Source organism: Vidua macroura, chromosome 1 (genome assembly GCF_024509145.1).
Source record: "Vidua macroura isolate BioBank_ID:100142 chromosome 1, ASM2450914v1, whole genome shotgun sequence".
In the NCBI taxonomy this organism is placed as follows: Eukaryota; Metazoa; Chordata; class Aves; order Passeriformes; family Viduidae; genus Vidua; species Vidua macroura.
The window spans coordinates 101,444,246-101,684,857 of NC_071571.1; the positions used below are offsets into that span (position 1 = coordinate 101,444,246).

Below are 240,612 nucleotides of genomic sequence, written 5' to 3' on the forward strand. Positions count from 1 at the left end.
GAAAAGGACCAGTGGTCAACAGCAGCTGAACGAGGGCCAGCAGAGCGTGGAGGTGGCCAAGAAGGCCAATGGCATCCTGTCTTGTACCAGCAGTAGTGTGGCCAGCAGGACCAGGGCAGTGATTGTCCCCCTGCACGCACTTTGGTGAGGCTGCACCTCGAACACTGAGGTCAGTTCTGGGCCCCTCAGTTCAGAAGGACATTGAGGTTCTGTAGCACTGCCCGAGCAGGGCAGTGAAGCTGGTGAGGGGTCGGGAGCACATGTCCTGTGAGGAGCAGCTGAGGGAGCTGAGGGTGTTTAGCCTGGAGGAGAGGCGGCTCGGGGGTGACGGTATCGCTCTCTACAACTGCCTGAAAGGAGGTGTTGGCCAGGTGGGGGTCGGTCTCTTCTCCCGGGCCAGCAGCGACAGGACAAGAGGACATGGTGTCAGGCTACGCCAGGGGAGGTTCAAGTTGGACATTAGGAAGAAATTCCTCACAGAAAGGGCGATTAAATACTGGCACGGACTGCCCAGGGAGGAGGCGGAGTCACCGTGCCTGGAGGTGTTTAAAGAAGGATGTGGCACTTGCTGCCATGGTCTAGTTGACGCGGTGATGTTCGGCCGCAGGTTGGACTCGATGATCTCGGAGATCTTTTCCAACCGAACTGAGTCCGTGATTTTTGTGACAACAAAACCTCGGTGGCCCCCGCCGAGTCCCCGCCACACCTGAGTGCGACCCCGCCCCCCGCCGGGGCAGTGACGTCACCCCAGGTGCTTCCCGCCTCCCGGTCCCGGGGAGGCGTGATCTCCACGCCCCTCGGTGGGCGGGTTGAGGGTCGCGCATGCGCCCGGCGCCGGCTGCGGGACACCCGGTCGCGAGCGTATGTGCGCGCCCGCCGCTGCCGTGAGGCGGGGGGCTGCGCGCGAGCTGCTGCGGGCGCGCCGCTCGGCCTCCTGCGGACAGGCTCGCGCGCCCTGGCGGCCGCCGCCATCACCATGTCCGCCGCCATCGAGCAGGAGTTCCAGGAGATCGACGCCACGAACGACTGGCAGGCGCGTTATCTGGTGAGCCGAGCGGCGTGGCCGGCTCTAGCCGGAGAGCAGCAGGGAGGGAGGAAGGGCAGGGGGGAGAGGGACTCGCGGGCCGGCAGCGGCCGTGCCTGGCGTGCGGCTCCGCCGCCGCCTCAGCAGCGGGGAGAGCGGAAGTCGCTGGGCCAACACGACTCTCGCCCTCAGGTGCGAGCAGCGGAGCCGTGGGCAAGCGCTAGGCATGCGCGCTCGGGGCGTGCCCGGGAGGGGGGCGGTGGCGCGCAGGCGCGGGACGAGGCGCGTGCGCGGCAGCGGCGGCGGCTCTTGATCCGCGCTGGCCCCGGGGCGCAACGGAGCGGGGCCCGGCCCGAGCCGGGACAGCCGCCCTGGGACTCCCGCGGCTTGCGGGCGGTGTGGGAAGCTGTGCCCGATAGTGCGGATTCGGCCAAGGCTTGGGTGCCCCCGCCCCATCCCCCCTCCACCCCCCGGCTGGTTCGTGCGGCTCCTCAGGCAGCCGTGCTCCCTCCTCAGCGCCCCTTCCCGCTGCCTTGGCCAGCTCGGCATCCGCTGCGGGGGTTCTGCGCGAGTGCTACTTAATAAAATGCAGTATTTACCTTTTTTTTTTTTTTTTTTTTTTTTTTTTTTTTTTTTTACGAGATTTAGAGCATCACTAGAGCAGTTATTTAAGCCACAGTATTTTATAGGACTATTTCACAAATGAGGAAAGAGAACCAAACCCCAAAGTTTTCTTTACTGACTTCAAATTATGCTTTTTCTCTGTTAAATTAGTAATTTATTTGATTTATATGTGATTCAAATACAGTATCTTTACTGCAGTATTTCAGATGTTGCATTTGTGGATAGATCTGTATTACAAATAAGTAGGATCTAGCACCAAGCCTTCCAGAGTTCAGGAAGGGTTTGGACAATGCTTTCAGGCACATGGTGTGGTTATTTGGGTTATTCTGTGCAGAGTCAGGAGTTGGACTTGATGGTCTTTGTGGGTCCCTTCCAGGTCAGGATGTGCTGTGATTCTGTGTGATGGCTGGATATTATGTGGGAAAATTGATTTCTGAATTAGTCATTAAATTTCATTAAGTTTAAGTCTTTTTAGCAAACCTATTCTCCCACACCATCACTGTAGAAGTGTTCTTGCTATTTTAATGTTTCTTTACCAAAGCACAGGCCTGTTTCTGTGCACTGATGGGGCAGGTGCTTTAAGAAACAAAATATGTTGCATCCCATTACTGAGTAATACAAAATTTACCTTTCACGGAAATTTAGGTGTGAATGCCTGCAGATCCATTCGTTCCATGAGCAAGCTCCCAAAGCTTGTCAGCAATGTAAACGATCAGTTCTAGTGTGCTGTATCAAAATAGAAAACTTAATAGATGAAGAGGTTTCTATACAAATATGTGGAGTATTGGTGCTTGGCAGTTGCTGCTCCACATTGTGATTCATGTTCTTTGCAGATTGGCAGTACATTTTAAAGAAAGGTCATGCAACCAATGCTAAAAATTTGAGCTTTCTTTTATACGTTATATTTCCGCTGATGCCCTTTCTGGCTGCGTTCATTGTCTGGGAATAGACTAGGCTATTTAGGAAGTTTGAAGACAAAGATAGTGGGAACATTGAGAAGACCAAAGAATGCTCAGTTGTAATAAGAAGTTTAAATGCCCTTTGGGACATAATGATCAAATGTAGCAACGTAATCTAAAAACAGAAGGAGAATTAAAAGTAAAATATTGTTAATTCCGTACTGAGCAACATTTCTGCTGAGATGGCATCAGTACAGGGATATAAATACAGAGTAGAATACACTGAAGGCTGTTTTCAGTTTTCTACATAAGGTAATTCTGTATATGTTAGTGAAGTTATAGAAAAGGTGCACTCAGAGAAGAAATCAGTAAAGCAGAAAATTCAGAATGTGTGAAAAGTAGGGTCCTTAAAATAGTGTGTGAGTCTGAATATCTCACAGATTATTAGAAGGTTTGTGTAAATGTGTGGGGAGACCAGGCTTTGATTCACGTTGATATTTGTGACTCTAGAATTCTTCATGTTGGTTCACGTTTAACTACAGTTGTATGGGATGAGCCATCAAACCACCAAGAATAGTCCTACGGCCCTTAATAGTAGCCATAAAATCATTAACTGGTTCACTTATGTTTGTGGGGTTTTACGCTGCCAATTGCTTTAAAGGAGCCAGCAGAATACTGCTGTTGCATCTGAGTCCCTTACTGCTTTGGGAGATAATGTGCAGCTCTGAGGTAAACTGTAAGCATAATAAATATCTGGGATTAGAGGTTTTTTACTCTTTGATCCTGATCCATCCGTTGCTTGTCAAATGGTGCTTACATTTGGTAGTTTTAGCCAAATGTAGGAAGATCTAAATGGTAGCAGCTTGACCATGAATGAAATATGTCTTCTGAGTGAAAATGAAGCTACGGGCAGTAAAACTTGGTTTAAAAAATGTTAGTTATTATAATGTAATGTTGCTTAATAAACAGTATGTGTAGAACATTCATCTTAATCAGGTTGCTGGCTATAAGTCAATTATTTATTTTGTCTTTTTAAGGAAATCCGACATAAATCCAGTGACTACCCTCACAGAGTTGCAAAATATCCAGAAAACAGAAATCGAAACAGATACAGAGATGTTAGTCCATGTGAGTATCTTTTCTGCAATCATTGCAGTAAACTTACTAGACCTTCTATTACCCTATTGAGACTGGTGGTGATAAATCATGGTCATTGCAAATTTGCATTTTGTTTATTTCTGTAGGCATGTATCCTGTGATAAATGTGAGATTTTTGGTAACACATACACAAATGGAGGGAGAAGAGTCTGCATGTTAAGCTCATTGTGCTGAATGAGAGATGGTTGCAAGTCACAGGATATTAGTGTATAGGTAAATTTTTGTGAGCTGCAGAGTAATGTTTTAGAGGTATTTTTCTAATAGGGAAATTATTTGTTTAATAGTGCTTTATCTATCGTAAAAAACAAGTATAGAGGTTAAGTTAGTACACATTGACTTAAAGAAATGTTTTCTTTTTGGACTGAGTGATTCTGCGCATTTTTAAGGTGGTGTGGATAAATGCCACTCAATTTCTGCTGTTGCTTTAAAAATGCTTGAGATTTTGTTGGTTTTGCCCATATAGTAAATAAGCTATGGAGTGCTTCATACTTCTACTAATTTCAATAAAATGGTCTTTTTGACATAATGATCTTATGTCTCATGTGAAAAAAAAAAAATTTAGACCAGCTTCTCTGCTACAGAGATGCTGTGGGCTTCTTTTCATCAGCATTTTATTTCAGAAATTGTAAGCCAAAATTATTGCAAAAAGATATGTGAGCTGCAGATAGGGGAAAAAATTATATAGCTTTAATTTTTTTGCAGTATATTAAAGTTGGGACAGATAACATGTTTATGTATTCCTTATGAAGTTTCCCAGAATACTGAAGGGTCCTAAAAATCACCTTGTTACTGGATCTAGAGTTTTTGGAGGGTTGCTGGTATATTGGGGCTTTTCGTTTGAGAGCCTGATGTGAATACCTCTTCTAAGATTTGGAGAAGTGCTGAGCTCCTTGTTTCCAGTTGAAAATTGTGGTGGCAGCATGTGTGTAGCACTTCTCAAAATGGCACAGAAAGGGTCTTGGATTGAGTCACACTGGTCAGATGCAGTGCTGCTCCTTTGGCTGCTGCCAGGATGCTCTGCTGGCACAGTGAATTCGTACTAAAGGGGTCCAGTCTGGCGTGGTGCTGAACCCTTGTGCTGCATGCTGATGAAACTGAACTTAGGAATTCAGTACCTGGCTTCCTTGCTGTGTCTGTGTGCCATTCCATTGGAGGAGTGTCCAGTACTGAGGAAGATACCTCAGATGAGGCAAGGCTGACTGACTTTCACCATAGGCTCAGGAAATGGAGCCAGGCCTCTGGTGGACACGTGTTGGTCTGTGCAGAGGCACTCGGGTGTCCCGGCTTTGTTGTCCTGTTGAAGCACAGCATTAGCATCTTACCGGCGCTGAAAGAGATGTTTTATTTAATTTGTGTTTCATGCCTAAGTTGCAATGGGGGTTGTAAGATGAGAAGGCAGGAAAGTAATTTTGAACCCAGAAGTCCTAGGTTCTAGTCCTGGGTCTAACATCCTATACAATTTCCATGTCAGATGCTGTATACATGTATTTATCTACTGTTTCTCCCATACACGAATGTAATTTATGTAAAGAGAGTGAAAATGTACTTTCAAACTCTTTGTGCTTTTTTCTTTTTAAAAATAGTGTTTCTAAAAGAAATAAAAATACGTAGTATTATTTAGGTAGTATCTAATAGTGCCTCCAGTAATACCTTTTGGATGTGACTTGTATTCATCTCCTGCAGTTATGTGGAGCTCAATATTTTCCTTAATCATGGCATGCCTTTTACAGTAGTGAAGAGCATCAAATGCCTTTGCTTTAGTCATGGCAAAACCTGCTTCTGAAGTGCATGTTTACCTAGTAGAAAAAAAATATGAACAATTGTACTAATTCTTGGACCCAGTGCAAAAGCAGGGAGACAGATAAAATCTAGTATTGAAGTAGTGGCTGGGCTTAGGAAAAGGCTAGAGCTTTTCTGTTACACTCTGACATAGATTATTACATGATGAATGAACTGAATAAGATGATGACTTTTATGAAGAATGTGTCAGTTTCTAGCATTTATGAAAGAAGGATGGTTTCAATTTGTCCATCTAGATAGCTTTGCAGAACTGGGCACTAGGAACAAAGCTTTATCAGGAGAACAGAGCAAAACACTGTATTTGAACTAGCTAATTCCTCCTAAATTTTACTTCTGTACTCTTAAATATGACTCAGTTGCTTCAGTAAGAAGGATGAGAGTTGGGAGCAGAAAGAGGCCTGGAAAGGGAGTGTATGATAAATAAGATTTCAAGGTAGCAGTGCCTAAATTTCAAAGCAGCTAGGATAAAAGCTGCATGGTTTGGTCACTAAGGTGAACACATCTAATTGTGGCTCATGTATGGAAGGACCTCATGTTGCAGAAATGCGAGACAATTCAGTCTCACACGATCTTGACGTCTCAGCCCTTCACTTTGCAAATTTTGCTGCTTTTTAACAGTGTTCAGGTGAAAAACGGGTGATTCTAATATTCTCAGATAGTCAAAGGCCTTCAGAGCCAGCTGTTGGACTTTTAAGATCTAGTTACTTAATCATACTGGAAGACATAATTTAAAGAAAGAGTTTTATTTCTTCAAAAGCATCGAGAAAATTGTTTGTTAACCGCTGTAGCTGCCAAGCCAGTGTAAAATCTGAGGTGGTGTGTCTGCAAGAGGAAGTGCAAAGGTTGTTCAATTTTACGGGAAATATGTCAGTTACGAGTCCAGGAAAAAATATTTTGGGTTGGTTTGCTCCATTTCAACTGTGATACCTGGGACAAGTACACTGAAACAAACTTGTGTCTGTTACATACATTTCTAGATAAAAATTTGTTTGCTGGGAAAGGCTAAGCGTCTCTGCCCATTACAGCTGAGTTTCACAGTATTTCCTGTTTCATAAGTATTTTTGTTAGTGTCCATTTTTGTTGGCTAAAGATCTGTAGCATAGATAAGTTTGGTTTGGTAAAAGCCCTCAAGAATTACTGCCTAGCTGAAAAAAAATAGCAGTCTAATAGTTTGGTATTAGTCTAAAATAGGCAGAGGAGTATTTTGGCTTCATAGTACTGAAACAGGAAGTTAATCTAAAATAGGTTTGGTTTGACAGCCAGTCATTTCCGGACAGATGAAACCATTTCTCAGAAAACGTTTTTAACAGAGGAAAGTAACTTGTGAGGTTGTTATTCTTTATTAACAATTTTAATGAAACTCCAAAGATTTCTGTAATTAACTTTCCTTCTAAATCTTATCCTTAGTTTTTATCAGAGGAGTCTGGTGTCTCAGATTGACTGTAAACACCTTTAGAGCTGAGTTCCCAGATTTACTGTCAAGAAGGAAATCCCCTCAACAAAATTGGCAGGATTTTTTTTGCCTTTTGCTTTTGAAGGGTAGATGGGGGTTTACACAATTTTCTCTTCAGCCTTCCTTTGTAATATGGCGTGGTGCTCAAGAGCCTGGTCATCAGAGTATTTTTGCTGATAGATCATGTTGCTTTTGGAAGATCTTGCAAGGTTGTGATTTCTCATGTTTTCTTCCTATGGCTTTGAGTAGATTTTGTGTCAGATCTTTCAACCATAGGCTTACAATTGGCGTAGAGTACAGGAGAGGAACACGAAGAAAATTGTGCTTTACAGCAAACAGAGTTGGAGCTGATTTGAATGGTTTTACACATGGTGCTAATTAATTATCATTGCAGGAATGTTTGTTCCCTTTCTGTCCTGTGCTTCAAGTGTATATGCTGAGAACAGGGAGATGTTCAGCCCAGAATAAGCCTGCTGCATTTCTTGTCCATATCAGAAGCTGACATTGGTGATTTTTATGGCATTATCTAATGATTCTCTAAAACATCTTACCACGTGAAACATTGTAAAATAAACTCAAGATGCTGTTGAGTTTGGAGATACTTCTTCCTTTGGAGTTGGGGAAGAGGGGAATTTTACAGCACATGCTGATCTAAACTTTAATGTGCCTTAAGATTTTTTCCCGTAATCCTTCTTACAATTGTAAGGATACTATGTAGTAGTGAGGTGTGTATTTCCATATGAATACATTTTGGTGGTGAGCTAGGCCATGACTGATATGATGGCATTCCTTGTGTACAACCAGTGACAGGGTGCTGAGGAAAAGTCATTTTGCCTTTCCTTTGTCTTAGGCTACCTCTGAAACTCAAGACTGTAAGTCTAGTGACAGAGTATTGCAATTTGAGTAATTTAGCAGTTCAGATAGACTAGATTTAGATTAGTGAAATGGAAGGGATTTGTTGGTAGGTGGGAAAGGTTAGGCAGGGTCATTGGGATGGCTTGCAGCTGCATGTTTTATTTATGACTTTCTTTAATCCACTAAGTAGCATTTCTCCTTCCTCTCTTGTTAATAGCTCTCTATTTGGGGGACCAGAGACATCTCTTGGATAAAAGATAATTTTGAAGTTATACAGTGTTCTAGAAACACAGTTGTTTTATAATGAAAACCTTTCATTGACCAACTGCAAGAACTGCGTGATGTAAAACGCCAAACACTTTGTATCTTGATTTTAACTGGATCTGTCATTTTCTGCTAAGCAGGAGGTGAGCAGATTGAGTGTTGTGAAGTTTTGGCATTATTTGATGCATGGGAAGTATTGTCAGTGGGACAGGGTTCCACTGGAAATGGGTAATCAGAGTTTGCTTATCTCAGACAGAGTCATTCTGGGAGTGTTTTTTCTCAGTGCAGGAGCCAGAATGAGAATAATTTTAATGTTTCCACTTCCTTTTCAGGCTGCATAGTTTGAAATAGGGGAATTAGCACTTCAGAAAAGCAGTACTGTATTTTAGCTGCTGTGGGCATGGCAACGCATAAGCTAAATCTTATCTTAAAGATAGATTTATCATTCATATAAATCTAAGTACTTTGTAACTGGAAATTATATACATACGGGAAATACATTACAGCTAACTCGCTGTCAAAAGTTGGCTTGCTTCAGTTAATTCAGAAGAGCAAGCCAGGGTTTGAATGAGGTTTCTAGGTCATTGTGTCCTTTAAGAAGCTCATCCCTTGAAAGAAGAGAAATCAATATATTCTAGTGGGTTTGTTTTTTTTATCCTGTGGCCTGTCTGCTAGAGTACTTGCAGGATCTCCTCTGTTTTAATTGGGGAGGGAGAGGGAGGTTATCTGTGCATGGAATTAGTTATTAAAGGGACTTCAAAAAAAACAACTTGCAGAACTTTATTTGTCATGTTTACAAAGCAAAATTTATAAGAAGGGAAAAAATGAATCTGAGAATGTAAGGATGAAAGTAGGAAACCTCCTTAGAGGCTGCAGTTATTTACCCCTGGCAGCAGTACAGCAGCTGCCGCTGGGTGATTAAACTGTTAACAGTGCTTGCTTGCGTCACCTTTCCGAGAACACTGGTACCGGTATGTGTGATTTACTATAACAAGATCTTAAGTTTTTCCTGTTGGCAAATGACATGTAATATTTACAGAGGTCTTGGTTTCTTTCCAGCTGAAACATTTCAGATAAAGTGATACATGAAAGGAAAAAGTAATGCTTTCCTATCCTGGCAAAATAATACAAAGAGATATATTTTACTTTAAAATGCACATGTGTCTTAATTTTGCTGTGTCTTGGCTTTGATAATATTTTTTTTCTTCACACAGTGGTATCATAAATCTTTTAAAACTCCTGAAAGTTCAGATGGTGTTGCCTTACAACTGGAATGCTAATGAAAACAGACTAACCCAGTATATTTCTCATGCTTTTAGATAAAAAATAATTTTTCAGCATTTTTCTATTCTCTGCACGTTATATATGACTGCATATAAAAGCTAGGAGCTAAGGGAGGTGGGGCAACAACCCCAAATTTGAGTGCTTCAGCAGCAGCAAATCAGATCTACTTTACTGTTGATTTCTTTACTTGAATCCAACAAGATCATCGTTGGCAGTTGCCAGTAGCAGATAGATAAGGGAGAATGTAAAGGCAGGTCAAGACCTAGTAAATGTTCTTTTCCCAGGTTTCCAAACGCATGGAAGGTATTCATATTCAATCGAACAAGAGTCTAATTCAGTAACTGTTTTCTGATTGCCATCAGCTTTTTGCCTGTCCAGGTTTATATTTATGGATTTCTGAGATGAGCCTTTTGCTACACAGGCTGGCTGTGAGTTCATCTGTTGTAGTTGTGCTGAATTTGATACTCGGTAGTTGCTCGTGTCTCTCTGTGTTTCCCAGAGTGTGTGTCTAAAGGAAGTGAATCTTTTGGTGCAAGGATGGGTGGGCTGGCATTTTAACAGCGGTCTGGGCCCTAATTGAGTTTTGTGGCTTAGACTAGGTGAATTTAGTTTTAAAAACTGGTATTGCATCGTAATTCACTCTGCTGTCAGTTTCCTTGTGGAATCTCTTCCATCTCTTCCTGAGATATGTTGAAATTTCTTAAATTAATTTTAGTTTGCTATTTTTAATTTACTCTTCATATTCTGCTAGGTGTTGAGCTTCAGGAGGTTTACAGTCAGTTGAATCTCATTTTCTGGCATGTAGTTGTATACAAATTTTAAACTGAAAGTACTGTTTATTTAATACAGTGACTGAAAAATGGCTGAAGGATTAATTACTGTGAACAAGTCTGATTACCTAAATGTCTCCTAGACGTTCATAAACCTCCTAGAGATTCATAATTCAGATACTAGAAGGTTCTAGAAACAACCACAATGACTTTTTTTATGCAGTTTTTTAGTTTGACAGTATAATCTTTCTCATATTAATGGTAGAATTTTAAACAGAGTCCTTTGCTTGCCTCTGCCATAAAAAGGGGAATTGTCAGTCTTGCTTGTGTAATTTTGAGATGAAACCATGTTGTTAGATTAGGCTTCATTTAATTGGATGATTTGTTGACTATTTTTGGTTCTGCATGTGCCTTTTTAGTATTTTTATGTTGTATAATATTAGACAATAGCTTACAGGGAAAATGAAATTGATCAAATTCAAGCCTGGCTTGAATTACCACAAGTAGATTTTACTGGGTTTTTTTTAGCTGTGTGAGCTTAACTTTATGATTCTACCAGCCTTTGAAACTTCAGTTCACCAAAAATTTTTGAATTTTGAACTTAGGAAATAATGCCGTGGAGTGATCTGGTGTGAACTTAGGAAATAATGCCGTGGAGTGATCTGGTGTGATAGGACTGTGTTGTCTGGTGTGAGTTGTGGTGCTGTTGTGTATAGGAAATGCACCTGTTGAGGGATGAGGGATGACTGTGAGGACCTTTAGGCTTGTGTGGGAGAGATATTTTGTTTGCTTGGGACTTTTTTTTTTTTTTTTTTTTTTTTTTTTTTAGAAAAATAGGTATTCCAGTTTTCTGAGCAGCTTCTATTAATAAATGCCGGAAATTACTCTGATGGAATGGGGACAGTTATCAAAGTTATGTGAGGAATTAGTTTCACTTATTTGTAGTTTGATGTTTGGGTCATACAACACATTTTAGTTCTAGTTGCTTGTGGACTAGACCTAAACTTGCCTGTTAGAGAGTATTCATCGAGATGGATGCGTCATTAATTCTTAATTTTCTTTGAATTTTAGATGATCACAGCCGTGTAAAACTCCAGAACACCGAAAATGACTATATCAACGCCAGCCTAGTGGTCATAGAAGAAGCCCAGAGATACTATATTTTAACACAGGTAAGCAGTACAATTACTGGGTTATTACAGGGATTGAGACTCTAGGGAGGGGAATTTGTACAGTTATAATTTATATTTGGATTGTTTCTTGTCTCCATGAATTGCAAGTATCTCATTATTTCATGAATTACAATATCTCATTGCGATGTAGTTGCTAACAGATTATTTTATGTTTTAAGAAAAGTTAAAGAGGATATTGAAGTATGAGTAATTTACTGCATATGAAGCTTCTCAAATACTTCTTGCTCTTTTCTTGAGTTCTTTTGTAAATACGTTAAAACAATACTTCTACTCCTAAAGGACCTTGTATCTTCTGAGCATGCCTGCAGTAGCTTTTCTTCTAACAGCACAATAGTAGGGATGCTTAAACCAAAATATCCCTTCCCTGAGTTTTTACTGTTTTGTTGCTTGGTTTTGTTTGTTATTTTTTTTCTTAAAAAAACCCCAGCCTTTTTAAGTCCTGGAATGATCTGTGCAGTGTGGCTACTTTCTCGCCTGCCATTTCTATAATTCTGTTAATAATTTGTTTAAACTTAAGGGGAAGGCTCTTTCCTGTTTCCCGCAGTGAACAATTAACTGTGCTCAAACACTGCTTTGCCTATACATTCTCATGCCTATTTTTGTATTTTTTACTACACAGGGTCCACTACCTAATACATGTTGTCATTTTTGGCTAATGGTATGGCAACAACAAACGAAAGCAGTTGTCATGTTGAATAGGATTGTTGAAAAAGAATCGGTAAGTGACATTAGGCCTAAAGTTGTAAAATAGCCCACAATTTTAATACAGTTGAGCAATGTTTGATTGTTACATTAGAAGAACTAACAAAGCGGTGTGCAGTATAATGTGTAGTTAATGTAGCAGTGAAGTGAGGGAGCTAAGTTCAGTTTGGTGAAAATAGCATCTAACAAATGTACATCCAGAAAGGTGAAAGTAACATTCTGAGAAACGATGTATAGACAGAACTGATGAGCAGTAGAGGCAGTGTACTATGTTCCCAGAACAAAATGGAAGGTGGGAAAGCAAGTATCTTTAGATGAATTCTTCTAAATGCAACGGAGTAGTGTATCTGTTATATAGAGATGTTAGCTGTAACAGTGAAGGCAGACTGCTGCACAAGAGCTGTTGAATTGATCTAGTTATTTTTGATTCTTTAGAACCAGTGGCATATGTGCAGAATACACAAATCTCCTGTTATGATGTAGTTCTCTGCTACAGTGCCTAAAGGCATTGCGGATTTTTGTTATAAATGCATGTCCTTTGAGGTTTATGTTTTTTATTCAATGCGGATTTGTGAAAAAAATTTGACTGGTCTGTTAAAAAGTCACCTATTTTCTTGTGCAAAAATTTTCCTACAGAAAGTTTGAGTGCAGAGCAAGAGGAATACAAGACAAAGAATAGTTTTGCACTGGTTTGTTAGTTCATTCTTTTGTTTCACTAGAACCTTCCAGTATTCAGCAAGCCTGGGTAGAACTGGGTGTGGTAGATGAGTTCTGTAAATGTGCAGGTGTGCAAGTCAGAAACAAAGGGGGGAAATGCTGAAATAGCTGAGCAGAGATCTCAGTTCCCTGTAGAGAACTAGAGGAAGGAGAGGGAAGGCTTAAGATGTATCTCAAAGCTTGTTAGCCATGTGATGGAAGAAAGCATAAACATGTAAAACTGGAATGCATAATAGCCACTGAAACAGTTGTAGTAATTTGTCTGTAAACATTATGGACTTCAGGAATTCCTCAAAGTGGGAGCAGGTACTTGAGTCTACTGTATTGAACAATGTGGACTCTGAAAATGCACATGCAAAGCCTAAGATACTAAGATATTTAACAATGGTTTTTTTTTTTTTTTTTTCTTTTTCCCTTCTCTTTTTAAAAAATCCATTAGGTGAAGTGTGCACAATACTGGCCAACAAAAGAAGAGGAAGTTATGACATTCAGTGAAACAGGTTTCCGTGTGAGGCTAGTGTCTGAAGACATCAAATCCTATTACACAGTACATCTACTGCAATTAGAAAATATCAACGTAAGCTTTTCTCAGTCGGTACAGCTCCTATTCATGGGCTTAAATGTATCATGTGAACAACTTAGCATGATGTCACTTTAGGTTTGAGTGAGCTTTTACACTGGAAATTTTAATGCACTTTGCTTCTGAGAATGTTGAAGATGTTTGTGTGGAAATAAGTGATTTAGACCTCAGTCTATACGTTAGGAGAGATAACATCTTTGGCATTTGTGTACTTGTATTTTCCGTTTGGCAGTACCTTAACATGCTGAATTCTAAATGATGGTAGTGGTGATTCTAAGAGGAGCTGTAAGAATTAACTTAAGGGAAGAATACAAGAGTGGAAAATTCTGATTTCCTTTGAATATCAGATATATGACTGAGTAATTACTGATTTTGTACTAGAACTTGAGTTTTCTATGTAATTTAGTCCAGCTGTCTTAAGTTTTTGGAGGGAGGAGTGATTACCACCTGTAGGTAGGTAACTTTATCTCCTCTTCCTTACCTCCCCTTTTGCTCCACAGGACCAACCACCATTTTCTCTTAAAAATTAAGCACTTTGACAATTTAACCAAGTTGAGCTCAAAAAAAATTGTTCCTGGCCTGAGCTTGGGTTGGAATTTACTGCTTCTGTTTTAGAGTGGAAGACAGGACTGAAGAGCTTGTCTGGTTGTTCCAGCTATGTCTTGTAAGATACTCTCTCTTCCTATAAATCTTGCCTTATTTTAATTGAAAGTACTAGTATGGCAAGTTTTCAAGGTCATCTTTGTCAGAGAACTTGGGAAAGGAAAGCTTGAAGATGTTCTGCATGTTGTTTTATACAACTATTGATATATTTGTTCCCAAATATTTGAATTTATAGTAACTATTGATGGTACTATGAGATAATATTTAATTCATAACTTCCCTCGTGCGATTAACATGATGAAACTTGGCATGTTGTTGCTTGATCTTCTCCATGTTAGAAGAGCTTTATGAAATATTTGTCCTGCTGACCTGAAGAATTTCTCTTGAGTAGTTTGTTTATTGACAGCAAAGGCAAAAGAAAGATGAGTAATGTTGGCTAGCTAGTGCCTGAAAAAGAGCAACTCTGCCTTTTGGAAGGCTGAGACAAGTTTTCCTCACTACCAAAAAGGCTTCTTCATGGGATTGTTTGGCTGATGTTGGCCCTTACTTTTAAACTTCCTATTTTCAAAGGATGCCATTTTCTTTACATGTTTATGTTTGAATATGGCATTAACTGGAAAATGCAGAAATGCCTTAAGGAACAGCACTGTATGTATAATGTATACTGTAGTAGACTTTTGAGTTGGATCTATTGAGCACTTGAATTTCTGGGTTTGTTTTGGACCAGCAGTGTGGGCCTGTCACCGCTGTACAGAGTTTCTTGTGTGTCATTGTCCTGGTTTAAGACGGCAAACCCAGGACAGTCATCAGTTTCACAAATACCAATCTTTCTGTAATGGATTTTCATTTTATATCTCTAGCACTCTGGTAAGGCTTCATGAATATTAACTTCAATGCATAATTTTTGTAGAAGAAGCAAAACATACTTGGTTACTCAAGCAAAAAAACTGCATAGTTTCTAGTCTAACACGGTCAGTGTTACATACAGCCTTTTGTAAGAATTTGATAATTATACCATAAAACTTGTGGGAACTGAGTATTTGCAGTAACTTGAAATGTGAGCTTAACTGTGTTTATGTAAGTTATTCTGCAGGGGCCTTTGGTGGAGGCAGAGCATATGACATTTAGCCACTCAATGCCTGGAATATAGGATGACTCATGAACAAAATATACTCTGAATGCCAAGAATACTTAAAATTTAGTATTTCCTTGAAAACAGAGAGAACCAAGGTTGTCTTTATAATGCAAGCATTCTGAGCTCAATTTAGTTTGTCTTACTGCAGCAAATCTCTTTAAGACATAAACAAAATAAAGGTATATGAAGAGTAAAGTGTTTATGCTGTTACCAATGAAACAACCCGAGAGTATTTGGTTAGTTGATTTTGTTGTTGCTTATGTTAAAGTTTATTTAGAAATACAGGTGGGATTTGGGGCTGTTCTTTTTCAGGATTATATCAGGATATTTGTTGGTCTGATTTTTTCTTTTATGTCTGTTCTAGGAAAAAAAAATGTTGTTGGGGCTAGCACAGAAAAAATGGTGTTTGTTGGTATCTTTCCAAAAGTTTCGAAAAGATGCCCAATGTTCTTTGTTTTGCTGGTGATCATTTTAGAATTTCCTTATTTTTTTTGCCTGACCCAATCTGCATTTTAGAATACAGGTATTTGAAGCTACTTGTCAACAGTGGTTCATTTTGTATCCTCCATGGGTTTGGTGGTGTCAATTGTCAGCTTTTTTGAAAGTTGAGTGCTGCTTTCTACTGTAATGGCTCAGGTATCAGAACTGTCCCTTAATAGAGGCTTAATGTGAAGACTTCCACCAACCAGTGCCTCTGGGAAAATAAAAGGAGAAGGAAGATACTGTGCTCATGTTTAAAATTTTGTAATCATGTATGTGTGAAGCTGTTGAATGGCTGTGATTTGAAGCAAAGTCTCCCAGCTTATTGGAGAAGAGATAGCAAGGTGTATGAGGGCCTGCTAAGTCTATAAAATAAACTTTGCAAAATGTTGCAGGAGAATTGTTAGATCTTGACATCTAACTTGGGAAAGACTCCACTTTGTGTTGAATATGTATTTTTATATTATTCTTAATTGTTGTTTTTAGCTTTTTTATTCCTTAATGTCACATCTCTATGTATTGGTCTTTAGAGAAAGAAAACTTTGTTTTCAGGAATTTCTGGTGTGGCAACCCAGATACCCTGAGAAAGATACAGTGTGACACATAATGAATGCTTATAAGCAAAACTACTGCACAGGTATAGAGGAGTTCAGACAAGCTGTGCAAGGGCAAATTAACATAAGATCTTCAGGGAAACCAGGGATTGCTTGCATGAGGAAACAGAGCAGTGGAAGTTGAAATTGCAGAAGGAACCTTTCTGAAGTATCTCAGACTGGGTTTCTGGAAGTAAGAATACAGCAGTAGAAGGAGAGGTTTGCAAAGAAAATATTGTTGGTGGAGAAAGGACTAGGAGAAATGAACTAAATTTGATGTGACACTGGTGGTCTGATACTTTAGAGTAACGACCATTAATAAATCTCAAGTGGAATCTTGAGTCCTCCACAAATAGCAAATATTTGGAAAAACCCATTAGTAAAATGGATTCTCAACTTAGTACCAAGCTTCTGTATGGCTGTGACTGTCAGATTAAGGTAATACAAGACTGCTTAGTGGCCCTCACTAGCTGATCCTGTGAATGAACCAGAATGTTTCTGATGATTATTTGGCCCCCTTAGCCTCAGGGCCATTTTAATTTAAATTTTGGAAAACACTTTGGCCATCATGATTGAGCAAATAGAGGAGGCTCTGGTAGATGTTGATTTATGATTTTTGAATTTCAGTTTGTAGAATATTGCCATTATAGCATGCCTTTTCATTTTTATATGATCAAATTAGTTGTTAATGAACATAAGGCATGTTCATTAAATACAGAAGCACTGTAGTGTTGTAGGTGTGTTATGTCTCCATATATTTGAGCATTTCTGTAGCACTTTGATTATGGCTTTTACATGGAGTGTGTGAAACTTAACAGACCAGCTTTTTTTTGTCTTCTCCTATTTTACTTGACCCTGAAGGCACTAACTTAACGTTTAAACATTTTGGTAGTGTTTTATTCAAGTTCAAACTCTCAGGTGACTGAACAACCTGAAGTTGCTCTTAAGATTTTTGCTCCTTTTTGTTTTGTGTGATTGAATAGTCACTGTTAAAAGGTTATGGCAAAGCTTGTTTTGCTGGAAGTTAATCTAATGGGATATTCCTTTTCTGCTCAAGTCCTCATGTGGATCTCTGTAACTTGGAGCTTGTGCTTTGATCGTCCTTTGATTATACTGTTGATGTTCCCAGCAGTCAATGCAGAGCTGTGCAGTGTGATGTCTGCTTTGCAAGTTCATCAGGTTTAGCTATCTTGATTATTTATAGAAAGCTTATTTCAGTAGTTCATAAAACTTTCACAGTTTGAGTAATTTAAAAACAAAATAGTCAAAATAGTTGTTTAAGTGTTGTCCCATGGTCATTCAAAGATTTTTTTTTTTTTTTTTTTTTGGTAGCTAGTTTTAGTGAATAAATCTTTGAAAATTGCATTGTGGTTACCATAGAACTAGCTGGTTTTCTGCTACCATGCAGAAATATATAATACTTCTATGTTATATCCCTTGTATATTACATATAAAATTTTATAGTGCTGCCTGAGTCTTGAACTCCAGGGGGTTTTATTTTAAAAGATTAGCTAGTTTCCTGGTAACACTTCAAATTAAATTAGTTGTTATTTAAATTTGAATTTTTGTCCATCAACATTTGTGAATCAAAAAGCCAGACCTCTTCTCGTAACAGTCCCACGTCACTTCATGTAAATGCTGCATGGCTCAGTGACTGGGAGTTGTTTAAGCGGGTGGTACAGATCCTCACAAAGGCAGTGTTTCAGCTGTGCAGCTTGACTGCCAGCACCACTTGAAAGAGCCATTCTGTTTAAGAGATCAGTGTGGGAGGTTTGAAATACTCAAATGGGATTTGGCTGTAGGATTAGAGACTGTGAATTCAAAGATGACCAGCTGGTTCCAGTGCCTCGCAATGGGACTCCTGTAGAGAGATGAAGAGACTAGGTCTTTCTGTAATGAGCTGAAGGGATGGAAAAGCATGGGATGGATAAAGCCTTCATACAAGAAAGAAAAGAAAAATGTAATTTTGTGGGTTAGAGCAGAGGGACATGTACAACAGCACTGTTTCATCTCTCTTTTAGAAATAACTATTTCAGATTAGTATATAAGTAGGGTGACACTTAGCCATACTTTGTTCTTTTTCTTCGGGAAGAAGATGTCAATTATTGTTATGGATGGGATTGGGGTAAAAAACCCACACAAAAGAACCCCCGCACCAAACAAAAGCCCACACAAACAAACTCCACAGGTCACCTTTTTTGAGGTGACAGAAAAAGGCATTTTTGCCTTCTTAGTGTGTAAAGGATGTTTTTATCTGGAATGCTCTTGCAGAATGTTGAAGTAGGGAGTATTAATTACTACCTGCAGACAACCATCTAGATTCACAAGAAACAACTTCAGCCTTTACTTAGCATGTGCATTTAGCTCACGTCTCCCGTTTTCTTCTTAATTTTGTTTCTAAAGTGATGACTTTTCTTAGTTTTTCTTAGAAATAGAGAAATTGCTCAAGTGTTACTTCCAGATTTCTTATGAAAAATGTCTCCTTCATGATTTTTAAACAAACAGGTCATTCAGTTCATTTGTCACTTAACTTGTTACTTGAAAAACGAGAAGGAACAATAGGAGAGCAAGTGCAAACTGTTCAATGCTTTGCTCCAGACAAAGGGAAGTCCCAGTATATTTATATAGTTTTGAGCCTGATACTCCTTTCCCCCTCTATGAAATCTTAACGTAAATTCATTTTCCCTATATCGTACATCACACTTTGTTGTCCTTGTTGAGCACCTAGCCAAAAGACGAAATATTTCTGGAAGATAACTGTGCATCTGAGAGTGACTGGACTCATGTTAATATCCACTGCTTTCTGTGAAAAGTATTGGCTATCTTGCAGTATTGAGCATTGAAGGCAAAAGACAAGTTGGGAGACTTATTTTTGTTATTTTTGCAGAAAACATGAAATGGATTCTTTTAATTTCACAATGGATTTTTTAAAGTTGTCTCTCATAAGAAGTAGAAACAGACTGAGCAGATGAAAAAGAGTAGAATTTCTTTTATCTCATGGCTATATTTTACTGTTGCTGAAGAAGAATAGCTTTTCTGGAATACATTGATTTAAAATCCTTTAGTGTTCAGGCTTTGCCAAGGTTTATGTAGGTGTTAGTCTGTGGAAAATTAAATAACTGAAATAATAAATCATAACTGAATTAATTAAAAATTAAATAACTGAATTAATAAATTATAAAAAAATAACTGAACATTTATAAAATTCCTGAGTTAAAATCAGAATCACCATGGCAACGAGTAGCATTTAACAGCAGGTCTGAAGTGAGTCCTATAAAAATGTGATCCACATTTCATATACATACTCTTGCTGTTATTTCAGTACTTGCAGTTAGTTGGTTGTGTTAGGAGAGGAGCTCTAAAAGGGTGGTTCTAAAGCAGCTGTATGATTTTGGAATCCTCCTATTTTACTTAAAAAAGATAGATGTCCAGCAGAAGTCTTGCTAGACATCCTGCTGTATGGGTTTTATAGCCTTTTCCAGGAAGAAACACTTCCTGCTCCTCTCAGTAATGTGTTTAGTATAAAGGAGATGTAATATCTCTTGGCATTAAAACTTGCTTGAAGCAAGAATGCAGAGTGTGTACAATGCTGACATGGGTTTTTTCAGTCATGTTAATTCCAGCTATCTAATAACTGCTGTCAGACATTGAACTGCATTATTGATAGACAAAGAAAGACATTTGGGAGTAAGTAGTAAAGCAAACCAAACATAATATTGGAAGTTTGAGAAGAAGAAGAAAAAAAACCCCATGTGTGGTAAAAATTGCAAAGGAGAAAATTACCAATTCAGATAAAACTACTTCAGCGTGCACTGTTGGTTGTCATCCAGCTTGAAGCAAGTTCCTGGGTTGTTTGTCTTAATGGGAGGTTTAAAATAGAAAAGAGCTGTTGATTGAGATTGGGGAAATTTGTGCTAACTGAGCCAAAGAGGAATGCTTTCTAGTTCTAGTGTTTATTTGTTTTCACTTCTAGAGTGGTGAGTCCAGGATGATCTCTCATTTTCATTATACTACATGGCCAGACTTTGGAGTTCCTGAATCCCCAGCTTCATTCCTGAACTTCCTGTTTAAAGTCAGAGAATCTGGTTCACTGAGTCCCGAGCACGGACCTGCAGTAGTTCACTGCAGTGCGGGAATAGGACGTTCCGGCACATTTTCATTAGTAGATACTTGTCTTGTTCTGGTAAGTGTTTGTATTTTCTCTGTCACCCCTTCCCTTGTCCTGACACCCTGCCAACCTTCCCAATATGGGCTTTTTGGTCAGAAGGCTTTAAAAACATTGAAGTTAATGACATTCCAGTGGAAACTTAAATTAAGACATCATGCTTTTTTTTTCTTCACATATTTTGATGGTAAAAACACAACTCTTGAAATGCATTTACAAATTCCTCTTGAAGTACCCCAGGACAATTACATATTCTCAAAGCTTCCTGGAAAGTAAATTGTAAACATTCTTTTCCTTTTACGTAAGATGTGCTTAGAAAAGGTTGAGGATTGGTTGTTTTTTCCACATGAAAAAAGCTTGTGAATATATATTGAGATGATTGAATCTGTAAGTCTTTTTCTCCAGAGCCCTTTTCTTAAGCATGCAGAAAATTGTTATCTGAACTAGGATGAGAACTCAGGCATGCCCCTAATTCTCTTGTAGTGTGTATTGGAGAGTGGTGCAGAATTTCCCCTGCTGTGCAGCCCTCTGGGTAGTGGGGCTTGGCAGCCAGTTCCAGTGCCACATGGATGTATAGATTGTTTGCTTAAAGTGAACTGCATCATCTATAATTGCTCATAACATGAGTGAATCTTGAATGTGAAATAATATTTTAAATAAATCAAAATTTTTGTTGGACTTGAAAGTCCAGGCACAGAGTTTTCTCTTTGTGCTTGGTAATAGTAAAAAGGACAGCACAGGTTTAACTGAAAAAGAATTTCAATTGAATTACAAGAGACATATTTTCTGGTTTAGTTAGATCCTCTTAATTTACTTTGTTGTTGTTTGTTTGTTTGTTTTTCTTCAGGTTCTTTTTTGTTTTGTTTTATGCATTTTGAAAAGCATAGGGGTATATTTTGATGCAAATGTACTTCAGAAACACCCTGTGAATGTAATGTGGGGACAAGTGTGTGCATTGCTTGGGTTCAGGGTTCTGCTTTAAATAAGGAAACTTCTGCCATAGTCAGTCTGAATTGCTGTTCTATTCAGAAGGAGCAGGAAATATTACTTTACAGCTCTGATTCTTATAGTCCTATTTCAAAGTCCAAATACAAGCCTAAATAAAATTGAGCATATCTGTATGTCTTAAATTTAGGAGTTCATATTAAAGGGTACTAATTTATTTGTTTAATATATGATTCTTGATTTGTCATAAGTTTTCATTAGATGGTTTGCATTTTTCCTTCAAAAAAAATTGGAAATAATTTGACATGTTAATCTTCCATATAACTAATAGAAGCAAAATACGGAGAAATTAATTTTTAGATTGAATTTATGACTAATTTTTACTTGTAATTATTTTTATATACCATTGACACTTTCAATGTAACTTGCTTTACAGATGGAGAAAAAAGACCCATTTTCTGTAGATATTAAGAAAGTATTACTGGATATGAGAAAATATCGAATGGGACTTATTCAGACTCCTGATCAACTAAGATTTTCATATATGGCTGTAATAGAAGGAGCAAAATTTATAATGGGGGATTCAACTATACAGGTAAATGTTTTGCTCCATGTATTTGAACAGCATATTGCAACAGTAGTAAAAAATAAGCTTCAGATTATTTTAGAACATACAGTTTTGTGAGATTTTAATAATTAGCCTTTTCCAGTAGATGCCTAGGACATATCAAAGGGTATCTCTTCAGTGCCTTCTATCAAACTAAACTTTTAACTGTGTGTATATGTCCCCTCTTAGATAAAATATGAAAATGATTTGTCTGTCCAAATGTTTAAAAAAAAAAAAAAGGTTCAATTGATGTTTTCAATACTAAAAAGAGAAAGTAATACCCACTATCACTTTGAAGATAGCAAGGATATTTTTTAGAATTTCTTGATCTTTGCTATTTTCCTAGCAGATAAGTTGCCTGATGCTACAGATAATATTTTTTGGTAAAGTTGCCTTGTTTCTTCATAGCCTTTAAAATTTGTCTTATAGTTAGTACAATCTAGCCAAATTTGGGTGCAAAGAAATTACCAAATCTCATTGTTTTATCAGTGCGGCTTGCAGACGTAAGAGTTTTGTTAAGTGGCTGGGCCTAGGTGGGAGGGAGAACTGGAGGAGAGGCTTTGAAATACATTTAATTCTGCTTTCATATACTAGGGCTCTTTTATTTTGTTGATTTCTTGAAATCACAAATAAGCTAAAAATACATTTCCTTTCTTTGTGGTATTGGTAGTGGTGTGATTCTTCCCTTAAGAAACGTTTCTTGACTTGCTGTGTAAATAAAGAAATAATTTTACACAAGTGCTAATCAACACCTAGATAGTGTGCTGCTGGTCTGATTCCTGTGCTATATGTCTAGAAGACTTCATGATTCATCCTAATGTTAACAACAGTTTAGTCTCTTCATTTTGTGGAAGCTGTTTCTGGTGGTATGAGGTATTGTGTCTAGTAATAGTTTTCTGCTTTGCTTTTTTTAAAAGCCATGCTCCAAAGTGAGCAGCTCTGGTTCCAACACTTAGCCATATAGATAACAGGATGTCTTACTTCTGGATACAAGGGAGCATTGTCAACTCAGAATACTGCTTGTCACGTTCAAGTGTGTTATTTATTCATAGTGAGAGAATGCCTAGGAAGGCACACTTCTCATTTGTTCTCTTTTTCTTGTTACGATTGTTCAGATGATCTTAAATCAGTTTTCCTGCAGTGCAAAGTATTTGTCCTGATGCTTCTCTCTTTAGGCCTTGGCATTATGTGCAGAAAATTAATTGGCAGTGCTAAAAAAGCATATTTTTCTTTCAGGTTCAGGAGGTTATTTTGTTCCATGAGGAATGGTTGACTCTTCATAGTGTAAGAGGTATTCACTTCTCTCTGCTAGTGATGGAGAGGGCCTGAAGTTATTGAATGCCTCTCTTATTTAACATTAGCCAAATGTTCATCTCTGATGTCTCCTTGGATTTTGGAAAGCAGTAAACTGTGCAAGCACAACTTTCACTTTTAGTAGAGGAGTCAGTTCATTGTTAAAACTCATTTTGCCAGCAGTTTGATATTTAGTTTAGACCAGCAGTCTTGAAATCATTCCACGGACAGGAGTCTATTACTTGTTTTGAGAAGATTCAATTTTCAGTTCATCTACCTTATCACGGACTTTTAAAAGTAACTGATTTCTTTCCTACAAGATATTCTGTGTCTCTATTGGCACTGGCTGATTTGTGTGAGAAAAGAAGTGATTGGTTTTTAGGGCTGATTATTTTCCTTCCTGTGCACTTTCTAGGGTTCTTTTCTGCATGAAATTTTGTTGTAGCAAGTCCTTCAGACTATTTTTCATTAGTACAGAGATCTAGCAAAACAGGTTTACTTCCAATTTCTTTTTTTCTTCCATCTTATTTCAAGATTACGTCTCAAAACAAGGTGAATAACTGTTTTATGATGCAGTAGATCTCTGGGTTAATGGGCCACTAAGTGAAATAGTAGGCCATAGATAACTCTGGCATAGATAACTCTGTTAAATTTTCCCAGTTCTCTCTTCTTAGGCAGTTCTTGTATACAAGGTCCTGTTGTATTTTGAAGCCATAAGGTAAGAGCACAGCACAGGCCTGTAGCAAGTAGAGGGAGATGGGAAGTGCTGGACAGTGCAGGATTTTATAAGGCACAATGCTTCCTAATTGTGCAGCTGCTGTGGACAGTACAAACCCTGAAGGTAGAGGCCTCATGCCTTTGCAGGGGCACCATCCTGGAAAAATAGAAAAAAAGGATCATTGATGGTTGTTGAAGACACATTTTGACCTAACTTTATTTCTTCATCTAGCAATTTTTTTTCTTGTTCTGGTATTTCCTTTAATCTACTTCTGTGACTGTTCTTTCGGAAGACATACTGGCAAGGGGGCCCTTTAATATTAGGGGAATGTTTGAAATGTGTTCTCCTTGTTTTCAGAAACGGTGGAAGGAGCTCTCTAAGGAGGACCAAGCGCCAAGTTCCGAGCAGTCTCCTCCACACCCAACCAAAATAACCACAGAGAAGTACAATGGGAACAGCATAGGCCTGGAGAACAATGATCAGATGGAGAAAATAAACACTGACCTGTCTACTAAGGTTCAAGATATCACAGATGGGAACATTGAAAAGTAGGCAAGATAAAGAAACTTTTAAAAGGCAGATAGACTGTCTCAAAAGGCTGAATTATTAGGCTGCTTTTCTTATTGTAAAAACATTCAAGATCTTTCTGCAGTAGCAAGGGAGAACAGGTGGTATTTGACAGTCTTATTTAAGGATTTTTAAAACTACCACCTCAATGATTCCTTGTGATTTGGTTTTACTGTTCAGAAATCAAGAGAAGAAAAGCAAGTGTCTTTAACTGAAGCAGCTATATCTCACACTTTTCTTAACAGATTGTCAGTGAACTCTGCTGTGAAGTGTGAATGAGGTCCTAAAATTGTCCAGCATAATTTCATACTGATTTTTAAATACAATACTAACTTATGTTTCAAAAATGACATGGTTCCTCAGAAACACAAAGGTTTTATCACATACCACGTTCTGTGTCATGGTTGAAATTGTATCATTGGAGCCGTGTATTACCCTCTGTTCATGTTAAATCTACCTGCTGTGAGTAGTTTCCTGTGGTTTAGCTGTGTCAGGTGAATTTGCCTTTCTCCCAGGAATGTTGATGCCTCAGCTGGGAGGCACTTGGGCCTTCCTACATGTGGATTGCCAAGTGTTGATCCATAGCCAGAGATCCAAAAACTGGGCCAGGGCTGTGCCAAGCTGAGCCATGTGGTGTACAGAAGGAGGCAGGGTATGTCCCGAAGGGCTGCAGCCTGAGATGAGACACAGCAGTTCAATGTAGATAGGCTGGAATTGCAGAATAACTGCTAGCTCACCAAATGCCCCAATGAGTTTCTTTCTGTGTCTTCATGTGTGTTTTGAGAGAGAATGACAGCAATTCTGTAGTTGTTTGAAGGAGCCCTTTACAGGAAGGAGTAAGGCTATGGGGGTGTGTGTTAGAAGTCGGTCAAAGTTGGTTTTTGTGTCAGAGTTATGCTGTCTTAGAGATTTCGAGGGCACTTTTGGAGACATGAATTACAAAGTTGTCCTGTTAGTGTAACACACAGAACTTGGGTTTATTGTGTGTCTTTTATCAAGATCTGGTTTTCATCCTGAGATGAATACCATTAAACCTGCATGCAGCCGTGAGCAGGGGTGAGGGGTTGGAGTCAGTGTATCATTGAGACTGATGTGAACTCTGCAGTGGAGGTGCCTGTGTAAATACTGTGACACTTGCATGTGGTACCTGACTACATATAAAGGCAGCCTCCACACAAAACATCTCAGCCACCAAATGGGGCACAGACAGGAGTGAAAGACTCAGCTCAGATAATTTAACTAATTCTGTTCTCTCTCAAACTCATAGATGAAGTACTGTGTACATCTTTACATCTGTCATTTACTTATTCGTGAGGCTTCACTATCTGAAACTCTCTACATCAAGGTGGTTTAAACATAATAAAAGATTGTTTGATTTGGATTTTATATACTGCTGCTTTATATACTGCTGCTTTATATACATAGTTAACTGGTGGGTTAACTATTGGGAGTGTTGGAAAGAAGTTTGTTTTAATATTATAATAGCCTTTTCTCCCGTTCTTCAGTGTAAGATTCACCTTTTTTTCTTTTTAAGTTCTGTCCGAAAACGACTGCGGGAGGATAGAAGAGCAAACACAGCACAGAAGCTGCAGCAGATGAAGCAGAAGCTAAATGAGACTGAAAGAAAAAGAAAAAGGTGGTTATACTGGAAACCTATTCTCACTAAGATTGGGTTTGGTACACTGATTTTAGTTGCTTATTTTTGCTGGAAAATGTATTTTCAAGAACATTCCTTGTAAGTGTGACTGCTCCAATAACTGATTTTGCTGGAAGGTAATGAGTAGGGGTGTGACTTTAAGCATAAACTCCTTATTCCTGGAATGGGTACAGACTGTTACGTACAATAGAGAAGTGATGTAAACTTGATCTCATGTCGACATCTCAGGACTTTCCACTGCAGGTACTTAGAAAAATGAACCGCTGCCCCCCACAGAATTGATGGTTTTTGTTTAATATGAGCAGGTCCAAACTTGCTGCAACTGTTTATACACTTTTTAGCATGGTGTTCTACCAGATCTTGAACAAATGCTGAACCATGGAGGTTTAGCTACTGAAGGCTGTCTGGATTTAAATTTACATGCCTGACATAAGCAATAAACAGTGTTGTATCATTTACATTATTAATGCAAAGAAGTTATCCTTAAATATGTGTAATGTGTAATGTACTAGTGACATGAACATAAACATTTTATATTCTTATGACCTAGGATAAATATATTTTATAATTGCGTATTTAATCTTTTTGTAGTTCACTGTACTTTTAAAAGCTCAGTTTGTACAAATTTCTGACCAAAAGAATTTCATTTTGAAACTAAATGTAATAATACTTTGTGCATGAAAAGAATAGTGCAACCATTCCCCATATTTGACTTTCCAGTTTGAAATGAGCAGCTAGGGGTCTGATGAAGCACATGCCAATTTCTACTCTGTTAATTTGCATTCCTTATTTATTTTTTGTGGTTTTCATTATTTAAGACTTGGAATTTTTTTTAAAGGCTTTTGAGAACTTAGTCCCCACTGAAAGTCATACTATTGATTAATGTATTCAGACTTCAGCTACTATTTGAAGGCCAACATTGTTCAAGTTCTGACATTCCATTAAATGTAAAACATAGCATTTTGTGTGTTTATAGATTTCAATTGCTAGAAAGAATAAAATTAATTAATCAGTAATAGTTGTAGAAAACACATCAAAGGAAACGGTAGTTGAACTTCCAAGGGTGGCTCTAATAGAAAAGAAATGTTGGTAGTGTTCTGCCATACCCAGTGTTTTCAGCTGTATGAGCCACTTCAGTAGCTTCACAAAGGCTAGAACTGCTTTTCAGGTTCCCCAGCACTGTATTAGACATGCTAGTAAAACACTTAAAGACTAATATTTTGGGAGTATCTGTGCTACAGACCCTTTTAAATGGAGCACTCCCTTTCCATTACTTGAATAGTAACACTTTCTAAGTAGTAATTCAACACAAACCACTTTCTGCCCTTTAAATTACCTTTGAATACAGAGATGGTATATAGCTGAATGTAGCTTGTTGTTCAAGCTAGGATCTAGTAATTTGTAGGATTGGATTGTACTTTGAAATGGGAATTTTATTTATTCAAGCATTGCCTTGTTGGGTAACTTCAGAGAAGTTATGTTTTCTCCTTCCGTTTTCTAAGCTTGGTTGTTTTTCTGTTGGGTGTGGGGTCTTGGGGGGTTTTCTTCCACTCCCTTCCCCCATTTTGTAAAGCACTTCTTGGATTTACTGCTGAAAAATACTCAAAGAGCTGGATGATTATTTGCTCCTTATTCAAAGGAATTTACTTCAAAGTTTTCCAGTACGTCCAAGCTTGGTAGACACATACAAGGCATGGGTCCCAATTACTCTGACATTTACTACACAAAGCTAAGTACAGTTTACTCTTTAAAATTCTCATTTTGCAATAGCTAATGCTATTCTGGACTACGCTGTTTGTATAGTAAAAAAATGCTGAAGGGTCCAGATGAGGAAAACAAGTGTAGTTTCATGGAGTACTGGATTTGGGAAGTTGTGCGTCAGTAGAATAAGGCAGCTTGTTCCATGGCATTGCTGACCAACTGTGCAGCTTGAATAACAAAATGACTGCTGGGACATAGCACAGGCAGGCAGCTCATGTATTTTAAGATATTTCACAATTTTTACAACCACAGTAACTTTTAGCCAGCAAGAAGACTGTCAAAATATTTTTTTTTTTCTCCTTTAAATTGAGGATAGGTTTTTCAGTATCAGCTGTAATTGATAGTAGGTGTAAATGTATGTGCCTTATAAAGATATTTTGGTTATGGTAAAATACATGGAATGTAATTTAAATGCTTTTGTAACAGAAATATTCCAAATTTTATTCTAGATACTTTAAAGCAGCTAAGGAAAAAGTGCAGGTGAAACTTAGACTGATACCACACTGTTATTTATTGCCCTTCTTTTGGCATGAGGAGGATTTCCTGGGCTACCAGTATCCTACAGGCACTGAGCTCTAACTGCAGCTTGTCAAGCTGTCACTTAATTTTTTTTCCTGATTACATCTTCTAAATTTGGGCTTTTCCATTTTCTTGAACCTGAGTAAGCATTCCTCAGTTCAGGGTGGGGCAGGGCAGGGGGCAGCCAATTCAGATCACCTCATACTCTGTTACCTTCTTGATGCAATAAAGCAGGACTTGCACATTCAGCAGTTGTTCTGTAAAAGTTTGGTTCTGTGATTGCAAGTACCTTGGGAGTCTTAATAATTTAAGGAGGATGAACCAGTACAAGCCTTGGACAAAACTATTTTGAACAGTGAATTGTTCACAATAGTCTGAGAATAGTAAGGAAAATCAAATTATTGGTCTCTTTTTACATTCCAGGAAATAATTTGGATAAAAATCTTTCTGGTCCATCACTAATCCTTAAAACCCAAAATCTGGAGGATTGTTTTCCTTGCTGCACACTAAGCCCTTTTGATACTTTGTTATTCTGGAGGATTTCAATTTGCAGCATTTTTGCACAGCTTGGATGTTAAATAGGAACAAATATGGTCCAAAAGGAAAAACTGTCAATCCCAATCATCTCTATCATAGGAAATACTTAAAGAGTGAAATTGAAGGACGTGCCTTCTGACCCCACTCCTCTCCCCCTCCCTGATTTCTGGCAAACTGCTGCCTGGTCCCATGCTACTTCTAAAATGTCATTGGGCTCGATTCAAAATTGGTTTTGGTTTGGTTGGTGTTAGTTTTCACCCTTCTCTGGAAATGAATCAGTCAAAATATTTGATGCATAGTGGGCATCTCTTATTGAACATTTGGCTCTCAGATGAACACTTGTGTACAAATCAGGCACGTTTTCATAAAGAAATACCTAGCAAACATTTGGACCTCCGCTGCAAGGGGTTTGCAAGATTGGAATTAATCCTCTAGGTTTCCTATTTGTGTTCTTGATGCAGGGACAGTCCACTTAGTGACGGTACATCTGTATTTTCTTTGAAATGTATTAAGTAAAATAATTTAATTCAGTGTGAAATAGCAATTTGGAAAAACCTCTGGATTTGTTATGCAAGTGAGATGTTGCCAGTGAAATGTGGCTTATTCTGTTAAACCTCGAGTAATATGGTTTACTGACATCAGTTTATGTCCCTCTGAAAAGGGAAGAGGCGTAAATGTGTATGCATGTATGTGTGACTGGATCATGCAGGCGATGAAAAAGCCTGGTTAGCTTTATGTTTAATGAATGTAAACCAAATTATTTAGTTTGCTGTTTGGCATTATAGTAAAACCTGAGACACTTGAGGACTGCACGAGAAACTAAATTAACAATGACAAAAGAGGAAGTCTTCTGCAGAGCCGAGTGGCTTAAGCCAGAGGATGGTATTTGCAAAGGTGATGTGACACACAGTAGTCTTCCTGGGCCTTTTTGTTTGCCCCCAAAGTTTTAAGTCAGTCTTTCATTTTTATGTACAAAAAATAAACGTGTTCAAAATTGCATCTCTGTCTGAGTCTTTATTTAAATTGGAAGGATAAAAACTTGGAAGCCCTCTTTCAATGTGTCATAACTGGTGGAGGAAAACTGCTTTATGAATCAGTGTAGTGCTTGCAGAACTCAGACTCATTTTACCTGTAGTAGCTCGGGGGTGTGGTGCTGTGAACACCAAGGTCTCTTTCTGTAGACTCGCGGAGTAGAGCCTTCCCTTGCCTAAAAACAAAATGTCCAGTGCTGGGGTGTCTTTCTCACTACAGGAAATCTTTGCCTAGAAACAGTTACTTTCGAGCCGCTGTAGCAGGATTGGCCTCCAAAGCTGTAAGAGGCGATATATTTTGAGATGCAGCCTGCCATAATCCCTCTGAGGCCTAAGGAATCTTCTGCAGTGCTTGTGGTTACATGTGTGAGGAAGTGGTTTGCTGGACTGAGACCTGTACTTGAAACTCTCCAGCAAGGATGTGCCTTACACTGTAACATGGAAATACCTTCTGGAAAAGCAACGGCTTTCCAAGAGTACTTGCTCAGAGGCAGTAGTTGCTCCAGGGAACACAAGAGAAGCTGTTTGGTGTTGACAGTGAGCTGCAAACCCGCTGTCAGTTCTTAGCTCTTTTTTTTTTTGTTGTTGTTGTTGTTTTTTATCCCCGTACTCTGTACTGAATCGGTGACTTTCTTTTGGTTGTATGTCGCAGGCCGAGACTGACTGACACCTAAGCCTTCAAGACTTGTGAATATTCTGCAGCTATAAACTGCAAATTATTGACATGCAAAGCAAGACATGACCCCCCCCCCTCTTCGGGAACAAAAAGTGAGGTCTGTTAAGTACCAAGAAGACCTCAGTTATCTGTTTACAGCGTAAACTGCACCGAGGGGATGAAGACCACCAGCAGCGTGCGCTACTTTGCAAAACGAAATAATTTGCCATCTTGTGTTTTTATAATGCCTGTATTAATGTAGAAAGATGTAAAAGAAATAAATTAGGAAGTATTTTGTTTTGTACTGCCATTCTTATTGTATTTTTATACTTTTTGGCAGCATTAAATATTTTTTTAAATTGATGATGTGCTGTTGTGTGCGCGTTATGTTAGAGAGAACCTGTTAAGAGTGTCTGTTGTGGAAAAAGAAGGGTTTTGCCTTAAGGTTTCCTGATACCTGTTTTAACTGGAAAATGGCAAAATTATTAGTGTGCGCTTTATGCAGGTATTTTCATTAATGCTAAGTATTGTAGTTTGATTTAGGAGGAATTCTTGTACATTTCTTTTGTAATACACCACTAAGAATATTATATTAATAATCTGACCAGTTGGTTTGGTAATTCTTTTTATGTTTGCTATAAAATATGCACAAAATGTTCAGAGTAACTTTGTGATGGGAAAGTGTTCTGTTGGTGATGCTTTAAAGGGAAGAAAGAGGTTGAACCTGACCTCTCTTGACCCACAGTCCTGTGAAGTTAATGGGAGCTGAGGAACAAAAACGAAGTGCACAAAAGTCAATGGTGTCTGTAATTAAACAGGTTTTGGATTGTGCCATCACCCTGTGTTCTATGTACAGTATTTTCTTTCACATCTCCTACCTTCTGTCATTGTTGTCCTTGACATAGTCAGGATGGATTGGAAATGGGTAAGCCAGAGTGCTGCTTAAAGGAGTTCTTCCAACGAGGTCAGCAGGGTTTCCAGCCTTGTGCCTTCTGTAACAGAGCTGATCTCAATTCTGCACTTGTTCTCGGATGGTTTCAGATAAATCTTAACTCACAAAACAATGTATTTACTCTGACTGTCTAAAGAGGCATGTGGTGGGGTTTTACATGGCAGCAGCCTGAAATCTTATCAGAACTTGGTCTTGAGGCCCGTTCAAGAAAGCAGCGATATTCAGAGTTGTGTTGGACTTGAAGGGGAAGCTGAAGCAGGGGAGTACTTAATGCTATTACTTGAGCTAAAGGCACACTTGACACCATCCTGAAATAGTCTAAATTTCCAGTCTGGTTTGTCCAAATTTTTTTTTCCTTTACACGATTACCATTGTTCTGAGCCTATGCTGGAGGAGAAAACAACATTCTGACTTGATTCAGTTTTCATTTTCAAGTTGGTGCAGCTGTGAAACCAGGAGTGTTTATAACAAGAGATTAAGCTCTACCAAAACCACTGCAACAAACCCTGCTATTGTTGATTACAGGAACAGAGCCTGTTTATACCACTTGGGACATCTGTGGATAAGGCTTTCAGTGGTTCATGCCTTTTACCTTTAGCTATGGTTTAGGTTTTCATTATTCTCCCCCTCTTGGAGTTGAGTAAGCATGCAGTGCATGACTACTGGAAGTGTTCATGTACTGCCTTATTCTACCTCCTGCTATCACGTGCAACTAGTTTATCTTGTGGGGCATAAACAGCTGAATATCCTAATAAAAATGCTGATTGCCCTTAGTTTTTAAATGGTTTTCAGCTACTGAGATGCTGGAATAAAGTTGATGTCAGCCAAGTTGATGAATCGGCAAAGGAGATTGAGTAGTTCTAAAACCAGGGCTTTGTTGTGTTTTGTTGAATGCTGTCTTGTGACAGGAGAAGTCTTGCTTTCTGACCTCTGTACTTGTTTGGTTATTTCTACACAGACTCCAGTTCTTGACTACTGTTGAGAAAGTGTATTTAAAAAGGTGAAGGAAGGGGACAGAAAGGACCAAGTGCGTGTATAATTGTAGCCTTAAAAGAAATGGTGTTAAAATTATCAGACTTGTGAAAGGCATTTCTTTCCAAATGAAGAAGCTGTGATTTACTGACGGCCATTTCTTTTCTCCATGCTCAAGGGTGGTGTTGCAGAGGTGTTTTTATTTTTGCTGGTCATCTGAACAGCAGGGAAAAGGCACAGCCTTTGTCCTGCAGGAAGGTTTGGGAGCGTGCAGGGGCTGTGTTCACCTGTCCTGAGCACTGGAGGCAAGAGTGGCTCCGGGCCAAGGGCAGCGAACTGCCGGCCTTGGAGAAGCTGTGTCCTTGTTCCTCCCACAAGGATCCAACTGCCCTCTACCTTATTCTCAGGGAACAGGAAAGCCCTGAGGATTTTGTCTTTCAGAAAGTACTCTCAGTGTTCTCCTCCTTTTCGCTCGGCTGTGCCTCTTGAGGAGGTAGTGAACATCTTTGGCTCACTTAAGAAAAATACTGTGAAGCAAATAACACCCCTTTCATTGCTTCTGTCTGGTCCTTCAGTCCCTCAAGACTTCATTTCCTCTCCTCCTCTATATACACCTCATAGTCACTTGGCTCAATTTGAATATGGTTATTTTTCCAACTAGCTTTAGGCTTATCAGACTTGCCTTGTGCTACACTTGGCCTTTTGTCTACATTGCCTGACTGCATCTGCATTTTGACTCGTCACCTTACCAGTCTGGATACCTGTGGGAGCTCCTAAATATATATTTAGGTTAATTCTCACTTTTCAACTCTAGAACTGACCATCTTGCATCCATGGTTTAAAGTTGTTTTTAAATCAGCTGATGTGACCAAGCACTTCCAAAAAGGTCAAAACTGAACACATAACTAAATACTATAGTGCAACAGGTACCATGACAAACATGGAACATGTGAACCGTCCATCACACAGCTGCTCTCTCAGACTAAGCCTGTAAAATACACAGATACAAGACTGCCTGATATCAGACAAGGTTTCCCGATTCCTTTATATTTCAGGGCACTGCATTAATGTTCAGTCTAAGGCGGCTCATTGACCTAGAAAGCTTTAGTTTCAGCATCTGGAAATGGAGCGGAAGCCTGGAAAAGAGAGGCTTAGGGGTAACCTAATTGTGGCCTCCCAGTTCCCAGAGGGACCCTACAAGAGAGACGGACTTTCTAAAAGGGCATGTAGTGAAAGGATAAAGGGAAATGGCTTCAAACTAAGAGTAGGTTTAGGTTGGGTATTAGGAGGAAATATTTTACTTTTAGCTTGGTGAGGCACAGGCTAAAGTTGCCCAGAAAAGTTGTAGATGCCTCATCCTTGGAAGTGTTTAAGACCAGGTTGGCTGGGGCTCTAAGCAACCTGGTCTAGTGGAGAGTGTCCCTGCCTACAGCAGTGGGGTTGGAACTAGAGGATCTCTTGGATCAGGATCCCTTCCAACCCACACCGTTTACAACTCTTTGTAGACAGAAAAGACAGAACAGGCTGTTACACTGTTTGCAGTCTCCCCTGTTGAAACTACCACAACAGCACTGAGAAAAGCAGGCAAAACCAGATCACTTCTGACCTTCACTTACCTCACCAGGAAGTCTTGAAAAAAAAGTTAAGATCCACAGTTGACGTGGAAGTGGAGGGTTTTATCTTCCAAGAAAATACATACCTACACATCACTTTCAGTTCTCAGCTGCATTAAAAAGAAGCACCGTAAGCTTGTCCATGGCAGTAACACTTAACCAGGGAAAAAAGTTTCTTAAAAAATATTTTATTAGAAAAAACTTCCAACCAAAGTTACTCAATAAACAACTGTACAAAACATAGTTCTTTGGTGAGTTTGTGAAAGTTACCTTAATTTCTTTAGCTACCCACATACACAAAAGGAATTTTTCTTAAATAAAGCATTTATGTAGACACCAAAGCAAGCTGCTGCTCCTTGGCTATTACTGTGTAATCCCCACCTCAAGGGACATCTGCGACTGCACACATGACTCACAGCGAGTTCAGAGCTGATCAGAAGAGGGCAGGTGGGAGACCATTGCCAAAAAGTAGGCGCCAAGAACTCGGTATCTTCCACTGTGAAGAAGGATCTGTGGAATTGTTGCTCTGCAACAAACCCAGAATATTTAAGTATTAAGTAGTAATGATGTAACTGGGTATTAAAATAATGGGCAGCAGTACAAATGTCAGTGTCATGGTGGGTTGCTTTAGAGAAGGGCACTGGAAGAGACAACTCAATCAAACCTTTACACAATTTTTGCCCACACCTGTCAAACAAAAGAACTGGTGTTCAGATTTGTTTTTTCAGGTGAGGAAACTCCCAGTGAGATTTTAATACAAATATGTATTTTATTTGGCATATTCTTGATCACCAAGAGCCAAAATGAACCCATCTGGACTGAAGAAAAATAAAAATAATGGAGATAGAATATGACAGCAAGAACTTTAGATGAAACAGTACTTACTTCACTTTTAATTAGCTGGAGCCATTCATTAAGATAGTTAACAAGAACAAATGCATCAGGGATGTTGTCTCCTTCTGAGCAAAATTTCAGAAGAACTGCCATTTGGATTCCCTCTGAACAGCTGCAACAAAAATGACCATGCATTTATATTTAGTTTTTAGATCCAGAATAATTATATTAATGTTTTAAGAGCAGCAACAATATGCATGTATCTTGTGAAAAACCAAAACGGAAAAATGTATGTGTGTGTATATATATATTCTTTTTCCTCCAGATCACATTTTCACACTTCATGCTTTTTGCTTAGTCTTGAATTTGTTCTTTACTTTGCAAGGCACAAATCCTACATCTTGCAAAAGTATTCAGGCCTTTTACATACTTAGTTTGCACTTTTGTGCTGGTGAGGTGCCTATACACATCCTTTCATACAATCTCTCCTTATCTTTCTGTGTGTTTGAAACCAGCAGTTTTGCAGGCTGCATATCACTACTTCACTTGGAATATTCTTATTTTCTATTTAGATATTAAGATGGTTATTTTTAATTTTTTTACCTCAAATCCTGGCAGTTTTTTTCATTTGCAATTTTATATTGTTTCCATTCTTAAGTCAGTATAAATGTAAGCATGGTATTAGTAACTTTGCTGCTGTTGAATGCAACAGTGTGGTCAGGTGTCAAAAGCAGTAATTAAAAAATAACAGTCAATTTTCCACTGAACACAACCCATCTTTTGCAGAAACACACAGTTGTGCTATAAGTAAGTATTCGTTTCTAAAATTAAAAAACTCCGCTTTCAGCACAACTTCTGATGCACACACCTTTTAACAGAACACCCACATCTCATTTCTTTTTCTAGGCCTGAAACCTTAACTCATTCATAGCGCTCAGAATTGTTTGCAGATTTTTGGGGTTTTTTGTATAACTGACGTTGGAACCATTTGCCCCAGGAAACAGTTTTAGTTAAAAGTAGCACAGGTACAGGAATTCTACTATTTACAAATTGTGACTTGGATAATATCAGATAACAGACTGATTGTGATCATAACTGTAAAGACTTTATTATTTTCCTTTAGCCTATTCCCTTATATTTTTATCTTATTCTAACTTTATGATCCAGGACTCTCTACTTCTCTTCCTCTTAATTATGGGCCTGACCTGAAAGAAATTCTACTCCTGTAAAGCCCTGTTCTATAAACAGAAGGACTTTTCTTTCCCTATAACATAGCAGTTTATAAGATAATTTTACCCAAGTCCTAAAAACAAGACTTCTGAGATCTCTCTGTGCTTATCTTTAGACAACTCACCTCTCAGTAAACAACAGTTTTGTGATTCCACCTCCAGGTATATGCAGAACTTTGTCTGTATTATTTATTCCAGGATAAGCTGCTACTTTTTCCATTTCTTTCCAGTTTAGCTCCTTCATGCGGCCTCCAACTGCTTTCTCCAGATCAGGTGTGAGCAGGTAGCGCAGTGGTGTCCTAGAAACAAGTCAAGGATGCATTCAGTCTGCCAAGGAAGGACACTGCCCCAATTATCACTTGTGGCAGACAGAAGATGCCAGCACTGAGGACCTCACACCTGCAGGGAAGAAATGCTCTGACATTCTCTCCCTCTTCAGATCAAAGTTAGAGATTAAGTCTGTGGCCTCAAAACTGTACAAACTATTCAACTTTATGCCACAAATAGAATTTAGGTACCCTTTCAGGGGCTCAAATAACTGGCAAGTGCCAAACACATAAGCACCTAAATAGGGAAACTGCTTATGTTTGCTAAAATAATTTACAAATAAAATGTGCTTTTTCTTCCTTCAGATAGGAGGTGATTAATTAAAAACCTGTTAGGGTAAACTTGGACTTCACCATGATACAGTATTTTTAGTAAGCTCACACTACTAATACATTCAGACTTTAGTCAAGTTAAAAGTATTTTCTGAATGCACTACCCTCACTCTTTAGTAAATCTGCTATAAGGGAGTTGTTCTGTGGTGCTGAGGGAGCTGGGAGGGTTTAAATCACAACTTATGAGTTAGACCTCATCAAATAACCATCAGTCCCTCTCATTTCATTCCATGTTAGCTGGCCATCCTGCAGTTGTATGGATCTACTGCTATATCTGAGACATGCATAGATCTAAGCCTCCTTTGAGGCCCTATACATTTATAGAGCCTGAGGATAACAACTGCAGAAATGCTGGTCTTACTTGGAGAAGTACTGATTTTATTTATTTCTCATTAAATCACCAATTAGGATGCCCTCAATCATCAAGAAATGCCTGTGGTTTTTTGGATGGGTAATATCTAATAAAAAAATACTGCAATTGCATCCTTGCAGTTGCCTCCCAACAAGTAACTTCCTATTAAAAAAAAAAGAATGACAACTTACTGTATCAAAGAAAACCTTTCAAATGTAGAATGATGACAAAGAGGTCAGAAACAAACCAATACTGCTATCAACTATTAAAAATCTAACTTGTGACCTATATGTCAGCAGTTAATCCCTGACATTGCCTGCAGCCACAGCAAGTTAAAACTGAGGCAATGCAGGCTAAATGCAATTTGCTTACAGCTTTTCATTTGATCAGTACTTCTGACAGTAGTAACCCAGAAAATTCAGTGACTTATGCTGTAATATGTCATTTTTAACAGTATACTAAGCATTTTATGACCAATGCACACATGCAAGCAAAAGCACCTGCCAAAAGTACTCAAGACATGGAAGTAGAGGGAAATATGTCAGTCAAAAAAAAAAACCCAGAAACATCAGTTAGGTCTTTTAAGGACACAAACATACCCCAAAAGTTGCTCATCATCACGCTGGTACGCGTGGCTGCTGGACAGAAGGACAACCCTGGCACATTTGCTGCTCTTCACCCAAGAAAGCAGGGTTTCACAGAATGGCCTGTACTTGTTCTTCATGCAAAGACACAGATAAAAAAGTGAAAAATTTAATATGTCCTTAACAATACTAGGTGTTACATATAAGGTTTAGCAGTGATGTAAATTATTCTTCATGTCCACTTAGTCTTCAGCCCCAGATATATTAGAAAGCAGAGAACTGCCCTGGTTGTTTATTTAAGCAAAACTACATGTAGAATTACAAGAACTATCATTAAGACCATGTCAAGAACAATGGTACCACCTGTTTTGTGTGCCATTAATATCAAAGGAAAAAGCTTTAGAGCAAGATGGGATGGCAGGATCACACAGTATTTTTCCACACTTTGAACTGCTAAAATACTGCACCACAATTTTCTTTTCTGTGATGGCATTCTGCTTATTTTAAATTACAGCCACTGCCCAGTTAATGAGTAATACTAAATTCCTCATTTTTACCAAATGAACGTTGTTTAAATGAATACAGAATACTATGAAATAATTAAATTGGCATAACACAAAAAAGAATAAAGCTATTACAAAGAACACAGAAAAATTATAAATGTAAAGGAAAAAAAATAAACAACCCCCAGACCATTTTGTATTTTCATGACTCTTAATAACTAAGGAGATATTTACACTAAAATCTACCAACACAGGCAGGAAAAACAAGCTTGGAAAAACAAAATGCTGAAATTGATGATGCAAAATGCCTCAGCGAATGCAGAAATCAGTAAAACTTTACCAACTGCAGAAGGTGTTACATCATGAAGTAGAAAAATACTTTTGCCAGGCCACTTAGTATTTGCCAGCAGAACTATTCAAACCAAACAGTGAAGTAAAAACAATCGATGAACATACATACCTTTATAAAAGGGGATCTGATTTGCAGAACTACAAGTTTCTTTGAAGGTAAGGAGTACACTACAAGAAGAAATCATTGTCTTATTAAGCAGAAACTGAGAAAGATATCTGGGTTTAAATATATCAAGAATTAGCCCACTTACAAACTTTAGGATAGTAAAGTAAACCTTTCAGCTATCAATTCATATGGGAGAGCTTGACAACATCCACTGTGTTAAAAACACATATTTCTGTGCATTGTACTTTCAGTTGTATTAAATTTAAGGACTGAATTATGAAACATATATGAGGATTTGCCTCCTGTAATGATTCAGATAATGTATGCATCTTTGCAAAGATTGCCATATTATTCTGAAATTTCTGTGATTTAAGAGGGTGAAAAAAAAAGAGATACAATGATCAATGTAGGGAAAGAAATTAAGAATTTGTAGGGGGGGTGGGAGAAACATTACACAGGGAAAAATGCAGAGGTATGTAGGAAAGAAGAAGAGTGGATAAGTATCCTTCTAAATCAGAAATTCAACTTGTAATCCAATAATTTATTTTAAGTATGTGCACAGTTGATATTGCTTTGGATTAACACCACAGAGAGTTTTGGCTGCACTACAGTATGGCTCAAATTAAACATTTCTTACTGGTTCTAAATGTCAAATTGGTTTTCCAAAATAACAACAGGAACAGTTTCCTTTGTGAAGTGTGATTACATTCCTATCTGTAGGTTTCTGCAGCTGTTATTACTGCGCTTAATTTAAGCACATCAGCAAAATTTAACAACAACAAAAAAAGTAAATGTGATGTTCTTGTATCTTATGCCCCTTGCAAATGCTTTCAGCATTCAATACCCACCTTCAGCATTTATACTCAGCTCCACTGAGTTTTCCTCTGCTGTTGCATATGGGTTATTTCCAACCATTGGCACCAGGCAATCGGTGTAGAAGTAACCAACTTTAGCCATGTCAAGTGTGGAAATCACCAGATCTATTGCCAACTGGCCGACATTCCCCACGGACACTGCTGGCTGAAGTAACAGAACGCACCGAATTACAGTGTGCTTTATGGATGGCATAAGGTGCTCTTCAAATAGTGGAAGCTTAAAATCTGGTCAAACATGATTTCTAAAAGTGGCCGCTCATCCTCTGGCAAAGGTGACTATTCCCTACCAGAAGAATTGGTAAATACAGGATTTGGTCTGTGTCTGACAAAAAACATCCTGGCCACTTCTGTGAGTAATCCTGTCTCATTGTAAATGGAAAGAACAGCTTGGAAACTTACCTCCTTCCCCACATTTTTGGATTGAGAGTAGGTAAAAGCCACTCAAGCAGCTGATGTGAGACTGGCAAAGCTCATATGATGCCCAAAGGCAGCTCTGGTATTACATATTAAGCCTCTAAATCTCAGACTGACTCACAAACAAGAGTAGGTTGTTTTACATATTTTTTAAGGATGAAAATTATAAGGATGCCCTTAAAGTAATTTCATAGGAATTGCTGTGGGTTATCATCAATCGGGGCAGATACTGACCTAATATGATGGGACGGAAAGAGAAAGTCAAGAGTCTGTGTTCTTCCAAAGAAACTATTACAGGAAGACAACCATAAAACGTTCGGTTGCTTTCCTCTAATTTATAATCAAATCTAAGAATTGCTGCTGCTGCTGCCCATTGGGGAAAGACACGGGATTTGAGGCTGACAGAAGGTGAAAGAGGCCGCGGCAGCACTGAAGCGTCCCCACGTCCCGGCTGGCAGCCAGCTCCCCGCCCGCCCCAGGCGAGCAGCTGGGCAGTGATGTGTTTCCTGCTGCTCGTCAGCTGACCGGGGATGACTTCCTGCACAGCCTGCGCAGTCATGCCGGGCTCCGCAGCCCTGCCTGGGAAGCGATGGGGGTCCCTGCGGCGAACCCAGCAAGGGCAGAAATGACGGCGTTTGCCCCTCCGCAGCCTGCGCTGGAGCTCCCGTCCCACACTGGCATCGTCACCCCGGGCACGCGACCTGACACTGATGTCACACCATGTGTGAAAGCAATAAAAACACTTCCTAAAACAATCCCAACCCGAGATTTAAATGTAGCAGAATGATTTTTTTTTTTTTTTAACACTGGGAACATTTATATATCGCATCTAAATGAAAAAAATCCCAAGCTTTTATTATTGCAGTGACAACCCACGGGTGCTGCAAATACAGGAAATATGGGCGCATTAATTTTTAGAGCAACAGCATGTAGCTATAGCTCCGAAATAGCATATAGCTATTGCTCTAAATTAAAATGGAGCTGTTGCAGCTCGGCACGGATCGTCTTAACAGGGGCAAACCCGGGGTTCTGAGGAGGGAGAAGTTGACAGAAACGGAGAAGACCGCGCTAAGCTCTGCTGCAGACAGAGCCCTCCAAACCCTCTTTTCCCCGGCCGAACACCCCACAGGTGCCACACACACCGCCTGCCCTGAGCCTTCTCCGCTTATCCCGCAGCCAAGTACCCAGGGACAACCCTCGGGCAGGGCAGGGAGAGACACCAGAACCCCCCATGTCCCGTCCCACAGGACCGGAGCGGAGCCCTCAGCACAGGGACCGCGGGCAGCGACGCCTCAAACCCACCGAGGGCGGGGGAAAGGGGAAGCAGGAGCGTGACTCACCATGAGCAGAGTGAAGCCTTGAAAGTCGGGGGCGGCGGAGCCCCCGCCGCGGTCGCACGGAATGAACATGCCGGCCGAGAAGGGAGGAGAAAGCAGGCAGCGAAGGAAGGAAGGAAAGGAGGGAGGGAAGGAAGCGGGGCGCGGACGCCGCACCCACGTGCTGCCGCCAGGGAGCGGTGGCGGCGCTGCCCGCGCAGGCTGCGAGGCGGTTGGGGCTCGCTCCCTGGCGGCTCCGCCATGTCGCTGCCGCCGGAGAAAGCCTCGGAGCTGAAGCAGATCATCCACCAGCAGCTGCTCAAGGTGGGACCGGCGCCGGAGAGACTTCCCCTGGCCTTCAGGGAGCTGTGCTGACCTCCGTGCCGGCGTCACCCGGCCGCGGGTGGCGGCAGCGCCCGCTGAGGCGGTGGCGGGGCGTGCCCGCTCCGGCGCCCCGCTTTGTTTTCCCAAGTTGGGTCGGTGCAGGTGGTTTCCAGGCGCCGCTTGGTCGCTTTCTTGTTGCTTTTTGAGCGAGGGTCTTGAACTGGCCGGGAAATTAAGTAAGGAGGCTGTAACTCCTATATCGCTTGATAGTGCAGTGGTGGATATTCCTGCCTGTCACGCAGGAGAAAGGGGTTCTTGGAGTGAGTCCGGAGGAGGCCATCAAGATGATTAGAGGGAGGCAGCGCCTCTGCTTCCAGGAAAGGCTGCGAGAACTGGGATTGCGCAGCTTGGAGAAGAGAAGGTTCAGTGGAGACTTCATAGCAGCCTTCCAGTACCTGAAGGGAGCGGGCAAGAAAGGAGACAGACTTTTTACCAGAGCGTGTAGTGACAGGACAAGGGGAGATGGATTCAAATTGAAAGACAGCAGGTTTAGATTAGATATTAGGAAGAATTTTTCACTGTGATGGATGCTAAGGGACTGGAACAGGTTGCCCAGACAAGATGTGGATGCTCCATCCCTGGAAGTGTTCAAGGCCAGACTGGGTGGGGTTCTGAGTGACCGGATCTAGTGGAAGGTGTCCCTGCCCATGGCTGGGGTTTTGGAATGAGATGATCTTTAAGGTGTTTTCCAACAAGGTAGTTTTGTGATTCTGTTTCAGGTCCTGGTGACTGTGTCCTTAACATCCTTCCAGTGTGAGAGTCAGCTCTATAAATCCATCTGCTTTCACAGCTCAGATGATGGGCAGACATTTTCAGACTTTCCTTTGAGCATAAGGACAGCTTGCAAGGGAGATCTACTACTTTTGTGTTTTACCTATATAAAAGCATATTTTTCCCCTTAAAAATAAGGAAGTATTATATTAAGCTTGAATTTTGAGGGAGATGAGAAATTGGAACAGTGACCATTTTGTAATTGATGGATTTGCCGACCTTTTTGTAAGGAGGGAAGTTCAAGATGAGTTGCTGTCAAAGAGCAGTGAAAACACCTAGGTTTTGTATGCTTGTAATTTTTTTTACTGGGAGAGTTGCTTTTGTAAGATAGTGGCTCGTTTGATTAGTTCTGCAAGGATCAATATTCTGATATAGTTATTTCTGTGTTCTTAGGAAAACACCATTAGCCTTACAGACTTAATTGGTAAGTTGTACCTGCTGCCATACAGAGGGCTGGTGTTTGTAACACCTAATGAATTTTCTTTCAGATGGATGTCCATGGGAGGATACGAGAAGTTCTTGCTGAGACTATACGAGAAGAGCTGGCACCTGAGCATCAGCAGTTGTCCACAGAAGATCTGATAAGAGCCCTAAGACAGCGGGGAATCATTGATGATGTTATGAAGGAAATTAAATTTGTAACTGTAAGTAGCTTTTTAAGAGGGGAAGTATTTCTGCTTTTTCCTCTTACTGACATGGTGTTTTGACAAAGTGAAACTGTGCTGCTTCTGGAGGTTTGCAAGGACCTTACTGATCTAAGACATTATAGGAGCAGAGAAGATTAATGCATATGCTGAAATCGGTTTGGTGATAATACTGCACTGAAAATATTTGTTTAGTTTTAGAAGGGAGCATACCTAAGGAATGGCATTCAGATGAAATGGAGGATCCTTTAATTTTTAGAAGACTCTGGTAAGAGCACTGTTGCATCCCTTGAGTCCTTAAAAAGTCTTAATTGTAATTCCAGGATGTGAATGAAACGGAGAGGACTTCGGCTCCAAAACCATCAACACATTTTGTTGACAGAGACCCACCAGTTTTGAAAAAAAGTATGTTTCTTGTTTATTTAAATGTTTGGATCATAGTTTTGAAACAAATTTGAAGTCTATGATTTTTGCACTCTGAATTAGTAATCCAGTACGAACTGGCATAAAGGTGGATGTTTCCTCTGCTTATCCACAGGGAGTAAACTCATATAAGCAGTAGCAGTCAGTGTTGCATTAAGTATGATTTATTATTATTTAATTTACTTTACACTAAGATAACTTCCATATATTTTAAAATCACTTTCTCCTAAGCACATTTCAAAGAAGTTTCTTTTTTTGCTAGTCTCCTGTTAGCTGATATTTAACAAATTAAGCTTTCTAAGATCTGTTTGTAGTCTCTTCATTTTTATTGCTACACTTTACAGCTAACATTGACCCAACACGGAGGTATCTTTACCTTCAGGTTTTGGGTGGAAAAGCTTTTCTGGAACATCTTCAGGAACCAGAGCCTCTGCCTGGCCAGATCTGTTCTACCTTCACTCTGTGTTTACATTTTCGAAACCAGCGCTTCCGTTCCAAACCTGTACCCTGTGCCTGTGAGCCAGATTTTCAGGATGGTTTTCTACTTGAAATACACAAGGATGGCCTAGGTAAGGAATATTGTGGGTTTAAAGCTGGTGCTGTTGGGATTTTTTCTGACCTGAGAGTTATTGTGAAATATGTTTCATATTATTTAGTGATTTTTTTCCTGCTTTTTGTCATGTTTTCCTGAGAAAAATGATTACTGTATTGGGTTATGCCCCTTGTAGATCTTTCTCTGCTCTTGCTCTTTTCCTTCTTTTTCACTCTAAAATAACTTGAAATTGACCAGCTTTATCAATTCTCAAATGTTAATTCCATTTTTATTTTTTGTGTATCTGAACTAGTTGCACTGCAGTACTCAACTACAAAAATCATTTTATCTTCTCTGTAATCTCTCTGTAGCTCTGTCCTAAAGTGAGTATGGTTTTAGAGATAGGACCATTGTTTACACTTCTGGACTCAAGATCTTTATATTTACTACAGACATTGCATTTTGTTGCATACTGTTTTAAAATTCTGAGGAGAACTTGGGATGATAATATTCTTGCTGTTTTATTTTGGTTTAATAATGGCAGGTGAAGGAAGCAAGATGGTGGATGCAACCACTATGTTATCTATATGTGACCCAGTGCATATGGTTCTGATCAAAACAGACACGTCTGGTGAGACCACACTGGTAGCATCCTATTTCTTGGAGTGGAGGTCTGTCTTGGCTGCAGAGAACGGCATAACTAATGTTGCTGTGGAACTCCTGGGTGTAGGTAAGGATGAAAAATGAGCATGTTATGATGACTTAAAATATTGGGTACTGAGCTTGCTTACAAGCTTAAGCAGTATTTTTGATCTAGTTCATTTTTTTTTCTTCAATTCAGAAGTAACTGTAAAATATCCTTAGAAAATGCCTAGAAGACTTAATGGTCAGATTTTTCTGTTATCAAGCTGCTAAAAATGAGTATTCCAGATCCCATGTAAAAATGGTCCTCGTGTCTGGGAATTCCCACTATTGATTATTTGCAAAATCTGGTTATCAGAATCAAACCAAGCAACCAAAAATCCCGTAGTTTATCTCCAGGAATATATCTGGTCAGTGCACTGGGGAGTAAAATCCACCTTGTGTGCCCTTCATAGCAAACTAACAATTCCTGGAGAAAGGGATCTCTGCTTTGCTCCCATTTATCCCAGTAGCTGGAAGTGTTTTCTGAACGGCTTGGTTTAGGTGCTTAGCAGTTAGTACACATGTGTATTTTGGTGTGTCACTTGTCCCCAGTCCTCTTGTCAGGACTTCCAACCCAAGTTTTTAGGATATGATTTAGTGAATAAAGACTAGGGTGGTGAGGCACTAGAACAAGCTGCCCAGAGAAGCTGTGGATGTCACATCCTGAGAAGTGTTCAAGGTCTGGTTGGATGGAACTCTGAGCAACGTGATTTTGTGGAAGGTGTCCCTGCCCATGGCAGGGGGATTGGAAATAGGTGATCTCTAAGATCCCATCCAACCCAGGCCATTCTGATTTTAATATTCTGTAATGACTTGGAAATGCATAACAAATAAGTTAGGTTTAATTCTCAGATGGGTTATGGAGCAAGTTAAATTTAATTCTCAATAGCTTTTTTCCAAGTAATAAAGTATCAATCCAATAAATCCAGTGCTTTTTCTCCTCTTCAAAATCCTGTTATTGTACAAAATGCATCAAGAACATCAAAGGATGTTGCCTTCTCAGATGAACAGATAAACTATTATCTGAGGTTTTGATTGCTTGTATTGCTTATGAACCCATCTGTAATCTGTTTTGTAATGCTTATTGTTGTTTATGTAATTTAAAATTTTCAGCATTAGGCAACAGCATTAAGTCCAGGGGGGTTGTTGTTCATTTGTTTGTTGTTTTGGGGAGTTTTTTCTAAGTTGATAAATCTCTTTATATGCAGCCAGAGTCCTTCATAATGAACTGTGTCCTGGGGGAAGATGTGCTTCACTTATTTCTACCTATTTAAATTTAAGCTACTTGAGTAATCAGTAGAAATAGGCACATTTACAGTGTGTGATTCTCTGACTTGATTTTAGATGCCTATTGTAGACATTTCTAGAATACCGTTCTAGAATTCATCTCATATGTCCCAGTACTGGCTGCAAATAAGGCCTTGGATAATTTTCTTGGATGTAGACATCTGTGCTTTTGTATATTATGCTTTCTTATAGCCTCATTTGAGTTTGAAATTTCAATAAAAATTCCTACTTTGCCTATGTTGAAAGAAGTTTAGTTACTTTTTGTGCTTATATAAGGCTAACATACATATTTTAATGGTTTGCCCCTGCCTGGCTGAAATAGTCTAAGCAAAATGAATATGAGAGAACTGATGAAAATTTATTTTCTTTCAAAGGTACAGAATCAAAGGTTTCTGTTGGTGTTTTAAGCATTAGACTGGAAATGTATCCACAGCTTAATAAGACACTTTCTTCAGAAATAACTACTACTCAAGTAAGTAATTTTTGGGAGGGCTAACTTATTATTTTGTTGGTGGTGGGGGAAGCTCAGTATAGAATTGTAGATGTTGAGGACTGTGGAGTTTTTGAATGTTTAATAATACTTTTTTTTCTATTGAATTTAAACATAATTACCTTTTCTAAACTATTTTGTCTATACTGGACATTACTCAAAATATTACTGTCATAGATTTTTCTAATTACTTGTATCAAAACCTCTGAAGAAAAAAGAAGGATGCAATATATCTAATTTTCTTCAAGTAGTATATTTGTTTTCTTGCTCTTTCCCATGTGAAACAGTAAATTCAAGTTAGCTATTCTGCTTGGGAAGCCAGTAAATGTTGGCCTGAAGGTTTATGAAGATATTTTTCTGCACATTAAAATCCAAACAGTCCTTCTGTGCAGAAATGCATTACTTAAAATGAACAGTACTTCAGTCAAGCCTGATATATGAACCTACAAACAAGAAATACAGCTTGAAGTTTTTCTTAATTGGATTTCCATTTAATTCACATGGCACACTTAACATTTTAAGCTTTATTTTACATATGACAGGATGTGGTGTTAATGTACTTACTGGCTCTGATGCCTTGAAAGGCTGCTTGGAACAAAGGCTAGACAGTGTTAAAGGAATAAAGTAGGTATTTATTAAAAGGCCTTCAAAGGTTATACCTTGGGCAGTACAAGAGCCCAGCCATGGCTACACCCAGGATGGATACCGAGTCACAAGTTCTCACTTGTAAGTTTTGGTCCATTTACATGTTGGGGTCAATTGTCCAGTTACAGCTTCACGTGATGAAGTCCCATCTTCTCAGATTGCTTTCCTCAGTTTGCTGCTGTTTATACTTTTTGGGCCTGAAGCTGCAATGATGACCTTGGCTCTCAGGCTGGAAAAGGATTTTTTTGTCCAACTAAACTGTGAAGAGAACTTGCTAACGCTTTATATGAAGTTCAGCATTATATACTAATGCAGTACAGAATCTGGAAAATATGAAAGTTAAAACTTAAGGCATCATTCATGGTTTTTTTTCTCCTGTTTGGAATTAGTATGTGTAGGATTGGTTTTGTTTTTCCTACTTACAGTTCACTTTGGAACGTCAGAAAACAGCAGAAAAAGAACGTTTATTTCTTGTGTATGCTAAGCAGTGGTGGAGAGAATACCTGCAGATCAGGCCTACCCACAATGCAAGGCTGGTAAAGATCTTTGCACAGGTTTGTAAATTTTACAAACAGACCAGTCCTTTCTTTAAGTTATCTTTTTATTTTATTTTGAATTTTATGTGTATGTGGAATCTCTATAGATTTATGATGTGGTTATGTTCAGGTCAGGGCTAAATGTGGTGTATCATGCAAAAAAATTAAATTTGTAAGGACCGAACTTCTGTTTATCTATTGAAGCTTAAGAGAACGATGCAGACAGGAGGATTGCTGTGACTACCTCTGATGTACCAAGTAAAAAAGCCTGCTCAGTCTTGTCCTTGAATACTCACAAATGGCAGAGGCTTAGATGATCTGTACAAACTATTTCAGATAAGTTTTGTACCAGATAAAACAGTTACAAAAATTTGATTTCCTGTATTAGAACAGATCCTCAAAATATTTGAACTCTGTGTTGTCTGCAATGCAATCTCTCTGGTTTATGTCACACGACGACTACAGTCAAAATTGCTTGAGTCTGATAAATTACTTTATCGGTTACTCCTCAGTAACTGTTCCTCAGTAAAAGGAATGGTATGATCCTTGCACTTTTCACGCTATGAATTTACCTTGCATAGTAGCAATTTTCCTACCACAGTAACTTCTTATCTCAAAGCAGTGGCCTGAAGCGATCTGTGCCTCCTCTTTGGTGAGGCAACAGCGTCCCTTCTGGCTGTGCCCTGAGTGCGCAGGAGTGACGGGAACTTCCAAATCCCAGCCAGCAGCTGAGCCCCGTCAATCTTTCACTCCTCATCAGTGGGATGGGGGCAAGAATAAAAACTGCAAAAGCGAGGAAAAGTTCATGGGTTGGCATAAAGGTGGTTTAATAACAGAAAGCAAGCAAGGAAGGAAGGGAGGAAGGGAAAGCAGTGATGCAAGGACAGTCATTTCCCTCCTCCCAGAGCAGACAGATGCCCTGATAGTCACCAAGCAGGGGCAAGTTTAGAAGAAGTCTGTTCCCCACCCTCACTGTTTTTATTGCTGAGCATAACACTATATGGCATAGAATATCTCTTTGGTCAGATCAGGTCAGCTTTCCTGGCTGTGTCCTCTTCCAGCTTTTTGTCAACCCTGAACCTACACCGGTGTGGGGGCAGAATGATCCTATACAAGCCCTGCTCAGCAGCAGCTAAAACACTGGTGTGTTCACAGCACTGTTTTGGTCACAAATCTAAAACACAGCACTATGAGGGCTGCTGTGGAGAAAACAAACACCCTTCCAAATAGACCCAATACAAAGGCTTAAGGGTTTCAGGGCAGGGTATAAAGAGAAACAAGTCTATAATTAAATAGGATAGGAACTTGGCCCCTGCTAGATTAGTACCTGTACAGAGCTTATCTTGAGTTTCCCATTGGCCATAGCAAATCTTAGTAAAACTTTCTGGGAACAGACATGAGTTTATTAGATTAGTTTGATAATTTAGTTACCATGAAGTTTCAGATGAGTAATGCAGAAACAGGCATTATATATATGAGACAAAATTTAAAAATAAATCCTGCCTGTGGGTTTTTTTAAAATTGCTTTTCAGCTGTGAAATAGTTTTCAACAGGATTCCAGTCAGCCTCAAATAAATGCTGCTTTTTTTCCACCAGCTTGCTGGAAAAGCATGATAAAACCTTAACGAGGACAATATGTGACTACAGTAAAAATATGAGACCATAATCTCCTGAAGCTGCAGAGATTCAAAAGGCTTTGATCCCTTTTAAAATATATATGAGCATAAAAGTACCAATTTAGCCCAGTGGGGAGCAGAAGATCTCTATGTTCCTTGAAATAGTTTTAATAGATGATAATCATAGTATTTGCCTGCAGCATGTAAGAAAACAGATTTTTAAAAGTCATCTTGTTTTTTCATTTTTGCAAGAACTTAGAAATTCTTAGTATTATTGCTTAGTTTAGATCTAGTTACTAGATCTAGTTGCTTAATAGATGTAGTTACTTCATTCTGAGCAATTTTTATTGTTTGCTGTTACAAAAAGAGGTATTCAAATTTAGAAGCAAATAGACACCTTTTAAACTCTAGAATCAGTTACTGAATGTTTAATGTTTTTTGGGGAGGATTTTTTTGGGGGTCGTTGTGGAATTTGGGGTGTGAGATTTGTTCTGGCTTGTTTTAATACTTGATGATAATGTGGAAATTGATAGTAGGTAGAGCATAAACAGTTCCTCACCCATGTGAGAAAATTTATTGCAGCCTGTGCTGTTCCTGGTGTTCAGATATTTAGTCCAGAATGCCCTGTGAGTGACAGACCGAAATCTGTGATGTCTCTAAATTGGTGATCTTAATGGTTTTGTGTCCTAATTCTGAGGGTATTTTCATGTCTTACTGGTTCTGAGTGATACTTATTCCAGGGAGGATACATCCCAGAGGGAAAAAAAAGTCTAAGCTAAGATTAACATTTTGCGACGCTTGCGCGGCTGGCAAATAACCACGTTTGTGGTGTTCAGGATGAAAACGGGGTGAACCGGCCGGTGTGTTCCTACGTGAGACCTCTGCGGGCCGGGCGGCTGCTGGACACGCCCAGGCAGGCAGCGCGCTTCGTCAGCGTCCTGGGCTACGAGCGAGCGCCGGTCATCGGCGGGGGCGGCGGCAAGCAGGAGCAGTGGTGCACCCTCCTCGCCTTCTTGTGCAGGAACAAGGTGCGTGACAGTGCCCCTTGTGTGCCACTGCGGGCTAGGTGGCCTGCTCTAACCCAAGTCAGGAATTTAAAACAGGCTGCAAATACACGCGTTAAAATCAGATCTGGAAGGTTCAGTTACAATCGTGCTTGAGGTGGTTTTAAAGAGAAACAGGTGCTAAATAATAGGCAAGAAGGCTTTGGAGCAGACTTCCTTTACTACTGTACTTGGGGTCCATTTGTCAATGCGTATCTTTGACACTGAAATTGCTTCTCTTCTGTTGCATTTCTAAGAGCACTTATTGTCATCCAATGAATCCTTGCTACTGTGCAGGACACTAGTTAAAATTCTGGACTAATCCAGGAAGAGTAGAAAAAGTCTCTTTAGTCTCTTGTCTCTTCTGCTGATTTGATGGGGTTTTTTTTGTTGGCTTTTGTTTTGTTTTGGGGTTGTGGGGTTTTTTTCAATAGATGGGCTGAAATACACTGATGGTTTTTATGTTCCATTTTTGCAAGATAGGAATTTTCCACTAGAAGTTTCAGCTTAGTTCTTGGTGGTCTGACATTCGTATCATATGACTGTAATAAGCAAAACAAATTGTAACTGGTTCTGGTTTATAGCTCTTCTGTTCTATGAGCAGAAGTAACAGTAATCACTTCTGATACCTTTTTGGAGTGGTCAGTGCTTTTCATTGCCATGGAGATACTTCTCTGCCGTCGAAAATAACGTCACTGGTGTGTTTGCATTTAAAAGATGTGTTCAGGGCAGCAGGAGCTGTATCCCAGATTTTAGATCTGCCTCCAAGACCACGTAGAACAGGCATTGGCTGTTGTCTCTGAATATCAGATGATACCTAGATGCTGCATAAAGGCAGCTCTGGCTGCCCACTGGCTTTCAGATGGAGATGGCAATAGGGACTTTGAGGACCACTGTGTTTGGAGGCACAGAGAAAGGTGTTCTTTCAAGGCAGAAATTAAAAGCTGTATGGAAAATAACAGAATTTAGCCCCCAAGACACCAGCTGGATCATTATTTTTCTTGTGGAAAGTGGTATAGTATTATTTAAATAACACAGGTTCACTACAAACTTATTTAAACCTACCTTTCTGTATATTTCCCTTTTATGCTGTGGTAGGGCAAGATTGTGTTGTTTTGATACATCCAAGAACTCTGAATTTTACATTTTCAACGTTCTGAATAGTTATTTGTCTAAAGAGCCTTACTGTTCTGCTTCTGAATGCTGTACTTTGTGTTATGAAGCCTTCATTGTTTGAGCAATTTTTGTTCTTACTTTACAGCTAACATTTGTAAAGAACTCAAGAGACAAAGTTGCATTTGGAAATTGTTTTCTCTGAATTATCAGTGGTAGTAATGTGTTTATGAGATAAATGTTTTTCTGACTGAAGGAAAAAAACAGCTGCACATGATTCCCAGCTGTTTTACAGTTAGATCTGTGGGGGACCTTGTTTTATCTTTGTCTAGTTACTGAAGATTGACAGCACATTCAAGACAGTGAAATACCAGTAGAATTATATTTTATTAAGTGAAAAAATTCCTGACTATATGAAAATACTGCGTGATTTGTAGTCTTGCCTCAGGTGTTTGCCTTATATATATTTTTACATTTAATTAGAACATTGTTTTTGCTGTCATGGTCAATAGATTCTGGTTTTGGGTTTCTTGAAGGTTTCTCTATAATCATAAGAAATGTTTCCCAATGTTAATCATACACTATACTTCAACAAACAATATCAACAGTCTATCATTAGAACATGCAGTTTTAACTCATTTATTCTATTACAGAAAACTAAAACTTTAGTTTTAGTTTAAATGGTAAAATCCTGACTTTTGGTACATTGCTTTAGATAAATAGGAGAGTAACATAACTTGTTAAATGGTGGTTTAAGAAATAGCACTGTTTTCTTTCTTTAGGGTTTTATTATTATTAATAATATATATTAATATTTACTGTCTAGGGTGACTGTGAAGACCATGCTAATCTTCTGTGCAGTCTACTTCTTGGGTTTGGATTGGAAGCCTTTGTGTGTGTTGGAACAAAAGCAAAAGGAGTCCCCCATACTTGGGTAATGACTTGTGGATCTGATGGAACAATTACTTTTTGGGAGAGCTTAACAGGACATAGGTGAGTAAAAAGAATATAAGAAAACAGAACAGTGTATCTTGAGGTTTGTGTAGGATATTTCTGCTCTTGCGTTTTTTTTTTTAATCTTCATACCCTGTCATATAATCCAGGTGATGTTTGTCTTTGACTCTTTTTTCCATCTACTGCTTTTGCTTGGCAGTTAACTGATTCAGTGTGAGGAGAAGTATTTCATCAGTTTGTAATACATCAGTGTCTTTAATACTGTATGGTAATTGTCTCATGTCTTATGGCAGCTGATTGCCATCAATGTTACTACTGGTATCATTTGTAAAGGAGATGAAATCTGACATGATTGTTTAGGAACCCGTATTTTTTGCTCGATTTCATCAGTGAAATCAGTGTTGCATTACTTTTTTTCCCCCTGAAGAAATCTCTCTAAATTCTCTTGAGATTTTCTCTTGGCTTGAGTCATTTGAGAAGGGCACATGTAGTTGTTTGGTGTACTAAAGCTTCTGGAACATGTTCTTTCTGGTGTTCAAAACAAGCAATTATCTTTTGCCACTGTTTGTGTATCTGTGATTAGCATTTGCAAGTGTATTTCTCTAAAGGTGATCAGTAGCAGGGAAACTGTATGAGCATGTTCTTATAGTTGCAAAATTTAACTGCTTCATTAAACAGCTTATTTTTCTAGATTTAAAGACTAAAAATGATGTATTATTTGATTGTATATTATGCTTCCAAAGTGTGTACAATTACATTTCTGTAAACAAATTAATGCCATTTTGGGGGGAAAAGTTGATGACAAACTTGGCTTGTATTTTTAAAGGAAAAATGGCTATATCTGTCCCATCTAATTATTTTTACCTTGCCTTGAAAGAAGTTGTATTACTAAAAAATTGAATCTTTTTGGCTAGGTATATCCACAGACCTATCGACCCTGATGACCCTCCCCTAGCTGAACAACCCAAGCCTCTGTATCCATATCGCACAATAGGTTGTATCTTCAACCATGAAAAGTTCTTCGGAAATTGTCAGCCCTCTGATGCTGTGGAGGTGTGTGTGTTTGACCTGCATGATGAATCCAAATGGAAACCCATGAGTGGAGAAGCAATAAAATCTGTATGTGCTCCTGGAGCAACGTCTTCAGTTCCCCCTTCTCCTCCTCTGTGTGCTTCTACAATAGACGCTGCTGTAGCAAGCAACGAGATAGAAGTGCAGCTGAGGATACTGGTCTCTGAACACAGAAAGGTGAGAAGGATTGGCAGTGATATGTCATGGTAATAGAAGTTCTTGTGTTAATTGTATACTTGGTTTAGATAGCAATTTGTTAGTTTGCAATGTGTTTTCCATCAGCTTTTGCAGAAATGTGATATGGGAAAGGTGAAACAATTGAAAAAAATGATTGGGAAGACTGTAATGAGTTGTTTTAGACTATTATTTGCAGTGGTGGTCCACAGCCTCATATGTGGGCTTTTCCCCCCACCCTGCCTTTGCCCCTCGTTCTAGGCCTGTGACTTTCAGGTTACTGGCACCTGCAGACCACCCATGAGGGGTCTCTAAAAGCACCAGGAAGATGAAATCTGGATGTTAGTGGGCTTTGCCAATCCAGCACAAATGTTTCTGGGTCCTAGATAAAAGCAGGCTTTCAGCTTTCATGATCTTACTCTGACTGCTTTACAAAATCAGAGAAATTTTTAGAAGTTAGTTTTGTCCTTTACCAGGATTTTTACAAGGCGTAATGTGCCAGAAATTATACTTCCTCTGCTGGACATGAAGACAATGGTATTTTAAGTCCCTGTTAGCTTATGTCTGTTTTTAATGAGGTCTTTTGATTTATTCTGTTTTATCTCCCCACACAATGCTCAGCCTTTAAGGTGGCAAATTAATTCTCAGAGTATGAGTCTCATGCAGTGTTGAATACATACACAGAAGATTTTGCTCCTTTGCATTTGAGATGCTGGGAGGAAGGTTCATGTACATGGTGGGAAGATAGATGGTAGAAAGAAGGTGCCTTTGTGTTTCAGGGAGCTGTTGTGCATCATTTTTTCAGAAAGGGTTTTCCATGAGACATTTGAAAAAATGTCAGGTGAATCTTAGTTGATCTTTTCCATATTTTTGCTGTGTATTTATGCATATCTTCTTACATTTTGTGCTGAGATGCTGTAGCTGAAACATCTGGTTTCAACTCTGATGGCCTTATGTTTTAGTCTAATAGTTTAACCTCATTCCTTGGTAAATGTTTGATACTTGTGGTGTCACTTGCTTCTGGTGATGGTGTTTGCTTCTCCTAGTTGGTGTATGAGTCAATACATGAATCTCACTGCTTTGTAAGTGCACTGCCATTAGCTGCCAATATAAAGATTCTTGCATTTATTTGAATCTGTACAGTAGGTGAGTTTAGGCATATCCTGATGTACCTTCTGCACAGCTGTCATCTTTCTGTGACTTGCCTCCCAGGATCTTGGCCTTTCGACTGTTTGGGATGACCAACTCTCCTATCTGTTGTCACCAGCATTAGCAGCCTATGAACTTGAACGCACAACAGGTCTTTCTGCAGGAAATGAAGAGTTTCAGGATGCCGTAAGGAGAGCAGTACCCGATGGTCACACCTTCAAAGGGTTTCCCATCCATTTTGTGCACAGAAATGCCAGGAGAGCATTTGCCACGTGTCTTCGGTAAGTCTTAAGTGTAAAGATGTAGGTATATGTTAAAACAAAATAGTAATCCTTAATTTGCAACTAATTTTTTTAAATAATGAATTTTAAAGAAAATTAATTTCCTTAGGTTAGAACTGGAGGAAGAGTGGTGTGGTGTGTGTAATGGATCATGAGGTACAGAGCTTTTAGGTTACATTGGTGATTCAGTGGTGATAGACTTCTTGTGTATTAAATTGAAGAATGAAGAGTTAATTTCATTTCTCTGTATTTGTTAAAAATGATCAGTGGTTGTGTCGTTTTCCTCCAAGGCAACAGCCCTTGCGCTATAGAGCAATGTTATTATTTGTAATGACAGACTCATGATATTTGTTTTTACTTAAATGCTAGTCACACTTCAAAAAATTGCACTATGTAATTAAAAACTTAAACAATATCTTAGGATTGTCTGTTACTCCTGTGTTTCTTTTTGTCATATAGGTCTCCTTTTTGTGAAGAAATAATCTGTTGTAGGGGAGACCAAGTGCGACTTGCAGTTCGTGTACGAGTGTTTGCATACCCTGAATCTGCGTGTGCTGTTTGGATCATGTTTGCTTGTAAATACCGCTCTGTCCTTTGAAAAAAATCCCAAATTTTTCATACCTTTTTAGCCCTGCAAAATAATGTATGTGGGTGTAAAATGATTCAGTTAAAAACGAATATAGTATTTTATATAAATGCCACTGATTTTGAACACCATATGTATGTGTATTGAAGGGGATTGTGTACACAGTAATGATTGTATTTATAAAGAGAACTTATTCTTTGTAATAAAAGTTACTTTTTATATTTATAGACGTGTGAGTCAAGTTACTAAAATGTGTCAAAAAGTATCTTCTGAATCAGTTTAAGAGTTTGTTTAGGTCTGCTTTACCTCTGCAGGGTAAGAGACTCTTTTCTACCTCACCTTTCCCTGTAGTGTACAGGGTGTACTTTGTGAGTGACTGAGATCCAAAAGTACTGGTGTTTAGGCATGTGTCCTTCAGACAACAAAATTTATTTCTGCCTCTTGTGGATCTAACAGTAACTTCTACATTCAGCTTCTGAGAACAGTCGGATAAAGGTAAACTTGTTAATCTGTGAATTTATATATGGATAAGTAATATATGGAGTAATTTCAAAAATACACATTAAGATTTGAATACCTGAAGATGTGAGTAGCTATAATGTGTTAGATAAAATAGTTAAACCTGATGCCTTTTGCCTCTTGTAACCTTAAGAAGTTTCTGGGGTAGAAGTTGTAGCCAGGCCATTTTGCTTGACAGCCATTCATGATTTTGTCTAATTCTGATGCTCAGACCTGTACTTAATTAGCCATCTGTGATTTTGTCTGTCTTAAAACTGTGGGTGATGATTTTGCGAGTATGTTTAAATCTTTATGCTTTGCAAAATGGCAAGCTGTTGGGCTTACTGAATTTTCTGTACCATACTTCTCAGGTTTTTCCCCATGTGGACTCCAGGCATCTCTTCTTGCGGCTGGAAAACCTGAAACTGTTTGGTTTCTTCTGTAGAAGCCATTCTGGGTCAGTGATAGCCCATGACCACCTCCTTTGGTTGTCCTAGGAAGAAGGAGACAACTCTTTCTGCTGGTACTGGACCAAAAAAATTGCCTGATACTAGAGAATCTTACAACACATACAGTAGGAGTGAATGTTGGCATTTGGCATGTACATTTAATCAGCAGTGTGGCAGTGTGACACCATTTTTATCTTTTTATTTCAAGAGGTGCTAGGTACTTCCTATGGCAGCACTGAGGTTTTTTAAATTTGGGACTCTAATAGTACGCTATGTACTTAGTGGCCCTGCTGTTAACTTTACAAGTCTGGTTTTGTGTTATCTTTCTTTTTATATCTGAAAGATCAAAATGCATTCGTTTGCCTGTTATACAGCATATAGGATGCTGATAAAAGCTTCACAAGTACAATTTCTCCCCCGATTTCCTTGTATCTAAATGTAGCCTGAAAGGCTGGATCATACTGCATGGTGAATATCGCCAAATTCAACAGCATTATTTAAGTACCACTTGCATCTTGTATGCACCGCTGTATGTTACACAAGAGGAAAGAGGAAAAAAGCAGCGGCGTTCAGAGCAGCTGGAAGTGAAAGGGGAGAGAGGAGCTGGACGTGGAATGTGGAATGGGAAGAGAGGAGCTGCCTGGGTGAAGCCGGTGGCGGGGACCTTGTCCAGGTGCAGTACCGCTCCTGTACGGCAGGCGGCGCTCCCGGCGCTGTCCCTCGCCCGCTCCCGGCTCCCAGTGGATCAGGTGCGAACGGGAGATTTTTAGTTTCCTTTCACATCTGAGAGGTACAACACTAAAGAGAGAAACACCGAGCGTTCGGTGTAAGCTCCAGCTCTTCTGCGTGAAAGTGCCCGTTTGCCTGGGGCATGAAGGGCTGTGCCCGTCTGGTGCCCAGGTGTGTTCAGCGGCAGGGACGTCAGTTCCCAGCGGCTTGGAAGACGATTCCCTTGTTGTTCCCTTTCCCGACTGGGCTGGTTTAACTCTGGCAGCCTCTCTATGTACCCTGGACGCTTCCAGCCTTGCTGCTGCCGAGGATGGAGCTTTCTCGGAGGAAGTGTTTGCTTTGGGAGGGCAGACCCTGTAATTCAAAGGCACTCGCCCTCCCGCCATGAAAGCGGGGCCCTGCTAATGTGTTTCGCTGTACCCGTGATGGCGCGGGTTGGTGTCAAGTGTTTAACACTTGGGGGTGCGGGGAGTGTTGCTTGTTTCTGGGGGTGGTGGTTACCAACACCCGGCGCAGAAACAGCGGCCCGAGGGCTGTGGGATGAGCGCGCCGCGTCTGCCGGTGTCTCCGGCAGAGCTGGCAGCCGAGCGGCTCGGCCGGCGATGCAGGCGCCGGTTGCCGTGGCAGCCCCGAGCGAATCCTCCCCGCGCCCGCCACGGCGGCCGTGCCGGCAGGGGGCGCTGCGGCGGCGGGCGGCGCCGCGCGGCGGGGGCGGGCGAGGACGAGGACGCCATTGCGTTGCTATGAGCTGTCGCTCCCCCTGCGGCGGCGGCGGCGGCAGCGGGCGGACCGGGCGCCGATCCTGTGCCTGCCTTCCTCCTGACTCCTGCCTGTTTCCTGGCTCCTGCTGCCTGCCGCGCGGGCCGGGCCGTCCGTCCGGCGGCCTGGTGGTACTAGCGGGGCGGAGAGGATGAGCACGGCGGGACCGGGCGGCAGCAGCAGCACAAGCAGCGGCCGCAGCATCAGCGCAAGCAGCAGCATCAGCAGCCGCTGCCGCGGCGGCGGGGCCGGTCACTGAGCGAGGAGCACCGCGGCGGACGCAGGGCATGGAGCCCCAGCCCGGCGCCTCCCGCCCGGCCGCCGAGGAGGAGGAGGACGGCGGCGGCGGGTCCGGCGGGCAGCCGGAGGCGCTGTCGCTGGAGGAGATCCTCCGGCTCTACAACCAGCCCATCAACGAGGAGCAGGCGTGGGCCGTGTGTTACCAGTGCTGCGCCTCGCTGCGCGCCCGCGCCCGCCGCGGAGAGACCCCCGCCGCCAGGCTGGGGGCGGCGGCCGCGCACCTCCGCGTCTGGCGGGACGGCGCCGTCACCCTGGAGCAGGACGAGCCCGACCGGCCGCCCCCGCCCGCCGCAGGTAAGGCCGGGGGGCCGCCGCCGGCGCCGACCCCGCGCAGCCACCGGCGGCAGCAGCCGGGGGTCGGGCGCGGGCGGCTGCCCGTCTCCATCAGCCTTTGTCCGGGACGTGACGGTCCTTCCCGCCCGAGGTTCGCCGTGGGCGAGCGCTTGGCTCCTCGGTCCTGCCGGGGGCTGTGGGGGGTCTGCGTGCGTGTATGTGTGTGTATGTGTGCGTGTGTATGTGTGTGTGTGTGCGTGCGTGTGTCCCTGCGGCATCTCGGTGTCGTGCGTGGAAAGGTAGAACCCCTCTCCTGGGATGCGATCGCCTGCGTGCGGGCACGGGCAGGCGAATGCGGTCCAGTGTTTTATAATTGCGTCGTCTCTCCTGGTGCGTAATCAATCCCGTGTCATCCGCACACCGGGAGCGCCGCTCTTGCGGGCTCCCGGCTCTTTCGGTTCCTCCGGCCGGGCCGTGCATCCCGCAGGGGCTCCCGGAACAGTTTGGCATCAAAAGGCACCTATTAGAAATATATCCATTTAGATATGTGCTGACACTAAGTGAGTGAGAAAGCCGTGTACAGGGGCTTAGCACCTACCATCTGTTTCGTTAAAATGCCCAGGAAAGCGTATTTTGCATTGGAAAGCAAAATGAGGGCGCATGTCTGTTTCTCAGCCTTTCAAAGCTTCTGATTTTAAATGTGGAAAGCAGTATTTTTTTTGTTGCAAGTAAAGCTCAATTTCTGAAAAGAAATCAAAGACGGGCAGCAGAAGGATGTGGCCAATACATGATGGTATTCCCCAGTACCAGCCTAGTCCACATTCAACATCACAGAATTTTCCGAGAAGACAGAGGCTTCAACATTTTAAAGTTGTGTGAATCAGAAGACAGTGGTAAATTCACAAAATGGGATTAATGGAGCCCTCAGCATTTAGAGCACGAATATTATGCCTGGTGTTACAATTTAATGAAGCCTTTTGATACAGTGCCTGTCTGAAAAGTCTTTTGGCAGAGACATGCAGTAATCCAGTTTGGAGCTAGTGGTACATGCAAATATCAAAATATATTTAGCGGAAGAAAGGACATAATGTAGTTCTGCAATTGTAATGAGTCTAATAATGACTTTCATTTAAATATGATCTGGTGTGCTTTTAAAATTGTTTTAAAAAATAGGTCTTTGTTAATTAATGTTAATTAAATGCCAGACCAACACCCAGAAATTCCGGGAAAATGCTCTCCTGACCAAGGCATCTGCATGTCACAAGCGCATTGAAGAGTTTTGTGTTGCATGTCGTGTGCTGCTTTTGCTTACAGTCTTTTGAGATGACATCAAGACTTTTTCTTTTCTCTTTTCCTATTGCAGGAAATACATTAGTTTACTATGTATTTATTTCTTTTGTGGCTTTTTTTCTTGCTATTGGTGGACTTACCCTATTTCCTCTTACCATTACTGGCTTCCTTAGCTTTGCACCTATCACTACTGGCTGTAGGAGGGTGTTGAATATACTTGGATATAAAGTTCGGGCCCCTCACTGATACCCAGCATGTTTATTTTACATTAAAGCTTTACTGTGAAAATGTTTTAGTCAACATGTGCTAACCTGTGTATGTTGATACCACATCTAAATTTTTGAATGGATGAGATTTTTTTTTAAATATTACAGCCCTGTCTATTTTTTGGTTTTTTCCACCATATTAGTGTATGTATTATTTTGTATAACATCACATGTGTGTCCTTATATCTTGAGACTCTTAAGAGAGTGTGTATATGTACCTAAACAAAGATAACCAGTCTTTGAAGACTTCCCAGGAAAGCAGGAGGCAGGAGCTGTCCCAGGGAGAGTAAACCCCTCCAGTGCGTATAATAGAAAAGGGGAGGCAGGGATTTTTCTACCAGCTGTCCATTCCTAAAGCATCCTTAGTGAACTCACTTTTCCATCAGCTTCAGGCTGGTAGGTGCCTGGATTTGAAAAGAGGCAGAATTTCTCCTGGGATCATCTCCCTGCCCCTGGCCTTCCTCATCTCCCTAACGTTGAATAGACTTTGGAAACAGAGGCTGCTCAGCCTCCAAGCTTTCACAAGGGATTTTGTGTGTTCTTTGATTTGTGAAACCTGGAGCAAGTTTTCACTGGAAATTGTTATATATGTGATACATTGAATGTTGGGAGTTCACTATACTGAATATTGAAGAGCTGACAGAAGGCTTGCCTGTCGTTGATATCTTTTGATACTATCCCTGTTCTTTTCCTTATTGCTTACTGCATTCTCTTTGAGTGATGATTAATGTGCTTCTTCAGCCAGTTGGAGCTTGAGCCTCTGGAATAGGTGTGTGTTTGTAGGCTCCTGTATTCTCTTCGCAGCAGTGAAAGCTTAGGAAGAACCAGTGCCCCGGCTCTGTGGCCTGGGGAGCAGTACAATGTAACAGGCCCTGAAGATGTATGGTCACAGTAATTTTACTTTCAAGATACAAATTAAAGTTCTTTTAGAAGAAGTACTGATTATACAGAAACTGATGGTATTTTTCCAAAGCAGTTTCTTGTGAAACAGTTTACCAGTTCATGCTCAATACTTGAAATTCCAAGTAACAATGCATAGAAATTGAAGAAAAATATGTCCTTGAGATAGGAAAGAGATGAGTTTCGCTGATAGTGGGGCAGAAAAATGCCCTTGGAGTTGAATCCCATCCTTAAATAAAACCAGAAACTGATTTTCAGATCTTTCCAGTTTTATCTGTGTGATCTATTAATATTTCGTTATCTTAAAAAAATAAAAGGTTTTGATTAAAAAGAAGTAAAAAGATGAAGGGTGAAAATGCTGCCCAGTTGTTCATTTTCATGTCACCATTGATAGCACCTGAATCCCTGACAAGAGGAGGATCAGGGAGGATTCCTGCCTTTTATTTCAGACAATTTAGATTTAAATGCCTGTGTCAGGAGGTTTGTTAGAGCAGTAGGGGTTCTGTGGGTTAATGCTCTGAGTTGTAAAGCTGCTTTGTTCTAGCAATACATAAAAAATGTATAGGTGTAGGTTGGTGCATAGGTTTGGATAATTCACAGGAACAAATATTGGCTGTTAGTTTCTATTTTAGTAGACAACAGAATCCTGTGTGGGCAAATAAAGGAATCCCTGAAGAATGGTGTCTTTGGGTAGTGAACATTCGGGCTTTGTCCAGGATTGTGGCGAACGATGTGATCAGTCACGCCTGTCAGTGGGGCTCGAGAAACGTCAGGAGCAAACGCAGTTGTGTCACAGAGTTTGCTGTAGAGATGCACATGAAGGCATATTTTTACAGAGCGGTGTGAACCTTTTTATTTTTCCAGAACCAAAGTAAGAAAGAAAGAAGATTTTGCATGAACATGCAAAATAAACATAAAGCTCACTGTGGTTGTCTTAGTGACATCTAAATACCACAGAAGTGTGGGTTGCTTCAAAATACCCATGGTGAAATTGGAGATACAGTGTAGAATTTATTTGAAGTAATGGGTGCTTTAGCAGTCTTTGTTACTTGCAATTTATATGAAAAGAGCTAACAGTGCATCCAGTAAAGTGCCAGATGCAATAAAAAATAACTTCTGAATGAGCTAAAACGTTTGGGGTAAACATGCGGTTTGACTCCTCCAAGCTCTCTTCTTGCAGAACTGCATTTTTTACATGTTTTTATAAACTTGAAGCAATAATGAAATGATAGATAGAGGAGCAGAAAACCCACACAAGAGCTGGCAGTCAACATCATGCCCAGGATCTAGGGGCACCAGGATACTGTAGGGTGTGGAGGAGGCTGTTTCATTGGGGTTGTGTCATTGCTGCAAGCTGGATAAGGAGCTCTTGCTTTTCAGCACAGAGGCTGTGTCACCTCCTTCTCAGAGGTGGGAAACTGAACAGTTTTGGGGCTGAGTTGGTTTGGTAAAATAAGAGTTTTCCCTGCATGTTTTGTAAGTGCCAGATCCCTGGCTTAGCAGAGGTGGCCACCGACTTTGGGCATTGCACTGAGCTCCTGAGGAGGAACAGCCATAAGGATCTCGGAAAGTGGCAAAGGAGGATATTTTGAACACTGAGTCAGGCTCACTTCCAGCTGTTGGCTATTCAGTGCTGGTATGAATGTGATGCTCCTTGGCCTTCATCTCCCTCCTGAGACCCTGAACTGTGGGTAGTGTCAGTGGCCCTTTTGCCTCATCCTCCAGCCCTAAGAGAGAAAGCACACAGGGAAATTACTGCTGGTCTTACTAGAAGCGAGTATTATGCAGATTTTTCTCTTGGAAATCTGCCAGGTGTTCAGCAGGAGGGCATAATGCATGGAGTATTCTGGCTTTGAATCAAAAAGATCACAGAAAAGTTGACTGCATGGTGGCTTTCATGGGACTTGGAGGGCTCAGGGTGAGACACGCTGGAGAAGAATAGTTTATGTTGTCTTGGCAGTTTTAATGACTTCCATGTCCCTCTTACATCCTTGTGTGTCTAGGTTTTGGAAGGCAGGAATGGAGAAACAGGATGAATAAATGTAAATTCAACTTGTGTGCATGAAGACGTTCTTATCTGTCAGTCCCTGGTGGATTACTGAAAAAAAATATGCATGATTTTTAGTGGAAAATGAATGTCTATCATTTTTCTTCTCATTTTGTTGACCCTTTTTAAAGATGATGGGTGGGAGTAGCCCTTCTTGATGTTGAAGTTTTGAAAGAGATGTTGCTATGAATAGTGCTAAAATAAATAGTATCTTTAGGATGAAGACTTAATTTTGTTTGGAATTCAAATCTAATTCAAGGGTATTCAGAAACATCTGCATTTAAGAATAGTAAGGCCTGATGTATTGAGCCTCACTTTCTTGTGCAAGAGTTTTAAGATAGATGCCTATATAGGTATTTTAATATTGAATATCAAGTAGGAAGAAAATAGTACTAGACAGCAGGGAGGAGCCTCAGTGGGTTGCTGCTTTTACCTCTTCTTGCTCTACTGATCTGTGGAAGAGAGAAATCTTTGGCCTTATTTATGCGGGCTTTCTGTTATCAGTGTGGTTCCCAGTACATAAGCATGAACTGGAAGGCTTCCAGTCATGGCTTATATGGATGCATCCCGTGCACTGGGGGTTAAGTGGGCTCTCTGTGAATATCAGCAGATGCTGGGCATCCTATTGTAGGCAGTTCTAGTAGGGGAGGACAAAATAAGCAAAGAAAAGATCTCAGCATAACAAAATAATGTATTTGGTTTAAAAGAAAAAGTGCATATTTCAAATGCCTGCACAAAAGAAATGGAAGGAAATTGCCAACAGGGATAAGTGACCTTAGTTGCCAATATTTGTATGGAGAAATATTGAAGATGGTAAGTATGCAGTGAACGAATGAACTCTGACTTGGTGTTGTTTGAAAACTGCATTTATTCCTAAGGAAAACATTGAAATTTGAACTCAGAAAGAAGAACTTGGAGGAAGTGTGGCCTCCTGGCATTAATAATGACTTAAAGTAAAAGATAAGATTTAACAGAGGTTTTCTTGTCAAATGCAGTAAAAAATGTTACTTTAGAAAGGAAAATGGAATTTTAGTTGTCATTGCTAACGGCAGTTGAAGAGAAGAGTGAAAAATGAGACATCTGCCATGTTGTTGCGGAGAGTTAATATCATGTCCCTTTGGGGCATTGCTGGAGAAAGAACAAAGATGCTTCTTTGGGGGGAGGGGGGTGCAGAATAGGTAACAGATAATGGAGTCCAGCTTCAGGGCTGGCTGGAGGTGATAGTTTACCCCACAGTGCCCAGTGAGAGATGAGGGGTGGGACTGGGGGAGCACAAGCAGACCTTTGAAAATGTATGATGTGACAGAGGGGAAGAGAGAAGGGGAGAGAGAGCTTTGAAGAGGATGATTCAGAGCAGGACAGGATCAGAGTTACAGGCACTGCAAATGACCCGCCTGGCAGCAGCTGTGGATGAGTCTTACCCAAGCCCGAGTGTGTTTGCCAAGTGTGCAGTAGGAATGTTGCAGGTAACAAGAGGATTAATGGTATGGAACATCCTGCATCCAAGTTGGCAATGAGCATACCTTCATGAAAGTGGAGAACCTTTTTCATAATATCTGTTAAAAGGAAACTGAGGAGTGTTTGCTCTTTGTTTCTGAATTAGTTTATCACATTACAGCATCAGATCCAATAAGGGGACAATATTGTTTTATTCCTGATAAAACTTTAAAACAGCTTGCATGACACACGCAACTATGATTGCATTACTGTATTTTATTACTGTGCACTTTAAGAGGAACAAAAGGAGATGAGTCGCTTTGTATAGTGCAAAGATGTAGCTGAGGTAGAGAAGAATTAAGAGAACTCCTTTTTCATTTACTTGAGAGAGTTTATTAACAGCTTGTGACAGTTTTTAACAGATCCAGTAGTGTTGAGTTATCAGTTTAGAAAAGCTGTAACCTGCTTGAAACTCTGGATCCATCAAAAATGATGGGAGAAACTGCTGATGACTTGAATGGAGTCACAGTTCTGCCAGGAGCACACATATGTATTGAATGAACAGGCAATTGGGTAACTCTGGGAAAAATTAGAATATGATCAGAGTAACAGAAATTTTAAAAAATAAAAATCAAGACCTGTGAACTCTGTGAATTCGCACTTTTTTTTTGGGAAGAGTTGATACCTGTACAGGCCAGAGGAGGATGAGTGCAATATCTGTATTTATTTAAGCATCTACAAGAAGAGGTTGACAGCTATGAATGGAGTTCAGCACTACTTGGAGATGCAGAACTGCCACAGTATTTATCTTAGAGTAACAAAAATTGATATGAGAGAACCAAGGAGAACTTCGTATGTTGATCACAGCCTTATGCAGAATAGAAATGAGACAAGACAACGACCATGTAATTATGTCTTAGGAGGTAGCACTAAGGTAGCATGGATTCGTTAATTTGCAATTTAAAATATTTTTATTACAAAATATAGCAGGGTATTAATACAGAAGGCCTCTTAGTCATTACCTTTACTTTGTGCAATAGACAAAAAGTGCTTATGACTGTTCAAAATTAGGAGTAACTTCCATGAAGTGTTGAATGGAGAAAAAAGAAGGCATGAAAAATGTTTGGCACAGGTAAGGAAAGTCCTGATTGCCATTGGTCTAGAAACATCTCTAATAATTTTTCTTGTATTCTCTTAAAATGTTTAGTTTTCTCTTTCTTTTCCTAAGCAGAAAAATGAGGCATGTCATCAGCTGTAGTCTGATACAGAAATCATGAGTCATATCCAAAAAGCCACAAGCTCTAAAACATCATCCCATTTCTTATTATCTTCTGAATACAGTTTAAAGGAAGGATTTGTTGATCCTCAAAGCCTAAGTATTTTTCTTAAGAACTTGGGTCTCTGTGCTTCCTGCTCTGAGGGGGTCTCTGCCTCTCCTAATCCAGTCTGCTGCCTTCCACTTCCTCATATTCTCGCTCTTTTTGACCTTCTTCCCTGCATCCTGATACATCTTACTCCTAAGATATCCTTTGCCTATATTTGTCTTTATATTTTTCACTTTTTCTTCATGTTTCTTTTTATCTTACAAGCTTTCAATATCTGTCCTCAACCTGGCTCACTTCTCCTACATCAATGTTTTCCTCTCCCTTCATTTAATTACAAATCCCATTCTTTGCATATTTATCTTTTTTCCTTCTGTGGCACGTTTGCCTTTGCTTTCTTCTTTCATTCCCATTCCTTTTATTGGTGCTCATCTTGTATTGATGAACTTGTCATTTTTGGTAACTAATCTGACCAGTTTCAGATTTGTTACCAAGTCTCCAGTTTTTGGTAATTCCAAAGTTACTAAAACTCCATTTTCTGGATGTTTAAACATGAGTCTGAACTTCTTTTTATTTTCTTACTTGAGGAATCTTCATTCTCTTAAGGGCAAAGAAAAGCTCACTATTGTAGCTACGGTGCCTCTTAAAGATGTAAAAGCTAGAAAGCAAATACAAATTCAGTTTATTGTTAATTTAGGGGGAGTGAGTAAAGGCTGTTCAACTCAAGGAACTTGAATTAGTAACACTCATGTTCTTCCTTGCTCCCTTTCCCTAGGCTAGCCCTTATGTTCTTCATCCTCTTCTTCCACTGTCCTCCAATACATACAGGCAGTGTCTGTCATTCCTGAGGGCAACTTAAGTTCTGTTGTTTTAGCAACTGCAGCTTGATTTCATTCCAAAGCTGCAGAAGTGGGCTGTGACATTTAATTATAATAGTAATCTTTAATACAAAATGAGTTTGTTGCCAATATGTGCATCAGCCACAATGTTGCCAGAAAAATCAGTGCTTATCATTTCAATTCTTGAAGAAGCTGTCTTGAAGGAACTGCCTGTGGATGTGGGCAGAGGAGTCTGAGACACTAGAGGAAGGCTAAGGAGATGCTCTGAGCTGCAGGGCTCTTAGACCAGCTGATTATAGCCAAAAATGTGATTGTGGTGTCACATCACTAAAGTCAACTCAGTAGCTTGATTTTTCTTTGGATAGAGGAGTGCAGATGGGTTGGCACATCCCACATGCTGTCCTACAGATACCCTGGGTCAGTCCATTCTAACATACTGAGTTATCTGTGTTGCTTTTAAAACTCAGTCTTAAATGTGTGCTTCTTACCACTGGTAGGAGTACAGGGAGCTCCTGCCTGAAGGGATGAGATAGTCTTCCCTAGTGCTTGAGGAAAGTTTGTCATGACTCCTCTTGCTCAGGATTTGACAGAAGAATACTTTTCAAATAGAAATTATGAAGAATAAAAAATGAATGTGAAGATTTGCAGTTTATTTAATTTTTTTTTTTTTTTTGTGTCAAATGTGTCTCTCTGAAGGCTTTTTAGAAATACAGGAAACTTCCAATGTAAGTCACCTTCCTTCTTTCAAAAACTCTTCAGTTTTTGCATTTTAACAAACTGAGAATGAAAAATGATCTAATTTTCCAAACTGTAGTTTGTTTATAAACTGCAGTTGACTGTTAAAGTTGTGCTGTTTACAAGTAATGAATGCATTAGCTTTTATTTGAAAACTGTAATGGAAAATTACTGTTGAATATTTTTTGGCAGTAAGAGTGGTAAAAATGCTGCACAGATGAATATGTAGTTGAATGGTTCTGAAGTCTGGAAAAGTCTGCATTTATGTTAAGAATCAGCAGCTGAAATAGTTTCTTAAGGCTTCACCTGTTTACCAGAAAAGCACTTCATCCTGCTTGCAGACAGAGACTGTTCTATGACTTATGGGGATTTTTTTTCTCCAGTGCTAATGAAGGGAGTGTGACCCTTAGGCTACATTTATGAGTTACTGCTTTTTCAGTCATGTCAGCTGAAGAGAGAAAAAATTTCTACTCCCAGCCACTATAGATAAAGCCAGTATAAATAAATTGGCTTGCAGGGGGCATATAAAAGCAAATTCATTTCAGTCTTGATAGATGCATGTGAGTGCATCAACAGTATTGTTAATGACCTCTTCAGAAATGTAGTAAATTCCCAATGGAGAGAGTCCACAAGTGACTGTGAACAGCTTTGGGAAATCTGCTAAGTGTGTAGCTGGTCTCAGGGTACAGAGGCATATGGAATGGTTAATAATTCCCATAATGCAGTGTATATTAAAATGTTGTCAGTCACTTGCACCAGCTAGGATATTTTGCATGAAAGACTTGTTATTCCCCCTTCCTGCCCCAGCACGTACACTCATGACAATACTATTGGGGTTTAAAATACTGGTGTAAATAGGAATAGATAGTTGAGTTTAAATGGAAAAAAAAAAAAATCACTCCAGAGTTTGAGTGCTTTTCCTTGAGGAACAGCTTTCATGGAAATTTATCAAAGGAGCTGCAAGATAAGCTTCTTGTTGTTACTTTCAGAAATTAAAAATTTATCTTTCTTGTTTTGGTCCGGGCTGATTTATTTTTTTCCTGTGCTTCAGGAGTTGTTTGGGACTTCTGCTAAAAGGGTGTTCATAGGATCTCAGCTCTGCTGTGAGGTGCAGCAATGAGTGCTTGGTGCTACTCAGAGGATCTAATGGACAGCTTGGCTCCTGTTCCCTTAGACAGTAGGAGGTGCAAGTCTGAATATTTTAAACTATCGGTGATTGCAAACATCGGTGGCCTAGTGTATGCACTGCATTGCTATAGGTTTAAAATTAGTACTTTTTAATGAAGTAGTAATTTTTTTTAAAAAAGTAATGTCTTTTTAAAGACAGCATGTGCTTTTTTTCTTCCCCTGTCTTGACTACATTTCTCTGAATTAACCTTGTATCATAAAGATACATTGTTTAGGTCACCTGTCAAATGACTTCACAAAAGTAGCCCCTAATATTAATAAATCTGCTAATAATCCTAGCAGTTAAAAAACATTCTCAGCAAATTTCCCCTGTTTATAATTTGTAACAATCACGGGAATGTTACCATTTTAAACACAAAAAAATTTATTATGTGGAGGTACCAGTCCTTTCGAAAAGATAATATGCAATGCAAAAGCCTTTTAAAGTCACTCTTTGCTCTTGGTTATGAAGTCAGACACCGGTGCTAAGCATTAGCTTGCTTTGGCAACAGTTCAAAAGGAAAGTAAACAACTTTCACTCTGTTAGGTGGGTGTTCCCTATTAATTCAGGACGTGTTTAACCTTTAGTTTCAAAGGGAAGGTGACCAGATCAGTATGAAAAATTAGGTTTTTCTGTGCAGGTGACTCTTCCCAGAGCTGAGTGTTTTGCATGCCGTTCACATTTGTCATATGAAGTCAGTGGGGTCACTCCTCTGTGCAAGCATTGTGCTAGCCAGTTGGTTGAGCTTCCTTGGCCTTGTCAGCCAGTCTGATAAAATAGTCCTTCCAGTTATGGGTACAAATCACAGGCTTTTCCAAACTACTGCAGTAAATCCTTCCTAATCGTCACCTGAACATGTGCTCTTAGAATACGCATGCACAGTCATGCAAATGCATCCTGTTCTAGTTTTTGAGTACATGAGATCTCAGAATTATGCCATGCATTTTGTAGGCTCTATGCTATTGGGTCCAAAGCTGCAAATTCTAAACCAGCAGTGTGAATGCAGTGAAGCTGAAAAACTAAGACAAAAAATGTAAAATTTTATATCCATGTGTTTTGAAATTAAAGTTTTGAGTAGATCCCCTTTCAAATGGATAGATTTCTGTGGAACAATCAAATTCCTTGAATAATTTTTTTCCAGCAGGAAATCATCCTGTCAGGATTCCTTGACCCTACTTTGATTAGGATTATTAATACAAAATGATAAACTTGCTGCTTTTAGTGACATGATGCTTTTCTAATGCGCTGTGAAATTTCAGTCTTCTTTCTGCTAAGCTGTCAAGCCACTTTGGTATAAAACTGTTTTGTGTTTCAGAAAACTGAGATTTCAATTTAATGAAACAGTTCAGAAACTTAATTTTTCTTTATTATGCAAATTCCAAAGTGATGTTTCTGAACTCAGAGGAAATGCAAAAATTGACAAGTGGGACTTACAAAAATAGTATAGTAATGTTTTAACTTTAATTTACTTGAACTTCATATTTCTGTTGAACTCTTTGAAATCCCAGAAGTATTAGATGAAACAGTGGCTTTTCCCTAGTTTATGAATTAATGCTGCTTATTCTCTTGAAATAACTATTTGCTACTGCTTAATTTAAGCCAGCATGTCTTCATGTTCCCTCCATGGCTAAGCATCAATCATATGATTTAAATAATGAAGCCAGGCATTAAAGACACAGCTTTTTAAAAGCCAGTATTGTAAAGGATCCAAATAAAAAGGGTAGGGCCTTCTTGTTGTTAATACCGGGATGCATATATAATAAAAACATTATTGAAATGTGTGATTCAGGTAAGACAAGGAATATTTTACAATTACTCAAAAAAAGAGAAGTGATTCAACTTTTTAGTTTTGTTCTTCCATCATCTCTTTATCTGAAAACTTTTTTTTTTTTCTCTTACAGATAAATCAGGCCGTTTACACTGCACAGAAATGGAGGTAAGAGAAGTATTTTGTGTTCTCTCTTAGTGGTGATTTAGCTTAGCTCTTTCTCATTAACTTATAGTGTAGATGTAGTATAGTTACAGTGTGGAGTTATCATTGCAAAGTTGTGGTGTTTATTGTATTTATGACTTTCACTGGCAGCTGATATGTGTGTCTTAACATGGGATATTTGGTCTCATGTTCAAAAATACAGGAAAAAAAGGCTGTGTGGTTTTTCAAAACCAAGAATAAAGATTTGTGATGCAGCCAGTGTAATCTCATTTGCTATTAATCTCTTAAAAACATATGTGTAGTTTAAAGAATATTTAATGTAGGTAATTTCTGTTGAATAAATTATTCTGTTATACTTATTTTAGAAAGGACTAATAGGTCATGGAATAAATACTTAGTGTTTATGGAATGACTTGGTGATTTTTCACAACCTGAGAATTTGGGTGGAAGCAGAGAATACAAGTGATCTCAGGATTGCTTGTTCATTTAAAAGCATCCTGATTTCAGACACTTTTGTTATGACCTTTAATTTATCCCTTGGCAATGTTTTGGGGTCCAAGAAATATTGTTGTCTGTCTTGCTGGGGTAACAATAGAAACACAAATCCACTTAAATCTGCTTGATTTATATCTTGACCATTACTTAAATCTGTATATTTGTTACTAAACTGTGATTAGTGTTGTAATTGTTTTATATGTCAGATTCATAGATTTAATCCAGGACTGAATGCAAAACTAAGTAGAACATCTAGTTGAACAAGATGTGGACTCACAGTCTAATTTTTATTATCATACAGAATAAATAATACAGTCTACTCAAATAAACTTTTCCAGCAATAAATACAATTTCTGTGTCCTTTACAGGGCAGTCTTTTCTCACTGCCTTTGAACTTTCTTTGAAATGTAAAACTGAGTTTTCACTGCAACTGTTCCATCCGTACCTCAGGCTGAGCCTGGAGATGGCACAAGCAGTGGAGCATCTTAATTGGCAGCTTGTCAGCTTTCTCATCAATAATATATGTGAAGGTGACAAAGTACTGTTACCAAGTGGTTTATTCATAGATAAACTGCAGGATGATGGCTGGCTATAAAGACAAAATGAAAGACCAGCTAATTCAACTACAGATTGTAAAATGCTAAGGCTATCCAGTTTTTTTTTTTCAAGTTTTATTAATAATAGTAAACCAGAAATATTCTTTCTGCAGGATACAGTGTAAGGAGTAATTCATAACAGATGGAAGTACAGAAGTTGGAAGTAGGCATGTTTTATTGCTTTGTGTGGTTTGGTTTAAACAAATGCATCCTGCATTTGTTTCAGGATTTGCAAAATCTCAGTTCACAAATGTAGTGCCTTATTTACAAATTATAAACTAGTGTGTCATATGCTTTGCATAGTAAATATGTTTGCAATTTTGTATTGTGTTTTTTAAAAGGAAAGTAGTCAAAAGCCCTAACACTAAAAATACAGATAATAAAGCACTGTTAAAATGTTTTTAACAAAGCATAAAGTACTTCATTTTGGGAAGGTAGAAGTATTGTTGCTTCAAATGAAAATGTCTAGTAAGAGTCAGTTCAATATGCTATATTTCATCTTCCATGGGAAAAGAATTTTCTAATTTTGATCTTCTAAAAGTGTATTTGTTGATAGTTGAAAAGCAGATTGGAGCTTCCCATGAGACAGAGGTTTCACTTTAGAATGTCTCTAATAAGCAGCACTGTGACCATTATCATATTGACTCTTTTCTTTATATTTGTCATTTTGAAGGAGGCTGTGAAGGAGTCAGTAACTGTTTTCCTCCTTCAAAATTCCTTTGGGGTTGCAGTGTTAGACTTGAAGTTGATGATGTTTGTGTTTTTCAGAACTAGGAATTCAGCAGAGACGTCTCATCTCCCTTTTTTTGATTCCTGTGGAAGAGAGTGTGGCCTAAATTAACATACTAGGATATGTGGGAAACGTCTTAAAATCTTAATGAATAATAATCATAACTTTTTTTTTTACAAAATATGTAAAGTATCCAGAATTGGGACACCTTTTATTTCAAGCCAGCAATATGAGTGGTGTGTTAAGTTCAGAGTCCAGGTGCCATAGCTATAATAGGAAGATGGGAGTAAGGAATAAGGTGACCTTATTTAATCTGCACCTGCCTATAACTCTGTTATGTACATAATGATAGCGCTCCTTAGTCACCTCAGCTGAAGTGGTGAATTTATATAAAATATGCCAGCCTCATTTGTAAATATTTAGTGCTCACATAGAAAGTATTCTGTGAATGCAAAGTGATTCATATGTAGGAGGGTTTAATTGCCATCTATTTGAAAAGACCCACCTAAGTGAGCACAGGCCTGTTGTGTGTGATTAACGCAGTTAACCAGGATGTGCGCTAACACAGAGACACACACAACCTCTCACGCTGTGTAAGAGTCAAAAGGGAATTAAATAGCCTGTCCTAAACAATGGTGAATAAATTACTCAACACCATTCAGTCCAAGTCAAATCACAGAAAGAATCAATCGCAGAAGTGTTTTGGGGAGACTATGCGCTGTCTATGCAAATTCTATTCATGAGCTCTCAGTATCATTATTAAAAATCTTAACATACATTGAAAATCACAGTACTTGTCTATGGAGCTATTTTTTTTAAACCTTTTCATTGGAAACTTGAAGCATTGACTGTATTTTAGATAATAATTCAGGGGAATAAATATGCAGCCTATAAGAATACAGCGTTCACTGTCATACAAATGAGAATATACCTGTTAGTTCAGTGTATTGATGCAAATAAAATTAACCACCTCTCTCATGCAGATGAAAATGAGAGCAGGTATTTAATAGCACAGAATGTTAGGATTTCAAAAGAGGTGTCATAATTTTGCATTAAAAGCCATGCCACACCTGTATTAAAGTGTGTTGCCTGCTCATAATTCAAGCAATGTAAAATGTGTGTTTAGCATAGGTAATATCTAGGGTTCATATTTTTATCCTTGTTGAGTGTAAACAAAAGTAACATTCTGATTGAAGAGTAATTGCTGCAGCAAACAATCCTTGTCGTGCACAGTAATAGTCACTTTGTTCTCCTTCCTGAGCATTAACCTTATGGTGACAAGGGAGAAGAAATGTCACTGCACAGAATACAGGCAAAAATGTTTGAGAATTATTTCTTTTAATAAAATACAAATGCATTTGACTTCCATCAAAAAAAGTTTTCATTATGTACTGAAAAAAATAAATTTCTCTGTGAATGCTTGGTTACAAATCTGGTAATTCTATGAAGGCTTTTGATTCCCTGTGCTTTTAAGAGGAAAGTTAACAAGAGCTCTGAATTGCCTTCTAGAAACCAAAGTAGAATCATGCATCTTTTCTTGCACGCATTAATTTGTGCTTGAGCATTACGTGGCAGTTCTGATAAGTGAAGCACTCATCCCTTGCTGATGGAATTATCTCGCAGAGAAGCTGCACTCTAGCCTTTGAGGGACCTGTTATTTTAGATACCTGAAAGTCTATTATGCTTGTTCACTCATGTGGGGGTTCTCTGGCAGTCAGTCTGACCTCCAGATTTTCCTGAAATACTCCACAGTGGCAAAGAAGCAGCTTAACAGACAATTAAATAGCAAACGCACAAAGAAGTAGAGTTTCGGTTTTGATCTTTAGTGTTTTGTAATGAGCTGCTTTTTCAAGAGGAGTTTTGTTATTTTGTAATTGGTATAAGTTTCTAGCACATCAGGAGGAGATTGATCTTGGAGAAAAATGTGTTTCTGATGTTTACTTGCTATAAGCTTGACACATTGCGTTTTTCATTCAGCAGTTTCATTGGGAATACACAGCAAATATTAGGCTGGAGAACTAATAATGTATTTGACTAAGCTGATTTAGTGATAGTCAAATCCTGCCATCTGTCCAGAGTTCTCAAAGAGAATTTGGCTGTTCCTTGTAAAGGCTTTGTAATTTTGCAGTATATGATGTGCCTTTATTAATCACACGCCCTGAAGTCACACGGGATTTATGATGAAATCTCCATTCCAGTGATACCACTGATAAACCTTTCAATCAACTGGGGAAGGATCCACAGGCAGTTTCAACCTTTGGTCTTCTGACAATTTCAGATAATGGCTGGTGGAAAACTAGGTCTTACAGTAACTTGGGCCCTTCCAGGGAACATTTTGCCTGCAAAAAAAACAAATAACAGAGCATAGAGCATAAAATTAAGTGGTGTTGATGTTTATTTGATGTTTTTGGGGTTTTCTTGGTTTTGGGTTTTTTTTCCTGTGGGTTTTTTTTTTTTTTTTTTGGCTTTTGGTAACTACAGAATTCCTTTTTTTTTTTTTTTTTTTTCCCTTTTTTTTTTTTTTTTCATGGGATGAGATGGAAAAGTCTGCAACTATAGATTATATGAATCTGAAAGAGGGCTCAGAGTTTTGGAAGAATAAGATAATTTTTACATCTCTTTAGTTTTTGCAGAATGTTTTCTATATAAATTCTATTAAATTGTGCTTGAGAAGATACCATTCTAATCAGAAGCATGCTCACATACCTATGGCAGCAATCATATGTACTCATTGATAGCTATCATATCAATTAGCTTTCAGGTGCTATATTTGAGTAAGCCAGTGCTGGTGGATGTGTTTGGCTGTCTGTTCAGACCAAGGGACTAATTTGATTGCTTATTCAAACTGGAAGAAAAAATTAAGCTTTAGATGTTTGCATACCAACAATTTAACAGCCTTTTGTGTTGTCCTTCTTTGTTGTTGTGTATAATAAAATACAAATTTAGAGTATCAGTATGAAATAATAATGCTGTGTCTCGTACCTTTTTTTTTTTCTGCTAAATCTCTTGAAGCCTTCTGAGATTATATGATATTTTTCTATGAACTCTGCTACTTATGAATTTTCTGTTAGAGATGCTGTGTTTTCCTACCTCTTTGCTAATTTCCAAAAAGTTAATAGTCAGAGCACAATAACATAAGGACTATGCATTCTGTGGATGAATAACAGAGGATAACAGTGTGGTTGCATGGTGGGAGTTCTTTGTTTTTGCTTGAAGGACTTTGACTAGGGCAGTGCTGAAACTGAGGTAAAATACACCCTGGAGTTCAGTAAGTTTAGTTTCAGTGATAAGTTTGACCTGATAGCATTAGCTTTTGGATCTGTAGGGGACAAACTCCAACTCAACCCCTATTCCTGAATGTCTCTATTCACTCAGAAGTTCAACATCCTCAATATAAGAAGTGCAGGAGATACGCAGGTGATGAGAATAAAATACATAAAATGTAGGTTAAATGACAGATGAAAAGCAAACAAAGCAGTTCAGTCTCTGAAGATTTCCTGTTGTTTACAGCTCTTCTTTCCCTGCACCACTTCAGTCCATACAGTGCTTACTTGCAGTGATGAATTTTGGAGTACTGAACAGGTTCAGTTTGGTATTTGATTTTTGGAAAGCCAAGGAAAATGAGACTTTAGTGCATTTTAATTTTTTTCAGATGAACAAGGAACATTTTAGTGGGCTGGTTAAGTACCTTAATATAATATTGCATTAATTTTGTGCTGCATTTTTTTGCTTCCATGTTTTACTTTTGATGTTGTAGTATGAGTAACTTCTGTTGACTGAAGTAGATATTCATGGTGTTAATGAAGAACATTAGATTTTTTTGCTTTTGTAAAATGTTACAGTCTTTCTGGATTATTAAATCATCTTAAGATAGAAAGTTGTTCAAACAGACCTGTTGTGTCTGTGTGTTTCTAACTGCTGTCCAATATTTTTACATTTCTGTGTGACTGGGTTTAGAGGCTCTCTAACATAAAGTTTCTTGAAAATCTAAGCAGCATTATTTCAACAATAACATGCATTACTGGCCATGGCTAATTTTAACATAGCTAAGGTAGCCTAGTTGCTTGTTAATCAGTTTTGAATTTGTTCAGTGGTCGAAGAAGACAGGAACTCAAGGGAGCTAAAAACTTTATTTCACTTCAGCAGTTCAGTTACCAGGCACCGGTTTCCCTATTTAAAAGCAAATGTTGTTTTAAATTTAGCTATTAGGAACATAAGGTAAGGATTGAAAGACAGTATCAGTAAGTTTGTTTTCAAAATGTGAAGAGATTTAAAGTAAGAAAAATAGTTGTTTTTGAACAAGGTGAATTCAGAGTGCTCCACCTGCTATGTTTTATACACCTGTGCTCTTCTTTCAAGCGATAACTTATTAGCAGAGTCATTCTAACATTCCTTCTTTGAATGCACTTAGAAATATTGATCTAGTTAATCTAAACAATTCTTGTATGAAGTAGATAATGTTTTAACATTTAAATTCTTGTTAATCAATTTATAGTTCACATGTATCAGACCCCTAGGAATTTATACTTGGGAAAATAACAAATCCTTATGAAAGGCTTTTTTTTAAATGCAGCTTTAGCTGACCTAATGCAGATGAACACATGGAATTTTTAATGAACAAATAGACAGTACTATTAATCTTTATTTGGTCTTCCATCTCTCTTGCTGCCTTCTGTTATTTTGTCTCTCTGCTGGAAGCAAGAAGAACTGCTGTCCTGTGCTTGTGAACATGAAGCAGCTTCATTTATTGCAAGAGAAGGGAGGAGAAATGTGGTGTCCCTCACAGGATTTCTAAAGATTACTTAGGGAAAAGCTTAGGGAAAGGTTATTAAGAGTAAAGCTTAATTGGAATTTTAGTAAGATATGCATTTTCAGTAGGTCAGTAACAGGATAGGTCATGGTGATTGCTTCAGAAATTCACTGTTTCACTGTCTTCCAGGATTCAAATACCATAAGGCTTATTCTTGCATGGAGTGAGATCAGCAGAAAACAATCTGTTGAAAGTAACATGGGTTTTTAAAATTAGTTTCTAGGTTTTAGTTAATACATATCCAAATAGCTATATTTTTCCTTTGAACTTCTGTGACTAAATGTTCTTCTTCACACGAACATTTATCATATAGCTTTTTATCTAAATCTCTTGACCTGAGAAGTTGAGGCATTGAACAAAGCAAGATTTGCAGTCGAGTCGTGAGAGTGTGCAGCACTGCATGCTTTCTTTGGCAGAGAGGATCCTGAGTTGGTCTTGGGGCTCACTGAGGCAAAAGGGGGTTTTGTTAGTTTTGTGCTTTCTTTTGTTTGACTCGACACAGTGCAATTCATTTCAGCTTTTGTTCCTGAGTGAACTTTTTACAACTGGTAAGTTTCTGTGCTCCCCATGACCTACCAGTGTGAACATTTTCATCTTAAGCTGTTTGATTTTGTCTGCCAGTTACATGTCTGTAATGTCAATCATGGGAAGACAAAGCAAGCTCCAAGATTTCTTTTTAATAGCATGAAAGAAAGATGTTCCATGCTGAACTGTTGGATTAACCTCTAGTGTTGCTGTGAGCTATAGCAGGTGAAGCAAAATACTTTTATTTACCAAAAGGAAATGCAGAGGGTAAATTAAACACACAGATAAAATTAGACTAAATTCTAAATGTGTATTTCATCACGTCCCTTTCTTCTATTAACCAGTGGCAATTATGAAGCACCTGTAATGCTTTTAGTACTTCACCTTCAGCAAGAAGTAAAGGTTAAATAATTAACTAGGACAAGGCAAGCTGTTCACACTTAGTAGATTTACTCCTGCTTCATTTAAGAAAGTAGAGGTACTCTGTTAAATTGACAAATGTTTCTCTTCCACCTATTAGTCCCTAAGCCTGAAACATCCTATGTCACTGTTTCTCACCTGTATTGTATCTTTACTTCCAAGTGTCCCTCTCCTGCTTTCTTCCAAAATCTTTTATAATTCATTCATTAACTTCCTTTATTTCTGTTTCTCCTTAACCAAAAAGTTAATCATCTGCTTTTGGAGGTGTGTGTTACTACCTCTGCACCATATTTGATGATTGTCAGTGTTGCTGAGATGACTTTCTGCTCCAAATGTGTGCTTTCACAGATCTCTGCTCTTCTGCTTGTTTCTTCTGTTGGTCCTAGTGGATGATATACTGCTATCTGAATTCATGATATTTCTGCTGCGTATTGCTCATTGTGTCTTTATCTTCCTCTCTTATCTGGACCTGTGATACTGGCATTATCTTCGACTCGCACCCTTTCCTTTCCTCCAGATGCTTGCCAAATCCTTAATTGCTGTCTGCTAAAAGCACCCCTCTCTTCTCTGTTGCCAAGATGGTAATTCAGGCTTTGTGGTTTTTGTATTGGGTTGTCTTGGCTAATGCAAAATGCCTGCCACCTACTCCTTTCTTAGCAATGATAGGAATTATTTCTTCAAAGTTTTTTGAAAGACTCTCTGGCTGCATTGTGGCTTTGGGATTGCCATATGTTGCTTTTTGCTTCACCTGTGACCTACACGTTCAGGCTATCTTCTTTCTGCTGTTGTAGATCTGAAGCAAACACTCACTGCATAGTAAACAAGTTGCTCCATCTGGTCTGTTTGTTAGGAAGATGTGCCATGCGTTGTTTGCTTTGAAGGGAAGCTCTTACAAATGGTTCAGGGAACATAGATGAGAAAAACATGCATGTATCCTTCAACTACATATCTCAAACTCCTTCACTATTTGGTGACTGTGAATGAACACTGTCTTTTGAATATACTTTGTAGCATCTTAAATGACCTTGTTTTTCTGAGCATGTTGCCTGTCCTTGAATATTTGAGTATTTCACCTGTATTCTCAGAGTGAAAGCTCCATGCAATTCCTAAGTCTTCCTGAAATGTTTCATGTCACTGGGCATGGAGAAAATAAATATAGTTGAAACTGCATGAAAACAGTCAAGTAATTGTGGTCTCTGGTCCTTGGCCACCTTTTTGCCTTGTAATTTTCCAAAGAGCTGTTCTTTATAATTTTGTGTTGCTTGATGTTGGAGTTTGCTTTAAATCTACAGCTGGTAAGGCATATAGAAAAATAGTTATTTCCCCTTTTCTTCTTTCTTTTTTTTATCTGTCTGTACAATAACAGAAATAACGTCCTTAGTGAACTTTGTTGGCCAGAATAATAACATCCAACATTACTTCATCATAATAGTTTTAGCTTTCATTGACCAACTGAATGTATTCAAGGGCTTCTGGTTTTATTTAATACACAAATTTTTTGTTATAGTGAATTTTTCTTCAAAATTCTGCCAGTTTCAAAATTTTGTGAGCTGTCATTTTGATCTGATAGAGAGCCAGTGCTGAACATGAACCTGGCTTTCTTTATGCAGAGTCTGGTGCTTCCATTGCACAGCATAAAGGGCATTTGAACAGTAACACTGCGTGTTTATGGAGAGTCAGCTGCATGGTTATACCTGTAACATTTAAACCATTGGCACTGGGAAAAATGTGTTGGGATACTATTTGTTTTTCATGTTTTGGACTTATTGCTGAATGAGAAATAAAAAGTTAATCTGAAAAACATAGGTAAGAGTTGTTATATGAGACAAAGGAAGAAAAACATCCCATTGTGATGGGGAGAGTTTTGCCACTTATTTAGAGACATTATAGCAGAATTATTTTTCAATTTAAAGTACTTCATTCGCTTACAGAAGGAAAATGTTTGTTTAAAAGTTAAGATCTCTTATTCCTGCGCTCCTAACTTCCTGGAGTGCTGCCTGCCTACAGCTCTCAGATCCTTCAGATGATTTCTACATCTTGTTGTGCTTGTTATATACGCAGATGTAGTAGCAGACTTCACAGTTTAAAACTCAGACCAGGAGTAAACAAGTGCATGATGAACTTTTGGTTCTATGAGTTGCTCCAGTGACTTAATTATATGGACACTATAGCAGACTAGATGAATATTTTGCTGGGAGAAAATAAACATTCTCATTTTAGAGAAAGAAAATTTAAGTTTGAAGACATCAGGTGGATTGCCTGGTATGACATTTGGACTACATGGTGGAGCCAGCATAGAATCTAGATTGTTTAAGCCTTAATCACAAACCCCAAGATTTTCCTTCAGATTTAAAAAACTACCCAAAATAACAAGCTCATTACTTAAACTGCCAAGAAATTACTAATTCCCTGGAGAGACATTTCGTCAAGATAACTAGGAATTTACTTTCAGGCTAGGCTATTCTTTATTTCTTGTATCAACTTCTTAAATACTTTAAAATTCTATAGAAGTAGTAGCCCATTCTCTTTAAAAATAAATTTCTTATCTTTCAGGTTTATACACGTAGATGTTGCCATCCTAGTACAAAATCAGACTTTACTTTCTATTGTCGCCTTTCTGGAAATAGATAAACTGAGCTTTGTTCCTACACAGAAGACATGCTTACGTCTAAATTTCTGGTATACATTTCAGTCAGAAAAAGCATTTCAAAAGAGATATAGAATGTTTGGAAAAGATAAACATGAACAGTTTCATAGAAGGAAAAAAGCAAATGTGGGGAATTTGAATTAGGAGTGGTATTTAAGTGTGAATAAAGGGAGATTATTCCAGTAATAAAGGATAAAAGCATGAAGAACTATTACAAAATAAGGAAACTTCTTTACTGCAGCATTTGGAAAGGTAGTGAAACAAATTAGGCCTATTGTCATTTAAATGTGGATTCAATAATATTTGGCTGTGCTGTGTGGTATTACTATAACAGTAAGTAGTAGGACAAAGAACTTGAACAAAATATTCTGTTAGAAGTGAGCAAGCTCTGGGTCCTAAAAACAGAATTTCATTTCACAAAATCTGCTTCAGATGACTGGTATCATTTTTTTCTTGCACTTATATAATGAACAAAGATATGATCATTAAATCTAGCCTGAACCTCACTGTGAATATATAGTATATAATAGCATTTTTGTATTGTTCTAGCATTTAAAATGTCATATGGAAACACAAAGTGTCAGACTAATAAGAGTCCATGCACTTTCCTGTCAGTGGCTTGACCTTTTGTTTTTGGAAAAAATGGATTGTATATGTATGGAGATCTTGTTTCTTTAATCTTATGTCTGTGTGAATATCTAGATAAATGGATTTTAGCAGACAGTGGACACTGCAGCAGATACACATATACAGTGCCTTGCATTTCCTGGCATGGAAATTTGAACCTGGATTAACAGACAATTGCATTTGTATTTTTGTTGTGTGGTTGTTTACCACTGATTGAATCTGTGTGACACTGGGGTTTTTGTTTGACATGGCCTATTACAGGTTTTATAAAGTGACTGTGAAAGCAAGTTTTCAAAAAGCTTTCTGAATAGAAGATAGAAAAGTAGGTTGCTGTGCTTTTCCCCTGTTTAATGGCTGCAGGAGCAAAGATTTAGTTAAGATCTTGCTAATGTCTTGTTAGGAGCATGCCCGTCCCTCTCAGTCACCCAGTAAAACAGGAACTATATATTGCTTTTTTATGATTCATTCTGTTGAAATTATCATGACTCACTTCTACTCTTTTACATCCCTTTCTCCCTTAAAATAATTATTTTCTAATTACTTTGCTTGTCACCTCTTAGTGCCAGATCGCTTTAGCTCCTCTATGAATGACGATTCCAGTCTGCCCCTTTGTGTTTTGCTTTTTTAAAATTTTCTTTAAATTGCTGCAATCTGCCTCCAGAGAACAGACTCCTCAAAGCATTCTTCTTGTCATCCACCCACACATGGAATATCTGTGCTGCTCCAGAGAGTTCTAGTAACTAAATGTAGAGTTGTCAGTGGATTCAAATCCCACAAACAGAGGAAGTAAAGCCCACATCTGCAGAATCCTTCCTTGTAAAGGTGATGGGTGGCTATTTAAACCATGTTGGCCCTGTTTGTGTTCCAGGCTAATTCCATTGTTGTCTCTGTCTTAACCCAGTTCTGCCATGGCCCCAGGGACTGCAAATGGCAGGAGTGCTGAGCATCGTAGTGCAGGATTTCATCTGCAGATCTTATGAGGTATCCTGAGCTGAAAAACTCTGAGCAAAAATATTAATAGCTACAGCAAATAGTTGTCCTCAGCCACAAATCCTGCTAAATTCTGGTTGCCCTGAGCCTCACAAGTGCTGCCACTGCACCTTCTGACAGCACCTACAGCTGCAGAGAGTCAGGATTGTGAATGTACAGCCGACTCTTAGGGGCGCTGTATCTCCCTTACCACCTTGGGCCTGTCACTTGTTCTTGGCCTCTGACCTCCAGGACTGGCGGGCTGTGTCCTGGACTGTGGGCACTGTGTCCTCTTGACACTGATGTGGAGGAATAACTCATGCTGCCACAGTCCATTTTAGAGATGTAACTACTGCAAAAAGTCTCTGATTTCCACAGCTTCTCCCATTACAGTGGCTGACTTAAGAATGTCTTGCAGAATTTCTAGGGTCAAGAAAAACAGGCATTGTCCTTTTCCAGCCTGCAGAGAATACTCCTAGGTCATAAGATGCTAAACAATCTGATTCTTGTATCATGAGACTGAACGATGCAACTGAATCTTACTGAATTTGTACCTTTGGCAATATTCACTAGCGTTTCTTTCAATTAAGTTGGTTTTCCTGTAAATCACAATATTATTTATGAGAAGACATTGAAGATCCTATGACAACTGTTCCTATACAGACAATTTGTGTTTTTCTTGTGGATACATAAAATTAATGAGTTTTACAACTTGCTCTGAATGTGAATAATTGTCTTTTAATGTTCATGGGTCTGAACCCTTCATATTATCTCTCAGATTTTTTGTTTCCATTGTGGAGTGAGTAACAGTGGGGGTTGCCCATCCTTACTCAAATCTTTTTCACATGGCTAATGTGTTGTGCCAAGACAAATTCTATTAGCTGTGGTCACGTTGGCATTGCTGATTGCCGTTTATTTTGTGAGCTTTAGCTGCATTAGAGTTGATGTTGGGAAGGTTTCCAGCACTGACTTCTTCAGCCTGGGCACCAGGAGCTCTGCAGCTTCATTAACTGTGGCATTGCTGACAACTCTGGCAGCAGTGGTGTTTGCCAGGGGCTGTGTAGGGCTCTGGGTCCTTGCATCCATGAAGACCTCTGCATTTTAATGCCTGTGTATTGTTTGTGAGTCAGGGCTTGAAATCAGCCAAAGTTACAATGTTATGGAATCACAGAATAATATATTTAGAAGGGACATTTGAAGTGACCTCTGGTCATCTGGGGTAGATGACCAGCATGCTGAAGACAATACCAACTTCAAGTTAAATGTGGTTGATATGGACCTTGCCTAGCTGCATTTCAGGGTTGGACATCCCACAACCTCTTCAGGAAATCTGCTCCTCTTTCACCACCCTCCTTGTGGAGAACACATATGCAGACAGCCACCCACCCAAACATAGAAAAATAACTTCTTAGTGGTAGCTGTATTTACTTGAAAATGTAATTCATGGGTATGAGTACATTTTTCTGTCTTGTCTTTAATCTACCACCACTTGTTTTGAATTGCAGGTTGAGAAATACTGAGGGCATGGAGGTTAGTGCTTAGAGCAGAGCATTAATGTGGCAGCACAACATAAGAGACAAAGGCAAGAGCTCCATCTTGGAGTACTGTTGAAGCTAGAGACAATGAGTGATCTTATTTAAACTTTGCATTACTATTATTATTTTCTGGATACAAAGATCATATTTTATCATGCATAACAAGCAAAACCACATAGGTGTCTTTGTATGTATTTATTTATATTTGTTTTTGTTATGGTGAAATAGCACACAAAAGAAAGCAGAGCAGACGCATCGGTGTGTCCTGTGAGGAGCAGTATGATATTGCTTCCTTTGCAAGCATGGAAAACAACATCAGGAGTTACTGTGGGTTGCACAAGGAGAAAATGAAGTGAGGCTTGGTAGCTTTTTGTTAAGTAGGTATGGTAAGCAGATATGTGCTCATTTTGAATATGTAAATATCTGGAGTGGGACGAAACAATTCCCCTTTAAGTGAAATGATGATTTCAGGAGTCATAGAACCTTGTGACTGATCACCAGTTTTAGAAGAAACTTCAGTTCACTGAACCTAATGTTACTTACATAAAGTTTGTTGTTCCTTAATGAGTCTTATGGATTGTAATGTTTAAAATACCCAACACATGTTACCATAATGTAGCCATTTTCAGATGTTATTAAATGATCTTAAAAAGATGGTTAGGCTGTCATTGTTATTAGGCAGCTGGATAGATTTCATTTTCTGATTTAGATTATATCACTGTTTACCTGCAGTGAAGCCAGTGATGAAATGTTTTCCAAACATATGAGCCTGGACAGTTTCTACATAAACTCAGAGCTCTTTGTATATCCTGGATCTTTTTCCCTTTGTTGTATACATCCTTTTTTTTTCTTCCTACCTGGATGTCTGAAACTTAGATAGATCTTTGACAGGGATTATTTGTGCAGATTTTATATGCCTGAGATTACTTAATGTTTCTTATGCAGCTGCCCAACAAGTAACGTGCTATAAATATTTTGCTCATATATATGCCTATACAAATAATTCAGTTTTAAAATAAGAAGGCTTCAGGATAAGCAAGTATTTCCCAGATATTAGTAATGTTTTCTTAGCTGCTCATTTTGTTAAACCAGCCTAAACATATGCTGTTTGAAACACTGGTGGTTTGTTTGCTCATTTGTCATAATGAAATAATTTATGTAAAAAAGACTAAATCCCTGTGTGTAAATCAATCCTTTTTATTGCTCCTTAAATGCTCTGAGTCAGGGTTATTTTAACTGTGCATTAGCCTCTTCAACTGTTTGATGGAAAGAAAGTTTGGTTGTTTTCCAGGTTCAGAGAGGAGAGAAAGGGAGTCTAACACATGGGAGTCCTAAAATATTTAAATAGCTTGGAACACCCACGCTGACCTCGCGCAGGGAGATGAGGTGTCAGAGACAGCACAGGGAGGTTTCAGGGAGGAGGTGGAATTGTTGCCCTGGCCTCACAGACTGCCAGCTGACTCACAGAGTGTCACTGGGCGTGTAGGATGGGCTGGTGGCTAGGAGGAATGAGCCATCATGTTGGCTAAGCCAGGTTAGTGTCTCTCAGGAGAGCCAGAGGTCCTTACAAAGGACAAATGGGAGGAGGATCCTGCTGCTGAAGCCTCCCTGTGTGCGCTGGGGAGGATTGTGCCACCCAAAATGAGTCTGCCAGTGCAGGAATCACAGTCACATGATAACCAAACTGGTTTGTGGATGTGAAAATCACATGCATGTTCATTTTCAGTACTTTCTGCAATAGTTGGTGTCATTTCTTTTAAAGGAAGGTCTCGTTTATTTGTTACTGTTGATGGACCTAATTGGTGTTAGTTTCATAAACAATATTGGATTAAAAAGGCCGTTGTTTGCTCCCACAAACCCATCAATGACTTGATCGCAAACATTTTCCAGGATATTCCCAAATACAATAGACTTCATTTAATTAAAAAATGAACAGAACAAAAAAGAGCAATGTGGGCTTGTGAGTAGTCTCAGGGACAGCTGTGAAACAAGTGTAGTGAGCAAATTGCCAAATCTTTATTCTGTAGGATGAAGTTTCTCTTTTCCTGAAGAACATGACTATTGTTTTGTCTCATAGGTCAGAAAAACTCAAGATTAATTAAGAATCTGAGGCAGCTTTCTCACAAGTGAACTTTCTAGGTCCATATATATTTCAGTTATGTCTTATATATCCTAGGTTATGTCTGAGCACTAGATTGTTCTTTTTCTTGACTTCAGACATCTGATTTTTCAGTAATATTTTCTTTTCTGATAGTTGCCACATATGTTTAATAGAATAATTCACACTTTTTGCCCCATGTTTCAATATTTACTGGTACCAAAGCACAGTGCCCTGTGCCATGATGCTCTGCACACACCTCTGTTATAGGGATGGGTTTCCCATGCCCAAAGCTGGTTCTGCTGTGGTATAGTAGCCTTGGATCAGGTGGCTGTGGAAATAGCCATGTCAGAGCTGTGAAGAAGCCTTGTTGCAGGCATTCCACCTTCTTTCTAGGAGGAACATTTAAGCTGAGCCCTTGCATTTTGTCTCTTGAACTGTGCTGCAGCTTGTCCTGTGCCCAGCCGCATCCCTCGCTGGACCTGACCCACTGGCTTGCCTTCCTGGCCAAGCCTCAGACCTGCCTTGTCACTGTGGGATGACTTTGGTCATCATGGACTGTGGCTGACCCTGGTTTCTCTGACCAGACCTGCTCTGCTTTTCCTGTTTGAGGATCTGTGCCTGCATCCCTGGTCAGTGAGGGCACTGCCCCTGCCTCTGTTGTGGTCACCCTCTGCTCCTGGCTCGCCTCCTCTTGAGGAGGTGGCTGCCCTTAAATGCTCCCTCACATGAGTTCCTTTACTCATTCAGGAACAGGGAAGCGTGTTTCCTTTCCCTGATCACAGCATGAAAAACCAGTACAGAAAATACAGACACACACAAATGCTGAACTTTAGAGGTGGGTATGCATCCACTTCTTTTCTCTCCCTGCTGCAGTGGCTGCCAGCACATCATGTGAGTACAGGTTTACACAGAATACAGAAGTTTTTTAGGTAAACTTATGAATTATCTGGAAAACACATACCTCTACTGCCTCATCTTTTTTGAGAGTATCATAGTGGGGGTATCAAAGTAAATACTGAGGAGTTGTCCTGTGTTTGTCCCAGTGATTACCAAACTCTACTGCTGGCAGGAATCAGCATGCCCCAATGCCTGAGAAATTAATTCCAGGTTTGTTTCAGTATTTTACATCTGCATCCCCTCCCAGGCCAGTGAAGATGCCATGATGAAAGGGACAATATCCGTAGAAGAGCCACCAACCAGCCAATTGGGTGGCTGTGGCCTATCCATTTTGTTGATCTTCCCACCCTTGATGTGTGATTTATGTGGCCATTGTGAGCTAGTCAAAGTATAAATTTAGATTGTTACTGGGATCATTGTGCCTGTTTGCTTGAAGGTCAAAGACTTATTTGTGATTGAGAGAAATTCCTGTGTGGAAAGTCAAGCATCTCAATTGTTTCATAGCAAATTATATTTAGAAAGAAATATTTTTACTGTAACTTCTGAGGAGAGAAATTATGACTTACTTTAAATAAGTCTTCTTACTTTATGAGTCAGAAATGAGCAGGCTTAAACTTTCAGGCCAACAGAAAATAATACAATAAATACTAGATCTCCTGTGATACTCTTAAGTGCCCTCCACTTGCTTTCATTAGCAGTGTTACTACCACACACTGCTGTAAACACAGTTTTAAAGCAAGCTAGTACATTTTGTGTCCCTTCTCTCTCAAAGATATTGCATGCAAAGAGGGAGCTTCACTTGCTTTAAAGAAGAACAGTAAAAGCCTGACCTTTCCAGAGGGATAACAAAGTCAATCCTATGTCTTTTCTCCTCTTGCAGCGTCTAAACTGAGAGCTGTTTTCAAGAAACCTCAGTTTTGTAACTTCCATAGTGTTTATGTATTAGTTAAAACTAGGTGTTCTTTAATACCAGAGTTGACTTTGGACCCTACAGAACACACAAAGTAGTTCTTTGCCCATTTTCATTGCTCCCCAAAGAGGAATGGGCACATACTTCATGTATCTGTGGAGCTCTTCAGTTAGGAATATTTGTCAGATAGCTTTGCTTATGATTGTTAAAGTGGTAAGGGAACAGAGCACATCAGAAATCTTCCTTTTCTAAATTACTAAGGCAGTATTTCAGAAAAGCCCAGCAAAGAAAATGGCAGTGTCTGTCTGAGCTATGGCTGCTCTATGAATAAAAGAATCATATTGAATGAATATGAAAAATGAAGAATCTGTTACTTAGTCAACTGGTTATATTTAATAAATCCTACAAAGTGAGCATCCCATAATCATCTGATGCCAGCTTTTTCACATTTCTGTGCCATTCTGGCTCCTCTGACTAGATGCTGCTATATTGCAAATACAGAAATTTCATTATAAACAAGAACCGAATACATCCATTTATTACATAAAACATTTTTTTGGACCAAAGTATCTACAGATTATACACTGACTGAAGCTGTGAACCAGGGAGATTGGGTAGGGTATGAATTGACACACAGATATTTTTTCAGCAGCTATTTTACAAGGGGTACATCTCTTCACCATAACTGAATCATTTCCTAATTGATGTGGAGTGGGCAGAAGTTCCCCAGTCAATGAGTCGTAGCTGAGATTCTTCCTCCTGAGCTGACAGTATTTGGGCTGTCTTCAAGGCAGTGAAGCAGAGACTGCAATGCTTTGGATTTGAACATGCAGTTTTTTCCAGAAAGGAGGTTCCTTTTACTTAGAAAAGCCTCAAATATACATATATTTTTAAAAATTAAAATCTATGTATCTGATGCTACCATATAGTGTATATATAAAGTGTGTATGTATAATAATATCTAGTTGCATAAATGCTTGATATCTCAGTCTGGAGCATAACTAACTCTTGGTTCAATGGCTGTCTTGCAGTGTCTTTCAGTGTTTGAGCAGGAGTTCTGCCTTGCTGAGAGAGTACAACTGCCACAGTTTCCAACAGAAAACACAAAACTTAGGACTTGTAACCACAGGGAATACCTGGCTCTCTGTTTCAGCCTGCCTGAGCTGACAGACATGCCCAAAACTAATGGCATATCTTATAAGTCAAAAATTGTCACACCAAGCATGAAACTTCTTTTTCTTCTGTTAGCAGCAGAATGTGAAATTGGGAAATTTCACCATACTGCAGGTCTTACCTGAAATTCTGCACTATAAATAAACCTTCGAGAGAATTATGGCCTGTTATAAATAAATTTTTGTCTGCCTTTTAGGAGGACTGGCAGAAATATTTTTTAGAATATTGCTGTCTCATCAGAACAATAGAAACATTCTATTTCTTAGGTCTCATGACATCTTGCATACTCAGTGTGGAGACTTTGGTCATTATAACTGCCTGAAGCTCTACTAAGCACAGAATCATAAACATGTAGACAGAAGGGACTTTTAAAAATCTTGTCTAATTCTCCCTTCTACATAGAAGCAGAAAAAAAGGTCCATGTAATTTTTGCCATAATCTTTCACCCACTAGATGGTTTCTTCATAGAAAAGTAGTTGATTTACTTGTTTATTCCTGTCGACTTGCTTGTTTATTCCTGTGCTGCGCCTCTTTGTTCTTGTTCTTCCTACCAAGGAAGAAGATTAATGCTCATAGTTAAAAAAAAAGAGCAGTAATAAGGAATGTGAATCCTTATCTTTTGCTTTCTAGGTGGTGCCTTTCATGCCTTTGGGTAAACGTAATGCAATAGATCAACCATCTCAGCTGTAAATATTCTCTCCTGTTGATAATATTTTCTAGTTCTTGAAATCCTTTGGATGCAATAAAGAGCTAGCTGGTCTCTGTCTGAGGAAACGAAGCGAAAAACTAAGATTAAGTTTAAGAGAGGTTTAATGTAAAAACTGGAATGATTAATGGCTTTGGAAGAATAATGTATTTCTCTTTCTGTTTCTGCTTTTATTTTGTATGCTACATTAGGTAAATTGCTTGAAAGTTTGTGAATTTACTGCATGTCATTAGAACACAGGGTGCAGCAAGCCTGGTTTTTGTACTACTGAATGTTTTGGCCTTGCTTAGTTAATTACAGGGAAAGTATTACAGTGGTAATGGCTACTAAATCTGCACATTTTGGGTAGGATTTGATGGCTTAATGTTTCTGGGAGAATGTTGATAGTGGGGTAGTGTGAGTTTGGCTTTTTACTTCTTTTTTATTTTCCTCCCTTGCACTTATAATACTGCTGTAAAATGTCTATAGAGCCTGTATATCCTAAGCCTCCCTAGAAAATCTGCAGCTGTTAAAGTAGAAGTTACATAATGATTACTATGAGAATAATAAATCTGAAATGAAGCAAAGCAGTAGTATAAAAGCAAAGCATTTAAAATTGGGTCAGGCTTTAGAAAACTATTTTTTCCCCCCTCAGAAATTCTTAAGTTTGAATTCTTTAATTTCTTCCCTAATGCCCCCAGCCTTTTAAGATTCCTGGGTTTGGGTTTTGGTTTTTATTTACTGGAATTTAAAGGCTAAAAAAATCTCCACGTTAGAATGAACAAGCAAAAATCCCTAAACTTTTTTGCACAACTCAGGAATTGTAATTGTAAGGAACAGACTAAATTGCATGAGACTTTTGCTGAAATCATAAAAACTAGTAGCTAATATTTCAAGTGCAATTACAAACATGTCTCAAGAAAGAACAGGTTTTAGTAGAAATATGACCAGATAATTTTCTACCTACTGTGCTACAGCCCTCATCATTTGTCTTAAACCACTATCAGTGGATTTTAAGAGTTTGTCTTTAGATTTACACTAAAAAATTTTCAATGCAAGTATTGTTAAAGTCCCAAGGAATGCCTAGAACATATATTAATCTGCTACAACTAAAATATACCGTATATAATAAGGAAACATGATATTTTAGGGGAAAAATGGAAAAGAGGTAGCTGTTTTATGCTACAAAAATTGGCATAAAGAATGGAAAAATAACGTGTTTGTGATGAAGCCTCGTCTTCTTGAGGGCACAGAAATCAAGGGTTTTTTTATTAACCACATCTGGGTCATATCCAGAAACTCAATCTTCATCTGGTGAAGTCAGAATATACTGGCATAATTTCAACTTTTAACAAATAGTATTTTTGTGATGCTGGTAGAGTCTGGCTGTTCTGATGGGAAACATCTAATGCATTCCTTAATTACTGAGAAGAGAGGGTGACCTGGATTTTACAATATGAATTTACATATTTCAGAGAGTCAGCTCTGTCAAACAGCAGCACTTCTGTTAGTCAGTTAAAGTATTTTAATTGTTCAGATGAGGAAAACCTTACCAAATTAGTCAATTCCAATCTTTTTGTTGAAGTCAGGAATTCTGAATATACCAGAGACTTCCTAGCTTTGTTTCTCTTTATATCTAGTTTATTTCTAGTTGCTGTCCTTCAAATATGACAACAGTGCCATCCCATCTGCCATTGAAGTTGAATGTTTTCAAGTTGGTCTTCTCCCTTTGGGATCAAGAAGGATGCTTTTGTGTTTGGTACTGCCCAGCAGGCAGCTGAATCAGATGGCACAAAAAGAGTTACTGTGTCAGGAGTGGGTTCTGGATCTTACAGATTTTTAGTGACTTTTAGTTCTTTGGTATGTTTGGTCTTTCCAAAGACCAAATTCTAATTTAGCACAGTGTCTGCATAGTACATTAGTGTCATCTGGACAACTGAAATACTAGCAGAAAAATATACAGGGATTAGCTTCTTATATTCATTATTAAAAAAAAAGAGGGAGCCTTCTTATAGGTGATTATTTTCACACTATTTGATATAAAATGTACTTTTAAGACTGTATAAATTATCGATTTATAAATTATGAATTGTCATGTGTAAATTTTAAATCAGCTTGCCAGGAGAATTCTTTATTCTCTGTTAGCCAGACTAAACACCAATCCCATAAACAGCTTTATTCCAAAATATCCATACATAAATATGTAATGACTTTTATATTTTCATTAAAATAACACATAACAATAGCACCTATGCCATAAAAGAGATAATAATACTGTATACATGTGCATGAACTTGTGCCCATGGCAAGATTCCATCTTAAAAGATAAAACCTAATAAATACTGTCACAAAATGTCATGGTTTGACACTGGCACAATGCCAGTGCCCCCATGAAAATGCACCTTCCCAAATAAATGCTGTGAGATGTTATCAGGAACAGAGCAGAGCAGGCCCAAGCTTAATAACAAAGGAAATAAAAACTTTATTAAACCACTACTACAGAAAACACATAAACTAAATCCAGGATGAAGACTTTCTAAAACACACCCCTCCTCCTCCCAGTTTCCAAAACACCCACCATGAAACATTGTCGCTGTCGAGCAGGACGGGAACAGAGAACTTTAGATTAGAAGGCAAAGAAAAGAGCTCTGATTTATTTCAAATATACTGCTCTATATATAGAGAACATCAAGAACATTAATTTCATTGGTCTTAGAGTAAAAACATGTCACACCATTGGTGTACAGTGAATGACGCACAGTAGCAGAGCATATCTATAAACAATGTGAATAACAAGATAGATTAGAGAATTATTTACATTCTTTCCTAACTGTTTCCCAGGCTCTTGCCTGGTTAGAAAACCTTTCTCTTTCTCTCTGACTGAGCTGAGAATATCCACAAAACATCACCCGGGATTCCTGATCAAATTACCACCCTTCAGATAATCAATACTCAAGCTATCAAGGGAGAGAGGAGTCTCTCTTGCACCACAGACCCCCCCAGGAAACACAGTTGCCACCTCAGCTGGGTTCTGAATTTGTTCACATGAAAAGTCCCAGACTATAGGGTCAGAAAACTCCTTTAAGATTTGGCCCATATCCTCCCATTTCCCACACCACTCAGGATTTCTCACACCTGGGTCTGCTCCTGGGTCAGGGGTTTCATCAGCCCTTCTAGAAATCTCAGCCCTCATTCTAGAGAAACTGCAGACTGTATAGAGAAAGCTTACCAAATTAAATACCAGAAAGATAGTCTCTTTAACATTCAGGGGAAACTGAACATTCTCCAATAGGGATGTAACAGATTAAGAGGAGAAGAAGGAAAGCAAAGGCTGAAAAGCCTCATCTCCTGCTTCTCCTCTAACAAACTGGGTGCACAACCATAACCATGAAACATACATTCCTGGAACAGACTCCAGCACCTTTATAAACCTCCTGCAAGCCATTACAACCAAACGCAGCCCGATGGATATTCTGGTCAGTGCCCCTCAAGAAGCCTCTAAGACTTGAGTTTTAAGTGGCAGTCTTTATTTTCTTTTAATCATAAATGTGTGACGATTAATCACCATATTTCTAGAAAAAGGAAATTCCTCATTTCTGTATTTGCTGCTGTTGAGGTTGTGGCCATCAGTATGACTGCTTTATGCAAACTGCTGCTTCCTTTGCAACTACAACATGAAAATTTAAAGAGAAATGTTTGCTTAAAAATTTCCTAACAGAACCATTAGGTTGGAAGGGGACTCTGTTCAGCTTTCAGTGCAGACTAAGTTACTCAAGCCTTTTTGTCTAGTTGGGTTTTAAAAACCTCCAAGGACAGTGGTTCCATAACATCTCTGGATAGCCAGTTCCAGGGCTTCATTGTCCTCCAGGTGTTGTTTGTTTGGGTTTTTTTTGGTTTGGTTTTTTTTGTTTTGTTTTGTTTTGGTTTTGTTTTTGTTTGTTTGTTTTTTTGTGGTTTTTTTTTTGTTGTTTTTTTTTTTTTTTTTTTTTTTTTGTTTTTTTTTTTTTTTTTTTTTGGTTTTGGTTTTTTTTATTATATCTAATCTGAACTTCTCCTGTTTCACTTTATTTTCATGGTCTTTTGTTCCCACACTGTGCAGTGCAATGAAGGCTCTGTCTTCTCCATGACTACTTTGCAGGCTGTGCTTCACTCCCACAGCAAAATTTCCTCTTTTCCAACCTTGAAGAAGGCCAGGCCCTGCCTGTCCTCTAATGGCAAGTGCTCTGGTACCCAACCATGTAAAATAAATGAAATAAGGACAGTCTCATCCAGGCATTATTTTCCTTGTCTTTTTAATTCTTGAGTTTTTATGATTTTTTTAAACATGCTTTTCAATAAACTGTGTTTTAAAGGATTGTCAAATAACCCTAAAGGGCTAATTAGAGTAGAGGATGTGAGAGAACCATCAGAAAGGAACACCTCAGAACTTTGTGAAGTTGAGCAGAAAGGAAACAGCCTATTCACAGCCAAACCCTGTCTGAGGAACAAACTGCTTTGAAGTGTGGCCTTACAGAGACATAAGAACCTTATTATGATACAGATACAGGGTATTTTAATGATTAAAAGTGAAATCAGAATGAGGAGGTGTTTTAAGCTTTTGAACCATTCAGTATAATAGGCTGTCCCATATTATCTGATTATCTGTTGTAAGCAGGCATGTAATTTTTTTTTCCTGTAGACTTTCTTGGGTTGCTTTGTCAAGGTTTTGTTTAAATGAGCTCTGAGAAGTGGAGACATCTGAGATACATCAATAGTTTTGAATTAATGCTCATGGAAACGGTATGTCATGTTGTGAAAGCAGAATGTTTGAAAGGAACATATTCTACAGGAAGGTCTGTGTGCTTTTAAAAATGAAAGCTCTTTATAATTCATTTTGCTGGCAGTTATTCTGATATTGTGTTCATCCTTTGTTTTGAATTCTTTAAACTGATAATGTTCAAGATGTTCTTGGGATCTCCTGGTTTTTAGTATAGAGGCATAATAGTAGAGGTACTTAAGATACCAAAAATTCTTCTTTACATGAACAAAAAGTCCTTGGTGCTGGTTAAAAATTAGTGAAGCTTTTCTCTGATCCTTTATTTTTTTGAAAGCAAGGAGGGCGAAAAATCCTTTCGTGATGCTTTCTTTAACTTTCTTTCTTCCTGATTGTAAAAATGGAGCTTTGTATTCTTGACCTTTCTGCCCTTACAGGCACAGAGCAAAATTCCTGTGCTGCTGCTCAGTGTGTTTACTAACAAACTGTCTCATTGAAAGCTTCCAAGAAATCCTCTTTGGTGCTGTCTGTTATGTATATATATATAAAATTTTTATATATATATATATATATATATATATAAATTTATATATATATATATGTATACACAAAATTTGTATATATATATATACAAAATTACTTTCTCCTACTATCGTGCACTCTAATTGTACAAAATTCTGTAGTATTTAAAATATTTTAAGCAGCTCTGAATGGAAAAGGACATACCAAATCATCCCTGCCTTTTTTTCCTAGCAATTGCTGGCAAAAGTGTTGGAAATGATGTTGAAATGGAATACTGCAGAATATTTTGACTTGAATAGGAACACGGTAAAAGCATATGCAAAAGAAAATAAGCCATTCTGCTGTAACAAATATAATTTCAGCTTGCTAGTAATGCTTGTATTGACTGAAATGCATATCTTTCTCATATATCTACAGAGAGGTGTGAAAGTCCATGTTCATCCATGATCTTACTAACAGCTGATTAAAAAAAAAAAATACTTCTCTTAAGTGCTTAGAAATAATTGCTCCTTTGTTCCCTGTATGACATCATTAACTTGAAAGAGCAATAGAATTTTAAAGGTTCATATTTTAACAGACCTTATGACTGTTCCTTTTAAAAACCCAAACAAAAAAAGAAACACCAAGAACAGCAGTATATTAGATATATTAGCTATGAACTCCCTAATTCTAGGGACCTATGAATTGGCTAAAGGTTTCATTTCTAAAATGTAATTACTGTGTCGAGGTGATTATTTTTTCACAATTAATTTCATGTAATACCTTTGCAAGTCACATTTCATAAATGGAGCTTCTTTATGTTCAAACTATGGTTGAACTTACAATTTGCCTAATGACACTGTAAAACACTTGTAAAGAGGACTTACTATAATTAAGCATTAAAAAAGCTTAAGCTGATTTTCACAAGCTCTGTGCAACTGACCTAATGCTTGAAATTTGTAGGTGGTACTAGCAGTTGGTAGTCAAGAAAAGCTTGCATAATTTCTTCAAATTAATTAGTTTTAATTTAAAGCAAGCTGCTAACAAGTGGCGATGGTTAACATCTGATACCTTGTACTGTTGGGGCTCCCAGCCCCTTCCTCCTGCCTGCTCCTTTGGCTGCTCTGGTTAATGGTCTTGGTGAGGAGGACTGAAGCATGGTGCCTGTAGCTCACTGCTGCATGGCTGAGAGGCCACATGAAGGGGACAATGCCACTTGTCCTCTGTGGAAGGAGTTCTCAGTGCCATGCCCACGCCCTGTGCTGTGCTGGCCTCCGGGGGCATCCTGGGTGCGGCTCTAAATGGGGCTCCTGTGTTCAAAGCCCTAAATGGGCTCACACAGCGTTATCACAAAGGCTGCCTGTCTCCTGCACAATAGCTGCTCCCAAAGAAATAAAACTACTGAAGTACACCTTTAGTCTCTACTTTGTGAAATACCCAGGCACTAGATAGAAGGTTGAACATCTTATGGTCTTCAGAAAAAGACAAACCTATTTTATGTCTGGGTTTGTTTTTTAAAGCAATTATTCTCCTAACAGTTATGGTGTTAAATTGCTTCTTGCAATAAGCTTCCAGAGTAAATAGAATAGGTTCAACTCTTTTAAAATAAGCAGCTTAGCTTCAAAGCCATAGGAGGGGATAGACAGGAAAGTGGTTTAGTGCTGTTGTTGTGTAGACTTGTGTGTGCCTGTGTGCATGTGCTCTCACACATGTGCACACTGTGTGGGCACAGTAAAAGCATCAGTGAGGTGGGCTATGCACTCATGTATTTTAAATATCATTTTTGAGGAATATCTTAGTGTGCTAGTATTTCTTCACACACACGTTTAAGAAAGGAAAAGCTTATTAAGGATGTACATTCAGGAGTTCACAAACTGAGAATGTCCATAATTGATGGTGACGGCTTTGCAAGAGCAGTTTGGTTCCTTTCAGTGTTTGCATCATCCTGCAGGTTTTCCCCAGGTTTTTTTACAGAGTCATCCTATATTATAATTGCAGCATTCAAATAAAATTTCAAAGAAGGGCTGGCTCTGTCATGGGCTTTGCCATTATATTAATTACTGTAATTTAAAAAGGTTTTACAGATGTATTTTCATAATGTGCTTTCATTTCATTGTACAGATAATCTAATTTTAGGTGTCCCATTTTCAATACCTAGAACCCAATTTTCAGACTACTTAACACTATACAGCACTTGAAATTCTAAGCATGCAGCTTTCACTGATTTCCTTTCATTTCAGCTCTGGGGGTTCAGTGCCTCTGTCATTCTGACCTAAGTGAAACCGAGGCTTATTGAAAAAGAGGGGTATAAAATCTAGGGATTAACTGTACTAAGTATGTGCAGCAGGTCTTGTGGATACTTATAAAGGTCTACTGTGACTAGATGGTAGATTTTATTAAAGCTAAGAGAAGTCATTTCTGAAACCAGAGCCATGGACACTCAGATGTGTTTTAAGCCAGTTTTCCAATCAGTGAAGACTGAAGTTTTACCAGCAAAAAGTTGCCTAACACAATACATTTTTGTTCTTCCCTTTAGGGGATGAAACAGGGTGAAGAATGGGTTGAAAAGCACAGAGGTGGATGAAAGACAGGCCAAACACTTCTGAAGTGTTTTTGGGTGGAAATATCAGGGAGACTGCTAAGGATAAACCAGACCATATGGAAAGCAGCAGTCTCATATTGGATTAGGGCTTCAACCTTTTTTTAGGGTTGAAGCTTGCAATTTTACAGGTGTCTTTATAGTAATGCTTTGACAGAGGTAATTTTTGTTAGCACCCAAACCATCCTTTCTTACTTCTTGCTTTGCCAAAATAAAACCTATGATCTCATGCATGTAACAGCTAGGAAATGGTAAAATCAGTGTTGCCCCTTCCATCACAACAGGAAATCTCTTCTGCTTGTATAACAAGATTTTCATGTGTCATGAAAAGGCATTCTGCTGTCTGAAAGCTTAGCCTTCATAACAATGAATTATATCAGTTACTAGAAATACCCTTGCTGAATCTTGAGCTGTGTATTCTTTTAAAAATAAAATTAATTAAAGCCCCTGGCAGGGGGTTGCTTCATTGCCCCTTGCCTGGTTCACACTGTGCCAAAGGCATGGATTACATATGTTTTTCTGTTTGGTTGATTTTAATTAAATCTATTCAGTGTCTATAATTAACAGCAACAGCAAGAGATTCAACAGACTTTCAAAATTTTCTGTCCTTAAAATTTTCAGAAGCCCCCTTTTATTATTTAATTTTTCTGGGAGTAGCTATGAAAAAGACATCTGCTATCTGAAACTAAAATTAGATATCTAACAATGCCTGTGGGGACCCGAAAGGGAAGGAAAAAAGACAGAGACAAGCCTGTGTAGCCAACACAAACTTTCCTTCTGTTTCCCTTTGCTCTTTGTTGGAATAGGATACTTGGGAGACACTGAAGCTTTCTCTTCTCTTTAACTGCGCTTATCTGAACTCTGCCAGAGTTCAAGTTACAACCAGCTCGAGATATCTGACCTTGACAGCCCCAAGCCCTGCAGAACAGGTGTAGACCACCTGAGATTGCATCTCACAGGCTGGGCATTGTGAAATAATGACAATAACTACTTGTAATGTAGATTTGTACATCAATGCTGCTTTGTGAGTCGTCCTCATTAGAAGCCTTTATAGTCTCTTGTAATGTAGATTCAGCCTGGCAAACTGTTCAAGGTGATGGTGGACAAATGCTGATCTGCTCACAAGTTATCTCCCCTTTGGAATAAATGCTCATTTGAGAGGGTAAAGATCTGTGTGATCTTTGGTAAAGATCCTTGGTAAAGATCTGTGTGATAAGATGGCTTAAAGTACTGCATCCACTTATGTTCCAATGACATTTGTTTTAGGGACCATGTGTCACAATTAATAGCTGTATTTTCAGGTGCATTTCACATAAGTTATCAGTTTTCACGTGGTTTTTTGATCCCTTTTTTTCCCAGAGAGACTCAACAGTGCAGTTTCACATAGGTGTGAGTGGTTGTATGAGGTGTAAGTTAGTCTTAAGCATCTTAAGTATCCTGTTTCTTTGCAGTTCCCCTCCCCTTTCCCACCCCTGATTTTGATCCCTCCAAAGTTCCCTTACTTGTTACCACATGTGCAGGTTTTTTGAGATGACACATTTCCTATAGGATGCAGGTTATTTCAGCTGAGGGTCGTACAGGTAAAAATGTATGTGGGTGTTTTGTCTCTATGGGATTTTAACCTATTGCAACATCTGTGGTATAAAGCAGAAAATTTTTGAAAAGCAGAGTGATCAAACACTGTGAGATGACATTGAAAAATATTATCTCATGTCCAGATTAATCTGGTATTTGTTGTCGTGAAGCAAGTGCTTATTACTGTTTGAGTATTTTTGTTCCATTATCATATATCAGATCGTATTATATCATGTAATAACTAATGTCTTTTAATCAATCATGTCACTTCGTCTTAATAGCTCTTTCCATATGCCTCCTTCCCTGCCTTTATAAGGCTGTGAATATCATGGTTTCGTTTTGCAGAAGACAAAGGAAAAACTTTTGAGAATTTAACTGCAGTCCTTGTTTGGCTTTCCTTGAGAAGCTGCCATTCTCTCAGTTGCCAGTTACAAAGTGTCAAGTAATTTATCCTTGGGGTGGAAAGATGGACTAGATTTGGTGAGTTCAGAGTATCCAGAATCCCTCTGGCCTTCCCAAATCCCTCTTTTGAGGTACTAGAAGATGTAAGCACCTTCTGGTTGTAGAAATGGCCAAGTCACAGTGAATCCATTCTCCTGTTTCGCTCCCATCTCACAGTCCCTGCCCAGCAGACAGGGACTAAGCAGAGAGAACACCCCTGACTGGCAAGCTGGGTACTACATAGGTGAAAAGAACGTTATATGGGGATGGTGTGACATGGGAGATTATAATTTTAGTACCTTATTCACAGGATATTGTAAATGTTGAGCATTTAACTACAGGTTTTTTTTCATCCATATTTCATTATCTATAATCCCATTGAAATTGGACTTGAAGTAAGAAACATACATGTCCTTAAAGAAGAGAAATAGAGTGCTGACCAATGTGTATGTATACTGGTATTTATTTTAAAAACCCCACAACATTTGTCATGAGTGTTAGACTACCCATTAGTTTTTAGTTTCTTTTATTTAACTTACGTTAATGTATCCATGGTCTAGTCTACATAGGATTTTTTTCACAAAGGGTAAAGAAAAGTGGCTAGCAAGTGTAAGTTTGAACTGCAGTATAGGTGTATTATTTCACATTTTAATAACCAAAGCTCCAAATTATATTTTAGATCTAAAATATACATTATGGTGGTTATTACATTCCCCTGGTAATTTTACACTGATGGTAATTACTTGCAGTTTCACAATATTGTAGCAGCAAGAAAAAAATCTAAGTGTATCTGAGCTGCCCAACTAAAATCACAGCTTTTTTGTTACAGAATTTGAACCAAGAAAATGGCTGCTGTTATTCTTTCTGTACTGACTTAATAGTTTTCCAGTTATTTTACAACTTTTCAGGTGTTTTTTAGTCTTGCATTCAGGGTATTTATGACATCTCAGTCTCAACTCAGTCTTTTGCATTAACAAATAGCATTTTGCAAGTCTCTAGAGCAACAAAGTTTGTGTTGAGGACCCCGTGTCCATGGAATACATATCCCAGTTGCTTTATTTCAGCTGAGCTCTCTTCTGAGAGCCTTAGGCTGAGTATGCCATCAGCAAAATGAGTACCTTAAGTGAGCTTTTGGATTTCATCTCATGTTTAGCTTCATCCAAAAGGAGCCCCATTCTGCACAGCACCCCATGCTGCAAGCCAGAAGCTCAGGGAGGGATAATTGATAATCATTTCGAAAGATCTATTCTGATCAGTCAGCATAAACATTAAGGTGAGATTCCCAAGGGAGAAGGTCGGTCAAAAATCTGTATTATTAGGGTTAACAGAAGTCCATTTTGCTTGAAAAATGAAGTGCTGCATTACCCTCTAGCAACTGTGGCTGCTTTATCTAAGCATGTGCTTCCTCACTTTAGCAACCTACAGTAAGCCTGAAAGCATCATTTGGCTTGGTAGCACATTCATCACAAGATGAACGATGAATGCAGAAACAGGGTGGTTTCTATGCAGTCACAATTTGTATGCAGTTACTTCTTAGTTACTGAGTTACAGAAGATAAAGATTTTCTTTTTTTTAACAGATCCAGTATATTTTTAATGATGTAGCCCAAAAATGTGACTGAGCAAGACACATAAAAATGAGCAAATATTGCAAAATTGATAAATTGGTAGCACACCTGGTAGGTCTGGTAGTCATCACAAGTTTCCTTTCCTAGGTTTAATGGCTGCTGTTCCTTAGAAAACAGTGATAAGTGATCTGTTGTGAACAGCTTAATGGTAACATTCAACCATCTTTTTTAAAAAAACACTTTGGAAAAGAATAAAATACTCCAATAGAGATTTAACTGCAAATTTCATAGCAGGATGAGGTATGTTTGGAGGAAGCATCTGTAAATCAGTCCAGAAAAATTAGCTACAGTCAAATGACTAGAGAGATGTGGGCAAATATCACATATGCTCTAGGAATATTAAGGCTTGCCTTCAGTTAAAAATTCCTCCAGAATTGTTACTGTCTGTATCTGTGATGGCTGCTGGCAATTCTGCCTAACACAAATTTCATGTAGTGTTCCCATAAGAGCAGCAGTCTCTGCTCACTGGAGGAAGTTTCTCCCTGAGGCCATGCTTTCTAGTGAGCAGTAATCCACAGTCTGAGGTGTACCTTATGCATAAGGGAGAAAAATAATTTTTTTGGTACAAGTTTCTAGGTCAGATACACAGTCCCACTGGTTGGTCAGTTCATGGTGTTTCAGCTGGGGGATGTGTTTAAAATTATTATAAACATTATTCATTCCCATCTAAAAATAGAGAGCTTTCTAGGACAGAGAAAAGCTTAATTTCTTCTGGTAGAATACTTTTATTGGCTTAATAAGATAAGGGCAGTGAGCAGGGAAGGTTATCTTTGTAGTCTGCTTGTTCCTTTGCACCTGGGCTTTGCTGGAATGTCGCACATTACTCCATAAAAACACCTTTAAGTGTAACAGAAAAATCCTTAGAAACTTGATTTTAAGGGGTTTTATTTAATTCAGTTCAAAGAAAAATCTAAAAAAGATTGTATTTGGAGTGTTTTACTCCATTTTTAAATATCTTTAATGTTATAATGTTATTAGAGCTCTCTTACTAATAAATCTTATTTTAAAATATTATTATTTAAGTTAGACATTTTTATTTTATTGTGCTTGGCTTTTAGGTAACTTGATTCATCTTAATATCATATTTTAAAAAGAACCAAATGTTTCTTCTTTTAATTTACCTTTTTTGTTTTGTTTTTAATCTTAACCATACAAAGCAAACCCTCCTACTTTTTCCTAGGTAGCTCAACCTACCCATCCTAGCTATACCTATCATAACAAGTATTTGGTAAAAATTATTGTTCATGGGTTAAAAATGGAGATTAGGGAAGACTACAAACATTGGAAAAACATAGAAAAATTGTTAGAGGAAGGATTGCATTACACCAAGCATTTTATCAAAATATATTAAATTGTTATGGCAAACAATCATGCAGTCACTCCTTGTTAAGGCTAATTGTAGCTCTTCCAGTTAAAGCAGACATTTATTTCTGTCATGGGTAGGAATAGGTCTGAGGTTTCTGCTGTGCTGTACTTTCTTTTGCCCTAAAGCCAGCACTGATGTCTGGTAGCACAGGATGCATCTGTGCAAGTGCAGAGTGTGGGGGTTTGGGTTTGTTGGGCTTTTTGGTTGAGCTTTTTTCCCCTGAGCTGCTGAGGGAAATGTGACTTTTCCCAGCTAGGTCAGTTTTCTGAGCTGTCAGACCACACTGCAGCACGAGCCTTATGATGTTAGCAGGGGGTACATGGGGCAGGGAGGATGGCATCCACCCCCTCCTCTGGTTTGGCAAGTAATAGGTGTTCCTTACAAGCAGCATTTTCTGAAATTGTGCCATTGCAATTTGTCTCCTGCTGCTGATCCTCAGCAAAGGCTCCTCTCCCTTGGGAGCTGCTGCCTTTGCATAACATAACATTTACGTGTCTCTGCCTGTTTGGTGCAAATAATCCCTGCAAAGGGCTGAATGAAAAGAAAAGAAAAGAAAACCAGATTGTGCTGTCACCCTCTGCTTCAGAATTCACAGATATGAATTGTTCAGTGGCACTTAAAATACTGAATGTGTAAGTCTCTGGAGGTAGTTGAGTAGATGCTCTTTCAAACTGATATAATTGAAGGTCTTTAACTCCTTCAAGAGTATTGATGACTGTGCTCATTTAGTCAGAGAAATTGGGCATGTGTTTGTAATATGATGATATTTTTCTTTTATTCTTAATTTCTTAAACTTTTTGGAGCCGACTAAATAAGAGAACCAGAGAAAAATATTCTCTCTTTTTTTGGAATCAAATGGATATCTCTCCAATCTAAGGACATTACTTTTAAGTTGTTTCTTGGCTCAGCAGGAATGGTTTTGCTATTCCAAAACTGGGGTTCCTATGAAAGTCCAGCAGAATTCAATGTTTTATCTTTAATGGACCTTCTGACTGTTACATTGTTGTTTGGTAGTTGGGTTTTTTTGTGGTGTTTTGTTTTTTTTGTTGTTTTCTTCTTGTTGTTGGGAATGTTTTTGTTTCATTTTGGTTTTAATTAATTACATTTTTTTATTCCCTCTAGGAAATTTTTTCCACTTGTTAGAGAACTACCTGAAAAAACAACCATTTTTTCATTTTTATTGATGTAGGAATTGCCAGACAATTTCTGTTTGAGCTGTAATATGACCTGTTGAAAAGGTATTCCCAAAAGGGTATGTGGATATGGTAGAGTTTGTAAAATGTTTAAGTCTTAAAGGATATTAAAAATAATTAGGGATACTTAATTACATTAAGGAGCAAAATTTAAAGCCAGAGTGTCAAAAATCATTACAACTTTGCCTTTTCCCCCATTTCTTAAGCTTCAAGACATTAATTCTCTAGAGTGTAGCCTGGTAGGAATAATTACATTGGTGTAACAAGAGAAAGGGATGATGCTGTCAGAATTTATTTCCTGTGAAGTTTAGAACAATCTGATATTCTAACCTTAGTAACTGTTTTCTCTGGCTGTCTCTGCTACCTACATTTAAATAAACCATTCTTACATCTTGCTTTATATTCTCAAAGAAAAGCAGCTTTATGTGTTGCATTGCACCCAGCTGATAAGCTTAACCGTTAGCCTCAGGCATGTACTTTTCTTCATTTTTCCTTCCTCTAGTTTATTGGGAACAAAAGTCATATGGAAAACTGGATGATTAGAAGCACTTCCAGCTGTGTTTAAGTCTGTGTGCATGTCATGCAGAAATACAATTTAGACTTGCACAGCGCTTCTTATCCAAAGCTTTGAAAATGGGTTAATATCCTCATGTAGCAGGTGGTAAAATTGTTATAGGAGAGAGGAAATGACCAGTGGGAGGTTTCACAGGGAAGAGTGATGAGGAAAAACCCCCAGGACCGACCTTCAGCCTCATACAGTTCCTACATTTGAAACTAGCTCCAGTACTCCAGAAGAGGTTATAGCTGTGCTTTGCCATGTACTTAGGAAGGGCAGTGCAGCTTATTTTGCTGGGGAGGTTGGGGGTGTAAAGATGGGACTAAATATAGGATTTGAAGTCTTTAGCTGTTTTGTGTCAAGAAAATCGTAGGGGCAATTGTATTCTGACTTCAAGGTGCTGTGACAACACTTACCTGGGCATTATAAATCCTTAATTTTAGTTTATATTTTACCCCAAAATTTTCAAAAAATCAGGAAACTCACCACAATATGAATATAATTCCTTGACTTACTTTTTCTGGGTAGGATCTCTTTTTGTCATTTAAAGGGTAATAATGTGGTTAGAAAGACAGTGTAATATTGCAGCATTATTTTAGTTTCCAAAGCATAAGAAGTCCAAAGGGATTTATAATCCCTGTACACCTTGTTCTTTACAAGCCATTGAGGAAGCTTTGGGGAGCGTGTTGTGAATCCTTGATCCGGGAGTGAATTGTGTAGGACTGCATTAGAACTTCTATGGATGTGACAGGTCACTCTGTCCTGGTGTTCTCCCTTCCCCTTGCTACAACATTACCTAACATACACATCTTTACCTACCCCTCTTTTCCTTGGGCTGAGCACAGCAGAGTGGCTTATACAGGAACTTTAGCACATCCATTAACAAGGTCTCAGCATGGGAGAAAATCAGGATTGCCTCTTTTAGGCCTAAATTTATGAGACTCTCAAGTTTCCCAGGCAGTGTAAAATGCACTGAATGGAGCAGATAATTTTATTATAGTTTTTTGAGGTAGTTAATCTATTTAGATGATATGCATATAGCTTTTTTTGGTGTGTGTTTTTGTTCCTAAGTACCTGAATGTATTACACAGGTGGAAATGTTGGAATTAATCCCTCTCCACTAATCGTTGAATATCCAGTAACTTGGCTGCCACCTAAGCAACAAAATAACTTAAATGGATAATATCCGTATTCTATTCGAAGGTGCTGAGCATTGTAGAAAATTTGGCTGTGTGATGGAGGTTTCTGCAGACAGCCAGAGTCAGGAATGTTTTGGTTTTGTTATAGTTTTTGAAGGTTGGTTTTGTTGTTGTTGGTTCAGTTTTTTTCCAAATCTAAGCATAAAATCCATATAATTATTTTTTTTTTTTTAGTAGCATAACACTTTTGACCTGTGACTGGAGGCAAATCTATGTTATCATCACTCTACTGGAATACATAGATATTGTCTTTACTGGCAGAGAGCAGTAAAACAATGCTCAGCAATTTGTAATCCAGGCTGTTCCATTAAGGATAATAAACTGTCACTGTTCAGCACTTTGACAACTTTGACAGCTGGCAGGTGCTGGAATATCTTGTGCTAAGGTACTTCATGCCTGCTATTACAAACTGTATGCTTTATGTATCAGTAGCTTTTATGTCTGATAGAGGTGTGTCTTAATATGTATTTCTTCTGTGGTGATTTCATTGTTCAGAAGGAAATAGAAATAGAAATCTGTGAGTGCCATTTCATAAACAGATTCTCTGGGGTTTTGTGGCCCTAAGAGCAGGTGCTGAGCTTTTTGCTGAGTTTCAGCCACACATTCTGTTGCTCTTTGGTGTAGGGTAAGTCAGCCTTCCATGCTATGATTGTATGAATTTCGGACCTGAAAAAAATAATGTCAAACTAATGTCTTTTTATAGGTAGACAATTTGTCATCAGTGCCTACTTGTGCTTTTTTGAACTATTTTAGTAAATACCCGTTTTTCCAATAAAGCCATTACGAGAACTTGAAGGTAATATTGCAGTAGCTCCCTTCACATGTTACTCAAATATTTTATGTTCACTTAGGCATTCCATTTTGGATGAATATTTGAGAGATCCAAATGCCTGTGTCCAATGTTGCTTTTTATGGGGAAGAGGGTGTGGAAGAATATTCATAAAATCAGGAGCTTTGCAGAGGCTTTGTCAGCCTGCAGCAATATTTTGCATGACATACTCAGAGATCATACATGACCTAAATAATTAATGTGTCTGGCCCATTAGTAATTCCTTGGACTATCATGATAGTCTATGTGAAAATTCACATGCTTCATAATCAAGGCATGTTCTTATGTCAGGATGATGTTTCCTTACATTTATGACTAGCAAAAAAACTCTCAGTAAGAGTCTCACATTTTTTCCTTTCTGGTCACAGGCTGTATGTGTGAATTCCCATCAGCTTCTTTAGGAAAGAAGCCTAGGTATGGCTGAGTGACCTTCCACAAGACAGTGGAGGTAGCTGTGCATTGTTTGTCTTAGGTGGCTATGTGATAAATGCAACATCCCATAAATATCTTTGAAGTTTCTCCTTTGGCATGGATGGAAAGGACAACCTTCCTATGGGTTGTGACTTGCCATGCATATGCGGTACCTCCAAGAAAAGCAGGTATGTGCTGCTCCTTTCTAGTGACTGCTTTGTGTGGGGTTAATGAATACTGCAGTCCCTGGAAAGGAGCAGCACATACCAGCCTTCTTTTGTGGCACATCACTTTGAAAAGGACCTGTTGAGTCTTTTGGGCTCCTTTCTTGTCATTTGGGCTTCTTTCTTGACATATTTGATTTTATTCATGGAATCTTGGAATTAGGACAATTTGACTGACAAGAGAAGTGTATTAGGAGGCAGAAAGACATATTTTTTTCAGGAATGGAGGGAAATGGATTGGAGGAGAGCTAAAGTCAAATGAGAAGAGTTGTCATGTTCCCCACTCTCTGTAAACTTGTTCAAGGTGCTTCGCCTGTCTCTGTGAAGTTCATCAGCTGTGAAACACTTGAAATGCAGGCATAGCACTGACAAATATGGTAAAGCCAGCCTAATTTTTATAAAGTCTGTGTGAGCTGCTGCTGGAAAGCTTCTACATTTGCATGGAAATGTAAAACTTTAACTAATCAAGAATTTGTATTTAAAAGAATAGCTTTCATTGTCCTGGTATTTTGTTTGGTGAAAATTGGTGTGAGAAAGTTCTTAAATCAGAGGAGAACAAATGGTTTATATTGCAGCAGGTGTTTACTCACTTTAATTTTTGGATTAATTAAATGAGGGCCAAGCCTATAGTAGGCAGCTGTAATGGTTGACATAAAAGCCACAGGGAAGGCTGAAAAATTCATGCCAACTGACTCTTTGAGTAGAGTAGTTAAACTGTGTAGATGTTTTGAATAAAAGTGGCATTGATTTTGCATTGCTTTATGACTACTGTAAATTGAACTGAATCAAAGTTCTGGTAAGCTCTTTATCATCTATCTTCTATATCTTGTCTGACAGACCATAGGCAGGTATGCAATGTCAGCCAAACTTAAACCAGTTGCACATGAATTCTCAGGATCAGAGCTACTGAACTAGTCTCGCTCTCCTTTGTACCAGTTTTCCTTGAGCTGCTTACTTCTCTCCCTCACTGCAAAATCTTTTGCTGCAGTTAATCTGGTACTCTCATGTAATCTAGATAAAGCTTTATTCAAAAGGCTGATGTGATAAATGGCAATTTCTGTCTCTTACACAATTTGAACCCACTGGCATTTCTGTGGCCTGGTTATGTTTTTGGAAGTCAGCTGAAGTCTTTGCCCCTTCTGTTTCCTCACCTGGGGTGTTCACCTGATTGATTTCTATTTCTATAAAAAACAATATGTATATGTTTAGCTATGTTTTATGAAATAAAATTTAAAAAAAGACAACACAACTAGAATAGAAGTTTGTGACATGATTGGATTTTCTGTCTTTAACTTAGGATAAAAAAACATATTCTCCTTATTTAAATGGCATCAGGATAACATGACCCGTATTTGAAGCCTGATATGATAAGAGGAGTATTTCAGAACTTTCAAATGACTTTCACTATCTAGGTTACTTAATTATTGCATCTAAATCTTTTACTGAAGCTTCAGCCATTGCTAGAGTCTCCACAGTTAAATTAGAGAACTTAATTTTATTTTTCCTCTGGGTATGAACTGTCACTATGGTGAAATTCCTTCAGGTTGAATAAAGTCTGTAGTAACAGAGTAATGATTTGTTGTGATCTTGGGGATTATAATATCTGAACAAAAGTTAGAAGAAAATTGACAGTTTTGTTTCAGTGTTTAAAGTGAAACACTGCAGATAAAATATAAATTGAGACTGATACAATAGAAAAAATTCTGCTTTCATTTATGCTAATAAATTATAGTTCTCCTGAGATAATATCTATAATGCAACTTTAACAACTAAAAACCACATTTGTAATTATCAGAACCTTTGAATAAGTTGAAGATTTGTATTATGCTTGATCGTTAATAAACTTATAGTTACATTAGTGCTACACTCCTAGAGGTAACTGTGTTCAGCAACATTTAACTGCTTCAGTTCTCACATATTCACTTTGAGGGGAATAAACCAAACCAAAAAAAAACAAACTAGTATCCCCTTTGTGTGTTTTGGGCTTGTTCTGTGTCTTTGATCCAAAGCTCTTGCACCGAATCTCTTTAACACACATCTGAATAGTACAAAGAATTCAGTAAATAGGTCTGTCTGCCCACTTAGTGCATTCAGACTTGGGCTATAAAACCATTTTGAAAAAGATCTCTGAATATGGTAGAGAAATTTTCCAAGCTCTGAATGTATCTAAACCAGACTGAATATCATTAAAAGGGTTTATTTAATTTTATCTAATATTTATTTTCAATTAGACCTGTCATACTCTGATTTTCTTTTTCTTTGCTTTCATTACTGCTTTGACTTAAAAAGCAAGGCTCATTGTATTGCAAAAAGCAATATAATGTTTCAGTAGCAAACCAACATCACCCAGAAGTTAAATAATTCTGTAAATTATGTCTATAGTCTTTGGAAATGAATGATTAATTTGATTCTTTGGAAGTAGTCCAAATCCTTGCTGCTTTCCTGGAAGCACTTGGAAGTTTTTTCACTGTTCTCATTTGCCAGTCCGTTGCACGTTGCTCTAATTTAGTGAAGGTCACATTTAAATTTAGCAGTATCCCCTGCCATTAAAACTTGGGTAATGCTACCCCTTTTCCACTTGGGAATGCTCTGGTGAAAACTACATTAATGTACCCGCGGTGTGCAGTGACAGCGGCCCATCTCTCATAGCGTCCTATTCAGACACACTTTTCCATGAGGTGCTCCTGAGAGTTATGTAGGGCACCTCAGGATGAGCTAAATAACAAAAAAAAAAAAAAAAAAAGTGCATGGGGTTATCCTAACCCCTCTATTTGTTCACCTTTCCTAAAAGCCTGGTCTTTTTTAGTCCCAGTACTGAATGCTGAAGAAACAACAAATTGCTGTGTTACAAATGGAAATGAGAGCCAGAGCAAAAGCCTTTGCCCTCTGTCCTCTAGCTGGAGAGGAGCAATTTGATTTTGCATAGCATTTTTACATGCCAGTGCTTTGGACCATATTACAGAAATTGAACCCAAAAACTTGTGTGTGTGTGTCTTCTAATATGTCATAGAAAATTTAAGATAACTAACTCTTGACTTCAAGGGTGTCTGCGTCTATGTTTATACCGCATGTTATGGTGTCAGAAGCATCATGTGGCGCTCCTGGCAGGGTAATTTAAAGTCAGCATTAGGGCAGGTTGGTTTTTTACAGATTGACTAGCTGCTGCTAATACAATGGGTGATAGCAGAGTTGGTGGTGGAGAGGAGCTCTGCCGTAAGAAGTGCCAGCCCTGAACTCTCAGCACTCTTACCATGAAGCAGAACGATTCTCCTTCATTAGTGTGTTGGAGATCTGGGTAAAATATGGAAGCACTTAAAAATAATTATTGTACTGCACATTTTAAATAAAAAACTATTGGAATTCATGAAAGTGCTGTAGTAATGCAAATATTGTTGTGGCTGGTGGCCATATCTGAGGTCCCTGTGGGAAAGTTCAAAGTTAGTTAACTCACCTTAGGACTGGAGCTTTACAGCATCTTTAATCCATGTTTAGAGACACAAAACCTGAGTGGCTTTTGAAGGAAGGGAGAACATTAGGGAGGGGCAGGCATTTGAGCTGAAAAACAATCCTTTGCTGCTGTTAAGTACAAGCCTGTCCTTAGGCTTTGTTTGTTTAAAAATTGAGGCAGGCCTAGGAGGGGGATTAAAGCTCAGACAGTGCCCCATTGTGAGATGTGGATTCTGCCTGTTCTCATCTAGCTTCAGCAAGAATCAGGGAGATGTGTATGTTGAGGGGAAAAAAGGCTTTTTCTCAAAGAGAAGTACTTGCAGTAATTGCACTTTTGCAAGTATCAAACCTCTTTGGTTCCTGTACAAAGGCTGTATATTTGAAGAACTCAAGAACGTTAAATTGGCAGAGTTCATTGGAAGAGCATAATTTGGGTCGTATGCAAAACCTAAAACACTAATGAATCCCTGTGCAAGAGGCATTCCTTAAGGTGTTGGAGTAAGGTATATGGAATGGAAATATGGGCAGTGTTTGTGCATGAAAAGAATCTAAATAATTTGGGGTTTGTTTTTGCCGTGTGTGTAAAAGGAATGTGTGTGGATATTGTTTTTACATTGTTTTTAAAGTCCAAGAGTTCCAGCAACTTTATCACAGTCTATTAGAAAAACACTGTGTGAGTCCAGACTGGTGTAGAAACTGCAGGAATGCTCAAGGTGGGACAAAATTGCCCTTTCACTAATGATTTCAGCACAACAAAGTACAAGTTCAGTCTGTGGGAAATACTTGTGTGTTGGGGTTTTTTTTGGTCTGAAGCCATGACTTTCAAAAGAACTTGATGAGATGGTGTACAGCTTAATAATGCAGGCTTTCATGTTTATTTTTAAAATTTATTCATCCACCGATTGATTCCCAGAGGTCAGGTCTTTGCTGAAATTTAAATCAATCAGGAACAAATGTTCTAAAATTCAAGGTGCAGGTCTTTATTTTTTTTTTACCTGAGTTGAGCAGCATTATTTACTGTTAGGGATGACACTTATTTCAGTGTTATGCAGTTGTTTTGGGGTGTAAATGTGCAACTTTGTGTTTTAAAAAAGCTTTGCTAGGTCCATTTTTACCCTTGTTTTTCTTAATATATTTCTGTTTTCACTGTATCAGTACTTGTCACTTGCTAGGTGCCAGAGGTTTTTCTTTTCTGCTAAATTGGCCAACAGTAGAGTTTAGAATGTGTGATTGTAAATAATTGATGCTTTAAAAAAATTTTACAAGTGACAATCCCTGATTTTCCAACTCAAAAACCCCTCTTGTTTATGAATTCATCCAGTGAGCTGTGAAAAGCTTTTCCTTTTTTTTTGTTTGTATTTGATTTGTATTACAGGTAAAGTGACAGCACTCATATGCTGAAGCACCAATCAATGTATATTTTGGTTCTAGTTGTATAGGTCTAAAAGTTTTACTTGTATGAAGTTGCAATAGTAGTTTTATCCATGGGAAGAAGCATTGACAATTCTGTGACTTTTGTTTGATAGTCATGTGGCAATTGTGTGGTTTACAGGATCCTTGGTAAACTGACACTCCTGAAAGCGCCGAACGTTTCTGTTTCAATGCAAGCCAAAGCAAAGTTACTTAGTTAAGTTGTTTGCTGCTTTGTCTTTTAGCAAGAAGAATCTGTGATACAGACAATGAGTAAATATGGTTTTGATCATGTGTCCTAAATAAGGAGCTGAGAGACTGAATTACAGCTCTGACTTGGTGCTGTTACAGGCTTTCAGCTTGTGTCAGCTTTGCATGTATTAAGAAATCTGTTCATAGCACAAACCATATTACTGAGCTGCAGAAGCGCCTCTGCTGATACATCAAAGAAAGCAGGAGCTGTCATCCAGTTTTAGCCATGGTGCTTTTGAATGCCTTAATCCTCTTCCCAAACTGAAGAAGGCAGAGAGCATGTACTTTCTTTATCCACCCCCTCTTCTATTTTTTTGAAGTTTTCGTAGCAAAATCCAGAAGCTGTGTTCAGCAGCCATTGCTGCATGGCACAAGACTTGGTGTGATTCCATATTTTCAGATTATATTTTTAACAATACAAGTTTTAGAAGACAGTTACTACAAAATAGCCTCCTTAAGAAGTTAGCAAGGTATACTACAAATACAAGTTTAACCTTTTAGAGCTGTTTTTAAGGTCTGTGTGGTGCAGTGTCCTGTCTCCAAAGTGAGTTATGGCAGAAGACTGGGGACGGGTATGAGAGCTGAGCAAGAAAGCAGTGATGCTTCCCTGACATACTTTCCTGCCTCAATAGCACTTCCCAAGACAGAAGCTGTTCTTTGAACTGAAAAAACACATACAGGTTTTTCTTCTAATTTGCCTAATCACTTTCCCTAACTGCATTTAAAAATAAATATATATAAACACATTTCAAGGGAATAGCATATGCAAATTTTTTATATTGAACCAAGTTACCAAAATTATTGGAAATAAATTATAAAATAAAGTGGTTTATGTATTGGGTTTTAAATTTGGTTTTGTTCATTAGCCACTGTCTTGCAAAGTGAATTTGCACTGCAAAGTAATCCCAGCAGAAGAATGAAGTCCATAAGTGTAAAGCTGTCAGACTACAGCAATCATTAAATCATCTGTCTAGATAAACTAATGGGAAAGGATTTTAAGTTTTGCTAACCTCCAGCCTCTCAGACCAAAAATACTTTGTTGTGCTGAAGTAACTAAGCAGATAGAGTAAAATTTAATGTTTTAATAATCTCTTTGTGTTGTCCTATTTCCTTAAAAAGAATTTCAAAACTCTGCAGTAAAAAGTGTGTCAACCAGGATCGTACTGAAAGGCAGATTAGAGAAAATGTCATTTGATGACAAGGTTTGGTATATTTAGAAATGCTCCTGTTATTAAAGTTGCTGCTGTGCCAACTACTCCTACACTGGAGTCTGCTGATTTGTGTGACATGCTATCTATCCCAACACACAAGGAAGATCAGAGATTACATGCAATAACTCCAGTCCTACTTCCGTTGTCAGACAAGGATCTCCCAGCAGTGACATTACCTTCTTGTGGTTTACAATTGCAATAACATTTTCCCTTCCTTCTTCATTAATAGCCATTTTCAAACTCCTCAGTTTGAAATGCCATCTATTTACATCTTTAAAATTCCAGAGGCTTTGATATTGCTCATAAGGAAAATTAATGTCAAGAGAGAAAATGTGCATTTATCATTGTGGGATGCTCACGACGATCTTTTCCTAGCTCACACTGAGTAAGAGGTCATTGGTATGCTTTGCTCTTGACAGGGCACAAATAAGAAGCCTCAATTCAATGAAAAATTGAATCGCTGTGGCATACAGTTGTTGGTAGTTTCAGTGGCCTGTGTACCTCCACAGCACAGCTGAGCAACAGGCAAAGGAGTTGTTGTGCACTGCTGTCCCAGTGCTCAGTGAGTAATACTGGACATCCACAGCTGTGTCCAGACACCTCTCAGGTCAATGAAGAGACACACCTGAAGGGATGTTTCCAAGTGTCATTAAGCTGTGGGAGGAAGAAGGCATCTCATGTTAGTTTATTCTTACTTTTAATTTCTTCCTACCTGCCCCACAAAAAAAGATTGTGTGTGTGCAAGATAGTCTTACAAGGTAGAGTAATTTTACTTTGAGGTTTGCAGTATCAGAAGGAAAAAGGGAAAATAACCTTAAAAGGTCCTGCTTTGTTTTTAAATGATGAATTTTTATTTCAAATGTTGAAATAAGAAAGCTGTAGGTATATGGTATGAGCTGCTCTTGCTTGTTCTATGCTGTATTACTCAAGGTCTTACTCAAGTGCTACTATGGGTATTAGCGGATCATTTTGATTTTGATGTTTATTGCCTTCTCAGTTGCTGGGTTTGTTATACAAACACCAGAAAAGTTCCTCACTTGACCTATTAATTCATGTAAATGGCATTAATATATATTTCTTTTTTGTTTTTTACAGGTTATTGAATCACTAGGGATTATTATATATAAAGCCCTGGACTATGGTTTGAAGGAAAATGAGGAGAGGGAATTAAGTCCTCCACTGGAGCAGCTTATTGACTACATGACTAATGCCACAGAAACAGATGGGAGTAGGGATGAAGGATATGATGCTCTGGATGAAGGAGTGGAGGATGACGATGATGACAAAGAGAAAGTTGAGGCCATTCACTCCTATAAAGATGTCATGAAGGTACAGTAGTGTGCAGTTTATTGTTCTGTCAGTGAGAAAACTGTTTTCTGCATTATTATTCTGTGTGATACTGGCTGTGTCATTTTCTGATTTCCCTGGTCCTTTTATAAGGTTTGCTTGTGAAAATGGCATGCAGTATTATTTCAAGTTTGACAGTAGGCAACAGAAAATCCATTATCAACTCTAGCATTGGATGTGCCATTAATATGACAATCTGATTTTTAATCCCTGCACTGGATAGTCAGGCTTCCAGTGTAAACATCTGTTGAATTACTTTGTGTACTCTTGGATACTTCATGGTGTGTTTCAATTAATTCACCTTTTCATTAGCAGGTTATTAGTGCAATTATTTCTTATCAGTTCCTTTGCTTGCCACCCTCCCCTCCTGAAGCACAGCGGCGCTTTTGTGCGAGTAGCTTATTTGTATGGAGTGAGTCAGGACACAGCGATCATTATGGTTGCAGTTCTTGACCTGAGTTGTGAAATTCAGAAATATAGCTTATGAATTTTAATTGTGACAAGTTCTTTAATGTTATCTGGGCAACTGTGAATAATCATTTAAAAGTATTACCTTCTGTTTTCTAAAGAGTAATCTGTGTGTGTTTTAGAGCCCAGCGAGCTCTTATTACAGAGAGAGGTATTAATAAGCATGGCTGAAAAAAATAGTGTAATTGGTTTAACTCATAAAAAATCTGATATAAATACAGGTTGGAAAACATTATGCTCATTGTACCAGAGGACTGAGCCATTTATAGTGCTTCTTCACAAATGCAAGTCATATCTAAGGACCAGGAGCTTAGTGCACTGCATATATTAAGTGTCATGGTGGAAGCTGAGACCATAGGAATGTCCCAAATAGCCCATCAGAACACACTGACACAGGAAAAAGACCCCACTAAAACCCTTCAGTTCTGCAGGGTTAACAGTAGAGAGGAACTCTTAGGAGACTGGAGAGGAAGTAACTTTAAGATTCTTTTGCATCCTCCTTGAGTCAGAAGTAATGCTAAATGCTTAATGCCTCTGTTTTTCCTCCCTCCCTCAGAGATGCAGAGGCCAGAGGGAGAAATGAATGAAATGGCCTTTTGCTCCCTGTGATGGGGAGGGCCTGGCTGGCTGAAGTGCTATGCCCTTCAAGCCCCTGCCCCTGCCAGCCTTGCTGGGTTGCTGCGTGAAGGTGCTTTGCTCTCTCCTCCCTCTGCCTTTCCCTGACTCCTACCCCAGAGGGGGCCAGTTGTACCCTGCTAAGCCCCCATGCAAGCTGCTCCAGACAGTCTAGAGGAAATGTAGAAGATTGATGGGATACATTCCTCCTTTTCCCCCAGTTTGGCAAAATGCTGTGATTTGGTGACAGCTGAAGTTAGATTGTTAAGTGAAAGTTTCACTTAGTGCAGAGGCAGACAAGACCTTTGTATACAGAGCTGAAGACAGTGGCTTTGTAGAAGTGATTATTTTGCAAGTTCTTTACTTGATTTCTGCAAATAATGAAAGATAAATTTGGAAAACTTTGCTGAACTCCTTTAGGTGCGCTGATGTAGACATCCCTGAAATGAAAAGCAATAAGAAAATTCAACAGGTTTCAAAGGTTAAGGGCATGGAATGGCATCCTGTTCATTTGGCTTTGTTAATATCTCTGCTAGTCTGAGGTATCTGCTTGTTTCTATGTTTTAAAATCAGCATCTTCCATTTTATTTCTTCATCATATTTTGTTAATAGTTTTATATCATCCTGGACATGTACTGCTTCTGTGACTTCATCTTCATAAACTGAAGGTCAGCTGTCAGTTGTACATCATCCTAACTTTTACTCCTCCATCCCTTGCAATTCTCTTTTATTTCTGTTGTTATTTTTGCCTAAATTACGTGCTGCAGGCTTAACTCTGAAAATTACCTTTATTCCCTACTCAATGTTGTTACTGCATTGAGAGGACTAGAAGGGCAGCATTGCTCTGCCATATTTTTCATATGAGTGCAGATTTGCAAGATCTTTTTTTCTTGACTTAATACCTTTTTAGGGGTAAGACCATCTTCTGCACATGGCTTTCTCTTATTTCCCCCCCTCCCCCAGCAGTGGTAAAATGTTAGAGGCTACACCCTTATTTACCCAGTGACTATTTCACAACAGGAGTGTGTGGTCTTGTGACCATGTGGTTCAATTATTTTAAGATCCTCTTGGCAAGACCCACTGTGAAGCTTTTTCCTCCACAGTTTGTAGTGAATGCTGAAGCAGGTTTGCTCGTTGAATTGAGAACTGTTGTTCTTGCCTCCCCTGCCTTCTCTACATCACAAGATTGGAAAATGGTAGAGATGGCCTGTGTGCTACTAATACTGATTTTTAAGGTTTTTAACTATGTAGTCTCCCCTCTGGAAATTATTTTGTCCTTGAAAAATGATTATATGGTTCCTCCTCCAAAAACTGTCTGTCTGGCCAGTAAAATGGAACTTTTCACCATTAATCACTAATTTGGGTGAGCATATTTTGTGATTAAAACACAGAAATAGTTAAGATATGTGTCAGGTTTTTCTGTAATGTGAAGTAAGCAAGGTCAGTCCTGCACCCTCCCCCTAGCCTGGAAAATGCTGAGTAACATGGCAAACACTGATTCCCAAGAACTGGGAAAAGGGTAAGTGCTAAATAGTACTGCCAAGATTATCATTGGCAAAGCCAGTGGGGAAGACACAGACAAGCTTTTGTGCTGCTTCTTGGTATATTTGGCTGATTTAGCTTCTGATTTGCTTGGCAGGACCAACCTGCTGGCCAGACTTGACCTACTGTTTTTAAAAATGCATCTGTGAAGAGAGGAGACATTGGTTGCCAGAAGCTTTTAGTCTTTGATATATTTCTGATTTACCAGCCCTGCTGGAAATGAAGGGGGAAATGGAGACAGCAAAGACTGGACATTTTCAGACAGATGCTTTCCTTGTTTGAGTCCCTCTCCCCACCCCATCCCCTGTGTGTACACACCGTGCTCTGTGGTTCAGGAAATCTGTGCATGTGGGGAGTGCTGGCTTGGCTCTGCATGTACACAAGGCACAGTAATCCCCAGGGATAGGGAACATAGCAGGCTGACAGCACACATACCCCTTGGGAAGCCTTGGTCAACAGAGAATAGACAGGGAAGTCCTGTCATGTGGCACCTTTATCACAGCATGGGGCCCTCCCTGATACTGAGACAAGATGATGCAGTTTATCAACCTCTTCCAGACTACGCTCAAACCCTAATTCCACTCCTAATCTTAACATTAACACTCCTTATCCCACAGATCTCTGCAGTCAGATGGTTTAAACCAACAACATTTTTCATGTTAACCCGGAGGCACTTTCTAAGCTGCGATTTATCAATATCTGTTGGCTTGAGCCCCAACCCTAAACCCAGTTACAGTATTATACTTCATTCTAGGTCAACACCCCTTTCTAATTCTGGATGTAAAGGTAACCTTGTAAGGCTTTGATAGCAGGTTTTATTCTGTGCTGGTATTTGCTTGACTGAACTGCCATCCTAGTCTGTAATTTCTTCCAGATTTGGATGTCATTGTAGCCAAATTGCTACTGCCAGTACTAGACTTCACCTCAGCCCTTCTGCATAGCAGAGGTATTGTAGAGTGTTGTCAGGTGTGCAAGTCACGACACTAACCTTTGTCACTGCCTTGCTACCTTTTTCTGCAGGTCTTGTAGGAAGTACAGAAAGGAGGCCTTTCCTGAACCAGTATCTTTCTTATGTTCACCTTTCATCCCAAAAGTTAATTCAGCTTTTAACAAGAACCTTATCTGTAGCTAAGCCACACCTTCTTGTCTAGGACACAAATACAGGTGGATGGTCTCTGGTGCTCAATGGCTTCGGGTCCATGGTCTTACCTAATTGCTTTTAAGAAGTTCAATAATAGTGTTTGTTAATTCTGCCCAAAAATTTACTGTCATGCAAGTGCTGCTTCACAAAGGTGAATGAGTGGCCCAGGTCCCATAGTAAACAAAACCCATACATAGAAAATCTCCATGCTGACTTAATTTGCATGAATTTTTTTTTCAGAGAGCATGGTCTCTGAAAAAAATTGTGTTACCTTGCTATAAGAAATGTAAACAAGGATGCAGTTTGCAATATTTTTATTGGGAGAAAATGATGTTTGTGCTTTGCAAAGAGGAAGAATAAATTGTTTCTGTGAAGTTCAAACACTCCTCTCCCATTTCAGTTTTTTTAAACATTGGCATGGTCATGAGATGAGAAACTTGTATGTCTAGGTGACTCATATGTCTTGGTAGTTCAAGGATATGGCTGACTGCTTTCAGCTGGAAGGAACTGAAATTTACAGTGGTGATATTGATCTGCCTCTGTTTTATTTTGAGTACTCTGATAGTAGTACAGATCTACCATCTATGGCGTGTGTAGGATTATAGGGGAGAAGAAAAGTATGTCCTGTCTCAATGCAATTATAGGCAGGATAAGAAGATCTACATTTAGATCTAAGTATTTTGGAAACTCCCTTCTGAGTCTGAGGACTATTATCATATAGATGCTGTGACCCCATGTAAGTATAATATGAGAGAAACCAGAAAATGCAGTTAAAAACAAGTCAGAGTATTTGTTTATGACAGACAGTTAAAGAGTTCATGTTACTGGAATTCAAAAGCCCATAATTTTGTCTAGTCCAAGCTTAGTAAGGTGCAGCTTTCTGTGAGTGTAATTCAGTTTAAGGCTGGGCTGGCTTAAGCATTTTTATATGAGCCTGCAGAACAGTATTTATGCTTCTTTTCCAAACAAGCAATTTGCAGTGTATGCTGTAACTCTGTGTGAAGCTGGTGAAGATTTGCAAACTTACTGAGATGATAAAGAAAGTCCCAGAAGTTGCCAATTCATTTTATATTAAAAAGGAATGCAGCAACATTGGCCATTTGTGAAAATGCTCAAAAAAGACAACAATTGAATCCTTTCTCTTGAATCCCGTACTCACATGTTTATGTGCTAGTCTTTATCTTGGTGGATCTCATTTTAGAAAAACATTATTTTTGTCTCATGTGCATGGAGAGACACTGAAATTACAGTGGGTTGGAAGTCCTCAGTTCTCTTCACTTTTTTTTCCTCACAGTACTTGCTGGCTTGAACAAAAATTTTATCATATTCCACTTGAGGATCTTCAGTTACATAGACCTGCTGTCTGAGACCCCTTTTGTAATATTGGGAAACCTCCTGTCCCATCTGTTTGGGTCTCTGAAAGTGCAGCCATCTAGTTTTTGTACCTCTTAAGTTCTGAGGAAGGCAGGTTCTCCTTTGGCTGTTCCTTTTTTTTTGCAGTTTAACTCTTTGGAGAATTGTCAGATAGAAAGAAACCCCCAAATCTCCCAAAGTGACTTTGTAAACACAGGCCCATATCAAATTCAATGACAGGACACCATCAGGTGGATGCCCCTGGGCAGTGTGGGCCTCTGAAGGTGGAGGTTCATGGTGCTGCTCTGAGCAGGTAGACAGCTTGTGTCAGCACACGTCCTGGCCACCCTTTCTCCCTGCTGCACTGACAGAAGTGGGAGCTCTGAGCTCAGCAGTGAAGTCACAAGGACCAGGGCTCATCTCCTATGCTCAGGAGGTGAGCATATGCCCAAGCATTCCCTTTGGGACTCCTACAAAACAAGCACTGAGATTGGACTAGGAAAGGAATACATGGATGGATCTTGGCTGAATAGGACCCATCCACAGGCCTTTCCTTATTCTTTCACCATGCTTTGAGAGAACTTGGAGTTGTCTTAGAAATGCAGTAAACCTGCTGCTTTTCTCTTGTCCAAGCAAGCCTTGTGCATCATGGTTATTCATTCAAAACACAGTGTGTTTCTCATGTCTTTGCTGGGACCTTTGTCAGCTATGTGTTGTCACAGCATCCTAAAAGTTTATTTGTTTGCCTTTGTTCTTTAATCAGTTCCTTCATCTATTTTGTGCCACAAACAATTGTGCAGGTGCAGAGTAAACAGCGTTCCTGGCTGAGTCATGGCCAGAGCCAGTGTTGGAAGCTCCTGTACTGTGCAGGCCCACAGAGCTGTGCTGAGGACAGACTGTGCAAAATTAAGCAGGAGTGTCTCTCTGCATGTTTGAGTGTTTGTAAGATACGAGCAATATCTCCATGTTGCTGATATTAAAATAAAAGTATTTAACAATAATAATAGGGCTTTGATATGAAGGGCTTATACCTGATGTACTTGCAAGGAAGTTGTCCCTCAAGACCTTGGTCTTTCCATTTTAAAAGAACTTTTTGTCTTCCTTGCGTTATTTATTCTTGGAAACATTCCTTCCATCAGTATGGGCTTAGATAGACAGGAGTGTCTTACTCCAAGCTGGGAGACAAAACCAAATGACCTTTCCTGCAATGATTTATGGCTCACAGTAGCACATCTACACTGGTTAAAAACCCCTGTACCCATAATTCACATAATTATACTGGTATAACCTGTTAAGGTATATAATAGTCTGAGGAATCCAAAGAGTTGTCCAACAAAAACAGGAAACACAGATGGGGTGTCCAGATTATTTTTATGTATCAGAAGGTTAGAATACACCTGAAATTTGTGTGTGGCCATTATGCATCTAAAAGAGGCACAGTAGGGCAAGGACTTTTTTCCTCTGTGCCTTTTATGCTGTAATTTTTATAAATCATTTATACATGGGTAAAAATAAAGGTCCATATTTTAGTGCAGGTGGAAGGATTTTTTGGTGGCAAGAATGGTGGCCCATAATACATAAAAGGCAGAATTTGTCATGACAGAGCTCCAGTTATCTCATAAAAAATACAAGTTCAAAAATGTGCAAAGCATTCTGTAAGAAATAATACATCTGAAGTATCAAAGAATCTGTGTGGGCCTGCGCTGCCTAAAATATACCCTGGAGACTAAAGTAGATCAATGAGTGTTTACTTTCACAAGGTATGTTCTGTTTGATCAGATTAATTTGAAATTCTAAGTAATGACTGGAAATCAGGGTAATGGTCAATTAACACAGTAAAGCTGTAGAGACTGATAACAAAGAAGGAAAAGAGCAGAGCCACTATTACAAAAAGGACCCATATCTTTGCCCTACAGATTAACTGCAGCGCTCAGCAAAGCAGTGCTGCCTGACCTGGCCAAAGCTGGAGGGATCTGCCTGAGTCTCCAACTCTTAACCTCTCCTCTTCTCCAGGTGTTAAAACTGATAAGTGCACAGAAGGCCATGATGGGTTTTTCAGATTCGCTGTCAGCCTGGTAAAGGCAGTAGATCTGCTCAGAAAAATTAGCCAGGACAGCAGCTTGTCTTACGTTAGGATTTGGCAAAGGTTCATCTTGTCAGAATCCTTTCTACCCATGTAGGCTTGGCAGACTTGGATGTTTGTGGTGTTGCTGGTAGCTTTTTATCTCTGCAGGCTCCTTTAGCTACTTTAAAAGTGAAGGCCATTCTTACACAGGTTCACATGATGTCTTCTATCATGTCTGTAAGGTGCAAGTGTTTGATTTGCGTTCCGTGTAATGCCAGCATGCAACAGAGGATAATCCATGAGGAATTTCCAGTGTAGCTTCCCAGGACCCCCTGTATTACATCCATTCTGTGTGGGATACATGTTTCAGTAGACAGGTAAACTAATGGTGACATGCAAAACTGATGGGCAGTTTTCTCATGTAGTATTATGTGCTGCAGATTCCCAGTCACTGCACTCACTGACCTTGTTCAAAACAGCAGATGAACTTATTCCTGCAGTTTTTATGTTGTGCATCTGCAGCTCATTTGAAATAGGCACTGTGGGTGTTCTTGTAGCTCTAGTTCTCTACAGGCATGAGAGAAGCAGGATTTGTGGGATGGGGGAGAACTTCTTAATTAGTCTGACTGATTTAGCTGGGGTAAAATATGTCACACCTTCCAGGCTGAAAGAAAAAGTCCAATAGCAGAGTCTACAAGTGCTTGTCCTCTATAAATTATGGTGTCCCTAACTTCTCTGAGGTGTTAGAGCCTCACAATCCATCAGCCTATTCAGGAGAGAGATTAAGAGGAAAAGTGGATGTGGAAGTTTTGCCTTTTTTAGATCTTGCCAGGAAATAAATCACTGAATATGAGTATGCAAAGAAGATTATCTTGCTGATAGCAATTATGTAAAAACCTGTGTGCATTTCAGTTGTCAATATTGCTAGTCCAGAGTCACTTATAATGGTGCAATTGCATTGCCAAAGAAAATAGAAGCAGCATAGGTGCTACAAAATTACTTAACTCCTTTCAGAGGCATATTGTCCTGTAACAGCAAGATGGGAAAAATAAAGAAACTGAGGGAGGGCCCTTTAATTAATCCACTGTGATCTTCTTGCTTTTGAATTATTCAAGAGGGAGCCTTGGGCTTGAGGCAAAATTTCTTTTGGCGCATTTATTTCAGTGCCAGTAACAGTATAAAAAGAAATTAAACATTTGGAGGAAAGGTCATAGAATTGATTTTAAAGTACCATTAATTGTCAAAAATAATAATCACTCTCTTTTATCTATGTGATTGTTTTTAGTATGCTCTTGACTACTGTGCTCCTATTATACTATTTTCTGCTCCCTTTTACTTAGTGTACTGTTGCATGCTGTATTTTAGAAAAATATTTAAGTGAGATAAGGCCATTTGATACAAAGAAATAAACAGTGTCTGCTAGACTGTGTTGACCCCTGAAGATCCACATCTAAAAGGCAGGATATCATATTTATCCCAAAGATTGGTCTGAAGACAGGGCATGTTTTGCATTGCTTAGTAAAAGGTTTTTTACAGTAGGTTTTTGTTTAAAACATTCACTTCCAACATCCCTAAATAGCATTGTAACTGAAGCACTCCTGAGAGGTAGCTTTCAAAAGATTCTTGTCTGCAGGATGCATGGCCCTGAGTGTGTTTTTAAGTGATAAATTTGTAAATATTTTTAATGAAATAACACAATGGGAAAAGCAGTATTCTTCTGGGTGATGGCTTCAGGGCACTTCTCATGTATTTTCAGGTTTGCCTCACTGCAAACTTCGGGCCATGCATTCCAAAGCTTCTTCATACGTGGCTCGGGTATGTGGAATTGTGGAGAATGATTTGAATGTTTTAACCTAGAAGCCTTTCAGATAACTCACACTAATCTGTGCAACTGAATCAAGTGGTCCCAAGAGATAAATTCCTTAAATCTACGAAGCTTGACAGAGCTTTTACTGAAGGGAAAGGTGTAGGGCAACCTACATGCTATAGAAAGGCATGGGAATTTGGGGATTTTATGAGAGGAGGAAAAGCAAACTGGGAGCACTTAGTAGCAACCATGAGTAGTTTTGTTTGGAGAGCCATACTAGACCCTCTCAGGAGGAATATTTAGCTGAGGGATTGACAAGGACAGAGAGCTCAGGGATTGTGCTAAGGGCAGGCAGCTGCAGGCAGTGGCAGAGCTTCACACGCTGCTCTCGGTTGGCTTTGTGTAAAGGCTGTAAAGAAGGCACTAGGAAGATTCTTTTCGGAAGCTTGGGTGAATGGAAAACAGACATTTTATTGCCTCTGCACTGAAGAGAGAACAAAACCCTTTATTTTGTTGTTATTTAGCTATTTATCCCAGAGAAAGAGGCTAGAAACTTGATTTTAAGCACTAGAAAAAACAGGCATTCGTTTTGTAGTTATTGCACTCATGTTGGCAGGGAAGAACATGATACTTTGGGTGATTTAAGCCAAAAGAGAGTTGTATGGTTGGGGTTTTTGGAGCAAGTTGGCTAGGTTTGGGGTTTTTTGCCTTCTCTTAGGACAAAGCAGGCTTGGAGTTGGGACAAGAAAGTCCTTTTGAGGAATTGTATTGTATTTTCTTTTTGGCATGCCAAGATTTCTTGATGTGAGCATTACGACCAGCACTTGCTTTAAATCAGCAAATTCTCATGAAGCCAAATCTTTTTATAAACTGGTCTCTTCTAATCAATTCACATCTACCAGTCCATTATATCATACTGTATGCAACAAGCCCCCATTTATGTATTTTATACAGTCACATATACTTACATAAGTTAGTGTAAGATATCACTACCCTCAATCCACTTTTGAAAAAGAAAGATTGTAAGGTGGTGTTTAAAGACATGGTAGTGTTAAGTGAAGAAAGTGAGCTAGAGGGTTTGTTTTTTAAAAAATCTTCTGTGGTGGCGTGTAATATTAAAAAAACAACTGAAAAAACTGAACTTCAGTATTAGCAAGATTTATTAAGTCTTTCATGTTTGGACAGAAGCAGCATGTCACACTTAGAACTATTTTTAATGGCCCAGAAGTAAAAAAAAAAATAAGGAATATGTTTTCTAGGCAATACACATTTGGAAATAAAAATACTCAGTGAGTTAATTTTGTCCTTGTGTTTGCCCTTGTGTTTAATTTCTTATAAACCCATATAGAAAGTGAAGGGATTCTTGTACCTTAGCTTGATGAAGAAAGCTGGGGACAGTTCGCATAAATCCCTTCAAAGTAATTTTAAAGCTGCTTTGAACGTGACAAGTGTTTAAGTGAATTATGTTGATAGACAGGTTTCATTAATTAAAGTGATGTCATTTGGTGTCTCAAACAGTTGTCCTGATTTTTCATCTGGGGCAGTGTAACTGGAGGTCAACATGTGGTCAGCTTTACTTTGAAAGTAACCACTGTGCTCCTTTTAAAAGGGTGATGTCAGTCCTTTTCACATTTGAGTGTGTTGGTGAGCAAAGGAGGGTGCTTATTGCAATTTCTTGCCCTGGTAATGGTGCCTACTGTGTTTGGAGCCAAGGCACTTTGCTGGGGACTTTCCAGTGAAGTCTGGTTGCCAGAGACACTTGGCCTCATGGTGTCACCTTCAGCAGAAGTGCTGAAATCTGTCCGTACTTCAAAAAAACCCCAAAAAACTCGGAACACTACGAGTTGGGCTTGCTTTCCTACCTTGGAGAGGGAGAGAGGGAACATCCCTGCTCCTTCCAGGCGCTCTCCTGGTGGCCAGGGGATGGATGGCACCCACCTGCCCTCAGCCTGCCTCTATGGTCAAGGTAGCAGGTAAAGCAGGACGGGCCGTTCTGTTGTGTTCAGGACACTTGCTGCTGTGAAGGTGAAACTCAGGAGGTTTGTAATCTCTGGGCAGGTATTGCTTGTGCAGGTGCAGGGCAGCGAGCAGCTGAGGGGAGATAACCACCAAGATAACTAGACACCCCCCACAAGCCTCTTTTGTCTTGCATGCCTGCCACAATAAAAGAATTATTAATTTTCTTTACCACTCTGGCAGATAAAGATAACCTCTCTTTGAAGGTAATTTGGCAGCTATCTAGGCCTTTTAATGAAGGTGCTGCAAGCAGAGTGGTTTCTTGGCAGCTCCTTGCTGGTGTCGTGCAGAGTTTGAGGGAACTGATCCCCCCTTGCCTTCCCTGTCTCCCCCAGGTTCCTCTTGAAGCCGTCTTTCTTGTGGGACACTGATGTGTACTTCAGGATACTGCCAAAAAGTCCTTTAGAAACAGTTTTGGGCTTTTTGACAAGAAAGTTTTAAGTTATCTTTGCTGACAGAACAATCTGTGAGCTTTAGCACTCATCAGTTTTACACCAGACTTTTGGTAGATGTGACGGTACATCTGAAATTTGGTTCAGAGCTGTTGACTAACTCCAGTTGAGGCACTTTGCCAATGTCTTAGTTATGTCCCTTTATCCATTGCTATAAAGCTCAGTATGAAGTTGATGTTAAACTGCCTTTCATCTTTCTGAAGGTAGCAATATTTGAAATAGATGTATATACTTGCATTTCTAGTTACTGTACTTTGCTCTAACGTCCTGGTTTTTAGAAATATAACTGCTCTGACTTTCAGCCTTCAAAAGTGGTTTTATTATGAAAAATATTAATATAGAAAAGAGTTGTCCAAGAGTAACAATTGGTCTTTGAGTACATGCAGGAGAGTGCTCTACCATGATCACCCCTTTGATAACCTTACTCTCTGTGGACTGAGGTCACTAGAGTATTAATTACCTTCCAGAGATATAATTCCCTTTATATTTCTGCTTTAGAAGGCATTGATAGACTTATCATGTAAAAGCATCAATTTCAATGGACATGTAGTAGATGCCTCTGCAAGTGCCAGGGGTTTTAAAGGTAGCTTTGAAGTTGAAGAACTGAGCTGGGAGCTCCTGCCTGACTTGTAGAGATATATCTTTCATGGTGTGTAACTGAGAACAGGTAAATAATTACCTATGGTGCAGGTCCTTAGAGTACTTGGCACAAAATTGTTTAATTATTTCAGGGGCTGTGTTTGAAAACAAAGCAGTCATGCAGCACTTGACTGGAGAACTAGAAAAATGGTTTGCCTACCTCCATTTTCTCTTTTCCCCTTCAGATAATAAGATTTTGATGAAGAGGTGGCTGGGTTGTGGTGTGTGGGTTTTTTTCATTATTGGGTTTTTTTGCTGTTTGTTTTTTGTTCCCCGAACTATTCTCTGTTGAGGGCCACATCCCTTTCAGTGAGGAACATACCTGTTTCTACAAGGTCCTTCTCAGATAAGAATGGTAAGACTTATCTGATATGGTTGAAATAACCTAAAGTGCAAAATTATTTTATGCTAATTAAAAGCAAGGTAATAAAGGTTGGAAAGATTCTTCAAATACTTTAAACTATGTATATGTTTTCCAATGCATCTTCTTCTGAGTGTGCAAGTAAATTCATTTCCAAAAGAATGCTCAGCATTTGAAAGTATGGGGAAGTTTATTTGAAAATAAAACAAACTGTGCTTGGTTTTGCAGTCAGAGATTGGCCCAGGTGCATGGGTTGGCCTACTTCTACAAGTAGCATATTTTGAAATAAACAAAATAAACAATAAACAAGAAAGAGCAGCCAAGCCCTAAGGAAGAGGAAGAAATGTTCTTGTGTTCAGTTTATTAGCAAGAGACAATCTCTCTTGCTCTCCATCTTTGGGTTCTCATCTTGTGTTGGGGTCTGTGGTGTTCATCTCTTTTGGAAGCAGCGACTCATTGCTCTCTCCTCCAAGAAGTCATGATGTGAGGAAATGAATATATTTTAGGATTGCAGCAAGAGATCAGCCTTTAAAAGATACTAGAATCTTCACAATTTTAGTTAGAAATAATAAAGGTTATATTTCGTATATATTCCTATGAGTTCAGCACCTAAGATTTCAAGAAAACTATAAATTACTGCAAGATGCTCAATAATTCACTACAGCTGTCCATCCTAAATGTTCATATGGCGACCAAGATCTTTTGAGCAGATAGAAGTGCAAATGGACCAAAAGAGCAGGGAAGAATATGCTGTAGCATCATATGTGATTTGGTCAGCGATGGCTTTGATCCAGAATATTTTTGTTTTCCATATCAAAAAAGATTCCTGACCAGCCCACTGGGCTTTGCATTGACCTCAGCTGCACTGACAAAAGTAAAAGTTGTAATTCCTAATATCATAAGGGAGAAGGAATATGTGTGGGCATGGACTTCAAGGCTGTGACAGAGCCCCAGCAGCACAACTACAGTCCCCAGAGTGCAGACTCAGCACAGTTTGGGTGTGAATACTTGACTTGGCTTTGAATACTTGACAGAGTGGTGCTTTTACTCCTGTTGCTGCCAATGGCAAGAAGTGTGTGGAGGCAAAGTGAAGCAGCAGAGTTGTCTTTCCCTCAAGCCTCTGAGCATTCAGGGCAGTATAAACACCATCTGCAGTCCCTACAGGTGGTTCATCCCACCTATGTTCTGGGAGTGTTTCAAAGCCATTGGCTCCAGGTAATTCAAATTCTAGTAATTACCATACTGGAGACAATTTCTAGGAATGAAGTGTAGACAAAAAAGGGCACCATCACTACAAACAGAGGGAACTGAGGAGAAAATAACACTTTTAAACACATTTAAAGTTCTGATTTATTGGATATCGATTCTCTTTGAATAAGCAAGGATATATATTTGAATCAAAATTACTTAATTAATTTAATCAATAAATTGTGGGTTAAATAATTTTGTTCATAGCTATCTTAGAGTGGCATATTTAACATTTATGTAACTGATATGCTTGATAAGACAATTGCAATGTAGATTCAGTGGCTATAAATTTTAAGAGAAAAGTGTTAAGCATACTTGTCTGGAAGAAGAAGAGAAAGAATTTTTCTGTAGGCCTTTTTCATGCAATCAGGGTTCCAAGACATGGTTTCCCTGACAAAGGTAGTACAAATAAGGACTAGGCGTACATGAAGGAGTAGAAAAGCTTTCCATACACTGAGGTCTAATGAAAGCAAAATGAGACTGGTTAGAAGTGACTTCATTGGGAGTGAAGTTTAAAAGCTTGTTATGCTTAGTAATGCTGTCTATTTGGTTATGTGGCTGGAAAGCTGTTTTTTGGATAAGAATAAAAAAGTCATGCTTCAGGACAAAACATGAAAGCAAATTATTATTAGTATTATGCCTACTGAGAGAAGTTTCAGCACTTTACATAAAAACAAACAAGCTTCCCACACACACATACACTTTAAAGCTTTGTATGTGAACTGTAAATTGCTGCCAAGGAAAGTGCATGTTTTTATTTTAGTTGATATATTTTAATTGGATTTTAAGTGGCTCATGAATAAACTGCCTTACATTAATATATTGTCTCTCAATTAGAATGTACACAAACATCTGAACTGTGTAGTGATGAGACTGATGGGCATTATTCAAAAACTAAGAGATACAGCCTCTCCTCTGCAGTATTCTCCCCTTCCTTTTCTACGTGTGTCACTGTGATGTGGTTTCTGATTTAAGGGTCATTCCCCAACATTTTATTGTACCCTTTGATAAAATTGTTTTCTCGTTTAAACTGTTTTAAAAACTTCACTGTTTTCTACTGTTTTTCCTGAGATATGCTGGTTTTGGTTTTTTTTTTTTTTTTCAAGCTGCAGCCTGGGTGTAATCACTGCTTTATCTGCTTGTGTGGGGTCTTGGGAAGAGGGGGAGAAAGAAGGGCTTCCATCCTGCCCTCATTCTCTGCTGCATATGCCAAGCATCCTGGTACAAAACCAACTCTCCTCTCTTCTCCTGAACAGAAGCAGTAATTCAGTAGTGGTAGAAGGCACCCTCCAGCCCTCAGGAGGGCCTGAGTAACATGGCAGACAAACATACAAAATGGCATTACAAGGGTGCAGCTCTTTGCTAGCAGTTGTTCAGGTCTAAGTTATTTAATAATGTGAAGGGTGGTTCCACAGCTTAATGGGCTGTTAGCTAAATAACTACAAGTAGCCCTGTGAATATGCACAGCCACTCCCCTTCTCCTTTAATTATCCAGTTTTATCATGTTTTCCCATCTACGCCTCTACTCTGCTTTTGAAGCTGGTTTTCTTACCCAGATGCCTCCGTCTCATCCTTCATTCTGCTGCTCCAGCGTGAAATGCAGATGTGTGAGTGGTACAGAAGAGAGTTGCAATAAGCTGTTGTCTGCCTGTGAAGCAGGGAGCTTTGGAAAGCAGTTGTTGCTGACAGGCTACCTAGTGCTTTTGCTAAGTGTTGCAGAGATTGACACTTCATGTAAAAAAATGGGAAAAATAGAAATGGTAGGTTTTCTCCCTTGCCCATGAATAATCCCATTGATGTTCCACTGAATAGTCAAAGAACGAGAGCTAGCAAATTCAGATTACTGCATATTTATATTATTAATTCCTCCATTATTCTGCTAAGAAACAACAGAGCACAGTTTCCCTGAAACTAAGAGAGAATGCAGAATTGGTTTTCACTTAATTGGCTCTTTTGAGACAAGTCTCTTTGAGAAGCAGGATGTTGTTAGTCCACTGTGTAAAGACAGTGTAACAATACACCTAACACATAGTCCAGAAACAGCTGTGTGCAGGGGGCTGTATTTCAGGGGTAAAAATATCCTCGTAGCTTTCAAGTAGAAATGAGAATTTATACAAATGCAACTTTGTCAAGAAGTCTGCACTAGCACAGAAAATCAGTCAGTGAAAACTTAATATCAAAATGTCCAGTGGAAATAATCATTGTCTCAAAAAAACATAGGTTGACTTTAATTTAAAGTCTATTTTGATAGTCATGGTCTTCATTCTTAGAAAGCTAATAAAGAGTGAGAATAGGGTTCACTGAGCATGAAAAATACAGGATTTGGCTTAAAAATTGAGATGTAGTCAGTAATGTATAGTGGAGTTTGCTTTTCTCTTCCTGACACCAGTGTAAGTTTTAAGTACTTTCAAAAATGTTTGTAATTATGTTAAATATTTGTAAGACTCATTTACCTAAAGATGGTATTATACAAATGTAACAGATTACAAATTATCCTCACCTTTAATTGTCTGTTGTTGGGTAAAGTTCAAGTTCAGTGAGGTGTTAGTCTTGTAGTTGCTGTCTGTTGCAATTTTATCAAGATTCTCATCACTGCTTAAATTCAGTCTAATAGCATGGAAAAGTAGTTAAGACTTATCAAATAGTTGTGTAGTGTTAAGATCTCAAGAAAGAAAATGAGTCATGGTGCTCAGCACCTCAATGGAATTGGTACCTGAAGGAAACAGATGTTCTGTTCAGGAAAAAATAGTGGAAGGGAGTCCTTAACTATGAACCAGTTTCATCCTCAACATTTTGAAGCCATGTGTTTTGTGTTGCGTTTCTAAAGCAACAGCAGCATCCAAAACCTCACAGCAGCATCTCCCAGCACAGTCTACCCTCATGACAAGCGTCTTTCAATTTTACTTGCAGAATGACTTAAGTTTTGACTCAGGAGGGCATTTGTAAACATTTGTTAGTCCATTCCTGTTTGACATTTCAGCATATATATAAATCATTTGCTCAAAGCCTTTAATCCTTACGCTTTGCAAAGCAGAGGGTAGTTAGCGATGACAATGATGATTATCTGACACAGACAAGTGGACATTTCTTTAAGGATCAGGATCCTATGCAAAGCAGTGTTTTCAATTCTTGCATCATCCAGTTTCTATTTGCAGATTTGGCTTTAATTTCAGCAGCTACCTTGTTGTGTCCTTTACACAGTCCTGAAAGAAAGAACCAACGAAGGCCACTATTTCTTCAAATTATACCTGTTACTGCTAAATGCAATAGCTCTGCTGCTGCATTTGCAGGTTCATACTAGAAAGGAAAACCAGTGAAGAAAGACTGTATTTACTAAATGATTTTATGGGGAGGATCACTCAAAACATTACATTTGGAAATTGTGAAAGTAGGGAACTGTGTAGTACTTCCCTTGTCCACCCCAAAGCAATGATCAAAACAACAAATACCAGCATAAGGGGAGGCCTTACCAGAGTGCTGGAGACCACTTAAATACTGAGGTAGATGTGCTTGGTACTAGCAATTTGCTTCAATTTCCAGAAAACCTACCTTTTCCTTGAGGAGTGCAAAATTGAATAGGAACTCACAAGTCAAGCAATTGGACATTCCATGGCACTTGCAAAAGATGATTTAAAATATCAATTAAAAAGTTACCACATTTTTGCAGGTGAAGAGTAACTTTCTGTGAATACTTTCTGTATTTTCTGTTAATTTATTTTGTGGATTAATAGCTAACTCAGCTTCCATCCCTTTTATCTTACTGCAGTGTTTCCTCAGTAGTATTCCCCTAGAATCCTTATCAGAGGGACCAGGCAGTCCTTGGCCCACTGCAGTTACAAGCAGCAGAGCCAGGGGCGCATGGCTGCCTGGAATGTTTGAGGGAGCAGCTCTGAAGAGCTGGGAAGCAGGTGAAATGGCTCCAGGTGTCGTGAAAGCCACCTCAAAACTTGTACTGTGCCTAAGCTGTGGGTACTGTGCACAGGGGTGGTCCTAGCAGGCAGAAACATCTTACAAACTCATGACAAAACACTTATTCCAGACAACAGCCCATCCCTCAACATTATTCTGGATAATAAAGCAGAGCAAAATGCTTGGTTGAGTTTTACAAATATGCAGGTACTGTCTTGGTAAGATTTCTCTGGTATGTGGCTTCTTGAAGTTCATATTCATATTAAGAAGGATATATATGAAAACAAAAGCCTAATAATAAACTCTAGTTTATTTTCATGGAGATAAAATCTTTCAGAAAATAGCCTTGACTTGAAAAGGCATCTCAAGCTGAGTTTTAGTTTGTGAACTTGTTGCAGTACCATACTGCAAAGGATGAGGCAAATACCTAGTACACTTGCATGTTCAGTGATCTGTTGGTTAAAGTAATTTCTTCTTGTTGCTTAAGAAAAAGTACATCTTTTAAGTCTTTGTTAATACTCCAAGGCTTTCAAAACACTTAACAAGCCTGGCATTTGCAGGCTGGTAATATGTTTTGCATAATATCAATGGCCTGTCTTTGTGGCCCATGGGAAAAAGAAATCTTTTTCTTCTTTGTGGTGCATTCCCCAAGATAATTACAAGTGGAAACACTCTTTGTCTTCTGAAATCTTAATTCCAGCATCCCAGGTGTTTTGATGAAGCTTCCAGTATGTATCTAGCCAAAACAGTTTTGCAAAACTTAGCTGCATTTTAGTGGGAGAGTCAGTTATATTTCTTGTAACTTTATGGAGGCTTGCTGGAATATATTCAAACAAATGCAAGAAATGCTGTTTGATCTCTTCAGATGGTTAAATTGTGATTCCTGTTAGCACTGCTTTGGCTTGGTGCACCCTGTTTCCTAGTCAACTGAGGATGAAGTTGGAGGAGCTGGCAAGGCTATGATATTTACATAATGCCTTTTTTTCCTGTGAACCCTGAATGTGGATGGAAACAGCCTCTAATCTTCTTAGTGATCTAAGCAAAGACTGAATGCTTTGGGTCAAGCTGAGGTTTCGGATAGGCTCAGTTAGGAAAAAAAAAATATTCAGAAATCCCAGCTCTTCATAATGATTGCAAATGGAAATATTTACAGACTTAGCTAGTTAATGTTTCAGTAGTTGATAATATTTTTATTATTTCACCAGTTTGCAAAGACCACATAATCTGTTTTGAACCATACTTTTTGAGACTTCTTGGAAGCAGAACAAACAGGTCTTGTATTAAGCTCCGGGCACTGCTCGAGTTCATTCCCCTTAGGGTAGTTTTAAGTTGTATCATGAGAGATGAAAAGGCAAGTGTCAGAATAAGCATACAACCTCAAAATGACTGGAAAAGACTGCATATATGATCTTAATCCTTCTTACACTACTACCACTATGACGTAGTAAGAGGAGGATTTTTATTAGGTACCTTTCCTTTCATATCTCAGTTATTAAAACATACTGACTGGGGTTTTTGTTGTGTGTTACAGTAACATTAGCCTTTCGAACACTACTACCATAAACGTAAACATTTAATTTTTTTTTAAGTGGATAAATATCCTGAACTCAGGCTAGAAGTGACATTTCATGCTTGATTTGCCTTGCCTGCTTAGATTTTGTAATATTTTTTCATGCAGAAGTTACAGCTTGTCAGGCATTCTGAACCAATGTGCAAGTACAATATATTACAATGAAAAGGGGAAAAAAATCAGCCTGTCCTATTTACATTTTCCTTTTTCTTCAGGCTTACCTTCCCTAATCCAAAAAACTCATGTTGAGTCGTTTGACTTAATATTACCACAAGGAGTTTTATTATGTAATGCTTCTTCACATAGCATAAGATCACTCAGAGAGTGATTTCTCAGAACATGAAAGTTAGTAGAAGCTGCTGGCCCTCTTTTAATACCTGCAGCCTAATGTTTGCAAAGCAAATGGTCAGGTTTTATGTGATTGCTTTTGTAACTTTGGTTCAGTAACAGGCTTTTTATAGAATCAATATTACAACCATTCCCTGCTTGAACTTGTCACCACTGCATTTCATTAACTTTCTCAATATTTGATGCAAAATGTTTCTAATTAACATGCCTCTGAATAAAGAAAAAAAGGATTCTTAAAAACCTGTGTGCAGTCTGTATAATAATAAAATTTTATTCTCAGCTATGAAGACTTATAACATTTTATGACCTTTTTCAAAATTGCTGTTCCTATTCTTTTTATTTTTGTAAGTAGTGTATTTTAGAAACCCTTTTTTCTGTACTATAATTAATAACTAGAAAATGAAAACATAGTAAGGCAAGTGGGGACATGATTCATTATTGAGAAAAAAGAGCACAACCATACTCAGAACTGGTCTAATGTTCTAATATTTTCATTAAGGGAAATGCTTAGTAGATTTCTATCTTTTTGGTATGTGTTATCACTATTGCACACATTAGGCGTGCATCTGTTTTGGTTTTTCTCCCTTTATCTGCCAGGGAGGTGATCTGATTTGTTAAAAAGAGAAAAAGGAAAAAAAGAAAATTAAAAAAAAAGGAGGAAAAAAGGAAAAAAAGCAGGGAGTTGGAGTGGGGAGCAAAAGGGACACATATGTCAACTATGTTCTTGTGATTATCCAGAAATAAATTTGAAGAGTGTAAGATAATTTTGGCCATCCACTGTAAAAAAACATAAAATGTGAAGTGTAGGGATCAAGGGCAATTTCATGAACATGGCTGCCTTGCATTTCCTACGTGAAAGAAAAATATATAGAAAGGAATAAAAATACACACACACACACACACACACACACACACACACACATATATATATATATATATAAACTTTCTGTATGTATATTCTTTTTTACAACTAAAAGGAGATAAATACATAGGGGTACATAATCAGAAGAGGATATTGTAGGAGTCCAAATTGTGCTTGTAAAGGTTTATCAAAGGAGTTGACCAAATCTGACCACTGAGCTCTGTATTGTTATTCTAATGGGAAGAAATAAAAGATAGTAAGGGGCCTATGGCCTCAGAGAGCAACTTGTCAATGGGATTGAGGCAGTCTAAATCTGACTGTACCCAAACACAATTGCTCAGTCCTTCCTCCCTTTTCCCACCCTGGCAGCACGTTCTCCTTGCTCCTTTTTGCCTTCACTTCTGTGAGTGTGTCCCTGCCATGAAGAGTAATTGTCTCCTGCTCCACTTCCTTCACATTGTTAATTTTTGTCTGGGTGAGTAATCATCTCTGAGTTAGGGCATGAACTCCTGTGCCAGCATAAGGGTATCAGTGGATTCCTACAGCTGGAGGCCACAGGACCACACCTTTTAGTGGCAGCATGGATTTAAATCAAATGGAAAGCAATATGGAAAAGCAGCCTGAGCTTTACATGCATCGTGCCCCTTGTAACAGCAGCGTTCACTGTAATAACAGGAGAGATTTAGACAAGTATGCCACTGGGCTAATTAAGGGCTCTTCTGCTAAAGAGGCTTTTGTCTCAAGCTTTAGTTCTGGAGATCTGAATGTAGCTATATATATAAAATAGTTACTATACAACCACACAAACAAGACCAATTTTATGGCCTTGATTAAGACTTTTTTTTTTACATATATACCAGTATACAGCCATCAATACTCAAGTTTCAGCTTTGGGATTTTTTAAATTTAAAAGTGTTTAGGAAACAAATTACAGATGTTATTTTATTCTGTCTGTTTTCAGCCGATATTTCCATGAACATGATACGTTCATGAAGCTGGACATCACTCAAAGCATTCAGGTTCTCAGTTTGAAATGTAAATGAAATGGTTTCAGTGAATCTTCTCTTGTTGGAAACGGGAGCTGCATGTTTTGCTCTAAAAGCAATGCTGGACTGACTGTTCATCAGTAACTGTGAATAATTCTTAGTGATTTGAATAGGTTTTCAGAGTTTTGCAAGTTTAGTGTATGTGGAAACACCTGTAGGGTTCCCTTGCATTAGCTAAGCCTATGTTTGGAAATGTTCATGAATGTCTGAGGTAAAGCAATAAATAAGCCTGCGCTTCCATAGCTCTTGCTGATTTTTAAAATCTTTGTGCTGCTTGAAACAAATCTGATCAGAGTTTCAGCTTGATGATTACACTGTACTTTTTTCCTTGCTTCACCTTCCATCCTTTCATAAACTGGTAGGGATACAGTTCTCTTCCACGTTCATAGGAATATTTAACACTTACTGGTAAAGCTGATTTGAATTAAGTATGTTTTCCCAAAATTTGCTACTGCAAGATGGCCTGTTTTCACAATTATGACAATTACGTTGAATTATATTGTGCCCCCCCCCCCCCTTTTTTTCTTGTTATGAAAAGGCAGTGTCTTGGTTTTCCAGAACATGGTCTACCAGTCCCCTTACCATTCCTATAGTACTCTTGACATAAAATACAGGAACAGAAGGTTTAGAAAATACACCCCAATTCCTGACTAAACTGAAATGTCTCATGGATGCTTGTGCCCTTGATGTTTGGTTGCATTTACTTTCATGTTATCTCATGCTCTGTAGCATTAATGAAAGCAACGGGGCATTGTTTTGATCCTGTTGTTTATTTTTCTCCCTAGTTGTGTGCTGCCCACCTGCCAACCCGATCGGAGGCGCCCAACCACTACCAAGCAGTGTGTCGGGCTCTGTTTGCTGAAACAATGGAGCTCTACACTTTCCTGGCCAAAATTAAAAGTGCAAAAGAGGTAAGCAGTCTGAGAAGGTTTTCTGCTTTTGAGCTCATCACCATGTGAGTTTGGCTTACAAAATCACTTCTGTACCCAGCCAATAGGGAATGTCAGATGCTTGAGGAGGTATCTGTAGTTTTCAGGGAGTACACTCCTTCAGCAGAGGTTTTTTTTTTTTTAATTTTAGCCTGTAACCATTTACATCCCTCAGAATTTGTTATTAGTTGTGATTAGTCTATTTGGGAGTAAAGCAGAGTGTTTTCTTGGAGGGTAACACATTGCATACATGTACCCATTCCTGCATTCATATATGCAATATATTTGAGTCTAAACTCTTCTCTGGTGTTTTGGGGATGTTAGGAAGTGTCAGAACTTTGCCTGTTCTTCCTCAGCTCCTTCCCATGAGGGGATTCTCTTGCTGAGAATTATCTGAGAGATTCTTCTTGTTCATATTTTGTCCCCAGTCAGCAGCTTATCTTACCTTTTGCTGTATAATTGGTTTGTTGTCTGTCACATTGGTTTCACAGCAGAGCCAACTTTAAAAATAGAAAAATTTTCCCCTTCAGGTCACAATGCTTATGTTCACTGCTTGTTTGGCTGTTATTGTTGGCTGAAAGGCCATCCTGTGAACCATTGCAATTAACGGGTCTGGCTGAGGAGTGATTTTAAGGTTGATACTGCAAATAGTTTCAGTGATCTGGGCTGCAGAGTGGCCCCGTGAACAATTGTATTAAAACAGTCTGGGTGCTGGTAACATTGGAAAACTGGTGGGTGAGGGGAAGGGCAGGAAGGGAAACACATTTCTCAAAGCTGGTTTCTTCACCAAAGCAAACTTGTCCAGTAGCAACGCTTTCATAATTTTTTTTTCTTAATAAATCCCTGAAGGATTTTCTTTTCTTTTGTAAGTCAAGATCTACAGTACCTTTGAAAAACAGGATAAGATTTTACAGGCTGACCTAAAAATTTTGCTGCTGAAAAAGGCAGAGCTGTTCCACCCACGCACATGTACTCCCACTGTTTTCCTTCTTCTGGTTCTAGGGAAAAAATGCAGTAAATATCAAGCAAAACAAAAAGTAAAGGAGTTACTCCTTATCAGGTTAATGAGCTGAATCAGCTCATTAAAGGGTCAGATGAGCCTCAGATGAGTACAAGAGAGCTTTTAGAACACTGATGGTGGAAGATACAAACTAGTCAGAGATATAAGGGGCTGCTGCTCTTTCCTTCCTGAGTGAGATGCATCATCCAGGAGGGTGAATCCTTCTGAGACGTTCTTCTGCTGCACAGGTCACATTTCATCTCCACTTCTTCTCCAGTCCTATTCAAACTGAAAGCAATTTTTAAACTAAAGCAATGTCATGCAAGGATAATTTTGGCAATGTCAGCATGGCTAAAGAGCCACTTGTTTTCTGAAGTGCCTGTGTTATGGGACATCTGCATCCAATGTCCCTGATACAGGAAGCAGCCAGGATACAAGATCTCCATGCTAAAGCTGTCTCCCAAACCTTGACATCATTAATTTCACATCTTGGCTTTTAACTACTGGATATATTAACTGAGGGACCTGTGCTGGAAACACCTCACTCAAAAGCTATTGCAAAGTCCATGTTGAGACTCAAAGGTAACACCCTTCAGAGTTCTTTCTGCTCAGAGAGGAATTAAGTTTCCAATAGTTCTCAAACACCTTGGCCACAGTGAGCAGTAATAGGGCATCTTTGTTGTCAATGTCAAAATAAAACATTGTGGCCTATAACCATTTAAAATAATGTCTTAACAATAATATTTTTAAAAATATTTTTAAAAGTGGAAAGGCATTTTGAATTTGCAAATTACTTAATCACCTTTTATCATTGGGCATAAAAACCCAGCAACATCTGATCACACCATAGAGAATACTATGAGTTAATCCCAAATGAAAGAAGCCATTTGCCTCTCACAGACTGTTAGGCATTGATTCAAAGCACATTTAGGTCAAAGGAAGTAATCCTTGTGGATGGAATTTTGGCCGTACTGAATCCGTAAGACTTTTATTGCTGCATCTAACCAGGGCCAGGATTTTGACCTTTTGATTTCATTTTACTCTGGATCAGTCCCTGAGTAGGCATGTAAGAAATTACAGACAAAATTGTCTTGGAAGCAGCTTTTGGAATCTGAATACTTTGGGTTTATGATGTGCTTGGTCCTTGGTCATAGCTTTTATCTAACTATAGATTTGGAAGATATTTAATTTTGAAAATATTACAGTGTACAAAGTAAAAAATAGGTATGAAGAAAATATGAGGTGCAATGCTGTAAACTTTGTTGCACCATTTTAAAATGACCTTTATAGTTTATACTTGAGGCAAGCAGGGATCATATGATCACATTAGGTTTGTGGCAGTAAAAGCTGTGCTGTTGTTTACATGCTCTTCTGTCTTGCAAATACGCAGCAGAATCTTAAGTAATGAGGAGTACAGTTAAATACTCTTCTAGTGAATTCCTTTTTTCTTTTCCTTTTGTTGTTGTCATATAAGTAATGGGTATAAAGGAGATAAACACTGAATACTTCAATAAGGAAATTTTGTTGTCATGGATTTGTGGTGATTGCATTGGCAGAGAACTGGGGGAAAAGAACCAAGTTACATACATCAGTTCCAATTAAAAAAAATTATACTGTGTAATATTGTGGGTTTGACGCTAAAGATGCCAGGAATTTTAAATTGTTAGTTTGTTTCAAAAAATAACAGCCTAATTTGGAGATTGTCCTTTAGATTCCCTCAGACCTAGATGCTGTTGTGGATGCGAGATCAAAATGAAATTAAAAACACCAAAAAAGGGAAAGAATCCTCTGGAATTATTCAAAGTAACTTTCCTGTGGATAAAAATTACTTTGAAATTAATTGGATTCCTTCTAGGGCCACTGAGTGGCATCTGGGTATCTGTTTCCCAGGTGTATGAGGTTCATATTCTTTGGTCAGTAAATGCTTTGGTCAGCTTCACTGTAGTGGAAGAGGGAGAATTTTTATCAGTAAAAATTCACTTGCTTGGAGTGAACTAAATCTGACCTATATTATGCTGCAGCCTAGAACAGGTTTAGATGAGAAATAAACTGTGAAAGAGTCAGGAAAAAAATATTGCTGTGATGCTGTTTTCAATTTAGCCCTATAAAAACTTAGCCGAACTTTGAAAATCCAGGATTTCAAGAGGGATAGATTGGTAGGTAGGAGGGGTAGGTTTATAGGTTGTAATATGTTTTAATACTAATATATATACTGAGGAGTCATGTGTTCCCCAGTCATCATCTGTCATATAACAAACAGAGCATAGATTCACAAAGGGTTGGACTGGCATGAATTTGGGTGAGTGCATTAATCAGAGATGATGAAGCGATGAGTGAGCTGTTCATATCATCTCAATGGATGTCAAATAGAATGTTTAAGGCACTTCGTCACATACTTGATGCCATATGATTATTTCCAGTCGGATTCCCTGTGTATGAAAGGTCAGCAGCAAAGTTGACTGGCAGACAGGGAGATGGTACTTCCATTCTTGAAAAGTGTGAAATGTTTCATGTAGTGGATGCTCAGGATGGGCAGAGTTGAGAAAGATGTGATAGTGCTGTTGCAATAGTTAAAAAAACTAAACAACTAAAAGTTTTCTTTTTGCAAGGTGAAGTTTTTTTAACAAGCTTACTGGAGTGTTTTCCAGCTTGCTGGCAGCACCTGCATGCTGCTCAGGATCTGTAAAAGCTGCCCTTCCTGCAGACTCACCCTGGGTACCATCTGCTGGTATCCAGGAGCAGTTTTCTGATGGGCCAAGACCTCCTAGAACTTGTGATCTGCTGTTTAAGCTTTTACAGCTGATAACAAAGGTAGAGTACAGCTTGTTTTTCATGTCAAGAAGTGAGCTTTTAAAGTTGCAGTAAGAAAATCCCACAGAAGGGGATTCTCTCTCTCTTTTTTTTTTTTTTTTTTTAAATTGTTTTGGGGGGAAAGTGGCCTACAAGGTGAAGGAAATGCACACATTTATGGCAGGGGGCAAGGTAATTTGAATATCTGCTAAAAATTGATCCATATAAAAGAAAAGATCCATCTTTTTCAGGATCGTCCAAAAGTCATTGACATAACCTTTGGTGGCACCTGGCCATAGACAGAACTGTAGGCACAAATAAGTGATGTCCATGAGATAAAGCAAATGTTCCTGCTATGAAGTATCTGAAAAGGTCACACACATTGCTCAGAAATGGCATTAAGGGTGACTGGGAGAGACAGGGAGAGACTATGCAAGCGAAGGAATGCAAAATTGGTGCTCTGGATCAGACAGGGGATTCAGCAGGGCTGTATCCACATTGTGAACCTGCTTTTTTGAAGGGATATCTGTCCTAGTCCTCCTCTGGCTCCCTGTTGCTGCCCAGTGTTGCCTTCCCCTGGAGTTAATGTTCCACGTGCACTTCATGGCTGAGCAAACCAGCAAAGTGCCCTTGCTACAAAGAAGGCCAGTGGTGTCCCAGGCTGCATTAGGGGGAATGTTGCCAGCAGGTTGAGGGACGTGATCCTCCCCCTCTGCTCAGCACTGGTGAGGCCACAGCTGGAGTGCTGGGTCCAGCTCTGGGCTCCCCAGTGTAGGAGAGACATTGACACCATGGATAGAGTCCAGGGAAGGGCCAGGAAGATGATGAAGAACTGAAACAGCTCTCCTGTGAGGAAAGGCAGAGAGACCCAGGGCTGTTCAGTCTGGAAATGAGAAGGCTCATCAGTGTCTCTCAATACCCCAGGGAAGGGTGCGAACACAACAGCATCAGGCTCTTTTCAGTGGTGCTCAGTGACAGGACCAGAGGCAGTGGACACAAACTAAAGCTCAGGAGATTCCTCTAAACAGCCAGAAATACTGTTTTTACTGTGAGGGTGACAAAGATTGTCTGGGGAGGGTGTGGATTCTCTGTCCTTGTAGATATTCAAAAGCTGCTTGGACATGATGCTGGACAATTAGCTCTGGGTGGCCCTGCTTTAGCAGGGGGCTTAGACCAGCTGACTTCCAGAGAACTCTTTCACTCTCAAACACTTTGTGACTCTGTGGGTCATACCAATAAAGGTGATACTGGCATGTGGGATGTAGACCTGTGGGTGATAAACTCCTCAGCTGGCACAGGAGGTGCTAAAAAACACCATGTGATGCTGGCCAGTAGAGGAGATGAGTGTCCAGTACACAGATCTGTTGCAGTAGGTTTGACTTAAACCTCAAAAAGTTTTAGACATTGATGTACACACCCTAGAGCATCAAAATTCCAAAACTTAGTTCCTTCCAAAAATAATTAAGACTTTGTGTATTTTTATAATTGCCTACATCGCTAATTGCAGGGAAAATCCATGCTCATCAAAAACTCATCCATAATTTCATTATCCACACCGTGCTTTGTAATTAGGCTTTTGGTAAAAATAGAGAAAGCTCCCAATCTGTCATCTTTGTACTGTTCTTTTAAAACATGTTGTCTTGCATTTCTGTCCTTTCTGATGTAAAAACAATTCTTTCAGCCTGCCTGGATATATTTCAATACAATCTGTATGACATGCAAACATACAAATTCTATTTAGGTATACGCATGAAATGAAGTTGTTCATCTCTTTAATTCCTAGTTTCATGCCATACAAAGATTCAATTTCAAAAGAGTTAATGAAAAAGGTCAGGTGGCTATACTGCTGTATTATTTGTACAAAATATGATAATGGAGGTAGTTAATACATACCTAAACAATGTTAATGGCTAACTTATTTTGGAAATAGAGTCATTAGGCAAGTTATGCTCAAAAGTCTTGTGACTGTGAAAGTTGTCAAATACTCTGCTGCTTGGATTTTCAGAGAGCACAGCTGTAGAAATAAATTCATTCACAGACTTTTCAGCTCATAACTTCACCTTTGCCTACACTTCCAAGGCTCCAGTGACTCCACCTTTGCAGCTGTGTTTTCATCAGGCTTGTGGCTCCATTCTGATCAGTTTGATCCTTCAATTTAGGACCTTTAATAAAGGAAAATACTGCTGGTTTGTATTTGGTAGGGGAGGGTTTGGTTTTATTTTCTTGAGTGATGCAGCCACTGTCACTCAATCAGTGATACAAGCCCTTGGTTTGGGTTTTTTTGCCTCTCCTTACACAGTTATGTTGAGCAGCATGGTGACTACTGCCCCCTCCAGAGCTAAGTGCATCAGCCCATACCTCTGTACATGAAGAACTTTACTATCAGCTGGAGGTTTTCAGGGGCTGATTTAACTGATCCTATTCCCAGTTTGAATTAAATAAGGTTTGGGTTTTTTCAAAGACCTAGAGTAATGCTACTGCCTAAGCCCTTGGAATTTAAACCCATGTTGAATAGCTGAAGGTATATAAAAGGAGTTTTCCCCATATGTGAATGTTATGTATTTTTAAACTGAGCCTAGATGTGCAAGAATGTTTTACTAGTTTTACAGATAGCAGTGAAAAAATCAATTTAATCAGTGAACAAGTGACTCCTAATTTAGAGTATGAACTGGGAACTGCAGTTAACTGCTCTGCAGTTGGTGAAAGTCAAAGTCCAGGTCTGGATTCCCTAGAATACCACATTCATTAAAGCACTGTGTTTTTAGAAAGCATTTTATGGAAGGGAGTCTTTGACACTGTGCTGACAAGAGTCTTACATAAATTCCCATCTGTCACTGAGCACAGAAGAGCACATCTCAAATGTGGGCCACACAGCAGCAGCAAATCAGCTGCCTGCTTTTAATAGTACAGCAAGAGGTTTGAAGACATTTGATATTTTTATTACTAGCTTTTGCCACAAAATGCAGTCTTCTAAAAAAGTGGCCAAGTGCTGTAAAGGTTTTTAAAAAAGGTGAAAGTTCTTGAAACAGTAATTTCCTACACATCCAACCTTTATTGCCTGAACGAATGCCCAGGCTGTAATAGGTGAATTGGGTCTGAGGTTCTAGGATCATTTAGAAAAACCCTTTTAAGATGTTTCTGCTTTCTGGAATGGAAATGCATTTAGGGCATGTATTTATTGTACTGTAATAGCTTTTCTTAAGCCATTGTCCCAAGGGTAAGTGCAAGTGGCTACAGCAGCAACAGCTGAGGTTACTTGCAGGTTTTGGAACACAGCTGAATTCTGACAAAGGGTCTATTATATTTTAAATGTGTTGGTTTCTATTATTTACGGTTGAAACAGAGGCAGAAACCCACTGATGCTGGCTGAGGATGCTGGAGGGAAACCCTAATGTTCCATTTAGTCTACAAGTTTAAATATAATCATTTGTCACAGTGAATTTATTCCTTCCTAAGCAGCACCTGACAGTGCAGAAGAGCTAAAGAAGCCCCCCTAAACACTTCCTGCAAGCATAGAGTGCTTGCTGGTTTCTTCCAAAGCTTTGCTCGTTCTATAATGATGGAAATTCCTTTATATTCTCCTCTTCTCCACTGATTGCATGGTGAGCTGCGTTTAAGTGCCAGAGCCAGGTGCCAGGGAAGGCAATGAACTATCCCTACAAAGTGGGTGTCTGTGGTTCCAGGACTGCAGCCAAGCACTGAGCACAGGGATGGGGAATAGAAGAAGCCCAGCTTTGGCAATAACCTGTGCTTGTACCAGCTCATTTGTATCATAAACTGCACTTGGAGACACTTCATCTCTTGGCTGGCAGGTTTTGCTCCTGCAGCTCTCTGGTGCATGGTAGCTAGCAGCACTTACACCTGTGCTTTCTTGGGTAGGAACTGCCCCTCTAGCTATGTTCCAGAGAAACTAATTAGATGTTTGCCTTATTTGGAAGATCTTTCAGCTGCTCAGGGTGGGTTTTTTCCCCCCTTCTTATTTTCTGCTGTTAAGAAAAACAGGTTGTAATCTCTTCTAGCTTCATGAAATATTTATGTCAGTCAAAAGCACCAGCCTTTGGGCATAAACCAGCCCCATAAACTCTATGGTAGGGAACACAGTTGCTGAGAGATGGGTGATTGTCACCGGTCTTGTTGAATGGCTGAAGCATCGTTTAAGCAGCTGGAACACATTAATTGTTTTAAAAAATTAAAGTTTAGCTTCCTGCTAAACAGTATGGGAAGGAGGAGCAGATCTGACAGTTGTGAGCCCATTTACTGAAGTAATCCTTTTGATTACAAAGAAATAAGGGAAAAAATATCAGATGTTTTATTTTGCAGTTTACCAGTAGATGTTATCAGTTTGCAAGAAAGAAAGTAATTTACAGTTCATAGGTACTGCATTTGAAATGATTACTCCAACTGTATGATTCAGAAAAGAAGAACCCTGGATAGCAGAATACACAGAAGCAAGACCTTTATGTTACCTGTTCTTTCCATGTTTCTGTTTTTCCCTTGGAAAGGGCAATTGCCTGTAAGTGTCAGACCGACCACTGTGCCAGGACCAACAGAAGTTTCCATAAAGACATTTTTTCCCAGTTGGGTATCCTGTTGTGATGCTGCAAGTCATGCTACAATGTTCCCACATTGTCCCATGATGTATCTGCTTTTGTTAGTGTGGGTGATTTATGCTTTTTTGTAGTCTCCTTGTAAATTATGTATTTTGTTTTGATAGGGCAATGGTAGTATTTCTTCTTTGATACTAAAGCAATTGTGTTACTTACATAAATAAGACAATAAAGAACCCATCTGGTGTCTTTCCAAAACCTCTGTGGTAGCTGACTCACATGTCCTGTCTCTGCAGCCAGGTTTGGTAGATGCTTGCACTGTTGGATGTGCAAGTTCAGCACTCTTCCAGTGCTTCCATTTCTTACGCTGAAATGTTCACAGTTTAGGAACTATCTCCACCAAAAAAAAAAAAAATTAAAAGTATGCTTATTTTTATTTTTTCTGGAAGGCTCAGAAGCTGAATTGAGACTGATTGTTCAATTCCATTAAAAGAGCTTAAGTGTATTTAAAGATATAAATACTTTGGTAGATACATCTGTCAGATCTCTGACCTATCACTTATGTCTCATAAATATAAAAAAAATTGCTAGCAGAGGACTTAAATGTCCATTTCAGATATATTAGGGACTACTGAGATCAAATTAAACATTGTTAAAGATTTCATAGAAAACAAAGTAGATTAGTGAGAAATGGCTTGTACTGCTGATTCCAAAACATTTAAATACAGAAGAAAACAAAAAATAAGCCTTTTGAATATACAGGTGTTGATGTGTATGAGGAAATTTGTGTAAAGCCACAGCCTTCTGTGTTCAAGCTTGCCTGTTATTTGGTCTACTGTAACTTTTAATTGTCTTTCATATTCTTGTTGGCATGAAAGCTTTTTCTTGCCCCTTTGCATTCCATCTTTTCCATATTTGCATGATCTGATTTTGTTAATAAGTAGCAGTTTTCATCTTTGAAAGATCTGTTTCTCTTCCTCACATGATTTTATTATGGATATTTTAGAATCTATACCCACATTATACAGACTAATTAAGTATAATATAGATATGCAATTCTGTCAGTATTAAATGTTTCTCATAGTTTATTTCTCCTTCAACAAAAATGAGCTGCCCTGAATTCAACAAGCATTAATTTTGGAATGAATGGACCCTTATCAAGCTGGTAATATTTTCTGTGTTGTAGCTTAACAGACCTGATAGATGGTTAAGGTTTTTTTTTTCTGTGCGTATAAAAATTTAGGGATATAAACATTTTAATGGGTAGTTTTTCCTCCAGCATGTTATTATCTGAAGTACTTTCATACTCAAAACATAATATTTCTTCCCAGCATTTAAGGTTAACTTTCCAAGGAGGAGAAATATATTCAAATAGTGTTTTGAGTTACTTTTACAGTATAGCTATTCAAGGCATCAAACATTCAGTAGAATACCCAAACAATACAAGAGATTAAAAATTAAGCTTCAATTTTACTTGAGAGTTAGTGTCACTGTTCATTTATTCACTCATTTCCTTTTCATTGGCAGAACCTGAAGAAGATTCAGGAAATGGACAAAGAGGCAAGTGATGAATCCAGCACAGATCTTGATGAACTGAAAAATGCTGACTGGGTAAGACAACAGTGGAATAATGATTCAGCATCACTACTGGTAGTTTATTTTTCTTTATAAAGCTTAACTAAGGCATTATTACCTCTGCCCTCATGAGACCCCACCTGAAAGAGTGTCCATCTCTGTAGCTCCCAGCATAAGAAGGCACAGGAACAGGTTTCAGCAACCTAGTGAAAGGTGTCCCTGCCCAGTGCAGGGGGGTTGGAACTAGATGAGCTTTAAGGTATTTTCTACCCAAATCATTCTATGATACTGTGTTCAAATCAGTCTCTGTTTTTTTATATATTAATAGTAACCTACTACAAGTTAGAACTAAATGAAGTCTCAACTTCCCTTGGCAGACAGATAAAACAGTACAAGTATCCAAGCAATATGTTTTTCCTTAGGCTGTTTCCATGGAGAAGCTTTTGCAGTTTGCAGACTGGACATTTAGACAGGTACCATGCTGACTGCCCTTCAGAGGGGCAGTCAGGCAGTAGACAGAGCCACCAGCTGAATTTCTCCAGTGATGACAGAAAAAGGCATCAGGGTAACTCTTAAGCAGGAAATAACTTTATTTTCTAGCTACTGTTCTTGCCAGTTCATAGAGGAATATTACGTGGTCCTGAAAAAGTACTTGATTTTAACTTCCAGTCTTCAATCCACCACCTGTTCTTTCTTCTCTCCAGTCATTCTGCTTCACAGAAAATGAGAGGGAGGTGTTAGTGTGCGGTGCTCTTACAGGCAGAGCAAAAGAAGTTGAGTTTTTCTATTGCAAGATCTTAGGACTTGGGAGTCCATTCCAAAATTTATATTTGAAAAACACCTTTTGAGGAAATTTTACAGGAGAGTCCTGGATAACAAAGTTTCAGATTCAATCACCATTTTAATTCACATAGTATTAGCTATGAGTCTAAAAACTTTGATTATGTGCTTTCATTATACCTGAAGCGGGAATTTAGATGTAAGGTATGAGAATTTCAGATCCTCTTTCCATACTTGACATGAGACCCAGCAGTCCTGCTGAGTTGCAACAAAGTTTTGTTATGTTCACAAGTGTTAAAAATAAGCTTATAAAAATAAAATGGGATTTGGTTGATGTGTTTAAAAAAAATAGTACAGCTGTAAATATTTGGTGATGTCCTGGAAGGAAACTTTGGTTTAATGTGAGGTGGTATTCCAGGGTAAGGAATGAAGTAAAATTTCTATCTCTTTTGTCTTCAGGCCCGTTTCTGGGTGCAAGTGATGAGAGATTTACGGAATGGTGTTAAACTTAAGAAAGTTCAAGAGCGTCAGTACAACCCACTGCCCATAGAATATCAGCTCACACCCTATGAGATGCTGATGGATGATATCAGATCCAAACGCTATACCTTAAGGAAGGTCATGGTAAGTCAAGAGAATCACTGGAGTTTTTCAAACCTGAAATGTTATTTTCCTTTTTTTTATCTTATTTTTCTCTTTTTTTTTCTTCTGAGAATCTTGAAATTATTATTTCATATACAAACTAATGTTCATGGGGTTTATATGGCATCATAAATTTGTGCAGTGCATTGAGGGAGAGAACATGAAACCAACATATGTAGTGTACTTTGTTTTCCATGTGGCAGGCATTTAAAATTCTGAAAGACATGCCTACCTATCATAAGCTTGAACAAATTACTTGTGTTGGGTTTGTGATAATTTTAAGAGTCATCTCAGAAGTCATGTCATGCTTTCCAATGAGAGATTGTTTTAGACTTTTCATATTGGCAGTACATTTATCTTGAGCTACAACATAGTTTTTGGAGTTCCAGAATATAAAGTGCTACCATGAATGATACTGTGATGGGAAAGGAAAACCTACAGTGGTTGAAAACTTACACTACCGTGATCTGTTAGTAATTTTCAAGGAATAGTCTACGTAAAAAAAAAATTTGATCTTCCATTTGTAGAAGTTGAGCTCAGTTATCTTCAGCATATTTTCTTGTTGCTTTCAAATCAAGATGATATGCCACAGCAAGTTAGAGAATGTTCATGGGTCTCCTCCCCCTAGATCATCATAAAGGTGCTTGTAAAATTGACTTGAGGCACTCTTTTTATCAGAACACATTTACTGGTGTCTCCCTGTTCTTTCCATACTTTTGGGTTATATTTTTTTTCAATATTAAGATCTTCTTCCTGATCGCCTAGCAACTGATCTAAAGGGTGTTTTATCCCTAGTAAGACATTGTAAATCCCTTTGTCAGGGGCATGTATTTGGTCAACATCAATATTTATACTTTACACTTACTTATCTTCACCTGTCATTAGTTACAATGGAAGCATTGTCTTAGGATATTCAGTATTCAGATGTGTTTACTTTTCTGACAAATCTTCGCACAGTTAGAGAGCTGTGATTCCACCAAAAAAAAAAAAGTCAGAGGGGAAGATGGGGGTTGAGGGAGACAGATGAGAGAGGCAGAAAGTGTGTGATATAAATGCTTTTTATGTTTGAGCTGAAAATACTTTCCTAATTGAGATCTGGATTTAGATTATCCAGTTGTATTTGTTTTCTGCTGCAGATGTTGCTTAAATGTTAAATCAATAAGGTAAAACACATACCCAGGTAATGATGTTATCTCTCTTTCCCTAACAATTCAGAGAACTGTGCTAAGTGCTCCTACTACCTTCTGCAAAAGAGGACCGGTCTCCTCAGAACCTCAATTACTGTATGCAATCAGAACAGTAGTTTTGTTTGAATGGAAACCCCTGGGTCATCTAATTTTGCTTTTGTCAGACTGGCTTTTAATTCAGTTGCTGCTAAGCAAGCTCCTCTTCAGAAGAGATTTCCTTCATTATGTAGTACATCTTGGGGGCACAGCTGCTGCTCTGCTTATCCAGACTCTGTACAAAATCCCTGGAAGCATCTATTTTTGGCCTGCTATCTTGTCTTCTAGATAGATTATCCAAAGTGAACTCTGGGAATAAATATGATTGCAATCAGCTGCAGGTACAGTACCTGTAGGGCTGTCTGTGATGCAATTGCTGGCTTAGTCTGACAACTGCTGATGACACTATGTTAGAAAAATCACTTCTTTCTTACTGGAAACCTTAAACTCAATAACTTGGATTCTGCTGCAGGGTCTGCTTGAAGATTGTGCAAAGCATGTTCAACAATAAGAGTGCAGCTTGACATAGAACATGTGGAACCTGAAGGATTCACACAGAATTACAAGTTTACTTAGATTGCATAGATGCATCTTCTAACTGGCTATCACAGGTTGAAGCTCATTGTATGGATTCCCATCAGTGGAAACCCTTGTGGTTCTTGAGAAGAGGAGAAAAGGATCCCAAATCTGAATTTTAAGTCAGTCTAGGAAAGATGGATTATGTTTCTTTCTATCATTCAAAATGGATGTTCAGCAAAATTTGTATTAAAAGTAATTTTTGCTTTAAATTTATGGGTGGTAGTTTTAGACTTGGTAGCTTGTGAGGACACATATCCTACTAATGATACCAAGAGGTCAAGTAAATTTCCAAAGTAATAAGTAATTTCTTTAAATAAATGAAATGCAACATGAAATCTTTAATGTTCTTTTTATTAATGTGATGTTATGTTTAAAAGAGTAGCTTGATCTGTCACTGACTGCTCAGTGTTCTGCATAGAAATTAAGGAAGGAACAGATGTTCCTGTTAGGCCATATTTTAGTGTTTCAGACTGTTGTGCTAACAGACAGCAGTAACTGGAGCTTCCTGTTCTCACCCATTGTTATAGTGCAAATATTCAAACTGTTTTGAAGATGTAAAATGTCAAATTCTGAGCTTTTGGTAAATAACTGGTTTCATTTGTTTCAGTGACGTTGGCATTTCTATTTCAGTACATCTGAAAATAATTTCAGGTTTGTCATCTTTCTATCCTGAGGCAAGAGTCCTCATTGCTGCAATTGTTGTGGGAGCAAGATAGCTTTCATTCTGGAATCTTATAAATGTTAACTATCTACCTTAGAGAGTTTTAATAGCTTTCCTCACCTATGGAGCACCCACTCCCACAAAAGCTAAAAGCTGTGGTCAGTGGTAGAATCAACACTTGGAAATGAAGAAATGTAAGAAATTACTCCTTTAGGTTTAATTTTTTTTCTTATTTGTATGTGATGAGCTACCATTTTTAATTTCAGAGTGCTTCACAATTAGCTCTGCTTTCTGCCCATCTCCACCTCCCTCCAAGATATGCACCATTCACTGTATTTCTTGAGCAGTGCTTATTGAACAATAACTGATACTCTGTGTTACCTACTCAATACATGCCTGACAGGTACTTTTATGCTCTATCCAAACTCTGCATTATGTTCCATAACAATTACACTCTCTGTAGGTAACAGCACTCTGTCATCATATTCGAGCTCTTCACAAGTACCTCTCATGCAGTGGTATTGGCTTGGCCATGTTGCAGAAGGGAAATTTAAACATACAGGTTGAAGCCATTATTATCAAAAATATCCAGTAATTTGAATGTCTAAGCTGAGACTCCTGTAGCATGGGGGTTTTTTTGCTTTCAGTTGGTTGGATTTTTTTGGGGTTTTTTTTGGGTTTTTTTTTGTTTTTTTTTTTTTTGGTTTTTTTTTTTTTTTTTTTTTTTTTAATTTACTTCTTTGCAGTATTTATCATCTTAGGTTACTTGCAGTAACAGCTGTGCACAGACAGAATTTCATAAGCATGATTTCATATGCTTCAAGCAGGACATAGAGAATGTGAGCTTTGCTGTGCAAAGGACTTTGACCACTTTATCCAACTGGACATTGTAGAGTTTGTTGTTCCCTTACACACAAGTCTGACTTGGTTGTGGTGAGTTGCTTTCAGCAGGGGAATTGTACTTTTCATTTTAGACCTTCATCATAATATTTCTACAGAAGTGTAGGAGTCATCCTAGGTAGAGCAGGGAGCTTTACAGTGCCTAATCGTGCTTTAGGGGTATTCAGAGGAGGGACTCTGGTTACCATGTGGTATCATAAACTTGTTTCTGCAATAGATGTGCAGGAACAGAAGTGTGAGTACAGTGCCTCATGATGGGAAATACCAGAGCACTTTAGTCTTGGACATTGCTGCTTGAGCTTGCTGTGGGGTGTCAAAATACTATGTAACAACTGTGTTAACTTCAATACCCCTAAAGCCCTATACTGTCTGCATAATGCAAGATGGTAAATAGGTATCTACTTATAATAATTTAATTCACCACTGAATTTCATCATGAGCTGTTCTGGAAATTATGTAGTGTGTCCCCTCTGTCTGTTTCAGTGTCCATGCAATTTCCTTTCAAATGAAAATTTCTAGATAGTACAAAACCGTATCAGTTTCCCATTGACTATTATTTAAAGATAGCACTCTCCTATTTATTGCTGACACCTTTTATAGCTGAACAAATAAATGGTTATGATATTTGAGTGTCAGTGCTAGGTGATGTTATTTTTTGTGAAAGTTATCAGCAATGCACTTCTTGTTTGGGATCACCATTTTTAAAGCTTTGGGCTTCAGCCAAAGGTAACTAAATACGATTTGCCATTATTTTTTAGATTGCAAATCCATATTTATATATTAAAATGTGATGATAGCAGGTTGTTGGTAGATGATGACATGCTAATTTTTCTGCTCATTAGCTGTTTAGATCTCTACATTTATCTTTGATTTTTATAATAATTGATTAAGCTTTCTTCACACGGTCTGTTTTAACGCACACTGCTGTACAAAAGCTGTTTTACACACATGAAGATTTAGGGTAGCTTTGCCATGTTTTGAGGTATTTATTCAAATACTGGTTTGTAGTTGGGGCCAGCCTGTTATGTGGAGAGGAAAAAAAAAAAACAAACTTTTTTTGTAGTTTTTTTTTCCCCTGCAGCCTGGGTATCATGTCTGCATCTGTGCAATGTCTCTGATTGAGACTTTAATCAAGAGCCATGAATTTTAATTAAGTAAAAATAAAGGATGCATTTGAAGTTGCTCACTACAGAGAGAGTTAGTTTGAGTAAATAAATAAATAAATAAATCTAGTCTGAACAGAGAGGATAAAAGTTTCCCTGCAGTATCTTTCATGTCAGTATCTTGTTTGGGTGCCAAGTACGAAAAGGTGGGTTCTGCCATTGATGCTCCTGCTCTTGGCTTGTTGGCTGCAAAACATCCACTTGCTTGGCCACCAGCTCCCCATGTATCCTGTGGAAAATCACTTAAGCAAATCCTACATTTCTCTTTTTCCAATCAGATGGTAATACTGATACTAATTATACCCTGGTGGCATTAAGTCAGGGCCTAGAGTGCCCTGAGGTGAAAGGCTCAGAGCCATGTATTATTTATTGAGTATTGTCACGCAGAGGGTCGTTCCCCAAGGCTCCAACAGAGATTATCAGTTTACAAAACGGCTGTTCTGATGGTAATAATTCTCAACTTCAGCCATCAACTTTGACGTCTGATGAACAGTAGCTCAGGGAAGAAAGACTTCTCATTTCATTAACCATCTTCCAGGGCATGCTGGCCTCAAAAAAACTGCTCAGTCTTTGAACAGAAACAAATCAATCACACCCCTTAAAATAGTATTCTCCTCATCAGGAAATGTCAAATCATGGTTTAGTATAAACCTTTTCCATTTTAATTTTTCTGCACTATTTTTAAGAAGATGATTGCATTTTGCAGAGTTTAGCAGCTTGGAATTCTTTGCCAAGCAACATGAAATTCACTCTAAGGAAACTTAGGAGGGTGGAACAAATAGAGTTTGGACTTTGTCTGGGGTAGGATATCTCCAGAAAGAGTCCTCAGGAAAGCAATTAAATGCTCTTCAGGAGGGACTCTGCATCTGATTTCTTAGAGGGAAAGGGATGAATCTTCTCGAGGAGGCTGTCACTCAGCCTCAGCCTGGACACAGGGCATGCCTGAGGTGAGCAAAGCTTGTATGAAAGCTGCATGGCATTGGTGAAGTTCAATTAGGGATCATATTCAGGTGACCTTATGGACATTTAAACCCCTTTTTGTGATGGCAGCAGTCCTTCTAGTTAGCAGAAGGGCATGTTATTTGGCAAACCAGATGTGTCTTTACATAGGTTTTCTGGCTACAGAGCTCGTATGAATGCAGTCCCACAAAAATAAAATGAGGCAACTGACCCTTAAAAAAGAAGCCTGAAATATGGAATACTTGGTCTAAGCAATACAATGTCATGAAAATTTCTGTCAAATTGGAGGACAGGGCTGAGAGCCAGCTACTGTGCAAGAAGAGGAGGTAGCAGAAGGATATATGACATAGGATGATCTCTTGTCCCTAACAGTATGTTTGGACACTGTGCTCTGTGAAGACTGAACCTGACAGGTGGTTATTTTTAAGGAAATCCATACATTTATTCCCAACTTACAATTTATACCCTCTTCATATGATATGAAAACTTGCATTGCCTTTTTTAAATCCTGTACATATAGTGAATTGATGACTCTTCCCTGTGATGTCTTGTATGGTCTTATGTGGCTTACATCTAAATGTCTAAGTGTCTATGGAGAAAACCAAACAAAGAAAGCAAACAATCCTCACCCAGCCCCTCTGCTACAGAAATATGTGATTTACAGCAAGGAAACGTACTTCTCCCATAGACACAATTGCAGCCTTGACGTTTGATTTCATTACTTCAAAATCCTAAATATTGCTGCTTAAAGCTGCTGCAGTTGGAGTTATTCTGCAGCCATCAGCAAAACTGGAAAGCTGCTAAGCACCTTTTTTTGCTTGCCTGTGCTCTGCATATGGATTGTTGCTCCACTCAGGGCTGGTGGGGTTTTATGTCTGGTGCAGGTGTCAGAACACTGCAGCTCTCTCAGGGTTGTTGTGAGTTTTCAGTTGATTTCATCTGCATGACTACAAATGTGAAACACAGCAATGTATATTTCACTTTCTCCTTTCCAGGTCAACGGTGACATCCCGCCTCGATTAAAAAAGAGTGCCCATGAAATAATCCTGGATTTCATCCGATCGCGACCTCCATTAAATCCTGTATGTAATCCAGTGGCCTTCATTCCTAACACAATAGTGGCTTTTCAAAGCATGTTTGGTTCCAGCAAATATGTAAACATCATATTTTCTGCTAGGGCTTTCAAAAATACTGTCTTCTGTACATAGAGCAGGATCCCTTAAAAGAACAGTGTGTAATATGTTGCACATACCAATTAACAGCTGTTATTACCAGCAGCCCTTTATCTCTAGAAAACCATGATGCATAAAACCCTCTTTCAATTTATGCTGAGGTTTGAAATTGACTGTATGTAAAATTATATCACAGCATTCCACATTTTTACCAAAAAAAAAAAGTGTGAAATCTACTTTCAAGGATGCACTTTTTAATGTAAATATGATTATCTCTGTATCCCAAGGCCTCGGCAAGGAAACTGAAACCAACCCCGCCACGGCCCCGTAGCCTCCATGAGAGGATCCTGGAGGAGATCAAGGCAGAGAGGAAGTTACGTCCAGTCTCCCCTGATGAGATAAGGCGGAGCAGGCTGGGTAAGCATGTGGCCAGTTTTTACCTGCAGCATCCACAGAAAACTTCCCACACACATAGGAAGCAGCAGATGTCCAGATGTCGCCAAAGATAAAATTACTCCAGAAAAAGAAATAGCCCACAAGCTTTTCTAGGGCTGTGCAATCTTTGTGCTTAGTTATATTTTAAAATATGAAATGGAATGGTTCAGCTTGATTCCATTCAAGTTTTTAGTGTATTAGATAAATGGAATGGTATGTATTGCTTGTTGTACATAAAAGTTTATGTTAGATTTGCTGAGAATGGAACAGGTATTGCTTGTCTCTAGTACAGTATACCTTGACTATCTGCAAGTATTCTTTACATGTTGGTTTTTAATCAATTTATTTTCTTTGTTTCCTGTTATTAGCATCATCAACTTCTTTATTTTATTTTAAAATCAGCTTTTATTTTGTTTACTGAATCTGTTGCATTTATTTTGAATCTAAATCTTTGCTTCCTTTTCCAAGTTATGGAAAACGTGTTTGTAGGTCTTTTCATGGCAAAATAATTCCTACTTGCACTGCAAAGCATTTCATTTCTGCAGTGTACTTTCAGCAAACCACTATGAAATGATGCAAATACTATGCGATGCAGCAGTCACCCATTTGCATTAGTTCAGTGGTTCTGATGGCAAAAGCATGACAAATACAGGCCTTCATAGTGACTTAGGTTGCTTTAAGTGTACTGTATTTATCTGTATCAGAAAAACTGAAGTAGCTGAATTTTTAAAGAGCAAATGTGCTATCTTTTGGCTGAAAACTGTACATATGTACAAAAATCCACATACGTACTCTCTGACGCTGCTTTTTGAAAGATATTTGTACTTGCCACACGTGCCCAAAGGCACTGGTCCAGATTCAAGTGGATTGTGACAACCCGTTGTTTCTGGAGGAAAACAATTTCATCAGTCTTGCTTTGTTGCATTGTTTTCAAAGTGCTTGATGGAGTTTGGGGAATACTTGCATGCGTTTGTAAAAGAACAATACTTCAAATACTGGTTTTTTTGGGCCTTCCAGTTTCTGGTTTGGATTCAGTTTATGTTTGCTGTATCAATTAACATTCCTCACAGGCCTAGACTTTTTTCCAAATGTAGGATGCTTGTCAAAATGTGGAATGACTCCTTACTTTTCTTTCAAACATTCAGTTTCAGTGTTTTAAATGTTGTCTGTCTGGGAACTACCATGTTGTCTCAGGTGCAGCAAACCTGATCTAATAAATCTTTACCATTTCTAACTGATATAAATGGCATCAAACCCAGTTAGTAAACAGTTTCTAAAACTGATGTTAAATTTTGAACCACTACTGCTTAGGACTTCTGGACTGATTTCAAGGCATTGCCTTCAGTAAGGGATACCTGTCTTCCACTTATTCTTCCCTTTTTGTTAAAGCATTACATTTTTGTGTTTTGGAACTGGGGCAATTCCTCTTAAGTCCAGTGAACAGACTGGATTAAATGCCACATTGATGAAAGTGTAAAAATGGATGCATGCAAGCTTTTTTCCAAGTATATATTAGCTGCTGGCATGAAGAACTAAAAAGACCAAAGGCCTTTAAGGTAATTTTCCTTATGTCTACATATAACATTTCATTCTTTCTCACAATTGGAATGATTGTTATGCCTAAAATTTCTTCTAAAAAAGAATGTGCCTGTGCAGTTTGGGAACAGAGTAACGTTAGTGGCATTCAGTATGGCACAAATAGATCTGCCATACAGTTTAAATGAGCACTGAATGTAATTTAGTGTAACAACATGTAAGGTAATGAGGTTAAAGGATTATAAATCTAAGTAGAAACACCATGTGGGACACTTGCACCATCTGGACAGAACTATTTATTGCTATTAAAAAGGAGAAAAAACCCTGCACATTACAGTGACGTATTCAGGAGCATAAGGTGTGTTTCACATGTCCCAGAGCTACTCCTTTTTGCTCAGTTTATACAGTCAAGAGCACAACTACACTTGGCTGTTGGGATGAGTGGGGGCTGTAGTCTTGCAGTTCCTCCTCTGTGATAAGGCTGTACCTATGGCATGTGTTCCCCAGCAGCCACAGGCATTGTCCCTCTCTCTACACAGCACATAGTACAAGTAAGATCTTCTCTACCCTGGCCAGTCTCAGTCTAAACCTTCTTTGGAAATGAACTGTGCTCACAAAGGGAGAGGTTTGAGTAGAGGAGTTGGAATGAGCTTTCAAATGACCTCATAAAATCATCAGCATAAGCCATCGAGATAAACAGAGCCTCGAGGTACATGTGCTTTTAATTAAAAGCGTGGATTTGTGACTCAAGCAAGTGGAGCTAATGGAGCTTGGAGAAAACTTTGTTTCATGTGCAGGTTTTATCAATGTCTCAGCATCAGGTGATAAACACCCTTCTGCTTTAAGAAGTATGTTATGCTTTATATCCAAACTTTATGCTAAGTTTGGACAGAAATTTTGATGCTGTTCCTGTAGCTATTATCTATGGATAATTTCTAGTTAATGAATACAGAAAAAATTCCCTGACTCCCAAATTTATCTCTGAGTCAGCCACCTACTGCATGCAGCACTTTAAATTCTTCTCCTGAGCAAAACTTGTCCCAGTACAACCTTTTTATAAACGTCTTTTAGGGCAGTGGTGTGTGTGTCTGACAGGCCCTTTCTACCAGCTTGCAGGTTGATCACCTGTCAAGTAAGACACATAAGGTGATTTCAATTTCGATGCATTTTTGCACATTCTTGTCACTGGGCTTTGCCTGCTTATCTGGATTAATGCACTGATATTTTGTTTTCAGTTGAAGAATATTTTGAGGGTCTGCTTCCTGAATACACTGTTTAATTTGAAATATGAATAGGTCGTTCCAGAAATGAAGAACATCTGACCACTTTCTTATCTAACAATAAAATCATCAGAGGCCCAGAAAGAAGAGAATAATATTACGGATGCATTTTAAAGACTAAGTGCACCTAAGGTTTTTAAAAAGAGCAGGAATCAGCACAAATCAAATTTTGTTTGGCGTTTTTTTTCCATCCCCTTCAAGGAGGATTGTTCTACTGCACAAGCTTAGCTTGGGTGTCTCTCTTTATTAGTTTAATTATAATCATTGGAGATTATGCTTAAAAAAATTAGAATTATCTTTATTTCAGGTCACTGAAACTTGTGTGAAATGTGGCTTTGTGCTTTCAATTTTTTTCCAGCTCTTTCTCTCTCCTCTCTCTCTCTCTTTTTCCTGTTTCTCTTTCATTGTGATTTTATTTTAAAGTATTAAATTTTTTAGATATTTGTCTCTTGTTTTGATATTTGATTTATTGAATTCCAAAAATCTTAATTTACTAGTAATATAATTGCTCTGTTTGCAAGTCTCGTTTATGCTACTGTAGTTTTCAGGCTTTGAGCTTTACTACAGTAAAGCAGTAGTATGTCTGACACATTTTGGATTTAAGCAAAAGAGTCCAAAATGTCTCAAATTGAGTTAATATTTTGTTTTTGTTATCCCTCTGCTTTTCTAAGAGCTGAATCATTTTCTTTTTTTGTTGTGTTTGTTTCTTTTTTTACAGCAATGCGGCCACTTAGCATGTCTTACAGTTTTGACTTGTCAGGTAAAATGTGCTTATTGTGAAATTTCTTCCATCTGTTTGTTGAATTCCCATCTAAGAAAGAAACTTGAAGGGATTCTTCCAAGATATGGTCAGTGAAAATAAAAAAAATTAGATAAATTAGTTATTAATACTTACATTTCCCTTGCCACAAAAGGATGCCTAGGTTCAGGAAACATCTGCATTTCACCTGAAATGCAGAGTATATTCACTGGAGTGCTGCAATTCTGCTTAAATAAATAAACAAAATAAGGTGGTCCAGAGCTATTCCAGACTCTTAATATGATTACAGAGTTCAGCATCACCTTCAAGTCTGATTTATTTATTTATAAATCTGACTTCTGTGTCTTTGCACTCACTTTTTGACTAGACCATCTTCTGCAGTGCTTCATTTCTCACCAGGATCCTAAAACTAGCTTTGAACTCATCTACCTTTCCAGATTAAATGACATATACCTATGTATATTGATATAGAATGAAACTGTCAGTTCTACAGTGTCTTTATGCTGAAAACTTTTTGAGGTACGAAATCAAAGACATTCACCAACAAAAAGGCTAAACCTTCCTTCTTTACTTGTTAGACAAATAAGGTTAGCTGGTACAGAGGATCCAAAAGGTGACCCTTCATCAACTATCTAATATAGTTGGTGAGCCATTAGTTAGGACATGCAGCAGCTGTATGAACCTGTTGTCCTTTGGATACTGCAATGTCAGACAGCCTAGTAGCCAGAAAATAATTCATTCCTTCCTCATTATACATTAACTTTCCAGGATGATCAGGCCCAAAATTTCCATCACTGATGTTGGAAATATTCAACATCAGCCTCAAAGGCCTGTTGGCAGAGGAGATAGCTAGCTCTTACCTAATTTCCCCTAGGTGACTCTAAAAAAGTCTCCAAATAAATCCATGCTCTTTGTACCACCCCCCCTTCTTCCTCTGAGTTACATATAGAAACATCTCATCTAGAGCTTCAGCAGAGTTCACATCCTCAGTTTTTCCCATGCATCCTTTAGCCTCATCTGGTTATTTTCTCCACAGAAAGGCATAATCTGACTGAAATGCTGGCATATTGTGAACTAGGAAGACCATATAGAAGTTTTTTGATTACTATAATCTAAAAAATACAGCATTTATGCAATATGGGAACACAGTTCACAAGTGACATATCTGTGAACGTGGCTCCCTGTTCAGACTGAGCCAGGAAAACAGCTTGCCACTGTTGAAAGGGGAGGAGGGACTCTTACTGCTCCCTCTCCTCCCCAGGCTCTCCTCTAAGCATGTGATTCTCTCCCTTCTCTGTGTCAGTCCGGCTCATTTATTCACAAGAGGACTGTGTTAAATTCCTGTAACCCAGGAACAAATACTTTTAATATTTTTTACCAGGTTGTTCTTCTGCTCTTTTAGTGATTGAAACCTGTCTACTATCTGATCAGATGATCAGAGAGCTGGCTGAGGAGGGCAGCTGATGAGCAGGGGTGGAAGGGAGGAAGGAACAGGCTCTGCTGTCAGAGGTGGTGACAAGCTGTTAATGCAGCTCAAGCCTTTTTGTGAAACCTTACACTCGTGGTGTATGGTGCAGCTACTACAGCTGTCTGCTGGGATTCAGATTACATATGTACATGGCATCATGTTTGACTCCACTGAAAGCGGCAGGGTCCCCAGGGCCTCAGACAGAAGCATAAACAGGCAAACTTAGGTTTTCAAAAAGTATTGCTACTTTCAGATATGATGAAAGTTCTAGTTTTAAGAAGATAAGACGGAATGTGCCAGTGACCAGGTAAAGGGAAATGTTCAGATCTGTCTTTCTACGTGTGTCTGTCTGCTTCTTCTTTTGGCTTTCATTTCTAAGAATTCTGTGACATCCTCATTTGTTTAAATCCAAACAATATTTTGTAATCCATTAATTCATAACTATAATATTTTTATTTTGAAGAAGTAGCTTTAAAAATCTGTACTGTACTTGGATTTGCTGTTTTTTGACTGACCACCGAAGAACTCTTCCTGGTTTCTTTATCCATCTCACAAATGTGATTGGTTTTGTTTTTGCAAGTCATGTGGTTCTTAGCAAGTAGCATCATATGGCGTGACTGAGTGATCTGATAAAGTGTCCTTAGAAGTAAATTCAGGATGATTAAAACATTCCACTTAGGTAGATGTGAGACACCAGATGAGCAGTACAAGTGAATTAGATGGGTTGGGGTATTGATAGTAAGCAGATAAGCAGTAATTTTGGATGCTGTTGCTTTGCGTGCTTTTACTTTTTTCATTCTTTTAGAGGCAGAGAGGCTGTACTGTGCTTTCACCATTGCTTGCACACACTTGCTTTTACACTGCTTTCATTGCACTCTGCTTGATGGAATTGCTGTCACAAAAACCTCACAAACCAGCTGAAAAAGAGAAGTGTTTCCTGCTAAGTACTAAAGGATGTGTGCAGGTTTATATTATTCATGCTGCCTGCGATGGGGAGGATGCAGAATCCTGAGAAGACTTTTGCTGGCACCAAGCCAGTGTAGTTGGTGTGTCACAGTGCCCAGCTCCACACATCTGCCTGCTGTTCTTCTGAAGAGGAGAGGAGGGGCTCCTGGGGTCTCCTTTTACACTCCTTTTTCCTTCTGGTAGAATAGAAGGAGCAAGTGGTGGCCACCTGTAGTGAGTTACCTGAGAGGTATCCAGATAACAACTGGGGACCAGAGCAGTCATTACCCACTTCCCCTAATAGAAAAATAGCTGAAAAGCAGCTTCATTTCAGTGCAGTGCTGAATGCAGCTCAAAAGATCAGTCATTGCCATCTTAATACTCGAGTTCTTACCTCAAAGCTGTGTGCATTGCTGCTTTGAAGTTGTTATTTCAGAAACAGGTTGTACCTTTTGGGAGAAGGGGGGAACTGGGAGGTGTGCAGGGGGAGAAGAGGAAACTGAAGCATTTAACACCAAATTTCGTGGGGATTATGACTTTTAGATGATGTCTGTCTCAGAGCAATGGGAGGCAGGAGCTCCACCAGGTCTTTGTAAACTCTTTAGTTTACATAACACACTGATACATGGGATGCAAACACAAAAGACTGATTCGTTAGTTCTCAGGTTTGAATTCAGCATCTGAAGTCCACTGAAATGAGCACATCTCTGTTACTTTTACTTATTATATAATATATCCCAACATATTATCAACATAATAGCCAGCAAAAAGCAAACGTGTAATAATTCTGCAAATCCATTTTAGCCTTCTTTTAAACTCAGTGTAAAAAATTATAATCCCAAGGAGTACATTTCTTGTATAGAAGAAAAGTCAGGTTTCTGTCATCACTCTTGGCTGAGGAGAGCTGGTTAGGAAGCAGACAGCATATGGTTACATGACTTCTGAGGTTTGCATGTAATTTGTGGTCTGCTTAATTCCTTGTTTCACGAGACATAATCTTACATGTAAATAAAGGCACATTTCATATTATCCTACAGTGGGATTTTTTTGTCTGCCCCTTCCTAAGGCTGGTCAGGGAAGCCCAACACAACAATCAAGTAAACAAATCAAGACCTTGCCTTCTTTCATTTGCCTGTTGTAATGAAAGCTTAGAGAAAATCTCAAAAGAAACCAAACACAATCATCCAATTTTCAGGTACTGTTCACTGTACTTGCTGCCTGAAAACACAGAGAAATGACACTCCCCCAGCTTGTCTGATTCTCTAATAAATTCTTAACCCCAGGCTATTACTCATACAAGCATTTTTAAATATCATTGAAATCATCTTCAAAACCTTTAAGTTTTATGCACCTAGAGATTGTAAACTACTATCCATTTAAAAAAAATAAATCTAGGTTTTGTTTCTAAGAATTGTCCATTGATTTCTTCTGTCATGTTCATATTTATAAGATTTAGTCTATTTGTTGCTTCTGCCTTGTTTATCCTAAATAATTTTATCTTGTTTATGACAGTGTATGATTATTCATCACCCACTAATGTTTCTGTTGTCCGAACAGATCACTAAAACAGCTAAAACAAACTAATCATTTTTTGGTCTATGTCTGCTAACAGATTTAATTTTACAACAAGGCTTTTTACTTGTAATCTGTTTGTTGAAACTGAAATGTCATGTTCTTTTCCTTAAATTATGATAATCCATTTATTCACATGAATCCAGTACTGTAAGTGCAAGAATGATAAATTGAACTTGATTGATCAAATGAATTTTATAGATTGGACTGTTTTCTAATTGTATTATTTGTTTAATTATTATTCTTTAGTGCTTGCAAGTTTCAAAAACTTCCCCCCTTTTTTTTTTTTTTTCTCTAGTGGAAAGAATGGTGATAAATCACATTTCCTACTGAAGAAACTTTGAAAACAAGTACTATGTTGGATTGTCTTCTTGATTCACCTAAAATTTCTTTGATATGTCAAGAAGACTTGAATCAACATATGAGTAACTCAGCAATATCTATGAACAAGTCATATATGCCTGACTTTAAACAACAGCTGGTTTAGGCTTCCTAGGTCATTATTGGCTACATAAATTACTTGCAAAATGGACTAGAGAGTTCCATCCCTGAGGCCTAAAGAAGTTTGGCCTAAAAAAAAAGCAAGGGAAAAAAAAAAGCAAGCAAGCAAACAAAAACCACCAAAAACCAGTATTTCATGTGAAAACACGTTCCATCACCTGCCATAGGGGGTGTCTACTGGTGCTCCCCCTTCTTCTGTTCCCCAGGCTTATTGTGTGTCTTATTTTTGGCAGGAGGGCAGTGCTGTTTGCCTTCCCAGCATTTATCTCCCTGTGAGTCCAGCAGTGCTTACAAGGCCATTCTTCACCCTCCCTACCATCAGGGAGGGGAGTCCCCACCCAGGAGGTGGAGAAGGGGCACCACCTTTGGCTGTTGTGTGGGTGGTGCTGGGGCTGTTTCCTTGGATGGTCTGCTCAGAAACCGCCTTGTTCCATCCAAAGACTAATCAAAGGTTTTTCTTGCTCATTTGGGAAACCCAGAAGTTCTTCAATCAGCTACATGCCAGCTAGTTATGGGGTCTCAAGAAGTGTCACTGGCAGCAGGGAGGGGAGGCAGTTTGGGTTTTGTTTTCCTGCTGTCCCTTTCTGGAATTGGGTTGAGCTCCTGTTAGAGCAGGAATGCATTTGATGTGGGGGACGCCCATGCTGTACCCACAGAAATCCAGGAGGAAGAAAACCCATGACCTATAAGCCATTGTGGTAGTCAGGACAGCCATTAGCAAAGCCTTTGAAGATAGGAAGTAAGGGTTAGAGAGTCTAAGTCTTTGATTGCAGCTCTTTGTAGGAAGGACCTGAAGGCAGTAATAACACTGTAGTACACCGATTCATAGGCCTGGAATGTCACGATGACTTTAATAGCCCAAATAATTGCCTTTTCTTATACTCCCAGTTGAAGATATGATTTATATAGCAACTATAATGCACCCCCTCTCCTTTTTATATCCGTTTCCAGCATTTAACAATAACCTGGATAATTCTTTAAAATATATATTGATTTAACTTATTCCTTTTCTTAGTTTATTTCAATAGATGCTGTGGTGAGAATGTTGTTAAAGAGACCTACTATGTAGCTGTGCTTTGTGTAGTCTGTAGCTTTGATTTACCTGGTGCAAGGATGGCTTTATCCATGCAAATGGTATTGTAGCAGGAGTGACTGTGTCTGTTTATAGCTGGGCAACTGTGTAAGTAACTCCAAATGATGTGTGAGTACTTGCATTGTTGGCACTGTGAATATCTGGGTGATATAATTTCCCTGTCATAGTCCTCCCAGTAACCTAAGGTACAAGTCACTTGACCTTCTGTGCCTCTTTTCACCATGTATAAAAACGGGAATAATTACTCATCATTACCCTAGCCTTATAATACCTGGAGGTACCTTGTTATTACAAGGCTGGTGAAGGAGTCCTATAATTACATGAGTAGAAAAACACATTTGTAGAAAGACCAGCTGCTTAGACATACATGCAGATGGGAGATTAAAAGCTTCTCTTCCTTGTCCCTCCAACATAATTTTCTTCAGATTGGAATACTGTACTTTGTACTTTTACAGGGATAAAACTGATTTATCAGACCAAACTCTAAGCTCTTCTAAAATATCAAAGGCTGGGTCATTATCTTAATGTCTAAAGCTAAGCTAGGCTAAGTACAGCAGACGCAAAGCTTACATTATCCAAGATGCATCTTCATTGCACACTGGCAGAAATCCTGAGTAATTTACTCAGTGGAGTTACATCCTTGTAAAAGTTATGTAGATGAAAATAGAGCTGGAGCCTCATGTTTCTGCTGTTCCATGAAGGTCTAACCTCACAGACCTGTTTTTAATACAAACGGCCAAGCAAGCCTAAGAGTTGTACATGTGTTTATGAACACTCATTATTTACCTAATTTTCATTCCTTCTCTGTGTCCTGCAGAGTAAAATGCAATTCTGTCCTCACAGGAAAAACTGGGTTTACTCCATGCTAAACCTCCTAATTTCTGCGTGGTGTTGTCTTCAGATTCACTGGAAACCCACTTGCCCAGATATGGTTGTGCATTCTTCTGGTCCTTGTTACATAGTTAATTACAGACTATATGTTGAAGGAAGAATATTTTCGGGTTTAACACAGGCAATTTTTTTAAAGCTGATTGGTGTTGGTATGAGGTTGGGTTTTAGCATTATGCAATGCTGCTTTTTGCACTGCTTTCATTCTTTCATACTGCTTCTGTACTGCAAGCCATTGCCTGTAATTGTCTGAGCAGTGAATCACTAAAAGTAAAATAATTGCACAGATACAACTATCACAATAACTTTTTTTACTTTTGTGTGTATTGCCTTAACAGTAAGATTTGAGAAGGCAAAATACATTTCAGGTGCAAACACCAATTGTTCTGTTTCTTTTGGTAGATGTACCGACACCAGAGGCTGGAAGAAAATTAGTGGATGCCTCTGTAGTGAACGGCAGTCCGGCACCACAAGGAAAGCAGAACGGGGCCACACAAGTGACAGTGCAACGCAAGAGGCTCCTTAAGGCTCCCACACTGGCTGAACTTGACAGCTCAGATTCAGAGGTAAAAAAATCAGGACACAACGTGATTCTCGATTTGTCAGTACTGAGGCTTGCTTCTTAGTTTGCTGAACTGATCAGATGAGAAGTGACTGTGCAAATTATAATCCGAATTTTCCATGGCTTCCACGTCAGCCCACAGAACTTCAGAAATATTAGAGCAGACCCCAAAAAGGAGAATACTCTTTTGAAAGATGAAATGGTAATTTTGGCCTTAAACCCACATTTACTTACTTTCCTAAATGCCCAGTGTCTGTCCACAGTGTGTTTGTAGCAATTATGCTGTTGGGAATTTAGGAAAGTACATAGCACCCTTCTGGCACTCATGAAGTAGCTGCTTAAGGACTCAGGTGTGGGGCTAGCCTCACCATAAAAGCTGTTAAATAAAGAGCAGCAGCTGTGCCACAGGGGTTGCAGTTTGGTGCAAATGTCAGCGCATTAATTTGCTATATAAGATTGGGAAAGAACACCCCAAAAATGTATCACAGATAGGGACAAGCAAATACCACTCAGATGGACAAATAATTTTGAATTCGTCCACTCTAAATGAAGAGTTAAAGATTTTTAAAAGCATTAGAAGGAGAAAACTTTAGAAAGCTTTTTAGCTTCAAAGCTGCATTATATATGACCCTCAGGAAGTACCAACATTACATCCTTAAGAATGAGCTTTGTCTTCTGGACCAGTAGTGTTATTAATTGAGTTTGGACCTTTCTGAAAGTTAAGCTATCTGGAAAGCACATGCAGGCAGGCTTTATTCACAGAGGGTAATTTTAGCCTGGGGAAAGCAGTCTTCCCTGACTCTTTTTCTCTTTTGTAAATGGGAAAGGAGGGGTTTCCTGACAGGGTGGTTACAAAGGCATCTATGCTGAAAGATAGGAGGCTGGGAAGAAATATATGTGGAGATAAATTTATCTCTTTGCATACTTTCTGATCTGTGAAAGGTTGGCCCTCTTTGGGGTTATCCTGTGGGTGACTTGTGTGGGTGCATAATTTGATGCATCTGTTCTGAAAGCAGAAGTGATTTACATTCTGAGATCACTCATCAGTCTTTAAAATTACAATAGAGGCTATATGTGGTTTGTTAATATGAATGAAGCTGGGCAGGATTCAGGAATATTAAGATCTTGCAGAGAGAGTTGGGTCTTACAGCCTGTACCTCTGTGTATCCTGAAGCATCATGCTATTTCACACAGGAAAATGAGCAGAAGTGAGTAAAAGAAAATTATGTAATGGGAAATGTGAAATGCTTCTTGTAGAAGGGAAAAATAAAACGTCTGAACATGACTATTGATTAGGGAATACTGTGTAGGCAAGCAAAATGGTATGGAACAAGCTCTGGAACATACAGCAAAAGATAAATTGAAAATAAATCAAGCACACTGAGCTGTCACAGAGAACAGATGCTGGACTAGTTTGGGTCAATAGAAATAGCTGGTGAAGCAACTGAGATGATAAAGATGCTCAGCAGAATACTGGTTGGGCTCAGGAAGAGTGCTAAGGTAGTGAAAATAAACTGAAGGGAATTTGGGTGAAGTTTTTCAAGGTGGTGAAGGAGATAGAACATTTGAAGAGAGTGGAGATCACTCTGTCCAAATGTTTTATTTCTTCCCTGACTTTTACTTTGTATGTAATACAGAGAAGAGTCTGTGTGTTGTTCTGATTGCCTGTAAATGACTCGGCCACCTCTTTGTCTGCAGTTTGAATTGGGCTTAACCTATTTGTAGTTACTCACTGGGAATGCAATTATTACTATGTTGTGCCCTAAATTACAGGCTGGAAATACCTGCACTGCTGAGCTGTGGACCTCCAAATGAGCTGTGATGCAGATGCATTTTCTTCCCCATGTGATCCCTTTGTTCTTCCATCAGTGTTGCAATGCAGGCTATGTCCCAATACTCAGTGTAGCCAGGCAGAGGTGAAAGGCAAGGTCTGATACAGCCTTATGCCCATTTTCTATCAAGGATGAATATTATAGAAATTCTTCCTTCTTTCTGTCCTTGCTTCTTCTGCATCACCACTAAAATCACAAATTCCAGGGGGTGTGGAACAGGAAGTGCCATTTTGCTTTGTGTGGCTAAGAGAAGTAGCAATCTAATAGTCACTTTTGATGCAGATTAAAAAATTGTCTGTTCCTAATGAAGCTACAGCTATCTGGCCAAAAATTGTGTCTGTAATATATTTAGATAGTTTAAGCTGCAGCTTTCTCAGTAACTGTAACATTCTAATTGTTTGGCACTCTGGAGAAGTGCAGAGTCCTGGATGTTGGGTTGATCCAACCTCAAACGTAAAATGTCAGTCTATAGTGGTCAACAGTTGCTGTATAGATACGGAGGAATTCATGCAGTGGTTCATCAGGACTTCCTACACAAGATTTCATTCGCAAAAGAAAGCCCTCTATGTTTGAGAAATTGTAGGACAGAAATAGCATTGTCAGTGCACGTGTTTGCGCACAGAAGTAGTAATTTGAAATTGCTGACCTGGAATACCTGTTGTCTAAGTAGGATTTTATGTCCGATTTCATTTCCTCCTGGCTTCCATTTTCCATGTATTGGTTTATACTTAATATTTTTTATACTTAGCCACTGGCTCCAACAGTTTATTCTTTAGAATAGCAGAAGAGCTTACTGAGTTCTTCATCTTAGCTCATTAGCTTCTCTGACAATGGTAAACTTGTCATCCATTGAGAACGATCTGACTTCTACAATATGAAAAGTTGAGTAGTTCCCTTTGTATAGGGCTGTTCTCTTTCCCAAAATTTTGCTCTAGACTTGTGAACATTCTTGCACCCCTTCTAAAGAACAGTGCATCCAATTGCCATGGAAGTTCTCCATTGGTCTTTTAAGGCAACTATGCAGCAATATACAGAGGTGTCTTAGCCAGCTCTATAGCTGAACTGGACTGGTTGCTGCAAGTAAAAACAGCTGATGTAGCTCAATGTGCTGCTCAAGCTTCCTTACAAACTTCCCACCACAAGTGCTTTGTGGGGTCACAACTGAAATGTTAAAGTGAGTATACTGTTTTGGGATGTGAGCTGTTTTGAGACCCCTTGCAGAGTACTGTGTTGTGGCAATTAGATGGGAACAGTTTCCTCAAATACAACACCTACCCGTGGGCTAAGCCTAAAGGACAGATCACCTGATGGGAATTTGTAGAGGCCTGTGTCCTGTGATGCGTGGTGTTCATTGAGGTGATCCTGCCAGCTTTTCTTTCCGACTTGCTGTTACCAAAGAAGGCAATCTTTCAGCTGGTGGAGGTTTTCAGCTAAGGAAATCTGTGAGAGAGAAGCTTAGCCACTTGCTGGATTTTAGGGCAGGTCACTTGTTTGATCTGTAAATCTTGACAGCCTAAATGATGTTGAGTGTTTTTGGTTGAAAGCATTCACATTAGAGGTAAAGAGCAGTCAAGCTCAGTCCTTCAGCACTCTTCATTTGGGAGGCTTCTGTGATGATCTGTTTCTTTGCTGATAGCGGGTGGCTGAAGGCAGGATTGAGGTGACAGCAAAGGATTTGATAATTTGGGTGGCATAAAGCTTTAGATAGCTGAGGGGTGTTTAGTCAAAGCCCATTTCACTTTCCTTCATCTTCTAAGAGTTGCCCTTGGCCGTTGAGAAGCATGCAGATACAGTGAATGAGATTTCTTTTAAATACAGAAGAAAGAAAAAACACACCAGGATTGGGAATTAGGGAACAGTGCAGTCAATTTCAGTTTAATTTCTCTTCACCTGAGTCACTTGTGTGAGTGGCCCTCATTCCTTTGGAGGCCAGAGAAATCTAAGTGCTAATTCCTTGTTAGTGTGAGATATAAAGCTGTGTTAATATGCCTGCTGTAGCTGCAAAGCCCTAGAAGTCTTTAAATACAACAAGGGAAATTAACAGTTTACAGCGGATTCATGCACCTCTCTCCTGATCTTGTTATTTCATGCAGTAGTTAAACACACTGAATTCAAATTATGTACCATTTATTTAACTTTCTAAAAAAAACTGAGCACTGAAAATTCTGTTTGCTCAGTACTGTGCAGAGTCAATGTTTTTCTCAAGACTTCCAGGACTTTGAGTGACTGAATGGTCCAAAATATCTTTGATAGCTTGTGTTTTCTGTGTGCTAAAAAGCAATAGAAGAACTAAAAACAGTCTGAGGATTAAAGTTTCTTTCCCTCTTGCCACACAGGAGGAATCAGTGCACCAATCAGGAAGTAGCAGCAGCAGCATCTCCCCCTCACAAGTGGAAGACTTCTCTCAAGAAGGCACCAGCAGCAGAAAGAGTGAGTTATGAGAGAGTCCAGTGGCTGCTTTTACTCACCTCTGTTGTCTTCTGTGCTATGAACTTTGTCTTAAACTTATATGGAAAGCTAAAGCTGAGTGTTGTTAATGGAATAAACTTCTAAAGCTGAGCCCTGCTGGATGGGTCAAATGTGGATAATCATTTGGAAGGCATCAGCCTCCACTCTGGGGGGGGTATCTTAGTGAAACAGGTTTCATCCTTGAAGTTTATGTAGGACTGTAGAGGAAGTCATAAGTGAAAGGAGAGGATAGCTTAGCTATGCTTATCTCATAAAATAATTTTTTGCTATGGAAGCATGTTCTAACCTAAGACCAATTTAAAAGTTTCCTCCATCTCTGCCACTGTGGCTGTGTTTGAAAGCAATCAGCAGTATTTCTCAAAAATACTTACTGGGAAGAGGGCAAGATCTGATCTTTTTTTTTCAGGCACAGTTATTGCAGGTTTTACTGTGTAACAATATTTTTTATTTCTTTGAAGTGTTTCAGTTTCATTGGAAAGGTTTTGTAATGAGCTGTGTAATCTGTGCATGTGTTTTCTGTGTATGATGGTGAAATAATAATATCCTGAAGCACCTCAGTATGGATATGTAACTTCAGCCACCAGTAGTAGGAATTCTAGCAAATCAGTGACTGGATTAAGTACTGAGCAATGTTATCCACCAGTCTCTCATAGAAGAACTAATTTTTTTGTACTGATTGAATCCTTAGTGCCTCCAAAGTTCTTACCCATCTCGTCTACGCCGCAGCCCGAGAGACGGCAGCCGCCTCAGAGACGACACTCCATTGAAAAGGAAACACCAACCAATGTGAGACAGTTCCTACCCCCTTCAAAACAGAGCTCCAGGTCACTTGTAAGTGGAGTGGGTGGTAGGAGAGAGAAAAAGAGGAATGCTAAGAGTATAATGAAAATTAAAACTTGGCTTCAGTATGATTAGAACATGACCCAAAGAAAATTCCTCAATTCAGAAACAGCTCTTGGCTACTAAAGGTGTTTTGAAATCAAGATTTGAACTTTGTCTCTCTAACATACTTATCCAAAATCCCAGGTACAGGTGCCTCAGAAAACATTTGCACTATGATTAGGACTCTGGGTAAACCACGTGTCTTGACTTTTGTTTCAGAATGTTACCAAAACAGATGAACTTCACCTTACTGATATTCCACTTGAATAGAGACAATTCCAAAGCAGTGGATCTATTTTGGGATTTGGGGAATTTTTTTTAGTTGTTGGAAGTATTGCAGCTAATAACTGGATGAATGGAATGATTTATTTTCTTCCCACCTTAAGAACTTGCCCGGTAATGTTTATACATATGAAAGCTCTTTCAATAATGCAAATCAAGGTTTTCTATGTTGCTTTGTTGAAGTTACTGAGGCAAAAACCTGTATTACTGCTTGAAAAGAAAGTACAGTGCATTTGATCAATTAGCTTTAATTGAGAACTGTTTTCCAGCAGAGTACAAACAGCAAAGGGTATGAAATCCTGGTTCATTTATGCTGACATACTGATTAGTGCATTGTAATTTCATGCAGGGTATGTTCCTTGTCTCTTTTCTACCAGCAGGGTTTCAAAGTGTGCTCCATGAGGTGCTGGTGAATAGAGAAATCAATAAACACATCTGAGTTTTGAAAGCAAGGGAATATTCACTTGCCCTGTCTTGTAGTGCAGTGGTATTAAAGAGCTTTGAAGAGCATTTCTGTTGGCCCAAGAGATGACAGCTGGGTTCCAAACCTATTAGATGATGAAACTAATCAGTTCTAGGGAAAATACCTCCAAATATTCCCACAATGGGCTTTCACCTATTAGATGATTAAGCCGATCAGTTCTAGGGAAAATAACTCCAAATATTCCCACAATGGGCTTTTCCTTTTCAGGGGTCTGCTGGATTTTATGACATCCTTCCAAGTAGAATGTAGTTTCTCATTCCAGGTGCAGGTCAGGTAGTAAGTAACATGTTGATAAATGCACAGCCCAGGTGGACATCTCCTGCCAAAGTGAACTTGAAGCAGGATGTATTGCAGCAGACCCATATTGAAGAGCTCCTTCAGCATGTGTTTGAAGTCACTGTCACATAAAATGGGTTGCACTGTCACCTCCTGCTGCATTCACTGTATGTGGAAACCCAGACTTTATTTTCTGGTAAGCCCAGTGTCATTCACAGACAAATAGATCAAAGGGAGGATGAGAGAAAGCATCCTGTGTTATACTGAGACATTTGCTCCACCACACTTCTAGTGTATCTGAGTGTGCTACATTGTAATATTAATCTTGTGTATTTCAGAGGATCATGCAAATTAAAATCTTACATGAGGCTGTTATTTTAAATAGGTCAACCAAGTTCTTACCAGGATCTTCTTCCTCTCCCTCTGTCAGTCTGTTCATTGACATATGCCTAGAAAAATACATTAAAAATAAAACCATTGCACAAAAACTAATTCAATTAGTCCATTCCCCCTGAAGAATACTAAAGAAAAAGGGAGAAAAAGCTATTAGATAAGTCAGGCTAATTTGGAAACAGATGGGAAGAGTTTTACTCGTTTCTTTTGTGCTTAGGGGGATTTTTTGTTTGGGTTTTTTTTTGTTTTTTTTTTTTTTTTAATCTCTAAAGAACTGTCACCTAGCTTGGTTTTGACTTTGAAGTGAAAAAGAAGGAAACTGGTAGTGAAATGATGTTCTGTTAATAAGAACCTATTTTATTTGATGCCTTGAGAGCTAATTCTTTAACTTGGCAATAGTGCCCTCTAGGGTGTAACAGACACCTCCCTCAACACTCTTTTTCATTCTGGGAGATGTGTTCTGGTATGCTGGCACTGGCCCAATTTCACACTTCGGCTTTCTGCAAATCTCTCCTTCCCAGAGGGATGCCAACCTCTTCCAGTGGCTGTGCCAGATGTTCCACCTGTGAAATATCCATTCCCAGAGTGAATGCTTCTCAATAAGTGCAGAGTATTATTTATTTTTTATTTGACCTCACACTTCTTTATCCCTTCCTCCAGGATTGATGGAGTTTCATTTCTTATCACCAGCTCCTGTGACCCTGGTTTCTCTCCAAGGTGAAAGAGGCCTTGTCAGCAAATAGCTCTCAATGCCAGTGAAACCAGGCAGGGGTTTGCTACAGTCTCTTAGCAGGATTAGCAAGAATGTCTTGCATACTAACGATGGTTTTGTGAACTGGCATCTCATCAGACAGAGGTAGTTAGGCCCAAGTAGGTGGGGAGGGGAAACAAACTTGGAAAAGTGCCAAACACAGTCCTTTTGACATGTCACCCTGCCAGTGGTACATGGAAAGGCAGGGTGGCTCAGTGATTTTGGGGGCGTCAGCCCTGGTGGTTGCTGTAGTGAGCTGATTTGGTGCGTAATCAGTGAGATCAATTCAGTGTCCTGAAATTTACATGTGGGTGCCTTTGCAGTCTGTTTGCTTTTTTAATTATTATTTTTATTATCATTATTTTTTTTCATGACCCAGAGGACCAAAGCTAATGATTTCATTTATACACAGCATTCGCTTCTCTGCTTCCTATCTATTGTTCAGGTTCCTAGGATAACCAGTTTATTTCCAAGGATGACTTTCAGACCACTTTTTTCAACTATGCAAACAGCTTCTCTGCTCAGCTCTCATCCCGTTGAAGCAGCCATGTGTGGGGTGGCAGGGGCTATGTACTATCTCTGTGAGAGAGCTTTTGCCAGCAGGTGGAAACCCGCAAAGGTTTGCCTCTTTTTGCTGGCTTTGGAGATCACCTTCACCAGCATGTTCCCTCCTAGGGGAGCACTTCCTCAGCTGTGGCAAGAATTACAGCTTAGGCTGGGACATTGCACCTGATTGACTTTGATTTCAATGTGTGTAGGATATCTGTGTGTCTTCAATCACCTCACGGGGAAAAGAAATCAGTTCTGAAAGGACAGCAAACTAAAAATGCAACATCACCAGATAATCAGTGGGACAGACCTTAAATATTACAGCACATGAAGATCCTGCAGCAAAAATCCAGCAAAATTATTGTGATCCTTGGACTATGTTGAAAAGAATAAGGTTTTATGTTTCTCCCAGGGTACACTATGTAGAATGGGAGGGCATTTGCAATCTGCTTTACTTGAAAACCCATATATTGTTTTGGTCCTCAGCACACTTATGTATCAGAACTTGCAGAATAGCTCATATCCATCTATCAGGGACGGCAAATCCACTGAAAATAAAAAGTAATTCATTTATCCCTATGTAAACTGAACATAAATTATTTCATTTTTCCTTCTTTTTGTTGTCCCAGCCAATAAGTGAAAGTGACTCTCTCTTGTAGGAGAGTTTATAGTTGAGATACACAGCTGACCTTTTAGAAACTTTTAGTCTGCAAAAGGAGCAAGAGTTTAGAGTGCCTGACTAATTGTGAATTGCAGAATTTAGAGGCCACTCTGGCGCTCATTCATTTTGCAATTTACTAATGCAACTCATTTGAATGTCTAGTGACATCCTTTAATGAGAAGAAGGAATACATTAGAGTAAAAATGTGTTAGTCATAAGAACCTGTTAGGTGTGTGTACACTGAGAATGACCTACAAAGCACATTATGGGTATGCAACTCTTGCTACCTGCTTTTCCTGCATAAAAAAATTATACATACACTTTTAAAGGTATAGTGTTTATAAAATGATTGCATAGTCAGAGTTAATCCAGTCCCCAAGAGGATCACGGACACTTCAAGTTCAAAATAGTACTTGCAAATAATATTTTTTCCCCTTTAAAAATAAGCGTATTGGCTTGTGTTTAATATTAAAAAAAGTATTGAGTGTAATTCTGGAAAATGAAGACCATTCAAACCACATTTTGTCTTTACTATGTTCTGTCATATGCAAGTATTGCAGAGAGTACTCTCACTTGGAGTTGCCGAATTTGGGTGCAGGTTTGAAAGTTTGAGCAGTAACTCCAAAGCATCATTGTTCAATGAAGCTTAGCCAGTGCTCAGCAAAATTTAATTAATTTCAATGCCTTAGAGGTAGTGTAGAAAAAAAATATTTTCTTGTGTACTTATTTATATTCTGAAAAGGGAAAAAAACCACCCAAGCAGTTTTCTGAAAACGGATTCTTTATCTTTCATTTAATGTTGCATTAACATTTTGTTGTCCTTGTGTAACCACTGGAATTAAAACATTAGCATTTAAGCATGTGAATATTTTCTATGTTTCCCCTGCTGCCTGCTGGCTATTTCTATTTTAATGGTATTCATTTTCGATTGGTACGACAACAGGCCCACACTATTCCCCTAGTACGTGCTCTACACCTATAGCAGATCTGCAGAATTTCTTCAAAGGAGCAATATTCCCTGACGTCATCGTTTTGTAAATTAAAGGATTGGGCGTTCATGAGGGGGAAGGAAGAGCTTCAAGTAAGAAATGTATTTCTAAAGGACGTAAAGCTCTGGTTGATTGCAAGCATTCAGTCAGCCTCATTCACCTCGGATAGTTTCCCTCAGTCTCCCACGATGCAGACTCGGGGGGTTTTGCTGGCATTGTGTGCATCCCGCTTTCCCACCCACTTCCTCTCGTGCCGCCCCAGCCTTCAGCCGTGCCTTCCCCATAGCAAGGCAGTTGCTATGGGAAGAACCCAGAACGAAATGCTGAGAGCTGCTGGTTAGCTGTAAAGTTGCTCATAAGGAACAGAAGATACTTTGTTTTGGCTGTGCAGTTTTACACCTCAGAGCAAATTGCAGTTGCTTTTGATGTAGTTTTTTTTTTTTCCCAGAAAACTAGTTTTCCATACCCAAAAGGTTTAGGTGGCAAATCTAACAAAGTTAACTCAATTCTAGTCTTTTGTGGGGTACCCTAAACAGAGTGAAGTTTCTTTGTGTTCCCTTTCTAGATAGGTAAGACAACAGTTTTTAAAAATGTGGTGGTTCCTAAATGCTAATGTTTGCCAGGTCTTTAATGTAGAAGGATTTTCTTTTTAATCTGATGGAAAGACAGAACTCTGAGTACATGGAAATGGAGCATTTCCGTACTAATCCGATTCATCGCTTCAATTTGTAAACGAGATCTCCAAACTGTCAGCCACGTCTTTGTGTGTGCAGGAGAAATTTCCTTCATTTATTCAGAGAGCATTGCCTGTCATTGTCATTACTGCACAGTAGCCCCTCTGGGCTGACTGAAAAGGTTCACTAAGCATTAAGGAATGGGAGTTCCCACAGAGGTTTCTGTCTTTCTTTTGGAAATGTATAATCAACTACTGGGCTGGATTACAAATCGGTTTGGTGCTTTTTATTCCGTGGTACCAAATTAAGGAGTTCTGCACTCAATATTCTCCTAAATGCTGAAACACAGAACAGATGGAAAAATTTTTAAGTGGAAAGTTGTGCTGTTAATTCTTTATTTGAATCTCTACCATTTATAATGCAGCACTGGGTAACCAATTCACCTGCTTGATACTGGAACATTATTCTGTAAAGCTTAAATTGCTGGTGTTACTTTCTTGGGCAGAAAGGAGAACTTTTCTGCCTGAGCTGATATAATTTTTGTAGCCTTGGTGTGATTCTGATCATGTGAACACCAAGATGTGGTACCACTGAATAAAATTTTTTGCTAGAATGGGCTACTAACAACTTTCCTTGGCCACTCTGGGCATCACAAAGTCTCAGAGAAATTATTTGATGTATACTTCAAACAGTATACATAAAATAATGCCATATACCATATGACATTTTCCCTTTCAAATTATAAATCTGAATATTGATTGGCTTGAAACAAATGTTTGCAATAAAAGACAAATGGAGAGAAGGGTCAAGTAATTTGAGGTGGAAAGATGAAGAAAACTGTCATCATTATGAAGGTTGAACATAGGATCATTTACATCACATCTATGCAGCTTCCAATGGTTTGGCACTCATGTGATGCCCATGAATGAGCCAGCGCTATTCCAGTTTGATGGGAGAAATCCCCTGTTTCTGGAGTTACTAACCAGGTGGCTGGTTGTCTAGGTTGAACTCTGGAAGAAGCCATTTGTCTCTGAAATAATATGGGGGTTTTGGCTTCCAGGAGGAATTCTGTTACCCCGTGGAATGTCTGGCTCTGACAGTGGAGGAGGTCATGCACATCCGTCAGGTGCTTGTGAAGGCGGAGCTGGAGAAGTACCAGCAATATAAAGATGTCTACACTGCTCTTAAGAAAGGAAAGGTATGGCTGAGTTTAGGGAGGCTCTGAAGGGTACTTAGGGAGGCCAGTTGCACAAGCCTCCCATTTACACATGTGTTTCTTACCCTCTATTGGAGAGAAAGAAGAGTCATCCACCAAACACCCCCTAAATGTTGACAAGGGTCAACTTCCTTGAGTGATGTCCAGAAACATCAAAACGTTTTATGGAAACACCTTGTTTGTTCAGATTGCCTATAAAAATGCAGTAGCATTTACAATTATCAGAGTGTATCTGTATGTGTCTGGTTTGAACTTCATTGACTGAGGTGATTTCTGTCCCCATGCCTTCTGCAGGTTTGGTTACCTTTTCTGTCCCAGAAAACAGAATTACAGGTAGCAACAGAAAACTACAGGTTCTTCATACATGAACCCTTACTATCTAGCACAGAGGGAATTAAAGCCTTCAGAGAAGTGATGCAACCAGAAGGAGGTTTAATTTTAGAGACCCCTTAACTAATGCATTTTTCTGCAAACTGCAGATTGGAGCTTGGTACTTCCCAGTAGAAGCAGCATCCTTTTCTCCCACTTTTAATTTTCTCCCACTTTTAATTTATGCTTCTTGGACACCTCCAGAAAGCTTATTTTGGCTTCACTGTGTATTTTATCTACAGGCCTAACTGTGTCTAGTGTGCAGATTTATTTTAAAGGTTTAATACATTTAAGGCAGAGGAACAAGAATCTTATGTCATTCATTAGATTCAGCTGTTACCTATTGTCATGATATATAAAGCTTAGTAATGAGCTTTTATCAAATCTCAAAGTAGGTTGAGGATTTAATTAATTTACCCCACTATTAAAATGGTTTGCTTTTATTTCTAACCAAAGTTATCTAGTTAATGAGCAAGTATTTAATTTAGGCAAAACAGTTAAAGGCTTAGTTCTAAATATATGAAGATACAGTTCTAGACCTTGTTCTCAATATCATCTTAGAAGTACAGACCCCAGAACTGGATGTAGCACTGCCACTGTGACCTTGCCAACAGCAACTGGTCAGTGAAGACATCACTGTGTGGGACTTTGCTTAACACTGTGGATTCCTCTGTTCTTCTTCCTCTAGCTCTGCTTTTGCTGTCGAACAAGAAGGTTTTCTTTCTTTACCTGGTCTTACACTTGTCAGTTCTGCAAGAGGTAAATATTTTAATTTTAAGAGGTAAATGTTAATAAATGAGTACAATTTCATAGGGAAAATGACTGTTTTATACATTAGACACCCTCAAAAATTTCTGCTCCTTACTGTTGGTTTGGTTTATTTCTGTAACAGTCTGTGTCAAAAAAAAGTATGCAGAAACATTTCATTTGTAAGTGACTGAAGTGCTTCCTTGGACTGAAACTCTTGACTAAAAGTGAGAAAAACGTTCGGTTGGTTTTTTTGGGGTTTTTTTGGGGGTTTTTTTATGCTTATGAGAAAGCAACATGGAATTTACTCAGGCTTCCCACACAACAACTTCTGCAACCTCTTTGTTTGGGGAAAACATTTCAAGGCAATTTTCTTTTTGGGCTATTTTTTTAATATTGGGGCAGGGGAAATGCAAGAAGGAATATTTGCAGGCAAAATGATAAATTTCAAGTTAACAGTGAGACAATAAGTCAGAAGATCTATGTAATCACTGAGTTTTGGTCTCACTTACCAGAAGAGGTTTCTTTAGAGGAAAACCAGCTTATTTTTCTTTTTTTTTTCCCCTGTTTTTAAATTTAGGTGCCATTCTTGTTCTGCATTTCTCCTTGCTTCTGGCTTCATGTTCTGATTGAAGTTACTATGTTGAAGAAGCTTTAAGGGGAGGATGGAGGGGGGCAGGTTTCTAACTCCTGAAATCTCTTACTCTTGATTTAAACATAATTTTTCCCAATGGATTGATTCATGCTCTTGTTTTTTTACACAGGCCTGTATGCTCACAGTGTTGCAAAAAAGTAAGTAAGGAAACTTATGTTTCAAGCCCTTCTAAAAAGCTGCAATCTTTGTAATGATGCTGCATGTGCCTTGTGCTGTTGCCAACAGATGCGGCTGCCATCTAAGCCATACTCCACCCTCCCCATCTTCTCCCTGGGACCTTCAACCTTGCAAAGGGGAGAAAGCTTCATGAGGCCAGAGAAACCCTCTACCAGTCACCACCATTCCCTGCGGAGCAGGTGAGAGACAACCCAGCCCCACTTGTGTCTGTTGCAGATGTTCCCCAAATGTTTCATGCTGGGTTATCAATCATGAAGATGCTGCTCACCTGTTTTGTAGTTGGCCATATTTTTAATGCCTGTAGTAACTTTACTAAAGCCTAACAGTGTCCTAACAGTGTCTTAAACCTTTTTCACATTACAGTCAAAAAATAATGAGAGTCTGGGACAACTATATTTCTGTAGGACCTCTGAGAAAATAGTCTTAACATGTCTTTTTCTAGTGTGAATGGACTCCTTGGAGATGAATCTTACAGACTGAAATCACCCACTGAATGGGAATTCAATGATGTCTAGTGCACAGATTCATCTTCTTTTCCCCTAATTTTTCTTACTCCAATTTTAATAATTTTTCCACTTTAATATTTTGAAGTTATCTGTTGGTTTTATATCTTATACACAGAGGGTTGTCAAAGCTAATCCAAGAAATTAAATATAAAAGAAATGCTCGTTTTTGAGGGAATCTGCTGCATAGGGAATCTGCTGCATAAACCCTCTGCATAGATCACCATTGCTATGGTGCTGTGTAGATTAGCCAAAGACATCAGCTATTTTTAGTTACTAGTAAGGTTGTTTATGCCAGGATGTAAATGTTACACACGCCCTCAGTCAGTGACCCCGCAATCTTGCCAGTCCAGGCAGAAGCTGTCCTCTCCAGTGTTTGGAGTAATTTGGGACAGGACAAAATAAAATTTAAATCCAGACCTTTCTGATGGGATTTTTCCTGGGGCCTACAGCCAAGCTGACAAATTACATGACAGATCCTGCTCTTTTGCCTTTCAGGCTGACCTCAAGGTCCAAGTCTGTGGATAAGTCACATGAAGAGTTTCCCAAAGAATTAATGGAGGACTGGAGCACTATGGAGGTTTGTGTGGACTGCAAGAAGTTCATCTCAGAAATCATCAACTCAAGCCGGCGCAGCCTGTCTCTGGCCAACAAGCGAGCCAGGTTAAAAAGGAAAACACAGTCCTTCTACATGTCCTCACCAGGAACCTCGGAGTACTGCCCCTCGGAAAGGACGATCAACGAGATCTGAGCCATGTGCCTTCTGCTTTGCTTCATCTCCATGAGGTATCATCCATCAGCGAGGTCACTGGATCCAGATTGTCACCCCGTTGCTTCGTTCCACTTGACTGGCTTGGGTTTGCATTCAGTCACAGGATTTCCTACTCCAGCAGCTCCCAGAGACACAGAGCGCTGTGTTTGGATCTGTGCAGGGTGATACACAGCGGGTCAGCCGCTTGCACTGGGAGAAAATCGATAGTTTGAAATTGTTGCCTCTTCTGTACGTGTGCATTGAAATGAGAAAGCCTTTTCTCGCTTTCAATCTGGTTTTAACCATGCTTTGAAGGAGATGAGCTGTGATCAGGTGTCTGATGGAGAACCAGATCTAGCACAGCGTCAGCGTTAGCACACTAGCAAACAGTAGGTCCTGCTGCATTCCCACCCTCGGAATGCTCACGCCCTTGTTGAGGCAGCCAAGGGCTGCATCGCACAGCAGGCACCCAGCGTGAGCAGCTCCGGTCAAATCCATCTTCCTTTGACCCATTTTGGTTGCTCTGAGATCAAGGTTCAGCACAGGACTCTACAATGTCAGTGTCCTGGGGCAAAGCAGGTGACAAAGCTCTTTGCCCGTGCGGTCGGTCATACCCCTGAGCTGCTGTATTTCTTAAGCCTTAGTGTCCTTCTGAGTGACTCCTGAGCAGGTTTTAGTAGTTTACTTTCTATCTTGAATGTAAGATAATGACTACTAGTAGCAGTGAATTTTAGTAGTAGACAAAGTTGTACAGTTTATGGGGAGGATGGGAAATAAGGGAGGCTTCTAATTTTAACTGAATACCTGTAAAATTGTTCTCATGGTTACTCAGAGAAAGCAGTGAGTAAGGTGTAAATTTGTATTATAATGGAGCACACAGATACTGCTATAGTTCTGTCTGACAGCATATCCATTAGTAACCCCATTTTTTCTGGGGTTTGTAACTTGGCTGTAAAAATTCCTGTTCTGCTGAAATTTGGGACAGTGCTCCCTCAGATTGGGAGCGATCTCTTTTTTCTCTTTAATCTTTTTTTCATTCTTTCCCCCTTTTTAATTCACTCACAAGGGAATGCTAGACTAATTATGTAGAAGTTCCAACAATTTTACAACGTTAACTAACATCTCATGCTTTTTTGCACTTTTTTTAATATTCAAAATACTTTTTTTTTTTTTTTTAATTCAGTCATAGCCAGAGTTTAGTCAATAATTTGGGGCCAGATCTTTATGGTATTTAAAAACAAGCTAACATAGCCAAGTTATTAATACTTGAAAATCAACTACTGTAACTTTTTTCATAAATTTTTTAATACCCTGAGGCATATTTAATATCTATATAGCAGTGTATTATAGAATGACATAGCAGAAAAGTTTCAGATCTATTTATTAACATTTCTATTCTTCGAGTTAATGAGAGATACCTCAGAACTGCTCCAAAGTAGCTGGGACTGGAGTTCCATAACATAATTTTAATGGTGTATTAAACAAAACAGCTTCTCTGTCCAAAAAGCCCAAGAGACAGACTGCCCCTCTGGCCCTGGCAAGGCACAGTGCCCAGGCTGGGAGGCACCAGGGCTGCTTGGCTTCCATTTGGCAGCCTTTGGAGCAGCCATCCATATCGTCTCTTTTAGGCTGATTTGAAAAGCACATGCAAAAGTCTCTGTAAACCTTCCCAGGGAGTCAGCCATCCTTATTTTTTTCTTAAAAGCCCCTTTGGAAAATGAGAATTTTTGCATATGTAGGGCTTATTGAAATAGTTTCTATTTTTTTCTGAACCAATGCAAACAGGAAAAGCAGGGCTCAGTGCTAACTCTCCCTCCTTGCTGTCCCAGTTAAGGTCAGGTGTCACAGCCCTTTCCTCATGGTATCTCTGGCAAAGTGTCTTGCATGTTAAGGCACCTGGAGTATTGGCATGGGATAGGGATGGAGGATTGCAGGGGAGCAGCACAGGCTGGCTGGTGGGAAAGGTTCTGCTGTTGCTGGAAGGGTCGCCTGATCTCAGTCACATCAGCACTTTTTCTTGTTTCTGTGCCAAAACCAGGCCGTGTGTTTGCTGCACAGTGCACCAGGGGAACCAGATGGAAACAAATGCAGGAAATCTTACTTTGCATCTGCCCTGTTGTTGTCACAGTTTTCTCATGGAGATGCCCCAGCCATGTTACAGTTTCACAGTCCTCTGCTCACAGTCTGCTTCCCTGGTGTCCTCAAGCCACGTAGGTGCAGCCAGCACATTTATTTTCCTCTTGGAGAGGAATTTGGGATGTTGTAGAGCAGGCAGGATGAAGGACTAAGTGACTCCTGAGCGTGCGAAGGGAAACAAGTCTTTCATGCCTGTGCCCTGCTCCACTCTGGCAGTGTTGGGGGGTGGCTCTGGGGCAGTGGCAGAGCCTTGTGATCCAGCCTGTGCCTTCCCAGAATTCCCACAAGTCCTTGGCTCAGGGCAGTCTCTGCTGTGCTGAGAGGGTACAAACACTGAAAAACAATGCAGTGGCTGTACAGATGGCTCCCTGTTGCTCACACAGAGCTGCCGTGACCAGGGCCTAGATAACCTCCCGTTTTCCCTGGCAAAAACTCTCCAAGCTGCTGACACACGCTGTGGCAGGCTCCAGAAGACACGGTGTGGAGGGCTGCCTCTCCCCTTCGCTCCATCCCTTCCTCCCTGGCACAGTCGCTCCACATTATCCCGGCATGTCATTCCACAAGCAGAGAAGCAGCGGGTTGGTCCGTCGCGGGAAGCCTCAAGGAGCTCAGCTCGCTGGTTGCCTGGCTCTGCAGAGGGGGCTATTTTTAGCTTTCCATCTCCTCCCTGCCTGCACCAGCATCCCAAATCCACTGCAGCCATTGGCCCAGCACCTCGTGGTGCTGCCCAGCATGTCCTAGTTACAGGCTGAACTTCATGTCAGCGTCAGAGGGGGAAATCAGAAGCTTGTAAATATCTGTAATATATTTGTTAATATTTAGGAAGTCTCCATCAATCATGCAATGGGAATTGATTTTCCCATGATGTTTTAAAAAGGAAATGAGTCTTATTTATATGTGTGTTGGCTGTTATCTTTTATTAGAGTTAACGCTTTCAGCCCCCTAATACAGTTTACACATCCTAGAGTGAATTACTGCTGAAAAGAATGCAGCACTAGCACAGTGAACTCTGTTCCACGAATTTTAAAATTATTTTCTTCTGGTTTTTTTAGCTTTATTAGTATGCCCAAGGTCTGTTAAAATATATCATAGGAGACCCAAGGAGCTAAAAATGCCTCTGGCCCATCAGTCTTGTTTTGTATGTGAACCTGGTTGTGGGGAATGCAAAACCAGCTCTGCCTCATGGCAGTGATGGAAGATGTGAGCAGGCTTTTGCTGCAGCTCTCAGACCTGACCTTTCAAGTGTTCATGGTGACAGTAGTGTTTTGAGGGGTTGTTGGGGTTTTTTTTTCCCTTTCTCCATTACTTCCTTTATACAGGGAGGGGTGTTACCTGGTAAAAATAAAATGCCTTTCCATTATAACCCTTGTCTGTGTTAATTATTCATGGGGAAGCTGATTTAAAGGTTCTGTCTCTCTCTTTTTCGTGCTTTTATAGTTTTCTAAGATCAGTCAGATGTTTATTTTGGCAAAGAATTGTTAACAAAAATGATTGCATAACAGCTGAACAATGGCTGGGCTGCATGAAGGGATGAAAAACTGTTGAAGTACCTTTAGAACAGCAATAAAAACTGCTTGTGTAACCCCAGTGATGTGATTAGCTCCTTGTCATCATCTGCAGACAACTCTCTCTGTTACCAGTGTGCTGCTTCTTCCAACATTGGCAGGCTGTACTGGAGGCAGCACATTTGTCCTGCATGTAATACAGGCTTTGGGAAATCTCCATCCCTCCCTCATCATTGGGAGAGAAATTCTGACATTCTTTTGGAGACGTTTTTGATGGATTTGGTTTAGTTTTTAAACCAGAAGTGGAGAGAACCTTATTATCACAACTCTTACATTGTTCTCTCTTCTCTCCTGAGCATCCCTTTTCCCCCAGTCTAGTTCAGCATCAGCTTCCCTGGTTCGTTACTGGCTGCATGCTCTATAGGTTAAAACTTATTTAGAACCTCCAGCTTTAAACTCCTGATTGCTGCCTTCCTGCTTTACTTCATCCAGCATCTCTGCACAACTCTTAGGAATGTCTGTCTTACAACTCAGTCTCATCTGTGAAACAGTGACAGCACACAGGCATGAGAGAAAGGTGCTGCAACTCTAGACTCTGGTGCTACAGCACATGGATTATGTTCATGTTACTAGAAAATTTTATGCTGTTGCCATGTTGATAACTTGGAGCGGCTCTGGTTCATTTCCTCTTTTGTATATGTGTATCTTAAGGCGAGTCTGAGAATGTTTATGAATACTGATTCCAGCTATAGAAACCTCTTTTGTTCTTTCTGTCTGATTTTTACTACTGTGTTTCATATTTTTTGGGTACCTGAAATTACTATTCCCCAGAACTTCCCTGTAGGAGAACCATGACAGAGGGGCACTAGTACAGCCTGATGTGATACACAGAGCACAGAACCCCTGTGCTGAGTGGCACCTGTGAGCTCCAGCAGCCCAGAGCAGAGGCAGCCTGGGGTCTTCCCTGTTCCCTCACCTTGACATTGAAAAATCCCAGAGCTGCCCATGCTGCTCAGCTGCCCTGGCGTAAGCTGTGAGCTGCTCTGTGTCCCAGAGTCCCCAGCTGCAAAAAGACACTTCAAAGTGGTTACAAACTGTTTAAAGAATTTTGAGAGCTGCTGCTGAAGAGCTGAGTGCTCAATGTCAGAGCTGAAAGGATCTTGCAGTGCAAGCTTCCATCTGTGTTTCAGTACTTGAAAACAATTAGCCCTACTTCCAGGTGAAACAAATTCCAGAGAGGTGAAACCTGACAATATTCTGACAAGCAAAGACTTCTGAATTAATTTTTCTGTGGTAGGTCTGCACTCAACAAATGTCGTGGAGCGTAATCAGGAGATGGAGCTAAACAGGTATCAAATTTTATGCAGTTGTATCTTTGTTTATTTGCAATAAATCAATTCAGTAATGTTCCAGTTTGTTCCTTGGTCAGGCTATTTTGCAGCGGCAGTGCCTGGCTGAACTGAGTGTCAGATGAGAGGTAGCCCAGACACTGTGTCCTGAGGTAACGGGAGCTGCTGCTGTCTGCAGAGGGCAGCGAGATGGGTTCTGTAGAACATTTCTAGATGTTTGGAACAACCCTTTGGAACAGACCCTTCAGAACAGGCCTTACTATAGCTAATTAAAATACACTTGTAAGCAGATCATCTTTCAGACTGCTACTATAAACTCACAGCTGAAAAGGACCTGTTAGATTCTTGATATATTTGATTTTTTAAAAAAAACCAACCCATAAGAGCATTCAGTATGAAAAAAATATTCTTGGTCCCTCCGATGCAGCTGAAGGTGCTTCCACTAAGCTTCAGGTCCTCTCTGCATTTCTCTAACCAGTGACACCAGTGCTTAGAAATTGGAGGCAGCAATGCTTTGGGTTTTGCAAGATGGGCCCTGGGCCAGACAGTGCAGTGTGGGATTTTTTAAACTGGATTTCAAAAATCTGAGTTCAGAAATCTGCTAAATTTAGAATTAAAGGACATGGGCATGAGTTGATGTAAGTTCTGCAGGAGGGGGGCTTCCAAAGTTTGGTTGAAATAAGCACCAGTTCAGCTGGCACAGCTCTCTAGAGAGGCAGCACTCTCAGGGCCCAGCTTTCAGGAGAGACAGAGCCCAAGGCCCAGCTTCAGCTGAGACATTTAAGGAGGGCATGTTCCTATTGAAGGGCTGGTGTTTTCACTACCTGTGAATCAAAAGCAAAATGAAGATAATGAGAAGGGCTTTTGAGCTGTATTTCTGTTAAAGTTGGTTCCATCTCCCTCACACCCTTCTTTAATAAAGAAAAAAAAAATTCCCAAAGAGGAGGTGCACTTTTTGGACATGGACAGGCCTAAAGCACAAACCCTTCCCCTCTGAGCTTCCCGTGCTTCTGTGCTGTCACTGTGCATGTACCATCTGCGCATCTTCAGGGACACCAGGGGCATCAGCTCTAACAGCAAAAGGCCACAGAATTGTCTTCTTCTTGTTTCCATGTTATGTGGTACTGAAATGCAATTTCTTGTTCATGCGTTATTAATTAAAAGCTCTTTAAAATTACTGAGTTGATCTCACTTTCTTGAGGGAACTGTAAAGACCACGGGCACCATTTCCTACAGAGTACAGCTGGCAAGGCCGTGCTCCACATTTGTTTGGCCAGGCAGAGCTCTGAGCTTTAGCAAGGTCAGAAATAAAATTATAGCAAAGTAAAAGAGAAGGTATTGTACCAGCAGAGCCCCACATTAGGAGCCCTTACTGATCATTTCACTTGCAGGTGCCTTCCAGTAAAATGAGAATCATACCTCAGTCACCTCAGTTGTGGAAAAATTAAAAGGACAGGACTTGTGTTTCACAGAAATGCCTTCTCAGTGAAGAAATCCATAATGAAAGCATGACCTGCTCCCTGGAGCTGCCATTAAAAGGCTTAGCCCATAACCTGCATGATTCTGACAGGTGGCAAGTAGTGTTGGTGGGGTGAGAAGGTAGTTTATTAGATAAATAAGGTCTTATTTACAAGTCAAAGCTAGTGATTTTAGATGAGTCTTTCCTGTTCTAATGCAAAACGAAGCAGCTGCGAGTCCCAAATGCAGTTACCAGTCCAGGCCCAGAGGACCCCTGCAGTGTGTGGCTTACAGTAAGCTCTGGATCCTGCTGCCTACCCAGCACAGACTAATGGAAACTGTATTTCTGCAGCTTTCTCAGAAAATCAACGCTGCATTAGATATTACCACAGTCGCATCCAGAAGTGTTTTTTTAAACTGCACACGGCATTTCTTTGGATAGCACCACGGGGTACATAGATACTTCACAGCCCTGGCCTTCACAGATCTCAGTCTAGAGAGGTGCAGCAGCAGGAATGGTGTTGCCTACCCACCACTGCTCCACCTGAGGATTTGAATTAAAGGTTTCTCATCAAGGAGCATGGCTGGTCATTTACTCAGTGCTAGGTTATTACACTGTCAGTACATCAGTGCCCAGTTTGTGCTCTGCAGCAGTTCCTGACACCACCCGCTGCAGCTTAATGCTTTTGCTTACTTTAAGCAAAACTTTCAGGAATATGGGAGCTTTCACTAGGACTGCCTTTTGTCCCAACAAATATAACCCTCCTCCAGCATGCCTGCTGACCTGATGGAGGAAAAGAAATAAGAAGCATGGGGGAGCATGGAAGACTCACACTGGCATAAGGCCAAATTAAGAAAAAGAAAGGTTAGTCTAAACAAACCAAATTAATTACACACCAGATCATTTGACTACACTATTTTAAGTTAATACTTTTGTTGCTGACATGAGCCTGCACCAGCACAAAAATTAGACATCAACCAGAAGCCAGTCTATTTGGGTTGTGGCATCTTCAACATCTTAAAATCCTTCAGGGCCAAGAACCAACGTGCCAAGTTTGCTACGCTCTGGGAACCACTGCTGCTGTCTTTCCTCACTGCTTCCCCTGCAGTGAGGAACCAGCTCTTCCCAGCTCCTTCCCTCCACAGCAGGTGTGTGTGACACAGCTGTAGGTATGGGGAGAGCAGCCACACTTCTATCCAGCATGGAGACCTGATGTGCTGGCACCAAATTCTTAAAATCCAACCACCTTGCTACATCACACCCTTGAATTGCAACCCAGCAGCTGAGAAACACCAAACCGCAGCTTGAACAACTGCTGCAAACAACCTCCCTCTCACAGCTCACAAAACCCAACTTCAGTTCCACTTTCAGCTCTCAAAGTGCAGAATTCTTACTCAAGATGGCACTTGCTGTCTATTAATCAACGCGGTTACAAGCACTGAGGACTGAGCACAAGTAGGAAAGGTGCTGATGCATGGCAAGTGGAGGAGCAGATTGGAAAACCAAGCATTTAGCCACATACTTCCTAAGTGGCAGGAAAGCAGCCCAAAACCAGGGAGAAAGGAAACAGAAAGGAGATGCTGCAACAGAAACAGATAGGGATTAGTTCCTGCAAGAAGGAAACAAAGTGCCAAGAAAGTAATACAGGAACCCGATGTGTAATTGGTGCTGACCTGAGGGTGTGGCAGAGGAGTTCGGCTCCAGAGAGCCTGTGGTGACTTTTGTGGAAACCAGTCCTGGAAGTGCTACGCTCAAGTCAGCCAGCCGTAAGACAACACTAAGTAAATATTTCATTTCTGATGCAAGGAGCAGCTTTAGACAACTCTTCTCCCATACCTAAGCAACACATGAACCTCTCCAAAGGCTTTCCTACCCCTGCTGCCACTCATGTTTTCATCCCTCCAGTAGGCATGTATGGAAATGCTGCAGCACAGGTTTTCAAATGTACACACACCACCAACTTTTCCCTCTTTTTGTGCAGAGCTCTGCCATAGCTGTACTCCCCTGCCTACCAGAACAAGACCAGGAGCTAGAACATCTTCTCTGTTCCTCATCCAGGAAGTGGCATCACTGCTGAAAAGGGGACAACAACTGACCTGCACCAAAGCCATCCATCTTATCTTCCAGACATGGGCTGCTTTAAGCTCTAAGTTTCTGTTCCAAAATAGGAAGGGCTTTAGGTCCACATAAAAAGAGCAATGTAAATATCTGCTATTCATTTAATTGCTTTCAACTAATAGACATATTTTTAAAGTAGGTTTATTCATTAGGATCATGTAATTTAGTTACACCCAAATAAAGTTTATTTTCAAACTAACCAGAATATGAATACTGAAAACTCCCATAAGCTACAAACACTTTAAAATTATCAGATCAAAACAGTGACCAACATTTTAGTCTTCTATTTTTTTAGACATTACTCATGCTCTTTAACAGCTTCCTGAGCACATGCTTGCCACTTGAACAAGTAAACATCCTTGCAACATTTGTCTCACTTTGTGTGCACAACAAAAAATAAGTTTAAATGCCCTAACAGAGGGTTCTGTCAGATAAACATATACTACATCTGGACCAAACATGACAATTCTGTAAACTTCAGACAAGGCTAGAGTCATTACCAATATATATTTATGCATATTTAATAGGAAAGTTTCTGCAGTTATTGGAGTATTTTTCCAGATAATGAGAAGCATTTCAAAGGATTTTAAAACCATTTTGTACCCACGTGGAAAAGAGTTGAAAAGGTTTGGTTACACTGGTAGTCAGTAGTTAAGAGAAAGCATTTAGAAATGAGAGTCCATTTGTGGTTCTTGTACTCTTGTTTTCTCCATTCAGCAAATTAAAAGTTTCTCTTTATGAAACCTTATCATTTGGATTTTAAATTTTCTGCTCATTTCTCATTTCAGTTCTTCTGGTTATTGCATCAAGTTCTCCCTCAGTTAAGATGTGATGTGAAGAGCAAGGACCAGTGGAACAGCACGGCCTCTTTATTCCAGCAGCCTACAAATACCCTTCTTAGAGATAAGAAGTATTTTCCAGCACCTTCCAGTAATCACTACCCCTGTCCCCATAGGGAGGGGAGGAACTAGGACAAATTAATAAATAAGAAAATAAATTATATCCTTCTCCCCACCAGAAAAACTATTTTAGGCTATTAACATCAATAGAAACTTTATCCTTGTTTGGATACAAACATCTAAGAGGTAAAGTATCTGTGTGTCATGTTCAGGCAGCACATTTAAACAACCTAAGAAGAGTTAGTTCCACACAAGATGTAGCCTTTCAAGATGATCCTCTAGATAAATATCAGATTCTACAGTATCATGGTCTGACTCATGTAGTTCCCTTTAACTGGCCATGAGACATTATCAGATTACAAACCAGACAAAATTCAGTGCTCTAGGACCTATCAGCCCTTTACAGAACAAAAGTTCACACAGAAAAACCTTAATCCCACACAAAAGTTTGTTTCAAGCTTTTCAATTTGAGATGGTGTAAATATAACATGCCCTCTACCTTTGTTTGAAAAGGTACATTTAGGCTGTTTTGAATGTGCTAAATGTTTTGTTTCCAGTGTTAAACAAAAATTGTTCAAACGAAAAGAGCATCTGCAGGAGGTCAGTTTAAAGTTCAGTAGCCAACAAGAGCTGCTGTGGAGATGATGGATGAGGTTACTCTTCCACTGATCCGGTATTCTTATAAATGGACAAAACCTCTGCAGATCAGCCTTGGGAGGGAGCTCTACAGAGCAGTCTGCAGAATAAGACTTTTCTGTCAGTTACTTGGTTTTATTTGGTGAACCCAAATTTTTGGCTTTATTTTTCCGTGGACGCTGCTGCCATGGCTGGTTTGATCCCCTCGCGCGTGGACTTCAGCTCTTCTAGTTCTGTGTTTAGTTTGCTGATCACCCATTCCAGGGCGTCCCGACCCTGCCAGAAAAATACCAGAATTTAGGATCAGAACAGATGCAACACTACTGCTCATGTTTCTATAGTTCTTCCTCTGTCAGACATGAAACTTGTTTTAAAATCAATGTCATGCCCTGCGTAGTTTGATACCAGATTATATTGATAATTTCTTAGCATCTTCTTACGGAAACTTCACTGCAAAGACATTTGCTTCACCATTAAGCCAGAAGCAAATGCAATGCTGGTGTGAGCTCCCAGTAGCACAAGGCCTAATTCAGCAGTCAAGTTTCCTTACCTAACAGAATTGCTGGTTTTGCTGTTTGCTGCTCCTACCACCCAAAGAATATTATGGCAAAATCCAGGTACTGTTCTCAGCTTTATTAGCCAAGATATATAGAGAGTTTTTGAGAAGATCCAGGACAATGAAAGTCTTCCAGTGCTCTTTAAAGTAGCAGCTAAGTGATCTGATACCTATCAAGAGTTCTGAAGTGGACTCACACTGAATTCTACATTTGTACATCGCAATTTTCAGCAGCTAAATCAGACTAATTGAGAGTTGCATATTTTATATCAAGGTATGGGAATGTCTCAAGCTCAGAACTGACAGCCAGTAAGAGCTGGAGAACCCAGGGCAATAAGCCTGGCAAAAATCTTTTACCTGAAGAAGACTCTGTAGCAGCTGCACCCTAATGACCACAAGATGCAGCCAACGGCACAATGAAGTCAAGAAAGAGAAAGACTTTAACTAAACAAAAGTCAAGATTTTGTAACTCTGCAAGCTCAGAATAGCAGCTTTTGTCAAAGCAAGCAGATGGGATCAGAGCAGGAGAACACCTGGCCTTTTTTCACTAAGAGAGAAGTCAAGAGAGATTCACCTCTATTACTCTACTAAGAATAAGAAATACAAATGGTGGAGAGCAGTAAGTGGAAGCCACATGGCTCTGGCCGAGTTTAGAATTCTGGAGATACAGATTGAGCCCAAAAAGTCATAAATGTTCAGGACAGCCATTGTCAGTGTTTAAGCCTTCTGTAGACAGTGACAGAAAGGACAAGCACAGCCTCCTCTGCACACAGAGTTTTGTTCCAAACTGTGAGGTGCTAATTTAGTTGTATTCATTAAAGGTGATAAAGTGCACAGAAACATCACAGTGTCCAGAACCTGCTGTTGTCCTGTATAGACTACTAAGCATGAACAAGAATCTGCATAAGCAGCTTTGAAAACCTAAGGAAAAAAGAATGTCAGAAGAACGCTCATACACACTTCAAGGAAATTTTTGCCACGCTACAAACATCAGTCTGGAATAATATGATAAGCCCAGATCCAGAGTGCAAAGTGAAACCTATTAAAGGAAAAAAAGTTTTACTGTGAATAGGAGCACAGTTATCTCAAGACTCTCTTGAGATGACTCACTAAGGTCAGTGAAGGGCTGACTCGATTTCTCTTTGGGTTTTCCATATTCCAGGGACTCACAGAATAAACACTAATTGCTACTTCTGCACTGGCAGGCAGTCCTTAAACTGAGAAAAGTCATCCAGGTATCACAATAAAGTGTTCAGCTTTAGTCAAGGCTCAGAAAGGGAGATTAAGCTCCACCCCAAATTACCTCAAGAACTAGGATGTTTAAGTTAATTAGTTCAAGAGATGCCTTTAAAAGATAGTAATAATATTCAAGAAAGCACGATTGAAATTGTCCACTTTAAGTATAGGTTGCTGATAGAAGATCTTAGAAGGGATGATTTAACTTTTGAGCTCCTTCCATTTGAGTACCAAAGTGACTGTTCTTCAGCAGGGAGTAATTTCCAACTTCTCCACAGACTGTGCAAGACCTGGGAATGCCAGCAAAGCAGAAATAAAAGCACCTACACATGGGCAAGCTACTGCAGAGCAACAAGTTGTAACCAGCCGTGAATTAACTGAGATGAGTGCTCGCTAAGGAAAAAGTGGGGGGCAGGGAGGGGGAATCATCTTTCATTAAGCAGGCATTTGGACCTTTAAAAGTCAAGTCTAAATATCCTCTCTGAGGTGACACAGGTACACAGAACTGAGATAGCAACAGCTTGGATGTTACATTTGTTATATTGCTCAAAGAAGACTTGTAAGAAGGTCAAACATCCTGGCCATAGAAAACACTCAGTAGAAAAACACAGATTCTTTTCAGGACCTGACTTGAAATAATCACATCATTGTGTTTTACTTGATATCTTTGTGGATGAGATAAATTATTTTTAAAAATCCATGACATTCAACTGCCACACCAAGATATTTCCTCCAGTTTTTGAGAGTACATAGGTCTGTGTATATCTCCTTAGACTTGCATATACTATATGCCATATTTTGCAGCTAAGAATAAACTCATGATTTTGGCAAGGAAGACTTCAGGAACATTCTGCACAGGAAATTAAGTTAGAAATCTCAACCAGATCCAAAGCCTCCAAGTGCCACGAAAACTACCCAGTTATCAGAAAAAATCTGACAGAGGACTGTCTATAAAGTGTCATACTGTACAACAAGTTCTACAGTCAGTCATTAAGCAAGCACATTCATCCCCAGGCATGCACGTTGTGTTATTCATTATTGCAGGTGTCAGCAGCATGACGTGGCTGGCAGAACAAGCGCTGCATATGAAGATTTGTTGGTAGAGCTTAATGACTGATAAGTGCTGAGCCTTTGTAGTTGATGTTTTCCAGAAAAACAGCCATAAAAGCTTAGTGGAATGAGAATGTAAAAGCAAACACTCACCGCATACACAGATCTCAAAGGAAGCAGTGTAAAAAGCCCAACTTTCTTAACTAGGAGAAGCAGCAAAATGGATTTCTTTCTTTTTAAGAAATCTTATTGGTTGAAGCAGAAGCCAATACAGGAATGACAGGGACAGGCTACACTGACTAGTGGAAGGAGAACAATCTGCAGAGAGGTCTCAGAGAGGCAAATACACTCAGTTCTCTCAACGCTGAACTCAGATTTGTTCATAGTTATATAACTGCAGGTACATGTCACTACTAAAATGAATGTAACTACAAGACCAATGAAAAACAGGAACAGTCTGGCATCCTGACAGCTTCAAGCTTTGCACAGATTTCCTCAGAAGGGCCACATTATTCCTCAGGCAGAAGAAAAGCAAATACAATTCTGCTACACAGAACATTATCCCTGTTAGGCAACCTGTTTCAAGAAATCAATTTTATATCCTAAGAATACAGCTCTGTTTCATTTTTATAAAGCCAATTCCATTCACTAGCCAATTTATTAATTTCTTTAGGCACCAGCTTTATATACTGAAATCACAGAAACTAGGACCAGATCAAACACCCAGTGGAGGGACACCTTCACATCCCTAGCTGTCTGCAGCCTTCAAGCCATAAGCAAGACTGTGTGGCACAAGACATGGCTGCAGCACGTTGGCTGCCCAGTGGCACAAGCACGGGTTCATGGATCCAGCCTGGACCAGGGCTACGCTCACCCTCCACAACTGCAGTGCAAGGAACAGGTCTGCCATTCCTGTATGCAAGGTGTGTAAAACAGACATGCAGGGTAGTTTATGAAATCCACGCGACAACAGTCCATGCAGATATTCGCTAGAAAGCTGAAATGCTGTACCAAGAAGAAGAATGCTGGCATTACCACTAGTTAGTACAAACTGCAGGTGTGGAGAACTGCTAGCTTAGAGCGCTTTCAGAATTTTGAATTATCCACTCAATAGCATCCCACCCCTAGAGTAACACAAAAAGATTTACAACAAACAGCAAATGATTTTTTCATTGTCATTAAAAATAATAATGCATCACCAGCCACTGCTACCTCAGAGCAAAGTCTTGATAATTCCTGTTTCTTCAGAACAACAAAACATTTTTTAGTAACTCTCATGAAGTTTAAGAGGGGTGTTGAGAGCACAGAGGCACAGCACATCATGTAAGAAGAGCTAGTATTAGCAGAGTAAGTACTGGTTAGCAAGGAAAGGGTTGGTAACAGCAATTACAAATTCCTGCCAAGTTCAAAATCTGTAGAGACTTTTTAGTGAAATACATAGGACAAGAAGACCTTTCTGATTTGCAAGAAGCTTGTAAGTCAGTGCATTCCTTGAAAATGGCAGAACGGAACAATCTTTAAAAGAAATTGAGCTCTCTCACAGGCAACACCTCAACAGGTACAAAGAAATATTTACAGCTTCTCTGATTTCAAAAGAAACATGCAAAGAAACAATGCCTCAAGAGGAATTTTGCCAGCATTTTAATGTGTGCCTAACTTGATCTGGCACACCAGCCAACTAGACAATGCTTTGCTACCTCTGGGTCAGCCTGAAATTTGGTTGTGAGCCAGGGTTTGTTCCTCTCTTTCAAGAATATACACTCCACACAGACTTGTAAATGGATCAGAGCAGAACTGTAATTTAACTGAAATACCTTCCATTAAAAACAAACAGAGAGCATCCAGCTAGGTAAAGGTACTCTTCAGTGTCTAGGAATGATCCATCACTCCTTCCCCATCCCATGATTTTAACATGTTTTCCTCTCACCTTAGGAGGTGCTTCTTAGGAGAAGCACACAGAAGGGTGGAAAAGGAGGCTTTTTCCTCTCTGATCTAGTTGGTCCTACCAAGTTGGCTTACACTGGCTTGGTCAAGGATCATCCCTCACAAGGATGAAGGGGTGGCCAAAGCACAGGATTTATGGCATAGCAGGAGTTACCTGGGCCAGATTCCCACTGTGCTGAACCCCTCCAGCAATGCAGAACACAATCTCAAACTCCTAACAGCTTGGTATCATCCTGCTGTTAAGCAGCAAGGCCTATGCTTCTCTAGCAATTCCATTTCTTCCCCAAAAAACTGTAGGACAAAAGTGCCCAAGAATAAGTACTCCCATAGCTCTGCTTGTGCTGAAGAGCAGCTCCATGGCTGCAGGCAAAATAGAAAAAGCAAGCACGGGACAGAGCAGTCAGTGCAGTGTTACCCAGGTGAGCCAGCACAGCCTTACCTCCTCAAAGAATATGCTTCTGCTTACATTAAATTGCTTTTAGCCAAAGGCAAGGAGACAGCTCAATAATGGATATGAACTGGAACAACTGACAAAAGCAGTATAGAAAATATGCTGGTATTAACTGATATTATATCCACATTATAAAGGCTGAAAGTGAAGTTACATTTTCTACTAGCACTAACTCCTAGAAATAGGTTGCTGAGCTTCTACAAAAAATCTATTGAAACACTGCGCACAAAATCTAGAGAAATTAAATATAACATTCAACACACACCATTGACAATTACTATTCCAAAAGAGTGATTGGGTGGGGGAAGAGAGGGAGAACACAGAATAAAGATGTACCTTTCTGGCATTAGAAGATATTGTGTTTGCCATCAAGCTTTCCAGATAACTGCTCAAGCTAATGCCTTTAACAGTAATAATTGCTTCTTGGGTTAGCACAGTCCTGTAAGGCAATAAAAAAAGGTTAACAGCTAAGCTGAAAAGGACTAACAAATTGTCTCCTAGACACAAAGACGCACACAAATTTCCCTACTTACTTTTCTGGGTTTTCTGGATGAGGAGTGTAAACCAGTCTCTCGTCAACAGACACCAAGTTTGTGAGCGTAATCTTAAGAACAAAAACAGAGCTGAAATCCTCACTTCCCACCTTTCATTTTTCTGTTATCAGCAGCACTACTCAATAGCAAAGCATTCAATTTAGTGTCAAAGTACTGCACACAGAATATAAAACCCAGAACACGGTCAATAGAAAGACCTATAAAGGGTGATGCATCTTCTCCTATCCTTGATCTAATTATATCAAAGTTCCCATTCACAGGACAGAGCACCAACAGCTTTCCCTGAATGTCAAAGTTTGATTTATGGCCAGCAATTAAGAGAGGCTCTTTCAGACCCCCATAGCACCACCTGGACTAGACAGAAAATTAATACTCAGGAAGGACAAGGCCTATTGTACAGAAACAAGGCTCTCCAAGAGACAACCCCACGTTAAATCTGAGAGTTACAAGTTACCAGGATACCAAAATATAGCACAATACTTCATTTACATTCTATGAAAAAAGGCATTTCACATTAAAACTTTTGTTGGAAATGACAGAACTCAATCATCTAAAAGTCAAACTATTTTACATGCATTCCAAGAACTAATCTTACATTAAAAGCAGAATCACAAATGTTTGATGATTAATTATTTAAATGTGGAGAAGAAGAAAATGGGAAAGGAAAAAGATTCATCTAAGACACTGATTAAGACATGTAAATTGTTGCCTCCAATGAAAGACACAGATACATTTCTAATCTAAATGTTAAGAGCAAAATATCCAACTTCCAGAACTAATTATCAGAAACTTCTTAAGCCACCACTTACATTAGTTGAGCAAAGCTCCATCTTCTTTTCCACTGGATCTACCACAGAATGTTCCTCTATATAAGTCAGAGTTCTACTTGTTCCTAATATCTGAGGGGGAAAAAAAAAGGTTAAGCACCAAAATCTAACAAACAAACTGAACCTTATAACACATAAATGCTAAGTTCTCAGTGACCCCAAATAAACACAAATTCATGGATACCAGAGGATTGTGATCAGTGGTGAGATTTCATTGTCTAGAATGTATCAGCCACAGAGCATGGCACAGACCAGCCTGGAAGGCATTTACAGACATACACAAATTTCAGGTTTTACTTCAAAGTCAGCTCTAATTCACAGGATGATATAAGAGGGATCACACCCTTAATAAAGAATGAAGGCTGCAAAAATGTACCGCTTTGACAATACTGGGCAATCCCCACTCCGTGCTGAGAAGACGGTGACTGTGCAGCCTCCCCTGGTTATCCAGGCTCCTGTCGAGAACATCTACTCCTACCACACACGGATTCATGGGGTTGGGGTACTTCCTCATAGCAGCTTTGATCACAGTATCCCAGGGATGCCTGCAAAAGGAAGAGGTGAGAGTTTTTTTAAGTATTTTGTATTGAATCGTAAGTAATCACACGATACTAAATCAGGATATAGGTTGTGCAATATGGTACAGGCTATGCAGCTTCATAGCTCCCAGAAATCCCTCTGGAATACAGTTATGCTTGGAAAGGCAATAAGAGAGTATTGATACAAAAACAGAAGAAAAAAGAAATTCTTCTCTCCAGACTGAAGCAAGGAATTATTAATGCAAGACTAAGAAAAATGAAGGCAAGGGGCAACAGTCACTCACTGCTACAAGTGACATTCCAAGTAGTGCCCACAGAGATGGTGGAAATCTCAGCTCACTCCAGAACAATACCAGGAAAACAACCTCACCTAACACGCAAGCTTGCCCTGCTTTGAGAAGAAGGCTAGACTATATGACCTGCAGGAGTCCACTCCACCACAAATTTTTCTGTAATTCTAAGCATACCAAATAAACTAAAGACACTAGCAAAGACATCACTAGCTTCTGCTCCTTCCTATAGCCAAAAAAAAAAAAAAAAAGTAAAGTGAAATTAAATTCTACTAAAAAAAGGATGATTGGGAAGTTCAAAATAAAGAAACAGATTTTTAGAAACCCCATGAGCTCACAGCCTGACGTCTGCACCTACACCACTGCTTCTAGCAGTTTGTTAGCATGAATTTCACTTATGGATACTCTTCTCAGAACTGTTTTTACAAAACAAATTTTGATAACCTCAAATTCCTGGGATTGGAGCAGTCCTGCCACTCAAGACCAGACTGTCCACATAGCTCTTGAGGTACTTCAGAGATTTCCTTCTGAAACAGAGGAGGCTACAGAAACCATGGACTTGATCCAACAGAGAAATTCTGTCCCTAATTATTTCTATATTCAGAATAACTGACTGTCCTGACATGATAGCCTTAAAGCCTTTAAAGGTATGTTTAAAAATTCAGCAATTGGTATCTAACTTAAGAAGGCTTACGGATGCCAACTTTTACTTAAGAGTTACACTTGGGGCCCTAAATGGATTTTATTTTAGTCTTAAAATAGATTGGTACAGAAAGACACTGGCAGTACAGCACTACAAGAACAAACAGAAAGTTGGACAAATAAGTTATTTTTCTAACAAGAAAAGTGTCAGAAAGCTTTACTGGTGCAAGCAGGAGAAATAAGAGCCCTCAATTCCTGCAGCAGAAGGAGAGCTGGAGGATTGTTCCTTGTTCCATCTTTGGTGACTTTACACCTCCATCAACAGAAGATACACAAACTGAAAATGACAAAATTCTGTTAAATGTCCCTAAGGGATTGAGTCAGAGATCTGATAAGTCACAACAACATTTTATTAACCATTCAAATGAACTACCTACACCCACATATATTACGCCATTAGATGGGGATGTTCTAATACAGAACTTGATGAGAAAATGTCAAATAAAAATAGCTTTTGCATTCCCTAGGTGACAAATACTCATCTCAAACTCGGGAGCTGTGTCATGCTCGAGCAGCCTCTGCCTGATATTTCCTGCTAGAAACCACAGTTCACTTACACCAGACCAATGCTGAAGTGGAGCACCAAGTACCTGCATCAGCGCAAGGAATTCAGTTGTGTTGAGGAAATTAAAGAAATTCAGAGCAACACATGAGGGATATTTTGTAAATATGTTAAGAACTATCACCCCCGGTGTTCTTCTGGCCTCAGGACTTTCGGAACACCTGTAGCAGAGGAATCATCCCAGAGCTGCACCGGCACTGCGGAGCCCCCCACGCCAGCTCCCCGGGACAGCTTGCTACACACCTCCCGATACTTTTCCCCTGTTGCTTCCTGGTTTCGCGTAGCTGGAACCGGGTGGCCAGAACCGCGTTCCATGCAGAAAAGCTCTGATGGAAAGAACACTCAGAGCTGGCTGCTGGGCACACCTGAGGCTAAGGGACACCGTCACTCTGTCCACACCTCTTGGAATATATCATAGGCTACACCAGTAGTTTGGCATTTATTTTTATTTATAGTGTGAAAGTTATTTTTCCTAAACAGCCCTTAATCAAGCCATCACGCTGTCGGGCCAGCCCTACACTCCATCCTGCTGGAATGCTGTTCCTGAGACAGGAGAAGCCCAGGCGCGGGGTCCGGCCGCGCAGGAAGCAGCTCGAGACGATGCAGGACCGGCACCACCGAGGCCCGTTCCCGGCTTCCCTCCTCCTCCCCGGCCGCAGCATTCCCATTTCCGCCGTCACCCCAGCGAGACCCGGCTCGCCCCGCACGGCCCGGCTCCGTGAAGCGCGGGGGTCCCGCCGCGCCCTCCGGCTCTCCCCGCCCGGCCCCCTCACCCGAACACGTGCTCCGAGCTCCAGATCTTCATGGCCGCTCGCGGTGTGTCCCTCAGAGCCCGGCGGGAAGCAGGGCGGGAAGGAGGGCGCGCGGTGGCGGCCGCCTGACTGACAGCCTCGCGCCGGCCCGGCAAGCGCCAGCGGCCGCCGGGAGGGGCGCGGGGGCGTGCCCGCGCCTCGGCGCGCGCGTCACGCGCCTGCGTCACCGCCCCGCCCCTCCCGCGCCCGCGGAAGAGGCGATGCAGCGCGCATGCGCGGGAGCGCGCGCCGGCCGGGCCGGGTGTCGCTGTGTCCCGAGCTGGAAGCGACTCCCAGGGATCGTCCAAGTCCAGTTCGTAGCCCTGCACAGGACAGCCCCAGGAACCGCGTGCCCGAGAGCGTTACCCAAACGCTTCTCGAACTCTGCCAGGCTTGGTGCTGTGACCATTTTCCTGGGGGCCTGTTCCAGTGCTCAACCAGAACCTTTTCCTGATATCCAACCTAAACCTCCCGTGATACAGTTAGCGCTGGAAAGGCGCATCCTGAGAAAGCAGTTCTGTCTTACCACTGACTGACTGTTCCCCCTGGTCTTCACAAATAAACCCTCACCACCAGCTCCTCAGTACAAAGGAGACGTGGAGCTCCCGGAACAGCTCTGGTGGAGAGCTACAAATCTGATGGAGCTGGAGCATCTCTCTCATGAGGGAGGAAGGGCTGAGGGACCTAGGCCTAACCTCCAGAAGAGACTGTTGGGAGAGGGACACATCATTGTGTATATATATTTAGAGCAGAGGGTGCCCAGAGGATGGATCCAGGCTCTGCTCAGTGGTGCCAAGCATTAGGACAAGAGGCAACAGGCAGAAACTGATGCTTAGGAAGCTCTGTCCTACTGAATATGAGGCAGAACTTGTTTTACTGTGTGGGTGACTGAGCACTGGAACAGATTGCCCAGAGAGGCTATGGACTCTCTCTTACTGGAGATATTCAAGAACCATCTGGATGCAACTCTGTGCCATGTGCTCTGGGATGACCCTGGTTGAACAGGGAGGTTGGACCCAATCACCCACTGTGGTCCCTTTCCCATTTTGTGATTTTGGGATTCTGTGAGCTACCAGCGTTTTGGTTTAATCAAACCAGGAGTTTTTCTTAAATACCCAACTAACAGCCATGGGGGTGACACACAGCCAGGGACAGCATGTGCAGGGCTGTGCCCAGGGATGAAGTTGAGGAATACATGTGGGGCAGTAGCTCGGTTTGCAAGCTGCAGATTGAGATGTAGCTCTTGGTGGGAGCCTGAGACAAGAGGCCGTGAACTGCCAACCTTTTGGGGGTGCCAGCCAGGTGAATGGACACTGGGAGACACAGCAGGGGCAAAGAATCATGAGTAAGAGTGAGGTTTGCATGTGGCTTGGACTGTGGGGATATAAAAGCTAGGGTTCCTTTGTTGAGGTCCCTTCTCAGAGGCACGAGCTGGGGCTGTTTCTGTGTTACTGCACCATGAATAAATTTCTTTATGGAATGAGACATTTGAGATTCGGCCATGAGGAACGCGGGGTGGATCCAGTAAGGAAACCTGGCCTGACTGTGTGAGAGGAGTCAAGTGGGGTAGCTGTGGGTGCGCTGGAGCTGCCCGCTGGAAAGAGGCTGTGGTCCCAGCATTGAAAGTCTCTGGCCTTGGGAATGTGACTGACAGAGAGTCGTGTGAATGGTCAGACTGGGATGTTTCCATAACAGTGGTAACGCCAAAGGCCTGAGTTCACCTAGAGGACTTTGCACGGACTCATTCTACAGCAAAAACATTGATATGAAATGCCTTACGTAATGGGGCAAAAACAGGAGACAGATTTCCTTATTTCCTACCTCCAGGCTTTGTAGAACATTACTGCAGGCTAAACCAGCCCTGGCAGCAAGGAGACCCACCCTTCTCAGTGATGCTGTCCGGCCTGGGCTGGACTGAGCCATGCCCCGCTGACTCACCCGCACCCCTGAGTCAGCAGAGGGATTGGGACAAGCTGGAAAGATGGGCTGGGACTGCACTTTGGCCACAATAACCCCATGCAGCACTACAGGCTGCGGTCAGAGTGCTTAGAAAGTGGCCCAGTGGAAAAGGACCTGGGGGTGCTGGTCAACAAGGGCTGAACGTGAGCCAGCATGTGCCCAGGCGGCCAAGAAGGTCAGTGGTACCCTGGCCTGTATCAGAAACAGTGTGGCCAGCAGGACCAGGGCAGGGATTTCCCCCCGCATTCAGCACTGGTGGGGCCACACCTTAAATATTGGGTTCCGTTCTGGGCCCCTCAGTTCAGAAGGACATTGAGGTGCTGGAGGGTGCCCAGAGCAGGGCAGTGAAGCTGGTGAGGGGTCGGGAGCACATGTCCTGTGAGGAGCAGCTGAGGGAGCTGAGGGTGTTTAGCCTGGAGGAGAGGCGGCTCGGGGGTGACCGTATCGCTCTCTACAACTGCCTGAAAGGAGGTGTTGGCCAGGTGGGGGTCGGTCTCTTCTCCCGGGCCAGCAGGACAAGAGCATTTAACTTCAAACTGCGCCAGGGGAGGTTCAAGTTGGACATAGGAAGAAATTCCTCACAGATAGGGCGATTAAATATTGGAATGGGCTGCTCAAGGAGGTGGTGTTGTCACTGTCCCTGGATGTGTTTAAGGAGCGCTCGGACGTGGCACTGGGTGCCATGGTCTACCTGACGTGGTGGTGTTGGGTCACAGGCTACACACGATGATCCCGGACATCTTTTCCAACGCGACGCGTCCGGGATTCCGAGAAACCCGACCGCCGCAGCGAGGGCGGGGCTCCGCTGGTGACGGCGTGGGCGTGGTCAGAAACCAGTGCGTGCCCTCTGAGGGGCGTGGCCTCTGCCGGAGGCGGGGCCAGGGGTGCCCTTCGGACGTAGAGGAAATGCACGCGGCGGCGCGGTGACGTCAGGCCGGCGGTGACGGCGGGTCCGGGCGGCCATGGCGCACCGGTACCTGCTGCTGGCGCGGGGCGGCTGCCGCCGCCGGGGGCTGCCCGGGGCCCCGCTGCAGCAGCTGCTCTGCCGGAGGGGCCTGCTCGGGGGGGCAAGGCCCTGCCTGGCGCAGGTGAGGAGCGAGCACGGCGGCCGGGGGTCGAGGGAGGGCCGTGGTGGCGGGCGGCCCCGAGGCGGGGAAAGGCGCTCCGCTGCTCGGAGCCGAGCGCGTCTGTGCTGCCCGCGGCCTTCCCTGGCTCGTCCTCGCCCCGTCCGGAGGACGCAGCTCCGGCCTGTTCTGTGCCGGCCCTTCCGGGCGGCGGCGAACGAGGGCCCGTGGATGGGTGAGCGGGCGCGCTGGGGTGCTGCGCCTCCCGGCCTGGAAGTGGCAGCCGGCTCCGTGCGGGAGAACCTGCGGGCTCCTTCGGCCGCAGCAGAGTTGTCTTGCACAAGGAGGACGAGGCGACACCGCAGAGCTGCTGCTGGTGCTGCATCTCGCTGGTATTCATAGCGACTTAGAATGTTAGGAGGTTGAAGGGACCTTAAGGATTTTCTCTTCCCAACTCCTCTGCCATGGGCAGGGACACCTCCCACTACACCAGGTTGCTTAGAACCCCATGCAGCCTGGCCTTGAACACTACATCTGCAGCTTCTCTGAGCAACATGTTCCAGTGTCTCACCACCCTCACAGTAAATAATTTCTTCCTAATATCTAACTTAATTTGTCCTCTTTGAATTTGTACCCGTTACTCCTTGTCCTATCACTACAGTTCCTGATAAAGAATCAGTTTCTTGCTTCTCTGTAGACACACTTCAGATACTGTAAGGTAACTGAGCTCTCCATGCAACTTTCCTCCAGGTGGAGCGACCCCAACTTTCTCAGCTTCTCTTCATAGAGGATGGTTCCCAGGTTCCCACTGGTTTCCCAGGTGCTGTGTCCCACCTAATTCCAAAGTTCTTCCCTTGCTTTCTCAGGGTGATGAGTTGTGTTAGGTGGATTTGTGGTTGGGTGAGAGGCTGAAATGTTAAAGATTAGTGTCTGAGCGGTTTGTTTTGGGTGTCAGTGCTCTGGAAAAGAGGAGTCTGGTTGTTTGCATCCCGGGATTGCACAGTGCAGTGGTGCCATGAATCTGCACCTACAGCTGTGTTACTAACTGATAAATCATGATGTCTGTGTGTTCATTCTTAGTAAAATGGCCTTCACTGTCAGCTGTTACAAGATGTGTATTGCCCTCGTTGACAGCTCTAACATAGTGTGGGAGTGACAGGCCTATGGGGCTGCTTGGGAAAAGGAAGTTGCTTAATTCCTCTCTCTTTCATGGGCATCTTGCTTTTCTTTGTGTTCCTGTACCATAGAGTGGTGAACAGCCACACCTTTATAGCTGTGAAGGTTATCTCTAGGATAGTGATAATTGTGAGAGGAATACATACAGAAGGATGTTAGTAGCTTTGTTGTCAGCATGAATATGTAGCTTGTTTTTAATGGTGAATTTGGTTTTGTTTGGTCAGAGCCAAACATCATTTCAACAATAAATAAAACATTGTCAGCAGTGCTGCTGATCTCTCAGGAGGCTAGTTCTTGTTTCTTTCAACAAAATTTAGTGAGTTCCTATTTGGAATCAATCTTAGGAAGGGACTTTGTCATCATTCTAGCATCTGGCTGCGTGTGTAGGCAGAAGAATGAGGATATTTGTTCCATAAAAGCCATTACATTTTTTTTAAATTGATCCTTCTTTAAGAAAAAGTGAGTGGCTTGGAATCATAGAACCTTAGAAAGGCTTGGGTTGGAAGGGACCTTAAAGATCATCCAGTTACAGCCCCCCTTGCCATCGGCAGGGACACCTCCCACCAGACCAAGTTGCTCAGGGCGCCATCTCATCTGGCTCTGAATACTTCCAGGCATCCACAACTTCTCTGAGCAACCTATTCCAGTGGCTCACCACCATCTAGGAGTAAAGAATTTCTTCCTAATTTCTAATCCAAATCTCTGCTCTTTTAGTTTAAAAACATTTCCCCTTGTCCTATTGCTATTTGCCTATGTAGAAAGTAACTTGCATTAAGGTAAATTTCTTTACCAGCTTTTTGTTGCGTGTTGTCCCCTTTCCCCATTATATTTGTATGTCATATTTGGTGGCTGTTAGATAATTAAGACTTTTGATTTAATTTTGCTTTGATTTGGAACTTGATAATGGGTAAAACTGTAAACTTCCAGCTTTCTAGAATTAATGGATTTTCTATCCTATTTGTATAGCTAAACAAATGGATTTTCTGTTCCTGCTTTGTGTAGCCTTAGTTTTGTAAACTTTTTAAGTAGTTCTGCTTGTGGTCTTGGGTTTATGTGGCACTCTGGACTAGTAACATTTCATGGGTTATTTTAACTCTAAAACTGACCTTGGTGTGTTTTGCTTATCTAGACCTTACATTTTAAAAAGTCTTGATTTTTAGGATGGTGTTACAAGGTTTGCCTGAAAGAAAAAAAATCAGGTTTTTGTTTTGGTTTTTTTGGGGTTTTTCTTTTTTATTTTACATGCAGTGATTTTTTTTGCCTCTGACTGGGAGACACTTAGCAAGAGTTTCCCAGTATACAGCCTGAAGCAGCATCCAGTCAAAATGTGCTGTTTGCTTTCTCTCTGTTTAGGCAGTGGGTGTGCTTATATCAGCTAAGCTTGCTGTGGCATCCCCCTTGCCAGACACCCCCAGGGACAGGCCCTGTATCAGGATGATCAGTTTTTGTGCTGATGTTTTAGAGAGTTCTTGAATATCTCCAGTGAGGGAGACTCTACAGCTTCTCTGGGCAGCCTGTCCCAGTGCTTAGTCACCCACACAGTAAAGACGTTCTTCCTCCTATTCAGGTGGAGCTTCCTGTGCAATAGTTTCTGCACATTGCCTCTTGTCCTATTGCCCAGCACCACTGAGAAGAGCCTGGGTCAACCTTCCTGGCCCCCTCCGCTCAGATACTTAAAAACAATAATGAGGTCCCCTCTCAGCCATCTCTTCTCAAGGCAGTCAGGTGACTCTGAACATGCCGTGAAGTCACTTGTTCCTTTTTCTCACAATGCAGCTTCAAAGCACTCAGCTCTCTGCATATTAACTTGACAGGTGACTACGTGTGTTCATGGAATTTAGGATATGTAGAGACAATCTGACAGGAAGCAATCCCATTATTCAGGTCTGCCCTGAAGTTTTATCTGCTTAGTCTTCTCTCTCCTTCACTTAAACTATAACTTAATTCTGTAGTAAACCTGTGCTAGTCTAGCTGAGCCAGGCAATTTGATTTGGCTTACTTAAACTTTTCTTTTAAACTTGAGCAGTTGTTTCGTCTTAGTTGGAGTAAAGCTTTCAGAATATTCCAGTCTCTTTGCAAATAAAAAGTAATCTGAGTTTGCAGAACTAAGTCCCTAATTTTTGTGTGTTGTAGGGGACCACTGACATAAGAGAAAACCCCGCTGTTTCTTTGAGTTTCGTCAGTTGCTGCAGCATTCACTCCCTGTCTGTATTTGAACTATACATGATCTGTGGCAAGCTCTTTTTATTTTATTGCCCACATGGCTGCATCCCACTTGTCCTAAAACTTCTTCTAGGAGCACAGATGGAATTGCTCATGTTGGAGGTCATAGTGTATTTGACTTAGTAGCTGTTCTGTACACTAGCTTCTCTCCAGACTATCTGCACTGCACATGCTTCTGATAATCAGTGAAATACCTTATTGGATTTTCAGTATCAGATTTTATTCAGACACATGCAGCGGCACAAAACTAATGGCTTGATCAAGCAGCCCAAGAATTCTTAGCTCAGTCTACAGCAAAAGCAAGGAATGAGAACATTTTGGTGTTCTTCTTGATTCCAGCAGGTGGAACTACAGGGATGCTCGAAATAAGTCTAATGTATTTCATCATTTAATAAGGGGTGGAAGGGGAAACTCCAGACAGAAGATTTCAGCAGAGTTACAGCATTGAATGGCAGCATGCCTAAGGAAGTTCTAGTGTGAAATCAAGTAATCAAAAGTTTATTTAATATGCAAAAATGGGTTTTGTTTACAGCCACTGTACCTTGACTATAGCACTGAGCTTCCCTTCACAGAAATAATCCTGGAGGTGTTAGTCCCAGATGGATGTTTGCTGTCTTGCAAAGATACTTGGAGTCATGTTTTCAGGACCTATTGCTTTTCAGTTAGTGTTTGGTTTTTGCATTTTACTATTTCTGTGACTCTTAAGGTAAATAGCTTCCAATCAAAAAGAACAGGAAACTGAGTGCCTTTATGTGGCGGAGGGAGTGGAGGCAAAAGGAAAGTCAGTCTGTGGGGAAATCTTGGCATGGATAATAATTTATTTCTCAGAAGTGTTGGAAAAACTTACGAAGGGGATTTTATCTAAAAGATGTCCTTGAAGAAATCAGATATGATTTCTCTTGAATAAAATTGCAGTTTACTCTTTTTTAAAGTATTCAACTCTAGTAGCAAAATTTTGTTAAGAATTAGTGAGTTTAAATATTTAAATTTCCCTCATTGCACTTAAATGATGAATAACAGTAAACAGCCTTAGAACAAGGAGCAATAGCCTTAGGTTTGTTGTGGTTTTATAACTGGATGTTTGCCCACACAGGACTTTAGATCTTCTTTTTGAACTGAGATTCCTCATCAGTTTTAGTTTCTTAGCTGGATGTAAGCATTGTCTGCCACATCCCTTTCTTTTGCATTCAAGTAGATCTCTCACGTTCAGAAGCTACAGCTTTTTAACTATTTGAAAAAAGGTTGCAGACAAAACATGATTCAGTACTGTGTGGATCATGCTTTTATAGTCACCGTTAATGTTGCACTTTAATGTCATTTGGCTGGTATGATGAAACGTGTCCCATAGAAATCAATGTGCATTTAATGTTCATAGCTTGTAGTGTTTTCTGCTTGACTTTTCTCTTTTAATAAAGAATGCATTGTTAGTGTGTAAGATGAAACTCTGTTCTTACCAATGAGAATTGAAATCTCCTTGCTGTAGAAATTACTCATTTGATTAACTTTTCTCATTGTTGTCCTACTTTCTGGCACAGAGCAGTTACTACAAAGTCTATTGTACAATTCCAGTTGTGAAACAGTGTCTGACTAGCTGCAAGGCTCTACTAGTAAGCTTGAATATTTTTGTGGCACGTTCTTGTTGCTTTATATTTCTTTTTCATCTTTCAGCTCTGTGACCAAGTTACCCCTGGAGTTACTGCTGATAGAAGCACTGTTTTGGCAAGTGTAATCGCTGCTTGCAGAAGGCTTTTCTCTCAACCTCCCAAAGGTGACTGTAACTTTGACTTGTGAAATGAAGCAGACTGCTTACATACCTTGCTGAGGACTGCACATATGTACTATTTAGCTTTATTGTCTGTGGGAAAGTCAGTTCTTGTACTAACCAGCCTATAATCTTGAGATGGAACATTTGATTTATGGGATTTTTAGGAACTATTAAAGAATAGTGTAGTTTGCTCAACTTCACACTGTGCAGTGGAGCTTTCTGTTGACCTAAGTTCCTCTATCTCTGGTTAAAATACTGCTTTACTCTAGGTTATTAAATAGATGTGGTATTCTCTTGTCAACACTGTAGATTTATTTATGGAGACTGGGTAGAGCTTTTCAACAAAAAGACAAGAACAAAGCTGGTTTTACAGTCTGTATGTTCCTAGCTTCTTTGCTGGTGTATATATTCAGCTTGTGATGACTGAAGTGTGATGAAAGAATTGTAAAATAAAAACCAATTGTGAGCTCCTTTCCTCTTTCTCAATAGGATTTGAAAAGTATTTTCCCAATGGGAAGAAATCTAATGGAACTAAAGGTACACCTGGAGAAACAAAAGGTACAAAAAGCTGCTTGACTTCAGTTCTTTGTGGAATGTGTATTCATTAAATTAGGTTTTGGCATAACAATTGTGAGTTTGGGTTTTAGGTTTTTTCTTTATTTTTCAGGGAAGATATATTTGTGCCAGATTAGTTTAGGAGTGCAAATTGATGTTTTTCTATACATGATATGAAAGCAAAATAATGTTCATTTTCGGGAATAGTATTTATTTTTATGCTTCTGTTGGAGTTCTGTCCCTCAATATTAAGTTAACAGACTTCTGGTCATAACTGTCTCTGCCATTTAATGGACTATATATCTGGTTTTCTATGGAAAGTGCTGTTTTTCACATAATCTAATTACTGTAGTATTGCAGACTAGTATATTTTTCAGAACAGCTCCTTAATATAACTAATAAAAGGTAATGTGAGATTAGCATAAGATTTTTTTTTTTTTAATTAGAAACAAAGCAAGCTACTTCCAGACAACCCAGTGGAACTAGTAGTGGAGGAGGTGGGAGTGGTGGAAAAAAAGGAGGCAAGAAAGAAGAAACTAACTGGTGGACCAGATTACAGAAGGTTTTGACTTTAAAATATCTTTCTTTATGTCACTGTCTTGTCTTCATTAAATAACCTTGCATGATTTTGCTTTTTAAGGCCATATTCTGGTTGCCCAAATCTTGCTCAAGCCTCCTGTGCCAGGCCTTTCATGGCAAGTGGCTCTAGGTGGCTCCCCACTCTGTGCCTTTCATGAATAACTATTTTGTGCATAACTCCAGAGGCATCTACCTCTGTTCAAGAATGTTAATGAAGTTTAGGCTGTGTGAATGTGATTGCTAGTAGTCAGTATTCTTAGAGGGGAGCCTCAGACCTTTAAAGGCCTCGTGTTTTGTTTCAGTGGCAATTTGGAGAATTTTCTGACCACACAATGCTCATTAAATGTGGTTTGCTCTTACATGTTCTGACCTTGATGGAATACTTATGTGAGTTTCCCTTTGAAATTTATTGCCAGCTGTAACACAAAGATGATGGCACCTGACAGTACAGGAATGTATAAAATATTGCTGTATATATATAAAGAATGTTTTTGGTGCACATTTTTCATCCTCATTTTTGTTTTTGGCTTTTTTTCTTCTGTTAGTTTTTGCCTTTATTTTTTGTTGGTCTTGCATGCACTCCTGGAGACCAAGGATAGTTGTTTTTAGAATGGAGGCAGAAAGGTCATGTGATTTTTTTTTTTTTTTTCTTCCTTTCTAAAAACAGTAGTTCATGGTTCAAAACACTTCAATTACTGTTTGTAAAACACTTAAAGATTTTCTATTGCTGTAATTCCTCGGTTCTATGTGAAAATTCTGAAGTGTGCTCATACAACAAAACAGACCTTTGTTTAACATTGTCTGTGGCAACCTTGAGGGCAGGGAATAGAAGCTACAAAGAAATACCAGAACCTGTTTTCTATGTGCTTACTGTATTACAGACTCTAAATTTCTTTTTTTTTTTTTTGCCTTCTCCATTTCCTAGGGTGACATTCCATGGGATGTCAGGGAGTTTCGGATGTATGTAGTGGGAAGTTCTTTTTTCTGGACAATGGTTGTGTACTACTTCTTCTTCAGGGTCCCTGGGAGAGAAATCACCTGGAAAGACTTTGTCAACAACTACCTTTCTAAAGGATTGGTGAGTGGGGAGGGGAATCAGTGTAAAACATCAGAGTGCTGAAGATGCTCATTTCTGCCTCCCCAGTTAGGCTTGTGTTTGTGTGTCTGTAGAGTGAGAATTGGCTCAGTGTAGTTTCTGATGGAGGAAGGAATTAGCTTTCATTTTAATCAGTTCCTAGATCTGATGTTCAGGATGGATGTGTGAAGATTTATGTCATTTTAAGAGAGGAGAGGGAATAACAACTCGGGACAAAACTTTGCTTGGATGTCTCATGTGGATGCTGGTATGAAGGGGCAGTGTAGCCACACTCTCTTTGGGTATGGCTTTATGTCAGGCAAGCTGACATAATGGCTTAAAGAGACATACTAGCTGCCTTTGGAAGAAGTTTACTCCTAACCTTATCACTTGCATGAGCCCATCCCTCTGAAAATAAAAGGTTTTCTTCTTGTTTTGTGCCTGAAATCAGTTCCTTGGGGAATCTGAGAAGCAGCAGTGAGAAAGGGGTGGGTGGGGAATGGAAGAATCTTTTCAAGGACAATGCATTGGTATCCCTTCATCAGCCTGACTGTGTTGTAAAGTAGCCTTCTCTCTTTGTTTTCTCCTCTCATTTTTTCTTACCTGGAGCCACTACTGGAGCAATCAATTTTATCATCAGTATCCTATCTCTCTGTAGAACTTGGCAGCTTTCCATACTTGGAGTAATAGGTTGGTGATGCCCTGAAGTTCAGGAGATTGTGTCTTGCACAGGCTTTTTCCACTTCAGGAGCCACTAATTCTTTGCTCTGTTCCTCCCTGCTGGTAGCTTTACCCTATAGATTAGGGAAGCATTGGGTTGGTTCGTCCTCTAGGTTTCAGACCTAGAGGGATTTTATGTTAACACAAATTAACCTTCCATTGCCTTACTTTGGTAAGCTGCTGAACAGGGTGTGTCTTTCTTTTCTAACTGATCTCTGCAGAGCTGCTCTGTATCCTTCTGCCTAGACTGTCTTACGATCAGTCATATTCTAAATTGGTGATTTTGTACATCTTGTGAAAAAAACCCATACTGATTAAATTTCTGAACCAGTAAGACACTTAACTCTATAAATATATTAGTTTAGCTGTTACAGTGAACAAAACCTGAAGCCTCCTTGCAGAAAAGCATTGTGAAAGTAGGCTGTTGCACAAAACCAAGTTTCTTGTGTCTTTGTAAGATGTAGTGTGGATATTCAGACAGATTAAATGTGTAGCTATCAAGTACTGTCGGCTGCCTTAGTGGTGGGGAAAAGACAGCACTACTGGAGTCATGTGCTTTTCAAAACAAAGGTGTTCAGGTAGTGTTGTGTGAAATCAGATTAGTTCTAGAGTGACTTTTTAGCTCATGTCTTCAATTCTACCAGAAATGACCACATGACCTCATGTGAGTTCAGAGAACAAGGTTACTAACCTGTGTGCAGTTTAGGCCCAACTTCTAAAACTAGATTGCTAGTTTTAAATGCTTTAAAAATGTCAAAACCAGTTATTCTACAGAAAGGGGAAGAAAACATGGAAAAATTTTTAGTTGACTTCTAGTAAAAAGGCCCTGTCAAATACAAGAATCTAACAATTGGAAGAGACCTGTAAAAAAGATCTTAATGGTATATATCTGCTAAACCTATAGCACAGTTCCTAAGTTTATATGGTATCTGTTACCTCAGCTAAATACTTCTTTATCTAATTGATGTTATTGTATTTAATATTGTAGCACTGGAAGCCCTTTATATTGGGGAAAACAGTTTTAAGAACATAGTTCAGATTTCTCTCATTTTGCTCAGTTTGATTTGTTTTGGAAGCTGCTCTAAGAGTTTGGAATCCTATAACTTACTGCTTTTGATGTTTGACCGCCGAGACAATTAACTACTATTTAACTATTTTACCATAACTGATTTTTGCTGAGGCACGCATTGAGTTTTTCCTTCAGAAAAGGGTAAATGTCAATCTTTCAATCTAAATTCTGATGTGCCTTTTTTTCATTATTGCATACATGATTCCTAATGGCAAACTGTAGACTGTGGAACTGTCCTGATGTACGTGATTAATTGTAGTCTCCTAACTGGAAAACAGATTCACATTAGTTATCTGAAGCTGTGGTGGAAGCACAGTGACTGTACACTCTTCACTCAGGTTTTGTTCTTTTCTCCTCCTACAGGTGGACAGACTTGAAGTGGTGAACAAGCGCTTTGTTAGAGTCATCTTTGTTCCTGGAAAGTCTCCTCATGAATGGGTAAATACTTTTAATACATATACATGAGATACTAGAAGCAGCGAAACAGTATTTTTATGTAAAGTTTGAAACAAAAACTTGGTCTGGATCATTAATAATTTCTTAATCAAAACCATATTTTCTTGTTACATTATCCTAATTCATGTGTTTTTTACTTTACTGTATCAATTGTTTTGCCACAGATACCTTTAAACTATGACAAGTAGTTCCTTTCCAGCACTATGCTCTTTAATACAGACACTTAAACAGGAAGAGCAAGAAATTGCTGAGGGTTCTGTATTTTTAATTGCTGTTTTCCATCTGCTCAAGAAAATCCCAGACTTAAGTCCACATACTTAGGAATCTTTTCTGTTCTAGACTGCTTTTAGCCAGTTACTTGAGAAAACAAAAAGAAGTGTTTGTTTCCAAAGTATTTATTTCATGGAGTTGTCTTCTAGTAGCACAGTGAGGAATAGGCTGATGCAGGTGAAAGCTTTCCAAAGAAAGATACTCAGTGGCAGAGACCTATTAAAAAATATATAAAACTTCCATAGAAAATTCAAAGAAGCATTAGAAAAGCTTTATCAGGTTACCTCTTCTTAGGTGGTAGAGCTTTTCTTAACTGTATTTCTGAAACAAAGAAAGACAGATAGCTCCAAAGACGCATACCTCCTGGGTAAAGTGAAATTTGCAGCAATTACTTAATCAGTGAGTTTCAGTGTGGCTTATTTATACACCTACTCTTTAGCCCACATACAACCAGTTGCCTTTGTTTCCCAATCATTTAACTGCTCTGTTTTTTCTTTTTCAATGTTAGAGTGAGGAGGGACAAGTCAGGCAGGTCATAGTGCAAAAGGGTAGATTTTCTTGACGAGATCTCAACACATTTTGAAAGTAATGGCTGGATTTTTCTTTCTGGTCTGTGATGTGATAAATTTTTGCCCTTTTTTTTTTTTTTTTTTTTTGTGAGACAGCTGACTTTAAAGCTAGTATAAACTGCAGAAGCTTTTCTTAAGAAAAGCAAAAACCTTTCTTAATCAGAAGGGCTGAGACCTTCAAATGAATCAGTAAGTTGTATTACTGCTGTGTTTCCAGGTTCAGTGCTCTGTATTATTCTGACTATATAGCTCCCTTATAAAGATCTGTTTATTACTCCCTTCCATTTTTTTTCTGGAGAAAATGCCAGGATTTCCATTTGCTTAAAGTGCCATAAAACTATTGGGATTTATCATCTCTGCAGAAGCAGTGATAGATACAAGTGTATTCAGGTTGGGAGCTTCAGATTTGTGTGCCTCTTATACCAGTTAAACACTTGACAAGGCAACTTAAACTTGGTCCAAATCTTAACACATGCACAAGGAATTACCAGACTAGAAGAAGCTGGCTTGTAGTGAAGATGAAATAAGATGGGGCACTTGGTCATCTCTGCTTTTTTCCTCGCAGTACGTCTGGTTTAATATCGGTAGTGTGGACACTTTTGAACGCAATCTGGAGACTGTGCAGCAAGATCTGGGAATAGAAGTGGAGAACAGATTGCCTGTAGTCTACTCAACAGAGAGTGATGGGTAAGAAGTTGCTTTAAAAAGTCACTGGTGAAAAAAAGATTGTGTTTACAGTAGAGAAGTAGGTTTGTAATATGCATACCTTATGCTTCACTAGGTGGCAGTATGATCAGAATAACAGCTCGGGTTTGAGTGTTAAGTGTAAGAGAAGCTGTTCAGTACTTTGTCTATGAAGAAATCCATATCCTCTTACTCTAAATATAGCTTCTTATTATATAAATGTTATACTGTAACTCCTTTCTTCATTTAAGCCCTTCCTCCCCGTGACTTTTACTAGAGCAAGAGTTAGCTGGGCACAGCAGCAGGGCTCCAGAGATGATGCTCATGTAGATTTCTGAACAGACAGATTATATCATAGAACCAAAGTATATTGGCTGAGTTATTCTGGACATCAATTTTTGGCCAAAAACTAAGCATAAGTCAAAGTTTGGGGCCTTGGAAAAAAGCAAGAAATGGGTGATTAAGTAGATCACACTAACCTGCCTGTTAACAGAAACTGGAAAATGCGTCATGCTATAAATTGTTAAGAAAAATAGTACTGATACTAGATTTACAGCATTGTTTCTTCCCATTAGGGAATAATGGCTCTTATACTAGGTTTGTGTTCTTTGTATTAGCCTTATGTAGCTGAATTTTATTGACCTTATTTAGAAGACAGTAAAAGTGCTTCTCTGATATATTTTTCCAAATGGCTTACAAGATAAACGTAATCTTGTAACCCAAGGACTAGTTTCTTTTTGGTTCTAAGTGAGCAGTTTAGAAATTACTCCTGCTGATGTGTGTCAAACAGGTTTTTTATCATCAGGAAGTTCGACTTGGGGTGTAGTAACTCATGAAAATGGCTCATTTACTGCCTCTCTTGTGTTTACATACATGGTACTTGGGGGTATTTGTTTTGATTTGGGGGAATGGAGGAGAATGTCTTGGTTTTACTGCAGTGTGTGTTACCAAGCTGCTGCTGCCTATTGGTGACAACAAGAAGAATGGTGGTCTTAACTCTGGGCAATCCTGCAACTTCAGACAGAGGTTTTTATTTCCCTGTTCTACACACTGCCTGCCTCATTTCTCTGTTTCTTTATAATGGAGCATGCTGTGGTCCATAAATTAACCTGTTGAGCCCTTATTTAAACAAACCTGGGGAAAAAACAAAATGGTCAGGGCAATGCAGCACTTGTGTGAAAACACTGCATGTCGGCCTGAGGCTTCTCACCACAGACTGGGAAAGGTAGATCAGTTCCTATGCCTTTTTCAGCCTTGTACAGGCCTTTACTTCCTGAATCCCTCTTTCTGACCACAGCTCTGATTCTTTCCTCCTCAGTGTCTGTTCTTCATATAGGTATTTATATATATTGCTCTGCCCCAGGAATGCCACAGAAAACAGGAGAGAGCAGCTATATGTAATCAAAGTACTGCTGTTCCCTGTTGGATCAGACTCTGCTGAATACCACAGTAGAGGGAAAAATCCTTCTTTTCCTCTTTATCCCAGGAATGTGGGTTATCTGTAAAGCCTGGAAATCCTGTGCTTTATGATTGTCCTTCTTTTCTGCATTTTGTTTTTGCCAAGTGTGGCTGGAACGTCTTGTGACCTGTTTGTTGAAGCTGTTCCTTTTCACAGAAAAATCTGTACAGTGCTCAGATACTATGATAAAGAGAACTGTGTTAGGGTTTTGGGCTTTTACAGAGCTGTGCTAGAAAGCTGGAGGACAATGGACAATGAATAATAATTTAAAAAAACCAAAACCACAAAACAGAAACAAAAAAACCCACCCCAAGAAACCACCCCCTCCCCCCTGCAAATCTGTATCCTTGAAAATGAAAATGGAAACATTGAAAGGAGAAAAAAAATGCAAAAAGCTGAACGACCTAAGGGAAGAAGAGTCTGTATTTTGGAGAGAAATTTCTGCTTGAAGTAATAGGATACACTGTCTATATACTACTTAATGCAACTTACTTTGAGAATATAACAATTTACATAACTAGTCCTGTAAATTTACCTTTGAAAAACAAGCTACTTCTGTTTATTAGGTAATGCAATTTTTCCTCTGGAAAACTCAGCAATGTTACTTGATTTGCTTGGTTTAAAAACAAGCAACTATAAGTATAACAATTTGTTCTCGAATTTATTTTGATGGTTTTCCCCGTGTGAAGTACAAACTTTACAAGTTAATAGAGCATTAGCTTATGATACTTTGCTTATGATGGAACCAACATCGTATATGTGTTATTTGCAGTAATGGATTTTTGTGATAGGTTTCTCTTTTTTTGTTTTGTTTTCCTCCACAGGTCATTTCTCCTCAGTTTGCTGCCTACAATTCTGATTATTGGTTCATTGCTGTACACATTAAGAAGAGGTCCTGCAGGCTTAGGTCGGGCAGGGCGTGGAATGGGTGGACTTTTCAGCGTTGGTGAAACTACAGCCAAAGTCCTTAAGGATGAAATAGATGTTAAATTCAAAGATGTAGCTGGCTGTGAGGAGGCCAAATTAGAGATAATGGAGTTTGTGAACTTCCTGAAAAATCCCAAACAATATGAGGATTTGGGAGCAAAAATTCCAAAGGTAAGGGATTGATGACTTAGACTTTGTTCTTCTAGTAGTCCTCAATATTCTAAACTGTACTAGGATTGTTTACGTATGCAATGCTTTCCAGCTTCTGTCTTCCAATCAGAAAAAAAATAAGTAAGCATTAAGTGCCAGCAGTGTAACTGTGGTGCCAGAAGACTTGCCTTGTGGAATACATTGTCTGTTCACAAGGACCAGAAGTGTTACACATATAGGTATAACAGCAATCTTGCAAGTAGTTACTACAGAATTGCTTTTTGGCTGTGCTGGCAGTTGGCATGCTGATGACATACCTTTTTCTTTTTTAATATGTCAGTCAAAGAAAACACTGTTCCTGCAACTCTTAAGACAACATGGTAGTGTTGTATCTAATTTGTTTTTCCTTTTGCTCCTTTAAAGGAGGGATTAATCTTCAATTATTTCCTTGCATGATTTGGACTGTGGTGAAAGAAAAGCCAAAGGACTCAATATCATTAACATGTTTTTTCATAGGCTTAATATATGTTTTCTTCATGAGGAAAATATACCTGTTTCTCTTGCAGGGGGCAATCCTGACAGGTCCTCCAGGTACTGGGAAAACACTTCTGGCTAAAGCTACAGCTGGAGAAGCCAATGTGCCATTTATCACCGTCAATGGCTCAGAGTTCTTAGAGATGTTTGTTGGTGTGGGTCCAGCGCGAGTAAGTCTTTGGCCTTGCTGTTTTCTTTCAGTATTGGCTGTTGAAAGGATGTTGTCAGGCTTGGGAGACAAATGGTTTGATTACAGCTGAAGTTCTTTCTTCTATGCAGATTTCTTACAAGTGATGCCAGATGCACGTCTAAACACAAAAATCCCATCAGTGTACCTTTAATAAAAGTTACTAAGGCAGTTCACTAGCTGGTTTCAGCCCATTAAGGATGTGCCTCTTTTCAGGTGCTTGAGAACATGTAATAGCATTCTTTAAGCTCTCATCTGAAGTAAATTTACTATCTGGATCAGAAATCTGTAGCTCATTTGACTACTGCTATGGGAATGCCTCCTCCTGCTCTAAATCCTGCTTCTTTGAAGAACTTTATTCTCTTTGTTGTTTGAAACTCTTAGTTATAAAGAGTTGTCTACGACACACAGATAAGCTTCTGATTGAAATGAGTCCAATGACTGATTTCTGGAGATCAGGTGTTTTAAATAACCAAATATATGTCTGATATTTTTTTGTGCTTTCCTGCCTTAACTGTCTTAAGAAAGCTCATTAAAAACATGTGAAGTGGTATAAACAAGTTACTGATAGTGTTTTATGGTAATTAAAGTTTGGGAAAGTATGTGTGTATATATATATATATTTTTTTTTTTTAATATATATATATATTTTTTATATATATATATATTTTTTATATATATATATATATATATATAAAAATTATAATGATACTCAGACTTCTGTTGTCAATAGATATGTGAAATGCTCCAAAGCAAAGTGACTTAATTTTTCTGTACCAGTCTATGAAAGTACTTTTACTATCCAGTGAAATCTGTTGATATAACTTTGGCTGGGAATCAAGGTTTCAACACAGTTGATAATTTCTGATGCCTGTAGAAAACAACATGAGAGAGTTTTATTTTCAGTTCCTATTAATTTATTAAATAAGGCAGTTGTTAGTGATGCTAAATTGATCATTTGTAAATTGAATGTGCTAGAATTAAAACTACTTACACAGCCTTGATTTCTTTGGTGACTTTTTAGTGTATATGCATATGGAAATCTTTAGTTTCCATAATGCATATACACTAAAAATAGTTGTTTGATTCTGGATTTCTGCTTATTCCAGTGAAAAGAGAATTCACTTCAAGCATCTGCTATGTGTTTATCTTGTTTGTTCATTGTACTTTGAGAAAAACAAATTGGGTGACTTTGTGTTGTACAGCCTACTGTCCAAAATTTGCATCTCTTCATATGCTGGACATTTTTTGTCATCAGAGACATGTTTTGTAATTGCATCACTAATGTATAGAGTAGTAAAGCTCTGAGCTGCATCTAATTCTCACTCAGGTCAAAATTCTTCCATTAATTTTTCATTTCCTGTTTGCTCCAGTTTGATTCCTCAGTTGCAGATCTGTTAACTCACTGAACTGGTTTTAATGAGGTCCTTCTGATAGGTTTGGAAGCACAGCAACATTGCAATGTTGCATCTAAAATTCAAGTCAGATTGTGCTGCAACTAACACAGTGGTTATGTAATACTTTGCTTAAAATATGAAAGTCTAAAAAAAATTCAGCTATCTACTCATCTCCCAGATGTTTTCTCCAGACTTCTAGAAGTTAACTTCCAAATGAATATTTGGAGGGGAATTAAGTAACTTACCATTGCCTTGAGGGCTGGCTGAAGGCTTTGGAATGAATGCTTGTTCAGAGCTATACCCAGTTACAGGGATGCTGTTACTGATGTGCCTCCTCCCACCCCTTCCCATCCCCCAACTCAAAAGAGTTACAAACCAGTCTGATACATTCTTTGTTCTTTTGTTAAGGTTAGAGACTTATTTGCTCTGGCTCGTAAAAATGCCCCGTGCATTCTCTTCATTGATGAAATAGATGCAGTAGGGAGGAAGAGAGGAAGGGGCAACTTTGGAGGACAGAGTGAGCAAGAGAACACACTCAATCAGCTTTTAGTAGAAATGGATGGTGAGTATTTAATGCCTAATACTATGTTATAATAACAAGGATATTGGAAAGAATATGCTTGTTCAGACCTGCTAACTAAGATTTGGATTCTAGCTTAAATTCAAATTGTCTGTTTCCTTGTTTCCAAAAATAAAGCACGGTGACTCACTTTGCTGCAGCCTGATGTTTTACTAAAATTCATTCAGAGAAAAAGAACCCTCATTCTGTATCTCCTAATTCTGTCATAGTTGAATAGGCAAAAAAATTCTTCACAATGAGACCAGTCTGTCTGTAAAAAATATAGCTAGCCATGCTGATTTCCTGAGCAGTTAATCTATTATTGTATTTTGAAGATAAAGCAGGATTTGATACAGTACTTCACAAAGCAGAGCCCAAGGCCATTTTCTTGCTTGTTATGAAAAGCTGGACAATGCAGCAATAAATAGAAACATTTTCAACTTTAAGATCATTTGTTTGAACTGTCAGTTTTCACATGACCCTGTAAAGTGGGCGGTCTTTTTATTTTTGTTGGTGTTTTTTCACAGAAATTATATTTACACAGCTTTTCTCTTTATCCCTTTTCTTTAACAGGGTTTAATACAACCACAAATGTAGTAATTTTGGCAGGTACTAACAGGCCAGATATTTTAGACCCTGCTCTGATGAGACCAGGACGCTTTGACAGGCAGATTTACATTGGTAAGTTTTACCTGGGTGCCTGAAGTCACTGCAACTATTTATATATGTAGCTTCCTTGCTCAAACTCAATTTGAATATATATGTGTGTGTGAAAAGTAAAACCATATGTCTTCTATTTTAAAGGACCCCCAGATATAAAAGGAAGAGCGTCCATTTTCAAAGTTCACCTTAGACCTCTGAAATTAGACACTGTCTTAAATAAAGACAACCTAGCAAGAAAGCTTGCATCACTAACACCTGGGTTTTCTGGTAAGTGATTCCTAATGCCACTATTATTCTCCATTTTCTGTGTAAGCTGTAGATATTTGATTTCCCTACTAATTCTGGTTTTCTTGCACCTGATCTTCTGGATGGCTTTTGATTTCATTGTCTTTACTGGCACAGCCTGAAATTCTCTTTACCTGTTAGAGCAAGTAGGAGATTTCTGAGGGTCTCAAGTTTTGTCAGCTTCAGTCAGGGTGACATGAAGAGGGAGTTTTTTCTGTCTTCAGGACAAGCAATTCAGAGGTTTCCGATTGCTATCACTTGTGTGTGTGTTCTTCCTTTGTTTGTTCTTTCCTTTGTTTCATTCTTGAACACTTCTGGGGAAGACCTGGTTTTTGTGGAGTTTGTGTGCATATTCTGTAGGGGGTTTTGTTTGTGGATGTAAAAACCAAAAAACAGTGCAGAATTCAACTACTGGTCAATACAGATTTGAAATTAATTAGATTATAAGCCAGTAATGAGAGTTCTCACATCTATTCCGAATTCAACACTTAGGAATTATTCACTGGTTTTTGGTCTATATAAAACTGATTTTCTGGGATTTGACTGTCAATGTTTCTGGCAACTACAGTGATGATGTTTAAGTTACCTCAGTAGCACCACTGCAAATAATTTTAACAAAAAGTGGATGGCATGAAATCAGTAATGTGAAAGGATATCTTCTAAAGATATGCCAATATCTGAGCTATACAGAATTCACATGTAGGAAATGCATGCAGCTAAATATATACTAGTTTAAATATAATCTGTTGCAGACAGAAAAGGAAGGTAGGATGTATCAAACAAGTACTTCACTGGTAATAAACTTTATTTATTGGCTGTCTACCTATGAGAAAAATCCTAAAGCCTATAACTATAGTACATGTATTTAATTACACCTTGAATAATTAAGCTATTTCAGAGCACATTACCTTTAATTTTCAAGCTCAGTGAGAGTTTATAGCAAACTAGTTATAGGTAAGATTATGTTTATGCTAAACTCAGAGGAAAGTGTTGAAAAGGATCAGTAATTCTTGCCTTCTCTTTTAGGTGCTGATATTGCTAATGTTTGTAATGAAGCTGCTTTAATTGCTGCAAGGCATCTCTCAGATGCTATAAACCAGAAGCATTTTGAGCAAGCAATTGAAAGAGTTATTGGAGGTAGGTGAATAGCACCAATTGTTTCTCAGAAATTGTTATAGGCAACTCCCTTTTTTTATATGTGTAGGAAGCCATGCTTTTGAATCTTTGTCCTCCTCTTTGAGGTTGTTTTCTTTTTCTCCTAAACACACTTGAGATTTAGAAAAGAAGTATCCTGTCGATATTGCTGACTTCTGTAATAGAGGAAGGGGTACAAATTTCATCAGGACACATCTCTAATTTCTTCTTCAAAACAGCAAGAGGAAAAACTGTTTGGATTTAGGGATGCTTTTAACTGCTGCTACCCTGAAATAGTCTAGAAAAGATTTTTAAAGTTCAAATGTTTTATTTAAATATTTGAATATTCCTAAGAACTTCAATTGAAACTAGAAAGTCTAAGGAAGGAAAAGGTTACACTGAAACCTGGAAGATGTGAATTTCTAAAACTTGCAGGGTTTTGGGGGTGTTTAAACTTTTCCAGTAGATCACATGTATGGCCTCTAAGTATTGCTCACCATCTTTGCAAATGAGGTGAAGGATTTCAGAGGAGAAAGTTGTGTCTGAAACTATTAATCAAATTTATTTTACAAAGGTTTGGAAAAGAAAACTCAAGTACTCCAGCCAGAGGAGAAAAAGACAGTAGCATATCACGAGGCAGGGCATGCAGTTGCAGGGTGGTTTTTGGAACATGCTGACCCACTGTTAAAGGTAAGAAGGTTAATTTGAACTTTTAATTTTAACATTAGCATGGACAACATCTTTTTCTTTGTGGTTTCTCCCCCTCCCCCCCCCAAATGTTAAGAAGATACTAAAATATATTAAAAAGCAGCGTGTGTCAATTTTAGAGTACATTTTGGTTCATTTCTTGAAACTTTCTTAACTGTTTTCTGACTTAACTGTTACATAGTTTGTAGTATAAATGTCCTTTGAGAGACCCGTTCTTTTCATGGGTCTGCTGCCTTGATGGCTGCTTTTTCTCTGAGGCTTTCAGTACTGATCAGTGGTTTAAATTACTCTTACCAGGTTACACATGTATACTTCAGGAATATAGAAAGCAAAATTTTAGTTTCAGTTTGCTTTCTTTTGGGTTCACAGCGTGACAAGTTGAACGTAGAGGACAAAGCATCCCAATCTCCCAAACTTGCTTTAACATTCATAGTTTTGCGTAGCTGTGTTTTTAATCTCAGGCTTAAAAATATTGTACAGTTTACTGCTGGAAGAAAGGTCATTAGTAAATGTGGAAATTCCTTCAACTGTTCAGAATGCTAAAGGTGGAAAAATGCTCTGTTACAGAGTACATAATGCCCAATACATAACATTCAAGGAATTGTGGATTTTAATTAAAATGGCATTTTTAAAAATTTGATACAGTTTTTAGAGAAGATATGTCAGTGGTCTTACCTTTCTTTTCCAGATATTCTAGTAGTTGTTATCCCAGTTTAGAGCTAGCCAGGGCTTTTAAGGATAAAACACACTGGGGGTAAAACTGTAAACGGAAATAATGTCTGAGTTAAACCTCAAGGGTGAGTATGGTGTAGGTTGTGGTATTAAAAAGTAAGTCACACTGAAGAATGCTTTATGGTTTTTAACACTGTTAGTTGTAGCACTGTTACTTTTGTTTGTAGGTATCTATTATTCCACGTGGTAAAGGACTGGGTTATGCTCAGTATTTGCCCAAAGAACAGTATCTTTATACCAAAGAGCAGCTACTGGACAGAATGTGCATGACTCTGGGAGGACGTGTGTCTGAGCAAATCTTCTTTGGAAGAATTACAACTGGTGCCCAAGATGACTTGAAGAAGGTGACCCAGAGTGCATATGCTCAGGTATGGGCTTCAGTGAGATTTCTTTTTTTGCTTTACCTTCTTCTTTATCTCTGACCTAACTCATATTTTGCTATGATGCAATTTCATCAGGTGCATCCCTAAGAAACTTTGTTTCAGGAAACACTGTACGAATAAGTGTCATGGTGTTGTTTAGAGATGCTGATGACTCAGATATTTTGAGTCTCACTACAGCAGTCCGTGCATTAGGCTTCAATTACTGCCCTACATCTGCCCACAGGAACATGCATGTTGCAGTTGGATCCCCTTGGATTCAATTACACGTAGGAATTGTTATACTTATTTTAAAATGGAATTTAGTGCTCAGATTTGATCATATCATCCTAAATTTACAATTTCCCAGTGTGAAGATTCAGTTTGGATTCACATTTGAAATCCAGACAACCTTGTATGAAAGCACTATTAAGTCTGTTAAGTCTATGTGAATTAAGACATTTGGTTTGTGTTTGTATCCTATTAACTAATGTAGATGAGTAACTTAAAATTTTATCAATGCAATGACTCACCTAAGTGTAGCTGTGGGTTACACACAGGTGTGTTACTACATTTCCTGCATCAGGACAAAGGCTGTCATCTCATAAGACACTCACAGGGAGCAAGAGACATTTTGGAGTACACTTATTTTCCCCTGCACGCTTATCCCCAACCCCCACCCACTTCCTGATCTCAGGCGTGCTTCTTCTTGTCTCAGTTCTGGAAGGCAATGTGTAATGATACCCTGTATATTCTATGAGATCTTCAGTGACTCTTGTTCAATTTAAAATTTATAAAATAAGTCTACTTACAGACTTTTGTACATGTCAACCAAAAAGAAAGTATCAAACTTTTCTTAAGAAAGCAGGTCAAGATGCTTGGTTCTAATGGTGAGATCTCTTTGAATTCTGAATATTCATTGTCATACCTATGTGCATCTTGCTAGACTGAGAAGTGCTGCTTTAGTAACCATCAAATTGATAGTAGCCATGGAGTGAATAAATAAATAGCAATTTGAACTGGCTTCTGCCTCTGCTGGAGCAAAATGCAACTTAAAACATCCACATTTGGCAACCAGACAAGTCAGTATTCAGTACTGAGTCAAGCAAGATAAGAATTGTTTTCACATTTGTAGAGGAGTGTCTTGGGATGAGGGGTAGCATATGATTTTTGGACTTGATAGAAAAAACCTTCAAGACCCTCTACCTTAGTACTTAAGTCAGCTTATCTTTATGGGTGAGTAGAATATGCTAAACTTCAGAAGTATTTTGAATTGGCAAAACACTTCTGTTTCTGGTAAAGGGTTTTACTGCTTAAGGAAGGCTGAAGTGTTTTTTGTGTAATATCTTAGAATTTAAACAGCAAAGCACTATGCATACCACTAGTAACCACTTTAAAATGCTGTTATTTGTGTCTTTCACTTTAATCAGTAAAAAGAAATAATTGAAAGTCAATGCACATGTGTTAACTTCAGTAGACTTGAGTTTTCAGGGAAAGGTTGATGTTACAGGAAAAGATCAGGTTATAGCAAAAGGACTTCTTCCTTTCCTTTTTGTTGGCCATATTTTACATCAACATACCCTAAATTCTTGCTGTCTCTCCTTTGTTTGATTTTTTTTTTTTTTTTCCTTCAGATTGTTCAGTTTGGTATGAATGAAAAAGTGGGGCAGATTTCCTTTGATCTCCCTCGTCAGGGAGACATGGTCTTAGAGAAACCTTACAGCGAGGCAACTGCCAGGTTGATAGACGAAGAAGTACGGTCGCTAATTAACATTGCCTATGAAAGGACATTAAATCTGCTGACTGAGAAGAAAGCAGAAGTGGAGAAGGTGAGCATTACAGTGGTTTTAGCCACTAAGTTCCAGCTGGTAAGCCAAAATCTGAATTGAACTGAATTAGATTTAAAATAGAGACAGTATATGAGGAACTTTGCTCAAAACTCATTTGATGTAATCTTGAGAATGTGTCACAAGACATAAGAGAAACCTCCTTTTGTGTTGGAACACCTCTGAGCATCTCACGAGCATGATTCAACATCCCTCCCTGCTTATGTGGTCAATATTCATTTGCAAAGTTGGAGGGAAGAGTCTTCCCGCTAACATAGGGTTTAGTAGATGTGATAGGCAAACTTAAAAACCCAAAGATTAAATACCAGGATCCCAATTTTTTGAGCTGAAGAAGCTCTTGTAAGCAGGGAAGTTCATATGACTTCCTTTCTCTGAATTCCTTTTGAGCATTAATAAAAATATCTTTGTCTTCTTCCATTCCTCTCCCTTGGCCACTTGTGACCTGCCTCACTGCAGCCAAGATTCAGCTTGTGCATATTCTCTTTCTTCTTGCCACAAAACCTGATACAGTAAAAGGATAATTTTCTAGCATAGGCATCCAATAGGCTTACTGACAAGGAGACAAGTTTGTATGTGCTCCATAAATCCTGTTGTAGCAGGTCAGCATCCCAAAAGAGATCACTGAATGTGGTTTGTGCTGAACAATGAGCTCACTGACCCAAGGCTGCAAGCTACCCTGGTGCAGTGTTCACACATTGATATTTTATGTCTAAAAAAGCTTGTAACACAACAGCAGCCCGACTGAACCATCCCCACTGACTGGAAGGGAACACTTGTTTTCATCTGTCACTTACTGTCTTGCATCAGGAGCCTTTTGGCAGAAGTAAAAATCTTCTGTTCTGAAGCAAGAATAAAAGCAACAGTGACCCACAGTGAGGGCACTTTGCTTAATCTTAAAAGCAGGATTAAAAATAAAATTGTATTTGTGCTTCCTAAAAATGCTCAAGGGAGGAGAAGAATCTTGTATCTGGTGAACTCTGAACAACCTGTTTTTTCTATCAAAATTAATCCATGCCAAACTAACTGCCTTAACAAACTCTTCCAAATAGAACAGCCATCTTAGGTATTTGATATGTATGATGTAACTTGTTGTGCTATTCCAGGTTGCCCTGCGGCTTCTGGAGAAGGAAGTGCTTGATAAAAGCGACATGCTAGACTTGCTTGGCCCAAGACCGTTTGCAGAAAAGTCTACTTATGAAGAATTTGTGGAAGGTACAGGAAGTTTGGATGAGGATACTTCACTACCAGAAGGCCTTAAAGACTGGAACAAAGAGCGTGAAAAAGAAAAAGAGGAGACAACAGATGAACAGGTCGCTAGGCAGATCAGAGGAGGGATGCCATTTTAACTGTGAAGCGTGTGCCCATGGTGACTTGCGCTCTGGAAGAGAAACAAACTCACCTAGTTTGTACTTCAAAACAAAAAAATATTTATTCAACCAAACTGTATTAGGGATGGGTGGAAGAGTGATCTTCTGGGATAAGATACGGATGTTCTGCTTCTGATGTACGTGTGTGAGATCATCAGTTCCCTGGTAAAAGGTGATCATCTTTTGTTTGCCAGCTGGAGAAGCATACAAGGAATTCGAGCTGCAGTGGAACGCCAGAACTGAGCCTCTCAAGCGCTGGAACAGTTCAGATTCATGCACAGATTTTGTGGCACTGGGTTTTTTTTTTCCAAACATCTGTAAGCTTACAAAAATCAAAGGGTTTTTTGATTATTTATCTAAACTATACCTGTATGTGACCTGTTTCCAAAAAGAAAAAGAATCATACAAAGTGCATTGTCAAATGTGAAAGTCTGGTTGTACAAAGTACTAGCTTTGCAAAACTATCGGCTCTTTCATCTGACCTGTTCCCCTTCGCCTCATTTTGATTTTAGAGTTTGTCTACAAAGAACTGCCATGTAAGTTGACAGTGAAACTGAACACTTGCTTATTTATCTTAAAATGTATTCATGGTTCAGTGTCTTAAATTAAGTCTGAAACTGTTTGGCTCCTGCAGTTTTACCAGTCAGTTTTTTACAGAGTTCTGTAAACTATTGAACATATGAATGTGATGTGTAAATACAGTTTGAGTCAATAAAAACAGTACTTTTCTGAACTAAGCTGTCCCTTTTTTTTTTTTTTTTTTTTTTTTACTAGTTTCTGGGTATAGAACTCAGAACAATGCAAAACTCTGTTAATACAGGCTAAAATTGTGTTCACAAATACAAGCAGCAACCAAAACCAAAGGTGATAAAGCAGATTGTCAGAGTTTCATACTCATTTGCTCATCAAAAACTATAGGGAAAAAGCTATGGGGATTTTTCCCTGCTTAGTTGAATACAGTTGTTTTAGTAATCTGCTTCTTGTTGTCTGCTGCCTGCTAATGATTCATTAGTTGAAGAATTCAGCTGTTCAAAAATTCATGGCCTTTCTCCTCGTCCCAGCAGAAGACAGGGAAGCATGGGTGGAGCAGTGGTTAAGGGAGGGAAGGAAAATGAACTGATCTTCTCTGCTGTACCAAAAATCCTTTAAGCTTAATGAGTCAGAGGGCAGGTTAAAAGGATAACTAGTGACTGATTCCATCTGTATGTTGCAACATACTGGAAAACAGTGGGATGACAAAGGAAAAAGTTTATCTAAAAGTTTAGACCCTTGGTTATAAATGTATTTGAATTAAATTTTTTATGGAAATTATTCTTTTGGATTTTCTTTTTCTTCATGACGTAACTTCTTCCATCTGTGATGTTACATGGCTTTACAGTGGAATGAGGGAAACAGAGCAAATATGGCTGTTTTGGGCATATTTACTGGGCATTTTTAGTTGTTAAACACTTCTATTTATCCCTATTGCATTTGTTAAAGAATGAATTATAAACAAGAAAGCAGCTTGAAAAAAACTAAACTTCATTTCCTTAATTATTGGAGTTGAAGTTTAGAATGATTTATTGCAATAGCAAAATTCTTCTATAAAATTCAAATCTTGCACTCAAATCTTGATAAAGCAGTGCTTGATTTCTGTGCTCATGCTCTAGTGTTGTACCTTACATGTATTCTGCATTAATGCCTTGTTTGTTCTTTTCTCATCCTCCAGTTTAGCTGAACACTTCTTGTCTGGGATATTCAGTTTTAGCCAGTGCTGAGGACTAGCTGTGCTTATACAGTAAAGGTCAGAGTTCTGCATTTCTTCATTCCTTGCTAAATAAAACCAGCAGAAAACTCAGCAACCAACTACCCAACCCCCAAACCCTTAACCTGACTCTTCACAATGGCACTACCAGACTCTGAAAAAAAACATCTCCAGGAGATGGTTTCTCTTACTCCGTGTTTGTGTCTACTAATAAATTCCACTCCAGTTGCAGCATTTAATCAATAGATGCATGAAAATGGCCTTACCTCTCCTTTACCTTTGCCTCTGTTTTGCTTGCTTAGCCTTACATTAGCAGGTCTTAATATTTTGTGCCAAAAATGGCAGAATTTGGCAGTGTTGGGACTTGGGAATCAAAGATAGGGAGAAACAACCAAAAAAAGCTGTTTACCCAACCTGCTTCTTTCAAGAGGATTGCTAGCCTCCTTCAACTCCCAAATTTAGGATGTCAGGTGGTTGAACATAAATCAAGAAAATCAAGTTAAGTCTGTGCTGTGGCTGCCAATAATGCCGGATTAATTTTTGTTGCAAGCACACTGAGCAGTGCTGCTTCAGCTACCAGGGGCTTGTGCAGCAGCAAGGGAGCTGCAGCTCCCAAGGCTGGGAGAAGGAGCAGGTCTAGACCCTCTTTCCCAAGCTGACTCTGTTCCCAAGGGGAATTGTTTCCTGAGGGATACAAGTGCAAGAGAAGGAATGGAGAGCATAATCTGAGCAGTAATTGTGGGATGCAGAGAAAGCAAGAGCCTGAGGTGGTTTGGTTAAGGCAACATGTGCAAGGACTCTCCTGACTGTGAGCTGAGGGCCTGTCCCATTCCTTGCTGGCTTTGCAAAGGATCTGACCCATTATGGAGTTAGATCCCAATTTCTGTCCTGATACCACACCCTCTCCCCAGGCAAGAGCTCGCCCACTCCCAGCTTCCAAGTGGTGCCAGTGGTGTCAGTTGCCATCTTTTCTCCCCAGCCTAGCGTTGACACGTGTTTGTGTCTGAGCAGTGGGAGCTGCACGTCTTCCTGGGGTCTGGCTTGTCCTGGCAGACTCTGCTAGATACTGCTCTGTGGCCAGGTGCAAAGCAGTTAAAAAAGAGAAAAATAGGATGGGAGAAATAAAAGGTGCCAGAGACGAGGCTGAAAAACTAAAGGGGAAATGAAAATCAGACAGGTGAGGACTTTGAGAAAAGTAACAAAGCCAGGTGGGACTCACCTTGGAGATTGCAAAATAAGAGAGAAGCTTCCAAGGAAAAAGCAGGAAGTTATTTGAAAGGAAGTACAACTGAAGGAATTGCTCACTAAACTTGCTACTAAAACAGTTTTCAGTTGTATCTCAGGAAAGGAAGGTGATTAGAGTTGGTGGACAGAAGAGAAACAGGAAGTGTTTGTGCTTCCCATGGCTCTATTACTGCTTATGCACAAGCTGGTCCTCTGATGACCTACTAGAGGATCCTGGGTTCATTATGGTGTGAGGGTTTTTTCCCCTTAGGATCAGAGGGAAAACCTGTCTCTTTTTTCTAAAGAGAGCATTAGTTTGCCTCTTCCACCTCCACACATTCTAGAAATTCACATCAAACAGTTGCAAGTAAACACATGTGCAAGAATGGGTGAGTGAAAGCAGGACCATTGTGAGGCCTGAATTCCACAGCCTCAGAGTCTGCATTCTGCATTTTGAGTCAAGTGTATGAAATGCAATAAGGAACAGGCTGGTTCACCAAGTTAATAACTCCATTATTTAGCAATGCCAAGATTTCTGGCATTTTTAAAGTTTTAACTTTTTGTTTGTTTGTTTTCACAGAAATACCAGAATTTATGACTTGGACTTAGTTATGAAATCTGTGTTACAACAAAATGCAGTTTCATACACAATAAGATGGTTAATTCTATTTCATTCAGCAGAAACTATGCTAGTGCTTTAATTGGAAAGACCATGCTACAGCTGTGTGATGGCAGGCTCTGAGCCTGTAAGGCATCTTTCTCCCTTTCAAAGCAAATAGTCAACCATTTAGAAAGAATCAACTTCACTTTGTTTAATGGCTTTACTCCTAATGGATTTTGCTTTGTATTGTCCTGCACAGTAACTTCTCTTCACATTGTATATTGTGTTATAACCGTAACACAATATAACTGTGTCATGCTGTAATTAATACATAGCCACATCTCACATTTATAAAATGCGTATTTAAAGGTGCTCTATGGCTATTCATAAATCCTTTAGGCATCACTAGACATAGCAAAGAACACGGCCCTGTGAATTTGCTGACTCCTCTATGATCCTTCTAAAGACAATCAGCTGGGCCCTCCCAAGCTCTGCCTCTGTTGCAAAGCCAGTCTGGCTGGCAAGCTCCAGCAACTGTCTCAACCTCTGAAGTCACTTTCTGTGAAAAACTTGTACTTGATTAAAGCTAGTTTAGTTCCATTTCTGTCTGGAATAGCATTGGGCAGACAGCTTCAGGTTATGTGATTAAGAGTTGCTTGGTTTATGTACTTCCTAAAGTACTGTCTCATTCCCTGAATCCCAAACTAGCAAAGCATCATCTTGTCAGGAGAAGCAGACCTTTGGAAATTTCACTATGTTTGTAAAGTGCCTTTTTAAATGTTGAGCAACAGTTTTGCTTGGGAAGTGCTTCTGAAAGCAAGAAGAAAAAGCAAGAGTTCTTGAAACATTTTAAGTTTGGATTTCCAGAGGTTTTCTCTTTTGTTTGCTTGTTTTGTTGCCTAGGAACTGGTCTAAATAAGAGACTCCAAGTAGACAGTGTTCTCTGGTAGAGGCTCTCTAATGGAGAAGGGCTGTTTAATTGATATGAGCAGAAACATAAAGCATGCACTGAGGCCAAATGCCCAGCAGTCACTTTGTCAGCTGGCTTAGGCAGAGACCTTTCTGACTTGGCTTTAGTTGGGGCAGATAAACCCATTGTTCATCTTTCATTCTGCCAACTGTTTTGAGTATAGTGGATAAATGCTCTTGTACTTAAACTTTTACCTGTCGAGCTGTTTTAATCTATCTTGGTAGCAAGACATGCACAGCATCTGTAGGTGTGGTGAACTTACAAACCCAGGTAGTGAGATCTGTTGGCACATAGCCTGTGTCCCCTGTCCCACCATGATCTATGGAATACCTGGGTTTCAGCTACATGGGCTGGGTGAAATACAGTTAGGAATAGCATTAGCAGCTGGTGATAGCCAGGAAAACCAGTAAGATATTGGGGGTGCCACTTTAAACCCCAGGGATTTATGATGAACACATCACAAATGGAGGGATTTCATCTATGTATCAGATACATCTATCAGATTAATCTATAGATCAGATACATCTATCAGATTCATCTATATATCACAGAGATCATCTGTGATTATTCAACAGCAGCAAGAGATGAAGTCACATCACACAAATCCAGCCTCTAGCCTGCAGCTCACTGGGTATTTATGTAGCATTGACTGCCCAGAACACTTCTGCTTGAGAGTGTACTATTAATTTTTATTTTCTTTTTAGAGGACTAGAATCAAATATCACTGTTAACAGTTACTGTACAGAATATCTAAAAAACTTTTTTTTTTTATTATGAATAAATTTTGTTTCCGGCAGTTAAGTATGGTACATTTGGTACAGAATATTTCAAGCTCACAACATTTTCTTACTCATAATTGGATGAAAATAGTGCGGCTCTAATTTGTAAGTTTTCGTGCCTATTTTACATCTTTTCTTCTGCAGCTTTAGGGATGACAACCCTAAAGAAAAAAGACCCCAAACTAGATCCACTCAGACTCTTAGGCCAAAGTCTTAACTGAACGCCTTACATTTGTCTCATGAATAGAAATGGCCCAACTTCCAGAAATGCTGAATGTCCTCAGTGATCCAAATGGACTCTGAAGAGCACTTCTAACACCTGAAATTCATGCTCCCTTTTTTATTATTTTTAAACTAAAGTATGGACTTACAAGCCTAATTATCAGAAATCCAGATTTGAGAATTTGGCCTGGAAAAATCTCACACCTAATTCTTTTATTCATTGATCTCTTCTTCGTCATCTTCAAACGCTTCCTCTCCATCATTTGCTGTTGCTTCTTGGTATTGCTGATACTCTGAAACCAGGTCATTCATGTTGCTTTCTGCTTCTGTAAATTCCATTTCATCCATTCCCTCTCCAGTGAACCAGTGGAGGAAGGCCTTTCTCCTGAACATGGCAGAAAACTGCTCCGAGATCCTTTTGAAGAGCTCCTGGATAGCAGTGCTGTTGCCAATGAAGGTGGAGGCCATCTTGAGGCCACGGGGAGGTATGTCACACACTGCCACCTTGACATTGTTCGGGATCCACTCCACGAAGTAGCTGCTGTTCTTGTTCTGGATGGCCAACATCTGCTCGTCAACCTCCTTCATGGACATGGGGCCGCGGAAGACGGTGGCCACCGTCAAGTACCGGCCATGCCTTGGGTCACAGGCTGCCATCATGTTTTTGGCATCGAACATCTGCTGGGTGAGCTCTGGGACCGTGAGTGCTCGGTATTGTTGGCTGCCTCGCGCCGTCAAAGGAGCAAAGCCTGGCATGAAAAAGTGAAGGCGCGGGAAGGGGACCATATTTACTGCCAGCTTCCGGAGGTCAGCATTGAGCTGGCCTGGAAAACGCAGGGATGTGGTTACCCCGCTCATGGTGGCGGAGACCAAGTGGTTTAAATCTCCGTAGGTGGGGGTGGTGAGCTTCAAGGTGCGGAAGCAAATGTCATACAGAGCTTCATTGTCGATGCAGTAGGTTTCATCCGTGTTTTCAACCAGCTGGTGGACTGAAAGCGTGGCGTTGTACGGCTCCACCACTGTGTCAGAAACCTTAGGAGAAGGCATGACACTAAAAGTATTCATTATCCTGTCTGGATACTCCTCTCGGATCTTGCTGATGAGTAGGGTTCCCATGCCAGACCCTGTCCCTCCTCCCAGGGAGTGAGTGAGCTGAAATCCTTGCAAGCAATCGCAGTGTTCACTCTCTTTTCTTACTACGTCAAGCACAGAGTCAACCAGCTCTGCCCCTTCTGTATAGTGTCCTTTGGCCCAGTTGTTTCCTGCACCAGTTTGTCCTAAAATAAGATACAACAGGGAAAGAAAATACACAAAATTATTGGCGAGGTTTGGTATTTGCAAGCTAAATGCACTCACATCTGTAACAAAAGCTGCTGTAAATCTGTCAAGTAGATAACTGTGCTCTTCAGTTTTGCCTACAAATATCTCTGTAAGTATCAGCATGAACTTTTTATATAGTCTCTGGCAGTTTTCATTAATGCCTTTGGGTGGATTTTAGGGTTTTTTTCTTTTTTTTTTTGGTCATTTTACCTTCCATAAATGCAAAGATGGCCTTAACTCCTTGTTTTGAACACTTTCACACCCCCAGTCCTGATGATTCTGTAAACACAAGATGACTGATATTTAAATGCTTTCTGTCTGTAAGGACCATGATGTATGCAAAGCTAAATCACAAATACATGTATCTCAATGAAAATGAGAGGTTCTTGGACTGTTCTTGTGAGTCAAAGAGAAAACATTGTCATTCAAGAATAAAGCTGGGCTTCAAAATCCTATTTAACTTGTTATAGCAGGAAAAATAGCTTTTTAAATTCATGTTTACCTAGCCTGAATGAAAATATTGATCAACAGAAGCTTCAGGGACATTATTTCTGAAACTTAGAAGTTAAGTGCCTTTTAGGTTTTACTGATTTCCTTACCAACTCACTATTCTTCAGGATATGCAAAATCACTTGGAAAATTGGATTACTGATATTTCAGAAAAGTGATGAGTCCATTCTTTTCTTCCTAAGGTTTCTCTTCTTGTTTCATGTGCCACTTAGTTTATTAAGATAAACAATGTGGATCATTTGCTATTGTCACTGTTTTGTTATTGGTTAGATAACGAGGAGGATTAAATTGAGCAATCAATTTTATAGTACTGCTCCTCACAGTGTCTACTATGCACATACATTGTGCCACTGAACTCACTTAGGGTACTCCTGGGAGTGGTATTCAGACACAGCAATGGTTTCAGAATTAATTATAGAGCTGGCAAATTCTGTGCTGTTCCCCAAGACCTTCCCCTCCTTTCCCATTACTATTTCTCATTTCAATTCCCACGGCACCATGTTGGTGCCAAACATTTGAACCAGGGAAACTGCTGACTGGGACACTTCTGAAATCCTGTGTACTTTTTTGCACTGCAAAAATGCTTGGTTTCCTCATGGTGTATTTGGTTACTTTATGCATTGTTCTGTATGTTGCTATATTTTTCTCTCTTTGAGCCTAGGGAGCTCAGCACTTCCTGTCCAGCTGGGCAAAGCACAAAGTAATATCCTTCCAGAATTAAATGTTTGTAAGCACCTGCACCCTGCTTGAGCAGATCCCCTACTACAGAGAGGGAAGCACATCAGGATGCACACAGACAAGCAGACATCACTCCAAAAGGCAGAAAGTATTTATCTCCTAATGGACATAAATTCTGATTTTAGGACAACTATCAGCTACTCCTGTGGCAACACTACACTCCATTCACTAGTCAGCCACGTGCCTAGGGTCTCCAGCATTCTCACTGGTGATTTCCTGCTTCTACACCTGGTTATCTTATACTTCCAGAACGACTGGCTCTACAGCACTGTAAGGCTACCACAACACAGAGCATATAAATGTGCCCTGGAAGCTCCAGCCTTCTTACCCCATGACAATACAGTCTGGAGGTGCTATGGCCCTGACAAGGCTGCCATGAATCTGGAAATCCTGATCATGATCCTGTGAAACTCTACTGGATGCCCTCCACTTACCAGGTGCCTACCTACCTGACCTCTGAAAATCTAATGCAAACACATAGAAATGATCAAATTTCACCAGGGCTAAACTCTCTGGGTGGAAAATGAGCCTATGCCCACAAAACTCAGGACCTGGCAAATTTTTTGCCCATCCTGGAAGCCCATCTCCAGCATCCTGCGTCTGTCATTTGCCAGGATCTAAAGAAGCCTTCATGAAGCAATCCCACAACTTAGCTGCACTCCTGGCACCTCCAGGTCCTTCGATCACTATTTCTTTCTCCAACACACTGTAGGGTTATCACACACGTTCAGGTTGAGCTGCACATGCAGAGAAGCCATTTGTCTAAGAGTCAATTTATTTTTTAATCCCTAAAATGGCACTTGTTTCCTACAATCTTCTTTCACTCCTCTACTCTCTTCACTGCTCAAAATATAAGATAAACCTGGTAAAAGAGCTCAGTAGCTTGCACATTAACACTTAGGAGCCTGATGTGAACAGCCCTGCTGCAGAACTTGCCTTTGACTGCCAGACAGCTACTTTGTGGTTGCCCCCATCAGTTCATACAAATGCAGTTGGAGTGGTATCTCTGTAGCACATCTAGCAAGAGTGTACACAAGAAAAGAACAAAAAATGCAAAAATGTACAAATGAAAACTGGTTAACAGGAGGAGACACATCAGAGTTCGCAGCAGCTCCTGGTGAGCAATTGTGTGCAGTCAGAAGGCCAGGAAGCCTACTGCTCTCATACAGCAAGATTGTTCCACCTGCAGTTCTTCACCTTTTAAATCACTACCATGTCACTGCAGGCATTAAAGAATAAGTATTTTTTTTGTGTCCATCTCAAATTTCTTGCTAGTTTGATATAAAATTCCTGTATCTGGAGTGTGTGACCATGTGCGCAATACACCTGCATGAAATCCTGATTGATGGTCCATGGTTACTTGCTGTGGAGATGTAGGCACATGCAGGTTTATACAAGCAGAGGTGGAAAACATCCCCACCAGAACAAGCCCATACAGCCTGGGCTACAGCAAGTATGGGACTGCCAATTTCTGCCACAAAATCCTTTGTGGGCCCAGGCCAGAGTTTTAAAAGAGAAAACAAAATGCTTTGTTGGCTTTTGACACAGAAGATCATTACTTCAGCGCTCAGCCATTCTACATTATTCAGCAGGTTGGGAGGACAGTGCCTGATGCTGGCAGGGGCCTCTGACAGATACGAGTCGATCACATGCTGTTGGTTCATTGTTATCTTGGCAGGAAGGGAGTACAGCAAACTGGGCTATTGTTGAAGACATTATGAATTGATTTTACTCTGGTTTTCTTTGGTGTTGTACCAAACTGTAAAGCTCCAGTTCAGGTATTTCCATAGGTCAGGTGAATTCACTTTTAGAGGGCTTGTGTGGTTCGTGCAGGTGAAAGGGAATGAAAGGAAAAACCTGAACACAGAAACAGACTTCATAAAGCTGCCTATGTCTACAGCTTTTCTCCCTAAGCTTACTCCTTAAGTTACATCTTGTAACTTACAGCTCCTTTGGAAGAGACCCTTAACATCACTGCCATGGAGTTTACAGGAGAACAACATGGATAGCATAAAAGATTTAAGTCAAAGACTTAAAGGAACTCTGTATGGCTTTTTCACTCCCCTCTCCAAACCAACAACCCAGATTTAAGTTTGTTTTATACCACCCAAATCATGTTTATCTTTCCTCTGTCTGTCCCTGGCATTGTTCCTTCCTTATGTTAACACAACATACCAAACTGAGTTCCAACCCAAGCATGCCTTGTCAGGAGAAAATGTGTTTGTGGCTAGTGCAGACTTGGAAACCAAAAGGACATGAAAGTTCTCATGGTAGCTTTCATTTAGACTTCCTGTTTCAGCAAGTGGCTCACTTAACTTCCACATGCTGTTTCTCCTTTAGTGCAAAGTGACTGATAATGCTTCAGTACTTTATAAGGATGCTCTGAAAGCATAATGTGCATTTTTAAGCTTAGATGCAAAGTACTACAGAAGTCCAAAGTAAAGCAGTAAAAGTAAAAACCAACCCTCTGCAAGAACATTGCAAAACCAGAACGTCCCTACATACTTTTAGACTGTTCCTCATTATGCTAGAAACTAATCCAGTAACTGGCTACATATGTGTTTTCTACATTACAGATTATCTTCTTCCACTGTTACCATACTGCAAGGATATACTGAAAAAGTTTAATTACATAGCCTAAAAACAATTCCACACTCAAGCATTTAATGTGAATTTAAGTGAAGGGTAGTCTGGTTGGTTTGTGGTTGAGGTTTTCCCTCCCCCCTCCATTTTCTGCAGAATTTCTGTGCATTTTGTTGTGAAGAATTGGCCTCAGGATTTCTCTGGAGTTCATATACATGGAAAGCAAATGTACTTTCTCTGAACACTATAGGAAACTTCCAGCAGTTTGCTAACCAAAGGAATGATCAACAGAGGAATGACTTTTTCACTTAACAGGATGTTTTGACTGACTTACACAATAATTGCAGTTCCATTGTTAGCTATTAGGATTTCTCAGTAGGATCACTTTGGAACAGGGAGATTGAATGCTTTTTGACCATTCACTTGGTAATCAAACAATTGTTGTAGAACTCTTTTTTAAAGAGAAAACAGTTTTTTAAAGAGAACAGTTTTTTAAAGAGAAACATCCACATACCAAAGATGAAATTATCAGGCCGAAAGAGCTGACCAAAAAGACCAGACCGCACACTATCCATGGTTCCCGGCTCCAAGTCCAGTAAGACTGCTCTTGGTACAAATTTGTGGGCTACAACACAAAGTAAGCATGCCCTTAACGTTCAGAAATAAGCTAACACAGTTACAGCTTTTAATACACAAATACAGTACAGCTCATATTGTTAGTCTAATGTATAGTTCATAAATATATAAGTACTTCCTATACAGAAAGTCATGTTGGTGAAAAACCCATCTCCATAGGAATAAATCAATTCAGCTTGGAAAACAGACCTGACATAATTTGGACTCTTACAGATTTTACATTTTGTAAGCTCTTTATTAGCAAGAGATATTAGGGAGTTTCTGATTAGAAAAAATGGTTTACTTGTTCCTTTTAAGGAAGTACGTAATCTTTTCTGTAAATATCAGGGTGAGTGAAGTGTTTATGTTCAAGTTATCCACAAGCTTTTATGTTTGAAGGATTCTCCTCCACTGAAAGAGCTATTTGGTGTACATGGCAAACAGCACACAGTAGTCAGCACATCTACCACAAAGCACAAAACAAACAATCTGTGTCAAGTTGAATTTGTTCAAGAAAACTCAGTAAATAATATGAATTAATCCCAGCTGGACAAAAGATGAAACATTCACACTTGCAGACCACAGACCAAAGGACTCCAGATCCCGATTTTACACTGTCAGCACCTTTCAACGGCAGAGGACTCTGAGGACTTGGATGCCTTTTGCCATGTCATTAATGAAACAGTTTGCTATTACCTGTGGCCCAACCCTCTCATTCATGAAAATTAAAGAGAGAGTACTACTAATGCAGGCTCATATAGCCAACCAGTTTAATTTGGAATAATTGAAGAAATGCATTTGGTGAAGTAATCACATATTTGAAGAGCAAACTCCTACTGTAATGTTAAATAATAAACAAACCTCCTCATCCAGACCCTAAGGACAGCCCCCTGTGCCACTTCTCTGTGTCTGGGGAGATAGCACCCAGCCATCTTAATACTTTGTAAGGAAGTAGATAATATTTTCTGTTGAGCTGGGCACAGCTGGGGGGGCTTGTGGCATGTGAGGAGTGTGGCCAGATGTGTAATATGCCTTTATGAGCCCGTCGTCTTCTGATTCCTGTGCCCCTTCCCAGGGAGTCCCCTGTCCCGCACCCCTCCCCGTCCCACACTTACAAGATGATTCATTATAGTAGACATTGATCCTTTCCAGCTGCAGCGCTGAGTCACCGACATAGCCTCCGGCTGGGTCAATGCCATGCTCATCACTTATCACTTCCCAAAACTAAGGGAGGAAAAGCGAGAAGTGGGTTGGGAACTTCCCTGCGCAGCGCCCGGGCCGCTCCCGGCGGCGGTCCCGCGGCAGCTGCCGGATTCCTGGCGTGCCCGCCGCCCCTCCCAGCCCGCGCGGCGGCGGGAGCCGGGCGGGCACCGGGATTCAAACCCAACGGACGAGCGGCGCCCGCGCAGCTCCGCGCCCCGACGGGCTGCGGCGGCTCCGCGCCCGGAGCGGCCGCCCAGACTCTGCCGCTCTGCCGCCCTCCCCCGCTTCTCGACCGCAGCCTGGCCGACTCGAACAGAAAAATACTTTTAAAAACAATTTTTAAAAAGCTGTCCCCGTTTGGTTTCGGTACTTCCCAAGGCCTTTTATGGTCACGGGGAGCGGAGCGATGCGCGGTGCCCCGGGCGCGCCCGGCGCCGCTCGGCAGCGGCATCGAAGCACGGGCGGCCGGCGACGGGGAGCGGGGGCGGCCGGCACAGCCCAGCCCAGCCCCGGTGTGCAGCAGCCCCGGGGGTTCCGGCAGCCCCGGGGAACCACCGGGCGCGTCCCCCGGGCGCTCAGAGGCTCCGCGAGCGGCGGGCAGGCGGCGGCTCCCCTTCAGGCTCACCTTGGTCCCGATCTGGTTTCCGCACTGTCCCGCCTGGATGTGCACGATCTCCCTCATGGCTGCACCCCGCTCGCCCCGCCGTGCGCCCGCTGTCCCGCCGCCCAGCCCGGCTGTGCGCGGCGCCGTCCCACCGGGCGGTGCTTTATGGGCTCCGCACCCCCCCGCCGCTCGCCCAGCGGCCGCCCCCGCCCGGCACCGCCCTCGGCACAGGGGCGCGACGCAGCCCGCTGTGTGACACCAGCCCTCTCATTGTCCCCGACGGCAGTGGGGGTCCCTGGGGGGTCCTCCTGGGGAACCAGCGGCAGCTCCCGTCCGTGGTCTGCTGCTCACCCCAAAGCCAGTTCAGCAAACGTGGCTGCGGCATCTTCACCCCCGTGTGGCGGCCGGACATCGTCGCCGTCTCTGTCTCCTGTTCCATGTCCCCTTGCCCCGACAGGCGCGCACGTCGCAGTCTTTGCTGCACAACTCTTCTTCGGTAGAATTTCTTCACAGGAGGAGTGATGAGACATTGGGACAGGCTGCCCAGGGAGGCAGTGGGGATGTTTAAGGGAAGACTGGATGTGGCACTTAGTGCCATGGTCTAGGTGACATGGTAGTGTAT

At 39.7% G+C, this 240,612-nt stretch overlaps 7 protein-coding genes across 17 annotated transcripts; 4 read left to right on the top strand and 3 right to left on the bottom strand.

The window, feature by feature from the left end:
• The first annotated feature begins 882 nt into the window (after positions 1-882).
• PTPN2 (protein tyrosine phosphatase non-receptor type 2) lies at positions 883-31,426 on the top strand. 3 transcript variants are annotated; one of them, XM_053971094.1, is made up of 10 exons: positions 883-1,045; positions 3,585-3,675; positions 11,203-11,303; positions 11,944-12,042; positions 13,183-13,320; positions 20,108-20,317; positions 21,681-21,839; positions 24,220-24,410; positions 25,964-26,065; positions 30,587-31,426. In XM_053971094.1, exons 1-10 carry the CDS (start codon positions 977-979, stop codon positions 30,606-30,608), a joined length of 1,182 nt encoding a protein of 393 aa, XP_053827069.1. In that variant the 5' UTR covers positions 883-976; the 3' UTR covers positions 30,609-31,426. The 3 variants fall into 3 exon arrangements, with proteins under 3 accessions (XP_053827069.1, XP_053827062.1, XP_053827078.1); XM_053971087.1 differs by lacking the exon at positions 30,587-31,426 and adding an exon at positions 28,297-29,900; XM_053971103.1 differs by lacking the exons at positions 13,183-13,320; positions 30,587-31,426 and adding an exon at positions 28,297-29,900.
• A 2,871-nt stretch (positions 31,427-34,297) lies between these two features.
• Positions 34,298-41,455, bottom strand: PSMG2 (proteasome assembly chaperone 2). Of its 2 annotated transcripts, none has more exons than XM_053984937.1 (7): positions 41,374-41,455; positions 39,593-39,764; positions 38,748-38,806; positions 37,800-37,918; positions 36,315-36,488; positions 35,012-35,132; positions 34,298-34,622 (listed from the first exon to the last, which is right to left on the bottom strand). In XM_053984937.1, exons 1-7 carry the CDS (start codon positions 41,440-41,442, stop codon positions 34,560-34,562), a joined length of 777 nt encoding a protein of 258 aa, XP_053840912.1. In that variant the 5' UTR covers positions 41,443-41,455; the 3' UTR covers positions 34,298-34,559. The 2 variants fall into 2 exon arrangements, with proteins under 2 accessions (XP_053840912.1, XP_053840902.1); XM_053984927.1 differs by having other exon boundaries at positions 34,298-34,652.
• Positions 41,456-41,521: 66 nt separating this feature from the next.
• CEP76 (centrosomal protein 76) lies at positions 41,522-55,957 on the top strand. Of its 3 annotated transcripts, none has more exons than XM_053984915.1 (12): positions 41,522-41,673; positions 42,993-43,148; positions 43,472-43,553; positions 43,916-44,140; positions 44,648-44,833; positions 46,449-46,546; positions 47,635-47,763; positions 50,198-50,389; positions 52,344-52,510; positions 53,386-53,719; positions 54,929-55,146; positions 55,606-55,957. In XM_053984915.1, exons 1-12 carry the CDS (start codon positions 41,611-41,613, stop codon positions 55,742-55,744), a joined length of 1,989 nt encoding a protein of 662 aa, XP_053840890.1. In that variant the 5' UTR covers positions 41,522-41,610; the 3' UTR covers positions 55,745-55,957. The 3 variants fall into 3 exon arrangements, with proteins under 3 accessions (XP_053840890.1, XP_053840872.1, XP_053840880.1); XM_053984897.1 differs by having other exon boundaries at positions 41,547-41,673; positions 44,726-44,833; XM_053984905.1 differs by lacking the exon at positions 50,198-50,389 and having other exon boundaries at positions 41,547-41,673.
• A 2,169-nt stretch (positions 55,958-58,126) lies between these two features.
• On the top strand, positions 58,127-186,968 carry SPIRE1 (spire type actin nucleation factor 1). Of its 4 annotated transcripts, XM_053977363.1 has the most exons (18): positions 58,127-58,761; positions 70,646-70,680; positions 114,487-114,720; positions 136,966-137,091; positions 146,974-147,057; positions 148,261-148,425; positions 154,925-155,011; positions 155,389-155,518; positions 165,982-166,145; positions 170,310-170,403; positions 171,131-171,273; positions 177,444-177,581; positions 178,657-178,727; positions 179,480-179,507; positions 179,596-179,726; positions 180,549-180,630; positions 180,755-180,836; positions 180,926-186,968. In XM_053977363.1, exons 1-17 carry the CDS (start codon positions 58,455-58,457, stop codon positions 180,833-180,835), a joined length of 2,100 nt encoding a protein of 699 aa, XP_053833338.1. In that variant the 5' UTR covers positions 58,127-58,454; the 3' UTR covers position 180,836; positions 180,926-186,968. The 4 variants fall into 4 exon arrangements, with proteins under 4 accessions (XP_053833338.1, XP_053833320.1, XP_053833312.1 ...); XM_053977345.1 differs by having other exon boundaries at positions 180,549-180,836; XM_053977337.1 differs by having other exon boundaries at positions 180,549-186,968.
• Positions 186,969-189,493: 2,525 nt separating this feature from the next.
• On the bottom strand, positions 189,494-203,190 carry PRELID3A (PRELI domain containing 3A). Of its 2 annotated transcripts, none has more exons than XM_053995265.1 (6): positions 203,056-203,190; positions 197,898-198,066; positions 197,504-197,593; positions 196,674-196,744; positions 196,477-196,579; positions 189,494-191,179 (listed from the first exon to the last, which is right to left on the bottom strand). In XM_053995265.1, exons 2-6 carry the CDS (start codon positions 198,033-198,035, stop codon positions 191,066-191,068), a joined length of 516 nt encoding a protein of 171 aa, XP_053851240.1. In that variant the 5' UTR covers positions 198,036-198,066; positions 203,056-203,190; the 3' UTR covers positions 189,494-191,065. The 2 variants fall into 2 exon arrangements, with proteins under 2 accessions (XP_053851240.1, XP_053851232.1); XM_053995257.1 differs by lacking the exon at positions 203,056-203,190 and adding an exon at positions 200,388-200,554.
• A 120-nt stretch (positions 203,191-203,310) lies between these two features.
• On the top strand, positions 203,311-227,610 carry AFG3L2 (AFG3 like matrix AAA peptidase subunit 2). 2 transcript variants are annotated; one of them, XM_053979601.1, is made up of 17 exons: positions 203,311-203,452; positions 208,496-208,595; positions 209,082-209,150; positions 209,594-209,709; positions 210,652-210,804; positions 212,954-213,028; positions 214,451-214,572; positions 216,853-217,126; positions 217,672-217,809; positions 219,632-219,785; positions 220,356-220,463; positions 220,587-220,712; positions 221,757-221,867; positions 222,439-222,554; positions 223,472-223,672; positions 225,298-225,492; positions 226,614-227,610. In XM_053979601.1, the coding sequence occupies exons 1-17, from the start codon at positions 203,327-203,329 to the stop codon at positions 226,854-226,856; spliced, it is 2,427 nt and encodes an 808-aa protein (XP_053835576.1). In that variant the 5' UTR covers positions 203,311-203,326; the 3' UTR covers positions 226,857-227,610. The 2 variants fall into 2 exon arrangements, with proteins under 2 accessions (XP_053835576.1, XP_053835584.1); XM_053979609.1 differs by lacking the exon at positions 203,311-203,452 and adding an exon at positions 204,192-204,248.
• A 4,474-nt stretch (positions 227,611-232,084) lies between these two features.
• On the bottom strand, positions 232,085-240,115 carry TUBB6 (tubulin beta 6 class V). The gene is made up of 4 exons (XM_053992652.1): positions 240,012-240,115; positions 239,299-239,407; positions 238,083-238,193; positions 232,085-233,694 (listed from the first exon to the last, which is right to left on the bottom strand). Exons 1-4 carry the CDS (start codon positions 240,066-240,068, stop codon positions 232,631-232,633), a joined length of 1,341 nt encoding a protein of 446 aa, XP_053848627.1. The 5' UTR covers positions 240,069-240,115; the 3' UTR covers positions 232,085-232,630.
• Positions 240,116-240,612: the final 497 nt, after the last annotated feature.

Coding starts and splice junctions, on each gene's coding strand:
- CEP76 (XM_053984915.1), top strand. CDS start 41,611: ATGTCGCTGCCGCCGGAGAAAGCCTCGGAGCTGAAGCAGATCATCCAC. Junction 43,554..43,915: donor CCCACCAGTTTTGAAAAAAA/GTATGTTTCTTG, acceptor TACACTTTACAG/CTAACATTGACCCAACACGG. Junction 52,511..53,385: donor GAGAGCTTAACAGGACATAG/GTGAGTAAAAAG, acceptor CTTTTTGGCTAG/GTATATCCACAGACCTATCG.
- SPIRE1 (XM_053977337.1), top strand. CDS start 58,455: ATGGAGCCCCAGCCCGGCGCCTCCCGCCCGGCCGCCGAGGAGGAGGAG. Junction 147,058..148,260: donor AACTGAAAAATGCTGACTGG/GTAAGACAACAG, acceptor TTTTGTCTTCAG/GCCCGTTTCTGGGTGCAAGT. Junction 178,728..179,479: donor ACTTGTCAGTTCTGCAAGAG/GTAAATATTTTA, acceptor TTTTTTACACAG/GCCTGTATGCTCACAGTGTT.
- AFG3L2 (XM_053979601.1), top strand. CDS start 203,327: ATGGCGCACCGGTACCTGCTGCTGGCGCGGGGCGGCTGCCGCCGCCGG. Junction 217,127..217,671: donor TGGGAGCAAAAATTCCAAAG/GTAAGGGATTGA, acceptor TTTCTCTTGCAG/GGGGCAATCCTGACAGGTCC. Junction 222,555..223,471: donor ATGCTGACCCACTGTTAAAG/GTAAGAAGGTTA, acceptor TTTTGTTTGTAG/GTATCTATTATTCCACGTGG.
- TUBB6 (XM_053992652.1), bottom strand. CDS start 240,068: ATGAGGGAGATCGTGCACATCCAGGCGGGACAGTGCGGAAACCAGATC. Junction 239,408..240,011: donor GAAACCAGATCGGGACCAAG/GTGAGCCTGAAG, acceptor TTCCTCCCTTAG/TTTTGGGAAGTGATAAGTGA. Junction 238,194..239,298: donor CTACTATAATGAATCATCTT/GTAAGTGTGGGA, acceptor TTTGTGTTGTAG/CCCACAAATTTGTACCAAGA.
- PSMG2 (XM_053984927.1), bottom strand. CDS start 41,442: ATGTTCATTCCGTGCGACCGCGGCGGGGGCTCCGCCGCCCCCGACTTT. Junction 37,919..38,747: donor TCAGATCCCCTTTTATAAAG/GTATGTATGTTC, acceptor CTTTGCATGAAG/AACAAGTACAGGCCATTCTG. Junction 36,489..37,799: donor GATGATGAGCAACTTTTGGG/GTATGTTTGTGT, acceptor ACTTGTTTCTAG/GACACCACTGCGCTACCTGC.
- PTPN2 (XM_053971087.1), top strand. CDS start 977: ATGTCCGCCGCCATCGAGCAGGAGTTCCAGGAGATCGACGCCACGAAC. Junction 3,676..11,202: donor ATACAGAGATGTTAGTCCAT/GTGAGTATCTTT, acceptor TTTGAATTTTAG/ATGATCACAGCCGTGTAAAA. Junction 26,066..28,296: donor ACTGAAAGAAAAAGAAAAAG/GTGGTTATACTG, acceptor ATTTTATTCTAG/ATACTTTAAAGCAGCTAAGG.
- PRELID3A (XM_053995257.1), bottom strand. CDS start 200,419: ATGAAGATCTGGAGCTCGGAGCACGTGTTCGG. Junction 196,745..197,503: donor TGGAGCTTTGCTCAACTAAT/GTAAGTGGTGGC, acceptor TTTGTTCTTAAG/ATTACGCTCACAAACTTGGT. Junction 191,180..196,476: donor TATCTTCTAATGCCAGAAAG/GTACATCTTTAT, acceptor TTTTTCTGGCAG/GGTCGGGACGCCCTGGAATG.